Below are 288358 nucleotides of genomic sequence, written 5' to 3'. Positions count from 1 at the left end.
TTCACTATTACCCTTCACTCTCTGTAGCTTAATCGTGCGTTCTTCAGAATTTCGAACGTCTTACACCATTTAACATCGTCGAACACTTTTTACAGGTCGATAAATCTTATGAAGATGTCTTGATTTTTCATAATTTTAGACAGCACTGTCCATGGAGCGCAGCGATCTAGCGCTATACGTTAGTTAAAACAACAGTCGAGAACGCTATAACGTTTATTTATTATGAACGGTTTCGGCTTACGTGAGAACCATCCTCAGATTTTTGAGCTCCTAAGGCTGGTGCTGGCGGCTCCTTCGTTTTTCACGTGATACCACCATCGTAAAGTGTACGATCGTGCAGTGTACGATTGTGGTATATAAGCCGAAACCGGTCATAATAAATGTTATTGTTATCTCGACTGTTGGTTTACTAAAACATCTAGATTTTTAGTCTTGCTTCCATTATCAACCACAAAGTTAGAACTGCCTCTCTGGCGCCTTTACCTTTCCTAAATCCAAACTGATCGTCATGAAACACAGCTTAAATTTTCTTTTCCCTTCTTCTGACTATTCAGCTTGGCTACATGAGCTATTAAGATCACTGGGCGATAATTCTCACACTTGTCACCTCTTTCGGTCTTCAGAATCGTTTGGATGATATTTTTCCTACAGTCAGATGGTACATCGTCAGACTCATACATTCTACACACCAACGTAAATAGTCGTTTTGTTGCAAATACTCCCAATGATTTTAAAAATTCTGATGAAATGTTATCCATCCCTTCTACCTTATTTGATCTTAAGTCTTCCAAAGGATCTTTTAAATTCTGATTCTAATACTGGATCCCCTATTTCATCAGCATCGACTCTTGATTCTTCTTCTATCAATTAGGACAAGTCTTCCCCGTCATGGAGGCCTTCAATGTGCTCTTTCCACCTATCCGCTCTCTCTTCTGCATGTAACAGTCGAATTCTCATTGCCCTCTTAATGTTCCCAACATTGCTTTTCATTTCACCGAAGACTGTTTGGACTTTTCTGTGTACTGAGTCTGCCCTTCCAACAATTGTTTCTTTTTCAGCTTCTTCACATTTTTCATGCAGTCATTTCGCCTTAGCTTCTCTGCATTGCCTATTTATTTCATTCGTAAATGATTTGCGATTCTGTATTCCTGAAGTTCCCCCAAATTTTGTGTACTTTCTTCTTTCATCGATCAACTGAAGTACTTCTTCTGTTACCCATGGTTTCTTCCCAGTTACGTTATGTGTACCTATGTTTTTCATTCCGGCTTCTTAGAGATGTCCATCCCTGTTCACTCAACTGCCTACTGAGCGATTCCTTATCGAAATATACGTCAACATGGTGTAAGTTAATGTACGATTATGTGCATCCTGGAGTGCAACCGCCGCTATCCCTATCGCGTGCAATCTCACGGAGGCCATTGTTGACGTCTGTTGCGACGTGGATGCAAGCATCTCCGTACTGTGTTCCAGGCCGCTTTGTTGTCGTTGCACGCACAAATTCCATTTTCTGACTCATGCTCATAGGCCCTTTATTCCACCATTTCCAGTCAGGAATCCGCCCCTGCAGGTCGTCGGTTTTATTAGTGTTCATTATATATATATATATATATATATATATATATATATATATATATATATATATATATGACTCTATCCTCCCTAGTGTCCTTTATCATATTCTTAAGAACTTTATTTTTGCAACTTGCAGTTTATTGTCAGCCAACCTGGTTGCTGTGCAGGTCTCTAGAAATTATATTACTAAGGGGATAAAGTATAACTTGAAAGAGAGGGTTTTTAGGACTTCAGGGGACTTATTCGTCTCAGTGTAGACTTAACGATAAAACTGACCTGATTTCTGATTTCGGTTAAGTTTCCATTCTTTGGTAAGGCTGGGAAACTGAATCATACTTGTAAAAGATGTTGCATGCTAAACATCGAACAGTCACACTTAATACTGTTCTGAAGTTTTAAGTGAGAAGAGAAAGGGACGCCGATCACATGAAAAGTGGCGCAGTAGTTCAAAGGTATAAAAGAGATGATCGAGAAAAGACGCCCTACATCTAGCAAGAATATGCTTAAAAAGCTTCAACAACTGTCTCTAAGGAGAGACACTGTGAAAATTCTTCGGGCCCTGACGATCTATACTATAGAAACCGCACCGATAAAGTTAAGCAATACAAGCTCGCTCTGAGTCGAACAGTAAATCTTCTCACGCTTTATCAGTGAATGAAACGAAAAAGCGTAACCATATCATATAATAAAAAGTACACCCTGCTACACCTTTCGCCGGAGATTCACAGAGTGCATGTGTGAATGTGGATGGGCTTAAGCGTTCATTAATAGTTTCTACTTTCGAAGCGTTCGATGATTTAGTATTTTCTTTCAGAAATACTTCCCTATGCATTTGTGCGTTTTAGGAATGCTTATAAGTAACTTCACGATCATAACCGATTTTCCACTCCATCTACCTGAGTGTGGTTCACGAGTACTCTCTACTCGTGTCTGTCCATATCATTCTTCTTTCAGGACTGTGTTCCAGCTGACTTCCTTTTTCCTATATCCTCCTCCACTTCGTCCAGCCATCTCTTCCTTGGTCTGCCTACCGAACTTCTACCAATCACATATACTTGTTGCCACTGTTTTGCTACTCTACCCTCACCCATTCGTCTGACATTGCTAGACTGTATCAAACTAACCATTGTCACTTCTTCTTTCAAGGACATTTGTAATCTAGCTTCTTCCATTATTTTTCTAACACCTGACTCTATCCTCCCTAGTGTCCTTTATTATATTCGTAAGAACTTTATTTTTGCAACTTGCAGTTTATTGTCAGCCAACCTGGTTGCTGTGCAGGTCTCTAGAAATTATATTACTAAGGGGATAAAGTATAACTTGAAAGAGAGGGGTTTTAGGTCTTCAGGGGACTTATTCGTCTCAGTGTAGACTTAACGATAAAACTGACCTGATTTCTGATTTCGGTTACTGATCTCATGTTGTATCTTCGCTTACACTTTACTGATTATTGTGGCAGTTAGGGCTTTCGACCAAGGAACTAAAAACCTTCTATTGGGTATTCTTCATCATCAACGAACCTCGTAGCAGATGGGACAAATGTCGACTGAAAAGGGAAACTTACACCCTGACGATTGTTCTACACTTAAGGATAGTCCCACTGCAGCAACCTAAGTTTCTACAACTGTTCTTCAAAAGTCATTTGACGATGTTTGTTGAGAGGTACTTTGCTTACCACTGTGATATCTTCCCTTTTCCTGTTTCGAGTGGGAATCGTGCGCAGAAAGGACAACCGCTAGTAAGTTACTGTACGAACTCGAGCCCTTCTCACTCTACCTTCGAAGTCCAGGAGGAAGCGATATGTTAGTGGCTCTTCTGGGAACGAACGAACTTGGAACTTGAACAGTAAAGCATACCGTGATGCACAACACCTCTCTTGTAGAGTCTCCCACTGGCGTTGGGTGAACATCTTTGCTTTCTTCTCGTCTTTCCCGACTTCCTCTGTCAATCCTAAATGATAAAGGTATGACGATCAATACTTTGAGAATTAGGCGAAAAACAATTTTGTAGTCTACCTTATCCTGCCTTTGCGGCCTTGCCGCAGTGGATTCAACGCTTCCCGTCCAATCACCGAAGTTAAACACAGTCGGGGATGGCCGGCACTTGGATGGGTGACCATCTGGGCCACCATGCGTTGTTGCCAATTTTTCGGGGTGCACTTGCCTCGTGATGCTAATTGAGGAGCTACTCGACTGAACAGTAGCGGCTTCGGTCAGAGAAATCCATTATAACTACCAGGAGAGCGGTGTGCTGACCACACGCCCCTCCTATCCGCATCCTTACTGAGGATGACACGGCGGTCGGATGTTCCCGATGAGCCACTTGTGGCCTGATGACGGAGTGGTGGTTTATCCTGCCTTTACCACGCTTACCGAACGTGACTTTTCACACAGATAGTTCAGCAGTCGTGTAATCAAACAATAATGGTCCTTTGTTCCTAATTATGCACAATAAATTAATTTGTTTATGTTGAGAATCAAATGCTAACCTCTGCTCCAACCGTCGATCTTCTACAGGAATTCGTCTATTTTGCTACAATTTTATTGCGTGCGACTTCTCCCTGTATACAACAGCACTGTGCACAAACAGCCTCACTGAGCTCCCAAGGTTAACCACTAAATCACCTGTATTTACTGTGAGCAGAAATGGTTTTACATTGTCCAGTCATATTAATACGACCGCTTGTCAAAAGCCAGAACTATAGCCTTTTCAGCTCGGACCACTGCGACACGTACAGGGAGAGATTCAATGAGATTCTGTGAGGAACCGACAAGGTTTTCCAGCAAGCAGATGCCATCTTGGAGATTTGGTGGCCAGGGGAGTACGGTGAGCTCACGCTCGTGGTCTTCGAACCGCTCACAATGAGCTGTATGACATTTGCATTGTTCTACATCTACAGCTACATCCATACTCCGCAAGTCACCTGACGGTGTGTGGCGGAGAGTACCTTGAGTACCTCTATCATTTCTCCCTTCTATTCCAGTCTCGTTTTGTTCGTGGAAAGAAGGATTGTCAGTATGCCTCTGTGTGGGCTCTAATCTCTTTGATTTTATCCTCATGGTCTCTAGGGAGCAATATACTGCTTGACTCCTCGGTGAAGGTATGTTGTCCAAACTTCAACAAAAGTTGTTCTTCTGGCAGATGCCGTCGGCGCGCAGGATTAGCCGAGCGGTCTAAGGCGCTGCAGTCATGGACCGTGCGGCTGGTCCCGGCGGAGGTTCGAGTCCTCCCTCGGGCATAGGTGTGTGTGTTTGTCCTTAGGATAATTGAGGTTAAGTAGTGTGTGAGCTTAGGGACTGATGACCTTAGCAGTTAAGTCCCATAAGATTTCACACACACAGAGGCCGTCGGATCGAGGAAAAACAAAGTGCATGTAAGTGTGGACATGGTCCACAAGAATAGCTGGATGCTTGTGTTGATTCATTGTGCCTTCCAGAATGATGAGGTCACCCAGGGAATGCCACGAAAACATTCGCCAGTGCGTAATGCACTCTCCTACGACCTGGATCATTCTGACAATTGTTGCACGTTGTTTGCTTTCAGATGTTTCAAACCGATAGAGCATAAAACGTGATTCATCTGAAAAGGTCACCTGTCGCCAATCAATGCACGTCTAGTTTCTGAACCTCCGCGCAAACTCCAGTATTCGTCGTCGTTGACGATGAACAGCAATCACCATGGGCGGAGAGCCGTAAATAGCAACATTCACTTAACGGTCCTTGAGGAGACCAGGGTGGTCAGTTGTTCAACAGTTGCAAGTCTTTTCGCCCATACGTATTTCCGCGGACATCATTCACCTCTAGGACCTATGGTGCCTCAGCGTCGGTTTTGGATTGCGCCATTTTGCCACGCATGATATACTTTAACCATGTGAAGAGCATCAAGACGTAGCTGTTTCGTAAATCCTTCCACCCTTGGTGTTAAAGCCAATGACCATACTCTTTTGGATAAATCGCTCTGTTTCCGCTTTACTACAAATAATGCACTGTTTGCCACGTTTACTAGAGACGCTTTATGTACCCTCCACTGCTAGCACTGGCACCCGCAGTCTGTGAGTGATTATTGAACGTTGGATTGGACCATAGGCGGTCGTCACATGAATGTGAGTGAACCGTATACACACTGAAGAGCCAAAGAAAGTGGTTCACCTGCTTTATGTCGTGTAGGGCTCCCGCGAGCACCTATAAGTGCCGCAATACTACGTGGCATGCACTCGACTAATATCAAGTAGTGCTGTAGGGAACTGACACTATGAATCCTGCATAGATGCCCATAAATCCGCAAGGGTACGAAGGAGCTGAGATCTCTCCTGAACACCACGATGCAAGGCATCCCAGATATGTTCAATAATTTTCATGTGTGGGGAGTTTGGTGGCCAGCGGAAGTGTTTAAGCTCAGGAGAGTGTTCCTAGATCCACTCTGTAGCAATTCATGACTTATGTGGCATCGCATTGTTCTGCTGTAATTGCCGAAGTCCGTCGGATTGCATAATGGACATGAATGGCTGCAGGTGATCTGACAGGATACACACGTGCGTGTCACCTGTCAGAGTTGTATCTAGACGTGTCAGGGGTTCCATATCACTCCAACTGCACATGCACCACACCATTACAGAGCCTCCACTAGCTTGAACAGTCCCCTGCTGACATGTAGGGTCCATGGATTCTTGAGATTGTCTCCTTAGCAGTACATGTCCATCTGTTCGATACAATCTGAAACGAGACGCGTCCGACCAGGCAACGTGCTTCCAGTCATCAACAGCCCATTGTCGGTGTAGACGGCCCCAGGCGAGGCGTAAAGCTTTGTGTCGTGCAGTCATCAAGGGTACACGACTCGGCTTTCGGCTCCGAAACCCCACATCGATGATGTTTCGTTGAATGGTTCGCACTTGTTGTGGCCCAGCGTTCAAATCTGCTCTACTGAAGGGTTGCACTTCTGCCACGTCGAACGATTCTCTTCAGTCGTCGTTTGTCTCTTTCTCGCAGAATCTTTTTCCGGCAGCAGCGATGTCGGAGATTTGATGTTTTCCGGATTCCTTATATTCACGGTACACTCGTGAAATGGTGGTAGGGGAAATCCCCAATTTATCGCTACATCGGAGATGCTGTGTCCCATCGCTCGTGCGCCGACTATAACACCATGTTCAAACTCACTTAAATCCTGATAACCTGCCATTGTGGCAGCAGTAACGGATCTAACAACTGCACCAGACACTTGTCTTGTGTTGCCGACAACAAAGCCTTATTCTGCCTGTTTACATATCCCTGTAACTGAATACGCATGCCTACACCAGTTTCTTTGGCGCTTCAGGTAACATTCCCTTGGAGTACACACATCTCAAGATTTCTTATACGATCACTCGCCCTTAATGTGGCACAAAAAGGAGTGAGACAGCCAGCCTTAAAAATCCTTGTCCACGTGCCCAGATATTTAAAAAAAATTTAACAGTTAATAGTCGGGCCTGGTGGTCTAGTGATAAGGCGAGGGCCTCGGAAACGAAAGATCGTGGAATCGAATTCCGTTCGGAACACAGAATATTTCAGTCAACAATTAACCTAACCCTCACCTTGCAACAACGTGAAAATTTTCCAGACAACACGTATTATGGTCGAGTATAATGACTTTTCTGGAGACTAGAAATCTACTCTGTAGGAATCAGCATGGGTTTCTAAAAAGACGATCGTGTGAAACCCAGTTCGTGCTATTCGTCCACGAGACACAGAGGGCCATAGGCACAGGTTCCCAGGTAGATGCCGTGTTTCTTGACTTGCGCAATGCGTTCGATACAGTTCCCCACAGCCGTTTAATGAACAAAGTAAGAGCATATGGACTATCAGACCAATTTTACGATTGGATTGAATAGTTCCTAGATAACAGAACGGAGCATGTCCATCTCAATGGAGAGAAGTCTTCCGAAGTAAGAGTGGTTTCAGGTGTGTCACAGGGGAGTGTCGTAGTACCGTTGCTATTCACAGTATACATAAATGACCTTGTGGATAACATCGGAAATTCGCTGAGGCTTTTTGCGGATGATGCTGTGATACATCGAGAGGTTGTAACAATGGAAAATTGTACTGAAATGCAGGAGGATCTGCAACGAATTGACGCATGGTGCAAGAAATGGCAATTGAATCTCAATGTAGACAAGTGTAATGCGCTGCAAATACATAGAGAGAAAGTTCCTTTATCATGTAGCTACAATATAGCAGGTCAACAACTGGAAGCAGTTAATTCCATAAATTATATGGGATTAGGCATTAGGTGTGATTTAAAATGGAATGATCATATAAAGTTGATCGTCGGTAAAGCAGATGCCAGACTGAGATTCGTTGGAAGAATCCTAAGGAAATGCAATCCGAAAACAAAGGAAGAAGGTTACAGTACACTTGTTCGCCCACTGCTTGCATATTGCTCACCAGTGTGGGATCCGTACCAGATAGGATTGATAGAAAAGTTAGAAAAGATCCAACGGAGAGCAGCGCGCTTCGTTACAGGATCATTTAGTAATCGCGAAGGCGATACGGAGATGATAGATAAACTCCAGTGGAAGACTCTGCAGGAGAGACGCTCAGTAGCTCGGTACTGACTTTTGTTGAAGTTTCGAGAACATACCTTCACCGAGGAGTCAAGCAGTATATTGCTTCCTCCTACGTGTATCTCGCGAGGAGACCATGAGGATAAAATCAGAGAGATTAGAGCCCACACAGAGGCATACCGACAATCTTTCTTTCCACGAACAATACGAGACTGGAATAGAAGGGAGAACCGATAGAGGTACTCAAGGTACCCTCCGCCACACACCGTCAGGTGACTTGCGGCGTATGGATGTAGATGTAGATGAAATGTTGAAATGCAGGTCCTCTTTCCCCGCTAGGATTACTCGGCTAGGTTACGGACACATAAGTCGCCGAACAGGCGCCCAATTGGAAGAGGTGCACTAGTCTTTTGAGCGACACGAAATTAATATGTATTAAAATTAAATACTAAAATCAACCTTATGTAAATGATAAGCATGTTGCCACATGTTTTACCGAGAAAGAGTATTACAGTTGCGAAAATGACTAGTACACATCTCAAGTGAGAGACCTCAATCAAGATTCATGTAACATGCATATCAGTAATCTAACTCTCCGTTAAGAGAGATAAGCAATGTTCTGTTTTGTAATGTGTCCTGATGCTGAGTTCGCTAGTATTTTTTATCAGTTCACCTTTATGGGAGAGATTTTCTTCCTTTATCCTAGTAACTAGAAATGTCTTCAGTGATCTACCAGCTGACATCGTCGGCAAGACAGCAACATTAGACGCTGTTCCTTTGAAGGACAGCAGTCTGAGCAGAGACCTCCGAGGAGATTATGTGTAATGCATGACGTCGCCAGAGGAAGTTGGGTGGAGGTCCGGGCCTCAGAGTCGTAAGAAGGCTACTGCTGCTAAAAGTTTCAACGGAAAAAAATACAGTCTCCTGAAGGGAAAAACCAGGGGATACGGAGAAGAGGTAATTCGAGTTCACAGGTCTCAGTCGTGTAGTAAGGCACACACACAACAACATAAAAAGTGCGAAATGCATTTGAGAAAAATTTCTCCTCGACAGTAATTCACACAATTTGCATGTTTATTTAGTTGAAGGCAGAATAAATCTAATGTCAGTTCTCCTACGTTACAGGAACCCACGATAATTATAGTTGTGTTAAAATATTGTTTTAAACTGTCGAGTTGCTTTTATAGTAAATTACATGCGCTTCACAGAAAATCGTCTCTTGAAGTGGAAGCAACAATTTTAGAGTCCTAGAATTCCATAAATAATTAAGTATTTCGTTGAAACTTATAAATACGCGAAGATGGTAGGGCACAGTTTTAAGTCATGGAATATCTTTTACTTATTTGGTGCTGTAAATTACTTTCAGTTTCATCTACATATTGTTTCTTTTTCATCTTAGTCTGTATCGTTCTCGTAACATACCTTTTTTACTTAGCTAATTAGGTCAAGAGTTTTGTCCAAAGGAGCTCTGAAATTACTTTAGTAACAACTTAACCATTGTATTTTTGACAGCACAGTATTAAAAATACCACGAAACAAGTATATTTGCAGCAGTCACATAACTGTTCTTCATTATTTTTAAAACATCAGCTTACTGTGTATATGTTTTTAAGAAGAAAATACGTAAAATTTGAAAAGATTTGGTATTCAAAAGGTAATATGAGCATGTACTGTATTATCACTGATTACTATTCAGGCATTAGTTATGGATACAATATCACGTACGGCAGAAATCAACAACTGTTAGTGGAAGCGCTTTAGTTTGGTAGCCTGTAGGAGTAGCATGTGGAAAGAGTACACAAATGAAGCAAGAGTCTGGTACGAACATTCAAACAAGGCAGACGTAAGAGATAAGACGCCAGACGCTGCAGAGTTATGCTTTCGTACTGAAATGTGCCAGTTAGCCTGCAGTGGTCCATGATGGTAGACAGTTTGGCTTGGTACACTTGGCAGTACAGTTCTTCGAGCAGAAATTGTGAACCAACCTCAACCACATCTTTACTTGTTATGCAATGGAAAAGGTGAACTATAATACCACCGCTACATCACGATCTCCTGCAGTTCATCGTCATCAAAAGTAAAGCATAACTTTGAAATAGCACTGTATAAATAATACATGTACTGAAATTATTGCCGGCCGTTGTGGCCGTGCTGTTCTAGGCGCTTCAGTCTGGAACCGAGTGACCGCTACGGTCGCAGGTTCGAATCCTGCCTCGGGCATGGATGTGTGTGATGTCCTTAGGTTAGTTAGGTTTAAGTAGTTCTAAGTTCTAGGGGACTGATGACCACAGATGTTAAGTCCCCTAGTGCTCAGAGCCAATTGAACCATTTCGAACTGAAATTATTAACAGTACCACTATCAGTGGTAAACGTAATGCAACGAGGAACTAGAACATTACGACCACAGTTCATCACGAGATTGAATGCTATCTGGTGGCACAGTGGGCGCGAGAGGTAAGCAAAGTGTTTAAGTGGAGCAGAGACGAATGGACACTCATTCTAACCCGATAAGGGCCAAAACTAAGTAAATCTACTGACATAGCGATTTTCACAAAAGGCCGAATTTTATGACTCGGTGTGGCGAATTGCCCGTTGGGGAATGATTATTGTATGCTCTTACACTGTCACTTTCCTGATGCTGGACGCTCAGAGATTGTTAATTCCGGTCCACGTTAGATCTTCCGCAATAGGGGACTAATATAAGGCCCCAAGGAGCATTCAGTCGTTAATTAGAACGAAGACACTGACTAATAATCTGCATATGACAGCACTAAGTTGACGTTTGTGCCCAACCCGGTATAAACGTTTCATTTTTCTACATGTTACTAAATGGTAAATATTCAACCCTGTCAGCACTTTTTACAATATTATTTTAAAATAAACTCCAAGAAATTGAAATAAGAACACCGGTGAATTCATTGTCCCAGGAAGGGGAAACTTTATTGACACATTCCTGGGGTCAGATACATCACATGATCACACTGACAGAACCACAGGCACATAGACACAGGCAACAGAGCATGCACAATGTCGGCACTAGTACAGTGTATATCCACCTTTCGCAGCAATGCAGGCTGCTATTCTCCCATGGAGACGATCGTAGAGATGCTGGATGTAGTCCTGTGGAACGGCTTGGCATGCCATTTCCACCTGGCGCCTCAGTTGGACCAGCGTTCGTACTGGACGTGCAGACCGCGTGAGACGACGCTTCATACAGTCCCAAACATGCTCAATGGGGGACAGATCCGGAGATCTCGCTGGCCAGGGTAGTTGACTTACACCTTCTAGAGCACGTTGGGTGGCGCAGGATACATGCGGACGTGTATTGTCCTGTTGGAACAGCAAGTTCCCTTGCCGGTCTAGGAATGGTAGAACGATGGGTTCGATGACGGTTTGGATGTACCGTGCACTATTCAGTGTCCCCTCGACAATCACCAGAGGTGTACGGCCAGTGTAGGAGATCGCTCCCCACACCATGATACCGGGTGTTGGCCCTGTGTGCCTCGGTCGTATGCAGTCCTGATTGTGGCGCTCACCTGCACGGCGCCAAACACGCGTACGACCACCATTGGCACCAAGGCAGAAGCGACTCTCATCGCTGAAGACGACACGTCTCCATTCGTCCCTCCATTCACGCCTGTCGCGACACCACTGGAGGCTGGCTGCACGATGTTGGGGCGTGAGCGGAAGACGGCCTAACGGTGTGCGGGACCGTAGCCCAACTTCATGGAGACGGTTGCGAATGGTCCTCGCCGATACCCCAGGAGCATCAGTGTCCCTAATTTGCTGGGAAGTGGCGGTGCGGTCCCCTACGGCACTGCGTAGGATCCTACGGTCTTGGCGTGCATCCGTGCGTCGCTGCAGTCCGGTCCCAGGTCGACGGGCACGTGCACCTTCCGCCGACCACTGGCGACAACATCGATGTACTGTGGAGACCTCACGCCCCACGTGTTGAGCAATTCGGCGGTACGTCTACCCGCATGCCCACTACACACCCTCGCTCAAAGTCCGTCAACTGCACATACGGTTCACGTCCACGCTGTCGCGGCATGCTATCAGTGTTAAAGACTGCGATGGAGCTCCGTATGCCACGGCAAACTGGCTGACACTGACGGCGGCGGTGCACAAATGCTGCGCAGCTAGCGCCATTCGACGGCCAACACCGCGGTTCCTGGTGTGTCCGCTGTGCCGTGCGTGTGATCATTGCTTGTACAGCCCTCTCGCAGTGTCCGGAGCAAGTATGGTGGGTCTGACACACCGGTGTCAATGTGTTCTTTTTTCCATTTCCAGGAGTATATATATATATATATATATATATATATATATATATATATATAGAGATAGAGAGAGAGAGAGAGAGAGAGAGAGAGAGAGAGAGAGAGAGAGAGAGAGAGAGGGAGATGGAGAGAGAGAGAGAGAGAGAGAGAGAGAGAGAGAGAGAGAGAGAGAGAATGCGGTCCTCAAAGTGCGCCTCCAGAGCATCAGACGCTTAGTTGGGGTCGAGCTACGTCTTCCATGAACAATATCTTATCGAAATCAGGGTTACTTTGGATAATGGGGATAGAAACATCTTCTAAAACCTACATTTACCGTTCGGTAGTCACTGTACCTTGTCAAGGAATATTGCACCGATTATTCCATGACTGGACATAGCACACCATACAGAGTGAATAAACTTCTCGATCGTGTAACGCGGATTCTCAGTCGCCCAGAAACGCCAACTTTGCTTATTGACGAACCCATCCAAATGAAAGTGGACTGACAACAACAAGACCCATGTGCATAGTAATTTCCATCATGCACCACGCCCATGGCCAACCATGCAGTTTGGATGTCCTGAGGCAAACCATTCAGAAGTTATGACGATTTTATTTCATATCGATCAATAAGGGTTTGTGTGTATATGTCTGTGTGTAAGCCACAGGATCAATGCAACAATTTGGTATATATATGGCTTATGATATGACTATCAGTACTACTGTGGGGGTTAGAACCTCCTAGCTCCTATAGGAGTGGTGACCCAAGTAAAAAATGTGTTTTCTATTCCCGACATAGGGCTGCCTTGCACAGCAGCATGCCCTGGAGTGGCTACTTGCGCAGATCAGCATGGTTGAGCAGAGAGAGGGGTGTAAACTACAAGGATAGTTTGAGATTGTGGAGGATGTAGTGGACCGAGAAACGAGGGAGGAGTAGATGGACAAGCAGAGTAATGGAGGACAGGATCGATACCGAGTGGGAGAGGAGGGGATGGAGAGAGACTGGGTACAGGAGGATGAGATGGACAAAGAGATGAGCAGAAGAGATGGACAGAGAGAGGGTGAGGAGGGATGGATAGAGAGAGGGGAGGACAAGATGTACAGAGAGAAGAGAGAGGAGGAGACATTTAGAAAGAGAGGGAGTAGATGGACAGGAAGAAAGGGAAGAGGGGAGATGTTGGAGAGAAGTGGAAGATATAGTGAGGTATTGGCAGGGGGGAAGGAAGATGGATGAGAAGGTAGACAGAGAGAAGGGGAGGAGGGTGTGGGCAGAGGAAGGTTAGAGGAAGATATGGTCAGAAGAAGATGGACAGTTAAGAGATAATAGATAGAAATAGGAGGACGTGGTAGATACATATATGGGGTGGGGGTATAAAGAGGTGGACACAGAGAGGGGACTACCCATACACAGCTAAAGCCATCTGGATAAGTGTGTGTGTGTGTGTGTGTGTGTGTGTGTGTGTGTGTGTCTGTGTATGCATTATGTGTATATGTATGTAAGTCTAGGGTCTCTTCTCTAACTCCTGGATTGATTTGAACCAGGTTTGGCAGCAGACAAAGTGATACTGAGGACCTGGAAAAAGTATTGCGTTTTGTATGTTGTAGTTTATTATACATGAAGGCAACTGACAGAAGGTGAGAAGTGCCCATCAGTTTGGACAAATCTGGTTCAATGGAAGTAGAGCTCTGACAAGGCAGCTTGATAGCCAACATATAAATAGTGGAGTAAAATGAGTCAGCTAGGGATTTGAACGTAGAATACACTAAGCTGGGACAATCTGCCAATTTAGCCACACTGTGGTACAAAGTGTCACATTGATGAGAAAATGAAGAGTAGGAAATGGAAAAATTGTGAGGAATATGTAGAATTGTTTCATCTTTCCAAATCATTGCCAGTAACTCCAATAATGCAACATAATGTTCCCACTATGAATGAACCATCTGTGTACAGGAAACCATACCGTGTTCTGTATCATACTCAGTCAGCAATGAAAGAATTTGTAAATCAGAGCTCAGTGACGATATTACAGACTAAATTACCAGTCCTTAGGGGAAGGGGGCACCAATAGCAATTTTACTCAAGAAAACTGGAATGTTACCGACCATAGCTTGTTGGCCTCAGTTCAGCCACAGACTTTGAGAGCATCAGTACTGAGAAAAAGGAGAATATTTCTCAGTCTGCATTCTGCTGGTAGTAATAGAGAGCAAAATTCTTGTATGTAGGAGACATCAAGGGGTTAAAATTATTTTCTGTTTCGAAATAAAGTGTTTCACTAATCTTGAAGTGTTTCGTACAGATGATTGTGGATTCCTGCCACTCGCCGTCACAAATTCTCTCCCCCCTTGTTTGTGTCGATCCTGACTCCCATAGTACCGGACATAACAGAAGGAAGTTCGCTATTCAGGCCATATAATCAGCCTGAATGGTGTGCCAACAGGACTCAGTTATTATAAGCCACGTAGGATATTCCTGCTCCTCATATCGGGAAAGAGCTGTAGTCCTGTTTAGGTTTGGAAATCTTCACAGAAAATTTTTTCTGTAATTGGAGGAAGTGGCGAGATCTTACATCTACGTTGAAGAAGGAAATTAACATGCACAGGACACCGCATTGAAAAGAAGTCTTTGCGCAGTCGGACGACTTATTGATCACTGATCCCATCCGTACATCTCTGGATTATCAGAAGAAGTTCATACTTTCTGGTGACGTCCGCAGCCACGCCTTAGAGTGCACAATAAGTGAAAACGTAGATGGAGCAGAGAACATTATTGCCTATGCTTCCAAACGACTGAATAAGTTGGAGAATAATTATTCAGTCACAGGAAAGAAATGCTTAGCCTGTTTTATAGTATCGCATATTACTATTGTTACTTGTACACCGGGTTCTTAAAAGTTACAACAGACCAGGTAGCATTAAATTGACATATTAGCATGAAAGACAAACTAACCACTTGACTTGATGGGTATCATGGCTTAATGCATTTGATTTTGAAGTGATATGCACTCATTCAAAAAGTGCGTGCAGTAGAGTGTGTTGGCATTTCTGCAGACAATTAGTGTAAGGCACAGGTCACAGACCCAGGCTGTCAGCAGCATATGACGCAAGTGCAGTTCTGTGCTGACGATAGAATGTTGCATTAACAGACGAAGTTTGGTCGATTCATAGTCGTGCCAACAAATTTATGTGACTAGGTATTGCAATAGGTCCACAATTCTATCTTTGCAGGGCATGGAATTTGACGAACTATGGACATCGTGTTGTGGAGAACTACTGATTGGCAGACACACCAGCAGGACATGGAGCAATAGATGAAAAATTGTGTACGCTGCACATGAACTGCTGAGCTTAGCTGTCATAAAGGTGCATTCAGAAATTACCAGAGGTCAGTCAATTGTTCCAAATGATCGATTTGGATATTCCTGGTCACTTTGTGCAAAAACAGGTCAGAATCAATACAATTTAACCATTATTAATCACTTTTCGCATTGTGTATCTATGATTGCCACGCTGAATCAACAAGCAGAGAAAGTTTCTTAGATAATGATTAACAACTGGATCTTGAAACCTGGGGTGTCGGTAATCATGATAATCGATCAGGGTACTAATTTTATGTCCAAGTTGATGAAGCAGTTATGTCACCTCTTACAGATTCAGAAGTTATAGACAACTGAACTGCATCCATAGGCTAACAGGAGAAAGGAGTGTATTCACAGAACAAGAGGTAAAGTTCTTAAATTACTATGTTAACACTCACCATACTGACTGTGGCTCTCTCTGCCGTATATAGTAGCAGCTTACAACTTGAATGTGCATCAGACTAAAGAATTGTTACACTACGAAGTCGACTATGGGCAGAAGAACCCATCCCCTTTCGAGTTATGCAAACCACCTCCTGGTAAGGATGTGTTCGCCAGGTGAAATTATGCAAAAAGTGTAAGAGGCATATAGTGTCAGGTACAAAAGGCAAACAGAAAACCCCTTTAGTGGCGATAAGGCGCACAGGAACAGAAGAACAAGCAGTCCACTTTCCATCTTGGAAAATGGATGATATTTACCAACACCTTCGTTCCTAATAGTAAAACGAAAGCTTTCGTTATGCAGCACCAGGAGCCAATGATAGCCAGTCAGGGTACTAATCTTATGCCCAAACATATGAAGCAGTTATGTCAGGTCTTACAGATTCAGAAGTTACTAACAAGTGAACTGAAGTCTCAGTTTATAGCGTAAAAGGAGTTAGAGCACAGGACAATAGGTAAAAATTTGTTAGTATTTGTTCATGGAGACTGCACCAGTCAGTGTAAAACTGCAGCTTTCGACACATACTATTGTTGTGATTGTGGAGTGAGTTCATCCATTTAAGGCTACCTGGAATTTCTGCCGACAGCTTTCTCGAAAGGGAGGAAGTTAGTAACAGAATAGAGAAGTAAGATCAAAGGAATGAGCAACTTTATCCAGCAGTTGGACATACCCAGCCATAACCATAAGGTTATGGGGTGCCCCACCATTAACATAGTGCTGAACTGAGTGAGTGACAGTATGCCTCAAAAAACTGGTACGTAAATTCTAATATGTTTCGAGCTCAACTTGTTCGCAGAGAAATCAAGATATGAGTATCTTCTGGAAGTCATGAGTCGTGCTGCTCACCGCAAAAACTGTTCGGAATTATTAATAGAAGTTACTACAGAAATCAAGGAATATGCATATTACATCAGAAATCAGTAAATCTGGCTGAAAAATTAAGTCTGTATAGATTGTAGTGACGCGAGAGATGCAAAAACATGCTCCTATTGATTTAAATGGAAGCCACAGGTAGCAGGTATATTTAATAATCATTTCCTAAATGTAGTAGAAAATACACGAACAATCAGTTCAAGTGAAAAGTAGAAGCATTGTGTTGAAAAAGCAATTCACATAAAATTCAGGCCTATGGATGCCTTACACATTTCTCTTTCTCAAATTAAGGAGGTTACGTAATTTCTGAAATATAAAAACACATTTGGATTTGACTATGGTTCCAACAGAGAACTGAAGGCTTGTTTCCGTATAATACGTGTTGTCTTTTCTGAAATATATACTGTGAGAGAGTTATCTGTGGCAAAATGGTAAAAAATAATCTTGGTGGTATTTTGAGTATATTATTTGTTAGTTATACTTCAATATACTTATAATTTTCCTTTTTTTTACAGTCATGAGCATTTAGTAGGTGAACGTGTACAAATATGCTGCCAGTGTAGAATCATCTTTAATACTCTCAAAAAAACTAACTGCCAATATTTTGCAAAAAGTTTCAGACATTCATTGTTGACAAATGTTTTTAACAGAAAAGTTAGCATTGTCTATTCCAAGACTCTCCTTAAGCAGCCTGTGTCGTTTGTAAGGTCCATGACATACTTGTTATGACGTAAAAGCGTCTGATGGGGAACTCCCACCAGTGCATACCACCCAAGTAGTACCTCAAACATAAGACAATGCAACGCAAACAAATATTTGTACTAACACATAGTGTCTTGTGTAATAGTATTCTGCACAGTCTGGATCCATATTTGTGTTGCAAGAAACGAAGTGAAACATTTAACATAATATTAATTAAAAACAGATTTATTCATTTACAGATGTCAAAGGTACAGAAAACTTCGCACCTCTGACTCTTATGGGAATCCCAAATTTAATTCCGCAGAATTTCTGAACCATCACACATGCACCACTAATTCAAGATATTTTTCTGGAGAGATTGAAATACGTCATTGTTAAATCCCTCTGTAAGAAAAGTGGTAGGAGAGATGTCAATAACTACTGACCCAATTCACTAATGGTATCATTTTACAAAATTTTTCATAAGTTGATGTATTAAACAAAAGTATCACATAGAAGCAGCGATAACATCCCCAGTAAATCACAGTTTGGTTTTCAGAAGAGTTTCTCAACTGAGAATGCCATTTATATATTCTTTCACCAAACTTTACAAGCATTAAAGAAGACAGTAGAACAGGATCGTATTTTTTGCAGTCTGTGTAAAAGATTTGGCTGTGTGAACTACAATATTATCGTAGGTAAACTGTAGTTTTGTTGTAATGATAGTAAGTTACTGCAAAACGATGGAAAAGTCATATATAACCAAAAGAATTTAGGAACTTGCACTTTATAATTCAACCTATGGCAGCAGTGAACATATAATTTATAGGCTCCACATGTTTCAATAGTAGGTCCATTATTGTATATAAACGATCTTTCACATAGTATACACCAACCACAATTAGCTATTTGGCTGATGACAGTAACAATATAATCAATGCAAACACACACAGCAACAGAATAAATGATAAATAATTTTCTAAAAAGTATTATTGAGTTGTTGTCTACAAGTATTATCATTCTCCTTAGTTTCAAGAACGCACAATATATTCAGTTCTGCACATCGAGAAATACTACGCAAATGATAAGTGTAAAACATGGTGAGGAAACGACTAAGACAAGAGATCAAAATTCTGAAGTTCCCTTACTTATGAGTTTTTACACTGGAAAAAAACACATTTTTGAACTTCTAAAAGGACTTAGTTCAGCCTTTTTTGTGATTCAAATCATTGCAACTATTGTGAAGAGACAATTCAGTGTATTACCATAATTAATGTATGTTCATTCAATAATGTCATATGGAAAATGTTCAGGGGTAAATAATCTTTAACAAAGAAAGTCTTCATTGCTCAGTATTCGCTGGAAGACTAATGTGGGGTCCTGATCCACTGTCATCTCGCAGCAACCTCTTTACAAAGTTAGGTGTTTCAACTACTGCTTCACAGTACATATATTCCCTCAAAATGTTTCTTGTAAATAATCAACTGCATTTCAAAAAGACAAATGATGTTTGTAATTACAGTTCCAGAAGAAAAAAAATGAGATTCATGTCTCCACACTAAGGTTGTCTTTAGCACAAAAAGGGGAACACAGTGCTGCCACAGAAATTTTTGATCTCTTACCTAATGATGTAAAATATCTAACAGTCAGCAACATTACATTTGAAAACAAACTGAAAATTTTTTTCCTCTTAAAGTCCTCCTATTCCATAAAAAGTTCTTTTTTTGTAAGGCATAAAAGATGGAGTCTCCAATTACTCACTAACATCTATATTTGAAGAAAATAACAATAAAATTGTAAATTGTCAGCATGTAGCCATATTTACATGAAACGAAATGTCATGTGACAAGGGCCTCCCGTCGGGTAGACCGTTCGCCTGGTGCAAGTCTTTCGATTTGACGCCACTTCGGCGACTTGCGCGTCGATGGGGATGAAATGATGATGATTAGGACGACACTCAGTCCCTGAGTGGAGAAAATCTCCGACCCAGCCGGGAATCGAACACGGGCCCTTTGGATTGACAGTCTGTCGCGCTGACCAATCAGCTACCGGGGCGGACAGCCATATTTACATATGAAAATATAATGCAAATATAAAATGACTCATTCCATATTACTGCAACTGGTCCATTCAAATGCTCCATTCGACATGAAACTAACTAGCAACTATCAATGAGTGGTGCCAAATAGGCTCTGTTCAGTGCTTGAACTGTTAGTCACAATTTGCACATGTTACTATGAGGTCACAAAAGTGACACACAAAAGCTAGAACTTTGTAGTAAGAATTTTCGATCACTTGCAACTGTTACTGGAACCACACCACTGACTGCCACCTACTCATCACCCAATCTGTCCAGCCTTGGAGAATGAAATTTTCACTCTGCAGCGGAGTGTGCGCTGATATGAAACTTCCTGGCAGATTAAAACTGTGTGCCCGACCGAGACTCGAACTCGGGACAGTTTTAATCTGCCAGGAAGTTTCATATCAGCGCACACTCCGCTTCAGAGTGAAAATCGCCTTCTGGAAACATTCCCCAGGCTGTGGCTGAGCCATGTCTCTTTCTTTCAGGAGTGCTAGTTCTGGAAGTTTCGCAGGAGAGCTTCTGTAAAGTTGGGAAGGTAGGAGACGAGATACTTGCAGAAGTAAAGCTGTGAGTACTGGGCGTGTGTCGTGCTTCGGTAGCTCAGTGAGTAGAGCACTTGCCCGCAAAGGCAAAGGTCTCGAGTTCGAGTCTCTGTCGGGCACACAGTTTTAATCTGCCAGGAAGTTTCTGTCCAGCCTTCCTTCCAAAATCTTTCGTAATGAAACCTGGACGTCAGCTTGGACTCCACACTTCTCAGCTCCATGGACTAAATGTTACCTGCCGACATAGGTCGGATTTCAATGAAGCAGATGTTCAGGCATAAGACAGTACCACAAAGAGTGTCACCATTCACCCACTACACTAAGAAATTCCAAATCAGCTGCACTCTTATTTTCGATCGTAGTTGGCACCATCTATTGCTACATCGAGAATAGCATCCCCCAGATTCCAGTCTTCCACTTGCAGGACTATACTAATAATGTTAGCACTCACAAAGAAGCAACACAGTCTCTCAGAAGCTAGAATAATTGCATTTCTGTGAATTTTCTGTAGTATTGGCCAAAGGCCCAATGGAACTATGTCCATTACGAGTTGTATAAAAGCTAGATAAGATACAAGCTCATCACAGCAGTGAACTAAGGGGGCCAAATTCTCCAAAACGGGGAATAGGCTTACGTAGTCCAGTTCTCTAGTAGGCAGGGGTGTGTAGTGCCAGTCATACACACGTAGGAAATACAAGTGTGATGCCGACATCTGGTTGGAGTACTGTACCCACACTCCTCAGAGGCTGAAGCGCTGTCATGAAGAACAGTGTGGTCGCTCCACGCAGTGTGGCCTTGTAGAGTGCTGATCAGTCAGCATTTCTATGTGGTGATGGTAGAGCTGTGTCAGCTGCCGCCACAGCATTCTGACGTGGCTATGCTGCTAGAAATGGGGCTAACAGTAGGCCTTGATGAGTGTTGACTATAGTGAAGTCCAGTACGAAGTCTGGCCTTGTATCTGGCTGGAAGCATTGGTGGATGCACACTGGATCAACGCCTTGGAGGTCCTCAGTTAGGCCCTTGGCCCATGGCTGTTGTTACTGAACCACCAAGTAGTCAGCCCTGTAGGCTGGCAAACGGGAACAACTGTTCCAGAGGATGGCAGACGAGTGTTGGTGCTCTCACAGCAGTAGCCCACTCATCAATGGTCGTTGCTTCAATGATACTTGCCAGCTGGACAGCTCATATTTATACACACGAGAGTGGGCTTTTTGATGAGCTATTGCCCCAGCTGTCATGAACTCCACTTCTCCCAATGTCGTTGAAATGTGTCATATTGCTGGTCATTGTCTTAGTGATTGTAACAATGTACTGATATGAGTGTGACAGCGAGATGCTGTGCTAGCTGATTATGGCAAGGAGTGTGATTATGACAATCAGCTATGCACACGTTTGCACTGATATACATGAACAGTCTCCACTTTGTCAACTGAAATACTTCTCTCACCAAGGACACCAATTACAGTTAATAATAGTCCTCATATTTAAATAAATTATGTAAATGTATTAGTAGTCTGGTTGAAAGTACTGACGTTAATAACCACACATATTGTATATGTCTGGTAAAACTTGTGTTTCTGACTACTTCATACTGGATATACACAATCGCAATACAATACATAAAAATAATTTTCATGCAGACTTTACTTCCTTGTCCAGTCTTTAGCGTAAATTAAATGGTGACAATATTGCCACCATTCAATTTATTCTATACACAGGACAAGTAAGGAAAGTCTGTAATAAAATTCCATCTATTACAAAGCAATGAAGTGGGACACTCTAGCAGTTCTAAGGAAAATTGGAAACATATCTCACTAACCGCTCTTTCTACAAATTATCTTAATACCTACGGTCATGGGTTTAAAATACATGATCTGAAGGACAATTTGTGGAGATGTGGGGTCACTGAAATTTTTTTATCAACTACTGCAGATTCAGTGCCTGTGCAAACATATTGCAATTTTACATTGTTGCTGTAACATCAACCAGTCAAAAGCAATTGGCAATAATTCACATTATAAGGAAGTAATATTTATTGAATAGGAGCTTTACTTATCGCCTAAAGTTCATTATTTCTGTCGAAAAAAAATAGGAGACTCATTTACAGATTGGGAGGTAGCATTTGAGGACATTCCATCGGTTGACACACACCCACAAAGCGTTCATTTCACAGACTTGGAAACAGGTCACGTAATTATTGCACGAGGTTTTGCATACTGAACAGCAGGGATTGGATTACGGGAACAGATGGCAGTAGGTCATACATACTTCCCTAAAAGAATAGAAAGTATCGGCTGAGTAATAGATCCAGGACTGACCTGGCAATAAGCAGTTAGCATGCAAAGTGCTGTTAGGTGAACCTGTCAAATAACATCCAGATGGTTTTTCAGTTTTATCTCCAAGGCTGCTGGCATCTGCTGTCCGTATCTTACCATGTCGTAAGACACACAGTGATTTTTATTAATGTTACATACTGCACACATAATGGTACAAGAATTTTATATGAAATTTTGTGGCAAAGACGCTAGATCTGATAATCTGTTGCGCTTGCCATTGCATAAGAGAATCAACACACACATCCATTAGACACTGAGCTCCATGGAACATTATCCCAGAACTTGGAGCTTGTATTCCATGGAAATGTGGAGAAGATGGGAAACTCTCTGACTAACGCATACTCATCACATTTTTTTCTCAGTAATCACGTTTTTGCTTCATGACTCGTGAGCTATCGTCGACAGTTGTCATTATTGTGGAGAGTTGCACTGCAAATTGTTCCCTGCCCACTGGTATGAAACATAGTGGTGCTCATCCTACACTGTAAACTGATCAACAGTATTCCCCTCCCAATAGTATCAAGTCAATTAACCAGGACCGGCCACTCTGAATAATATATATATCTTGGCGCCATTTTATGCTTCTTTGTAATGTGTATCAGATATATGATACACATATGTATGTGTATCAGATATATATATATATAAATTTCGCAAAATTAATGCAACTTGGAATCTTTTCTGTTAATCATCTTAATGTTAAACTAAACATATGAAAATAATGCAAAACTTTGACCTATAATAATTTTACTAGACCATTTTAATACAGTTCTGATTAAATCCGGAGGTATAATTGAATTTCATGGAAATAATGAATATTTTTGATGTTCAGTTAAATTATGTGTATCTGATCTTCAAGGGGAAGTTACGTAATTTTTTGCGTAATATCTTGCACTAATTTTATGTGTCATTGTAATACTGTGCTCTGACTGCCTGGAGAGGAGGGAGGGGGGCTACAAAACACATTCGAACTAGTTCGATTTTTACCTATTTATTGAAAATACTTTCTGATTGATTGCCTTTTCTTCAATTCTTCACTGTGATTGGCTGGGAAGAGAAGTATATGGGGTGACTGTATAAAGCACAATTGAAATATTTCCGCCATCTAGGATTTTTAAATTTCCTTCCATCACCACCATCCTTAAGTTTTTAATTTCCTGGCATTTTTGTTTAATTTTCCATGTCCAGCAGGTGTGATTATTATATGTCTCTTACCACATTTTATATGCAGGCAAATTGGCCAGTTTTGGATTTCCTGAAATTTTTTAAATATAGCACCATCCACTATCTGGTACTTTTTAATTTCCTATCACCAACAGAAACTGCAGCAGTATGATTGTGGTGCCAGTAATTGACCTAGAACGCTCATAGGATTCCTACTCTCAGTTAGAGGATATTTTTCCTCCTTTTATGCTTTTCTAGTTATATTTTTCTTATGCCTTCTAATTAATGTTTCTTAGTAATTTTACTTAGCATTAAAAGTTACATAGCACTGTTATTAAAATTACCTTCTTCACAAGCTATAAGGTTTTCTGTGGTTCATTTTTGTGAAAGCATTGGTGTTTTCAGTTTTTTATATATATATATATATATATATATATATATATATATATATATATATGTGTGTGTGTGTGCGTGTGTGTGTGTGTGTGTGTGTGTGTGTGTGTGTGTGTGCGTGTGTGTGTGTATATTACCGATCATTGGAAGTTGTCTCACACACGTCATCATAGTTTTGTTCCTTGGTTTTTCAGTTGTCTGTAATGGCTGTCTCTGTGTAAAGGATGTTTTTGTTATTCACTGGTGGTATTGTCGTGCTTTCGTGACTTTTCGAATAAATGTTTCATTTCAAAACGGCATCTGCTGTTTTGTCACCACGGCAGCAGATGTGCTTAGCTGATAAAGTTTTCACAAAATGAGACAGTTGCAGCCGATTTGCATGATAACTTGACGTTGTAGCAGTGTATAAGACAAGACAATGGCCAACAAAAGAAAGTAAAATGAAAAACTCACTGGCGACGAAAACTGGGGAACTTGGAGAATCATAATGAAGAGCTATCTTAGAATGCGACGGAATCTTTGACGTCCTAAATGGCGAGCTGCGTAGGCCAAAAGAAAGTGGACAGAACTATGAAGCTAATCCTGCTAACTTGAACAAGGCTAATACAAAAGCAAAGACATGGTTAATTCTGCCGCTTGACATCATGTCTTCACTTGATGTTGGAGAATGCAAGACTGCTAAAGAGACTTCAGACAAGGTACATAAAATCTATGATGTTCACTCAGCCGAAAACACTTCGACACAAATTTCATAACCTCGTGTGGGAAGCACCTGGTGATATATAGAAGGTCATTTAGCTAAATTTGTACGATGTACAAACTCAGCTTTCATTGTTAGACAAACCCATTGAGGGTGATGACCTCTCTGCACGATTTTTGTAAACGTTTCCCAAAGATTTCGATTACATTTCTATTTTGTGGCATGATTTACCTGCTGAAAAGAAGACGTGAAATAAGTTAAAAAAACTGTGTATAGGTAAGGAACCGGTAATAACAAATGGTGTTGATGAAAGTGTTGCTACAGCAATGTTGTCGAAATTGAAGATTAACACACAACAACCAAGACACAAACAACTTTCATGTGAAGCTAATACATCCAAAACGTCTCATTATAAAAGGGATGAAGGTAGAAAATAGTTCTCATGTCGTAAAACAGGTAACTTACCAAAATAGTGTGAAACATAGTTCGTTTATTTCAAAAGTAAGAAAAAGAGCCATCAGTCAAATGCTTGTACTACCACAGACAAAACTGAAGACTGTGTTATGTTGTTAAAAGGTGTAACATCAGTTGAATATTCGGGAAGTTGTAGTTCACAGATAGGCCCAAATCAGAAACTGAGAAAAAATTATTGACGGTGACACGCAACAGTTTTTATGTAGATGTAAATTCACTAGACTGTGACGACTGGTACATTGACAGTGGTGCAACACATCACATAACAAATCAACGTGGTTGGTACTCTACGTGTAAACAGTTTGAAACGCCGAGAAAGATGAATAGTGGCAAGAACGGTGTGCAAATTGACGTACATGTATTCAGTGGACAAAGCTGGAAAGAACGATATTTTTAAGATGTTTGGTTTTGCCATGATGGCTGCTGTAACCTATTTTATGTTTAAAAAAAAGCTCCAGAAAAAGAAGTAAATCAAATAGGCTGAAATGATGGCAAATGGTGGCCACTTTTCCAAACCAATACTCCAGTTGCTGTTGCTACAACCAAGGACAAAAGTGATCTTGATCGTTTAGCTGTGGAGGTTGTTCGTCAAGAAAAGTCGTGTGTTGATGCTGAAACCGGTGACACAGAGAGAGCATAAAAAAATAGGTCATCAAAATAATCGCTACGTGCAACCGTTTTTCAGGATCATTGTAGAGAAACCGAGATTGACAGGTTCTTTCGTGAGTGATATGTCAATGGTAAACATCACTGGCTAGTGTTTTGGTGAAAGAGTGCAGAAACCCACTAAGCCTGTATTCCTTTAAGCAGATGATTGTGAATCAGCGGAAGAAAATAATTTGCAAGGTGGTCGATACTTTGCCGTTTTTAAGGATTATTTTTCCAGTTTTAGAATAACATACCTTCTGTGACACAAAGATGAAATTAAAGAAAAATTATCACTGTTCATTAAACTTATAAGGGCTCAAAGGTAATGTTACTGTGAAAGAATTACGTACATATGATGGCCAGGACTTTCAAAATAAATATGTACGTACACAGATTTCCTGACTCAGTTGGACTGAAACATTCGATTAGTGCACCATATGTACTTAGCAGAATGTTGTTGCTCAGCAGGAAAATAGAATACTTTGTGAGATGTCACGTTCTTGGTCTAGCTCTGTAGCTCTGTAGAATACCTCCCAACAGCTTTGTGGGGTGAGGCTGTTCTGGCCGCAACATACATTTTGAATTGGTCTGGGCCCACGATGATAAAATGTAAGACTCCAATTGAAATATTTTTGAAGAAAGAAGATCGTTTGGCTAATTTGGTGACATTTGGAATAGAATGCTATGCTTCGATTCCTATACCAAAATGGAAAAAGTATGATGCTAAATCTTCAGAAGGGTATATGGTTGGTTACGATTATTGATGTTTGTGTATGTATGCAGAGATGTAAAATTTAGTTGCAAACAATTACAGAAACCATTTACTCAACAGACTAAAAGGACTGTTGATACATCAAATGGAGATGAAAATGTTACATAAAATGAACATGGAAATGTTGATTTTGAAGAGGATACTGGTAGTCAATAGGACTGTATGAACCAAGGTATAGCAATAAGTGATTAAAGGGTTACTAATCATTCGTATGACACTAAAAAAAGGCAAGAGTAACTTGAAAACAAGAAATGAAGACAGATGAAGCTACAGTTTATGTGAACAGCGAAATTTGAGAAACCATCATGTTACTGTGAAGATTCAGTCCGCTCGCCAAGACTGATGCTTCTTTGTGAGACACCAAGGACCCATAAAGAAACAATATAGCCAGAAAATTCTGCAAAATGAAAGAAAACAATGGAGGGAGAAATGAGTACTCTAAAAGGAAATAAAACATTTGAACTAGTCCACAATGCTAAAACAAACAAAATGACTAAAAATCAGTATGTCTTTGCTACAAAATTCAATGCAAATAATGAAACAGTTCGATATAAGGCTAGACTGATGGGAAAAGGACATGAGGAACGTCTTAGAGAAGATCATGTTAACACATTTCGTCCTGTTGCAAGATTTGAGATGATGAGCTTTGTGTTGAGTGTTACAATTCAGTATGATTGGTGTACAAGGCAATTTAATGTAAGGAAGGCAATTTAATGTAAGGACAGCAGTTCTCATTGGTAATCTGAAGGATGAAGACATGTATGTAAATTACTGAAGACTCTGCATGGTTTAAGGAAAGCCACAGAATGGTAACATGAATGTATTCTTAAATTTCGTTGGCGCCGAGGTAAACAGGGAGGAATGACTATCATAAAGGAATCAGAGTTCACATAGAAAGATTAAATTGTTCACTTTTCCCGTGCACTGTTCGAGAGTGGAACAGTAGAGAAATAGCTTCGAGGTGGATTGATGAAGACTCTTCCAGGCGTAAATTGTGAACTGTGGAATAATCATGAAGATGTAGATGTAGAACTCTTCTATAACACCTCTACGAGTAACCCACAACCTCTCATATGAGCTGCTTTCCTTTGACAGCATCAACGAAGGCCACTATTAGGTTTGTTACCCATTACAACATGTGGCCTGGAATCTCCTCAAATTGCAGCAGCTAGGCCCACTGCTGTGTTTTCTGTCAGCGTACTAAGTTTGACCAGCTTTTCCATGCTCCCATGGGTGATTTCCCTGGGACTACAGGGAGTTTTACCCATGTCCCTATTGACATTATCAGGCCCTTTCCCAACTCTGGTGGCTGGCATCATCGTTTAACTATCATCAATCATTTCAAATGCTTGCCAGAGGCGACACCAATGCCTGACACCTTGGCTAAAACTGTGTCACAAGAAACCGTGAGTGGCTAGCTCGTTTTGGTTCCCCACTCCACAGCACCAAGAACTGCGAAGTTAATTTGAACACAGCTATTCAATGAACTTGTCCAACACTGTGATACTCATCGTTGCCACACCACCTCATACCACAAAGCCAGCAATGGTATATTTGAGCAATGGCATTGCACTTTTAAGGCTGCTCTAATTTGCTATGACACAGCATGGATCACAGTAGTCCCCATCGTCTTTCTTGGCCTCCAAATCAGTTTGAAGGCAATGCCTCAGTGGCTGAGCTGGTCTACAATGAGCCCCTTCGTATACCTGGAGAACATGCCAATCTCTTTGTCACCACTTCTGCCTCTGATTCTGGCCTTCCCAGATGGGCTGGACTCCCTTACTGCATGTGTCCACTGAAAGCCAGTCTACATATTCCCATCTGAGCCCACCTCTACACATTCCCCATCAGATGGCCTCACCACCGTCATCATCAGCATTACTACCACCACTACCTTCCCAGTCAGCACAACCACTGATCCAAGACCATCAGTCCTTATCTGGGAGACAAGTACGCTTGTCAGCTTAATTCCCCCCATATCTTGCTACTCCTGGCGTGGAGGGGGGTAGGAGGGGACAGTCACTGCCACTGGCAGCTGCATAGCTCATCTAGCCACAGTACTATGATCTGCTGACCAAGTCATGAACTTACACTACAGACCAGTGGGTGGCACTGACACCAGAGCTTGTCTTGCTACTAGTGTCATCCACAGTGCACTGCTGTTAGTATGTGGTCGTGCCAACCAACATAAAAATATAATGCAGGACTCTGCAAGTATGGTGTCCAGTTTCTACCAACAGTATTGTGTGTCCAACTTAAGAGGGTCCAGTAGGAGCATGGAGTAGAGGTTTCAGATATGTCCCCACTACTGCAACTTTGCTGCACCTTTATGTAATGTGTGCTCAGACAGATACAGGATACCGCCTTACTGGAAACCACCCCACCCACAGTACCCTCTCCTCATTGATAACTGTCCCTTTTCTGACAACCCCAGTAAGGCCAACGACCGTGCCTCCCACCTATCCAATGTCTTTTCCATACCAGATGATCCCCAGTTTGATTATTCCCTCTTTCCCAGTGTCATCAAACGTATGGATGCCTCTGCTCTTCCCCTTGCTTCTAGCTTCCAGTACTTGGGCCACACACCACCATCTGAACAACACTCCCATCACTACACAGGACATCAGCCTCACACTCTCTACTAAATGCAACACCGCTCCTGGCCACGACTGTGTCACCACTATCTCAAACACTACCCTCCCTCCTTCCTTCCAGTCCTTGCTGCCCTCTACAACATAATTCTTGCCTCGGGCTTCTACCCTGACCTGTGGAAAACCTCCTGTATCCTGATGTTCTCCAGACCCAACAAGCCTCCATCTGATGCCTCTTCCTATCTCCCTATATGTCTCACCTCAGTGTTCAGAAAGTTCATGGAACCCATCCTTACCCGGCACATCCATCACCACCTCTACCAACATCACCTCCTCCCCAAAACCCAATGTGGCTTTCGATCTTCCTTCTCTGCTGATGACCAACTCCTATGCCTCACTCATCTCCTCTCCCTTCTGTCGCTCCACAATTTTGGCCTCGCAAGACCTCGAACTGGCCTATGACCGTGTATGGGATCCTGGACTCCTGTTTAAACTTTAGATCTACGCCATTCCTATCAACTATGTCCGTCTGATTGCCACCTTCTTCTCCCACCATGCCTACTACGTTACCATCCATATTGCTGATACCTGCACCTTGTACCCCCCCCCCCCCCCGCAATTGGTGTGCCCCAGGGTTCTATCCTCCCTCTGTCCCCTACCTCCTGTACACAGCAGATATGCCCTAACGCACCCCTTCCGGTCCACCTCCTGCAGTATGCCAATGACACGGCCTTCGTTGCCCTCACTCCTACACTTCAACGGTCCCAACACCTTCTTCAGAATTATCTTGACCTTTTTGCCACATGGTGTAACCAGTGGCTCCTCAAAATCAATCCTTCCAAGACCCAGGCAATCATTGTAGGTCATTCCCCTGACTCCTTCCGGCTCCTTGACTTTTCCCTTACCATCTGAACTCGTCGTGTCCACCTTTCCCCAACCCTCACCTACTTTGGACTCACCATTGATGGTCACCTAACCTGGATTCCTCATCTCTGCTCTATCCAATCCAAAACCCACAACCACCTCCATCTCCTTAAACTCCTCTCTGGCTAGACATGTGACTTGAATCCCTCTATCATCCTCCACTCCTAAAAATCCTTCATCCGTCCCATCCTCTGTTATGCTATTCCCACCTGGATATCTGCCCCCCCCCCCCCTCATTCTATAAGTCCCTCCAGATCCTCGAGCACCGAGCACTCCTCCCGCCCCCTATGCAGATCCTCTATGACCTGATTCCTTTCCCCATGTGCCCCTTTTCCTAGAACATATCCGCATCCTCTACATCTCCTGCCAACTTGATCCCCCTCATTCCCTGGTTGCTCCTTTCCTCTCCAACCTCCACCCACTGCCACACCTTCACAATTTTGTCCCCCCTACCTTCACCTTTACACCCTTCATCTCCTTTCCTGATGTACCTTCTATTTACTCATCCTCCTGAATGACGACCTCTCTCCCTCCATTTATCCCTCCTGTCAACTTTGATCCTCACCTTCTGCTCCCTCCCTCTGTGCGTTTCCTAGAATTCCTCTCCCCCCTCTTCCATCCTGTTTTTTCTCCATGTACCCACACCTTGACTCCATTCTCCCTCCCCCCTCCCCAAGTCCTTTTTCTTTCCCCTCCACTGTCTTCCCCACTCCTTTTCTCACTTCCACCATGCTCCACCCCCCTTTTGCTGTGGCCTTTCCGTTCATTGGCTCCCACCCCCGTTTTTGCTTTCCCCACCCTTTTTTCCCATCATCCGTCCAGGTTCTCCCCACCCCCCATCTGCTTTAAGCTGTGGTGTGTTATCTTTGTCTAATCTTTGGTGCAGTGTTTGAGTGTTCAGTGTTGTGTGCCCCTTTTTAAAGCGTTGTGAACAGAAACCATATTGTCGCCATGTTTTTGTTAATTGTGCCTGTGTACTTATTGTGTGTCTTCATTAGCATCGTCAACCCCGCGTTTTTTTTTTTTTCTATTTTAATTTCCGTAACTTTCAGCCACTTTACTGTTTTTAACAAGGTCACCTGTTTTATCGCCTTTACATATTGTTTGTCATCTCCCCTTTATGTTTTTTAACTCTTCTTTCGGCTGTAGACCTGCGTATTAAGCTGCTGTCAGCCCGCCCTCAAATGAAATTCAATAAAGAAAAAAAAATACTAGATGGGACAAGTTGATTTGTTGTAGGTGTCATAACAGTGTCGTGTTTTCAGTGGACGTTTGGGCGGCAGGATATGCTGTGGTTTCAGTGGTTACACAAGCGGCATATTTTGCAGTGCATTATTGATCATTTGTGCGACAGTATGTTCAGTGGTCGCTCCTGCATCGATACAGTACCTATATAGTGACTGAGTGGTCGCCCTTCCCATCGGTGTTATGACATTATGATCCGTATGTGACAAGTTTCTTGTTCCAATACTGAAATAAAAAATGTTAACTTAGTGAACAACTGCGTCTTTTATCTGCCAGAACATATCTGTTACACTTTCCATTGTAATCTTCCCGAATATTTATCAGTTTATTTAACATTTTAGAAATTGCATTTCATATTGCAATGAGGACAACCTGCCACACACATTGTTAACTTATCAGCACAACGTAACAACTGCCAAATACACTCCTGGAAATTGAAATAAGAACACCGTGAATTCATTGTCCCAGGAAGGGGAAACTTTATTGACACATTCCTAGGGTCAGATACATCACATGATCACACTGACAGAACCACAGGCACATAGACACAGGCAACAGAGCATGCACAATGTCGGCACTAGTACAGTGTATATCCACCTTTCGCAGCAATGCAGGCTGCTATTCTCCCATGGAGACGATCGTAGAGATGCTGGATGTAGTCCTGTGGAACGGCTTGCCATGCCATTTCCACCTGGCGCCTCAGTTGGACCAGCATTCGTGCTGGACGTGCAGACCGCGTGAGACGACGCTTCATACAGTCCCAAACATGCTCAATGGGGGACAGATCCGGAGATCTTGCTGGCCAGGGTAGTTGACTTACACGTTCTAGAGCACGTTGGGTGGCACGGGATACATGCGGACGTGCATTGTCCTGTTGGAACAGCAAGTTCCCTTGCCGGTCTAGGAATGGTAGAACGATGGGTTCGATGACGGTTTGGATGTACCGTGCACTATTCAGTGTCCCCTCGACGATCACCAGAGGTGTACGGCCAGTGTAGGAGATCGCTCCCCACACCATGATGCCGGGTGTTGGTCCTGTGTGCCTCGGTCGTATGCAGTCCTGATTGTGGCGCTCACCTGCACGGCGCCAAACACGCATACGACCATCATTGGCACCAAGGCAGAAGCGACTCTCATCGCTGAAGACGACACGTCTCCATTCGTCCCTCCATTCACGCCTGTCGCGACACCACTGGAGGCGGGCTGCACGATGTTGGGGCGTGAGCGGAAGACGGCCTAACGGTGTGCGGGACCGTAGCCCAGCTTCATGGAGACGGTTGCGAATGGTCCTCGCCGATACCCCAGGAGCAACAGTGTCCCTAATTTGCTGGGAAGTGGCGGTGCGGTCCCCTACGGCACTGCGTAGGATCCTACGGTCTTAGCGTGCATCCGTGCGTCGCTGCGGTCCGGTCCCAGGTCGACGGGCACGTGCACCTTCCGCCGACCACTGGCGACAACATCGATGTACTGTGGAGACCTCACGCCCCACGTGTTGAGCAATTCGGCGGTACGTCCACCCGGCCTCCCGCATGCCCACTATACGCCCTCGCTCAAAGTCCGTCAACTGCACATACGGTTCACGTCCACGCTGTCGCGGCATGCTACCAGTGTTAAAGACTGCGATGGAGCTCCGTATGCCACGGCAAACTGGCTGACACTGACGGCGGCGGTGCACAAATGCTGCGCAGCTAGCGCCATTCGATGGCCAACACTGCGATTCCTGGTGTGTCCGCTGTGCCGTGCGTGTGATCATTACTTGTACAGCCCTCTCGCAGTGTCCAGAGCAAGTATGGTGGGTCTGACACACCGGTGTCAATGTGTTCTTTTTTCCATTTCCAGGAGTGTATATTAAATGATGACATGTGACAGATTCTTATGAAAAGAGGCTCTTTTCATGTTAACTTACCTGTTGACAAAGGGAAAGGTTTGCTCTAGCAACTACAAACGAAAATTGTCTAGTGATGAAGAAATCCGCAGTGGGTGGCTCATTTATTCTGCTTTCATAAAGCCAATGTTTAATTTTTCTCAAAACTTATCAGTGCGAAAACAATTGCATGTGCATGTATGAGGTATGCCAGGTTTCGATAAGAGAAAAATATGTCTGGATGTCGAGGCTGTAATGTTACTGGGATTTCCGTCGTATGTGGGTATCCGTGGAAAGGCATTCACCTATCTGTATATTAAATGATCAACTTATGAGATGAGACCTATTCTTTGCAAGACATTTGTTTTATATAATTTACGCAACTGTAAAGATGCGCATCTAGCGCGGACGCTAATATATCGATTGCGGAGTCAAAGAAACATTTTAACAGAAACTGAAATGAACGTTCCGCTTCGACCTAAATAAAAGATGACAGTAAAAACTTTTGTAGTTCTTCATATTTTATCGTACTTCTGCTTGTTATGTAAAAGCGTAAAGAAGGTCGACTTAAAGCCATAAAAGTGAGCGGCCTTCCCAGCGTGCAGACAACATTATTAATTAATAAAAATCTAATAATTTATGTTCGATACTGTAAACCGGCGAGTTATTGTTATGATGGTGTTGAACGGTGCAAGAATTGTCTCGAACTAAGGAGAAAAGTAATCACTAATTTGTGACAAAAACGTGAACCAAGAAGCTAGTAGAGGACAGGCTGAAATCGGACCTCACCATACAGTTAGAAAATTACTTATGTACGTTATACTGTTTATAAATAAGCCCTAATTGCTTGTGAGAATTATTTGAATATATTTAGTGTTTACCAGATTTATTATTCTATTCTTTTCCTTTATTTTTTTACCTCCATGCCATATTATTTTTATAAATCTCAAACAGCCTTTACTACAGCAGAAAATACTGGTCGTAGACAGAAGGCCGCTCCTTGCAAATGCAATTTTTTATTGTTCATTGTTAAAGGTCCCTTGGGTAATTATAAAATTCATATTGATTACACCGAGCGCGGTGGCGCAGTGGTTAGCACACTGGACTCGCATTCGGGAGGACGACGGTTCAATCCCGTCTCCGGCCATCCTGATTTAGGTTTTCCGTGATTTCCCTAAATCGTTTAAGGCAAATGCCGGGATGGTTCCTTTGAAAAGGGCACGGCCGATTTCCTTCCCAATCCTTCCCTAACCCGAGCTTGCGCTATGTCTCTAATGACCTCGTTGTCGACGGGACGTTAAACACTAACCACCACCACCACCACCACCATATTGATTACGTAAAGAAATCCGAGTTGTACCTTTCCAAATAATAGACGCCTCTGCGTAGTCAAAAAACTAGCCTCCTTCTGACAACGATCAGGAGCCGACCAGAAGACGGACGTCTTCGACCGCTTTCGTGTGTCCTGTGGCAAAGCTGTGCCAAACTGGGAACACGACATTCTATTACGAAACACAATATATATACAATTATCAGATTAAAATTGAAAAAAAATGAAATATATTTAGCCTATTTGTTTTTTTTTCTTTTATCATACTAGAAGGCCTACATAGAGAATCCGCAAACAATATAAATACATCTCGTAACAATCAAGGAGAGTATTACACTTGGATTTACATCTAGGCAAAATGCTAGACAGAAAAACCAGTGACTAATTTAGACCGAGACTGAACATTGGTACGATGTATTAAAACGGTTGCTTTTGCGTAACATATGTTCTAGGGACATCGGTTAGTGTTTTGAAGGACAACAAATCTCCTGTTTAAAGAGAGTAACGCTAATTTCTTGCAATACACACACACACACACACACACACACATATATATATATATATATATATATATATATATATATATATATATATATATATATATATATAAGATTAATACTAAAACAAATTGAAACGTATTTAACTGTTCTGTTGGCCGGCCGGTGTGGCCGTGCGGTCTCTAGGCGCTTCAGTCTGGAACCTCTCCGGTCGCAGGTCCGAATCCTGCCTCGGGCATGGATGTGTGTGATGTCCTTAGGTTAGTTAGGTTTAAGTAGTTCTAAGTTCTAGGGGACTGATGACCACAGATGTTAAGTTTCATAGTGCTCAGAGCCATTTGAACCATTTGAACTGTTCTGTTATTGTTTCATGACATCATCCGGTGGACATCGGGAAGCCGTAAAGGAAGTACTGAACAAAACTATGGAAGTATTAAAAAAAATTCGAAAAATAACATCAGTGCGCAAAACGACCGATGTAAGTACGGTTTTCATTACGCATTAAATCTCGCGTCTTGTATTTAAAAAAAAAAATGATTTCCGGAATTTCTTTCCTTACTGCTTCATTTTATCCTATTGCTGTTAATTTCCTTGTAGAGTTGCGTATTTACGTACTTAGGATTCATTTCTGGTCATCTCTTCAAGCAAATTTTATTTGTTAGCATTATTAGCATCTTCATTGTTGCTACAGTTAAGAACACAAGATAGATACCATAATAGCAGGATTCAGTGTCTAGTAGGGGATTTTCACTTATTTTAAAAGCTAGGTGCCATTTTGTGTTCTACCCGTATAGCTCTGCTATTGTCAGCTACCGCGGTGAGATGTTTGACTATCAGCGCGCGCATCTGAGAGTTGACGATCGGCGTGCTGCGAAAGATTTCTTTGGGCAGTTACGTCGCAAACGTGAAAATAAACATGGCAGATCACAGAGGCAAACCGACAAACAATGTGGATGACGGTGGTGACACAGTTGTCAAATCATTCCCACTACGTTTGCGAACGGGAACAGGCAGACCCGATTCGCGAATCGAGAGGACTGCAGACGAAGATAGTGTGCGTGACGTATCGTCACAGCAATCTTCGTCACAGTAAGCGGGAGAAAATTCGATGCTTGAAATGATGAAAATATTTTTTTCAAGAAAGAGTACAGGAGACAGTGGAAAGGGAAGCTTATAAATTAACAAAAACAACGTGATAGAGATCAGGAGAAACTGGAAAGGGAAGCTTATAAATTACGAAGACAACGAGACACACAAGTAAGGGTACAAAAAGAAAGGGAAAAGGAAGAGGAGACAGCGCGAGAATGGTTTGATCTAAATACCACCATTGGTACAATGAAAAATTGGTTACATAATATTGATGCCAACTTAGAGGCAAGAATAAGGACAGCCACGGCGGAATATATCGCGGAATTAAGTACTAAAGTAAATGAAAGGATAGAAGATATTCTGCACAAGGTAGATGCATGTGAGATCACAGTAGGTAACATGTACAAAGACATTAAAGTACAAGTCGAAAGTTGCCAGGCAGTTACAACGGAACTTTAAAAGAAGTCCACTGAGGTCGGAACTAAAGTAAACAAGATTGCAGACAACGTCGTCAGTCTGCAAGGCCAGGCCAATGACCAGACACAGGCGCTATCCGACATTAACATTGAAAAGAGGGTGAATGATGCTGCCGCAAACGTACGTTCCACGATAGGAAAAGAATTTGTTGAATGCCCCGAGACTAAAGAACAGTACATAGGAAACAAGGTTCAACACGACTTAAAAGAAGCCGCTAAGTCAGCGACAGTTGAAGTTTTATTTCCTCCAGGTACATCAGGAGATACGCATCTCATTGAATGAGGGGAGATTCGTAGAGTTTTTCACCGAGATCTTCCCGAATGGAAACGGCATCTCACTGAGGAAATCGAGCAGTTGAAACAACAAATCAATCATTTTCCTAATCTCAGTAGAAGTGAGTATTCACACTTGCTTTCTTCAGAAAATTAATACAACAATAATCCCGTGTCTCGTGTAAAATTCTCTCCATTTGTACGTGGTCACAGCAGTAAGAACCGATAGTACGCAACCCGAATGATCAAGTAACTCTTGTCGAGCTCATGAAAGAAGAAAGCGTTCTCAAGCACCGCGTGTTCCAGCCTTTTCTGCCAGAGAAACGCAACATCCACCCAATGGTTTTTCTGAAGACAATTAAATGAGAGCTGGAATGACAAGCAACGTACGCGCTTTATAGTAGGTTACATTCAAGGAGAGGGTTCTGTTTGGGGAACAGAAGTAATTGACAGATGTAATAATTACGCTGACATCGAAAAGCACTTTCTGAACAAATTCCGGAGTTCAGGCATACAACAAAGCCCTAGAAAGGATGTGTATAATACTGAACCGTTTAATACGGGAAGTGCTGGTCTCCGTAGGTACTCTAAGAAATACCTGAGAAAAATACAATATTGGGACACGCCCATTTCCACGAACTACGTAATTATGATCCTTAGCTACCGGTATCAATCAGGGAGCAGTTAGTAGATGTCAGTGACAACGAAATGGAGGCTTTTCTGTCAGTACTTGACAACCTTGACATGATTCAAGAAGACCTGCGTGCAGGTGCGCGGGACATACCAACCCCACAACATTAAAGGACAACACGAGATAATAACTTCTATCGCCGCAACGGGAAGCAGAAACATCAAAACAGGTTCCACCCCATATGCCAGACAACATAGTAGCAATACGGCAATTCACAGGTTAATTACAATGGTCGCTGTCACTACAATAACGATCACCAAGGTAATAATAATTTTAATGAAAAAGGACGTTGGATCAACACCAACAGTCAACAGCAGTATGGCAACCAGTCTAGATTCCAGCATTGTTCTCAAGGGAGAAATGATCCAAATCCTTCCAAGCAATACAAACAACGGTATGCTCCAAACTTTAGGAATAGTCCTCCACCTTTTACTAACAATCAAGTTCAAAATCATGAACCTCAAGATTCTCGCATCCATTATGCCCGAGCAAACCAGCCAACACACACCATCGCGGCTGAAATTCCGGCAAATAGCCCGCGACTTAGGTGGAATACGAAAGCAAACTTCGTACCGAGCATACCTCCCGGTACTTCAAAGGTAATTGTGAGCGAAATTCAACCTAATGAACATGCAGAAAACTAAAAGCAGCTTCTTTTTCTTGCCTCCTCGGGGAAGCTGCGGAACATGTTGGGGGCGATTTCATTAGAGGAAAATCAACCTTATACGATATGACAATGACTGTGATTTGCGGGATGACTTGCTGAAGGAGAATGACGTTTTGAATGGTGAGGATTTATGGGAAAACCAGGTTTAGGCATCCACTATGATTCATATTCATTATGTACCACTTGTCGCTATAATAGATACTGGTGCCAATATCAATGTTTTGTCTAGCTCACATCTCTACAGCAATATTTCAATTATTTAGAAGAGTCAGGAGATGCGGACGGAGACTTTGATTTATTACCGACACCTGAAGAATTACTGACGACGACTAATGAATCTGACGGATTAGGTGACCGACAAAGAAAGGAACTATACGACCTGTTGACACAATTTATCAATGTGTTTTCTAAGAAAGCGGGACTCATAGACAACTATGTATTCGATATGAAGATTAAGCCCAACAACACCTACTGTAAAACCACCTACGCAGTTCCGCAATCCCGCAAGGACGCAGTATGACCGGAAATCAGCAAAATGTTAAACTGGAAAATAATTGAGCCCTCTGACTCTCCATATTCGAGCCCATTATTGTCTATATTTAAACAGGACGGAAGTGTTAGGCTTGTTCTAAACGCTAGGAACATCAACGAAGTTATTGTTCCTGTGTGTACCCGACCGGAAGCATTGGAGGAGCAACTGCAAAGGTTTTATGGTATCAAATTTCCGTCGACCTTCGAAGTAGCTATTGGCAGGTGAAGTTGTCGCCATCTTCAAGGAAGTACATGGCCATTATCTTTGCGGACATGAATATTAGTTCAGGTGTCTTTATTGCCGCACTTGACCATGTCTTAGGTCATGATTTACTGGGCAAAATAACTGTCTATTTTGATGATATCTTAGTAGCCTCGACTTCATGGGAGGAACATCTTGACTTGATTCGGAAAATCTTCGTGAGGTTTGCTAACTTTGGCGTTACTGCCAATTTACAGAAATCAAAGCTTGTAAAAAAGAAGTAAAATTCCTTGGTCATATCATCTCTTCTGGAGGAATTTCTCCCGATCCTAACAAACTGTCTGCTATAAGGGACTTCCCTGTGCCCTGCACAAAGAGACAATTAAAAGGGTTTCTAGGGTTAACGCCTTTCTTTCGTCGCTTTACACCAAATCAATCCATGAACAGTGCAGTATTGCACAATCTATTAAAGAAAAACGTTCATTGGGTATGGACCTCTGAATGTCAGCAAGCCTTTGACAAAATCAAACAAGCTCTTCTGAATAGCAATATACTCAGGCTTGGGCACTTGTTTGTTCCAGCTAAAGAAAACTGGAGATAAAGAAGAGATTAGGATGGTTACTTTCCCCAGTCGTGTGCTGACGGAGTGCGAGAGACCGTACTCTGTTACAGAGTTAGGATTTGCAGTTGTATGGGCGTTCCGCCGTTTCAATTATTACATTTATGGTCATCCGATCAAAGTGTATTCCGACCATCAAGCTCTTAGCTTTCTCCTTTCGTGTAAGCTCTATCATCCGAAGCTTACTCGCAGGTGCCTATTTCTACAGGAGTACAATTTCGAAATTGTTTACGTGAAAGGCAAGAACAACATCGTTGCAGATGCACTATCACGCATGCCGGAAGGTATGTCGGAGCCTACGGAGCTAGTAGAACAGATTTCCAATCACAAGGTACACCTTATGAAAGATCCCTTGAATCGTAGTTATTTTCTACGTCTTTGCCGACAAATGGGTACTATGCAAGAAAGTGACCGTAAATGGAAGAGAGACAAACAGCTTCTACAAGACAACCCCAATCATCGTTTGCCGAAATTTTATAAATCACACAATGGTGTTTTATTTCATCGTACATCTATGTTGACGGAGCAATGGTGTGTTTGTATTCCTGAGGAGTAAGTTGAATACCTCATATGGTACACTCACCTATCCTGGGGACATTTTGGCCCTGAGAAGTGTAAAAGAAAGATTTCTGCCTATTGCTACGTACCCAATCTGCATAAGAGAATTCATAAACTGCTAAGCACTTGTTTAATCTGTCAAAAGGCAAAGCCCTTCCATCTTTCGAATGTCATACCTTTGAATCCTATCTACACTGAGCGTCCTAACCAAATAGTCTCGACTATGTAGGTCCACTTCCGAGAGGAAGAGGAGGTGCTAAATACCTTGCTGTTTTGCTAGACCTCTCCACTAAGCATATGCGTTTATACGCGATGAAGTCTTCCTGTGCAAAATCTTTAATAATAGGAATAGAAAAGGATTTTTTTCTTCGTTTTCGTAAGCCGGAAACCATGTTGCCTGATAATGCTTCAAACTTAGGTGTAAATATTTCTTGCCAATAGTGGTATTAGACAGATTCTAATTTCAAGATTTAGACCGCAAAGTAACCCGACAAAACGAGTCTTCAAAGAATTTAATCGTTTTATTCACACCTATGTGCCGAACCAGCAAACACGGTGGGTCGATTTGGTTACTCCATTTGAAGAGATTATTTATAATCTTCCGCACACTTCGACCGGTTTCACACATTCAGAACTAATCTCCAGGCAAAAGAAAAGCAATGAATGGACTGATTTTATCCCCGAGATACAAGGTCCAGAAGTCAACTTAGATAATAAGTTAAGACAAGAAGCCCTGATCTCTCTCACAACTCATGCCAATTTAAGAAAAAAGGCATTTGACAAGCATGTCAATAAAGTTCTGTCGTATCGCTTGAATGAGCGTGTTCTGCTGAGGACACACTTCAAACCATCACTCATCTTACGTAAAAATCGTAAGTGGCAACACCTAAACGAAGGACAGTTTGTTATAATCAGGAAGCCACATATTGGTTGTTATGTGTTGGTAGATCCAGTTAGTGGACGAGTAAAATGACTTTACCACCATGTAGACCTAAAGAAGTACCATGAAAAACACTAAAAAATGTCATTTATTATGTTAAGCTGCAACCTGAAGCAAGAGTGTGATCTGTTTAGAAAGTATGTGAGTCAACAGCATGTACGTGTATTCTGCAGCTGACGTAATCATTTGAGTGAGGTGGACACAAAGTAATGATGCAACTTGAAGGATATTAAGTGATTGAAGAAGGTACTCTTCGTATTTGGAAAATAATATTTGCCTCAGTTTTAAGTTTCTTGACCAATAGAGGGTTGCAGTCGTTGAACTGAGTAAGGGATGTGCCGAAGTGCCACCTGCTGCTTTAGTTTTAAGTTATCAAATCTCCTTTTTACCAAGTACTAATGGTTTTCTTTACATCCCTCATTCAGGCCACAATGTCCGTATATGTGAAGTAATAACCTAAGTGAAGCTTTCAAAGGATTGATATTTTAAGTCGCTAGAACCATGTACGATGCAAAATTGATACATTGTAATCTGTAGATTACACGGAGTATAAGCAGCAACATATAGTTAGTGTACAAAGAAATGAGTAATGGTACTCGCAGCTGGAGAGCAACTTTAATTTATTCATTACTATGAGTAAAACAGTCAAGACATATGCATTTATAATGATAATTAGGTAATGTATTGAAGAAACTTAGAGAGATACTAAGATACCTGGTTGAGGACTGAGACAATCTGCTTATATTCTTCTGCTATGTCAGCATGGCGTGATTTTGAGATATATTTGAAGATGCTTTGGAAGCGGATTTGTGCGACATTTTAATACTGAAATCAAGTTGTGCCGCGTGGATGGCACTAAAAACAGTGGGGCGGAAGAATGAATTTGCTAAACTGATTATTTCACCTATTATCTATCTTTCATATCTATCTTTCATTTCCTTGCACTCTCCTATTGTAGTTGTCTTCTTTAGCATTCTTACCTTTCTACCTTACCCGGTAGGGGAAGAAATTTGGAAATTGGTGTAAAGGACTTGACGTGTATATATTGACGATCGTGGCTCATTGGTTAATGCGTATCTGCAGTTACTTATCGAAACGTGATGTAAATCTGATTTTCTGTGAGCAAAAGCATCCTAGGAAATATGAATAATTTTTTCCGATTTCTGTTGGATGAAGTTTTGAACGTGAATGTTCGGCACGCCAAAGAGGGTATATTTTACTGATTATTGATGTAAATGACCAAAGAAACTAAAAAAAAGTCTCTTATAGAACAATAAGAAACGGAAAAGAATCATATTTAAAATATATATAAAATCAAATGTGCTTCAGAAGCACCATTCAGAATAGCAAACACACTTTCGCTAGGTCTTGGACAGTAGTTAAAAAAACAAACCATGTATATTTTGTAAATAATCCTTTTATGATAAGTAATTTTAGCATTACCTGTGGCTACTCTGTGGTATAGAGACACCTATATGGACACGTATGAATTGCTGCGTGTGACTCACTTAAAGACAAAATTATGGGTGAATCAAAATTGTAATAAACTTATGGGCACGTGTGATGTTCCGCGAGTGAAGTAGCATTACAAGTATTCACGTTGCAACGACGATACAATGACTACCAGTCAAAGGATAGACTAGCTATTGTACTCACTGCAACAGGTAATATTAGTCATTTTCATCAACGACTGCTCTTCGTCGCTGGTGCAGTCGCCTTGACGAGCTGCTCCAGTAACCATGATTCAGTAAATGCACAATTTTTTTTTTTAAACCATTGGTAACCACTGAACTGTCTGCCTCGTGCAGGACGCGGACTGCCAACGCTGTTAAACCGCCAGTTCGTTACCACGTGACTGTGAAGCACTGTGGCAACATTCAACGACTGCTCGCAGGCCCACACTCAACAATAAGCATTCCTGCCCTTACGGGCGCGAGCGTGCTCCAGATTTGAGATGAAAATGGACATAAAAATAATATAACGTTGATAAACTACGCACGATTTTACTATATTTACATGAAAAGGACACTAATGATGACTTTTCCTTAACTATGAAAATTGCTGAAACGTGTTTTGCTAATGTTTGCTAACGAAAGAATACAAAACCTAGACATAAACCATGAATAACATATAATGTATGTGTACATAGTCTATATAGTAATTTTTATTGTCTTAAATTCTTACTTTATATTCCCTTAGATTAAGATGCTAGTTAATGAGCAAGTCCTAATACAGTTTTTTTCAGTATTTTCGTGTGCTGAGACATGAATTGCAATGAGATTAAGACAGCCACCAAACTGACTCATTCGTCATTGAACCAGTCATCAACTTTCCTGACTCCCGAGATGACCCGATGGATTGTCAAGTCAAGAAATATCACTTCCCACTTCACATAGTGAAATTCCCAGTGTTTTCCACCAGAATATGAAAAGGTGATCCCCAGCTATAGTGTAGTGAAAAGTGAAAGGTGATGAAAGAATTCTTCTGTGAAAATCACCAGAGTTCATAAGAAATACTCCCAACCACCAAGTGCAGAGTGATGTCGCTATCAGAAAGACTGATAAAAGTTTTATGTTCTGTTCAAAATTGGCGGAAATGCACCAATACTTCAATGAATTCCTGTAATAGAATTTCTTTTCTTTTTGTCAATATTTATATATACATGTGTGTGTATGTGTATTTGATCTGTATTTGTATCTATGTTAGTATTTCAATGTTTCTATTGACTGAATGAGAGTAATTCCTGAAAACACGCAAAAAAATGAACCTATGTTAAATCCTTGAACACTTATGATGGCATCATGCCACAACCAAGTTTGTTAATGCTTTGACGACTTACGTTAGTGTGAAACTATATACTTCTATATGCCTTATGTTATGTTTGTTTTGCTCCCTACAAGGAGAGATCCTTAAATACTTCAGTCACTAAGTACGTGAATCTAACAATATGACGACTGCGCGGGAGTCGTAACGATCTTTCAGAATCGTAACTCCTAACGCGGGAAGCGATGTAATATTGTTGGGATTTCCGTCGTATGAAAGCTGTGAGTACCCTTGGAAAGGCATTCACCTATCTGTATATTAAATGATCAACTTATGAGATGAGACCTATTCTTTGCAAGACGTTTGTTTTATATAATTTACGAAACTGTAAAATTGCGCATCTAGCGCGGACGCTAATATATCGATTGCGCAGTCAAAGAAACATTTTAACAGAAGCTGAAATGAACGTTCCGCTTCGATCTAAATGAAAGATGACAGTAAAAACGTTTGTAGATCTTCAGATTTTATCGTACTTCTGCTTGTTATCTGAAAGCATAAAGAAGGTCGACTTTAAGCCATAGAAGTGAGCGGTCTTGCCAGCGTGTAGACAGCATTATTAATTTATAAAATTCGAGTAATTTATGTTCGATATTATAAACCGGCGAGTTATTATTGTGAAGGTGTTGAACGGTGCAAGAATTGTCTTGAACGAAGGAGAAAAGTAATGACTGTAATTTGTGACAAAAACTTGAACCAAGAAGCTAGTAGAGGACATGCTGAAATCTGATCGCACCATACAGTTCGAAAAGTACTTATGTAAGTTATACTGTTTATAAATAAGCCCTAATTGCTTGTGAGAATTGTTTGAATATACACTACTGGAAATGGAAAAAAGAACACATTGGCACCGGTGTGTCAGACCCACCATACTTGCTCCGGACACTGCGAGAGGGCTGTAAAAGCAATGATCACACGCACGGCACAGCGGACACACCAGGAACCGCGGTGTTGGCCGTCGAATGGCGCTAGTTGCGCAGCATTTGTGCACCGCCGCCGTCAGTGTCAGCCAGTTTGCCGTGGCATACGGAGCTCCATCGCAGTCTTTAACACTGGTAGCATGCCGCGACAGCGTGGACGTGAACCGTATGTGCAGTTGACGGACTTTGAGCGAGGGCGTATAGTGGGCATGCGGGAGGCCGGGTGGACGTACCGCCGAATTGCTCAACACGTGGGGCGTGAGGTCTCCACAGTACATCGATGTTGTCGCCAGTGGTCGGCGGAAGGTGCACATGCCCGTCGACCTGGGACCGGACCGCAGCGACGCACGGATGCACGCCAAGACCGTAGGATCCTACGCAGTGCCGTAGGGGACCGCACCGCCACTTCCCAGCAAATTACGGACACTGTTGCTCCTGGGGTATCGGCGAGGACATTCGCAACCGTCTCCGTGAAGCTGGGCTACGGTCCCGCACACCGTTAGGCCGTCTTCCGCTCACGCCCCAACATCGTGCAGCCAGCCTCCAGTGGTGTCGCGACAGGCGTGAATGGAGGGACGAATGGAGACGTGTCGTCTTCAGCGATGAGAGTCGCTTCTGCCTTGGTGCCAATGATGGTCGTATGCGTGTTTGGCGCCGTGCAGGTGAGCGCCACAATCAGGACTGCATACGACCGAGGCACACAGGGCCAACACCCGGCATCATGGTGTGGGGAGCGATCTCCTACACTGGTCGTACACCTCTGCTGATCGTCGAGGGGACACTGAATAGTGCACGGTACATCCAAACCGTCATCGAACCCATCGTTCTACCATTCCTAGACCGGCAAGGGAACTTGCTGTTCCAACAGGACAATGCACGTCCGCATGTATCCCGTGCCACCCAACGTGCTCTAGAAGGTGTAAGTCAACTACCCTGGCCAGCAAGATCTCCGGATCTGTCCCCCATTGAGCATGTTTGGGACTGTATGAAGCTTCGTCTCACGTGGTCTGCACGTCCAGCACGAACGCTGGTCCAACTAAGGCGCCAGGTGGAAATGGCATGGCAAGCCGTTCCACAGGACTACATCCAGCATCTCTACGATCGTCTCCATGGGAGAATAGCAGCCTGCATTGCTGCGAAAGGTGGATATACACTGTACTAGAGCCGACATTGTGCATGATCTGTTGCCTGTGTCAATGTGCCTGTGGTTCTGACAGTGTGATCATGTGATGTATCTGACCCCAGGAATGTGTCAATAAAGTTTCCCCTTCCTGGGACAATGAATTGACGGTGTTCTTATTTCAATTTCCAGGAGTGTATTTAGTGTTTACTAGATTTCTTATTCTATTGTTTCCTTTATTGTTTTTTTTTTTTTACCTCCGTGTCTTATTATTTTATAAATGTCAGGCAGCCTTTACTACAGCAGAGAATATTGCGGCATCCTGATCGTAGACAGAAGGCCGCTCCATGTCTTCTATCAACTCATAGCTGCCCCATTTATTAATGATTTCAATCCAAATGCACTTTTTTATTGTTCATTGTTAAAGGTCCCCTGGGTAAGTATAAAATTCGTATTGATTACGTAAAGAAATCAGAGTTGTTCTTTTCCAAATAATAGAAGTCTTTGCGTAATCAAAAACTAGCCTCCTTCTGACAACGATCAGGAGCCGACCAGATGACGGTTGTCTTCGACCGGTTTCATGTTTCCTGTGGCAAAGCTGTGCCAAACTGGGAACACGACATTCTACTATGAAACACAATATATATACAATTATCAGACTAAAATTGAAAAAAAATTGAAATATATTTAACCTATTTGTTTTTTTTTCTTTTCTTTTGTCATACTAGAAGGCCTACACAGAAAATCCGCAGACAATATAGATACATCTCGTAACAATCAAGGAGAGAATTACACTTGGATTTACATATAGGCAAAATGCTAGACAGAAAAATCAGTGACTAATTTAGACCGAGACTGAACATTGGTATCATGTATTAAAACGGTTGCTTTGCATACCATATATTCTGGGGACATCGGTTAGTGCTTTGAGAGAAAACAAATCTCCTGTTTAAAGAGAGTAACGCTAATTTCTTGCAATAGCAGAACATGTCGCAGTATTTAAAGTTTTGTTACAGATCTGTTGCAAAGAGTACGTAAGCTATTCATGTTTAGTATCTTAATGAAATAATACAAAATGAATTCATTACGCTGTTATCAACAAATATTACAGATTAAATTTTAAGGGAACTTAAAATAGTAAAGTACTTCTCATGTATCTTAGTCCAGTGCTATACAGAGAGGTTAGCAAGATCAGCCTATGACAAAGCCCAGTAGGCCTAAATGTTCTCTCGCGTTTGTCTTCTGCCTATGAGATGATTTTCCTTAAACCTACGACTGTACACGCAAGCTGCTGTCACAGTGTCAGTTCTACACTGACGTTTCATCCAGGTAGCGTAATAAATTAGAGCCTACTATCGAAACGCTGTGTAGCGCTAAGATAGTGTGGCATCAGTGTGCTTGGTTCACGCAGACTAGGCTCTGGTGATTGTTGCACTATAGCAATATCTTGTTATATAATTGCACTTCAGATTAGCTAAGTTAATAGTTTAGACGCTGCTGTTTAGAATTTCGTAGGTAGTGAAGTTTAATTTTAGTGTATCTTTGTCCATCAAAGCTAAGTTATTGTATTTATTTTTACGAAAATTCAGTAAATTTGCGTAGTTATTATTTTATTGTAATTTACTTGTATCAAAAAATTGGAATTTTTGTGTATTATCTTCTTTACAATTTTTACGATTAATCTCGGATGAGTAGTTGTGATATTATATAAGTTTCTGTGGGGGGAAAACATTTGCATCTAACATAAAATCTTCACCAGTTGACACTTAAGAGCAAATAATGTGCTCTTACTAATAGTGTGGACGCAACATTTCGTAAATAATTTTAATTCTTTTTCGTACATAAAGTTATTTTTCGTCAATAATATTTAGTTCTGTCCTACTTACCTAATTTGGACCAAGCACGGTATTTAAGCACGATACGGTGCATTTAAATTATGTAAGGTAGTTGTAGGTAAATAATTCGGTTAAATTATAGTGTCCGACTCCACTCGTCGGCTTTGATCAATGACGTCATACTTAAGAGATAGCCTTTGCATAGAGGCAATCTATGAAAGAAACGGATCATATTCGTAAACAAAGGAATATACTGCGATAAAATTACACTTACATTTAACGCGATTATTGTTTATGCACAAATTACGTCTAAACGAGTTGAAGATAACGAAAATAAATATGAACAAGAATGGAGAAAAATTACCTATGATTTGAATTATTATCATAATTTATGCGAGCAGAGGGCCACAGAGAACCATTGAACTGCTTTGCAGTATAGAACATGGTGAAGTCGTACTTTATATTAATTATTCATTCAAACTGGAGAAGCGCAGGAAAGTTGGAGTTTCGTGCGGGGAGAAACTGAGTTACAACAGAACAAATTAAAAAAAAAAGGTGAATGTTACAAATACGAATTACTAACATCAAATATGGAGACACCTACACCCTAAATCCTAAAAAAAGAAGGTACACAAGTAAGGAAAATCCTGACCTATATTTGAGGTCAGTTCTAGTTACCGATTCCAAAGTTAGTAATATTTTCGCAGAAGTTCTGAGAGCAGTTACGAGGGCAGAAATTGTATTATGTTTAACATATGTCCTGAAAAAAACAGTCTAATGAAATATCGAAAAGTTGGAATCGGTAACTAGAATTGATCTGTATACGAGGTCAATTCTAGTTACCGAATCCAGTATTGCTGAATTTTTCGCAGAAGTTCAGAGAGCAATTACGAGTGCAGAAATGCTATGTTTAACACACGTCCTGAAAAAACCCTCTAATTATTGAAGCACCAAATAGCTGGAATCGGTAACTGGAACTGACCTTTATAGAAGGTCAATCCTCGTTTCCGATTCCAATAATAACAACTTCTTCGCGGTAGTTGGTAGAGCAAGTTCTACTACAGAAATCACAGCATGTTTCAGTGCACAAACCTGCTGCAAAAAAAGTCCTGCATTGTGAATGATAGAATGATTGGAATCGATGACTAGAATTGACCTACATAGAAGGTCAGTTCTAGTTACCAATTCCAATTATTCAACCTTAGAATGGTGGGAAGCGATTTACTAGAATTGACCTATACATGGAAAACAATGTGCATAACGAACCATGGAATTTTCGGAATCTGTAGCTGCAGTTAACCTACATATTTACATACTAATTATCAGTTCCAATCGTTGCATGGTAAATAACACATTCAATATAAGTCAATTGTAATTACCGATCCTCCTCCCATGAACCACGGACCTTGCCGTTGGTGGGGACGCTTGCGTGCCTCAGCGATACAGGTAGCCGTACCGTAGGTGCAACCACAACGGAGGGGTATTTGTTGAGATGCCAAACAAACGTGTAGTTCCTGAAGAGGGGCAGCAGCCTTTTCAGTAGTTGCAGGGGCAACAGTCTGTATGATTGACTGATCTGGCCTTGTAATACCTACCAAAACGGCTTTGCTCTGCTGGTAATGCGAACGGCTGAAAGATAGGGGAAACTACGGCCGTAATTCTTTACCGAGGGCATGCAGCTTTACTGTACGGATAAATGATGATGGTGTCATCTTGGGTAAAATATTCCGGAGGTAAAATAGTCCCCCATTCGGATCTCCGGGCGGGGACTACTCAGGAGGACGTTGTTATCAGGGGAAAGAAAACTGGTGTTCTACGGATCGGAGAGTGGAATGTCAGATCCCTTACTCGGGCAGGTAGGTTAGAAAATTTTAAAAGGGAAAAGGATAGGTTAAAGTTAGATATAGTGGGAATTAGTGAAGTTCGGTGGCAGGAGGAACAAGACTTTTGGCCAGGTGAATACAGGGTTATAAATACAAAATCAAACAGAGGTAATGCAGGAGTAGGTTTAATAATGAATAGGAACATAGGAATGCGGGTAAGCTACTACAAACAGCATAGTGAATGCATTATTGTGGCCAAGATAGACACGCAGCCCACGCCTACTACAGAAGTACAGGTTTATATGCCAACTAGCTCTGCAGATGATCAAGAAACTGATGAGATAAAAGAAATTATTCAGGTAGTGAAGGGAGACGAAAATTTAATAGGGATGAGTGAGTGGAACTCGGCAGTAGGAAAAGGAAGAGAAGGAAATGTAGTACGTGAATATGGAATGGGAGTAACGAATGAAAGAGGAAGCCGCCTGCTAGAATTTTGCACAGAGCATAACTTAATCATAGCTAACACTTGGTTCAAGAATCATAAAAGAAGGTTGTATACATGGAGAAAGCCTGGACATACTGACAGGTTTCAGATAGATTATATAATGGTAAGACAGAGATTTAGGAACCAGGTTTTAAATTGTAAGACATTTCCAGGAGCAGATGTGGACTCTCATCACAATCTATTGGTTATGAACTGCAGATTAAAACTGAAGAAACTGCAAAAAGGTGGGAATTTATGGAGATGGGGCCTGGATAGACTAATTAAATCAGAGGTTTTAGAGAATTTCAGGGAGAGCATAAGGGAACAATTGACAGGAATGGGGGAAAGAAATACAGTAGAAGAAGAATGGGTAGCTTTGAGAGATGAAATAGTGAAGGTACCAGAGGGCTAATAGAAATCCTTGCGTAACAGAAGAGATATTGAATTTAATTGATGAATGGAGAAAATACAAAAATGCAGTAAATGAGGCAGGCAAAAAGGAATACAAATGTCTCAAAAATGAGATCGACTGGAAATGCAAAATGGCTAAGCAGGAATGTAAGGATATAGAGGCACATGTCACTAAGGATAAGATCGATACTGCCTACAGGAAAATTAAAGAGACCTTTGGAGAAAAGAGGACGACTTGCATGAATATCAAGAGCACAGATGGAAGCCCAGTACTAAGCAAAGCAGGGAAAGCAGAAAGGTGGAAGGAGTATATAGAGGGTCTATAAAAGGGCGATGTTCTTGAGGAGAATATTATAGAAATGTAAGAGAATGCAGATGAAGATGAAATGGGAGATATGATACTGCGTGAAGAGTCTGACAGAGTACTGAAAGATATGAGGTGAAACAAGGCCCCGGGAGTAGACAACATCACATTACAACTAATGACAGCCTTGGGAGAGCCAGGCCTAACAAAACTCTACCATTTAGTGAGCAAGATGTATGAGACAGGCAAAATACCCCCAGACTTCAAGAAGAATATAATAATTTCAGTTCCAAAGAAAGCAGGAGTTGACAGATGTGAAAATTACCGAACTATCAGTTTAATAAGCCACGGCTGCAAAATACTAACATGAATTCCTTACAGACGAATGAAAAAAGTGGTGGAAGCCGACCTTGGGGAAGATCAGTTTGGATTCCGCAGAAATGTTGGAACACGTGAGGCAATACTGACCCTGCGACTTATCTTAGAAAATAGATTAAGAAAAGGGAAACCTACGTTTCTAGCATTTGTAGACTTAGTGAAAGCTTTAGATAATTTTGAGTGAAATACTCTCTTTCAAATTCTGAAGGTGGCAGCGGTAAAATACAGGGAGCGAAAGGCTATTTACAATTTGTACAGAAACCAGATGGCAGTTATAAGAGTTGAGTGGCATGAAAGGGAACCAGTGGTTGGGAAGGGAGTGAGACAGGGTTGTAACCTATCCCCGACGTTATTCAATCTGTATATTGAGCAAGCAGTAAAGGAAACAAAAGAAAAGTGCGGAGTAGGTATTAAAATCCATGGAGAAGAAATAAAAAGTTTGAGGTTCGCCGATGACACTGTAGTTCTGTCAGAGACAGCAAAGGACCTGGAAGAGCAGTTGAATGGAATGGACAATGTCTTGAAAGGAGGAAATAAGATGAACATCAACAAAAGCAAAACGAGGATAATGGGATGTAGTCGAATTAAATCGGATGATGCTGCCGGAATTAGATTAGGAAATAAGACACGTTAAGTAGTAAAGGATTTTTGCTATTTGGGGAGCAAATTAACTGATGACGGTCGAAATAGAGAGGATGTAAAATGTAGACTGGCAATGGCAAGGAAAGCGTGTCTGAAGAAGAGAAATTTGTTAACATGGAGTTTAGATTTAAATGTCAGGAAATCGTTTCTGAAAGTATTTGTATGGGGTGTAGCCATGTATGGAAGTGAAACGGGGATGACAAATAGTTTAGACAAGAAGAGAATAGAAGCTTTCGAAATCTGGTGCTACAGAAGAATGCTGAAGATTAGATGGGTAGATCACATAACTAATGAGGAAGTATTGAATAGGATTGTGGAGAAGAGAAATTTGTGGCACAACTTGACTAGAAGAAGGGATCGGTTGGTAGGACACGTTCTGAGGCATCAAGGGATCACCAATTTAGCATTGGAGGGCAGCGTGGAAGGTAAAAATCTTAGAGGGAGGCCAAGAGATGAGTACGCTAAACAGATTCAGAAGGCTGCTGTAGGTTGCAGTAGGTACTGGGAGATGAAGAAGCTTGCACGGGATAGAGTAGCATGAAGAGGTGCATCAAACCAGTCTCTGAACTGAAGACCACAACAACAACAATTACCGATTCCACAAATCATTATTTTTCAACGTCTTTCCAGTAATTGTGTGCAGTATTATGTTGTCGGATTTCTGTTTCGCTGTTACTTTCTGCACTACTGCAATAAATAAATTGGTTACTACAGAAGCACAGAGAGGACAGAAACAATGGAAATACCGATTGAAAACACTGTGAACACATGTTGTAAAGGCGCAGAACTTGCATACCTTGGAATCGACAAAAGAATTCACCTACAATTTACTAATCCCTTTTAAATAACACTATTGTCCGAATTAGTAAAATAATCTTTTACAAAAACGAAAATCTTTTAAAACAACACTCTTAAAAAAATAAAACGCAAAACTTGTAACCCATAACTATACTACATGTAACTCACACCAGCTAAAATAGCTTGAAACTGACAAACAGTAGAAACTGTTCCTCAGGTATGTAAGTAAAATTTACAGAAGTATAGCAAAAACATCTAAATGGAAAACATAAAATTGACTAGATAAAAAGAAACTTACCATATAAGAACTTCCAAAGGAGTGAAAAGATCTAGGATGCCAAGAAAAACAAAATAAGAACAAAATAAGTAGTAATAATATTATGTTGTAAAATTATAACGAAATATGCAAAAACCAGAACAAATAATGAGAAAATTAATAAGAAACACTACTGCCATCACCCAAATCAATTATTCCTCACTACTCGCTCCCAACCGGAAATGAAATTTTAAAATAAAAAAGGAAAATAATATCACTAGTCCACATAAATTCAAGGTCACAAGACACAACAACCATTGCACCCAAAAAATGTTAAAATGACAGAAAAGGCTTCCCCCCCCCCCCCCCCCCCCCACCAAAGAAGCCAAAAATCTACCAAACCCATAGATCACAGTAACAGAAGAAAACAACACAAAAGAAGAAAAAATATGAAACCCACCCACACCTAACTATCAAAACGGAGCTTGTACATTTTACTACATTCATAAATGCTTGATATACACAACAACCTTTAGGAATACTCTTCCGCCAACAGTATTCATCCAAATGGTCTTGCAATGCTGAAATCCTTCACTTTCCCCACCCCAGTCCCCTCGATAGTATTTGTATATGCCCCATCCTGTAATTTTTAAACTCAGTATTGTGTTTTACAACCAAACGATAATCTCTCTCACCCGATCCCTTGTAGGAATCAAACCGAAATTACTATTAAACCTTGTCGCACACATTGGACTCACATACGGGAGGGTGACGGTTCAATCCCATGTCCAGCCATCCTGATTTAGATTTTCCGTGATTTCCTTACATCGCTCCAGGCAAATGTTGGAAGGTTCCTTTGAAAGGGCACAACCGACTTCCTTCCCTAATCTGATGAGACTGATGACCTTGCTGTTTGGTCTCCTCAATCAAAGAACTCAACCGAACCCCTTCTCCCACACATTCTTCAATTAAAGATGATAACAGTTCTTTAATACAGTTTGGAATGACCCTAAATACAACATCAGCACAATCCCCTGCAGAAATTACTACTCCAAAACGCAAAACCCAAGAACCTTTCTCTTTCCAAAATGAGATTCATCAACTTCAACTGTAACAGTAGCTGCCCCCAACGATCCCCCGTATTTTATAATTCCCTTGCAGACCTTTCTGCTAAATGTAAACCATTCAACTACCATGCCTCACGCAACCCCTGTGTCGTGCATGACAGATTTAGAAGAATATTCACAGTAAAAATAGAAATTTACTATGACTATTACTTCTAAATTCAGACTCTATCTGCCTATAGATTTCCCTACATTAACTTTTTGCATCTCAATGTGTATTCATTGGAAGCTCTTGAAGATGGAACCTTTCTCAACACCATATATAGACCTATATCATTGACGTCGGTTTGCAGTAGGGTTTTGGAGCATATACTGTATTCAAACATTATGAATCACCTCGATGGGAACGATCGATTGACACGTAATCAGCATGGCTTCAGAAAACATCGCTCTTGTGCAACGCAGCTAGCTCTTTATTCACACGAAGTAATGGCCGCTATCGACAGGGGATCTCAAGTTGATTCCGTATTTCTAGATTTCCGGAAAGCTTTTGACACCGTTCCTCACAAGCGACTTCTAATCAAGCTGCGGAGCTATGGGGTATCGTCTCAGTTGTGCGACTGGATTCGTGATTTCCTGTCAGGAAGGTCGCAGTTCGTAGTAATAGACGGCAAATCATCGAGTAAAACTGAAGTGATATCAGGTGTTCCCCAGGGAAGCGTCCTGGGACCTCTACTGTTCCTGATCTATATAAATGACCTGGATGACAATCTGAGCAGTTCTCTTAGACTGTTCGCAGATGATGCTGTAATTTACCGTCTAGTAAGGTCATCCGAAGACCAGTATCAGTTGCAAAGTGATTTAGAAAAGATTGCTGTATGGTGTGTCAGGTGGCAGTTGACGCTAAATAACGAAAAGTGTGAGATGATCCACATGAGTTCCAAAAGAAATCCGTTCGAATTCGATTACTCGATAAATAGTACAATTCTCAAGGCTGTCAATTCAACTAAGTACCTGGGTGTTAAAATTACGAACAACTTCAGTTGGAAGGACCACATAGACATTGTCGGGAAGGCGAGCCAAAGGTTGCGTTTCATTGGCAGGACACTTAGAAGATGCAACAAGTCCACTAAAGAGACAGCTTACACTACACTCGTTCGTCCTCTGTTAGAATATTGCTGTGCGGTGTGGGATCCTTACCAGGTGGGATTGACGGAGGACATCGAAAGGGTGCAAAAAAGGGCAGCTCGTTTTGTATTATCACGTTATAGGGGAGAGAGTGTGGCAGATATGATACACGAGTTGGGATAGAAGTCATTACAGCATAGACGTTTTTCGTCGCGGCGAGACCTTTTTACGAAATTTCAGTCACCAACTTTCTCTTCCGAATGCGAAAATATTTTGTTGAGCCCAACCTACATAGGTAGGAATGATCATCAAAATAAAATAAGAGAAATCAGAGCTCGAACAGAAAGGTTTAGGTGTTCGTTTTTCCCGCTCGCTGTTCGGGAGTGGAATAGTAGAGAGATAGTATGATTGTGGTTCGATGAACCCTCCTCCAAGCACTTAAATGTGAATTGCAGAGTAATCATGTAGATGTAGATGCATATAATTACCACCAAAATTGCACTTGCTAAATTCTGCAGTAATGCCCCATGACTGTAAAAATCTTATAGATGGTTTACAGTCACTCATTCTGTCTTATTTATTTATTTGTTTATTATTTCGCTTCATCTTTGATTTTAGATGTATAGTATATGTATAATTTTATTACACTCATGATCTTTTGTTCAGAAAATAGTGATTTACAGTGTTGTGAATAAGAAGAACAATAATTACCCTAATAGCATTCTTCTGCAGTAATAATATGCTGTGCACCCAACTAGAGTTCCCCCATAAAATAATACCATAGGTTAGTATGCTTGGGAAGAAAGAAACAGTAGGCATACATACTTTTTAGGTACACAGTCCATGAGTTGCCTTAACATATAGATCACTCTTGATGGCTTTCCACTGTTGTATTGTAAATGATAACCTGAAGATAATTTATCATCTAAATATACACCCAAAAGCTTAACATAACTTGAATATTCTGATGGAAACTTGCCTTTCAAGTTAAAGACCATATGCTGTGATTTCTTATCATTCAGTAACAAGCCATTTGCTTTAAACCAATTGGATGCTTGATCCATTGTCTTTGCAACACAACTTTTAAGGCTGCTGAGATCATTACTGCAGTGAAGAATAGTTGTATCATCTGCAAATAGCACTGCACCAAACTTTATAAATTTTGGCAGATCATTAATCATTATTGGTGATGAAAACGGGCCCAGTACAGATTCTTGTGTAATACCTACATTAACTTGTTCTATACTCGCCATTTGCTTACCAACACAGACAACTTGCCCATGGTTCTGTAGATCTGATTTTAATAGTTTAGGGCTGTTACCTGAAATGACATATAATTACATTTTTCCCAAAGTGGTGTGTGCTCCACATAGTCAAAATGTTTACATAAATTAGCAAAGTCTTTATCCTCAACCACTTGATGTATGTATTTGACTATACAGTCTACAGAATGAAAAGTTCTCAAGTTTTTCCTAACGCCATACTGTAATTCACTAATTCTCCCTGGACTTTTGAAGTAAACAGATAGCTGTTGATGAATTACAAATTCCAGTTCTTTAGAAGTATAAAAAAGTGGCCTGTACTTGAAGGTGAGTCAGTATCTCCAGTTTTATATACTAAAAACACCATAGGCACTTTTAGCTCATCAGGAAAATGTCCCTCAGGTATACATGTTGAAAGATACACAATCCATTCTATTACTTCCTTTATTATGTTGCAAGATATGTCATATGTATCTACACTATCTAATGGTTTCAACTGTTATACTATTCTTTGGATGAGACTAGGTGAGACCTCAGAGAAGACATACAAACTTTTTTTGAAAGAATATCTGATGAACTAAGGTTCGTCAATATCATTCCCTACTTATTCAACTGAGTTAATAAAATACTCATTGGATTTTTGGGGAGCTATATTAATTTTCTTATTTCTTTCATTTTAGCAACACTATTTATTAGTTTTCATGCTGCTTTGCACTTATTGGTGAAATTCTCAACACTGCAGGAAATGTGTTCTCTTTTGGCTTCCTAATGGAAAGAACATTACAGAGAAATTTGTAAAGTGGAAATGGACAGTATTAATGGAATATTTTACTCAGTCTTTGACATATTCCTGCAGTGCTTTGAGTACTGTTTTTCCCATAAAACAAATGTGGACAAAATTGAACAGAAGCAAGGATAAAGAGTGAATAACTCCTAGGATTAATATATATTGTGCTAGGAAGAGAGGTCCCTTCATGACTCATAGAACTAATGGCGGTCAAAACTTGATACTCCATTACCATCAGTATTGTTGAATCCTCCACTCTTTTCATTAAAAAACAAAACCCGTGTACTGTGCTCAAGAAATGAAATGGTGCGAGAATGAAGCAAAAGCTATTCAGAACATTATTAAACAAGAAATAAAAATGCTAGCACCTAATTCAAATTAAACTAAGCACTCATAAAATGGTTCTAATAGAAATTGTGACACTTTCAAATAATTGGCTACTAGAATTCAATGATTACTGCCTCATAGTGGCAGCTAACACTCCACCCAGTAATAAACAATGGAGTACAGATGCATTAGATTTACTTGAGTAGACACTGCATGCACCACTAAGAACTACCAACAGACATTAGTTTCAAAAATATAATCCCTATGGAGATTTCAGAATTCATCAGGTCATTAAAAAGTAGGACTTCTGCTGGCTGTGAAGGTGTTACTATCAGAATACCTAAATATTGTGCTGGCTTGATGGAATTACCTTAAAGACATCTTTCTTATCAATCCATGACTTTGGGCATATTTCCCAATGGACTTAAATATGCTGTATTAACACCCACCTATATAGCTGAAGACAAACAGAGCACCTCTAATTCCAGACCTGTATCGCTCTTTCCAGTCTTTTCAAAAGTATTTGATTAAGTACTCTATGATAGAATACTGACTTAGTTAACTGATTAGAACTTTTTAACTACCTGTCAGTCTGGTTGTTGTTATGAATTCCCCAGACATAAAGTAATATAACACATCACATGTGAAATAAAGACATGTGTAAACAAGAAAAATTATCCAGTAGGTATATGCTGTGAGTTTTCTAACTGTTTATATGGATAACCAAACTCTAGTTTGAAAACTAAAGTGTTAGGAGCATAAATGGCATCCCTCTTGCATGAGTGAAATCTTACCACATTAACAGAAAGTCTAACAGAATATTTCAAACATAAAATGACTTCAGAACAGGGGAACATAATATGAGGAGTGGCTCAGGGATTGGTACTGTGCTCACTCTTGTTTCTAACCTACACAAATGATCTTCCAATGACTTTAAAGGGCAGTTCAAAAACTGTTTTCTATGAAAATTTCAAGTTACAGCTACATCATCGGTTTACTTCTTGTGTATGTTGTTATCTCCATCTAGACTGTGTATTTATGAATTCCCTCCCAACCACCAAGTGAGATGGCTGTGCCAATCCTAATGTACCAGACTTGCATTATGGAGGTGCAAGGTTGATTTCCCATCCTGCCACCTGGACTTGGCATTCTGCTGACTTTCTATTCTACACTTATTCCTACCCTAATTTCTTTATATTATAGAGATCTTACAGCTATTTAGTAGATATCTGTGTGTGTGTGTGTGTGTGTGTGTGTGTGTGTGTGTGTGTGTGTGTGTGTGTGTGTACACATCTGTAAGGTCTATTGAAGGGTCTAAGGGTGAATAAAGAAATAAAAATAATGTGTAATCCTTGCTGACAACACAAACATACTAATCAAGAGCCCTACTGAACGCTTGCAGTCACAGTTCAGGTGCTAGCTGAACAGGCCTACAAGAAGTTCACTGGTTAAAGTTTTAAGTCATAACCTCACAGAGACTGCTATTATTATGCAGTTTCAAAGAAACAATAATTACCTTGTAACACCAGAAGTACCAGTAGGCTATACATTAATGATCATACAAAGAAAGAAGCACAGTTTCTAAAATTCCTTGGTGTCCAACTGGATAATAAGTTAAAACGAAATCAATATCTGGATAAATTATTCAAGAAGCTGAGCTCAGTATGCTTTGCTTTTAGAAATATCTTTCCTCCTGTTGACCTAAAAGAAATATCTCTCCTCATGTTGGCTAAAATACAACAACAATGGGTCAGTTTTCATATTTTCACAGCCTGTTGTCCTATGGAATTATTTTTTGTGATGGTGCAAGCAAAAGTATTATCCAGCAGAAGTAAGCAGTAGCTTAATACTGCTGTATAAAGTAGACTATTGCATTTATTTATTTATTGTTCTGTGGGACCAAATTAAGGAGAAATCTCCATGGTCATGCAATGGCGTAATACATGAAATTATAACATGACAATAGAAACAGATAAAATGAAATATAAGAAACATATTCAGGTGACAAGTCATAAGCTTAAATAAAGAAAATCAACAATGTAACACTGGAAATATGACATCAGGAGCATATTTTGCCCACTCACAAAAATTGGGGCTATGCTGGGAACTGTAAAAGATGACCTGGGGCTACGCAAGCCAGGTATTTACAACATACCATGCCAGTGTGGGATGTCATACATTGGCCAGACCACCAGAACTGTGGACATCAGGTGTAAAGAACACCAGAGACATACCAGACTCAGACAGGCAACTAAATCAGCCATAGCAGAGCATTGTCTGGAACTTGGTCATTCAATGGATTACAATGACACCAAGATTGTGACACAGACCTCAAGATATTGGGACAGTGTCATTAAAGAAGCAATTGAGATTAAGGTCACAGACAATCTAATCAACCGTGACTCGGGATACCAAATCAGCACTGCCTGGAATCCTGCGCTTGAGCTTGTGAAAACTCAACGCAGGACACTCCAGGATTCAGCAAGAAATATAAGTGGAGACCGAGGGAACAGCTGTGAGACAAGGTGTTGGACATTAGAGACCAGATCTGACACACCCCAGGTCATGAACTCGACTTCAGAAGACGGCCAGGCCGGGCGCGGACGGCGGAGGGAACACCGGCCACCAGAGAGGGACAATGTAGCCGCGTCTGGCGGGCGCGGACCTCAGATGGAACACACGACGCGGCGCGGACCGATTAGGGAGCGCCCAGCACGCAACAGAAGTGGAAACCGTAGTAACAGTCATGAGATAGAGTACCTAACATCTGAGATCGGGCCTGACACACCTCAAATGACAACCACAACCGTTGAGGACGGCCAAAACCGGCGCCGACGGCAGTCGGAACATCCGCGACTGGAGGGGTCCGTTGAAGCCGAGTCTGGCGGGCGCGGACCACAGATGGAACACTCAACTCGGCGCGGACCGATTAGGGAACGCCCAGCTCCTCCCAGGCATAAATACTGGACTCGATCGACCCAAGGACCAGTCTCAGGTAACACCTGAAGAAGACAGCGAGGCACGCTGTTGAAATATCGTGCGAGAACGATGCGAACATCCGGATGGATTCCCGAATATCCAAGATGTCACCTTACAATACTGTTTGTAATGGGCTGCTGCATTTAGATTTCGACTGTTTCTAACGTTTTGATATAATTGCCACTTTGTTCTACAAGACATTCTTATCCCTCTAGGCAGCCACCTAGGCTGCCTGTTTGTGCTAGTATCCTGTTTTGAATGTTCTAATGGAAAGCAACTTTCAAAGAGCATGAGAAAAGTCTTGACGAAAGCATTACATTTATCGTCTACAATATCAGCACTATAAACATCTTGCCACTCTTGTTCCTTGATAAGGTTACAAAGGTCTCTACAGCAACTGGATCAGCTTTCCTAAAAAGTTGATAACTAATGTGTTGCAGTACAAAAATCTTTTAGAGTTAAAATTTGTGCATCATGATCTGAAAGGCCATCCACCTTTTTGCAAACAGAATGCCCTTCTAGTAATGAGGAATGAACAAAAATGTTATCTATGGTTGTTCTACTATTCCCTTGCACTCTTGTTGGAAAGAATAGGATTTTAATTAGATTATATGAATTAATCACTTATACAATTAATATTGAAGTCACCACATATAACAAACTTTTTGTATTTCCTATAAAGTGAACCAAGAACCTCCTCTAGCTTTAGCAAAAATGTTGTGAAATTCGAGTCTGGGGATCTATAAATAACAGTTAGAAGTTTAGCTCCACTAAATTCAACCGCAACATTCAAACACCTTTTCAGTGCAGTACTTTGAAACATCAATTGACTCAAATGCGATGCCATTTTTCACATACATGGCTACTCCCCACAATGCAAAGAGCTCCTAGAAAAGCTGCCAGCCAACCTGTATCCTGGTAAAGGAAGCCTCTGAATTATCTCCTTATTTAAGGAGTGTTCAGGTATTCCAATAATTTCAGAGTCAACATCTATAAGCAGTTCACTAACTTTATCTCTAATACCTTGTATATTTTGATGAAATATACTAATTCCCTCATTACTTGGATACTTAAGCTTTGTTGAAAGTGGTTCCTTTGTTAGAGAGACTTCCCTTATGCAGGAATACCTATCAGCTGACTTCACTCTAAAAAAGGTGCAGCTCTAACACCCACTACTACAGGAATTTTCCCATAAGTGGTCCCACCACCCCCACCTATGCTGTCACCTATAAGCTTTGCAAACCTCCCCTTCCCATACCTGTTGAGGTGCAGTCCATGTCTAGTGAAACACGTCCTGCTGATAGACTCCACCGACAACACTGAAATGTGACCCATGTCTTCTATCATTCGTTCTCCCCCAAGTCTCATGTTATTACACCTGACGGCTGTATTAACATGAGGCCAATCGTGCCACTGAAACAGTTCCACGAAGTGCACATTCATGTTGCCAGTCTGAGTGGCTATCTTTTCCAGGCCACCATCTATGTCATACTCCCCACCCCTATCAATACTATTACCAGCCCCACCCACAATCACTACCTGATCATCTTTAGTAAAATCCCTACATAATCCCCCTATGTTAACAGTCACCTGAGCGAATCCTGCATTAGGCTTCATAATGCTGGTGACCTGGTACTCACTCCCCAACACTTCCTGCATCTGCTGGCCTACACCTCTGCCATGAGAACTACCTATCAGCAGAACCTTCTTCTTTCCCTTCAACTTTGCAACTGTTGTAGCCACTGTAACTGCTGAGGTCTGCTGCATACTTCCTACATCTACAGCTATTAGGGATTCCTCTCCAGTAGACTCTGACAGTTGGTCATACCTATTGCAAACACCAATAGCAAAACTATCTGAAAATCTTCTCCTAGCAGATCTCTTGCCAACAGGCAGCTCCCATTCCCCAACCCCCTTCTCCCTCCTCACCCTATCTAGCTCCTCCTGTGTGTTTTTCAACTGCACTTGAAGGGCACAGATCTTACGCTCCTGCTCCTGTATCAACTTACTCTTACTACATAACCAGCAGTTCCAGGAGAGGATCTCACCAGAATGCCCACTGGCTTCCCCACTGCACCCCCCCCCCCCCAACCAGTGAAAATACTTCGAACAACTCTCATACCGCAGTCCCCTACTCACGAACCTACAGCAAAGAACACACTTCTCACTCATGGTAAAATTTTACAGTTATTGAAACAAGATAACTACTTTATCTAAGTTCCACTACTACAATAAGCAGATGTTAAAAAATCACAAACTACAATAATCACAAACTTGCTCTACAAGGGAAGTAACTACAATTATTAACAGTATTAATCAACAACAAATGAAAATGTAACAAAAGACTGACACAGAAAGAAAATCAAATGTCTAATGACACAGTAACGAAATTGAAAACAGTTCCCAAAAAGTTCTTCTGAAATTATCTCACCAGAAAACACCAAGAACACCCGTTGAAGACTACTAAAGTTCCTAAATAAACCACTATACACAAACAATTAATTAGTACTTAGCTTTCAATGCGCCGCTACAGCCTCATTAGTTAAATCTTATTGTGAACAAGGCACCACTGCTATGTTCTGTTGGTGTCAACTAGTTGAAGATGTTCTTCATTTCTTTTCTGTGCCTACCTATCCATGGGATATTTGAAGGAGCATGTATCTAAACTGACTGTAAAACCCTGCAGAAGTACCCACTGGGAAAGCCAAATAGGTGGCTAGGAGCCTCTTAGATATTACACTGAAGAAGGGTACAATACTGTTTCTGAAGGTAGCAAAGATTGTTAATCAGATGCTTTTTGAAGAAACAATACCAATGCTGTACAGTGGTATGGCATGAAATTATGTCTAAGATCAGCTAGTTAACAAAGATCTGAAATAAGTTAATGTGGGTCTAGTTAAAAGTATCAGCAATTTTTTGAAGAAGATGAAAACAGAAGAGAGCTTTAAAGGCGTCATAAGAAATGCAGAAGTGCTTGCTTTCATTGTCTGATCTCATACAGACACTGAAAAGTGATGAAAAGTGAGATCAAGAAACTGGTTTGTCTATCAGTCTAACACTGAACCTATTGATGGAGGTGACACAGAATGATCTATTAAGGTAAATTCTCAGAAGAGCTCTCCACTCATTAAATGGTACAAGAGCATGCTGAAAGCTAATGCTTCCAAATTTACCGTGTGACAACTCTTAAAACTTTTTATATGAAACAAAATTTATTAACATTTATTTATTATCTTATTCTTCATGTATATGTATTTATTCCTCAACATATTCACCCCAGTGATGAACAAATATCTCCCAGCAAGAGATTAGTTTGTTCACACTATCACTGTAGAATGTTTGACTTCATTTGTGGAGCCATCACATCACTTCTGCATGCATTGCTTCATCACTATCAAAGTGAAGTCCTCAAAAGTGTTCTTTAAGTTTTTGAAATGGATGAGAATCTAATGGGGTGATCTTGGAACTGTGTGGAGGATGATCGATGACAATGAACCCAAGGCATCAGCAGTGCCTTTGTGTGGTCTGGCATTGTCATGGTGAAGGAGAGGATGCCCTATGTTTGGACAAACTCTTTGAATTTGAAACTTGATTACAGCATGCTGTTTCTCATGCACCAACATATTTATTTTACACACTGCCATGTTACATGCTACAGTTCAGAGCATTCTAGCTGAGTTAGTTACTTAGTTGGTTGCATGTTACACTGATCAATAACATGGTGTGGTAGCCATTGTGTTGTGATGTGGAACATGTCAAGTGCACAAGAAATGCACATATGCAATAAGATTTTTTCTGTTATTTAGCCCATTCCCATAAATGGCACAAAATGCATATACTATATTTATAGATTTATTTATTCCTATTCAAGAGTTCATCAATGGTATAGAAGGAGCTGTCATCTGGTAATTTGACAAAAATTGTTATAGCAGGATATTTTACCCCTTTCTGTGCCAAAGATAGGTTGAGTAAAGGATACTGCAAGTCTTTCTTTTTCCTGGTATTATAATCACAAATATCACTGTTGTTTTTAAACTGGTCCATGTTGTTGAGAACAAATATCATTAGTGAGTAAATGTACTGTGAGGCTGTTGTAAGAATTCCCAATTTTTTAAAAAGGTGCCTACAGGATGTGCGACAATGGACGCCACACATTATTCTAACCACATTTTCTTGAGCAGTGGATACTTTTTGCCTAAATGTTGAGCTACCCCAAAATATTACGCTGCATGACATCAGAGAGTGAAAGTATGCAAAGTAAGTTAGCTTACTAATTTCTATATCCTCAAAATTGGCAGTTATTCTGTTTTCAAAAGTTGCAAAACATGAGAGCTGCAAATATGTAGATCTGAAGAATAAAGATGCAGGATATTAATAACATTTGTTTTATTTAAAAAGCTTTGAGCATTTTCACATGAAATATTCTGAGGCATTACTTTTCTGCACTCCTTTTTAGATCTGAGGTTACTTTTAGTTTTAGTTATGTTTTCCTGATTATTTTATCGATATGGTGTGGAACAAGGCAGATTACAAGATATATATACACCACATGAATAGTGCTAATGTTAATATTACTGAAAGCTTTAGTTTTGCACATGCAACTACATTTAGAAGCACCTTTTCTTTACCGTTTCTGAAACAGGAACTCCTACATCAAGTCAAAGGAATTGTCCAATTGTCCAAAAGAATTGATTTTAAGCTAGAGTAAAAACTTGATCTGCTACCTGCCAAACACTTTATGTTGTTGGGTAAATGATCAAAGATTTTTGTTGCTGAATAATGTACTGCATTTTGAGCAACTGACAGCTTCAATAATGGATAGGAAAGGTTATTTTTCCCTATAGTGTTATATGTATGAACATCACTGTTCTTCCCAAATTGAGATGGATTATTTGTAATGAATTTCATTAGTGAACAAATGTACCCTGATGGTGCAGCTAAAATACCTAACTCCTTGAAAAGGTACCTACATGACGACCTTGGGTGAACACCACTATTTATTCTCACTACTCTCTTTTGTGCAATCACTACTTTATGTCTAAGTGTTGAGTTACCCCAGAAAACTATTCCATAAGACATTACAGAGTGCAAATATGTAATCTACGTTAGGAGGCTGATCTGTTTATTACCAAGACTAGCGATTATACGAAGTGCGAAAGAAGCTGAACTTAGTTGTTTGAGAAGCTCAGTAATATGCTTCTTCCAATTCAAGTTGTCATCAATGTTAACACCCAAAAATTTGGAGAAAACTACCCTGTTAACTGAACCCTGTTCGTATGCTACATCAATTGTCAGTATTACTCTATTTGGTGTACAGAACTGGATATAGTGAGTTTTTTCAAAATAAGGGAGAGTCCATTTTCTGAGAACCTCTTAATAATTATTTGAAGGAAATCCTTAACAATATCTTCAGCTGCTTTTTCTGGAATTGGATTTATTATAACACTCATGTCATCTGCAAAAAATACTAGTTCTGCTTGCTGAACGTGAAGTGGGAGGTTATTCACGTGAATAAGGAACAGCAGAGGACCTAAAATTGAACCCTGTGGGACTCCCATTGTGATAACTCCCCATTCACTAGAATTTACCACCTTCCTAACATTATTTGTGCTATTCACCACAACATTTTTCTTTCTGTTCATAATGTATTATTCAAACCAGTTGTGTGTATAGCCTTCAATTCCATAAAACCTGAGTTTTTCTAAGAGTGTGATATGATCTCCACAGTCATATTTCTAGGAGAGGTCACAAAAAATACCAACTGGTGATAATTTGTTATTTAGGGCTTGTACTATTTGATGGTCAATGTGTAGATAGCATTCTCAGTTGAGTAACCTTTCCGGAATCTGAATTGAGACATGCTGAGTAAATTATTTTTACTTAAATCTGAGACTACTCTTGAATACATAACTTTTTCGAGTATTTTAGAAAATGAAGTCAGCAATGAGATTGGTCTATAATTACTTAAGTCACTCTTGTCTCCTTTCTGATGAAGAGGATAAACAACTGCATATTTCAATCTGTCTGGAAAAATTCCCTAGTCCTGTAAAGCATTACATATATCACTGAGGACTCCACCTATTAAATTAGAACAACACTTCAAAATTCTGTTAGAGACTCTATCCACAGCAGATGAGCTCTTGTTTTTCAGCATATTTATAATTCCTTTCATTTCAGTGGGGGATGTTGGTGTTATTTCTAAAGGCCAAAAGTCCTGAGCAATGACATTTTAACGTATTTTTTTGATTCTTCAACTCAACCCTTTAACCCTATTTTTGCTGCTATATTCAGAAAGTGATTTTTAAAAATACTTGCAACTTGTGAATTACCACTCACAACATTATCATTTAGCTTTATTGCTATGGTATGCTGTGCACTGTCAGGCTGCTCTGTCTCCCATTTGACAATATTCCATATAGTTCTAATCCTATTATCCATAATATTCATTTCTGTCAGAACACATAAGCTTCTCAACTTCTGAATGACTGTCCTTAAAATATTATATTATATTTTGTAGTAAGCAAGTAAAGTCAGATCCTGACTTATTCTGGCCTGTCCAAATATTTCCCTCTTCCTCTTACATGATGCCTTAACTCCCTTAGTAATCCATGGCTTACTTAACATTATAATGGCTTTTTTGGATAACGTTTCAGGAGAGTAACTCTCAAATATTGAGACAAACTTATGGTGGAATAAATTGAATTTGGCGTCAGTATCATTTTCTGTGTATACTTCATCCCATTCTACCTCTTCTAGGCTGCACTTAAAGCTCTGTATCCTGTTTGCATTAATAAGCCTCCCTTACTTGTATGAACCTGCCTGAATCCTTTAAGGTGCTATATGTGTTACTTCCATTAACTACGCATCATCATCAGGTTGCCCATTAACAACTGGGTACACATTAATTGTTTCTGCCTGAGCACTGTCTATGAAAATGTTATTGATAAGTGACCTAATACCCTGCTGCACATGAGTTGGAAAAATTTACAACAGATATTAGATTGAAACCACCAAACAAAGATTCAAACTCTTTTTTCCTCTCCGCATCTTTTAAGAAATCTACATTATAATCACCACAAACCACTAATTGCTTCTTTTTGTCTGACAGGTAGCTCAATAATGCCTCAAGATTTTACATGAATAGCTGAAAGTTACTTTGAGGGGATCTGTAGATTGTTACAATTACTATAGAGGTATATTGCAGTACCAGCTCGCAAGCACATACTTCATGGATCTGATCCACACAAAAACTATTTGTTTCAATATTTCTGACTTTGTTTCTAGTTTTTATATAAGTAGCAACTCCTCCTTTTTCCATGTTGACTCTACATGAATAAGATGCTAATCTGCAATCCCTTAAATTTAACTTCTCCACCCTGCAGTTACATGATGTTCAGAGAGACACAAAACATCTATACTTTCAGAATTTACCTCATTTTCTAGGCATTCAAGAACCTCAGGCTCAAGGTACACCCTATCAGTCAATGGGGAGATTGGTATGTGACTGAAATCTCGTGCTTACATTAAAAAACTTTGTAGCTCTGCATACATTTTCTGTAATTTAACAATATTCATTTGTCTATTGAATTAACTTGCTTAGGGCATAGCGATGTTATGATATTAAAGCCCTGATGACCAGTAGCCTCCTCGCAGTATCTGCTGTGTCAAAGGAGGACTTTAAAAGTAGTATCCAGTAAAGGAAATTCCAAGTTTCATGACAGAACATTTGTGGTTCCCCTATATATCGATTGCCAAGCAAGATTTACTACTATTTCCCACTCCCTTGATTGACTACTGTGCTATATGGTCCACTCATCACCACTATCTTCAGTGGAACCAACTTCCTACTCACTACCATCATATTCTGAAGCTCTGCTTAAGGCAGGAAATTACTTCGGCCATCTACCGACTACTAGATAATGTAAAATTTAGAAAATTAAATTATATTCCAAAACAGGAGGATCCTCTTACATCCCCTCTGATGAATTCTTTTCAATTTTTTTAATAAAATTCCAATTTTGAAAATAATCTAGTCATGGTATTATGATTTATAGGAATAGCCTGTACAGTTGGCCCTTGCTTCTTACTGTGCAGTAAACTAAGGCTTTCACCAAGCTTCAAGAACAGATATAGAATCTCACTACAATCTGTCATAAATAATTTTTGTCTTTCATTAGATGATGTCATTGGAGATTTACCAAAAACAAATAGATTTTGCAAGTTTATATAAATACCAAAAGCATACTTATTTTCAGTAGTACCCATACAATATTCTCAATTCATATCACATGCTTTCATAATCTCTATACCCATTCAGACAATGGAAACTTCAGGCAGGAATATCAACAAAGTAGGAAAAGATTGATAGTTAGGTGCCATAAAGAAGACACATCATGTTGCAGACACGCACAGTTAAAAGACACTTACACAGAGCTTTCAGCTAAAGCCTTCATCAGTAAAAGAGATACACGCACCATTCACACACACAAACCACCAACCTTCACAGACACATAACTGCCGGAATGTCTGGCCCAACATTAAGAACATTGGTGATTGTGTGTCTTAGGTATGCTAGCTTGTGGGTGTGATTGTGTGTGTGTCTCATTTACTGATGAAGGCTTTCGCCAAAAAATTCACGTAATTGTCTTTTAATTGTGTCTGTCTGCAATTTGATATGTCTTCTTTACAGTAAGTAGCAATCTGTCATTTCCTACATTGTTGATATCCATACTGATTACCATTTTTAAATGATGAGCAATGAATAAAAAATTGAATAGGTAATGCCATATTTTACATTCAGGTTTCAAGACAGTGAACACTAAATTTGAAATATTCTTTTCAAATAAGAGTTTTTCATAGTGCTTACACTAATTTGTCCATAAAAAACTAAACATTTCACTCACACTTTTCAGCTGCTTGGTTACCATTGTATATAAATCCTTAAGAATGTTCTTTAAGAGTTAAGCATTACACAAATACAAATACAAAAACGTATTCCCATATTAGTGACTCATTATGGCTCCAGGTATTCACACACACATAGGATTTTTTTTCCCTTTACTGTATAACAGCACCTAGTAATCCATCACAACACTTTTAATAAGTATTTATGACTCAATGCTCGTTCGTTCATAGAACACATTACTCAGACTGTTTTTTATTCGAACCAGGTTTCACTCGTTTATTGAAACTAATGATCCTAGGTGAAGTAGACACCACATACAAATAAGCCTTTACATTTTCCATATTGTTTGTATATAATTAATGATTTTCTTTCTCTCTCCAAATAGCATACATTTTTCAACTCCCCAAATATTACTTAATGAATAATCTCTTCCCTTTAGAATCTCTACTCCTGAGACATCAAATCTTATTCTTTGGTTAAAGTATTCCATAATAAAACAGAACCCATTACAAAACAAAGCAACATACTTAGAATATATGTTTACAACCCTCCCTTAATATTGCTACCATTTACAATTTCAGTTTACAAACACATGGTTATGTTACCTCAGCATTCCTTTGCATGTGAGCCTTAACATGTAGAAACCATTATCTGTCCACGCACTTTCAATGCTATGTCTGATGTCATCTTTCACTTGCTTCCTTATCTACGCTGCTGTTCAACTTAGGCTGTCTCTTGTATCTCAAAATATTTTATGAAACTCATTATGCTTGGTTTCTTAAAGTAATTATACCATACCAATAACATATCCCCATTCAGCTATATGAATTTAACTCTACTGAATACTTGGTTGATTAACCATCCTCCATGTATTCACAAAGGAGATGCTTATTCCAGTTACTGGATTAGATTAGATTAGATTAGATTAATACTTGTTCCATAGATCATGAATACGACACTTCGTAATGATGTGGAACGTGTCAGGTTAATAAAAGATGTCTGTACAAGAAATTACATTACACAAAATATTGCATGACACTAATGATTAAGTTTTTTTTTTTTTTTTTTTTTTTTACTTACTTTATATCTAAAAATTCAGCCAATGAGTAGAAGGAGTTGTCATCTAGAAATTCTTTTAATTTATTTTTAAATGTTAGTTGGCTATCTGTCAGGCTTTTGATGCTGTTTGGTAGATGCCCAAAGACTTTTGTGGCAGCATAATTTACCCCTTTCTGTGCCAAAGTCAGATTTAACCCTGCATAGTGAAGATCATCCTTTCTCCTGGTGTTATAGGTATGCACACTGCTATTACTTTTGAATTGGGTTGGATTATTATCAACAAATTTCATAAGGGAATATATATACTGTGAGGTTACTGTGAGGATCCCTAGATCCTTAAATAGATGTCTGCAGGATGACCGTGGGTGGGCTCCAGCAATTATTCTGATTACACGTTTTTGTGCAATGAATACTTTTCTACTCAACGATGAATTACCCCAGAATATGATGCCATACGAAAGCAGTGAATGAAAGTAGGCATAGTAAGCTAATTTACTGAGATTCTTATCACCAAAATTTGCAATAACCCTAATAGCATACGTAGCTGAACTCAGACATTTCAGCAGACCATCAATGTGTTGCTTCCAGTTTAACCTCTCATCAATGGACACACCTAAAAATTTTGAAAATTCTACCTTAGCTACAGACTTCTGTTCAAATTCTATATTTATTACTGGAGTTGTGCCATTTACTGTACGGAACTGTATATACTGTGTTTTATCAAAATTTAAAGAGAGTCCGTTTGCTGAGAACCACTTAATAATTTTGTGAAAAACATCATTTACAATTACATCACTTAGTTCTTGGTTTTTGGATGTTATTACTATACTTGTATCATCAGCAAAAAGAACTAACTTTGCATCTTCATCAATGTGGAATGGTAAGTCATTAATGTATATCAAGAACAGTAAAGGACCTAAGACCGAACCCTGTGGGACCCCGTGCTTGATAGCCCCCAGATAGTCATAGCCAAAGGGCTTTCTACTCAGTACTGCAGTATCTTTTAACATCATCCACATTAAACCACTTACCAAAAGGGACTCAGAATGTGGCAAATCTGCTGCATTTGAATGGGGTAGCCTGCAAAGATTTGTTTGTCTCAACATTAAGTTTAGATGATTTCCTATGGGTCCTGATCAGCCACATATCTCCCTACACACATTCTTTTGTCGACCGCAGCGGCTGAGTGGTTCTAGGCGCTGCAGTTCAGAACTGTGCAACTGCTATGGTCACAGGTTCGAGTCCTGTCTCGGGCATGAATGTGTGGAATGTTCTTTGGTTAGTTAGGTTAAAGTAGTTCTAAGTTCTAGGGGACTGATGACCTCAGACGTTAAGTCCCATAGTACTCAGAGCTATTTGAACCACATATTCTTTTGGGACAATTTTCTTATCATGCAGAGCCTTTCATTTTCTTTTCCCCACTCTTCAGATTTCTTTAAAGACAACTTTCAAATCTCTTTCAAAATCATATTCTTCTTTGGAATTTCAGCAAGTGCTCGATCATAGTTTTGAGGCCTTTTACCACTAAGCAACTTATATTGTGATATTCCAATTGTTGAATGTGGAGATTTGTTAAGTAGCTCTTCTAAATCATGAGAATAACAGCACCGAAGAAATATGCTGGTCACAACAGAAAGCTCTTACTTGCCTCCTGAGTTGTCTCATCATGTTTGAACTGTTTGAAAACATGTTCAGATACTTCAAAATCAAATTCTTTATTTATCCTTCCACTATGTTTTTAATTATTTTAATTCCCTTTACCTTAACTTGTATTCCATTGTTTGATAGTCTTGTTTCAATAACATTCTGTCCTATCTTTTCTCTTTGTGAAGTAAATTCATTATTGGATTCAATTGCAAAATTTCAGTCATCATCACGTAGCATTGATTTGGCACTTCTTTGCAAGGATCTTTAAAGTGGCACATTTCATCGTATTCTCCATACCAGTTATGTTAATATTCATTGCTGTTCTTCTCAAAACTCATGATGTCAACATGTTGTAATAACAGATTCTTTACTATAATAAAACTGATACATCGATCGGGTATCACAATATCAATAATTCGCAATATTTTTCTTTCTCCTCCATTTTTACTGATATCTATGCCTTTGTTCTAGTGGCATCTACAAACTCAAATTTCTGAAATGGTAATATTGGTATGCTCTCTTTAGCTATTATTTCCTCCTTTTATAATGGCACATTCCTTGTTAGTGATTCCAGTGACCACTACCACCAACTTCAGTCATCACACTTATCTGATAATTCTCTTTATTCTCATTCCTCATTTCTTTCCTCTTATCTGTGTTTTCTTTGACATTACCATTAACCTGCATATTACAGTGAAATTTTGAGCTAACCTCGTGGCCCTCTCTGTTGTAACTAATGTACATTGGCTCTTATCATGCACATGTAAGTCCTCATCAGTGATTTGTTTGTCAGAGTTATTATTTTCTTTAGAGCCATGAAAACATGAAGCTATTCATTTCTCATCTGTTCCTTCCCTCGAGTAACCTTTCTTGTTTGTGTGAACATTGCTTACTTTTCCATGGTTTTTGTTCCTACCTTGCTTTGATTTCTATCTTATACTCTTATAATTGTTATCCTTTATTGCTTTCTCTGGAAAAATGATCACCTGACGTTAAGCCTTAAACACATTCCCACTTTTTTTTTTACATTTACATCCACATCCATAATTTGAAAACCACTGTGAAATGCATGGCAGAGTGTATGTCCGATTGTACCATTTATTAGGGTTTCTTTCAGTTCCATTCACATATGGAGTATGGGGAGAATGATTGTTTGAGTGCCTCGGTGCATGTTGTAATTATTCTAATCTAGTCCTCGTGATCCATATGTGAGTGATAAGTAGAGGGTAGTAGCATATTCCTAGAGAAATCATTAAAGCTGGCTCAAGAAACTTTGTTAGTAAACTCTCTGGGGGTAGTTTACCTCTATCTTCCAGATTTTGCCAGTTCAGTTTCTTAAGCATCATTGTAACACTCTCCCACAGGTCAAACAAACTAGTGACCAGTTGTGCTGCCCTTATCTGTATATCCCCTGATTAGTCCTTTTGGTATGGGCCCCACTTTCTTGAGCAATATTCTAGAATGCATTGCATAAGTGATTTGTAAGCAATGTCATTTGTAGACTGACTGCACTTCTCCAGTATTCTACCAATAAACCAAAGTCTATCACCAGCTTTACCCACCTGTGTGATCATTCCTTTCCATATCCCTACAAAGTGTTATACCAAGGTATTTGTATGAGTTGACCAATTCCAATGTGACTCACTGTTATAGTCATAGGATACTATGTTTTATTTTCATTTTGTGACGTGCACAGTTTTACATTTCTGAACTTTTATAGCAGATTACCAGTGCTTGCACCACTTTGAAATCTTATCAAGATCTGACTGAATATTGATGCATTTTCTCTCAGACAGTGCTTTGTTATAAATAAATGCATCATCTGCAAAAAGTCTGAGGTTACAGTTAATATCATCTGAGAGGTCTTTAATCTACAACATGAACAGCAAGGGTTCCAATGCACTGGGGCACACCAAAAGTTACTTCTACATCTGATGATGACTCTGCATTCAAAGGCAACATGCTGCATCCTTCCTCAAAGAAGTCCTTAATCCTTTCACAAATTTCACTTGATACCCTGTTCAATTGAACTTTTGACATGAAGCGTAGCCATGATATGGAGTCAAATCAAGAAATACTGCATCTACCTGACTGACTTGTGATCTAAAGCTTTCCATATGATCCAAGGCTTTCCTTTTGTCATGTGAGAAAAAAAGTGAGTTGGGCTTCAAACGATTGATATTTTCATAATACATGCTGGTAGGCATGGAAGAGGCCATTCTGATCTAAATGCCTCATTATGTTTGAGTTCAGAATATGGTCTAAGCTCATACAACAAGTCAGTATAAAAGATATTGGGTTGAATTTCTGGGCAGAATTTCTACTACCATTCTTGTAGATATATGTTGCCTGTGATTTCTTCCAACTCCTGGGCACAGTTTTTTGTTTGACTGGTTTTTGATGGAGTATATTCAGAATAGGGGCTAAGTCAGTTGCAAATTCAATGTAGAATCTGATATGAATTCTATTGGGCCCTGAAAATTTGTTCAATTTTAACAATTTTAGCTGTTTCTGAACACCACTGACACTAATACTGCTATCACTAATCTTTTCAGTGATACGAGAATTAAATTGGGACAATTCTCATGGCTTTCCCTTTGTAAAGGAACATTTAAAAACAGAGTTCAGCGTTTCAGCTCTTGCTTTGTACCCTCAATTTCAGTTGCTATCTCATTTGTTAGTAACTGAACACTAGCTGTGGTGTCACTAACCTCCTTTACATACTACCAGAATTTCTTTGGGATTTGTGAAAGATTGTTTGACAATATTCTGCTATAATAGTCACTAAAGGCTTCACACATTGCCCTCTTAACAGATAAATGTGTTTCATTCAGCATATCTCTCTGTCTATGGTCCTATACTTTGTTTTACACCTATTATGCAGTAATCGCTGTTTCCTTAGAAGTTTCTTTACAGTGACTGTATATTATGGAGGGTTCTCCTTCTATGAATTATTCTACTGTGTGTGTCTATATATATATATATATATATATATATATATATATATATATATATATATATATATATATATATATCCAGGGCATGGACAACTATTCTTTTAAACTTCTACCATAGTTCCTCTGCATGCTCCTAACTTGTGCTGAATGTTACCAGTACCACATTGAGATGTGATGCTACTGGTTTTTTTATCTAGTTTACTGAACATGTATATATTTCTGCTCGTTTTAGTTGCCCTTTTTACTTTGATAATCAATGTTGTGACAACTGTGTCATGATCATTGATACCAGTTTTGATATTGACACCCACAAAGAAGATGGCGCTATTTGTTGTAATTAGATCCAATATTTTTTCAACATGCGTGGTGTTCCAAACTATCTGTTCTAGGTTGTTTACAGAAAAAGTCTGTGGTAATGTTTCACAGGATGTCTTATCATGCTGACCACTAACAAAACTGTTATTTTTCCAATCAATTGTTAGGTGATTAAAGTCTCCATTGATGATTACAGTGCAATTGGGGAACTTACATACAAGCTAACTGTAGATTTCTCTAAAGTTTTTGGTTGCATCAGGATATAAGTCTGGTGGCTGATAGAAGGATTCAATTACCATTTTATGTTCACCCCTGATACTGAGTCTTTCCCAAACACTCTCACATGCAGCTGCAGTTGGTGGATTTGAGTTTATTGCCCACTGTGACAAATACACCACTCACATTTCCCATTAGCCTATCCTTTTGATATTCCCTTAAGTTTTCCAGAAAAAAATTCAGTGGTATCAATTTCAGGTTTCAACCAGCTTTCTGTAGTTTGTATTATGTGAGCTTCACTGCTTTCCAAGAGTACTTCGAACTCTGGCACTGTGTTGCAAATCCTTCAGCAGTCAGCTGATAGGATTTTAATACTCACACCTTTGGGAGGCATTTCTTTCAATCTGACACTGATGCTTCTGTCTTTCCAACAGGTATCATTACCTGGATTCGATGGAGATTTGCCTAATCAAAAATAACCTTTGTGTGCACCCCACATACAGTCATCTACCTTGGTAGCAGCCTCTAATGTATAGTCACACCTGACACATTTAGGCACAGTTCTTAATCATGTGGTGCATGTCCAGGAAGTTGCAGCCTAGCTTGTCACAGAACTTTCAAACTCTCTAATCCAGTCCTTCCACTAGACTCAGAACCAAGGGGCCACAATCAGTTATGAGGGCAATGCTGCAAATTGTGACCTCTGTTGAAACTTCCAGTGCAAGGCTGGACTTCTCAATCTACTCTGCTAGTCACTGGAATGATCCAAGTAAGGCCTCTGATCTTAGAATACAGGCCTCAATTGTTGCAACATGTGCCACAATGTGCAATTGCTTGCACTATGTTCCCTTAGTGACTGCAGGAATAGCCTCTTCAGCATGTTAAATGAGGTCCCCAGGCACACACACTGAGTGCACCTGTAGTCCATTCCTGCCCGTTGCTGCCATTTCCCTAATCCGTAATGGGTGCCATTGTACACTGTACAGTTGAGCTGCTGACAATTAATAGACCCTTTACCCTTTTGTGTTTGCCTCCTCTTGACACCGGACAAAATAGATTTCCCCAAAATAGGTGAAGTGTGTCCCACTGGCTCAGCTTCAGTTTTAGTGAAAGACAGTACCCTGCACTTGTTGGTTTGGGGATCAGTATAACACATGTAATCCTGCCTAGTTCCCAATCACAGTGTTCAAGACCCCCTAGATCTGCCACTAAAATGCCATTCATGGTCAAGCGGATGAGTAATTGCAGATCCTGTACTTTGTGCAGAGTAGACACTATTGACAGGAGAGGACAGTACTTGAGGTACCTTTGGTCCCAGCACCACAGGTACTCTCGGGAGTCTCTTCCAACACACCACCTTGAATCAGATTCCAATTGTGTGGCAGCTGTCAGGGCAACTTCCAAATACTTATGAATGTCTTTTTGATGTTAATTACAGTTGCTAGCAAACTTGAAAATAGAAATAGATTTAATTTTCTGTAAATGTAGGTAATATATAATCTTCTTCACAGGAATACTAGATGAAACACAGTATTTTAGTTAGAACATCTGCTACAGTAACTAAATCTCAAATGCCAGTCTTTTACAAATTAGGTTATGCACAGGACAATGGTAACTTCTGAAAATTCTCATAAATGCACGTTTCTTTGCATTGATATTCAATGAAATTCAGGGCAGTGTGTTTTTTGGCAGTAATTGTGAATCAGAAATGGTGATTTACTACAAAATAAGTTATCCAAAAATGCTCATAGTGATAATTTATGAAAATATAGTTTTGTAAGTACCTGAAAATTCCCAAAAATAACTGATTCCTCATGTAAGTATACAATGAAATTAGATAACAGTTGTTTTGAACAAGGAGAGCCTACTGTTCTCAAAAAGTTTAAAAGAGCACAAATATGTTTATGCCTATAGTTCCCCCTGAGAGTCGGGGGTTAGAATAGGCCAGAAGTATTCCTGCATGTCATAAGAGGCAACTAAAAGGAGTCTCTCACCTTTTGGCCCTACAAGTTCAGGTCCCATTTTATGGTTTAACCTTCCACTTTCCAAGTTCTACAGAAGTGTGGGCCATATGGGGAAGGACACCTTACGTGATGCACTAGTTATCCATAGTGCAATTAGATTAAATCTCCTGCATCTCTTCTTGTCATGGCTTTGCATCTCCACGTGCAATTCAGCTATTTGGTGAGGACACCTTCCAGAGTATGTCATCTTCTTCCATTTTCTCCTGTTCTCTTGTGTCCCTATGACAATACTGGATTTCTTGGCACCCAACATCCAGCACAGTAGCCAGTCCATTGTGGTGGAGCTGTCATGTAACCACTTGGTGGTTACACCGCTGATGGCTGAGCTGTAAACTCCCGACATATGCCAAGGAGTTTATGCCCATCTTCTTGGGGCATCAGGCTCCCAGCAAAGGCCATCGTGCTTGGTGGCCTTTGCTGTGGCTAGGTGGTGCCTGTGGGGAAAGCTCCTGATTGGAGTGGGTGGCATCAGGGCGGATGACCCACAATGAAGTGGACCGAGTTATCTTTTCCTGGGGACCAAATGGTCCCAGCACTCTTTAAACAAGGAACAGTTGACTTTAATACTGAGAGATATGACCCCAAATTGTTCCCCTCTCTAGCCACATCATTGGATGAATGTAGGTCTATGGACAAGAGAGAGCCTAGTTTGCCAAGGTATTTAGTCTGCAGCAGAATGGATGGGGACTCCTTCCTAGCTATGAAGCCTGAATTTTTTGTTGAATATCTCAAGGATAAGATTGGGTAAGTGGCTGCTCTGTCAAACATGAGAAGTGTGGCAGTCCTCAAACAGACAGCATCCCCAGCCCAGGTGCGTTAGTCGCCTGTGGCCATCTGAGTGTTATTCCATTTTCTGTCACTCCCCTTAAAAGCCTCAACATGGTCCAGGAGATTATTTTCCATCCTTAGCTTCTCTCACAATTTGATGAGGAGCTCTGCACCAATTTAGAATAGCAGAATGTTCATTTCATCTGGCACATCTACAGGGGACCCAAAGATAATAGGGTCGCTACTGGTGCCTTCATCTTGGCCTTTTGAGGATAACTCATGGCCTGAAAAGGTCAAGGTGATGGTTTACCACTGTGGCATTAAATCATGCATCCTTTCCCCTATGAGGTGCTTTAAGTGCTGGAAATTTGGGCACATGTTTTCTGCTGTAATTCCAGTGCCACACATAGAGACTGCAGATGTACACTGCATCCAAGTACTCCATGTGCACCACTTATGTCTACTTTGGAGAGCACCATTCCTCTTGCTTGCCAGGCTGCACACTACTGCAAAAGATGTGGAAAATTATGGAGTACCAGACTCTGGATCTTCTGACTTATCATGAGGCTAAACTTAAATTTGAATGATTGCATTTCGTTTGGTTGACATCCACGTATTCTGCAGCAATGTCGACATCTTCTAATGTGCTAGTAGTTCTACACTCACTGCTAAGTACAGTGGGCCCTCCGGGCTGCCCAAATACAAGCGCCCTCTTAGTGATAGGGGGCACATCTTCTGTTACTCCCAAAGCAAGTTGGGAGCAATACCCCCCCTTCCCACAAACGCCCGGGACATTGGTCCCCTCCCCTCAGCCAGGCTCCCCGGTCCCTCTCATGTGGAAGTGGTCCCTTGGGACCCTCCCTTCCCAGGTCTCTACTAATGCCACTGCAGACAGTCGCCAGTGGCTAAAGGAACCACAAATTGCTGGCCAAAAGTCTTCACCCAGCAATCCCCTACAGAGAAGTGAGAGAGCAAGCAAATGAAGAAGAAGTCTAGTAAGAAACAGGACCCTCCAGTGGCTCCAACACCTCCAGTCCCTACCAGTTCTGCATCTGAGGACGAGGTGGAGATTCTAGCATCCCCCAAGGACCTGGCTCTCATCAATGCCTCATCCTCAATGGTGATGGATACAAATACTCAGCTGGTGGTGGCAGGTCATGCTACCACATAATCGGCCTCCTTGGTCACTACATGTCTTCCCCGATTCCAGAAAGCATCATCCTCTAGTGGACCTTTGGTGGTTTTTTTCCCACCTGCCTCAGTTACGTCAACTTTTAAGCATTACACCAGCTTTTTTCATTGTCCTTCAGGAAACCTGGTTTCCTGCAGTGTGGACCCCTCCCCTTCCTGGCTATCAGTGGTACTACAAAAACTGTCCTGCCTGTGACAGACCTTCAGGTGGAGTTTGCATCTCTGTCATTATCTCTGTCTGTAGGGAACTAATGTCCCTTCAAACACCTTTAAAAGCTGGTGCTGTCAGGGTGAGGACAACAGAGGAAATTACCATATATAACATTTACCTCCCTCCAGATGGTGATGCACTGCCCCATATATTGGCTGCTGTCATTTTGCAACTCCACCCAGCTTTCCTACTTCTGGGTGATTTTAATGCCCATAATCCTTTGTGGGATGGAACCAAGGTTACTGGCCATGGCAAAGATGTTGAGGGCCTGTTAACTCAACTTGACCTTAGCCTCCTAAATACAGGTGCCCTCCCCACATTTCAGTGTGACACATGGCACATATTCAGCCGTTGATGTCTCGGATTGCCGTATCCCATTTATCCACTGGAGAGCACATGACGACTTGTCTGGTAGTGACCACTTTACACTCTTTCTGTCCCTACCCCAGCATCCCTCATCTCACCACTTGCCCAGGTGGGTTCTTCCCAAGGCTGACTGGGACACTTCCACATCCGCTACCACCGTTGAATCTCTGTTGCATGCCACTATCGATGAGGTGATTCACACCATCACTAATACCATTATTGCCGCAGCTGAATCAGCAATCCCTTGTTCCTCCAACTGCTCCTGACAGAACTCAGTGCCTTGGTGGTAGCCTGAAATCACTGTGGCCGTTAGAGACTGTAGGTGGGCTCTGCAACATCATCAGTGCCACCCGTCCCTGGAGAATTTGATTGCCTTCCAAAGGCTCTGTGCCCAGGTTCACCTACTCATCAAACGAAGGAAGCAGGAGTGTTGGGAACCCTATGTCTCCACCATTGGAGCATGAACCTCCCCTTCCCAGGTTTGGACAGGGCTACACCAACTTTACAGCAATCAGACCCATGCAGGTGTCCCTGGGAGTCCCAAAAATGGGGCTGTTTCTGGCGATCCAGACATAATCGCAGAGTGTCTTGCTGAGTATTATGCTCACATCTCTGCATCTGAGAATTATCACCCCACCTTTCACCTCCTCAAGCAGAGGGTGGAACGAAAACACCTCTCTTTTCCTCCATGCCACCCTAAGGCAAATAACGCTCCCTCGAGTGTGTGGAAATTTCTCAGTGCTCTTGCTGACTGTCCAGACACATCCCCTGGCCCATACCACATCCATTCACAAAGGCTGAAACATCAGTCAGTGGACTCTCAGCACCATCTTCTTGCCCTCTTCAACCACATCTGGAGTAATGGCGAATTTCCAACGTAATGGCCAGAAAGTATCATCGTCCCAGCAGTGCTAAAGCCTGGTAAGAACCCACAAGATGTCGATAGCTATGGACCTATCAGCCTAACCAACGTTCTGTGCAAGTACTAAAAATATGGTGAGCTGGTGGTTGTGTTGGCTGCTGGAGTCTTGGAGCTTTCTGGCTCTGTCCCAGGGCAGCTTTTGCCAATGACACTCCACCATTGACAGCTTGGTGCACCTGGGGTTTGCAATTCAATTTCCCAGCAACAACACCTTCTTGCCATCTTTTTCAACTTGACGAAGGCCTATGATACCACTTGGTGACACCACATCCTCGCTTCTCTGCATGAGTGGAGTCTCCTGGGCTCACTCCCGATTTTTATACAGAACTTTTTGTTGCTCTGCACTTTCAGAGATCACGTTGGTACATTCCATAGTGCACCCCATACATAAGAAAATAGTTTCCCCTAGGGCTCTGTCCTGAGTGTCCCACTCTCTCTAATTGCTATCAATGGTCTCGAAATTAGCAGTAGGATTGTCAGTCTCTCCCCTCCTATATGCTGACGATTTTTGTATTTCCTTCTGCTCCTCTTCTGCTGTGGCTAAATGTCGGCTGCGGGAAGCTATAGGTAAGATGCAATCATCGGCACTCACTCATGGCTTTCAGTTTTCAGCTGCCAAAACTTGCATCATGCACTTCTGTCATCATTGTACTGTCCATTACTAATAGATGTAGTGGAGACTTGCCGCTTTTTGGGACTGGTATTCGATGTCCGCTTAGCTTGGCTTCCCCATCTCCGCCAGCTTACGGACAACTGCTGGTGGCACTTTATTATTATTCAATGCATGAGCCACACTGACTGGGGTGCTGATCGTCCTACACTGCTGCAGCTCTACAAAGCCCTTGTACAGTTCCTTATTGATTATGGAACGTGGTGTATGGTTTAGTATCGCCCTCCACAGTGCATCTGTTGAACCCTATCCACTACTGTGGAGTTTGGCTCACGATGGGGCCTTCCAAACGATACCTTTGAACAGCCTCCTTGTGGAAACTAGTGTTCCTCCATTGTGGCTCCAGCAGCAATTATTGCCTGCAAATTATACCACCCACATTCCCAGGTCACCTTGCCATCCAATTTACTGTCTCCTTCTTCCTAACACAGCGGTCCATCTCCTGCAATGGCAGCTCAGCACTGAAAATCCGCTTTCCTTCCATGTCAGGTCACTCCTTAATGAATTTGGCACATTCCCCCTACCACCTTTCCTACAGGTCCACTTCTGTACACCTCCATGGTCCATACTTTGGCCACAGATTCACCAGGATCTATCACAAGGCCAAAAGGCTCCATTCCATCTGACGTCCTCTGCCAGAAATTTCTCTTTCTCCTCATGGAGTTCCAGAGCTCAGAAATAGTCTACACTGATGTGTCAATAGTCGACAGTTTTGTTGGTTTCACTTCATCATATGTTGGACATACAGTGCTCCTTGACAGATGGCTGCAGTGCTTACACTGCTGAGTTTGCAGCCATTTATTGCACCCTTGAGCATATTCGCTCATGCACCAGTGAGTCCTTAGTTATCTGTAAACACTCCTTAAGCAGCCTACAAGCTCTTGACCAGCACTTCGTCTGACACCCTTTGGTAATGACCATCCATGAGTCTCTTTATACAATTGAGGACAGTGGACGTTCAGTGACCTTTATTTAGACCCCAGGACATGTTGGGATACTGGGAAATGAACTTGCTGACCAGCTCGTCAAACAGGCTACCAGTAAACCATCTCTGGAGACTGGCCTGCCAGAGGCCCGTTTGTGTTCAGTCTTCCACCACAATGTTTTCACTATCTGGGATACCGAATGGCGCACCCTCAGTAGACGAAATAAACTCCATGTTATCAATAAGACTTGCCCCCCTTCTTGCAGCGGTGTACCGTAGGTCTCTAGAAGAGCGAAGTGTTCCAAAGGATTGGAAAAGGGCACAGGTCATCCCCGTTCTCAAGAAGGGACGTCAAACAGATGTGCAGAACTATAGACCTATATCTCTAACGTCGATCAGTTGTAGAATTTTGGAACACGTATTATGTTCGAGTATAATGTCTTTTCTGGAGACTATAAATCTACTCTGTAGGAATCAGCATGGGTTTCGAAAAAGACGATCGTGTGAAACCCAGCTCGCGCTATTCGTCCACGAGACTCAGAGGGCCTTAGACACGGGTTCACAGGTGGATGCCGTGTTTCTTGACTTCCGCAAGGCGTTTGACACAGTTCCCCACAGTCGTTTAATGAACAAAGTAAGAGCATACGGACTATCAGATCAATTGTGTGATTGGATTGAGGAGTTCCTAGATAACAGAACGCAGCAAGTCATTCTCAATGGAGAGAAGTCTTCCGAAGTAAGAGTGATTTCAGGTGTGCCGCAGGGGAGTGTCATAGGACCGTTGCTGTTCACAATATACATAAATGACCTGGTGGATGACATTGGAAGTTCACTGAGGCTTTTTGCAGATGATGCTGTGGTGTATCGAGAGGTTGCAACAATGGAAAATTGTACTGAAATGCAGGAGGATGTGCAGCGAATTGACGGATGGTGCACGAAATGGCAATTGAATCTCAATGTAGCGAAGTGTAATGTGATGCGAATACATAGAAAGATAGGTCCCTTATCATTTAGCTACAAAATAGCAGGTCAGCAACTGGAAGCAGTTAATTCCATAAATTATCTGGGAGTATGCATTAGGAGTGATTTAAAATGGAATGATCATATAAAGTTGATCGTCGGTAAAGCAGATGCCAGACTGAGATTCATTGGAAGAATCCTAAGGAAATGCAATCCGACAACAAAGGAAGTAGGTTACAGTACACTTGTTCGCCCAATGCTTGAATACTGCTCAGCAGTGTGGGATCCGCACCAGGTAGGGTTGATAGAAGAGATAGAGAAGATCCAACGGAGAGCAGCGCGCTTCGTTACAGGATCATTTAGTAATTGCGAAAGCGTTACGGAGATGATAGATAAACACCAGTGGAAGACTCTGCAGGAGAGACGCTCAGTAGCTCGGTACGGGCTTTTGTTAAAGTTTCGAGAACATACCTTCACCGAAGAGTCAAGCAGTATATTGCTCCCTCCTACGTATATCTCGCGAAGAGACCATGAGGATAAAATCAGAGAGATTAGAGCCCACACAGAAGCATACCGACAATCCTTCTTTCCACGTACAATACGAGACTGGAATAGAAGGGAGAACCGATAGAGGTACTCAGGGTACCCTCCGCCACACACCGTCAGGTGGCTTGCGGAGTACGGATGTAGATGTAGATGTAGATGTAGATGTAGATGTAGATAAATGTGTGGCAGTCATCCATGTGGTCCACTCCTAGGGAATCTGTCATCTTTGTGGCTCTGCATTGGCCATATGTGGCTAACACACGCTCACCTCCTCCATCACGAGGACCCAGCTCAGTGTTGCTGTGGCTCCCCTATAGCTGACGCCCACATCTAGTTGGACTGCTCAATTTTAGCTACTCTTTGGCATACTTTTAACCTTTCAAGCACCCTGCCTGCAATGTTGGGCAATAATGCCTCAACAGTAGATTCAGTTTTACGTTTTATTCATGTGGGGGTCTTTAACAGTATCATCTAAGTGTGGGCATCTGGCCTTCTCTCCAAGGCCTCCACCCTCCCTCTGATTTCACTCTCTGTCATCCTTTCTGTGCATTTTGTCTGCCTTGTTGTTCATCTTTTCCCTGTGTGTGTTCATCCCACTTCGTCTTTTTGGGGTGGACATTTTCTTGTGCTGCAGATTGGATGGTTCATCCTCTTTTTAGTACCTTCCTCTACTTTTCCTTGTGGTGTACATTTTCCCCCTTTTCTGTTCCTTTCTTTTGGTGTGGTTCCCCATTCGTTTTACCCCCTTTTACCTCTCCAAATTAAATTTGGATCTCATTTTACCCTTAGCCTTGTTTTTGTCAGTAAAAAGGGACTGATCACCCTGTAGTTTGGTCCCTTTATATCCTAAACCAACTATCCTATCAACCAAGCCTACAGTTGATGATAAAAGTAAGAATTTCTGGTAGGACTTGTGAATGTTCAAAATTGAATAGTGTATTTCCAAAATGACATATTCTCCAAGAAATATAAAACTTGAGAAAATGGCAAAATGTGATAGTGGCCAAAAGAGTGAGTGGAATGTGGAAAAGTAAAACAAAATTCAGGATGTAAACATTATGAGAAAATACATAACTTGTACTGGAGTCATGATTAAAGGAAAGTAAATGATTAATTCCTGTTTTTTTGTCTTGTTCATAACTCTCGTAATGTCAGCACAAAAATATGCTGGGTAAGAATGAACATTTTAATAGATATTTATTTTAGTGAATATGGTATAGTTAAACAAAAATGTATTGCAATAGCAGACTGACATTTAAACTAACTAACATTTATTGACAAGACTGTTTATTAATGTCACTTTATTAATGCATGGAATAATAATAGGGGGAACTACATTATTCATTGTAACATTATAACACTTTGGAGTAAAATATTGTTGCAGGATGGTCACTGTGTACTGCAAATGTTTGAAGATCTTTTCATTTATCAAAGGAGAACCTAATACAGCTTGCCTAGGAACAAGACAGGACCACTTACTGCCAAATTTTAATAGCCAGCGTTCACACCCAAGAGTTAGGCAGGAATAATGCGCTTTACAAATGGCAGATTTTGAAGTAACATTTATGACTGTCATTTAAGATATTTTTGAATCTAATTTTGATTTAGTACACAAATTGCCTGCATTTTTCCAGTCAAAAATTTGACAGTTGCTGCAAAGAATAGGAACTTTACCACCTCTATTAAAAATAATATTATAATTCTCATGAGCAAGAAGCAGTTGGATCTTTCTTGTCATCTTCTCCACTCTTCCAAAAACCCTATCAACTAGCAAATAGCTGTGTCCATGGACAGGATATATTATCTGGAAAGTAATGTAATGCAAGCCTGAAAGCTCACTCATAACCGACAATGAAACCTAGTTTTTACTTTGGAAACTACTGGCATCAGAAAATAGTTAATTTGATGAATATGTGGATTATTTTTGCAAAACTTTTTGGTGAAAAACTGCACTTGCAACTGATGAATTATCACGTTGAGCTTCATATTCACAGCAGGTGTAAAGGTGGACATTATCATGTGTCTGCTTTGAATTAGCACCATAATGCTAAATAATGCCCAATTAATACTGTCACACCTGGTGTGAATAAAATGACTCATCCAGAGATGTGTGTGGCAGTGGCTGCTTCTGTCTCATGTTAAAAATAAAACATGCAATGCTGTATGATCGTGAATCACTGATTAGATGATGGAACTGTTTTGCCCTGTGCTTATGTACCAAGAGTTCATACTAAAACTCCAGTTTCACTTCATTATCAACTTCATTTTTCAGTTGTTGATTATGTTGTTTGCAAAAGCTACAAACGTCAGTTCCAGGAGTGCCAAATCCTAGGTTGAAGTCAGTAGTGAAAAATTTTATGGTAAAAGTGATAGTTCTAGCTTTTGGCTTCCACATTATCAACATAGGCCTCACAGGACATACTTCACATTGTTCTAATTTATAGCTCTGATGGAAGATACTTACTATGTGGAGTCCAAAAATATAACAAAGTAATGTAATAATAACTGAAAATCAGCATTTTTTATTTTTTTATTTTATTTTTTACGTGTAGAACTTATAGTTAACTTATACATAATATATCAGGCATAGAAAAAATAATAATGTGAAATTTAATGTCATATTTTAGGCGGTGCCATTCTGCCATTCAGATTTTAAGAGATTTACACACAGAGATAAAGTATGTAGGCCTATCATGGCATTTTTACTGCATTTGGTTATTCTGGTTATTCAAGATATTAATGTTACAGTACTTACCTTATCCCTACCATGATGTCCCTTGATACTTGAAGCTCTGAGTGTGCTGTCGTATTAGCTCTCTAACTGAGTCAGTTCTTTGATTAAGCCATTTGCCACCTTGCCTCTCTCCTCTTGCAATCTCATTGGAAATATAAAATACTGGAAGATGTTGTACTGCCTTTGGGTCTATTCTTAGAATGCTGCAGAATATAGAACAATACAATTTCACTTTTTCACCAGTATCGGTCTTAGTAAAATACTCCAAAGAAAACTTTTGACATTCTTGATCTTGTCCTGTATGCCTCTGACATCTCTTGACAATTATAGAAGTAGTAATGAAATTATCTTGATCTACATTCGATTTCAACCCACAAAACACTGAATGAAACTTTTCATATTCAGCAACTTGTAAAGTAGCTGCTTTGCAATGTCCATCATTATGTCTAGACAAAATCTCTACTTTGTAACTGTCACTTGCATGTCTCCTCACTTTGTCTTTATTTTATTTTTTATTTTTATTTTATTTTCTTTTTTTTTTCTTTTTTTTCCAATTCGATGGCTCATGTTGCCTTTTTCTTGCGTGACAATGCAATACTTCTTCAACATTACTGAAATAACATGAAAGCACCTAACCTCAATGAAATACAATGGCCAGTATTGCTGGGTGGTCACATGCAAAGAGCTAGCTATCCTATTGGCTGTTTGGAAATACGATTTCTTGGAAATAAAAACGACTAGGAGATGCATCATCTTGGAAATAACAGCCATTTTCTCATGTGGTTTCTACTGAGATTTATATCATTTCAGAAATACAACTTTTACTATAACATAAAATGGCTTAGAATATGGCTAACTTGCAAAATAACAAAAATGGATATGTGTCATTTTACAAATATGTTCTTCAAATTAACAGTATGTGACAATGATACATGATTCCTGACATGATGTGCTTTTCTCTTAGGAGCAAGTCTGTGGATAGTACCTACTTGTAAACATTTCCAATATTACTTCTTTCTTCAGTGCTATTTTTCGTTTCTGAATTAAATGCTCTCTTTATGTCTTCAGCAGGAAGTTTATTGTCTGTGTCATTGAAATCACTATTCTTGCTCTGAATGCTCATTAGTTTCTGAAGCAGCTCCTTTGCGTTACTAACATTAATTTTTTTTTTAACAGGACCTGCCTTTACTGACAATGTGGTTTGGACCTGCTAATCTTTGACTAAGTTATTATTTATGTCACAGACTGTCCTGTTACATTCTTCAGTCTCATCCCTGACAGTATCTTACAAAGTATTGATAACTTACTCATTTTAAATGATGCCTTTACTTGATTGCACCTGAAGGATTTCACTTACTCAGTGGGCACATTGTCCAATATTAACTTCGGTTTTTCTCCAAAACTGACAGAATGTTTTTGTAAGTCCTTTGTTAATTCATCATCATCTCTGATAAGGGCTATTATTTTGCCATGATACCTTCCTCTGACTTATCATAAGTTTCTTTGTTAGTTTCCTGAATAACTTTCCTTGATTTGCCAAACTTGCATTTAGTTTCCCTAGAAAGTTCGAAAGTTGTTACATTCTTCTAATTTACTGTTAGTGCCTCACCAGTTTCTTTCATTTTAATAAATTCAGCCTCAAACATTTAGTTAGTTACTGTAGGAAACTTGTAAGTTTCTTCTGATGTAGTCAGAGTTTGATTATTTGCCTCATTAATTTCTCTCAGAAATTTCGTAAAATATTGCAAGGCTGTCCCTTGAAAAATATTCTCCATTTCATTGCTGTTGCTTTCTTTCTCATTAGTAATAAAATGAACACATGCTTCAGCAGTGCTTTTTGTTTAGTCTGCTGTTCCTTGATTCATTTCCTGCTTTATTTTCTGTTAAATTATTCTTTCTGTATTTCTTACCTTAAATAGATTTTGCTAGTGGGTTCAGGTTACTAATAGTTTCTGCTGAATCTACATTTTCTTGATCCCTATTTTGGCCCACAGTTTCCATTAAATTACTCATTCTGATTTTTAGCTTTCCCTACCACTCCTAAGCAGCAGACCCTTATACAAGATCTGTTCAAAAAATTCTGGACATTTGTAATTTTGCACCAGTGGTGTGTTGGAGCAAAATGTGATTGGCATCCTTGAACATGCACATGTTTAATGTAACTGCTGGATTTTCATTGTTGTATGTCTGTTAGCTATTGTTCAGTGCTGGATTGAGTAGAACACTATGTTGCACAATTTGGGAATTTCAAGATGGTGGAGTTAGGGGAGCAATGTGTGTACAATAAGTTTTATATGAAACTTGAGAAAACGTTTACAGAGACACACCAAATGATGCAGAATGCCTATGGTGATGAATGATTAAGCTTTATTTGGTGTTAGGAATGGTTCACATTGTATAACAATGGCCAGACATAAGTTAAAGATGATCAACATTCAGAATGCACCTCGACATCTACTGATGTTGCTCATGAGAGGAATGTCGACAGAATCATGTGTGCTGATCAAAGACTGACTACCTCATAGACTGCAGAAGAATGTAACATTTCAGTTGCATAATGTCATGAAATTCTGGCATGGCATCTTGGAATACATCATGTTGCTGCCCAAGTTCATGCCACAGCTCCTGAGTCAAGACCAGAAAGACAATAGCCTCACAATCTGTCAAGAGCTTTTGGCTCATGAGCAATCATAACTGGTGATGGAACATGGGTCTATGGTTATGGTGTTGAGTTCAAGGTTCAATCTTCACAATGGGTGAGGAAAGGTCTTGTAAGACTAAAGATGCTCATCAGGTCCGGTCAAATGTCAAACACATGCTGACAGTTTTCTTTGACTCTGAAGGATTATTTCATCATGAATTCATGCCACAGGGACAATCTATTAATGTATGGTACTATTGGGATGTTTTGAAATGCATGAAAGAACACGTGAGAAAGAAACGGCTTGAAATGTGGTGAGACACTTCATGACTCTCGCGCCATGAAAACAGACTTGCAGATTCATCCCTGAAATCACTGTGCTGCCTCATCTTCTGTACTCTCCAGACTTGGCCCCTACAGACTTTTTTAATTTCAAATTTGAAATGTTCTTTGAAAGGATGAAGATTTGCAACAATAGACAAGATAAAATTCGCACACGGCATTTTCCACAATCCAGCAAGAGATGTACCAAGACCACTTCTGAAAGTGGTAGTGGCATTTGGAGTGGTGTATCAATTGTGAAGGAGAGTATTTTGAAGGAGATTATCCAAAGTAAGTAAAAGATGAGTGCAGAAAAATTTTGTGGGCAAAGTTCCAAAATTTTTTGAACAGACCTCATACATATACATTCCAAGATTATTATTTCCTCCTTCTCATATCCCATGAGCTTTTTGACATACTTTATGTGAGTTTCATTGCTGTCTGGATTATGTAGCTATTTATAGATTGAGCCGAAGCTGTGTTGGTGCATTGAACTCAAGTCCTTGACATAACTCATATCGAAATTTTATTGGAGTTTGTCAGCTCAGTTTTTAATTGTATTCAGAGCTGGGTCAGATCAACATTCTAATAAGTTTTGAAGTGTTATATCAGGTTTTCATCTGTAATATTTTTGATAAACTGTGGAATGTTATTTAAAAGGATTAATAAACAGCAATTTTTATAACAAAGCTGTTAAACTCTCTGTCTGGTCATTTTGAAGAACTTTGGACTGTGATGTTTGATGCCAAAAGAGTAAAATATAAAATATGTAAATGTTCCAAAACCTACAAGAATGTACCATAACTCAAAATAAGAGAAAGATAACTTTTGTTATTGTGATTATTTACTGGTGTAATTAACATATTATGTTTTGAAGATATTTATTTAGATGAAGATTTTTAGTCATAATTGATAGTAACAGAAGTGTCAAATACAGAAATTATAAACTTAATGTTATTGGGCAACATCAGTTTCATATGAACAATAAAATAAATGAAAAGACACTTCTGTTGGTAAAACATGAAACACTCAGAAGTAATGGTCTGCAACACACCACCATAAGAGGACATGTAGAACAGCAGAACTATAATAAGTGATCTAACCGGCAGAGAGGTGATGTGCACAAAGGCCCACCAGTTCCTTCTTCTGTGTGACTGGACATATCGATATTACACCACACTCAGTCAGAGTGGAGTCGTCACACAAAGTGGCAAATGTAACCAAGTGCTACTATACCTTGCCAACATCATGAGTTGGAATATCAGTGTGTGGATGCATCTGAACAGGGCTGACCGATTGGTCTCTGGCACGCGGGTTTGTCATTCTATGACACTGCGAAGATGCACCTACAAGCTGTGTAGCAGAGTATTCCCCAACAGTACATCTAGGAACTCTTTGATTCCATGCCACAATGTCTGTCAGCTCTGACTGCAGGATGTGGTGACGCTACTCCATACTGAATTTCCACAGTCACGTAACATATGTAGGTCTGTAATCCTAATCACTTGTGCAGTGTCATGTCTCTCATCAATGGAATAAAGTTCACTGTGATAACGCCTGTCTGTCTTGGTGTTTGACTTTTTCCAAACATCCATTCTTAAATACAAGGTGTACAACTTTGCTTCTGCCATTTTTCCCCAACATCTGAGGCTTTTATGAAACAAATTGGTTACACATGTATCATTCAAAGTATTTTCCATCACTGGCCACTACTTTCTCCCATCTTTCAGGCAGTGTATGAATCCCACATCAAAAAAATTGTTCATCTTTTGAAGCGATACATGAATAGATCCAATTTGTGACTTTTTCATGAGATTGGAAGTGTTGGTCAGCCGCTAGCCACTGTGGCTGAGTGGTTCTAGGTGCTTCAGTCTGGAACCACGCTACTGCTGAGGTCGCAAGTTCAAGTCCTGCATAGTCATGGATGTGTGTGATGTCTTTCGGTTAGTTAGGCTTAAGTTATTCCAAATCTAGGGGACATGACCTCCAACATTAAGTCCCATAGTGCTTAGAGCCATTTGAACCATTTGTTGGTCACCCAGGCCATGCTCCATTGGTTTAAACAGGTTATACTGAAAGGGAGCAATATCTGGAGAATGCAGTGGGTGGGGTTGGACTTCCCATTTTAAAGTTTATAAGTACGTCTTGACCTCTTTTGCAATTTAGCATCAAGTGTTACCATGCTGCAAAATCGCTTTACTGTGCCTCTCACTGCATTGAAGCCATTTGTCTTTTAATTCTCTGCTCAAACACATTAATTGCATTCGATAATGAGCACCTGTGATTGTTTCACTTGGTTTTAACACATCATAGTACACAACGCCAAGCTGGTCCCACCAAATACAGAACATGACCTTGGAGCCGTGATTATTCAGTTTGGTCGTCGATGTGGAAGCATGGCCGGGAAATCCCCATGATTTTTTGCATTTAGGGTTATCGTAATGAAGTATACAGAGAAGTTGCAGCATTAGAAAATTGTAATGAAATGCAGGAAGATCTGCAGCGGATAGGATCTTGGTGCAGGGAGTAGCAACTGACCCTTAACATAGGCAAATATAATGTACTGCGAATACATAGAAAGAAGGATCCTTTATTGTATGATTATATGATAGCGGAACAAACACTGGTAGCAGTTACTTCTGTAAAATATCTGGGAGTATGCGTGCGGAACAGTTTGAAGCGGAATGATCATATAAAATTAATTGTTGGTAAGGCAGGTACCAGATTGAAATTAATTGGGAGAGTCCTTAGAAAATGTAGTCCATCAACAAAGGAGGTGGCTTACAAAACACTCGTTCGACCTATACTTGAGTATTGCTCATCAGTGTGGGATCCGTACCAGATTGGGTTGACGGAGGAGATAGAGAAGATCCAAAGAAGACCGGTGCGTTTTGTCACAGGGTTATTTGGTAACCGTGATGGTGTTGTGGAGATGTTTAACAAACTCAAGTGGCAAACTCTGCAAGAGAGGCACTCTGCATCGCGATGTAGCTTGCTCGCCAGGTTTCGAGAGGGTGTGTTTCTGGATGAGGTATCGAATATATTGCTTCCTCCTACTTATACCTCCCGAGGAGATCACGAATGTAAAATTAGAGAGATTAGAGCACACACGGAGGCTTTCAGACAGTCGTTCTTCCCGCGAACCATACGCGACTGGAACAGGAAAGAGAGGTAATGACAGTGGCATGTAAAGTGCCCTCCGCCACACACTATTGGGTGGCTTGCGGAGTATAAATGTAGATGTAGATGTAGAACCCATTTTTCATCCACAGTCACAATGGGATGCAGAAATCCATTCCATTTTTGCCTCTGAAGCAACTGTTCACAACACACCAATGCCATTCAACATCTCTTGGACCCACGTTCCTTTTTCCTGAATCGTGCTCATAGCCTTGAGATATTTTGAAATTGCTTGTTGTGTCACTCCAACTAATCATGCCAATTCTTCTTGAGCTTTACGTGAGTCTTCACTCAACAATGTCTCAAATTCTGCATCTTCGAAAACTTTCTCTCTTCCACTACTATGCCGGGCTATGACGTTAAAATCACCATTCTTGATGCGTTGAAACCACTCACAACACATCCTTTCACTAATAGCATCCTTACCATACATACTTGATATCATTTGATGAGACTCAGATGCTGTTTTCTTCATACTGAAACAAAATAGTAACACCTCCCGCAAATGACGAGAATTAGACTCGTAAACTGACAGTTTCAATCAAGAACAACTTTATGATGCAGACACAAATCGACTAATGTTTGAATGAGGTTATGTTGACCAAGGTCTAAGCTAACTGCCTGACATCTGCAATCTGTTTCTTACGACTGCTACTTACCATTGTCGCCACCTATTGGCAAACGGCGGAAGCAAAGTTGTACACCTTGTAGAAACACTTATTTTGTTTGTATCTAAAGCTGAGTAAAAACAACACTGAAAATGATGTAGATTAATTTTCAGAGCATTTGTTGGTAATAATGCAACACTATTATTCGTGGTGTATAACTACATGATAATTATCAATTTATAAACAATAAAAATTTATTTACAGAAAAATTTATCTGTCTATGAGAAAACTGCATGAATATCCACAGATAAGAAATATACAATTTACGTAAGAAAATAAACTCAAGTCTTGCTAAAATTTAGGTGATACTGTAGAGTGCATTAATTTAGCAGAATTTACAATGATGCTAAATTCATTACCACCAATCTGATTTAAAATATCTGATTTTAGCTATGATTCCATAGAAAGTGATATAGGTGAAGTGCAGTATAACTGGCCCTGTGCTAATTAAGCTAACTCTTTTGTGGTTTATCTTTATGAAATGGTGTGCAGGATTTGTTCCTACCTGTATTCTGTGAATGCCTCCTAGAAGTCGTCCCTCAAAGCAGTTCTTGTAGTGTACTGGATTCTTCAGCAGATGTAGGCAGACTACCTGTGATTATACATTATGATCACCAATGTACTATTGATATAAATGCTTCCAGGTGATAGAGACATCACCTGGTGAGGAATGATTGGCACCCAAAAACATGCATGGTGCATGTAGTGTCAGTGAGTGTCCTGTCTCCCTATTAAATGGGGAGGATGCACAATCTATCTGAGTTCGACACAGGGCATGCTTTGATGGCCCGGAGTCTCAGCACTGGAGTTCTGGAAACTGCACAACTTGTTGGGTGTTCAAGGAGTGCTGTGGTGAGTGTCTTCAACATGTGACAAAACCAAGGTAAAACCACGTCCAGATGTTGTGGTGTTGGGCAGTCATCCCTCATTACAGATGTTGGACTTCGTAGGCTGGGCAAATTGGTAAAACAGGACAGGTGACAAACTGTGGTGGAACTAACATTAGACTTTAATTCTGGCCAGAGTACAAGTGTGGCTGAATACCCAGTGCACTGAACAGTCCTAACGAAGGGCCTCCACAGCCGATGACCCATGCAGTTTTAACATCATGACATCAGCAACCATGACTGAAATGGCCACATAACAATCAACACTGGATTTTGGTGCAATGACAGAGTGTTTCATGGTCTGATGAATCCTGATACTTTATTCACCATGCCAATGGGAGAGCACAATCTGTCATCTTCCAACAGAAGAGCTCCTCAACACTTGTGATGCAGAACGGAGACAAGCTGGTGGTGGCTCCATTTTGCTTTGGGAACATTTATGTGGTTATTTATGAGTCTAGTGGAGCTACTGCAAGGCACCATGACAGCCAATGAGTATTGTACATGAGCTGCAGACTACCTACACCCCTCCATTGCATAATCTTTCCCGGCATAGTCATATTTTTCAACAATGTAATGGACCATATGACAAGGTCAGGAGTGATGGGATTTGGTTGTGACATCAGAGCTCATCATCTGCCTCTCTGGAATATATGGGAGTTAGCTGACTTGTGTGTGCAGACGTGGTGCCAATTGCCTACAGTGAACCACAAAGGCCCCATTGCTTCCATGCCATGGCACATCACTGCTGCTATCCATGCCGAAGGTGGACATACTGGCTATTAGGTAGGTGGTCATAATGTTGTGTGTGATGAGAGTAAGTGGACAAGCGAGTAACTAATTTACTTGAAATAAGTCTCAGGATTCCATTATGATGTGTTCATTAGCAAACATCATAAAAGAGTAACAGTTTAATATTGTGAAAGAACTCCTCTCAAAACATCAGTAACATTGGAGAGCACAGTAAGACCGACTATTGCATAAGAACAAGCTCCAAGTACATCCTATCACCGAGTGGTAAGATCGGTGCATGTCCAAAATTTCTTACTTGAAGCATAAAACTTCATAGGTATTTATATATGGTTGGTAATTTAGCAATTTTTAGTTGTCTACTGAATTAACTAGTTTACTGCGTAGTGATATTATGATATAAATTCCTGATAACTGCTAGACTCGTCCTAGTATTTGCTATGTCAGAAGTGGACTTTATATTTAATGGAGAAAATTATGAGTTTCATGCCAAAACATTTTTTGTTCCCAAATGTATTGACTGCCAAGCAAGAGTTGCTGTCAAGGATCATGTACATGTGGCCACTCCTGTGATTCACTAACTTGCCATATGGTGCACTCACCATCACTACCTTTGTGGAAACCAGTTTCATACTCACTGCCATTATACTTTGTAGTGCTGATTAAGGCAGTATGTTGCTTCTGCTATCTGCCAAATTCTAGTAAAAGCACAATTTAGAAAACAAAATATTTTCCAAAACAGAAGGAATCTCACAACTGGTGGCTAGTATGTTGATAACTAATTATGCTCTGAAGACACACTGATGCCACCATTATCCAGATTTGATGCCACCCTGTGTCCAAACTATGCATATACAAATGGGATTTCCTTCTTGAAAACTGATCACTTTGCCACTCTGCACAACACACTAAATGATATTGGTGTTTTTTGGTTGTGATTCAAAAGATAAAAGTTACTTTTTATTCTATTTTGAAAGTTCTAGGTTTCCAACTGCTACCTTACACATACAGGCAATTTTCTAAAGACCTTTGAGAATATAATACACAAATGGTATCAATACAAGTTTTAATTTTTAGCAAGTTGTCATCAGATGATTTAAATGTTATACACAGTAACTCTTTATGAGTGTATCTACTGGCCTACTTAGTTGTACTTTGAAGAGTTGTTGTGTAATGCATTCTTATCATTTGATGGTGATTGTGCCAAAAAGTTGAGACCAGTATTTTGAGCTCTGGCTGAAATACATAATAAAAACCATTGAGGGGCATTAGTTCAAAAAATAGAACTTCTGAGAAATTATAAAAATCATGGTAATTCTTCTGGAAATTATAGTATTTGTAACATTTTTGTAATGACTTCTTGAGCTGTCTTTGTAATTAGTTAGTGATGCAATGCATGAAATTTTTGAGGGTCTTTTTATTGCTTGTTGATATATTGCATAATGGCTTTTGTCTCTGGATCTTTGACTGATGTATTTTAAGAGTTTTTCTGACTTTTCACCACAGGAGTGGCTGGCATTGCCAAAGGTTCATCCTGCATTGCAGGTGGTAGTGGAGGGCTAAGCTTTGACAATGCCAGCCACTTGTGCTGGACATATATCATAAAAATTGCTAAACATATATTGGCAAAAGATCCTAAGACAAAAGTTAACCGACAGTATGTCAACACAATGTCTGTGTTCCAATTGACAGAAGTATGCCTACCCATCTATTGCTAAAAAATTATCTTTAAACTTTTCACTTTTGTTTCTAGTCTTTTCCAAATTTTTTGAGGAAGTATTCTACAATTAAATATTGACTCATTTTTATTGCATAGTTTGTTACCTGCCTTCCATTTCAGTTTTGCAAAGGCTTCTCTACAAAGAAACCTGTATTTGCCCTTAACAAACAAAGTCTGTGCAGTGGCAATTTATTTAACTTTTGTAAATAGATCATTGTAGGACATAGTTCTATATTAATAATAAGTAATGTGAAGTAGCTAAATGTGAGTAACATAAAAAATTCCTTAAGCAAAACCACACTTACCTTATACAGAAACAATGTAAAAAATGAAATCATTTCCATTTTAAATGCAGATACTTTGTCAGTGGGATATTTATTGAAGTCTTTCTCAACCAAGAACAATGTGTTACTGCTATTAACCACTCTTGAGTTACATTACTCTCAAAAAAGATGTATTCCCGTCAGGATAGACAAAGAGCACTCCCCTCTCTAACATTGTTACTGGTATCATAATAATAATTTTCTTAAGTTGCATATTGTAGTAAAAGCTCCTTTAATGTATTTGTGGGAAGGAATTTTAAGGTGTGTAACAGTTCCTGTGAGAGCTCTAACTTCTATCCTTGTGGTTAGTAACTTCATAACATTCTCAGATTACTGCACTCCATTCATTAATTCATTTATTCATGAATCACATTCTGTAAATTAAATGATGAAGGAGGTTATGCAGGAATGTGGATGAGGAGGCCATATATGTATCATGTCTTCCTGCACTATTCAGTTGCCATATTTATGTATGCTACTGCATACAAGAAATGTAACTGATTTTTAGAGATCATTATCAATGTCAGCTGTCTATATACACAAAATGTTAGAGATTTGTTTGATACATGTATTGTTAATCAGAATTTATTCTCTTGATTCCAAATAATCTAATAAATTATGCAGTGACTGGCTAATAAAGTACCTATTCACTTTGTTTCTGAATATCCAGGGTTTTCCAGATTCCTTCTTAAAAATCTGGGAAAATTTGGAATTATCTGAGAACTACATTTTATTTGGAAAAATGAGAGAAATCTCAGGGAATTTCATAAATTTTCATATAATTCTGTGATTTTTAACCTACAAATTGCAATTTCATTGTATTGAGCTCTATAAATCGTCAGTTTGAAAGTGAATATTATTCCATACAACTATCAGTATTTAAAAACTGTTATTAAACTATTGTTTATTGGCCACTATGTCTTAGCCCTGAGGAAAGGAAGTTGTTATTGTAATGTGAGATATCCCGTTCCCCCCCCCCCCCCCCCCCCCCCTCTCCCTCCTCCTTTAATTTGTCAGGCACTTCTTAAGATGTCATAAACCTGGAGTTCTCAGGGATTTTGTTTTAAACATTCAGTAGCTACCCTGATACCTACTGTGTGTTCAAAAATTCCCATTACAAACTTCAGTGATTTTTAGAGGGAATTGAATATACAATATTTTGAAAAAGAACCCTTGTCCGGAAACATATACTTTCCCTTCTATGATGGTTTCAGTTCATATGTTTAACTTATCCACTTCTGCTTGAGGAAGTTAATTAGGCTTGGCACAGTACAATTGTTAGGTACCAACCTGAAAGGAAACTTACGGAAATATACTTTCATAGTTTCATCACTTAGCACATTTATTTGTATTAACACATAAAATTATGTGTTAAATTATTGCAAAACAAAAAGAACCCATTGTACTATACATAAAGAACAATACTGACGTATTACAACAGCTGCTTTATGTGGCAACCACCATCATTGTTACAGACACTGTACCTATGAAGCATGTTCTGGTACACACTCTCCATCCCACCTGGTGTCTCTTCAGTGTCTAGTGCAATGGCCAGAACTTATGCCAACAGGTCTTCCTCTGTCCCCACAGGAGTCTTGTATGTTAAACTTTGCGTATGACCCCACAAGAAGTAGGCCATAGGAGTCAAATCCTGCAATTGGAGTGACCACCTTGGCCTATCTATCTTTCACCAAATCTTCAATTGAGATGTCTCAGAACTGAATGTGACAAGTGAGGTGGTGTACCATCATGCTGAAACCACTTTTACTGATAGACATTCAATGGCACACCTTCCAAGAATGGGTCCAGCAGTTTTTGCAAAAAGATAAAGTATGCAGGGCCAGTTACCTCCATGCCAATACCAAACTGGTGCTGAAATACCTGAACATCTGTGGCTTGAGAGTTTTTGTCTGTCCAGAAATGGCTATTTCATGAGTTCAGAGCACAATCCCTAGTGAACTTACATTCATCTGTGGACAGAACTCAATATGGAAACAGAGATGTGTCAATGCAGTGGTGCAGGAACCATGTGCAGTAGGCAATGCATTGTGGAAAACCAGCTGGACCCATAATATGTACAAAGGTAAGTGGTATGGATGTAATTGTTACTCAGCTAGAACATCCCAGATGATAATGTCAGCAATGCCTATTGCACATACAATTGTTCAAGTACCTGTTGATGTCTTCTTTTCAATGTGATGTGATACATCTTCAAATTCAAGCATCCATGGCGTGACAGATGTCTGGATATATCTGGACATGCTCTCCTTTACATCTCTTTGTCTGGCTTTCCTGCTCTTAAGTACCTAACTACAGGTGGCACCAGGATCATCGATTTTGTTGATTTTTTGCTACTGATCATGGATCCATATTGATTATTTCTATTCTGTATTTTCAGTTCCGGATTCACGCTCTCTTGGCATTATAAGTTTCATGTCATATACTCAGTACTCACATGTGAGTGTGATTTTCTGTATATTGTAACCAAGTGATATTTATAAAATATCTGCTAGGCAAGCATACAGTTTTATAGGAAATGGAATCTTCAGAGAGGTAACCATAAAAGTTAAGCAATTTATGTTATGTATATTAATTAATTCATTTATTAAATTTGAGCATATGGTTCCATAACTTTTTCTGACGTCATTCTAATTTTTTAATCTGTTAGTCTTATAATTTTATATGTCTGCATCTGGTCACCATAGGCATGCAGCACTGCTGAGGAGTGCCACAATCCTGCCTCCTCAGGGTGAAGGTAATGGTTTCTTGGAGCCGCTGCATGAAACGTTTGTGTGATGATGTGCTATGCTGCAGGAAACATTTGTGACACAGCTGACTAGCAGCTCTTCTGCTACCTCAAGCTTCGCCTTATACAAGGAGCATCTCTATGTATTCTGAAAACATGTACCAAACCATATTTACTCTACCAGAGATGCACAGGCACTGGCACAGCAAGTGACATCAGGTGGATGACTGACATAGTGCACATCCATCTGTCTACTCTGCATACCAGGACAAGCAACTCTGAGACTTTTCTCTTTACCTCAGCAGTTGTGGATGCATTACACATCTGCTTAAAACTGTTGTACATCAGAAACAGTACACTCCATCAACAAATCGTAGACTTTTGTAACAGAAATTTCTAAACACGCTGTGTAAGGAAACAGTTGATAGACTTTTGCATTAGAACATAAAACCCTGATTTTTCATCATATACTGGAGTTCATAGCCCGTATGGAATTTACTTCTAGTTCTGGATTGTGACTTTCACAGTTCATATGAAATTTGTTCTTATTATTAACCATAAGTATCATTTGGGAGTAAATATATTGATACCAAATGTAAGAATCCTAAAGTCTCTGTAGATTTTCCGACAAGAGTATTGCATAATATTGTTATGTCATTCTTTAGTGGACGAAATTCTTTTCTACCTTGCTTACATTCTAATATTATATAAAAACATGAAAAGTGTGCCATCAGTCCCATGTACTGGTCACCATAATGTGAGAGATATCTGTGTGAAGCTGGAACAACTGTGCTTTTTGGTTAAATTATCCACAAGCTTGCACTGTCTCAGTTCACTACCCAGCTGGATGTGTGCAAACATCACGCATGGGGCTCATTCTGGGAACATCACAATGCTGTAGGCTTAATTATCATAAAAATATGTACCTCAAATATACATATGCATTGCACATATTTATATGTTTTTACAAGTCTATAACAGTTGGTCAGGCATGGACTTGCTGAAGGAATGAAATAATTCAGGAAAGCCATGGATAACTTAAATCAGAATTTCTGGACTGTGCAAGCTCTAATCTCCTAAATTTCAGGTCAGTGTCTTAACAAATGCACTACTTCATTCTGTTGATCCAAATTGTACAATGTTCTTTTGAGTGTATACAATTTGAACAAGGTACATTATCACGTAAAACATATTTGTCACTGGAAAGTTCAGGATAGAATAACAACGATATGGAAAGGATAGGTTTGCTACCCACCATATAGAGGAGATAGTGAGTGACAAACAGGCACAATGAAAGAGATGAATGGAAACAGTGGCTATTTGTGTGTGAGTTGTGCTTATGTGAATGTGTGTGTTTTTTCTGCTTCAGAAGAAAGATTGTCCAAAAGCTTCAATACTTTTGCAACCTTTTTTGAAAATGCCTATCTGTGACTCAGTGTCTCCTATAGTTAGTTTCACGTTTCCTGTGTCATTTTCATGGTAAAACGTGATGATGTGGAATGAGCCATGTTACATTCTCATCACAAATTGATTTGTAGATTTGGTTACATGATGAAAATGTTTAAATACAGATGTGAGTTAGTAATTTCTATTCGCCATGTTTTACACATTACAGCAATACAAAATTATTCTACAGAGTAGAAGTTGTCAAGGAGAAACATTGTCAGTTTGTTTTCAAACTTTACTTTGGCATCTGTCAGACATTTTGTATCCCCAGGTACATGATCGAAAGTTTTTGTTGCAGGATTGTGTACCCTTTTTTGTCCTAATAATAACCTAAGTGTGGATTAACAAATATCGTTTTTCTTCTTGATATTATACTTATGTATATCATTGCTCTTTTTGAACTGTAGTGGATTATCTACAACAAACTTCATGAGAGAATAATATACTGTAAAACAGTAGTCAGAATGCTCAACTCCTTAAACAGTTGTGTACAAGACGATTGAGGGTGAACAACACATATTATTCTTACAGTATGTTTTTGAACAACCAAGATTTTCTTTGTTAAATATTAGTTACCACAGAACATTATTCCATATGACATTATTTTTTTAAAAAAAAGCATGCAAAAAATGTCAACTTAACTGCATATCCAGCCCATTTGTCTAATATAGGGTGCCTAGGAAGCTGTTTTCTTGGATCACTAGACAACAGTTCAGGCAAATTGTATTAGTGAGTTTATTACAGTAAGTTAAATTGACAATACTTAAATTTGCGTATTCACAAAGGGGTGTTGCAAGCAATTGGTGACAGCCAAATAATCAATGTCATTCAGCATATACAATTCCAATGCAAGCAAAACAAAACAGTTCATGAGTCACTGCTGTAGCATTTGTATGACAGTTCATCATCCACTCCCTGTGGCTAGGTGGTGCAGTGCTTATATTCTCTTCATGTAGACGCCACTCCTTTCTTGGTGTTGTCCTAGTCAGCATACTGTTGGCTGTCTTTATCTCACAGCCAGCTCCGTTCTTCCATTCTTCATTGTCGTGCTGGTGTTTGTAGTTGTGCTGGAATATTCCTCTCCCCCTTAAAGCAACAGACCATTGTCGTGCAGGGAGTGCAACAACAGTGGGGTGGGGGTGGGGGTGGGGGGGCAGGAATGCAGATGCTTTGTTGGACCGGAAGCTGTGGTTGCATGGGACGTCAAGCTTCCACTCATACCCCGCCATGTGGCATTAATTCTGGTGGAAACACCCCCAGAAAATGACCAGAAGGGTATGTGTCCACCTCCTGAGTCCAATAACCAGATGTAGATGGCTTCAGCTGCTGCAGTGTGGGCAGGTCCCAATCCATTGGGAGGATGAGAGAAGGTGGAAGCTCCATCTCCAATGGGGTCATCCCGCAGTGTCATGATGACACTCTCTGGTGGCTGTGGTGTCCTTGGGATCCATGAATCTGAGGGGAGAGAAACAGAAGGATCACAGTGCACATGACAGTGGCAAAGTTGATTGTGATGTAGGTGTTGCAATTCTTCTGGACCTGAAATGAGATACATGCAAGCACCAAGCCGATGGACAATCTTGCCTCACGCCCACCATCCGCTGCCACTTCAGACCCTGCAAAACATGATATCATGTGGTGTGAAGCAATACTTGCAGCCTTCCTTCAGCGCCAGATGCTGAGGTAGGTGGAGCAGATGGAGCAGTGTCTGATGGTGGTGGCAATTCCATCGGCAGTGGTCCATCTCGTGGGTGCGAAAAATAGGAGGAGAGACATAGTTGCAATGCTTGATCCCGGGTGTGTGAGGAGCAAAGTTTTGCCATCCGCTGCTTAAAGGTTCTGACAAAATGTTCTAGTGATGCAAGTGATGCAATGGAGCTGTGATTTGTGCAGAATTTGGTATGAATCAAAAAACAATAGTTCATTTTCCCTAAGACTGACTGCAATTCTGTTTTATGACATGACAAAAATACTGCAACTGAAGTTTTAAAAAAATCACACTTGCCCAGTGTACACTTTAATCCTGCATCAGATTACACACAAAACAAAGCACGCAAATTTGCAATATGTTCTTTAGGTGCATGATCAGCTATGACATTATCATCCAAATATTTGAACAGATTACTGTGGGAAAATGGCAAGTGCAGAAACACTGCAAAAAGGTAACTGCAAATATTTAAACAAGCCAAAATGAGTATTCACTACACACTCTTTTTGACACTCTTCATCTAGCGGTATTTAATGATATGCATAGCGCAAAACAGTTTTTGAAAAGTAGTGACCAGCGCCTAATCTGTACATGAGATCTTCTGGCTGTGGCGAGGGGTAAGTATGAATCACAGTTTGTGAATTGGCCATAGACATAAAAGTCAACAGAGAGGCAACTGTGACCTAATGGTTTGGGGAGCAAAACCAGTGGACTTGCTCATTGACTAGCTTGTGTGGGTGCAATAGCTCCACTACCTTGCAATTCTTTAAGTCCAGCAGTGACGTTATCCTGTAATGCAATAGAAACAGGTCTGGCCTGGCAAAATTTTGGCTGAGCATTGTTTTTCAGGGTAATATGTTCAACAAAATTGTTAGTCTTGCCTAAACCTTCAGTAAAGAGTTCCAAGAATTCTTTTAGAAAGCTGGTGACACTATCTTTTGCATGGAATCAGACACTGACAACAAATTGCCCTGAATGTTAAAGCCAAACAAATCAAATGAATCAAGACCAATTATGTTCTCACAATCATGTGATTGTAGTACCGTAAAAGTCACTTTTTGCATATGCGAGTGATGCATGGCAGGCAAAGTATATTTTCTGACAATCGGAATGTCTTGTCGATTTTAAGCCGAGTGTGAGCTAGTTTTAGATAGGCGTGGGTAGCCTAACATTTCATTTGTGTTATGATTCAGCAATGTAACAGAGGTACCCTTGTCCAACGGAAATATCACATGTTTTCCACAAAGCAGCAAATGTACAAAAAGTCTGTTGGACTGGCTTCTTGCTAGTTTTGCTAATGCCTGTTGCAGAATTTGAATATACTGCATTAATGACATGGGTGTTGTGACTAGATTTGTGTGAGTGGGCCAAATTCTTATGTTTGTGCCATTGCAGACATATGGATTGTACATGTTCTTTCCTGCCACAAATGTAACACTGTGCTTGTCGTAAAGGGCAGTCTTGGCATTTGTGCTGGGTATAACACTGAGGGCGTGACTTAATTCTGTTCACCTGTGTAGCTGCCTCTTTAGCAAGCTGCTTACATGGTGATGAGAGTTGTTTACGCAGTGTGGCAAGTGTATGCTGACGCCTCTGAATGGACCAGTTGCAAACAATTGATTCAATCCAACAAATTGCTGGCTGCTCAAATTCATCAGCAACAGGGCACCTGAAGCATACTCATCAAGTATTTGCACTACCTGCTAAAGGAGGGGTCACACTATTTCAAAATCTGTTCCCTGAGTTTGACATCAGTTACATTGTACATGATTGCATCACACAACATAGCCTCTAAATATAAAGCACCACAAGCACATTTGAATTAGCATTTCCTCATCATACCTTGGAAATCTGTCACCTACTCATGATAAGTTTGTTCTGACCTTTTTTAAATTAAAGAATTTATACGTAGCTGCTACCACATTCACTTGTTGGTCATAATAGTTAGTTAGCGAATCTAGAACCAGATCATACAAAAGTACACTCAGAGTGGCATTGGGAAACAGTTTTTGTTGGAGTCCAAACACTGCACTCCCTACCATGGACAATAGATAGGGAAGTTTCACAGTACCTGGTACATTGTGAGCAATTATGTGGGCTTCAGACTGTTGCAACCAGTTGAGCCATTCCTCTTGTTGTTCATGAAACTGGCAAAAAGGTGGTATAGTACTTTGAGCTGCTGTAGGTGGTGCTTGTTCCATAGGGTACACAGTGTTGCCCAATAGCTGCTGCACCATGTTTAGCAGTGTAGATATTTGCTGGGCCTGGAATTGAAACATTGCATTGCATCTAACGCTTGCAGCTGTGGCACCTGAGCAAGGGGTGGGATAGGTTGGCTAGGCATGTTGGAAGAGAGAAATGAAAGAAATAGACAAGACAAGAAAGAAAATAAGTACAAAAGCAAAGAAAATTTCTGCAACGCCCACTTGAAAACACTTCTTAGCAAAAACACAATAAGAGACAGTTAAAGGAAGTAAACACCCTTGCAAAGAAAACACAAGAGGGAATTAAGGTGCCAGCAAAAAACAAAAGGAAGTTCTTTGGCCGACAGGTACTGGGTTCTTCTTATAACTCACTGCCAATGTGGTATCTTGCCCACTCGTCTAATGTAGGATGCCTAAGAACCTATTTTCTCGGATCGCTAGGCAGAAATTCAGTCAAATCGTATTAATGGAGTTTATTACAGTAAGTTAAACTGACAATAGTTAAATTTGCATATTCACAAAGGTGTGTTGCAAGCAAGTGGCAACAGGCAAATAATCAATGCCCTTTGCTTTATACAATTTCAATGCAAGCAAAACAAAACAGTTCATAAGACACTGCTGTAGCATTTGTATGACACCTCGTCATCCACTCCCCATGGCTAGGCAATGCAGCACTTATATTTTCTTTGTGTAGATGCCCCTCCTGTGTTGGTGGCATCCTAGTCAGCATACTATTGTCATTTCACGCAGCCAAACAACATATCATTTCACACTGTGCTCATTGCCCCTTCTAGAGCCATAAGATGCCTTTCCTTGGGCTCTTGATAAGAGCTTCAAAAATAAATCTATGTGTAGTTATTGTGAAGATGGATTGGTTACATTTCCCCTTTTATTTTTATTTTTTCTAAATGAAAAAAATAAGTTGAAAAAAGTACTGTATAGACATTACTCTATAACAGTAGTAAATTTCTGAATTTCATTTCCTTGCTAAATATTAAAAGCAGAAACACTTCATTTACATTTAAGGTAATTCCTGGAAGCTTTAAGAACTATTAGTAAAAGCAGGAAGTACTAAACCTATTGTAATGTTGAGTCTCTGGTAATCAGTCAAGAAAAGTGGACTGCAGCCAGACACATAGTACTTGAAAAATCATTAAAAAAACCAATGGCTGTACTTGAATCTAACATTGTGTATTCTTTTTAACACAAGATACCAGTTTTGACACCACATGGTGTCATCTTAAGCACTCACATCACAAGTTAGAAAAAACACACAATGTTAGATTCAAGTGCAGCCATTGGTTTTGTTATCATCATTCAAGTACTATTGTATTGTTCTATCATTAATAAAAATGTGCTATATAAGAAACAGAGAAGCAGTGGAAATATTATTATTTTTTGTTTAATAATGGAACTTTACCAGTTATGGACTGCTGTAGAGGCATTGTGGCTTAGTGTTTCTGCAGAGGACTTCAAAAGCCTGCCTGAGTCCATGCCAAGTAGATTTGCTGCACTACATTGGCCAAAAGAAGATCTGACACAATAGTAGGAGATATCCCAGGACTTCTGTCTTATCATAAAATTCATTATTTGAAAAATTCAGTGTCATCTTGTATTTGCAGATTAAACTGTTGCTGCTGAGGTTTACATGTTTGATGGTGTATACAGGGTTGGTTCAAATGGCTCTGAGCACTATGGGACTTAACTTCTGAGGTCATCAGTCACCTAGAACTTAGAACTAATTAAACCTAACTAACCTAAGGACATCACACACATGCATGCTCGAGGCAGAATTCGAACCTGCGACCATAGCAGTAGCTTGGTTCCAGACTGTAGCGCCTAGAACTGCACCGACATTCCAGCCAGCAGTGTGTATAGTGGTTGTCTTACTGTCACAGATGGAACTTTTGGTGCTGAAGCCACATGCAGATTTATTTTGAAGAATTCAGAAAGGAAGGGCTGGGAAAATGACACTCGTGTTCCAACAGGCTCTATTATTCTGGTATGCCAAAGCGTACGATACAGTGTCAATATGGGTCAAAAAATCACATGACATTGACTTATCTGGTGCTAGTGAGAGACATATGCAAGGAACTATGAACCAGCCTCTACAACAGTCTGTTTCTGTGCTTAAAATTTGATAGTATGCCAAAGCATATGATACAGTGTCAATATTGCTCAAAAAATCACATGACATTGACTTATCTGGTGCTAGTGAGAGACATATGCAAGGAACTATGAACCAGCCTCTACAACAGTCTGTTTCTGTGCTTAAAATTTGATAGTTCTATGAAAAGCACAAGGAAATGGCGTTGAACTGTATCATGTTACAAACTCTTGCTGTATTGGAGCAGGTTTTCAAGAAAAGTTCTCATAAATATATGGATATCATATAAAATTATGCTACTTCTTAAGTAAAGGTAACATTCAGAATCATGCTGAATATTTTGTTTGGTTATGAGAGATTGTAATTTACTAAGTGGTTAGCTGTTCACATATTAGAATACTATGTAAAAACTTTATTAGCTTTTAATCAGCTTTAGAACATAATGCAGATAGTACCAACAAATGTCAGTAGATCAAGGGATGAGGGAAAGAACAAGAATTAGACTGAATTGTGATTGTGATCTTTTAATGTATTGTTTGCTGTTATTGCATATGACTTGCATCATAAACTATATTGCAGTGTGTTTCTTTCACATTTGCTCAAGCACAGCACTGCAGAGAGGTTGAGGGGGGGATAGATGGGGGAGGGACAGTGATAACAGCTCGGATGAGAATGGGGTGAGGAATGGTGAGTGGGTAGCAAAATTCATCCTGCTGCCAAGGATGGGAATCCATGTTGCATATTTTGCACTTTTTTTTATGAACATCTGCCATGTTTAAACTGCAATTTCTCTGAAATCATTTGCAGTCAGAATTGAATTGACTTTAAAATGTGGCAAATACATGTCTAGTATTTTGTTGGGGATTGTGAAAGTCTAGATAGAGGTCAGTGGTACAATTACATGTTTTGTGCTGCAATGTTTTTGACATCCTGTGTTATGTATGGTGGGAAAGAAAGGGAATGTGTTAGCTGCTGGCTTTACACAGCTAATGAGAGAGTGGTGGGCACATGATATGTTTAGAAGCAAGAGGCATTGTAACATTCTCACATCAGTGTAGAAGGTATAAATCCCCCATCTGTGCCATTATGATGATGATGACAATTAAAAATAGTGGTACCACAGATGACAGGGTAAGAAAGCAAAATAGGTAGAAAAGAAATTAGTGTACAAATTAGTATAAACCATTTCTTTTTGTTTACCATTTCTCCCTGTATTATAAATATGAAGACAATCAGTAAATGTCATAAGTTTAGAATAGGTATAAAAATTATCTTTTTGGTAGATGCTTTGTCAGTAAAATACTATGTAATTTTGCTTAGTGAGAACAGGTTAAAATATTTTTTTTTCTCAAGGAGCCTCTTAAAAAAATGGGGGTTTTCTTATGCTCAAGTATACATGATAATAGTAACTTCAGACTTTTCACAATTGATGCAGTTATCTTTAACACTAGAAGTACTGGACTTCTCCATATCCCCCCATTTTTGGCCCACAGGAGGAAACTACCATTTTATTTATATTTGGGTGGCATTTTGAGTGTCACCATTTGACAATACACTGAGGAAGACTCTAAAGTTTAATCAAAGTATAATTTGGTCTTTAAAATAAATAGTACACTGTCAAACATAAATCTTCAGAAATAAACTTTTTTATTTTAAATTTTACCAAAGAATTTCCACAGTGTTTCTTCAGTCATCATTAAAACAAGTATTAAAAGAATGTTACAGTGATTTTCTTTTAGAAAGATTGAAACAGAGTCAAAACACTGTTTATGTGAGTACTAATGGCAGTTTTTCTTTTGCAGAGAAATAAGGTAAGTACCAAGTATTTGTGAAAGATTCTGAAATGCAGCAGGCGACTAAAATGGTATGCATGTATTCTTGCTTATTACAATCAAGGAAATAAGACGTAAGGCCAAACTACTCCTGGTTGTAAATATAAATGTTTGGAAACATTTAGGAAAAAAAATTTACAGAATTGTCTCAGCTGATATGGGCTCACAGTTTAGACATTCAACATTAGTTTTTACTTGGCAGCTTATACACCCATATTTATTGCAAATGAAGCGAAAGTGTGATATTTTATTCCACTTTTGTTGTTTGCAGGAAACCTGAATTTGAGAAAACCTTCTATTTCCATATTAGCCAGTGCTGGTATCAAGTGCCTGAAAGAGGAGATTGGCTCCTCTCTGCAGTTTGTTGGGGGCAGGAAGCTCGTCTGCTACTCTGAGGATAAAGTCTCATCATGAAAACTTCTTAGAGGTAAGTAACTCAAAAACTGTGTGATCATGGCAAGGTCAAGCATACTGCAAAAGATATGCACATAAAACACACACAAAACCAGTGTAACATTCTACAATACTTATTATTTGTTACACAAATCAGTTTTCGGCTGTTTTATCATCATCAGGTACAAAGATAAGTATGTGGAGCAGTGAAATTTTGTTGGATCAAAGATTTTAAACTAGTGCATGTACAGAGTATTTCTATTTCCAGAAATGAAAATGTTAATATTAGAATAGGAATAAAACATGTGGGGTCATTTCAGTGTAAATGTGATGTAAGATTTTTTAACTAAGATAAAATATGTGACACATTAAGTAATAGACTACAGACAAATTACAATAGTTGCACATAGAAGAACATAACGGAAAAGTAAGTTTTTTTGACATATTCTGAAGATGTGGCTAAACAAAATAATCTTTTCTTCAATAGATCATAAATGAGAGACAGATGAGATATGGTAGTGATATGAAGCAGGTGAGTGATGCAGCTTTGATTGTACAAAATAATTTTTTTAACACAGCAAGAGGAATTATACTAACTGAAATGAAGGAAATGGAGCATGTGAGTAATAGAGGTAATTAACAACATGGTCTGGATAGGATTATGAGTAGTATTTGCAGTTAGAAGTGGTGAGTAAGGGAATTGTGTCTGGTCATTCAGTACTAGGCTTGGGTAAATGGACATTTGTTTATTAATTTCCATAATTTCAAGATAGTTTATCTTCCTTCCTTTGTGGGTGTGAAGTAATACTTCATATTTCAACTTCTAACTATGGCCTTTTCTAATCAGGTGGTCTGCAAAATTAGAATCTCCTTTTTTAAGTTCCCAACCTCTGTGGTGTTCCTTCTAGTTGATATATATTCCCTGCCAGTCTAACATATATAGAATTTGCACAGTTACAAGTAATTTTATATATTCCACTCTTTACCAAAGCTGGAGTGCTGTCTTTTCCATTGTGCAGTAAGTGTCCAACAGTGTTATGCACATAAAATGATGTCTTTATGTTCCTGAATTTAAGATTTCTGGATACATGCAGTGAGACTTTTCCTAAGTATGGAATTGGCTACCATTTATTGCATTCTTGAGGTGGTGGGTTAAGGGCAGATTAACGAAGTCTTGGGGTGTTGACAATGGGCAGGTATTACTATATCTGTGGTGGTAGGTTTCCTATAAATCTTGGAAATATGAATACCATTACTGATGTCTACGGTTAAATCTAAATAATTTATGCAGTTATCACTAAACACCATTGTGAATTTTATACTGTTGTGTTTTAGAATTTAGTTGCCAGAGAAATTTTTGGAGTCGTCTGGTAGTAGCTGCCCATAAGCACAAACGTCATCAACATACCTAAGCCAGAATCCAACCTTGGGAGAGAGTGAATTGTTTTCCAAAAACTATGTTTCAAAATTGTCCATGAAGATATCAGCAAGAACTGGAATGAGGGGGCTCCCATAGCTAGACTATCCAACTATTTGTATATCCTGTCATTGATACAGAAGTAATTTTGTCTTAGACAAGTTTCTGTAGGTAACCTTATGTCATCTGTGACAGTCAGATTAATTCCTGATTTATCTAGTATGGAGAATGTTTAGGCACACTTGAACAGGTATACCAGTTTATATGTTGCTAATATCAAAAGAAACCAGCTTGGCACAAGGGGGGGGGGGGGGGGGGGATTTTTTGTACTGCAACTTGTTCACTAAGTCAACTGAATTAAGCATTCCCTGACTATATTTGAACTTGATCAGGTTATTTAACACTCTGGCTAATCTATAAAATGGAACTGAGAATGAAGACACAACAAGACAGGGTGGAGTATTACCTTTATGGAGTTTAGGGAGGCCATTAAGTTTTCAAACCTTAGGATTCATGTTGATGAGGAAGCAGGCATTAGAATTTGGTAACATTTCTAATTTTATCATTATAGGATTGCTTGGGATCTTTCTGTATCTGTTGGAAGCTGGTAGCATTTACACCAGTGTTGTGTTTGTTTCATTCACAATGTACAAAATATTCTACCAAGAACCGATGGAACAGTCAATCAGTCAAAGTGGATATATAATCAGTCAGTCATCATGAGTATTTCTTGTCCACCAGCACTTGGTTGGTGGTAAAACTTGGTAAATGTTCTCTTACTCAACCACAGTAAAAGTATAAATTATTTTCATGCAGACTAGTCTCCAAATCTGTATTTCAAAGTAGATGGCCTGCATTATGGTGTGTAGATATTTAATGAGTTCCCATGTTCCATAAGCAATCAAGATTCATGGAGAATTGACAGAAAATATATGTGTGGTGTGCCACAACTTTCTGCCTTCCACCAACTTCATTTAAGAAAAGCCTTTGGACCATACACTCTCAGTAGTTTGCAGGGCCATTTCTATCATGAGACAAGACTAAGAGGCTACATAGGGCAGCAAAATGTCAAGGGCAGAAAAATTAATTTCAAATTAAGTGACGAAAAAATTTGAGGCAATAAGAAGATAAAGGGGAAAAATTTAAACACCAAATTGTTTTCAAAAGCAGACAGAACAGTTACTAAGTCTTTACTTACTTTGATGAAAATAAACAAACTGCCTGTAGCTACCTCAAAATTAAAGCAGCCATTACTGAGAAGTTTGACATACAGTTTAATGACCACTGTGAGCATCTCAATGGGCTATAAATAGTCACCTGACCATAATTTAAAGCAATTGACTCCAGGAAAGGGAAAGATCCAGTGTCTTATGACAAACACAGCATCTATCCTCATTGGGGTTCATCTACAGTTTCCTTGAGTAATTTCTCTCTGGTACATCTACATCTACATTTATACTTTGCAAGCCACCCAATGCAGATGAATGATCTTCTGAATACAGTCAGTTATCCCACTGCAACACAGAGGCAGCTAATAAGAACTGTAGATCTCTCAATAGAAAATGGAAACAAGACGTTATTCATTTATTTATTCACAAGAAAGTGGATGCTGTAAAATATGAGATTTAGTCCCCATTCTAAAAATATTTCAGTTAAATTAGTAATGAAATAATGGCACAATTATCCAGGTGACCTAATTTGATGCTTCAGCATGTCTCCCATCAGTATGCTATCATTCACACCAGGAAACAGATACACACCTTTATTAGTTCATTTTCTTGTAATTAAATACAATAAGTAATTTATTGTGGAAGTTGGTTCCCCTAGTATATTCAGTTGAGTTCTACTTTAAAATGTTCAGCACATTAATCCTATTTCAATTATTTTGGAAAATTTCGAAACTTGAGGACAAAACAGGAAATTGAGAGAATTTGTTCCTAGAATGACTTTTTCACTCTGTAGCGGAGTGTGCGCTGAAACTTCCTGACAGATTAAGGATACAGGGTGCTTATAAATGGTTGAAAAATCAAATTTTTTTATGACTTTATTAAATTCTATAGTCTTTCCTGATTACATTCATGTAAACATTATAGGGTTTCAAATAAAAAATGACCTATAAAAAATGACCTATATATACCAAATTTTAAAGTTACGGTCATGTATGCCACCATGCCCCTTTTATTTCTGTTGCAGAAACCAGTATTACTTCAAAAAGAACTGTGAACTTTCTGTTTCTAGTGATTATACATATGATACATTATATACATAGGTAACAGTGCAGGTTCCTGGTGCCTCTGATGATTACCTTTGCTAGTATTTACTTTTGTTTCACTGAAGCAGTTTGTTCACGTGTTACTGAATGTTTGTAGCCCATGTGCTACATATGTTTGTGGAAGTATGTATCTTTTAGTGTGCAATAAATAAAAACTATGCCATGCATCAAGAAATTCAATAAAAGGAAATTCTGTGGTAACCAGTTCACAAACAAAGTAACCCACACTGTTGAAAGTAACCTATGTATCAGTTCTTCAGGGAAGGAACTCCCACAAGGCATGCCTCCTGGTGACCAAAATATTTGTGTTAACAAAATGACACTGTTTGTAGTGGATTTGTTTTTGTTGATGTGGGCATCTTATCTTCTTTGATAATGTAAGTGGCGAAATGTAAACAATGTGATAGTGTATACTGTCTGGAAATAACTGAACAATAAAATAACAGTAAGGGTTTATTATCAAAATTAGTTGTTCTGTGTAGATCCTGCAATTATTCTACCTTGAAAATGACTTCAAACATTGTAAATAATTCATGTTATGTTAATTTGAAGTTAGTGTATGCAATGCGTGCAATAGGAAAAGGAAAAAAAAGGCTGCTCAAACCTTTTGTGGTTTGATGACCTTCCTCCTCGTTCTCCAAGTAGGTTCAGCAAGTACATAAAAATACTTTTAGGTGCCTTGACGTTGTGCCTTAAGCATCTACGAAATGTGCAGTAGAAGAAACTGTAAATATTAGTGGAACCAGGGACATTGCTGTTCCACTTGATGGGACAAGGCAACATTGAGGACATTGATCATTGAATGGTGTTGTAAGTGCTACTTCTCTGGAGAATGGAAAAGTTGTTGATGTTGAGTGCTTATCTAAGTACTGCCACACCTGCCATGGTGACAATGAAGAAGTGTGATGGAGCTATACAAATATTTCAGAGGTTGGTGCCTGTTTATAACGTTAGATATACGAAGTACCTCAGAGATGGGGACTGAAAAACTTTCAAGAAAATTAACGAGTTCAATGTTTATGGTGATACCTTGGTAACAAAACTAGAGTGTTGTGGACATGTGCAGAAGAGGATGGGTGCTCGACTGAGGAAGCTACAAAGAGAAATGAAAAGAAAGTGCTATCTGATGAAAAATCTCTATCTGGCAGATTGACAGAAACTGAAATAGACCTCCTTCAGAATTATTATGGACTAGCCATTATATGAACTGCACCTCTGAATGATGTTACAGCAATGAGAAAAGCTGCATGGACCACCATCTTTCATAAGTTGTCCACAGATGACCACCCTGTTCATGGACTTTGCCCTAAAGGAGCAGATTCTTGGTGTGGTTACCAAAAAGCAAAAGAAAGTGGTCAAATATACCATAATAAGCTTGCTATGAATGCAATAAAAGCAATTTTTAGAAGCCTGAGTGAGCATGTTTCACTTAGTAAATTTCTTCAAAATACAAACGAAAGTTTCAATTATTGCTTATGGAAAAAATTACGCAAGAATGTTTTTGTAGGACTCAATATACTAAACGTTGGTGTAGTAGATGCAGTAATATGTTTCAAGGATGGAGTAATAGTAAGCTTGAAGGCCCTGAGAAATTTAGGTATAAAATGTGGCTCTAATATGGAAGATCAATTGCTTGCATGTGACAGACAATGGGTGTATTAAGCTGAAAGATTCGCTCTTCAAGTTACCAAAGAAGCAAGAAGTACTCAAAGGAATGCCACCAAGAGTAAGCTTGAAGATGAAGAAATGCTCTGGGGTGAAGGCTATGCTTCAGGACTGTTCTGACTCACTGTTTAATTGGACTAATATCTTAATTTGCAATCACCCACTAGCTGTATTTTTCAGAATTCAGGTACAAATATTTCCTAAAGTTTATAAAGCATTGCTCTAATTTTCTTCTTTAAGTTGATTCTGCAATAAAGCTTAGGACTACTACATAAGTATGGTCTATTGTTTTATTGCAGAATCAACTAAATTGTAGAAAAATGTCATTTTTATTGGGAAAAAATTACAAAAATTAAAATGTAAGATTTGATATTTTTATCCTTGTAATATACATAATAGGTGGGATTAAATAGGTCTAGTACCTCAGTCATCATGTCATGCATATCTGGTAAAAATTTGGCCAGCTTCAAATGTATAACATTGGATTAAATTGTAGCTCAGCAAAAAAGTTGCATCAGTTTCTTTGTATTTTTTTAATAACCCTAATCAGATTCAAAAATATTCAATATACTTCTAATTTGTTTAGGAAGTGTGCTGCATTACCTGATATCAACAAAAAATCTGTAAAACATATACATTATAAACAGTGCCTGAAAGAAATAGGTGTTGGTTTTTACATAATATTGAGCCAGAAAAGTACCCTGTATCTTTAAAACTGTGTTCTGGAGTGAGACTCGAACTTGGGACCTTTGCCTTTCATGGACAAGTGCTCTATTATCTGATTATTTGTTGTCAACAATCAGTTATAGAGGAATTGAGGACAAAGTATGAAAACTGAGGGCTGTTACCAGAAAATGAGGACATCTGGTCACCTTAGTTTAATGATTAAAAGTGTAATAGGAGATTTGCATTGTTGTGCTATTGGACATTGGAGGTGGGGGTGGAGGTGGGGAGAGGTTATCAGAGGACTGATGTGATGGTAATAAAAAAGTTCTCTCCTAGGGAGGCAAAACACCTAGTAATGGCCCTGGTAGGACAGATGGCAGTAAAAAAGAAGCGGAATCTATTTTTCACTTCTCTTCTAGGGAGGCAAGAAACACATAGCAATGGCCCTGGTACTTTGTTATATGTATTCCAATCTTTGTCTTCCCCTACAATTTTTACCTTCTGCAGCTCCCTCCAGAGTTTCATATTGTGGCAGTTGTTTCCTGATGTCGTGACAAACATCGTATTATTCTGTCCATTTTTCTTTTCAGTGTATACCATGTAATCTTTCCTGTGTTTATTCTGTAAAGAACCTTGTAATTCCTTATCAGTCTACCTAATTTTTAAAATTCTCCTATAGCATCACATTTCAAATGGTTTAAATTCTCTTTTACCATTTTCCCACAGTCCATGATTCACTATGATGCAATGCTGTGCTCCAGATATGTATTTTGTAAATACCTTCCTCAAATTAAGGCAAATTAAGATGCTAATAGAGTTCTTTTGGGCAGGAATGCCTTTCTTTGCCAGTAATTGTCTGCCTTTTATGCTCTCCTTGCTTTGGTTCCTTTTTTCATGTATTGTTTTGCTTTCAAGTCAGAGGAATTCTTTCACTTCATCTATTTGATTGTCTCCAATTTTGCTCTTAAGTTTCTCGTCATTCTTATTCCTGCTACACCCTATTACTTCCGTCTTAGTTAGATTTGTCAGTCCACATTCTGCACTCGTTTAATTATTCATTCCATTCAACGGATCCTGTAATTCTTCTTAATTTTCACTGAGGATACCAATATCTTCTGTGAATCTTATCAACGGATACCTTTTCACCCTGAATTTTAATCGCACTCTGCAACCTTTCTTCTGTTTCCATCATTGCTTCTTTGGTGGATACATCAGCAGTAGGGAGGAAAGATTGCATCACTAACTTACAGCCAGCTGCTGTGGCCGAACGGTTCCAGGTACTTCAGTCCGGAACCACGCTGCTGCTAGGGTTGCAGGTTCAAATGCTGCCTCAGGCATGAATGTGTTTGATGTCCTTAGCTTAGTTAGGTTTAAGTAGTTCTAAGTCTAGGGAACTGATGACCAGATATTTAGTCTCAAAGTGCTTAGTGCCATTTGAAGCATTTGAACTAACTTACACATATTTTAATCTCAGCACTTTGTTCTTGATCTTCCATTCTTATTTTCTATCTTCATTCTCATAAGTATTTTATATTAACGGCATTTCTCAATAGCTTATTACTTTTTTCTCAGAATTTTGAACATATTTTACTATTTTAGATTGTTGAACACAATTTGTATGTCAACTAATCCTCTAAATGTGTTTTGATTTCCCTAAAGTCTTGCTTCTGTTACCAATCACATAATCAGGACTTTGTCTCTCTTGTGCTTCTACCATGCTGAAAGTCAAACTGACTGTCATCATCTAACATGTCTTCAATTTTCCTTAATGTTCTTCTGTATGTTACTCTCATCAGAAACTTGGACACATTAGCTATTAAACTAATTGTGCAATAGTTGTTGCACTTGGCTTCTCCTGCTGTGTTTGTAATTATGTGTTTTATTTTTTCCTCAATAACTGGCTTTTTATCTCTAGTCATATAGATCCTACAAATCAGTGTGAATAGTTGTTTTCTGCATTCAGGATTGTGCAGGTGATATTTTTCTTACTGATCGTATTTCTTCATTCTCAAAGGTCCTACTCACCAAGTTAAATAATCATTTGGCTGCCACTTTCCCCATTTATTTTAGAAATTTTGAAGGAATGGTATTCATCTCAACTGCCTTATTCAATCTCAAGTTTTTCAAAGCTCTGGTAAACTTTGACTCTACTGCTGGATTCATTGTATCTTTCATACTGACTTTCATTTCTGGTTCTATTATGCCAACAGTCAATCTCTCCCCTCATAGAGGACTTCAGTGTTTTCTTTCCAAAAATCAATTCCCTTTCTTCTCTGTTTCACAATGGAATTACTATTTCACTGTTAATGTTGGCATTCTTGCTTTTAAAATTTCACCAAATATTGTTTTGAGTTAGCTATGTGCTGAATCTGTCCTGGAATTACAATTTCAGTATTAATGTTGGCATTATTGCTTTTAAAATTTCACCAAAGATTGTTTTGAGTCATCTATGTGCTGAATCTGTCGTGATGGTTACTGCTTTTTTTTTTAATTTTGTCAGTTATTTCCTGCAGCTATGTCATCTTAGCTTCCTTGCACTTTATATTTATTTTGTTCCCAAGTGATTTATATTACTACATTTATGTCTTTACCTAAACATTTTTGTTTTTCCTTCTTTCATCAGTCAGTTGAATTCTGCGAGGTTCCTTTGCAATTGTCTTCCTTGTATTCATGCCTGTGTATCCCATTTCTGTGCTTGTCCCTTTTAGAAATGTCCATTCCTTTTCAACTGAGCTGCCTACAGGAGTATTCATTATCAAAGTACCTGTAGACAAGAGAATTTCAAATGTATCTTGTCATTTTTCAATATTTAATTATCCCATTTCTGTTCACATTAATCTGCAAGGTGAATCTCTTGAACTTCAGTTTATTATTAAATTAAATTAAATTAAATTTATTATCATTCATTTTCTCATATACATGACTTAGAAATTGTAATATACAAGGATAGATAGATAGATAGATAGATAGATAGAGAGAGAGAGAGAGAGAGAGAGAGAGAGAGAGAGAGAGAGAGAGAGAGAGCATGATTTGTATTTTTAACAATGAAGGGAAATAAGATTTTCGTAATAACACTTTAACATTTTCTTAATTACACTTTACATATTTTGTCCTCTTTTTACATGCAAGATAAAAAAAAACTACAAGGTTTATATAAAAAAAATCCGTTATATTGAATAACATTTTCTTAGTTACACTGTAACATTTTCTTACTTTACATATTTTCTATTATTTTCATGTGCAAGTTGAATAAAACTAAGGTTTATAAAGAAAAATCAAACAATGAGTATTATCTATGTGGATAGCAAAGAAATGCATCAACATTATTGAAACTTTGACCTAATAGTAGCCTATTTAATTCTTTTTTAAATATATGTAAGTTTTGTACGGTTTTTATTTCCTTTGTAAGGCATTGGACATTATTTTGGGTAGATACATTACACCATTTTGTTACAGGGCTTTTAAATGTATGTTTCTATGGAAATTATGCCTGTTTCTGGTTTGACAGTTTGCGTGCTTCACTGTTTAGAGAAGAGAGTTCTCGATTTGACTTCAGGAAACGTACTGGTTCACAGATGAATAAACTAGATAGGCTTAAAATTTTCAGCTCTAAAGAGTCCTATATGTGGATCTCTGTAGGAAATGGCCTTCAGAATATGAATAGCTTTCTTTTGGAGCTTAAAACAACTTTTTGTGAAACCTGTATTCCCCCAAATAAAATATCATATATTAGATTACTATATCTGTAAGAGTAGTAGGCACATAGTGCTGCTTCAAAATTGCATTTTTCTTTAAATTTTCTTAATATATAACAGTATTTACTAAGTTTTTTATTCAATAATTCAATACATTTTTTCCCATATTAAGTTATTGTCCAGTCATACACCTACAAATTTTGTAAAAGAAGTTTGCTCTATCAGACTTTTCCCAATCTCTACTTTTATGTTACTTTTTACTTTGTTCCTTACATGCTTAAAATTCATCCAAGTGGTTTTTGTCATTTATAATTAAGTAATTGTCCTTGAACCATTCAGCAACCTCATTTTTTGTTGCAGTTATTTATCTTGTAGGTCAGCTTCACTAACTCCCTTGATAAAAAGGCTCATATCATCTGCAAAAAGTACTGATTCTGCTCTTGTTAGATTGTTATGAAAATCATTAATACAAACTAAGATGTGCAGAGGGCCTAGAACAGAAACCTGGGGTACATCACAGTTGGCTTTCTGATATGTCGAGTAATATTTTGTGCCATTATGTATTATTCCAACACTTTGATATCTGTTGCACAGATACAATTGAAACCAACTATATGCTTTTCTACAGACTCCATAGCAATATAGTTTCTCTAGCAAAATATCATGGCTGATGAGGTCAAATGCTTTGGGTAGATCTAAAAATATTCCACAGTTTAAGTCCTCATTATCCATTGCAGTTAAAACCTGTTCCAAAAAGTAATATACAGCTGTTTCTGTAGACCTGTTTTTCCTGAACCCATACTGTGCAATGGTTAGAATTTTGCATTTGTTTTGGAAACTCAACAGTCTCGTAAACATAATCCTCTCAATTACTTTAGCAAGTTGTGACAATGGTCAATAATTTTGTATGGTATATGAATAGTCTTTTTTATAAAGTGGCTTTATTATTGACTTTTTAATTGAAGAAGGGAATTCACCAGTTTTAAATGATGTATTAATAATATCAACTAATTCAGTTATTACTTTATTTGTACTATGTTTTATGATATTATCAGGAATACTGTTACATCCACAGGACATTTTATTTTTCAGCTTAATAATTGCATTTCTTACCTCTGAATGCTTAACTGGGTACAAAAACATTGTCTTTTTATTTGTGGAAACTTCTGACTTACTACCTTTTGAGTTCCCCAGGTTCCTGATAAGATTTTGAGCACTGTTAATGTAGCAGTCATTGAACATAGTGGCAACACATACAGGGTCTTGAACAACTTTTCCTCCCATTATTTTGATAAGATTGTTGTTTGTCACTTTGGATTTACCAGTGTTATGGTTTATGACCTTCAAAACTGATTTGGTGTTATTGCTGCCTTTTCTGGTAATGAAATCATTGTTCAGGTTTTTTGCTGCATGAATAACTTCCCTGTAGACTTTTCTGTAGCATCTGAGATATGGCTTTAATGCTGCATTACGCTTTGAATGCCATCCCAGATTTCTAAGAGTACCTGCAGATTTCTTAATTCCTCCAGTTAACCATGAATTAAATTTGAGAGAGGTTTTTACTTTTCTAAGGGGGAAAGCTACATCAAAGCTGTATTTATAATCAGAGAGAAATGACTCATATTTAGAGTCTACAGCTTTGTTTGGGTCTCTGTCCCATTCAACACTAAACAACATGCTATGAAAATTCCAAAGGCTTCTTTCATTAATGTATCTTGTTTCTATGTCGTTTCACTGCTGTGTTTTTTCCCAACAATATATTTTTAAGAAGAGCTTATTGCCATGTGGTCAGAGAAACCAGTATCTGTTACTTCAACCTCATAACTACAGGTCTCTTTGTTAATAAACACCTGATCAGTTGTTGTCTCACACACATTTCCATACATGGTGATAACAGTTACTGTGGCTTCCAAATTATTGAGGTTAAGAGATTTAGCGATAGAGTAGCATGGAGAGCTGCATCAAACCAGTCTCAGGACTGAAGACAACAACAACAACAACAAGAGATTTAGCAATTGATCCATGTGTGCATTATTATTACTTCTAAAATTGATGTTGAAATTATCCTGTACAACTGTTGATTTGGACTTAAGTCTCAGTTCATTCATTAGATCCTCAAGAGTTTTAAAAAATAAAGAAATATTCCCAGAAGGTGACACAAATATACAGACAATTATCAAACCACAGTCAGTCAGTTCATAGACACAGTATTCAAATTTTTTTCTGTACACTTTACATTCCTTAACTTTACTTCATTAGAATTAAGATTGTCTCTAACATAAATACATACACATCCACATCTGTATTTGTCTCTGCAAAAACTGCTTATGATTTTAAATTTGGGAAGGGCTGCTGTACATTTTTGAGGGTTTGGTACCAAGTGTTCACTGACACATATAACAGATATTTGGTTAAACTGTCTCTTAACAAGACTTCAAATTCAGCCAACTTATTACATAAACCTTGTACATTTTGATATAGGACTGAAAACTGATTATGAGATGCAAAGTTAAATAAATTATTACTTATCTTAACAATGATTTCTTGAGGCTCTTTGACACTAAAGATCTTTGAGGTGATTTGGCTGCCTCACATTTCATCTAATTGGTAGCCCATAAATTATTGCTGCTGTTGGTTCTGATGAAGTAGTTACTGAAGCTGGTTGTGGTGTTGGTTGGGTTTCTGCTGTTTGTACTGTTACTGGACTGGTTACTGCTGCTGATGTTGGAGTACCCACTCTAGCAATGATTTGTTTATTCTTTTTTTTATCTAGAAATTGTTCAATTTTATGTCCAAGGAGTGACTTTCCACTTGCATACAAATGCAAACCATGTTTAGTAAAGTCTTCTCTCTGCAAGAAATCAACAGATAAGAAATGTGTGTATGCTTTACATTTTTTTTTAACTGTCTGTTTGGCTTAACAGTTTCTACATTCACACAAGAACTTTCTATTAGGTCATGTCTGGAGTTCCAATGACAACTATTATTGCATTCTTGTTGCATCTCACAGTTTCTTTCAAGTTATTTGTATCTTTAATTAATTCATTTTTATGTATATCATTGGCACCCCAATTATTACAGTACATCAATTAGAATTAGAGGTTTTTGCATCTTTTATATTTCTTGTTACTTCAGCCACTGGTGCACCAAGTTTTACAGAAGAAGTAGCATTTATTCCGTGTCTGATACATAAAATTTCCGCTAGGCCATGTTCATGACTGCCTGAATATGTGTTCACTTTGAGTTTGGTTCTTTGCAATTTTAGGCCTGTTGTTTTATCTTTGTGCACATGATTGTTTATACTGTTTACACTCATTTTGGTACATATTTCTTCGCCAGGTACACTGAATTGATTATATGTCTCTGTAGGCAGTAGTATTTTTTCACATTTTATTGTTCACAATCTTCTTTGGATTCTCAAACTCATAACTGTTTTTGTCAATAATTGTGTTTGAATTACATGCGGCACTTTTCATGGCTTTTTTAAGTACATGTAAATACTGCTCACTATGAACCCAGTTTTCCTTTGCAAGTGGGCAGAAATAATTACAAAGGATGTCCAGGTAAAGCATTGATACCATTTAGTATCAACGTATCTTGTGCCAGAAAATTAAAGCTTAATTTGATGCAGAGGTCTAATTCAAATCAAGAATTAAAGGAGAACTGCAGACAAAATTCCGTATTCCATCATCACAATGGTGAAAACATGTAGACCTACTGTACACAAAATTCCAAGAACAAGGAAAAGGCAATTTGGAGTATTACAATGCATGAAAAGAATAAACATGGTAAGACTAATGATATTTATCTGCTGATGAGAGTAGCAGTGGGACAGTCCAATTAAATCTTTTCAACAGTAACTGAAAACCCAGGTACAAGAAAAGGATCACTGAAAGCTGATCCATCAGATTAACTTAATCAGGAATTCCATAATCTACCCCTAGATATCAGTTTCACCAAATAAACTGGTAGAGAGGTCATAAAAACCACTAAAAACTAATACCTCTTCTAGCTGTTTTGATGGTGTTCCCTTGAGCTATGTTTGTAATCAATTAGTGTCAAGATGCATTTCCTAAAAGGCTGAAATATGAAGTTAAGTAGAGATAAGCAAGGGACCTTTAATTATAGATCTACAGTATATCACTTCAGAAGTTTTTGCAGAAGAAGCTTATAGCAGAACATTGTGTCTTGTCTCTGAGAATAATATTTTGCCAATAGCTCAGTATGGTTACTGTTGGGGTCTTTCTAGTCAGAAATCAATATATGATCTCATGAACACAGTCCAAGTAGGACAAAACAAAGAAAAGTTACTCCCTTGCCATTTTCTGTGATTTCACCAAACCTTCAGTTGTGTAGGTCATACAATCCCAGTAGTCATACTTAATGGTATAGTGTTAAAGGGTGAAGTCATATATTAATAGAAAATGTAGGTCAAAGTGTAACAAATGGTGTGACAGTAATAAGACTAAATTGAGAATGGGAAAATATTAAATATCATATTTGGAAAGGTTTGATGCTTTGCCTGTTCCTGCTCTCTATCTACATTGATAAAGTACCTGGAATAGTATGTTACTCTTCAAAAACAGTTATGTTTGCTTATAACAATAGTATACTGTCCAAGAGGCCAAATGCATCCACACAAGACCCAGTCTGGAGAACAATGGAACAATCTCACTACTGGTTTACAGTAAAGAGTTTGAGCCTTAATCTCACAATGACACAAGTTATATAGTTTCAGACAAATGAAATTGATTGTAGTTAGTCGAAGTAGAGATCAATGGGCACACAGTGATTGTTCCATGCATGAAGTTCCTACCCATCCAAATGGCTAACAAACTAGGTTAATCAAAAAGCTCAGTTCTAACTTTTTTGACATAGTAATCTCTCTCTCTGTGTTGACCTGCTGACAGAATCGCTGGCATACTTTCATGCCATACAGCCCTCTAGCATAGCTTCTGGGGCTATACAGATGAAGTAAAAAAATGATTTTTTTCTACAGATACATGCAGTAAGAATAATGTACAAAGTTGATAATCAAACACCTGTCAGAAGCCTCTTCAGGGACTGAGGGATTCTAACATTTATGTATCAGTAAATATACTTCTTAATTACACTTGTGTTGGATGACAAGAGTAAATTTAAGATCAAATGCATAGTTCGCAACTGCATACAATTTACAAGTGGACTACACATCTCTGTCACTGGTTCAGAATGATGTTTTATATTCTGGTGCAAACGTTTATAACAGGACACAGCCAGACATCAGTCAGATGATTAAAAATCTCCAGGTGTTAAAAAACAGAGTGAAAGAATACCTCATTACCCACCCCTGCCACAATTTGTCTGATTGGAGATGTGAATTCCACATAACTCATACGTTTATATTAAATGCATCTTAACTTTTTCAGTATACAGACAACTGGTAGTTGGATGTGTCAAATTACATAAATGCTTTGTTTGAAGTGTTAGATAAAAACAGCAGATGAATGGTGGAGGGGTGGAGGCATTTTTCAAAGCAGCTCTGTTTCTCCTCATATACATTAGTATATACAAAATAATTTGTAAGTATTTCAGCTTGCAACTTCCTATTGTATACCACCAAAGATTTCCTTCATGGTGGGATATGTGGAACATGATGTGTGAATGAAAGTGATCATTAGATTATAAGTTAATGAGAGGCAAACATGGGTGTCTGTAGAAGTTTATCGAAGAAGGGAAAATACATTGAAACTGCTATTTTTTCTTAAACTGAGTTGGTGAAATTGGGAATGCAGCAGGTGCCAAGAAATCAGTTTGACAGGAAGTACACAGAATCTCAAAACATTGACAAATATCCACTCAAAGTTTTAAGATAGATTGCTTTGAAACATAAATAGTAAGGATATTTCATTTGCATATTTATGTATGAGGTGACAATTATTGACCTACATGGGAAAAAAAAACAAAAAACGTAAATCAGTTACAAACTGTGGCTTGCACACACTTCATTCAACATGTAAATGTCATTACAGATATTTGGATGTGGGTTATGATGTGTTTGATATGCCTGCCATCCTTGGTGATGATATGGCACAGACAAATAGTGAAATTCTGCATGACCCGCTGATGTGTCAGAACATTGATGCAGTCAATGACCTCCTGAATGGCTGTTTTCAGCTCAGCAATTGTTTGGGGTTATTGCAGTACACCTTGTCCTTAAGACAGTCCCACAAAAAGGAGTTGCATGTGTTGACATCCAGAAAGTATGGAGACCAATTGAGGCCCATGGGTACCCCATAGCCAGAATGCAGTCCCTAAAGTGCTCCTCCAGGACATCAAACACTCTCCTGCTTCAATGGGGCCAAGCTCCGTCTTTCATGAAGTGCATCTTTTCAAAATCAGGGTCACTTTGGGTAATGGGGATGAAATCATTATTCAGAACTTTCATGTGCCATTTGTCAGACACAGTACCATCAAGGAATATTGCACCGATTATTCTGTGACTGGACATTGCACACCACACAGTCACCTGTTGAGAATGATGAGACTTCTCAATCATGAAATGTAGATTCTCACACCCCTAAATGTGCTGTAGCATGACATTTTCACATGCAAATGGCTGACAGCAACAAGGTACTTGTGCATGCACATATTAATTCTCATCATACCCTGCAGCCAAATTTGCAGTTTGAACAACGTAACACAAGTTGTTCACAGGTTATGATCATTTTATTTCATATAGATCAATAATTGTCACCCTGCACATCTTTTGTGTGGGTCTATAAATGAAGAATAAATACAGCTAAGTGGACCAATGGGCATTTCACTAATTTGCATAGTTTTAACACGTGAATTTTAAAAAACTGTTCACTGTGTGAATTGTGAAGCAATCATGTACATATTTTTCTGATATTAATATAAGAATGAATGATAGTTATCTTTCTTGTTCAACAGTATGATATTGCATCAATATTATTATTAGATCCCCAGTATCCAACAAGTCATTTGGGAAAACATTTTTATTTATATGCTATTAATGTTCAGAAGATGCTGAAAAATAAAAATCAATCTCATAAAAAAGGTCACATTAATACTCCTTAAAGAGAAGAAATTAACTTCAAAAATCACTTATTTGACTTTGATGCCAATTATAGCTGTTTGTTTCATGCAGGCCTTTCACATCTGGCCATGCCAACAGATTTATTGCTGTATTTTCTTGTCTTCTGTTATTTAATATTGACCTGCATGGTTAAAATAGAACAGAATGTGTTTTCAGAGTGAGGTTTTACGGGTTTTTTCATTAAAATGTGGTTGAGGATTATAATTTGATTATATGAATGTGGCAAAAAATCCCACAGCCCTCCTCAATTTGGCTGTTGAAACAGATTTTAACCTCATAGAATTGAACCAAGGTGGTTCCCCAATTGCAGCTATATCATATTTGTATTGTGTGGCCATGCTTAAAGGTATTTTCCAGGGCACTCAACAGTGTTCTAGTTGTGGTTTAGCAGAGTCACAGACAGTCATTGCTAGAAAGATGTGTGAAATCTGTAATCCATAAAAAGTCCATCCCTCCTCATTCTGGGATGAGACTATTGCCCTGAACCCTCCCCCCTCCTCCCCCCAGCTCTTCCTTGTCCCTTGTGGAAGTCAGGGAAGATAAAGTATGGCCATTTAAATCAATTGAGGTAGTAGCAACAGCAAATGCTATCAGTGTACCCTATGAAAATCATCTGCAACAAATTTGTTGGTGCTGTAAGCATAATGAGTGGATGATGGCAGCTGCAAATAGATTCATTCATGTCCTTGTCATGGTATTTACCCAACCTTCAAAATGTTTGATGCTGTATTCATTATAAATATCATCTACTGCAGATGAGAATGTAGATCAATCAGTAAATGCTCATAGTACAGACTGAGCACAGTGGTTTTCTGATGTCTACATGTTAAGTTCTTGTGAAATGTGAATGTATATAGTGAAACTCTGGTATTCCTAGCAGCATATCATTTAAAATGTTGGGTGTATGTGACAAATTTGTAGTTATGGCTTCCATCAGCAGTGCTATCTCACATGATGATGAGTCATCTGTCCATCATAAATAAATCTACTGTGCAGATGATTTTAGGTCATCTCTCAGACTTGTTCTCCTCATATCTAACAGATTGTTGCAGATTATCAGAATAAGCCATTAACTCAATCACTCACTCACTTACTCATCCATTCTCTCATTACATTATATAGAGCCCATCAAGAAGAACAACCTCCAGGAATGTGGAATACTTGTCACTTTAATTTTTTAATGAAAGTAAGTACCTACATATGTAATAATATATTTTAGTTTAAATTACACTACATTGTAAGCAGCATTTATCATGCTGCTTACAATAAACACTCAATTTGAGTTGTAGCCTAAAGAAATTCCCAATTTGTGTAATTGTAAATTTTATTTGTTGGTCCATAAATTATTTGTAATACAGATGGTGCAGTATGATATACGACAAGCCAGTGTACTGATATTGCAGATTATCTGTGATGATACAATTATGATAGTGGTGTGGGTTAATTTAGTTATGTGATTTCCTTTTTGTTTCAACAAAGAATGTTAAGAGCAAATGTGAGGGGAAGTGTGTGTAAGAATGCCAAGACTTGTAAAGAGATCTCTGCAAGATCTACTATTTTGTACATACAAAATATTCTAAGAGGTCACTTCTGATGAATAAATGCTGTATTTTCTTGTGATGTACTGAAGTATAAAACTATGAGGAGTGGAAATATTCCAAATAAGTCAACACTCATGCCACTAGGCCAACATGTCAGGGATATGTACTTCTAACAGCAAAAATGCTCCTTGATTAGTTTATCTGTGTTGACTTCATTTTAAGTTATTATCCTGTTGTACCCCCAAGGATTTTACATGCAGTGTTTCATTTAGTTTATGCCCAATAATGTCTTGTTTTGTTGCTAGAAGGTCTTTTTTGCTTGTTTGAAATTACACAACATTAGTTTTTGTGAAATTAAGACTTCAGCTGATTTCTTTGAATCAGTTGCAAGCCTGTTCAGCTATCACCTTAGTTACATCTAGTAAAACTGTGTTGACCCTTGATTAGTATGACTGTGTCATCAACAAACATTACTGTTTCTGAATCAGCCTTTAGAATAATTAGAGCTGATTGATGTTTGTTAAGAATGAGAGAAGAATAAGTAGCTATCAGTATGCCCCCTTGCCCATAATGTGTTCCTCGATTCTATGGTTAGTTTCATTCTTACGATACATGCAGTCCAAGCAACACTGTGCTTTTTTTATGAACTGCCATCTTTGTAAAGTGGATGTCATTAATTCCATAAGATGTTAGTTCACCAGATAGAATTTTGTGATCTCCACTCCATCAAATGTGTTAGCATGGTCACTGAATAGACCAACAGGATAATTTTGTGACTTCCAGGCAGACTGAAATTGTGTTCCATAATGACTCTAACAAAAAAACATTTTCTTTGTTTTTTCAATATACTGTTGTGATTTTTCTCTTGAACTGTGTGTTCCTATGCTTTCTACTATATTTAAGAAATGATTTCTTACCTGTGAATCATAATTTATAGCCCTTCCATTCAGTTCAGTTCAGTAGAGATGTTATCCTGTTCTGTGACTGGTTTTCGCCTCTTGTTCCACTACATTCCATATAGCTCTAAATCTGTTGTCAGAATTACTGATTTCTTATATTATGTGCCTTTTCCTTGATTTTTAAAAACTTCTCTTAATAATTTTTAGTAGTTTTTGTACTTTGCAATTACTTGTTCTTTCTAAGAAACACATTTTCCTTTTCCTTTCACAAGATACTTTAATCTCTCTAGTGATCCATGGATTTTATACAGCTGTTTAATGTCCTTTCTGGATTAGCTTATGTTGACAGTTATTTTTCAAATAATAATATGACATGAATTTATCGTAGAAAAGATTAAATTTTATGTTAGTGTTTGGTTCATTATAAATTTCATTCCAGGTCACCTACTGTGAACTATTCTTAAAAACCTTTGTCATGGAGTCATTAATTACTCGAACTGATTTCCACAGAGGAGTATCCACATTGTAAGGCACTATTTTATTTACACTAACTAACTGTGCATCATGATTAGAGAGAGCAGTTTTTGTATAAACAGTTATTTTCTTCCTTTCATCTTCACCCAAGAAAACATATTCAATTATTGCTCTGCTGTGTTTATCCTCCCATGTTGGAGAGTTAAGTAAAAGAAGCTCTTGCCAGGCCATGAATTCCCAAGTGATGCCTACCACCTGCCATTCATCCTCTGCCTTGTGGTATCATGCAAATGCAGTATAGAGGGACATGTGGTCAGCAGGTTCCTCTCTCAGTCATTTTTCAGACTTTCCAGACCATGGAACCATTATCACATGGCCAAGTAGCTCCTCAGTTGCATTATGAAGCCGAATGCAGACTGTACCAGTCCTTGACCAGTGAGAAATCCTTGGCAGTATCGGAAATGAGACCTGGGTTCTCCACACGGTAGCCATCTATGCTGACCTCTCAGCTATGGAGGTGGACTGAAAAGTTAATTACTGATATCAAATTGTAAGATTCATATAATGTTTCCATATCATTTTTCTTATAAGACTTGTAGCAGTCCCTCCTGCTTTTATTTCTCTCTTTGTTTGACTGTTGTCTTCGGTGTCAACGTACTGCATTGCTACACTGGCTGAAAAAATGGGTTGTGGATTCCAACAGTAACTATTGCAAATTATGTAGCCAACAGGTACACAGATGTGTTTCATAGTACTTTAATTTCACTGTTCAGAAACCCCCAATAATACACAGTTATGTCGCCAGTGCACTATTGTTTAACTTGTGGTAAGCCTCATTAATAGTTTGCAGGTGAAACTCCACATCCTGCTACAATTGTTTACTGTTGAACATCTACAAGCAATAACACTTAACCATAAAGTTCACAGTTCTTGAAGAGTAATCAGGTACGTATGGAGCAGACACTGTCACCTAATTGTTTAACACTTATTCCAAACTTAATATGAAGCATTGTTGTTTCTCTAACCAACAGAGGTTACTCTTACGAAACTCGGCCATTGACTGACTGTCTCTTGACCAAAAATTGGGCCCTTATATATCATCACAATAATAGATGCTGAAACTACCCACTGTTCAAAGTTTAATTTACAGAAATTACAATTAAAACTTAACTCATTAAATTCTACATAAAAAAAATTGGTTCTTTTTAACAGTTTCTTCTGCTGCAAGAGTTAGGCCAAATTATTTATTTAAATCATGAAATTAACGAATACTTTTGACAAAACTGTTCATTACTTTGGAATTAATGAATGGCTAGTTTTTCAGACATGTTTTTGAATAGAGCTAAATAGATCCTTTAAGATTACTGGTACTTTGTCTTCCAAATGTTTGCAATTGTTACAGAATTTATACTTTTTAATATGTCAACAGTAGAATTTAAGTTATGAAACAATTACTGATTTTGACCTATAATAAAAGATACTAACTAGTAATAGTCAAAATAAATTAGAAAATCAATTACATACATAAAACTAAGTACAAAGTTAGATCTGGTGTTATATTCTTTAAAACTGAGGGCCAATCTTTCTCTTTTATGAAAATGCAGATAATATTCATGTATGTTAATGGTAAATAGTAAAAGTAACTTCTTTCAAAACAGAGTGCCTGAATCCTGATTCTAAGCTAAAAAAGATAGTTCTCTGACAGCAGTAACCACAGGAATCTTGCTTTCTGGTCGTGGCCACCCATACATTTTGTGCAAGAAGCCCAGCCAACCTATCTTTCTCTCTCATATTCAGGCAAAGGCCTTGTCTGTTATATCCCTGACTCCCAGGCACTGCACTCAAATCAGACACTGCCACTAACAGTGCAACTTTTTTTTTTTAAAAAAAAAAAGAAAAAAATCCTCATTTGTGGTAAATCACATTTGAAGAATTCAATAGAAATATAGTTTTCTAAGAGATAAGGAAAGAAAGTATTATTATTTTCTTGGCTGCGATGTGTAGTTTAAGTGTTTATATAAGCTTTTCCTGAAAATGAAATCATTCTACAATTTACTTATGTTTAATTTTTATTAATCATTGAAACAATTTGCCATTATCACATTGCTACATTACTTCTCACCAGTATGGTTATGAGTTGTAACTATGAGATGTATCTAAAGATCAGATGCCTCTTTTATACGTAATTATGTAGAAGTTGTCTTTACAATGTTCATCTGTAGCTGAGATTTGATTTATATAACTATATAAAATCTTAGCCAGCACTTATATCCAGTCATTAATTTGATATGTTTCCTATTTTCTGGGGATTCCACTTTTTCATGAATTGAATATCTTTTTCATTACCTCTTCTTTTCCTGATTTATGCTATCTTTTCCTTACATACAGACATCACCTTTGAATGTTTTTACTGCCTCATAATCTTTACTGTAAGCCGTTTAGGGGAATAAACTAAAGTGGTCATCTTGACTAATCATGAGAATTTTTACAATTCCAGTAGTAAAAGTTTTAAGGTTTGTATTCTTTGATAAATATTTCCCTAGACTGCTTGAAGGGCCTTTGAAATCAATATCATCAAATGATAATTCAAAGACATTGTAACACAGTCAATTTTTCTTCACAGTTCTAATGAGTAGAATGTGCTGATGTAGAGTGTATATCAAGCCTGACTTACTTGCTCTCCTTATTCCTTTTTGATTATTGAGTGCATGCCATATTGTGTATGCCCTTTTATGAAGTATATATTTATTAGTAACTGACTTGAGTGTAAAATCTAAGGATGGAATAATGACATTATTATGAGAAGAATAGATTGCTACTTGCCATATAGAGGAAATGTTGAGTCCCAGACAGGCACACCATAAAGCCTTCTAAACATGTTTGACTGAAAGGCATTCTGCTAAAATACGCAATGAACACATATCTGTGCAAACAAAACTTCAACACACATGAGACATTAGAGACAGGGGTCATGTGTGTGTGAGTTGTTCTCTTGTGTGTGTGTGTGTGTGTGTGTGTGTGTGTGTGTGTGTGTGTGTGTGTGTGTGTGTGTGTGTACTGCAGAAGAAGGTGTTTTGGCCAAAAACTCACATGTTCAGCAGTATTTTTGGTGTGTCTGTCTGTGACTCAGCATCTCCTGTCATGTTTCATAATATTGATCTAATTTTCTGGAATTTATGCAAGACATATATATGTGATAATAGTATGCACTTGTCTGAATGAAATATAAGTTCTATAAAATGAAATAAATTAAATTAAATAAATTCCATAGAATAGCCTTCATGTGAATTCACCGTCTTGGTGGTCTGAAGGGCCCTTTGCATCATTCCTTGTTTTGTTTTGCAGTCATATAGAATGTGATTAGATGGTAAGGAGGCAGTTTAGTTTTGGAATAGAATACCAAGATGTCCCCTTTAGGTGTAGGAGGTTCCATTTGTAAATAATACAAACAAATGTATGTATTGATGTCTGAAATTGTTTTACACATTCTTTTTCGACCCCTGCAACGTTGTTCTTCATTTGATGTAAATGATAACTCGTCACACTCTTGCTGCTTACTAATGGGAGCAGAACTCCTGTATGCCGTGTAAAACTGACATAAATCTTTTTTTTTACATTAAAAAAGCTACACTGAATTCAAAGTTGAATATTTTTTAAAAACACGGAGAGAGTACCATAAAGGTTACCATTCTCTTTCCAGTCTTCTACATAGTCTCTGTAGGCAGTTTACCTTCCTTATTTAAACTCATGGAACATGTGCATTATTAGATACTGGCTCTCAGTACAAGTGGCTGATTTAATGTGTCTGTGCATGTCATTTTTAATGTTGTCAACTTAGACATAGTTACCTTGTTTGTCCTGAAGACCCTCTAATACAAATCCATCTGTACTTTTTTGTAAGGGCTAGCTGAACATGGTTGTCAGTTAATATCCAAAGTAGACATAAAATAAATTTTTTTATGTTCAATCATTGTGATTCTCGAGATACCTGTACTGCCTTTTATTTTGGCAGTTTTGGCATGGTGGATTAATACTCCTAGATGGTATGCTTTTTTATGCTGGTAAGGAGAATACTCCTGGCCTGAACTGCAATTGGGTTTTGATTTTATATGCTTCAGAAGGGTGCATTCCTTCTTCTTTCCATCTGTGCTAACGTCATTTGTTACCAGGTTTTCTTCATTGCAGGTACTAATTCCTCAGAAGTATAAAGACTTCACACTTTTGGTACTCTTCAGTAAAATATTCATTGCAGCTTGGAAATTTTTCCTACTGTGCTTCCTTTTATTGTCACTGTGGTCATCAGAGAAATAGTTTTCTTCTTCCAGTGTCAAATTATTGTTATGTTCAGAGAAAAAAATTAAGATTTTGTATCCTTTTGTTACTATTAACTAATATGTTAAGAGTTACCATTCCTTGACCAGAAGCACATTATTTCTTTAGAGCATTTGACTAGAGGAGAAGATGCTGGAAACTCTTTTCTCATGAGTTTTAAGTTTTGATTACTTACAGACTGCATGTATTGAACTTATTAATAATTTCATGGCAGCCATACATTTGTGGATGGCTCTCAGTGTTTTATACCTTGGCAGTGAGAAATATTTTTCTGCCTCTCCCACTGTGGTATGGGATTGTTGATTTTAACGTCTGAAAATATGAAGCCAATTTTTATGTATGGATGAATGTTACAAATCAAAATAACATGAATGAGCAATGTGAAAATAAAAGTAAACTGTAGAAGTAATATGACTTTCCGAAATTCTGGAGGCAAGCAGTTTGACAAGTAGAAGCTCAGTAAACAAGCAGTGTGATAGAAAACACAACAGCCAGGCATCGACTGAGGGATCCTAATAGTCATGATGCTGGCCAAATCACTCTTCTTTTTTTTCTCCAACGCAATACTCTTGCAACAACTCTGCATCCTAGGATTATCCAACTACTACAGATCTGTAGAGCTTGATCTGAGCAATTTGTTCACAGTACTAACTCAAAATTTGTATTATTTGAGATATCACACTGCTAGTGTCAGTGTGGGATATGAGCTTTTCATTTTAGTCAACAGCAACTTGATCAACTCAGTGTTCACACAACTCAGAGCAGTCTTAACCCACGGCTTGTCATGGCATTACTCCTATTTATCGAGAATGAGGGATTCAAGAGCTCCCTGATGTGATTAAATCTCTGCACACACAGCATTGGCGTGACACAAGAAAATAAAAATAAGCAGTATGGTGATAAATTACATTAATACAGGCAGTGAGACATTTAATAAATGTTTCTTTTCATCAAAGGAGCATCTGTCTGATGTTATGTACAAGTACGATGCCTGGCATTGTGAAGATGAAGAATGGTTCAATATTTTTGGTTGTTTTTTCCTGATTTCATTGCCAACTTCTTGTATACTGTTACACAATAACCAATCTGCAGTCCTCAACAGTGTAGGTGGGCAATTGTTTCGGGTTTGGGGCCACTTTGTGGAAGCAGAAGTAAGCATAGAGTCAGACCTTCTAAAATGATATCAGTCATAGGTTAACTTTGTATTTCAGAAAATCTGTAATTTTGCCATAAAAATTGATAAATATAAATAAAATGGTCATTGTTTTATTCAATTTATTTCTTTTGCTAATTTCATGTCATCTAAACCTGAAAGCATGTTTAATTTTAGAACCCAGTTGAATGAGGCAAATTTATCTTATCACAGTTTTGTACAGTTTGTTTGAAATCAGGAGTGAGATTGCTTGTCGAGATCTCATCACAGACTGCAAATTAATGTCTGGCAAAGAGCACCAATATTTATTCTTGTCGATTTTCAAACAAGAGAAACTTTACTCACAAATATGTGTAGACTCAAATCTGGAGAACATTTTCCCACCAAATTTCTTCATACAAGGAACTTTATCAGCTGACAAAGATTTGTAAAAGTCATCCAGTGTCACAGCATTAAACATTTCATTCACTGTGTGATCTGTCTGCATGTCTATAATTTCAGTCTGCAGCTCCTCAGGTGCTTTGACAATACCAGCACTGATAGGGTAATATAGCAAATTGAACTGAGACTCAATTATCTTAAAAGCCCCGAAATCTTCTTGTGAACTAGTTCTCCAAACTCTACAAATGATCCATAATCTTAGCAGACACACTTCCAGGTTCTTTTCTATTTTCCTTATAAAAGAAAATGACAGATATTCCCTCCAACTGCTTGCCTTACAAATAGTTGTGATTTTGCTTTAAATGATTTTACATGTGTTAAAATTCATGTGCTAATAATCCCTTTCCCTGAAATGGCACATGCAGTTCATTCAGTTTCTCAGATACATCAGCTGCAAACATTACTTCACATCTACACTTTTCACATCCTATTTTTGTAACAAAATCATGAGATACTTTCTTTGTGTCCAGAAATAGGATCATAGCATTTTGCAGTGCTCAGACTTTTTAACACTTAGCCCAGTCTCATCAGACTTTTGTGATAAGTCACATCATCATACTCTCCCCCACAACCTCAACAAGAGATCTGAACTGTCAGTTGTGCAGTTCCCTTGCTCCGATTGTGTTCACAACACCAAAACCATCATCTGGCACATGCTCTAAGTCCAGTGCATCTTTACATAGTCTCTCCTGATGATAAATGCTATGAAAATACAAGATATCACTGTCTGAATCTTGCACCTACAACTCGTTTTTTAAAAGCTTTACCATACATGTATTGTTCCTACTCAAATCTCTGATCCCATCCGTTGTAAAGTTTAAAATTTTTGTTCCAGTGCAAGCCAATTTTCTCGACATGGTTCACAGGACAACCAAGTAAGTCCTGACCAATGATTCTATCCTTAATTGATTCTAGGCCAATTCCTCTGGGACAAGAAATTTTCATTAATTCCACACGAAAAGATAAGTAATTGTGCAATGTCTTCTTTATCTATGCTCTCATCCACAGCCAAGGTCAAGCAAAATGTTTGCTTTCAGCCTTCTGATGTTCGAATTTGTCACTAGTGAAGTCAATGCACTACACTATAGCCCTCCTTGACAATGAAATGCTTTCGAATCACATTACATTAGTACTTGTTCCATAGATCATTAATACGACACTTTGTAATGATGTGGGACATGTCCGGTTAATAAAAGGTGTCTATACAAGAAATTACATTACACAAAATATTATATGACACTTTTTTGTGAGGGTTGGGAAATTACCCACTTGCTACATCCAAAAATTCATCTAATAAGTAGAAGGAGTTGCCATTAAGAAATTCTTTTAATTTCCTTTTAAATGCTATATGGCTATCTGTCAGACTTTTGATACTATGAGGTAAGTGACCAAAGACTTTTGTGGCAGCATAATTTACCCCTTCTGAGCCAAAGTTAGATTTAACCTTGAGTAGTGAAGATCATCCTTTTTCCTAGTGTTGTTGCTATGTACACGGCTATTACTTTTGAATTCGTTCGGATTGTTAATAACAAATTTCATAAGTGAATATATATATATATATATATATAGTGAGGCTACAGTGAAGACTTCTAGCTCTTTAAATAGGTGTCTGCAGGATGATCTTGGATGAGCTCCAGCAATGATTCTGATTACACGCTTTTGTACAATGAACACTCTTTTACTCAATGATGAATTACCCCAGAATATGATGCCATACGACAGCTGAGAATGAAAATAGGCGTGGTAAGCTAATTTACTCAGATGTATATCGCCAAAATTTGCAATGACCCTAATTCACCACTGACATCAAGACGCAAGGTGCTTGCACACTCCACCACGCTCCTGGTAATAAACTCGCCAACCGAAAAAGGCATGTTGAGTTTAGCAAGGTTATAAGTTACCTTGAAACTTCTGTAGCGCTATTTTGAAGTGTGGATTGCCTGATAATGTTTGTTGCTCCTGCAGCCTATTCACGAACTCTGGAGCTTTTATTTTCCGATCTTCCTTGGAAAGTTTGCAGCCAAATTGGCTGTGTTGTGTTTCGGAAGACCGTTACAGATTATATTCCTTAAACGCGGTTAGCGATTCATTACACAACACACACACTGCCTTATCACGTGTTTCAGTAAATAAATATGTTTTTGTCCATTCTTCATTATACACACGACATTCATTACTTATTTTAGGTTGTTTAGTAGGGTTCATGTTTCTACTAAATGTGGATATTTATATACTATTGCACAGACAAAATGGAAGTAAATCAGATCAACCGGAGAAGCACTACGCGTCGTACTATTCGTAATTCGCGCGGTCGAAGTTAACACTCTGCGCGGTGGCTGGTGGGAGCGCTCCCATCAGCCATCACTCCGAGTGTCAACTTGGTTTGCGTTTGCGCGAATACCATGCGTATTGACGTGGCCGACGTAGTGGAAATCTTCGGTCGCGCACGGGAAGGAACACTTCGTTCAAGGCGGATTTTTCTCGTTGTCTTGGCGGGCGGCATAAAAACCACTAGCGGGCCACATGTGCTCACTCATGCTGTAAAGCAGTAGTTACACTTCCATTGCAACCAAAGAAACAAGCGATCATTTTCTTTGAATGTCTTGTGAAAAAAACCACTGTTATTCATTTAGGTTCATCTTAGACCAGTCCAACAGTTGATTGCTGCTTGGTTTCTGGTTTGTACGAATAAATCCAAGTTTCGACTCTTGTTACGATGTTGTATATGGAATTTGCGTTTTCATTGTCGAAGTTAATTGAACGTTTTCTTATTCCAGTTGACACAAATCTACTTTTCCTTTTTTTAACTTCGGTCAAATTGTGTGAAATCCATCAGGAACAGATCTCGTACACAGCTGATGTTAGTGCAGGGCCAAATGTAGTGCAGTCTTCGTTATGCCTAAGGATGCCCGTCTCACACTGTATGTAAGCCCTATACCGATCCTCTTCAATAGTGTTGCACAAAGCATCACTGATTTTTGGAACAAACGATTTTGGTCGACCGTCATAGAAGTCTTCGCTGAAGAAAACACGACGATATTCTGCAAACCAATTGCAAACTGTCTTTTTTTTTTAAAATGATTGATCCCCAAAAGTTGAACGAATCGATTCTAGGCATTGTTGTAGAGTTAGGCCTTTACGAAAATCTTTAAAAAAATCATCCAACGAAAATTTTCATGTGACATTTTCATTTTATCGCAACACAGTTTCCTTTTACCCTCAATGCGAATAAAATACTCGGTCACTTTCTGAACTGTCATTGTGTTAATAGTACCAAACGACAAATTTTAAAACAGATGTGAAGTCAGATCCCAAAAACTCCATCTAGTTGTTTATAAAAACTGAGAAGGCAGCCCTTCCAGTAGTAGAAGGAGAGTACGTGGAAAAGTGTACTTGCTGTTCGTATTTCCTCAAGAAGGGATCAGAGTGGTGAAAGTGAAGAGTTGGAATAATATACTACAAAGAACGTCCAACATGTTTCTTCCCACAGTGAGTAAAATATTTGTCGACTGCCACAAAATTGAGATTTATAGTTTCTTCCCACAACAATTGCGAGCCATGAGGTTGGTGATGTTGCAGACTAAGCGAATAGGAAAGAACGCGATATCTTCAAAGCGGGAAACGACAGCTGCTCATATCACCGACGCCTGTTCCCGTGGACTTATCGCTGCCCTGTTGATATAGTGCTCTGCGAGTTACCCTTCTTTCAGTGCTGCACGCACCAACGCACTCAATATTGCTTTCCTTGTGGTTCCCAAAAACAAGCAAGCTTATGCGTTGCATTTAACCCATTTAGTTTTCTTGCTGCAAAGAAACCTCATGACACATTTCTAACAATGAGCCATTTTGAAGTTTTTCAATCGTGAAGACATCTTTTCAGTAAGTGGTTTATAAGAGAGTGCTTCCCATGCACTATATTCGGAACATGCAGTTACAGGTATGTAAAAGCAGATTTGCCTTTTATTTGCAATTTATGCTGCTGTAAGTCCTTTGAGATCAACAAGACAGTATTTTTGTTTACGGCATTTTAAAGTTTGTTACTTGATTGCTTGCTGATTACAAGTGTAGTGGCATGAACAAACATCTTTCGTTCCTGTGATTGTGTCTAGAAAGTTGTTCAATTCTAAATACGTAAGCTTTTCTTTATTTTCATTCTGCATGAAATGCTTAGTAAGTGGTACAGACAAAGAATGTGAAGCTCCTTAAGAACTCTATTCTTTGATCAAGTGTGTGTAGATACATATGTCACAGCAGGTACTTAAATCGCTTCGAAATACTGATACGCGTAATGCTGTGCTTCCTTGTTTTCAACAGCTTTGGTATTTCCACTCTTATGTACAGTATTACGACGACCGATCCAGTCGGTCTTGTTCAAGTGTTGCGAACCGTCATGCGTTCTCGCTGCCTGGACTCCAATCACACTGTGCAGTGTCGTTGGTTTGTTTCCAGCCGTGTTCGACTCCCGACACCCTCTACGGCCGTCAATGCTGTTTTGGTTTTCGGAGACCACAATGATATTCCATGAAACGTACATTATCCCCGCGTTTTCCAGTTCTGGTGGATGAAATAGCTGGCGAGATCGTAATAAATTGAGTGCCTAATCCCCAAAATTTGTTTAAGTTAAAATCTCCTTCTCAGTTTATTAGGTTAACCGACACCTTTATTTTGATGGACTCCTTTATTACGTTGTCCCAGAAACCTACCATTGCACCATGCTAATGACCATGTCGCGTTTCATTTCATGATTATATTCTTGACAGCGCATGATGACAACTGATTTGCTTGGTTTGTTTTAGTAATGTGCGTCGCTGGTGTTCTTTGACCTTATTCTAGGCTGCTCTAACAGTATACCCCCACTTAAGACATGTCACATCCGCATGAAATGTGGTACGCACTCGGCTTTTGGAGACCTAAATCGCCTTCATCATTACAAAGAAGACTATTTATATTGACTGCAGCAAAATACCCGTGGTTCGCATTTCCTTAGATCTCTACAGATCTTCCCCTAGGCTGGCCCAATTTCCGCACCGACTGGTAAATCCATAAGGAAACGTTTGAGCGCAAAAGCCGCGCGTGATTAGCCTAGCGGTCTCAGGCGCTGCAGTCATGGACTGTGCGGCTGGTCCTGGCGGAGGTTCGAGTCCTCTCTCGGGCATGGCTGTGGGTGTTTGTCTTTAGGATAATTTAGGTTAAGTAGTGTGTAGCCTTGGGGACTGATGACCTTAGCAGTTAAGTCCGATAAGATTTCACACACATATTTGAGCGCAATATTCAAATTTCGCCTTGCGAAAGCTTATCGTGGTGGTGGTGGTGGTTAGTGTTTAACGTCCCGTCGACAACGAGGTCATTAGAGACGGAGCGCAAGCTCGGGTTAGGGAAGGATTGGGAAGGAAATCGGCCGTGCCCTTTCAAAGGAACCATCCCGGCATTTGCCTGAAAGCTTATCGTAAGTAGTTGGAACAAGGCAAAGTCCAGCGTCATGGTAAAACTCGAAATGTGGAATATTTTACGCCCGTGATGATGACTTCATAGAAGAGTGGATAAATTCTTCTGTAAGAATCTATATAAATTCTGCTGGCACCGATTGTGTGACATTCTGCTTACTCTGTTCGTTCACAAGATCGAGAAAACTGTAGATGGCGGAGTTGTGTTGCTTGGCTTTCGAAAAGCCTTTGATACAACTCAGCATTGTCGCAGTGTAAACAGATAGCAAGCTTATGAATATCGAAACATTTTTGTGACTGAATCGAAACTTCTATCGATAAGAGCAAAGAACGTCGTTTGTGGTGGGTAGACAATGTCAGAGGGAAGTAGCAACTGGTTTGGTTCATTTAAAGATGTCTGACAGGCCGTTACTCTTACCAACTGGAGAGATAACTTATCACATAAGATAAAATCCGAATATGTTGTGGACAGAGTAAGGCAGTTCAATCTGTAGCATAAATCCATAAATCTTTGTAACTCTTAAGATACAATGCGTCTGGTGAAATTACTGTTAACCAGAATCTAGAAGAAATAGTGTCTACCAGTAACACTAATCAGCAAAGAATTTTCGCTAGGGTGACTAAACGCACCGTGAGTTACACAGCGCTGTCCTGATTTTGGATCGTATGTTTTGCTTAATAACTTATAGTTTTGTAATCATTCTTCAATTTGCGGTGCTGGATTTGAGCTGTTGAGACGGTGCGACACCCTCTACTATCTGTGCTGTCAAAGCGAACACCTATCGCTTACGTAGATAAAACTTATCTCGTTCACCCTCTTGTCTGTAATACTTCCATCTCACTGGCACTTGCAGTTTGTCTGTTGAGCGTGATACATCCGACACTTTGTCCTTATGACTGATTTTGGTTGTGTTGTGAAATTTGATGTCTTAACAAAAGGCGGTGAGTACTTGCTGCAACGTGCAAGAGCGTTGTTTTGTTTAACTAGGCAACTATATGCATCCCACAAACAGTATTGTTATAGCTAGAGAGTATATTAATGACTGTACTATAATTTTCAATAATCAGATATGTAAGACAAGCTACGGAATATAGTTATAAATATGCATAATTTCCCCGCATTATCGTATAGAATAGCGCGTAGACATGAAATGAGCGTCACTTCGAAATACTGATACGCGTACTGGGTACATACTAACTATTTCATTTAATTTTGTTACTATATAATGTCACGGAAGGGTTTAAATTACACAAACAACTGTTGCTACTTACGTGGTTTTCTAGCATCCTGATCACAGCATTGTTCGATCACGTCAAGAATATGTAATTTGTACTAACTGTGGTTTGGATGTAAAGTCGATGATAAACTTGCAGTTGGGGTATCCTATGGTGTTCGACAGGGTTATGAAATTCGTTATACACAAAGAAGAAAATTTGTGAGTGATTTCCCTTTCCAGAGGTTGAATGGGAGTGAAGATACGGTAATTACAACTGATGCTTTTTGTTCAGTTTACATAAATTGATATTACGGAAAAGAAGTGAATAGTTAATGTATAATCTTCCTTATAGTCACCCCCTCATAACAACAGAGTGCCAGTCACGACGAGCTAATTCACTGGGAAATGGAAAGTGCTGTACACATTGTAAGTGACGTCTTACAACGTCCTTTTGATCTTGACTGTGTCCACGAAATATGCAGTAGTGAACCACAGCTACTTTCACAGACGTAACCGAACTATCTTCTCAGAGATCTGTCCCTCTCAAAAGACAAACCAAAACTTGTAGCTTCTCAATATAATGTCAAACTTGCTCCGCAACACAACATCATAAACATTGCGTTTGGAGTAATTTGTGATTAATTTCCGCCAGTTGAGTGTTTGTCGTGTCGGTGAAAACGCAAAATCCAGAGCTTTTTTAGTAAATTCTCCTGGTCAGACCACGTATCATTTGGTTCAAATGGCTCTAAGCACAATGGCACTTAACATCTGTGGTCATCAGTCCCCTAGAACTTAGAACTACTTAAACCTAACTAACCTAAGGACATCACACACATCCATGCCCGAGGCAGGATTCGAACCTGCGACCGTAGCAGTCGCTCGGTTCCGGACTGAGCGCCTAGAACCGCTAGACCACCGCGGCCGGCAAAATTGTTGTGCTCCCGCCCGAGATCGAACCAGGGACCATGTATCATTTGCACGACAAATCGTAATGATGTGGAACGAGTCGTTTTACTTACACATCACATTTAATTTGTAAATATGGCTACTTGCTGAACATTTAAAGTTGTTTGACAGAAATTCTTATACAGAATAGGAGTTGTCAAGGAGAAACTTGTTCATTGTGTTTTCAAATTTTCCTCTGCTGTCTGTCAGGCATTTTATATCAGTGGGTAAGTTATCAGAAATTTTAGCTATAGCATTGTGCACCAATTTTTCTGGTAAAGATAACCTTAATGCGGAGTAATGAACGTCACTTCTTCTGGTGTTGCTATTACGTACATCATTGTTCCTTTTCAATCGCAGTGGTTTATTTACAGTAAACTTCATTGGGGGATAATATACTTTGAAGCAGTACTCAAAATGCCTAACTCATGGAAGATGATCATGGGTGACACCACCTATTGCCCTCACAGCACGCTTTTGCGCGATGAAGTTACTGCAGAACATTATTCCATATCACATTACTCCCAACTTACTGATTTGTCTCTCCCTAACATTTACGGTAACTCTAAATGCAAATTTGGCTGATTTAAGTTGTTTTAGGAGCTCAAGAGTGATTTTTTCCAGTTTAAATTTTCATCAGTAGGGACGCATAAAATTAGTGATTTTCTCACCATGTGTTACGATTATTATTGCTGAAGCACCTCTAGACGTGCAGAACAGAATATGTTGTAATCTTTAAAACTGAGAGTCAGACCGTTTGCTGAAAACCATTCAATGACACTTTTAAGAAGACTGCTTACCATTTCTTCTGTTGCTGAATATATGGTTAGTTGCAATACTAATGTCATCTGCAAAAAGGACTAATCGTACTTGTTGAATATTATATATTACGTATATCTACATGTACGGGAAACTATTGTGGACATAAGTTTGAGCCTTGGGGAACGCCATACGTGATTACTCCCGTCAGTTTCCTGGTTCCTGTTTAACAAAAACAACATAAACATCTGCAGAAGATAAAGTGAGACCCAATCAACGGGATGAACCAAATAAAGTTCTTCTTCCTCCAGTCCACATAAAGTTGAATTTGAGTACATAATTCCTAAAAAGGAATACTAAGACATACAGACGCAACACTATTCCAGCACCTCACGAGTATCTTTCCAACAATTTCCACTGCCAAGATACAAATGGGGCGAGATGCACGAGAGCTGTTGCTCGGGGAAAAGTTCGAAGAAAATTTGAAGGACACAGAAGTATGAGCATGGGAAAGCTACAAGTGGGTCATTTGAACTTTCGGGGAAAACGAAGTCTTCTTGTCACGAAGAAGATATTGAGAAATTACTGAGTGCATACAGTGAAGTGGGCTGTTAAGATATCACTCGTTGTAACCACATTTGCACTATTTCCCAAACGATGTTACGATCTTGCGTGAAAGAATGTCCACTTGAATATTGATTTCATGGAAAAGCGTTCCCAGGATTTTTTAACAAGTCCACAGTGGCTGTCTACAGCTGAATTCTCTATCCTGACAACTCAACAATAGTGCATAAGCGGCGGGTATCTGCCAAACAGTTTGAGTTTTTAGATCTGTCTACATATATAGATGAGTATTGGTCTTCAGTGTTTATGTTATGTTGTTATCTACATTGGTTGTACACGCCGCAGGCCACTGTGCAGGAGGATACCCTTACCAGTATTAGCGATTTCTGCCCCATTTCGTTCGCGTATAGAAAGAGGGAAAAATACCACGGCTATGCATCCTCTGTAATCTCTCTTATCTCAGTCGCATGCTCCACACGTGAGATAAACGATAGAGGCAGCGGAATGGTCACGCACTGTTCCTTGATTACAGATTCGCTAAATTTACACAACAAGGTATCGCGAGAATACATCAGTTTTCTTTCTTTCGAAGTCTCCCATTTGAGTTCCCCAAGCATTTTAGTTGCACTTCCGTGCGGAAAAGGGTACCCTGTTACGATCCTAGCAACTCGTGTGTAAATTTCATTAGATGTCTGTTGTTATACCTGATTGATAAGACTCCAAACGTTTGAACAACGCTCTAGAATTGTTCAGACTGACATCTAGTATGCGATTTCCTTTGCAAATACGCTGCGTCTTCCCAGAATCTTACCGCCGAGTCTGAATTTTCTATTCGCCTTCAACAATAGTGATTTTACATGATCTCCCCTTTTCATATCGCTTCTTAACCTGCTTTTACCAAATGACGTGCTCAGAACCGGGTACTACCAAATTCTGTTTCCTTTTTTATAGGCTTATCTTTTATTGATCCACAAAAGGAGTTGCTGAATAGCTCTGGGCTGGAGAGATAGCAAATGTGCACTCGGTATGTCTGCCAGGGGGCCTCATCCGAGATGTGGAGGCGGCCTTGCCTGCTGAGATCGAGAATGCAGGGTGCAGTAATCTGCACATTGTGGCTCACGACGGTAGCAAGACGACTGTGGCATGGGTTCTGAGGCAATCTTCAGTTCGTACAGGTGGCTGCTGGCCTCGTTCGCGGGGTGCAAGTAGAGCTCGCAATTTGCAGCTTGTTCCCAGATATGCTCGGGGTCCGGAGCGAGTGGAGGGTCTCAACCAAAGGCTCCGTCGACTCTGTGGTGGTCTTGGCTGAGAATTCTAGGCCTGCGTTATCGTATGGGAATTTATAGGCCGCACCTTGATAGGTCATGGGTGCACTACACAAAGAAAGCAAGTACTCGGGTTGAGAGTATTGCAGAGTACTTGTGGAGTGCACATGAGTGTTTTTAAGGCAGTAGTTTGAAGTGCTGTGATGAACACACGCCAGTAGATATGCAGCAAGGGAAGTCAAACGGCGTTCAGAATAAAGACCCTTCGACTGTCCTAATTTTACCTTTAACTGTGTAAGTAATCGTAAAGTTCCCGAATTTACTGGCCTCCAGGAAAGTCCTCGCACTCATATTATTCTTTGGACCGCGTCCTGGATGAAACCAGAAGTGGAAAGCTCGGAGATATTTAGCGACTCGTGGAACGTATATTGGAAAGACCGATCGGAGACCATAGGAGGCGGAATGTTCATAGCAATAGTGAGGCCAAAGTTGAGTGTGACAGTGAAGTTACCTGATCGCGTATAACAGATATAGGTGAAACCAGGTTAAATGTTGGATGTTGTTATTAATCACGTGATTCTGCTGTGACAGTTCTACAGTCATTCAAAGAAAGTCTATGATCAATAGCGCATAAATACTCAGATCATGCAATACTAGTTGGAGGCGACTTTAACCTATCGAGTATACACTGGGATGTCTGTGGATTCATTGCGGGTGGTACAGACAGACAATCACTCGAAATACTTTTGAACACATTTTCTGAGAACTGTCTTGAGCAACTAGCAAAGTTAATAACTCAGTCAAGAAGGTTAGAGACTTTCCAGTGAAGTGTGCAGATAAGCAGTGATTAGTGTCTGACTTAGGCAGTGCATTGGCATCACTTAGTTCCAGTGAGATAGATGTAGAGGAATTATGGGCAAAGTTTAAGCAAATTGTAAATCATGGTCTGGAGATTTATATGCCTAGCAAGTGGATAAAGGACGGAAAAGAACCACCATGGTTTAATAACGATATTTAGAAGATGCTGAGGCTGTTGCACTCTCGATTCAAAAGGGAACGCACAAATGACAAGTGACAGTTAGTAGATATTCGGGTGTCTGTGAAAAGATATGTGCGAAGCATACAAGGGCTGCCACCTCCACGCTTTAGCAAAAGATCTAGCAAGAGAATCCGAGGAAATTCTGGTCTTACATTAAATCACTAAACGGGTCTAAGGCTTCCATTCAGTCCCATGTTGACCAGTCTGGTGTGGCAGCTGAAGATAGCAAAACAAAAGCCGCAGTTTTAAATTTCACATTCAAGAAATCATTCACAGAGGAGAATAGAACAAGCATACCATCATTTGACCATTGGACACACTCCCGTACGGACGACATAGTAATAAGCATCCCTGGCGTAGAGAAACAACTGAAAGGATTGAAATTAAATAAATTACCGGATCCAGGTGGAACTCTAGTTCAATTTTACTCTGCTTGTGCTGGACACAAGTTTTTATTTTGCAGGCAGTGTCACCACCACAATATCTAGACGCCAACTGACCTAGTACACAATACTGCCACCAGAGGGTCTGTTGTGCGTCCTGTGATGTAAGCCAAGATGGTGGTCTGGAGGGGGAAAATGTCGCGAAATGACTCTCCCTGCCGTGGTTTGCTGGATAGCGTAAGGAAGGACTGTACTTTATTAATTTTGGAACAATTTATTTAGGCATGGAGTATATTTATTACACTGATGCAAAACACACGCTCTGAGATGCATGGGGGCACATCACACAGCCCACAGAACTGTAAACTACTCCTAACTACCGCTCTGCAGACACACAAACAACTCTTAATTTACCAAAATAATGTCAGTACAGATCTGCAAACTGCTCCTAAATAATGCAGTACACAGATCCGCAGACAAGAAATCAACTCATAAACTGTCCAAATAACACACAGCGCAGCTTACAGACCTGCTCACAAAATAATGCTACAGACATGCAATCAACACACACAAGCACCGTCCACCACCCCCTATCCAGCAGAGCACACAGGAGGCTAGCGACAGATCCTGCAAAGTGACACAGCCATCTGATGTCAAACTACACACAGGTGCCCTCAGGCATGAGGCAGTGACATCCCTTTCATATTTGGTACCTGAGAAATTCCTCTCGAAATACTTTATCACCTAGGTGCCGTTGATGACATGACCAGATGCACGTGCTGTCACAGCCGCAATCCACCGCAGGATGCAGGTGAAAGTTGCCTCCATTTTCTAGTATACAGTCACTGTTGTACTGATGTCACAAACTCCAAGGCATGCTCACGCAGCCCCCATATTCGAGACACCTCCGGGCAGCACTTGTCTTTACCATTGATGACAGAATAGCACAGGTTGCTGCACCCCTATGGCTTTGTAAAAAATAAGAGCCAAGTCGACCTCTGAGGAATCGTATAGTGTCCAAGAAATAGTTAAAGGTCGCTTTTGTAAGAGCTTTCCCGATGTCTCGGCTTGTATGCATGGAAATTCTTATCCTAACCGAACCTGTTTATGGAAATAGCCCATAATAACCCAGTCCATCGTGTGTTACCCTTTATGCTCTCAACATATGCAAACATTCTCACCACCATTCAGTGGCTCATATACCCCAGCACAGAAAATGTCTTGTGAATGAATCGAGAATTATGATTGGCTCTTATCAAATTTACCTGCTGAATTACTGATGCCATCGGTATCGAAGAACCCTCCACCTCTTCTTTCTCTCTGCAGATGGGACTTTCAGCGGTAAAATTATTTTGCACAGATCACTAAATTGCAGTATCAGTTAAACCCGCAAAGTTGTCCATAGATCACCAAACACATACGAGACTCACAAGAATATTGGAAGCCAGGACGATATTTACAATTAAATATTACGATTGCTGCTACATTAAGATACTGAACGATGTCCCTTTTGGGTCGAATCTCAGTATCTATAGCGCACATAATTTTTCACTTTAAAAATCTCTCTCATGCCCTCATGTTTATTGATGTGCTGAATCTATACATCCCTCACGATAGGACACACCATGCCACAACATTAACCACAGTAACGTTACAATGCAATATATACACATTTTACACAACATAAGCCACAGTAACTTTACAGTACAATATATGCACGTTTTACACAAACAGTGCAGTTATCTTTTAACTAGTGTACAGCACCCGGAAAAATTATGGTATGCCTACACTCATACCCGTTATATGTCGCGGTGTTCCTCAGTCCTAGAGAAGCTCTGTTAGCCTTTTATTTCTACAGACGTGACATTCAGCGTCAGTAAACTATTTTACACTCATCACCACATTGCACCGACAACTATACCTCATAAAGTGTCTCATAGTACACGAAACACGATAGAACACTATTGCAGAATCAATGAAAAAGCAACCCAAATTTAAAAGAAAACAAAATCTACAAGATTGGTGCTGTTTCACTGAAGCTCGAAACATAGTGTGGATTTAAATATGAGATGCTTTCAACAGCTTATATAACGAAACTCTGTCGCGAGATCTGACAGAAAAATCGAAAGGGAGTAAATCATCGGCAAGACACAGTCAATACTTTCACTGAACGACACCACTGGTCGATGACAGGGTGACTAAAGCGGATCTATCAAACTCAGATTATCAAGTTATTCGATTGTGACAGAAATAGGCAGTTGTTATGTACAAACAAACACAAGATTACAATTTCAGAAAAAATTGAATGATTTTGCAAGGGAAACAGCTTCACAAATTGTGTAAGTTAGTAACGCATTGGTCAACCTTATGCATGCAGTTATTCAGATTGGCATTGATTGATAGCGTTGTTAAATATTCTTGTGAGGGATATCGTGTCAAATATTGCCCATTTAGCAGCTTTAGATTATCAAAATCCCGAAGTAATGTGCCAAACGTTATCATTTAGAGAGAGATACGGCCACCTTGCTGGCCGAGGTGGAGTGTAGCAAGCACGATGGCAAGCCAGACAAACTTTTGCCGGGTGCGGGCTGGCATTATCTCGCTGAAACTTAAGCCCAGGAACGCTTGCCATGAAAGTAACAAAACGGGCATACGAGGTGGAATCCAAAATTTTCGAGGCTGCTGCTGCCATGTGGAAAGTAGTAGTAGTAGATCTTTGTACCTCTAGGTGGGGGAGGCTGCATATCTGATAAGACAGTGCACGGAGTGTCATTCAGCTGGGAGGAGGTGTTGCGTGTCCACAGTGATTTTCGTAATACTATGTGTTTGGTGTGTGGCGATTTTACGATGGATTCGGACGTTCGTCAGACCGCATCTGATGATCCAACCTTCTTGTCACGGATTATCACTGGAGAAGAGACCTGGATTTACGGTTATGGCCCAAAGCAACAATCGTCCCAGTGTAAGTGCCCGGGCTCTCCAAGACCCAAAAATGGGAGCCAGGCGAAGAGCAAAGTGAAGAGCATGATCCTCGTTTCCTTTGTTATCAAGGGAACCGTGCGCAAAGGATTCGTCCCACCCAGCCAAACGGAGAATTCCGCGTACTACCGTGATGTTTTGCGACCGCTCCATGACAACGTGCGGCGACGACAGCCCGAACTTTGGCTTCAGTCCCTGCTGCATCACGACAACGCGCCCTGTCACACGTCCTTGCTCACCAGGAACTTTTTGGCAGAAAGCAACATGACGGCTCTACCCCGCCCACCATACTCCCCATATTTGGCACCCTGCGACTTCGCGCTATTCCTAAAACTGAAACTCTAGTTGAAAGGCGTCGGTTCGACGCTTTAGAGAGGATTCAAGAAGCATCGCTGGTCGTGATAAACACCCTCAAAGAACAGGACTTCCAGAAAACGCTTGACTTGTGGCAGAGGCGCTGGGACTGGTGTGTACATGCGGTTGGGAACTACTTCGAGAGTAATGGGGACCATTAGTAGAAAGGTAAGGTTTTCAACAGATGGCGGTGTCAGTCCCAAAAATTTTGGACAGTACTTCGTACACTATCGTCGACGTACCGCTGTGCTGTATGGGCCCCGCGCATGACAACCAAAGGGGTCACGTTATTAAAAATAAAATGACGCCCTAGACATCACTCCTGATTGTCAGGTCGTATGGTGGGCTGGAGTCAGGTTCGTATCGTACAACTGTCTTAGGCGTCTCCAGACACTTCTCTGCTGGATATCAGGGCTCAGTACCATGGGGACTCATCACTGAAGACCTACTCCAGTCAGTGAGATTCTAGGCCAAAGATAAAGCCCGCCCTCACACGGCGAGAGTTACTACTGCTTGTATTAGAGCTTCTGAAAGCCTACATTGGCCAGTAAGGTCACCGGATGTCTCATCAACTGAGAATGTGTGGAGCCTTAAGGGCAGGACCTTCCAATCATCTCAGATTCTGACGATCTAAAGTGCCAGTTGGTCAGAATTTGGCGCGATATCCTTCACTAGGACATCCAACAGTTCTATCAATAAATGCCAAACCGGATAAATGCTCGCGTAAGGACCAGAGGGGGACCATCGCGTTACTGACTTGCTTCATTTGTGATGCTTTTTCTCTTGAAATTTTCACCCAATTTTTCTGAAACTAATCATTTGTTTGTGTGTACATATCATCATACCTACTGGCTTCCGCCCGATTTGGAAAACTGCTTCATGATGCGTGGTTTTTTTTCCTTACTTTCTATCGTGAGAGTGTGTTCTGCAGTTCGAGTCAGGAAAAGCTGCCAACATGAGTAAATTGAAAGTAGGGTTCCTTGGGTAGCGAAGCAGCATAAATCACTTAATGAAGTCTAGTTGTCCAGATAGCCACCAATTAGGTTCGGAGTATGCTGACACAATAGCCCCATACTTAGCAATCACATACAACAGCTGGCTCAACTAAGGATCCGTGTCAGAAGACTGGAAATATGCACAGATTACACGAATACTCAAGAAAGGAAGTAGGATTAATTCGATGAATAACACACTCATACCACAGACGTCGATCTTTAGTAGGATTATGGAATATACCTTGAAGAAAACGGTCTACTGACACATAGTTAGCACGGATTCAGAAAATATCGTTCCTGTAAAACACAGCTAGCTCTTTATTCGCACGAAGTAGTGAGTGCTGTCGAGAGGGGAGCTCAAATTGTTTCCACATTTCTAGGTTTCCAGAAGGCTTTTGATACCGTTCCTCCCAAGAGACTGCTAACCAAATTGTGAATGGATGTGTGATTTCCTATCAGGAATCGACAGAAAATCATTGAGTAAGACAAGAGATATACGGCATTCCCCTAGGAAGTGTTACGGGCCCTCTGTTGTTTCTAATCTACAAAAACGATTTAAGAAACAATCTGAGGAGCCCTTTTAGACTGTTAACAGATTATGTTCTCATTTACTGTATAGTCAAGTCACCGAACATCAAAAACAATTGTAAAATGATTTAGAGAAAATATATGGATGGTGAGAGAAGTGGCAGTTGTCTACGAATAAGGAAATGTGTGAGATTACCCATATGACTACGAAAAGGAATCCGTTAAAGTTAGGATACACGACAAGTCACACAAATTTAAAGGCTGTCAATTTAAGTAAATACCTAGGTATTACAATTACGAACAATTTAAATTGGAACGATCACACAGATAATGCTGTGGGGAAAGCACGCCAAAGACTGCCTTTTATTGGCAGAATACTTTCAAGAAGAAGCAACTTTACCAAAGAGACTGTCTACACTAAGTTTGTCCATTCTCTGCTAGAATACTGCTGTGCTTTAAGGGATCCTTACCAGACAGAACTGACAAGAGAACATCGGAGAAGTGCGAAGCATAATAATAGAGGTGGGGTGGTAATAATTAAAACAAAGGTGTTTTTCGTTGGGGAGCGATCTTTCAACGAAATTTCAATTACCATCTTTTTCCTCTGAATTTGAAAATGTTTCATCGTTGCCATCCTACATAGGGAGAAATGACTATAGTAATAAAATAGAGAAATCAGGGCTGGCATAGAAAGATTTGAGTGTTCATTTATTCCACGTGCGGTTAGCGAATGGAACAGTAGAAAAATAGTCTGACTGTTCGAAGAACCCTCTGCCAGGCAGTTAAGTCTGAATTGCAGAGTAATCATGTAGATTTAGAAAGACCAATAGCAGAAATAAAAGCAATTTGTATATAACTGCCATTCAGTACACTAAGTAGAAATTTTGTCAAAATCTTAGTGCATTTCCTTTTAATTTTCCAACGACAATATTTCGCTATATACAAAGGCATCGTCAGCGAACTATGTTGTAATGATGCTAAACATGCCTGATAAATTGTTTATGTTCGTAGGCTGTGAACAGTGGAGGTCGCACTGCGCTGACTTGGGTCACTTTCATGTTATTTTCGTTTCTTTTTGGACATTAGGTATCCAGTATTACGAACTGAGTTCGTGCAATCAAATAAGCATCGAGCCTATCACGCATAGTGAAACTTCCCCGGAAAATATTTACTGTAATACTGTTGCGAGATTGAAGCTTTTAATACACAATACAGAAGATGCTGTGAGTGGTCTTCGTTGATGTCGATGCAGCTCTGTGCCAGATTTATCAGAGGCTGTCATAACGGCTTCACCTGAAGGATAGAAGCAACACGTGTTTTCTGTGTCCTATTGTATCTCTTCCAGTTTGTGGGTAGTGGTACACGGTACCCTCCGCCACGCTCCGTTCGGTGGCTTGCGGAGTATCTACGTAGATGTAGATTATTTCAGTGCACCTGAGCCTTCAATTTGCACGAAAAAGAGGGAGAGGGAAGTGGCGACCGAAGTGGCCAGGCCTTCGTGCACTCGTGACAAGATTGCCAAGGCAGTGTGTGCTGTTACTCCACAAAGTGGTTCATCTTCTGGGAGCAGATCCACATTTGGATTAAAGAGCTTCTGGACATACTGGATTGCATTAACCGCTTGTTGAAAGAGTCGTGTTACATTGTGGATACCAGGCGGTGCGCACCCAACACCAATGTGCGGATTATTCAGTGGCTCTTCCATGTAATGATGGGGGAGTGCTTGATGCATAATGACACATGTTCTCTGAGTTCACATACCCTAACAGACAGAAGCAGGCTGCATGTGAAGAAACGAAAACCTGACACTGAGAAACCACTGGCAGAACTCAGTATGTGAAGGTTCGTCTGTACACTTCAACTCATACACAATAGGAAATTTGTAAGGACAGAGTTGCAGTTGCTTTTTGATAATGCTTCGACACGACGACCTCTCAGTTCTCACTTGCACACATAGACGGTGTTTATTTTATTTTATGTATTTAATCGGAATTTGATCCGGTCTTTCCTTCACTCGAAGAATATTTTCTGCTGTTGCAACTCTTTTCTGATGACGGTTACTGTAATAGAAGAGTACGGATAAAGCTGGTGCAATATAAGATCACATCTCTAATTACATCCTTCCCCAGTCCCTTATCACTCTCACGCTGCCACAACAGAGAACTGCAGAGGCAAAATTTGTAGTTTAGATCCCTAGTATGTTTAATTTGTTAAGCTTGTGCAATTGGCCTACTGCAATAATGCGAATTTGTATACATCGTTTTCGTGAGGATCTGTTAGCGTAACAGGACCAGCAGTAGCGTAAATATGCTTAGAGGGTTGTGGGTTTGACCCTCATTGAGTTCTCTTTTCTTAAATAGCATCTGTTTTCCGCAGAATTTGGGATGGCGGGGTTGCGACACACACAGTCACTCACACTCACACGCACAAACACAGAAGCCACCAAAGTACGCAGATCGCCATCCAATACGATTTGCTCATGAGCTGCTCTGATAACTGTATGTGGGAGTTATCTGACAGCCGATGTAATGAGGAAAAATGCTGCTGCTAATGTCCTGTCTTAAATTTCGCTGTACCACATTAAATGCGCATATAGGCAATTTATTCAATATGTGTTTGTTAGAGCTGTCATATAAGATGTCAAGTTTATAAGTTATTGTCATAGGATGTAGGATTAAAGCTTTTGGTTTGTACATAAGAACAAGGATACATGGCAAGAAACTATATTTTTTATTCAATATATGCTTTTTATGTGTAGTCTGTATACATTTATACAACATACAAAACTGAAAGCAAGTTTATGATATTTCATGTTACATTGAACAGTTCCATGAGAAATATTCCCAGATGTGACCAAGAAGAACAGAGGCGATGAAAAATCCCATTGCAGTTGAAGAGTGCACTACAAGAATGTGTCTTGTCGACATTTTTTCAAAAACGAGTTATTTATGCCATGAGATGTAGGATTATGTGTTGTTTAATATTGTTAATCGTCTAGTGTGATGATATGATTGGTCCATGTTCTATAAACCATTTTAGATGAGGCATGCAGGGAAAGAACTTGCTAATGTCTCTCACTACAGGGAATAAATGTGCTTTATCCAATGTTATGTTTTAAGTTTCAGATACTTTGTGGTTTGGCAAACAATACTGAAGCAAGCGACAGAGAATTTTGCTTTATTGTGCATTGTTGGTACTAGTGAGAATCATTACTTTAGTTTGAGACATTGTGTTTAGTAATGCAGGTGTTGTAAATGATTCATTCCAGCTTTAATATGTTATTATTTATAACCAGACACTATAGTTGTGTGTGTGTGTGTGTGTGTGTGTGTGTGTGTGTGTGTGTGTGTGTGTGTGCGCTCTATTTCCAATGAAGGCCTTGTTGGCCGAAAGCTTACTTTCTGACAGTCTTTTTGTTACGCCTATCTTCGACTCAGCATCTCCGCTATGTGGCGAATAGCAACTATTCTCTTCATAACATTGTCATATTCCATCCTGGAGTTTCCATTGTTTTACTATTTACGTTAAATGGTGAGTACTTATTCTGAGGTTGAAAGACAGATACAGTCAGATTCTAACGGTGTTAGGAAAAGGTAAGTGTGAGGTTGATGAGTACAGTCATGAAGGAATTAAGGATTCAGTCACACGAACTAGGAAAAGACTGCAACTATAAGTTTAAGTGTTTTGAGATAGTAAGTACTGAACAAAAATCAAATATTTTGTGGCAATTTAGTAACACCATGGACTCTAATGAACAATCACTGCATGTGACTGGCTTCATTACAATACTTCCACTTCACAGAATATGATCAAGGAATAATTAAGATGAAGTGCAGCTTAGAGAATGTAATTTTAACTAAGAGTACGAATAACAGGTCATGAAATCGTACGTGAAATGCCTACGTGCAGAAAAGCCTTCGTGGTAGTACATGGAGTAACAAGGCGATGATTAATGACAGTTCAGAATTTCTTGAATTTGCGCAAGTCTTTTTGTGCTGGAGGGGGTAAGCATGGAAGTAGGCCATGGAAAACTAAAGAAGCAGTAGGAATGGCAGTTTGTGACCACATTCATTCGTTTAATGGCAGATCAAATCGTTAGAACAATGACAAGACCAAGAAATTGCGTCTCGTGGAAGAAAAGAATTGGATGAAATTTTCCAGGAACACGAATTTTTATATTTCATATTAAATGCACAGAACAGCATTAAACACCAAATTCAATATAGTTTTGCGGTATCCAAGGAGTGATAAATGCTCATCATGCTATAAGTACACTGCAGAGATGAAAGTGCTGAATGAAATGTTACCTGGTTATCTGCAAATTTAGATGATGACATAAAGAAACAAGTCATAAAAGAAATTAATGAGGTTACCACTGACCAGAAAGTACACAAAGTGAAAGCTGTAACATATTATACCAGAAAGAAAAATGTTCGTTTAAGAATTCATGAGTGTAATAAACAGAAGTGAAACATCGAAGAAATTTTTTTCGATTTGTGGTCAGGACAGAACAAGAATTACCCTGTGCCAAGGTATCTTAATAAGCGAGTAATCTGAAACTTTTTGAGGCAGTGAAAGTAACTTCACCTATTAGGGGATATACGTTTATGGAGTTTAATAATTATATCGGACTGATTAAATCCTATGTCATAACAGTTGTTCTGATGAATTGGCTGAAAACCACAGTAACAGTTTGATGTAAAACAAAGCCTTTTGATGTCGTGGTGCTCACTCAAAATATGATACAAAATTGAGGGTCATTTCTAAGAAAGAAATATTTGTGGAAATTCCATTTCCCAGAGAAGCTCATCAGAGGGGTAGTTTCACAAAAAAAACTCCATCTTATTCAGTATTGAGAAACTTATAACGGAGCATGGATTTTATCAGTGTTGAGAGTTTCACAGCAACTTCAAGAGCAGCAGTTTGGTGAATATCAATCCCCACCTTACAGAGGTAAAATATAAAAATATAACAAAATATTATTTTGGAATATACTGCTGATAATAATAATAACAATAGTAATTTGTCTTGACAAGTCCTCTGGAAACATAAAAAGAGAGGCATCAGTACCTCCAGGTTTTAAAGGAGTACTGCAGACAAGAAGCTGGAGTGTTTTAGGCAAACCTTTTGTACTATGCTGAGAACTGCATTCTGGGACAAAGTGACATTACCCTTTACTCTTTTAGCATTTTATAACACGAAGATAAAACAGCAAAGAGAAATAAGGATTATAGCTACTAGGTGTAGTATGTTTTTAGGTTGGGTATTACCTCAAAGTACATGTAGGAAGAGGAAACCATTAATCTTATTTTCCCCTAGGTAGCATGCCAGGTGTTGAACTGTGGATGCATGTACACAAAACACATCAGTCTATACATAGTCCACTAAGTGGTGCAGGTATGACCATGCAGAAAACACCAACACACTGAGTGTGTACATATTGAAGTACCACATATAAATCCACACCTAAAAAAAATTTCTGCTGCTAATAGGAGTAGTAGTGGGATGTAGGTTCTGGTGCAAATACAGTCAGCCTGTAAAATCACAAGTTCTACCGAAAAAAGCAGTATCCGATCAAATCTCAATTCTCTGAAAAAACATTTCCCTGCCAAATCTCAAATTATACAATTTTTCCCAAAACCATCCCAAACACTTTCCACTTTTACCCCTGTCAAATCGCAAATTCTACCGATAAAGTCTGGTGAAGAGAGCAAAAAGAGGATTTTCCTTTTATCACCATAGATTCAGAATTGCATTATGTTACTTCCTTGATGCAACCAACAATGTACTGAAAACGTGACTCATTAATGAGCACATTGTTTTTATTAATTACACTTGCAATCTACCATCTGCTTAAATAACTTGTTGTAAAATTGTTAATTGTTCACATAGACGTGATACGCATTTGCAGTTTATTTGCTTAATTCTGAGATACATTCTTACACAGTGGCATTCGAGCCTATAGTGTATGTAGACAAAGTCTCTAGCGTGAGTGGTATGTTTTGGTACTTAACATTCATCACTTTTACATAATGTATTTTCTTGGAGATTGTAAAAGTTATTCGGACCCAAAGGCAAATTTCTGTTGTTACTTTTACAGATCTGAAGGCAGCTGTTTACGAACAAACACTAGTAATTAGTTATATATATAGGGCGAGTCACCTAACGTTACCGCTGGATATATTTATGGCCACCACATTGAACATCTATTGGCCTGACATGTCGGGACACATTCTATTCCACTCCGTAATTGGAAACGGAAACCACGTGTGTACGTGTACCTCACCCCTCATGGTAATGTACATGTGCGTCAGTGAAAAAGACCAATAAAAAGGTGTTAGCATGTGAACGTAATGTGCTGTTCCAGTCTCTTCTGTACCTAAGGTCCATCACCGTTCCCTTTGGATCCCTACGTAATTCAGTGCTTTCCGACACACACGATCGAACAGCGGAGGAGTGGTACTCAAGCGTCAACTTTAGATTACAATACCTCCGAAAGTAATAAACATTTAACAATGCAACAAACGGCACTGATTATGTATTTCTTTATATGTTCAGATGTGCTAACAAAACTAACGGGGTTCTATTTAAAAAAAAAAAAACGTAGGTTTGTGTTAAAAAACATACTTCCGTGCATTTTTGTATGGTTTGTATTAACCAATTACACTAGCCCCTCTCCTCACGTTTGGTCTGTGGAATCGGTTCGTCAGTACTTGATGTGGTTTACGAAAACAGTAACTTTTAGTTTTTGTGAATACACAATTACATTGGGTTATTTGTGGCCTTGATGGGCCTGACAACCAGGTTTATTTTTTGGCCTACTCTCACTGCCAGATTTATCTATTTTCGTGGTAGCCCCGAAATGTATCTTTGGTACTGCAAATGATTTCACGTTGACACTGGCCATAAGTGTGTAATACGTCATTAATGAGTAAAGTGTTGGGCAGGCTCCAGTTATTGATACTACTCGTTTTATTATATTAGACTTCTGTTGTCTGTTTACCGTATTAAGTTATAATTTGTGTGCATTCGAACAGTGTACATTTTTATAATGTTTTTGTTTGTTTAATGAATGCAACAGAAAAACAATAATATATCCATCACATTAACAGCCTGGCGATGTACAGGTATTCCTGTATTCCATGTTGCAGAAACCTAATGGTTTAGAGATAAAGATGTCATCAGTCCAAGCTTAAAATGAATTTTCGTTCACAAAGACGTTTTCTTGACGGTTTTTCGATAAGGAGCGAACAAAGGTAAAAGTTTGAGGCCGCAAGATTAAAATATGTGCCGTAGGAATGGCTTTCCATCCTTTTCAAGGATCAGGAATCCGGTACATCATCAAATGTCCGACATCACTAATGCCGGATAAAGATCCTGCAAGAACAGGACCAACGAAGACTGAAGATAATCGTTCAACATGACAGAAGTGCAGCTCTTTTGCAAATTGCTTCAGATTTGAATGCGGGGCCATCAACAAGTGTCTTCAACGAAACATAATCCATACGGGCTTTCTTAGAAGAAGGACCATTTGTGTACCTTTAATGACTGCACTTCACATAGCCTTAGCCGGCCGGGGTGGCCAAGCGGTTCTAGGCGCTTCGGTCTGGAGCCGTGCGACCGCTGCGGTCGCAGCTTCGAATCCTGCTTCGGGCATGGATGTGTGTGATGTCCTTAGGTTAGTTAGGTTTAGGTAGTTCTAAGTTCTAGGGGACTGATGACCTCAGAAGTTAAGTCCCATAGTGCTCAGAGGCATTTGAACCATTTGAACAAAGCCTTATGCCTCGCCTAGGCCCGCGATCACCGACACAGGACTGTTGACGACTGGAAACATGTTGCCTGGTCGAACGAGTCTCGTTTCGAATTATATTGAGCAGATTACAAGTATTGAGATCCGACGGACTTGGGCAATTCCAGCAGGACAGTACGACACTTCACACATTCATAATTGTTACAGACTCCAGGAATACTGTAGAGTTTAAACACTTCCGCGGGCCACCAAACTCCCCGAACATGAACATTATTGAGCATATCTGGGATGCCTTGCAACATGCAGTTCAGCAAAGGTCTTCACCCCCTCGTAGTGTAAGTGATTTACTGGCAGCCCTGCAGGATTCATGGCGTCAGTTTCCTCCAGCACTCCATCAGACATTAGTCGAGTCCACGCCACGATGTCTTCTGGCACTTCCGCGTGCTCGACCGCGTACCAGTTTCTTTGGCTTTTCAGCGTACGTAATTAATGTACGACTATAGGTTGTAGATACTTGGACGACAACATATTGAAGTTTGAGTCTGGCCATGAAGCATGCTCGGATAACCAAAGCGGTTAAGGGAGCGCTCGACATAAGCACAAATTTTCAACATCATTCCATTATACAGCTATAGGTTATCCATACTGCAACTGCGAATACATTTGATGTATTTCATAACAGCCGTAGTCGTTGCATTGCCTGTTGTCTTGCTCATGCACCCCCTGCAACATCGTAAGTTAACGTTGATTTGAGACGATGTTAGTTATTGTTATTGTTCGCACGAAAGTGTTCCCATTCTTATGTTGCATGACGAGAACAGGAGTGCTGCAGTATGACACAGATAGTGCGTTCATCGCTGCGGTCGGAGACAATAAGCCGACCACGACAGCAATCACAGCAAAGGCCAGTGATGTGAAGAAGATTCTGCTGCCTAGCGTTGCACTCTTCTGGTCCTCGTTACGGATTGATTAAACTAATGTAATTAACTAACAGATGAAAAACGAAAATGTAACATCAACGTATATGTAATTTACAATGGATCAGTCTGTATTCTGACGTCTGTAAATCGATGTATACCATATAAGGACCAAGTAGTACAAGACATCAACAAAAGTATTAAGGAACGAAATGTATTTTCCTAGCTACTCACAAGGGAACCTCTCCATCGCACCCCCCTCAGATTTAGTTATAAGTTGACACATTGGATAAGTCTTGTAAAACTGAACGCAGATCAATCGAGAAAGCAGGAAGAAGTTGTGTGGAACTATGAAAAAAATAAGCGAAATATACAAACTGAGTAGTCCGTGCTCAAGATAGGCAACATCAAAGATAATGTGAGCTCAGAAGCGCCGTTGTCCCGTGGTTAGCGTGAGCAGCTGTAAAACATGAGGTCCTTGGTTCAGGTCTTCCCTCGAATGAAAAATTTAATTTCTTTATTTTAACAAAGTTATGATCTGTCCGTTGGTTCATTGACATCTCTGTTCACTGTAATAAATTTAGTGTCTGTGTTTTGCGATCTCACCGCAGAACCGTGCGATTATTAGACGAAAGGACGTGCCTCTCCAATGGGAACCGAAAACATTTGTTCGCAAGCTCATAGGTCAACGGATTCCTCCACAGGAAAATACGCCTGATATATTCTATACGACAGTGGTGACGGCATGTGCGTCACATGACGGGAATATGTTTTCGACCCACCTAACTTGTACACTTGGCGAATAGGTAAAAAGATTCTTCTACTTTGCCCGATTTAGGTTTTCTTGTGGATGTGACAATTACTCCCAAAAAGAGATGAAAACATAAGAGTTTTTCACATAAACTGCAACAAATGAATGCAACAGTTTCACAATCGTACAGTTTTCCCTGTGCTCTGTCAAGACGTATTGGATTGGTTACTTCAGGAAATAAGCAGAGTTTAGATAGGCGTTCTTGTACATTAGCAAGTCTTGATGCAGTTTCCTTCCTCCGTTATTTTACATTGCGACTGCAAGACGCTTCAGCTGTTGGTAACACATGGCAACTACTACGGACACACCCCTAGGATGTAGCACGTACAAAAAACACCTTCTTACCACCTGACGCATAACTTTACATTTTGAAGATTCGCTCTGTCGTTTGCTCCAGATATTTTTTGTTGTGGGCAAACTCTCATTTTGTTTTACACAGTAGTTCAAATCCCCGTCTAGTCTTTCTAAATTAAGTTTTGCGATTATTTCCTTAAATGGATGGTGCGTCATTTCGTATGAAAAGGCGCTCTAGGTTTCCTTCTTCATCCTTCCCAGTCGTAGCATTTGCTGACTCTCTAATGACCTCATTGTCGATGGCGCTTACAACTCAAATTTCACTTTCTTTGTTTTTTCCCCAAATTGCCCACTGAATGCAAGTTTCTCACAAAGGTTAAATGGTCCCAGTTCATCACGGATGCTCTAGCTAGACCATAGTAGTATTCGGCCGATAATTCACGTCGAAACGATTCTGCTTGAAATGAGTGTACTATTTTCTGGCATGATTCGTTCGATACACTTATACCTTAGACAGCTGAAATATTTGCAGCTTACTCCGCTCCTGCAAGCATCTATTAAACAAAATGTCACAGGTGTTAGACTCTTTCTGTTTCACGCTACACTTAAAAAATAATTCTCATTATCTTCAAACGTGCATCATTCAATAAGTCACTGAAGGAACTATTCTAGAACCTCAGAAAAAAAGATTGTTGATAAATGTACCTATAGCAACCTGCGTGACAATACGCCAAACTAAATATCTCTTAAGCGCCAATTTATGTTTTTTTGGGAAAGTTTTGTCTCAGTAATTAATTACATACTTCAGTATTCTTTAGGTAATGTGCTGAATGAGCAAGTGCCACAACGCTGTTACAAATGGTTCAAATGGCTCTGAGCACTATGGGACTCAACTGCTGTGGTCATTAGTCCCCTAGAACTTAGAACTACTTAAACCGAACTAACCTAAGGACATCACACACATCCATGCCCGAGGCAGGATTCGAACCTGCGACCGTAGCAGTCGCACGGTTCCGGACTGCGCGCCTAGAACCGCGAGACCACCGCGGCCGGCTAACGCTGTTCCCTTCGCAGTTGTATCAGACGAAATGCATTTTACAAAGTAAAGAGATGAATGTGCTCCATATTTCGGCATCTCGTTCATACTTTGCCACTTCATCACTACTAAAACATAGAGCACCATAGCACTTCAAGTAGTGTTGACACATCGTGCTGTTGGTCGTTATGTGATTTTATTCCAGCGATTAAAAAAAAATAAAGTCTAAAGTACGCATTGGGTAGGCGAGACAATGGCGCTGGGTCGAACAAAAAAATCAAATTTTGAACAGGCTCTAATCAACCTCCAAGGAGTCAGAATTCTCGTCCATTGTGGAGCTTCCTTCGTTATAAACAAATCATGGATCAGTTAAATGTGTAGTTTAGTGATCTGTTGTGATGATTCTAGCTTTGCAAGCGTAAGATGAGTTCAAATCACACTTCAGGCAACAATTTTAACAAGTATGGTCAGATCCTCACTTTTGGTAACCCCGAGTGAAAGACGTAGGGTTGCACAGTGGTTCCAAATCGACAATAAAATTCATGTCTCTTTCCTACCGACCGGAGCACCACAGTTACGTTAGTTCTCGTAATATAAACTCTGTCACCAGTTGCCATTCTGTCCGCCCCTGATATCTGAGTGGTCAGCGCGACGGAATGTCATACCTAATCGCCCGGGTTCGATTCCCGGCTGGGTCGGAGATTTTCTCCGCTAATGGACAGGTGTTGTGTTGCCCTTATTATCATCAATTAGTTCCCACCGACACGCAAGTCGCCGAAGTGACGTCAACTCGAAAACTTGTACTAGGCGAACGGTCTACCCGACGGGAGGCCATATCCACACCGCATTTAGTTACCATTCTTAAAACCATTCTAAACCAGTTGTTATGTAAAGGTACAAGCCACTATTTTCTTATTGTATTCGAACTTGAAATGCTGAAAATATTGGTGCTGGACAGAGATTAGAAATCAGATTCCCCTTTAACAGAATTTGACCCGTTAGGTGCAGTACAATTTCATCGTTTCGTTGTTTTCCCAATATTCTAACCTCCTCAAGGTCCCCCTACAGGAACGTGTCTGACTTTGAATCCTCGTCCGGCACAAAAATTTTCATGGTGTTATTTCAAGCTGTAGTATGCTCACACCGAAGTACGTGGAAAAAATACGAGGGTAAGTCAATTATTATCCGCAATTTAATTATATTTTTGTTTATTTTGGATGTACGGTCGTTTTACGTTGATGACACATGCTTTGTTTATTTGTTGTTATATCTTTGCAATTTTCAAACTGCTAGGTTAGTTTCGTTATCGCTGCCGTGCTGTTAATCATGGTAGTTCCGCTGTCTATTTGCACCAGAGAAGAGCAACGTTCAGTGTTGCTATTTTTGTGGTCGGAAGGCGTATCAGGGGCCGAAATTCATCGAAGACTTTCAATGCAATACGGGAACAGTGTTTTGCCACAACGGAGTGCCTACGAATGGATTGCAAAATTCCGAAATGGTCGCACAAGTGTTACGCAAGATGAAGGAGCCGGATGACCGTTTACCTCCACAAATGAAGAAACAATTGAGCGTTCACGTGAAATGATCGTCTTAGACAGACGATTAACTATTGACAAAGTGGCACGTCGTCTGCAAATTAGTCACAGTTCTGACTACGAAATCATCCACAACAGACTTGAGTTTCATAAAGTTTTTGTGCAAGATGGGTCCCAAAACTACTCACACAGTTGCATAAACAAACGCGCTTGGACATCTGCAAAAAACATTTAGATCGCTATGGTGACGAAGAGGACAACTTCTTAGGCAGAATCATTACTGGCGACGGAACATGGATTCATCATTACGAGCCCGAGAGTAAACGACAGAGTATGGAATGGAAACATTCAAATTCTCCGTGCAAGGAAAAGTTTAATACCCAATCGTCCGCAGGAAAACTGATGCTTACGATTTTTTGGGGTGCACAATGTCCAGTACTGGAACATTATGGGAAAAAATAAGCAGTTTACGTTACGTTCTTTCATTAAAAGTAAGGCACCAGACCGGCTTATAACATAAATTAGTTTTAAAGAGGAAGAACATGAAAAATGATTGATATAAGAAGAAAATGCCATGTTTATTAATAAGGGTACCGGAGTAGAAAGCTTACATAGCCTTGTTAAGAAATTTGAACACGTTAAAGATAAAACTAAAATATTTAAACAAATGTAAAAGTTCCTCAAGGGTGGTTTGTCACTGTTTTGTGTGCTTGTCAGCATGAACCAAAATCATCGAGTTAAAGCCAGCAGGTGGCGCACAAGTATGCACACTTACAATTTCAAGAATTAAATAGAACTGTTATTAACAACTTAAACTAAGAGCTCATATTAGCTATCAAATGGAAACCATCTAAACAAAGCTTAAAATCAAGGAATGTAAAATGTATTTCGTGAACCCAATGGGTAGAGGTATAAAATATTATAACCTATAAGCAGTGGGCCTTGGAGAGAGTCGCAGTGCATGTTCATCCACGTCAGCACTCCTAAACTCCAACCTTACAACACTTATTTAAAATAGGTCATAGAAGTTACTGAAAAACAGTTCTGATTAAATTCTTATTGTTCATTTAGTATTAGTTCAGAAGATTTTTCTTATCTTGACTGTTAATTTCTATTTCCTCCAACAAACTGAGCATTAATCCGTTGGGCGCAATGTGCAGCATCTATATACTATGGCCAATATACTGCAATGTATGTCCCTCTGCAGCAAAGTATGCAACGAAAAAAGCTCTATTCTCGGAGTGTGTGCTCCCTGAAACGAGTCACAAATGAATGGCCTCTCTGGTTAGAATAATATTGGTCACAGGCATTGCCCTCGACTTCATATACCCCCGAAAACGAAACCTGTCGGGTTTGGGACCAATTCGGTGCTGAAGGCGTGATTTTAGTGTGTTAGTTGTTTAGAAGCCGTCTTGACGTTAGTTTTCCGAAAACACAGACTAATCTTTTGTGACATTTGACCCTTATAAACCATGGCTACAATTTTGTTTTTAGTTTGCAGTTGTTTTTCTTAGTCGAAGTGCTACTAGTACTTGGTGAAAACTATTTTTTTTAAAGTTTGTTATAAACGTTAGTGGCAATAGTGGCAACAGCTGTTTGCTCCCCAGTTTCAACATGAATGATATTGTTGGGATTGAAAAAGATCTTGCTAAAGTCTTTCATAATACTGCTGTCCTATTTATGGAAAGTTAAAAGAGGTCTGTGAGTGTGACAAATTCCAGCTTCCAACACTTAAAATCTCAAACTGAAATACATAAAGAAGAAAAATCAGTTAAGATTAATTGTTAACATGACTGCAAGTAACTACAAACTGCAGAAAATACTGAATATGTGTGGTGTGCGTACTGTAAGACCTTTGGTACACACACCATCAGATTATTTGACTTGTCGCTCTAACGAAGTAGGCAGGTGTCAGAAATATGTCTCGTGGTATTATCATGGCGTGTTTATCTTCTGCCGTTTAGGTCAGACAATAAAATGCCACTTGCACGCTTAGATTAGCAGATTGACTGTGACCAACTTTAAACACAACTTGATTAATTTTCACACAAATTTATTAAAATAAAAAAAAAACATAGATATTATGTAACTTGATTCTGGATGCTGTTTACAATTAACAATATGAAGTTCCTTTGGTCTTGGTATGTTAATCTTATTCTCATATATCTCTGATTGATAAAGTGTCTATACATTTCTCTTCATGGCTATGTACAGGAATATGATAATCTTATTAGGCGCAGACTGAAACTTGACTATAGACTGGTACAGACAATTGCAGACTAATGCAGACTGACTAATCGGAGGTCTGTACACTTGTTATAATACCTCGAGCGTTCTGCTATCACTGCGCAAGTGTGATCCGCGAGGAGAAAAGGTTCTACGTTAGCAGCAATCTCATTGGCTGTGTTACATATTAATACACAGATCGGCGGAAGCAGAATTTGGTCCTTCTCTATGGCAGCGCCATCTCGTAGTGCTGAGACGGTCGAGAGCTGCGCCTGCGCTGTTGTGCTTAGCGGGGCGTGCTGTAGTGGGAAAGTTGTGTACGCGCTGACTACGCGGAACTATGAACACAACAACATGAATTTAAAAATGCCTAAACTTTGAAACATTCCTTCAATGTTAACAATACTTAAGAAATTGCTAACATGTAAGAATACGTTAATATACTGAATAGAGTAAAGTTAGCGTCCCTAGACATTGTCAATTTATACAATGATATTCCTATGAAAGAATATTTACTGCACTGGAAAATTTATTGCTGCATAGGAAGATTAGTACAGGCGAACCACTGAACTAGTGGATCTTATAAAGCTATTAGTAACATAAAAGTATTCGAATTTAATGGGAATGTACCCCCTTTCTCAGGAAAGGACAGTTTTTTTTAATAGAAACTTGCACTTAGCAAGTAATGATCCTAGCATCTATTGAAACAGTCCTTCGGCTATTTGTAGACAGTTGCCAATGTTTGTGGAGGTGTTGGAAGCAAGCAGGTAAATTTGCAACTGCTATGCTTGTAAGCTCATTTCTCACAGCCCCTTGGATGTCTGTGCTATCTTGATGAAGCTGTCCTTTTAGTCGCATTTTCACTTACGAAAACAAAAAATCGCGAACTGAGAGGTCAGGCGAAGATGGCGGATGTGGGATGGCAGTAACAAAATGTCTGAACAGATATCATTAACAGATAAAGCACTCTGGTGTCTTACACTGTCATTCGGACAGAATAAGACCTGAGAAAGCCACAAATCAGGGCGGCGACGTCGAACTGCTTGTCGCAAACATTTCACGACTTCGGTGTTTGGAGTCTGTTTCACTGTCTGACCAGAAGGGACACAACGCATTGTGATATAATCCATTACTATCAAAGAATGCGATCATCATCGTCTTTGCTCTCGAAGTTTCTCGTTTAGCTTTTTTCGAGGCTAGTGATCCAGGACTCTGCCATTCAGCACTTCTAAGTTTCACGCGATGGTCATACTGGTAGCACCACTTTCATCCCGAGCTATTATTTTTGACAGAAAAGTGGGATCACGTCTGGCTATATCCAGTTATGCAGTAAAAGTTCTTCATATTTCCTCTTCCTGCTCGTTCGTTAGTGCGAGAGGAACGAGTTTAGCATTAAGTTTCCGTTTCCCGAATTCTTCGGGTAAAATCTTACGCTCACATCAAGATTCACATTAAGTTCTTCTGAAATAGCACGCACAGTTTCATGACAATCTGCTTCCAAAACTGCCGTACACGCTCCACGTTTGCGACCAGCTCTGGGATCGTCTTGCACTGAATCTCTGCTTCCACGAAACCTTTTATGCCACTCGAAAACACTGCTCCTTGAATGTGCCTCGCATGATTACGCTTGCTTAATCATTGTCCATGTTTTACTAGGAGCTTTCCCGAGCTTAACGGAGAAATGTGTCACAGTAACTAACGCGCCAAGAGCCCAAACAGTGTGATTGTAAGCACAGCCCTGCCATCTAGTGAGTTCACATAGAAACAAGGCCAAGGTCAATTCAAGGATGCAGACATACCAGATAACATAAAAAAAAACAACATTTTTACCCTTTCTGTATTGCGAACATTGAAATCTGTCCCTGGAATTTTCCTGAGAAGATGAGTACATCACCAAAATGATCGGTTTGCCAGGTACCTAAGACGAAAATTTAAACCCTAGAGAACCATTTAAAAAAATGATACTTTGTAGGAAAAACCGACTAGCTTTTGAAGTGGCTTGTTTTCAAAAATCAATTTCACTGTTGAACTACAAACAGGATCGTTCCATTAATTATCTTAGCCTGGTTGTCGCTAGAAAAATGATAAAGAAGTTTTTCGTATTTTTGGATAACCAATGTATACAGATATCATAATTAATGTGCGTTCCTATCATCCGCAAGTTATAGGAAACACTTTATACCTCAATGATGCATCGTCGCTTTTGATTACCCGTACAGCGACATGAAATCACTGTAGAGAGACAGAAATTTTAAAATGAGAGTAGCAGCCTAATGAGTACAAAACATCCGATGTCATTCATATTTATAACAAGAAAGTAGTATTGTGCACTTCGGCTATAAACAACACCTGCAAATTATAAACAAAATGTATATCATGTCTTTTAATGGCCAGGTATCAAACAAACCTGAGCAGTGCTTTTGGAAAAACTGAAGTTAGAATAGGCTTCCAAACAACTAACACATTAAAAATCACACCTCCGGCACCGAATTGGATCCAAACGCAACATGTTTCATAATGCAGAAGTGTTTAAAATCAGATGTAACGATTGTGACTAACATTGTATTGGCCAGACAGGCCATTCGTTTGAAACTCATTTTAAGAAGTGCACACACTTCCCGAAATGAACTGTGTTCAGTGTACACATTTCTGCAGACGGACATACAGTGCAGGATATAGGACATAGTATAGGGGTGCTGCAAACTCCACTCAAGGGAAGGATGCTCAGTTTGTTGTAGGAAACAGAGGAGTGAAGTGGACTGCGGTAGTCGTCGTGGGGTTGTGGACCACTGCAGCTGCGGCGGGGACGGAGCCTCTCCGTCGTTTCTAGGTCCCCGGTTAACATACAATACAATACAATACAAGTTGTATTCGCATTTCTGTAACTATTATTCGTATCCAAAGCATAGTTGATAATAGTATTCCGAAGCATCGACTGATACTTGAACATCATAAGTAAAGACCAGAGAGAGAGAGAGAGAGAGAGAGAGTTATTTATGTAACCATGTTTTTCAGTTGTTGTCGTAGCTATTTTTGTTTTCCTTTCTTCAGCATACTGCAACCTAAAATGCTCATTCAGGAGATGTGACTCGTTTTTTTACATCACCAGGTGTTATTAACATAAGAATAAGTATGTTCTTTTTATTACTATGCACTTAAAACAGTTTTTCTTAAGAACGCTTTTATTGCCACCACTCCTAGACGTAATAACACAAATGAAAGGACGGTACAACACTGATTACAAAACGTGACGATAAACAAATTTCATAACCTGCGAAAACCATAGAGTTTCAAATCAGAAAAGCAAACTGTGTGATGAGATTTTGCACAGAAATCGAATAATAGGACTCTAAAATCCGCGAAAAAAATGAAACAGGTCAGTGAGTGCAGTGCAAGTTCGATTTTAGTTTATGATAACATGAAAGGAGAAGAAATCTTGATGTGAGTGTGAGAAAAGGACCACAAAATATTACGTGGATAATATGTCCTCCTTAAATAAAACTATTATTCAGTCTATAAAAATGAAGGGAACGGAAAACATCATCTGTTTGTTATGATATTGTAGAAATATAATTGCTGGTGATTTTTGTCAGTAAAAGTGAAAAGCGTTTATATTTTCAGACAGCTTAAGACAAAAGCTACAATAAGAAGTTCACCTAGGTAAGCATGGAACAAAATCTCTGTGCAGATCCTCGCAGTTAGCGCATTTTGCTAGTAGTTTATTTCCTAGTTGTTTCACACTAACGGTGCCTGTAACATTCAGATGAGAATTAACGAAGTGTGTTTTTTAGAACAGATTGCTACATTAAATACTACCGTACTTGCGGCCAAATCAGATTCGGTGGACAAGTAATTTCACTTCATCTTGGAGTCTACTGATAAGGCCTAATCACACTTTAAAGATAGCTCCTGTGCACATCACTTTGTCTCGTGATACTATTACTCATCAGATTTTGCTTGACTAGTAAAAATTGAGGTCAAATAAGTGGGACAAAAGCAAAAGCCCAAAAAGACATGGAAACAAGACTTCTCACTCTTGACATCACCGTAGAAGACATTTAAAGTGTCGAAATTGTTGAGGCATTGGATTTAGTTGATATAGGATTGATGAAAGTAACGAAAAATTTTGAAATCAGACATAGTTAATTGTTTCTATAAACATATACTTGCTAAAATTGCTCCTACACAATGAAGAATCGCCAAAAAATTATGGTTAAAGATGTCTTTCAGTCATTTTAGACACTTGGTAACTTGCTATCGTGGTGAGATATTCCCGACACCTGTTGTCATCATAATCGCATGTCCGGGGCATTTCAGTATGTAACGCACTTGTTCCGTTATAGGAAAAATCTATTGGCGGAACTGGATCAGCTATCAAGTTCTAAACTTGTACTAATAACCTGGAAACACCCGCCCGTGGTAGCAGAGTGGTCAGCTCAACGGAATGTCATACCTAACGGCCCGAGTTCGATTCCCGGCTGGGTCTGAGATTTTCTCTGTCCAGGGACGGGGTGTTTTGTCCTTATCATCATCATTTCACCCCCATCGACACCCAAGTCTCCGACGTGGCGTCAACTCAAAAGACTTGCACCATACTAACGGTCTACCCGATGGGAGGCCCTAGCCACACGGCATTTTTATCCGACAATATCGTCGGAACGTTCAGCAATGATGAAGTTTCTTGAAGACAATCAATGAAGAGAATAGTTCACGAATCACAGGAAATGAAACACGTCAGTTCACTCAGAAACAGTACGGTTTGATCTTACTACTTTAACAAGACTAATATCGCCATGCAGTTGAACAACCACAGAGGAGTGGTTAGAATGGCTTGCGAGCCTCAGCAGTACCCATAATCATGGATGTAACCCAATGGAGGGATATGATATTGCAGTGCCTTTGTTATTCCTAATTACGATACAATGTTCCTTTGAACATGCATTCATCCACACTAGGATATCATTCAACACCTTGTTTATCATGATCGTATAAACTCTTCAGTAGTCGCAAGAGTGTTCGTATACTGTGATCACCTAACCGTCGTAGGTTTTGTGATAATTATAATATTAATACTTTAACAAATGAATTCAGTGACATGGGTGTGTTAATGCGTCTAGATTTCCACTATGATGGAACTTCGTATTAGTAGTGAATTATAAAGTATTTTAATGTAGCCATATTCCATGTTGCAAATGCCACAATTTTACAGTTCACTCGCACACTGGATAAGTCTCGCTGACGACCAGCGTTCGCCCAACTCCTGCTTCCTGTGAAAAAGCACCAATAAGCTGAAGCTGGGTTCTCCATTGTTGGCTACCGCGTGGCGTGCTGTAAAATCTTTAGTTATCAACCCTTGCCCCAGCCCCGTCACCGGAACCAACAGTTAATGTCTAAAACTACAAAGTTACACCTGGCTGATATCTCACCAGCTTAATTGTTTCGTTTCACATCTCCACTTAACATGTCAATGAGCTAGAGAAATTGGTGGATCCTACATCTGTGTGAGACCAATAGCGTGAAATAACTTTGTGGTGCAGTATGAAGCAACATTTTCTCCCTTGGATCAGGTATGAACGTTATGTAATCTACATAAAAAACTATAAATGTTAAAGAAAATACACAAAACAGGGCATATTAGGTAAATGTAAGAGTGAAAACAAATAATCAGTATTCATGAAAGTCTTGTGTGCTGCTGTGCTTGTTTCAGGTGTAAGCTTTTGTTTTGTGATGCTCTTAGATTATGGTATTAATAATATTTTGAAAACATTAAAATTTTTCCCAAAATTATTTTGTTTGTTGCCTGATTTAATATTTTAAAATGTTGTTTCACTGCATTTACACACTTATGCATTGCGCAGTAGCAATAATCTGTCGTCAATTTCAGACATTGTTTGTTCTCCAGATGTTACCGTCTATTTCCATGGCTCCAACAGCCACAACCGTCTATATGTGTCAGTTCCTGGCCACTGTCAGGATTTATAGTTAAAACTCTCGAAATACCCCTATGAAAAACAGAAATGATCGTATGGCATTGTTGGCTGGGATGTTCCATTCGGGTTTGGCCGCCAAGAGCAGGTCTTATTTCAGTCGGCGATGAGAAGGATGAAATGATGACGAGGACAACACAACACCCAGTCCCCGAGCGGAGAAAATCTCCAACCCGGCCGGGAAGCGAACCCAGGCCCAGTGCATGAGAGGCAAAAACGTTACCACCTAGCTAAGCAGGCGGACACCCCTATGATATAGTTCATATGGTTCACAGTAATGAAATTTCATGAGTTCCCAGGCTCTGTACCCCTTTTCTAGTGGAAGTGATACATTAAGAAGATATAGTAGAGCATAGACTAATTTAGCACTTTGGCAAGGTACCCTTGATTTACTGCAAGTGTTTATCAAACATTCTTTCCCCGCTTCCACAAGGACTCATGGCTTTTATGTTTCAGGGACCTATCAGATATATAAAACAAATATTCCAACAGTTACTATCAAACTGCATACTCCACAATATTAAATAAATGATTCTATGCAGAATTCTCCCCACTAAACTTTCTTTCACCAGAATATAAACTAAACGCCATGCGGGATTAGCCGAGCGGTCTCAGGCGCTGCAGTGACGGACTGTGCGGCTCGTCTCGGCGGAGGTTCGAGTCCTCCCTCGGGCATTCGTGCATGTGTTTGTTCTTAGGATAATTTAGGTTAAGTAGTGTGTAAGCTTAGGGACTGATGACCTAAGCAGTTAAGTCCCATAAGATTTCACACACACATATAAACTAAACTATACAGTGCTTAATGTATTTTCAACTGTGTACTTGATTTTTTACCCCAGGATATTTTTCCAATATGAATTTTATATTTTATTCTTTATCCAGAAATTACATGCGTACATTAATATGTGCAAACCCATCCTGAATAATACACATCATAAAGTTAATCCAGTAAGATTGCCCCAATATATTTACTTACACAGAATTAATTCTCTCTCAACAAATAAACACATTATTTAGTTTTGCAGACCTCTCCACACCGAATTAAGTCAACTTTTGTCCCTACCTTCGTGCAACAGAATTTTGTGCATCCTTACTTTTTTTGTGTCCCATATAGTACCATCCATTTTCACGGCTTTACAAACAAGGATATTGTACCCTACCAAAATTTTATTCACCAGTTAGCTCCTCATCGGTTGCCTCTTCAATAACCGTAACTTTCCAATGAGCCATCCACTCGTCACCACCAAGCACCTTTTTAAATTTGAATTTTCCATTTTTGCCTTCAGGCTCAAATTCTAAACACTTCTTTTCCCAATTGATTACCACAATGTACTTCCTAAAAATTTCAGTACCCAACACAGTATCTTTCTGTAGCCCTTTTGCTTTAAAACAACTCATCCTAGACTGAGCTGCAGCACTTTGAAATTCCACCAAAACTTCTTGTTTAACATGTTTACTTAATCCACTGATTGACGTTTTGATTTCTACACCGGTGACTCGAAAAGATAATAACTTTTTGTTCTTGTTCGAGCTTCCAAAATTTTATGGCAGTACCAAAACATTGCTCCCAGAATTGAGGATTGCACATACTTTGTCATCAGAAACATTGATTTCTATGATTGACTGTATATCTTCAATGTTTTGTTTTCTAAATATTTTTTCTGCAAGAAATCATTCTCATACCCTTCCTCTCTCTTCGGCATTAATGACACACATCTTAATTGTAGATCATCCTTCAACATTGTCACCTTCAAGAAACATTGTCATTTGCTTCGTTCACACCTACTTAATATTCTGTGCCTGCCACTTTAAATTCTTCCCACTCCCACAAATGAGGTAACAAAGCCATCAATATTTTCTCATTCAACCTCCAATCATTAACAGAAAAATCACTTTCCTCTCCGACTGCGTTAGTACCATTTCCTACCATTTTTCTAAAACGGCAGGTTCCTCACAACACAATACTATGTTTTTCTGATCTATTTCTAATATTCCCATTGAATTTACATCACCAAGAGCCATAACTTCACCTTCATCAACAGAAATAAATTCGCAGATTCTTTCCTCACAAAATTCTGTCAAGAAGTCTCAACTTTCTCACACACATCTTCTCAATCTAAAGCATCACATTCATCACCCTTTATCGAAAATCACCCTCTGCCACTGATATTTCATAAAATTCATCTCCAGCTCTCGAGTCTACAGCCTTGCCACCTTCATTGAAGTGCTCATCAGCTCTTACCGGAAGAGAATAAAATTCATCTCCAGATGATGAAAGCACTGCTAAGTTGTTTTACAGAAGTATTCACCTATAATACTTTCCTGTATCAAACTAAAATTGTTGCTACTAACAACTACCTCATCAGAATCCTCCATACATCCCATCTCCACCAAATTAGGATCTACTTGTGTCTCTCTCCTGCATACAGAATTTGTCACCAAGCATACATTCACTTTATCTTCCTCTATCCATAAAACTTTATCTTCAAATCATCATTATCTAATTCATAACTATATTTTTCTACACTCTCTTTTCTGCTCTGTTGCTCCACATTGCTAATCTCTTATACCCTCATTTAATCATTTCCATTCCTTGAGCCTTGTTTCCCTATTTTTCGAATATAATTGAATTAGTGATATGTCGTGCCCTTCCGACTGCCAGTTTCTTTTGCCATCCCCGGACCTGAGGTACAGCTAGTCTTAATTTTCGGACCACCTGTCTCCGTTTTCTTGTTTGCGACTCGTTAGTTCCTCAAATCTTCGATCCCTATCGTGATTTCCATTTCACAAATAACCATTATTATTAATTCTATAGAAAATAATTAGTATTTTTGTTTCTTTAAAGTTGCTATTATTCGGGCTAAGTTCTGATTCCCATTTCCTTGTCGATTTTTAAAATTTTGTGGCTTGAATTTTTACGCCGGTTGTTTCTCAAGAAAGTCTAAAGAGTAGTTCGTCGAAGTTTTCAGGCCGTGTGCTAATTTCCACAGTAGAAGATCAGGCAGTGACCTTTAAAGCGTCACGATCTCTGTTAACACGCCTAATGGTCGAGTTCCTTTACTTAATTTGGCTAACTCATGTACGCAACACTCTTCATCGAAACACTGCAATTTCTGCAATACAATCCGTTTAAAAAAAATCATTCTGCAGTCGTGTTTGCTTTGCTTCACTCCAAAATGTATTTTAGGAAACATTTTTCTGACACATCATAACTAGTCAACGAACTGCTCTTTACTTAGCCCAATAATGTGCGTCACCTGCCTACCTTTGCGCAATTTGCTTTTGCTTATCCTATATGCCCGACACGAATTGCATTAAAAGTTACTGCATGCTACGGAGTATTTTCCGTCATTTGCAAAACATTTTAACATTACCTTATACACACCACAGTACATTAATTATAGTAGTGGCAAGACCCGCCGCTAAAGAATTTACCTCAGCCAGCACGTCTTTAATCTGCTGCTCATGCTGTACTGCTTTGTTGCGAATTCCTGCTTAACTCTGTTTTTACTCCAGACCTCTTTATAACGTTGTATTAGTGTCATGGATAATTTGCTACACATTTATACGCATTTTCCTCAAGTATGTTATGCCTTTCCATACAGCAACCCCCTCGTTTGTTCTGCATATTTTCGACCTTTTCCTCCATTGATATCTTAGTCGGATCCACTCTGTTGTTAATAAGGCCAACATTCTCTTTAAGATTGCCTGTTTCTACTCTTATATCCTTCAACTCCTCCTCCATGTCATCCTCAATCTTCTTTTTAATCTTCCCAAACTCTGATTAAGTTCTGAACTTCCCTTTTCTAACTTAGAACTTAATTCATAGTTTAGTTCAAATGTAATTTGACCATGTTTGAACTGAAATTTATAAAATATTGCATTATCCATTGCATCAAACCTTTTGTAAAATTAATTTCCCTATCTAATTTCGGGCTATGTGGTCCACTAGCATTTTCCGTCCTACATAAAGTTAGTGACTATTTAATCACACCTGTCTCCAACGATGACGATAAACTTGTAGATTCACGCATATTTTTAGTAATTAATTTCCCATTTGTGTTGTCTTTCTTTGGTCTGCTGCTGTCTCCACTGGTGAAGTAGCTGCAGACACAGAGTCCGTTGCCAATGATGATAACGCCGGTGCAAAGGTTGGTTGTTTAAGGCTTTCACAGCAGGCCACAAGGGCGGCAACAGCGAGCACCCAGCAGCAGCTAACTGGTGGTTTTTCACAGGAAGCAGGAGTTTGAGGAAGCGGTTGACCAGCAGCAAGCCTCGTATGGTGTGTGTGAATGAACTGTAAAATGTCAGCATTTGCGAGAAGATGGAGTATGGCTACCTTGAAATATTTTATAATCCAGCAGCAGCTCTTAAAGAAGTCATTAAAAACTAATAACTATTGAACAGTTCATAAGATCGTGACAAATTGTTCAAATGGCTGTGAACACTATGGGACATTCAAATGGCTGTGAACACTATGGGACATTCAAATGGCTGTGAACACTATGGGACTTATTCAAATGGCTGTGAACACTATGGGACTTATTTAAATGACTGTGAACACTATGGGACTTATTTAAATGGCTGTGAACACTATGGGACTTCACTTCTGGCCGGCCGGTTTGGCCGAGCGGTTCCATGCGCTACAGTCTGGAACCGCGCGACTGCCACGGTCGCAGGTTCGAATCCTGCCTCGGGCATGGATGTGTGTGATGTCCTTAAGTTAGTTAGGTTTAAGTAGTTCTAAGTTCTAAGGGACTGATGACCACAGCAGTTAAGTCCCATGGTGCTCAGAGCCATTTGAATCATTTTTGAACTTAACTTCTGAGGTCATCAGTCCCCTAAAACTCAGAGCTACTTAAACGTAACTAACCTAAGGACATCACACACATCCATGCCCGAGGCAGGATTCGAACCTGCGACAGTAGCAGTCGTGTGGTTCCAGACTGTAGCGCCTAGAACCGCTCGGCCACTGCGGCTGGCGTGACTAATAAGGTGTTGGATGGTATCTTTACGCTAGAGCTATCATCATTGAAAGGCACACATTTGTGCATAGTTTATTTATTGTATTATTTTGTATTTTAAATATTAAATTGCGTAACTTGAAAATGGTAAATTGTTCATAAGATTTCATAGCATCACTAGATTGAGCGTAAAAAATCGCATCATTTCAGCAAGCCAAAATATTCGCCCATACTTAGATAAATTCTAAACCAAGTGGGAATCTAATTCTGGGAATTATCAGGAAGTTTAACAGTTTGCAAACATCATAGGATATGCATTACAGAAGTTTAATTCTATTTACTTACTGTTCTGGGATTGATACTGAATAGATTCAATGGACCTGTCCATAATTTCACTAACTCTAGTAAATTGGCCGCTGTAGTGGACTATATGGGTATATAATTACTAGCAAAGTCCGACAATACTTCGCAATTGCTACATATTTATTGGAATTGAATTGCTGTCCTACTCTCCGTCTCCACCCTCTATCTCCCCACCTCTCCCTGCCCTCTTTCTCCGTCCATCACCTCCTTCCCCTCTCTCTGCCTTTCTCCTCTTCCGCCTCTTCTTCCTCCTCCTCCTCCACCTCTCTCCGTCCATCTCATCCTTCATCCTCTCTGTCCATGTCCTCTTCCTTTTCCTCTCTCTCTGACTTGGAGCCTTGGTTATTTGTGTTGCAAAGGAAACGTTGATTGGAAATGGAGTCCCTTAAAATGAGTGGTTAAATCGGACGGTATCATGGGTATACTGCGTATGAGAGATACCTCATCATCTGCTGGATGTTTGAGGACAGTAGCTTCAATGACAGTATTTCGCATGGTTTTAGTCTGTGAACGAGTACGATTACAAAGTTTCAGGCGCTTCAAACTCCATAGTAGTATTCTAATCATAACCAGTAAGCCATAAGTACAAATTTCCTGCTTTCTGTTAAAATCAACAACGAAGATTAAAACGAAGCAGGAAATTACTGTCTATACACATTCTGTTTACAATTAATATAAGGAGAAATAACACGTAGGAGTAACAATTTGTCCCATTCTTTAAATGCCTTGATACCGCAGTTAAAACTGATTACGGGAAAGAAAAGTAAACTGGTACTTTCTCAGCACAGAATTTTGTTTCTCACAGTCGGTTTTAACAGTAAACCAGTTCGTGTTTTAATAGCACACAGCTTATGTCGAACTCGATTTTTATCAGCTTTAGTTAAAAAAAATGAAGTAAATCGCTCAAGAACATTTCTTGATATTTCTTACCACCATTTGCTTACTATACGGGGTGTCACATTTATCTTGACCGCCCTTAATAACTGTTTGTCCAGATGCAAATTACAAAATGTTTCAATCAAACGTTCTTTAGTGGTCAGGGGGACATCAATCAGCATGATTGCCTTCGTTGTAGCTTTGGTTTTACAAAGATATGGACAGCGGTAAAATTTTTTTAAATGGCACCCTGCATTTTTTATTCGGTAATTCATTTCCTCTCCTAAAGACCTATTCAAAAATGAAGCAAAGTGTACCATTCACTGAAACACGACGTTATTAATTACATAACACAACATTGACGTTGACGCTCCCAGCGCTTAGTGCAGGTACTCGGGGTGATGGAACACATCCACATGCTGACGTTGACAGAGGAAAAAGTAAACATAAGTAGAATGCACACCCGTCATTCCGTCAACCACCGTCAGTTGAAGAGTTGTGTGAGTAGAATGTACACCAAAGAAGAGAAGGTAGAAATGCTACTCATCTATGGCGAACGTAAGTTAGCAGAACAGTAATTGCAGTACTGTTTTCTTATGGACGGGTACCTTTAGTACAGTAGTGACGTACGGTACATTTAGTACAGTAGTTTAGTCCTTTTAAATACTGTTGTGTAGAGTCGGCATACAGTAAAGGCTGTCCTTCCTACAAACTGCATCGACATAACGTTTCTCTTATAGTAGTAATAGTTGTTGTTGAAGGTAGGCGAAATGCTACGCAGGCAGCGGAACTGAACTGTGCAGAGTGCGATATCCTGACAAGAATCCACCTTTCCGAAGGATGTTTTCTCGTCTTGTTGCGACGCTTCAGGAATCGGGAAGTTTCAACCCACGACAACGCAATCGTCGTAGCACTCGGACAGACGAAGCTGCCGAAGTTACTGTTCTCGCTTCCGTTGCTGTGAATCCACATGTGGGCACACGACAGCTTGAACACGAGATTGGCATTCCTAAAACCAGTGTACATCGTATTCTTACACGTCACCGGTTCCATCCTTCCCATGTACACCTACAACAAGAATTGTATGGGAATGATTTCCAGAATCGTGTACAGTTAGTGGGCAGAGCAGCAAATCCTCGCCAACCCGAACTTCTTCTCCAGTGTTCTATTTAACGATGCAGGGCGGACCAGACTCTGCACTGTGCACATGTGCTGCCCTCTATGTAACACCTATCAAACGGTCAACGCGTTCACGTCTCAGTAAGAGGGGAAACCCAAAGTGTTATAGTTAGAATACTCGCTACTATGTCGACTTCAGCTCTTTCAAATAGAGATCACAAAACTTCAACAGGACGTCTCTTTAACGTTGATGTCACGAATACATTGAAATCATAGCCCTGCAGACTTGCTACAACGCCGGCTCGGGTGGCATATTGTGTGCCTACCGTCTTGGCGGCACACGGCGCTGTTCGACGACGCCTAGTGCCGTACGCCAAGGGATGCGGACATGGGTTGCTATGTGAAACACGATTTTTTATTATCCCCTCTACCAGACCTCTAATTTCTTCATATCAGATACGCCATGTGTATTTAAAAATCAATAAAGTATGACTGTCCAAATTTTAGTAGAGCACTGTGTGAATGTTTTAAGTAACTCGTTAAACAACTATTCGATACTTTTGCTAAGAATGTTTCTTTTTTATACATAACATATCAATGTATACATAATATATATTTAGAAATATGTAGCCCATTTTCATCTGAAGGTTTAGTAGAGATACGTTTAGACATTTGATGTATATGCTCGTGCAATGTTTATTAGAATAAGGTATACAAATATGGAGTAAACTGGTCATAAATTTTCTAGATTTTCGCCAACAATGTTTCTCCTTTATATATTACAGCCTATACATATGTCCGAATAAAAACTTAGGGTGATGACTGGGTGTTGTGTGCTGTCATTAGGTTAGTTAGGTTTAAGTAGTTCTAAGTTCTAGGGGACTGATGACCATAGATGTTAAGTCTCATAGTGCTCAGAGGCATTTGAACCATTTTTGAAAACTTTGCATCGTAATTCGGAATAGCACTGGCACTGCAGTGTGGCATTTATCCGCTGACATCGAGCAAGCGATTAGATGTATGGGAGTATACATAATGCTTGTACGAGTACAGGCGTTAGGTACATGGTTGACAAGATTTGGAAGTTTGGATCTTGCCGTGAGTCGTGCTCGGATAGCCATACGGTGAGGCGACTGCTAGCAGTAAGCGGAATCCGGTTAAGGGTCCCGATCGCGCACAAATTTTCATTGACGTCTTCCATTATACAGCTGATGGTAATCCATATTCGCAACTACGAATACAATTAATTCGTAAATTAATAATAACGAGTTAAAGAAACAGAAACACACAAACACACACACACACACAAATATCGACAGTACTATATACACTACTGGCCATTAAAATTGCTACAAGAAGAAGAAATGCAGATGATATACGGGTATTCATTGGAGAAATATATTATACTAGAACTGACATGTGGTTACATTTTCACACAATTTGGATGCATAGATCCTGAGAGATCAGTACCCCCAACAACCACCTCTGGGAATAATAACGACCTTGACGCTCCTGGGCATTAAGTCAGAGCTTGGATGGCGTGTACGGGTACAGATCCCCATGCAGCTTCAACACGATACCACAGTTCATCAAGAGTAGTGACTGGCGTATTGTGACGAGCGAGTTGCTTGGCCACCATTGACCAGACGTTTTCAGTTGGTGAGAGATCTGGAGAATGTGCTGGCCAGGGCAGCAGTCGAACATTTTCTGTATCCAGGAAGGCCCATACAGGACCTGCAACATGCGGTCGTGCATTATCCTGCTGAAGTGTAGGGTTTCGCAGGGATCGAATGAAGGGTAGAGCCACGGGTCGCAACACATCTGAAATGTAACGTCCACGGTTCAAAGTGCCGTCAGTGCGAACAAGATGTGACCGAGACGTGCAACCAATGGCACGCCATACCACCACATCGGGTGATACGCCAGTATGGCGATGACGAATACACGCTTCCAATGTGCGTTCACCGCGATGTCGCCAAACACATGCGTCCATCATGATGCTGTAAACAGAACCTGGATTCGTCCGAAAAAATGACGTTTTGCCATTCGTGCACCCAGGTTCGTCGTTGAGTACACCACCACAGGCGCTCCTGTCTGTAATGCAGCGTCAAGGGTAACCGCAGCCATGGTTTCCCAGCTCATACATAGTCCATGCTGCTGCGAACGTCGTCGAACTGTTCGCGCAAATGTTTCTTGTCTTGCAGACGTCCCCATCTGTTGACTCAGGGATCGAGACGTTGCTGCGAGATCCGTTACAGCCATTCGGGTAAGATGCCTGTCATCTCTACTGCTAGTGATACGATGCCGTGGGGATGCAGCACGGCGTACCGTATTACCCTCCTGAACCCGCCGATTCCATATTCTGCTAACAGTCATTGGATCTCGACCAACGCAAGCAGGAATGTCGCGATACGATAAACCGCAATCGCGATAAGCTACAATCCGATCAAAGCCGGAAACGTGATGGTACGCATTTTTCCTCTTTACACGAGGAACCACAACAACGTTTCACCAGGCAACGCCGGTCAACTGCTGTTTGTTTATGAGAAATCGGTTGGAAACTTTCCTCATGTCACCACGTTGTAGGTGTCGCCACCGGCAACAACCTTCTGTGAATTCTCTGATTAGCTAATCATTTGCATATCACAGCATCTTCTTCCTCTCGGTTTAATTTCATATCTGTAGCACGTCGTCTTCGTGGAGTAGCAATTTTAATGGTCAGTACTGTATTAGGCCTATTATAATTGCATGAGGACATTTTATTTGCAGTTCGTGTAGTCGTATGTTACTGGAAACGTTTTTCCTTTTCAGTGGATATTACATTAAAATTAAATTTACAAATTAAAATTAGTGCTGAAATGTGCACAATCTGCCGCAAGCTTCAAAAAGTACGATGCACACTTCCGTGTCAGTGTTTCAGGTCAACGGTGTTTGCGTCAGATAATTATGAGTGTTTAATACGTCGTGATGATATTTTTACGCTGCTGGAATACAGCCACTTATCAATGCATTACACGTTCTGTCTAAAGCTTTTCATCAAATCTCCGAAAACAGTTTTCCTTTTCAAATAGGTGCAGCTTATCAAACAATCACTGCAGTAACTCAGTATCCAGTCACTGCGACAGGTTTTCCTTTTCAGATAGCTAAACTCCCGGTCATTAAATGTCCAGTAGATAATCTCATAGCCAACTCAGTCATAGGGTGTCAGACTTTAGATTATAAGCTGATGGAGTGTGTTAGAAGAATGCGACTGCTGCAGCGAAGTAGGAAATTAAAGTACAAACAACTATTTTGGATACATTAATCGCTAGGATTACAGTGAGGCAAATTATATTTCAAGAGAGGAGCTCTTCATACCTCCAGATTTAGAAAGCCATTGGTAATGGAGTCGGTCACCGCAAGTCTACCACAAGTTCGTAGTTCTTTCATCAAGCGAGTATTATTTGGTAGTTGTAGCTAACAAAATGAACGCACTTTATGGCTCACCTACACTCGCAGAACTGGATCCTTCCGCTTCTCGGAGGTGATCAGGAAGGTCGTACAGCTCTTAAATAAGAGGAACATTTTGTAATGTTATAGTGTTAGAATTGTTGTGGTTGGCAGGAGAGCCAACCGTATGGTTAAAGGAGGCCGAAATGCACGCGTTTTAGCTCACGCAGGCTGGCATGAGGTGTGGAACATGACAAGGGAATTAGAATTGAGAAAAACGGACGTAGCTGGTGGAATACTTAACTTTAATCCATTAACGGAGAACGTCGCACTTTATGGTACATGATTCAAAATATCAATAGTACGGATACTGGCGCCTTGCTAGGTTGTAGCAAATAACGTAGCTGAAGGCTATGCTAACAATCGTCTCGGCAAATGAGAACGTAATTTGTCAGTGAACCATCGCTAGCAAAGTCGGCTGTACAACTGGGGCGAGTGCTAGGAAGTCTCTCTAGAACTGCCGTGTGGCGGCGCTCGGTCTGCAATCACTGATAGTGGCGACACGCGGGTCCGACGTATACTAACGGACGGCGGCCGATTTAAAGGCTACCACCTAGCAAGTGTGGTGTCTGGCGGTGACACCACATTCCTCCCCCGCAAACCGGCGTACTGTTGTGGAATAAGGCTTCCGCCCGCCGTGCGGAGGACCGCATGTTGACGTATGCGACGAGGTGGGGAGCCTAACAACAGGCGAAGCTGTGCCACCCGCACCCTGCCATTCGGACCGGGGGAGCTAGGAAACGCCTGAAAACCTGCTCCAGGGTGCACGCCAACATGCGGTGTATGCGCCCGTAGAGAGACAGGAGGGGCAGAAGGGTCGACCCCGGGGCATCCGACGGGCGAAGACGACATGTGATCCGGAGCGGGCAAGAGTTCCATGTCGGAGGACAACTGGTCATGGAAAGCGATCGGCGGCGCGTGACCCACGGAGGCGCCCGGCGGTTGCAGCGTCGCGTCCACTGCGGGCGTCGCCGGAGGGAGATCAGGCGGCGGCGGCGGCGGCGGTGCGTCGCCATGGGGCAAAATGGAAGGCAGCGTCTGTAACACCTGGGGCTGAGGCGAGCCAGTAGTTGGGTCCCCAGCAGACACAATAAACGACAGAATAAAATTCAGAAACATCATTAAGAAAAGTAAACTATATGAGATACAATGTGAAAAACGAACAGGCATAAAATGGACCGAAGAACGCAAGCAAGATGACAGCCAAAAAGGCAATCAAGATGAAGCCAAAGACACAAAGCCGACAAGAAGCATGGACAGAGGACCGGAAACAGAAACACAGCGAGCGAATGAGGGAAGTTTGGGCAGCAAGGAAGGCAGCAAAAGGAACTGGCCATGTAGTTTAGTCCAAACGCGCTCTTTAAGGGTAACACCAATAATAATAACAAATACCTAGCAACTTTTAGTTTTGTATGAGGATTGTGCAATACGTAAAGAAACTTTAACTGTGCTTGAAATGGATGCATGTGCATAAATTTTGTATTCCTCTGCAGTAGACGTATTCTCCTTACTCATTCCTTAAGAGCTCAAAGACGAACGTTACTGTAATTTTTTTTAATAATGAGTAAACAAAATACAATTTATCACAATGTATCTCTGTTCTTATTTACAAAACAAGCCTGATTTACAAAACAAGCCTGGGACCCCAAGCCCTATCACAACGACTGGAACATTTATGTATTGTTATAACTTGAAAGGTCATATGGCCGTTCTAATACATACATGCAGAACACATTCCTACTGATGCTTATGATGTGGAGTGGTGAAACTTACAGGCTAGTCATTAGCAGCAGCATTTTTCCGCATTTCATGAGCTGTCAGTTAGCGCACACATATATTCATCAGAGGATAGCCCATTAGCAAAGGTGTCGGATAGTGTTCTGTGTGTATTCTTGTGTGTTCGTTAACAGATAGTTTGTGTATGTGTGTGTGTTCACTCGCGCGCGCGCGCACGTGTGTGTGTGTGTGTGTGTGTGTGTGTGTGTGTGTGTGTGTGTGTGTGTGTGAGAGAGAGAGAGAGAGAGAGAGAGAGAGAGAGAGAGAACCCCACCATGCTGAATCCCAAATTTCGTGGAAAGCAAACGATGTTTATTAAAATAAACATAACGCTATTTATGCCCACAACCTGCTAATCATACGTGTACTATTGCTGGTCCAGTTGTGCTACCAGCCCGTCATGACACTGATTTAGACCGACTGGTATTATTTCAGTAGCTCAATAGCACTATTTTAACAAATCAAACATTCGGGGGACTGACCCCAAAACCGATAAGCTCCAGAGTTCGCTTCATGGAGGAGAGGGAGGAATGTAGGAGGGGACAGGGAGCAGCGTGTCATTAGGGTAAGAAACATTTTTCGTTATAAATTGAACGAGCATTTTCTTAGTTATTAAAAGTTCACAGTCGAAAATTTTCAGGACTATCGGTATGTGGTAAGAATCTGTATGGGGCTTGGAGCAATTTTTTAATACTTTTTTTCCGATTTAAAAAAGAGGTGTATTAAAATTTCTTTGCGTTTAAATAATTATTTTGTGCTTTCTGTTCTTGCGTGTGTGAAATTTTTCAGTCAATTTCACAAATTTTGATGAGATTGCAACAGAGACATGTGGTTTATTTGGTTTATGTTCATCTGACTCAACCAGTATATTGCTTGCGGCTACTGATATCTCCCAGAAGGAGAGTGAAGGTAAAAATTAGATAGATTAGATGTCACGCGTTGGCTTTCCAGTAATACTTCTTCTCGCGAACCATTTTTGAATATAACAGGAAAAGTGGGAAATGGCAGTGGTACACAAAATACCCTCCGCCACACACCAGACAAAGAAGAGAGTTAATATTGCATTGTCATTCAGTTCTTAGCTATACTGAACGTGTAAAGTGTGTATCTCAGCGGAAAATCATAAGTACCAACAAAGTACCTTCCGTCTAGGGTTGCCGTATATAGCTGGGACCTCGTCGGGGCACTGAGATAAGGGTGTAGAAATGAGGTAGAAATTTATTTAATGAAATTAGTTTATGTTTAGAACACAATCACAGGGAACTTGTTGTTGGAGAAGTATTGGCACGCCATATACAGGGTGTTACAAAAAGGTACGGCCAAACTTTCAGAAAACATTCCTCATACACAAAGAAAGAAAAAATGTTATGTGGACATGTGTCCGGAAACACTTACTTTCCATGTTAAAGCTCATTTATTACTTCTCTTCAAGTCACATTAATCATGGAATGGAAACACACAGCAACAGAACGTACCAGCGTGACTTCAAACACTTTGTTACAGGAAATGGTCAAACTGTCCTCCGTTAGCGAGGATACATGCATCCACCCTCCGTCGCATGGGATCTCTGATGCGCTGATGTAGTCCTGGAGAATGGCGTATTGTATCACAGCCGTCCACAATACGAGCACGAAGAGTCTCTACATTTGGTACCGGGGTTGCGTAGACAAGAGCTTTAAAATGCTCCCATAAATGAAAGTCGAGAGGGTTGAGGTCAGGAGAGCGTGGAGGCCAATGGAATTGGTCCGCCTCTACCAATCCATCGGTCAACGAATCTGTTGTTCAGAAGCGTACGAACACTTCGAGTGAAATGTGCAGGAGCTCCATCGTGCATGCCCCGTGCTAATCCATACATCAAATCGGCATCTGCCAACTCCGCATTTGTAAATATTGCACTGACTGCAAAACCACGTTCGTGATGAACACTAACCTTTTGATGCTACGTACTGAAGTGCTTGATGCTAGTACTGAAGAGCAATGAGTCGCATGTCAACACAAGCACCGAAGTCAACATTACCTTCCTTCAATTGGGTCAATTGGCGATGAATCGAGGAAGTACAATACATACTGACGAAACTGAATTGAGCTCTAACATGGAAATTAATCGTTTCCGGACACATGTCCACAAAACATCTTTTCTTTATTTGAGTGTGAGGAATGTTTCCTGAAAGTTTAGCCGTACCTTTTTTGTAACATCCTGTATTTAGGAAGATTTCCCCTTTTTCAGCAAGTCTTTTTTTCCTTTTTATATAAAACTCCATGCAAGTCAGCTTGTAGTTAAACTGGCACTGTATGATTGATTCCACAGTCGCTGGCGACAGTCGATTTCATCAGTCTATGGGGCCGACATCAGGGTAAATATTGTTTCCAAAGTGGCATTGTGTGCGGGAATAGAAAACAAATACTTAATTCAGTGCGTGAGCCAAGCTTGTACCAGTATTTTGCAAAATCGAGAGAAAGTGTCACAAGAAGGTCCGTTACGGTGTCGGACCAGGTCAATCGGGACGGATGTCAGCCTTACTTCCGTCACACATCAGAAAAGAATGCGAATTAATATTGCATTGTCGTCTAGTTCCGAGCTGTACTCAAAATTTAAATGTTCTAGTTTATAAGGAATTTAGTTTAAAATCAATTGCAAAATTTTGGATCGCGCAGACAGACATACAAAAAAGCCTGGTACAATGGACATAAGTACTCATCTACTCATTCAGAATTTGAAATAGTAGTCCATGGTGGAGACTGTCGTGAGGAGAACGATCACACTTATTTTCCGGTTACAAATTTGCAGTAAAATTGGTCTTCCAGGTGACGTACAATTCGTAAGGAAGCTACATGCCGTTACGCTTCAAAACTGCTTTGAACTTGATAAAACTGGAACGGATTTTCACCAGTACTACACCAGCAGGTAGACATCATTGAAGTCGGACAATTACTGTGTTGAAACCATAGTCAGTCAGTAAGAAGAGTCGAACGTAACAAAGTAGTTTTATGAAAGACTGCAGAACGGTTAGCGTCACTAAAACACCGTCTTTCTCAGTAAGTTACTGCATACTAACTACAAGACTGAGAACACTGTCAGCAAATTGTTGACTTTGTTGTTCACAACGTAAAACAATCACAGCACTTTCCCTTCGCCAGCCGCGGTGACAGAGCGGTTCTAGGCGCTTCAGTCTGGAACCGCGCGACTGCTACGGTTTCAGGTTCGAATCCTGCTTCGGGAATGGATGTGTGTGATGTCCTTAGGTTAGTTCCGTTTAAGTAGTTCTAAGTTCTAGGGGACTGATAACCTCAGATGTTAAGTCCCATAGTGTTCAGAGCCATTTGAACCATTTTTGAATTTGTCCCTTCAACAGCGTCCTTTCACAAATACCTTACCCACACCGTGATTCAGAACTGTACTCATCGCGTTAAAATATCTGCTGTTCACCCCGTCCTCCGGCGATATCTTTGGGCACTAGAATTTAGTCTCGTCATAATTTTCAATGAGTCCTATTCTAAAAGAACCGGCTCACTTTTGTTCAAGCAGCAGACATCTGCAAACAGTTATTCTGTATACTGAACTGTTTTCTTCTCACATTCATCAAGCATATAACATTAGCGGTCACCCCTATGGAGTGCAGTAACATTCGATCGCTGCCAAAAATGCATCTGGTTGTCACAAACGTAAGACATTAATCGCTGGCGGATTTATTCTCTGGGCAATTCTGTTACGTAAAGGTATTGATGTACTTACTGGATTAGAGAAAAGTTTACAATTATATTGCAAACGTTTTGTAGTTATTGAGAATTTCAGAATATACACATCCATACGTCATACATACACACGCAAATATAAGCAGCGCAATAGCCTCACAGCCGGAAATAGTGGCCGAGCGGTTCTAGGCGCTACACTCTGGAACCACGCGACCACTACGGTCGCAGGTTCGAATCCTGCCTCGGGCAGGGATGTGTGTGATGTCCTTAGGTTAGTTAGGTTTAAGTAGTTCTAAGTTGTAGGGGAATGATAACCTCAGAAGTTAAAGTCCCATAGTGCTCAGAGCCATTTGAACCATTTTTGAATAGTCTCACAAACTACTTTCTTCACAAGTGCGACAACATATTCTTTTTCTCTAACGCCACACTCAGCGTTCAGTCTCATCATAACAACCTTTGAGTATGTAAGTCGGCTCAGCCGTTGTAGAACATGGCGAACCAAGTAGTAATTTAAGTCTCTTACAAACGTTTCTCTTTAATATTAATTTAGCATTCGAGAGAATTTATATTTCATTCGCGTCTCATTTGTCAACATACTTGAGGTCTAGATTGTCCGCGAGTTCATCTGTAAAATAGAAGCCCCGAACTCTCTTCCTTGCTACGTCTTCTTACCAAAAAATCAAGAACATAATAGCCATTATGTTACAAGCGCGTAACCCATCAGTATAAAAACATACGAAGTAGTCAAAAATATTCAAATTTGTGTGAAATCTTATGGTACTAACTGCTAAGGTCATCAGTCCCTAAGTTTACACACTACTTAACCTAAATTATCCTAAGGACAAACACACACACACACACATGCCCGAGGGAGGACTCGAACCTCCGACGGGACCAGCGGCATAGTCCACGACTGCAGCGCCTAAGACCGCTCGGCTAATCCCGTGCTGCTATGGAGTAGTCCCATAACTCTTTCAGGGGCAGTGGTTATCAATGTCAACCACACATTTTTTGAATTTTGAGGGGCAGGAATTTTTTTAAAAATGAAAACACGTGATTTGTCAAAATTATACAACTTCTTACGAAACAGAACAATTTATTTTAATACAATTTTACAATACTTTGCATACTTTTTTAATTACAGTCAACTAAATTGTGGTTACCTCTGTTAACCACCGCCTATAATTCTCATTAGTTACTTATCTGCTGAGAAATTTTGTGAGGTAAAATTTTGAACAGTTTTCTTAGGAAATTATTTACACAAACAACTCAAAAGTGCATCATTATTGAGAATGAAATGTTTGAAAGCAAGTTTTCCCTTTTCGTAGACAAAGAGGCACATTATATGTAGAACACACACACACACACACACACACACACACACACATATATATATATATATATATATATATATATATATATATATATATATATACAGACACTCAGAAACTGATACCTAAGGAAACCCTTACCTCATCTTCAGTAGTTGGGATGACAGGCTTTCCTTTTCGAGTGACGTACAAATTGGTGTGAAATGTAATATGTTTTACCATTTCATCAATAAAAAACTCAAAAAATATTTTATATGGTGATGGATTTGACATCTCTGTAAAAACAGCTGCAGGGCCAATTTTTTCCACAAAATTAAACAGTGCTTGAACTCTGAATTTTTGGCTACATTGTGGACGATCATCCTGAACAGTGGGTATACTTACAGATCCACCAGAGGTACCAGGATGATTTGGGATGTTTGGCTGTATATGTGAAGAACTAACTGTCACAATGATGTTGCTTTAGCCAGTGGCCATGTCGAACGTCTAGGCATGGACAGATAATGTGACTCCGAGGCTGAAGAATCATCATTTGATGGAATTTTAGCCACGCAAGGTTGTTTATTATCGTACAAGTGATGATTACTTTCTGGTAAATTATCATCTGCTTTATTGCTACTCTCTTCAGAAGATGAAAACACAATATTATCACAGTCAGGTTCACATGTAGAATCAATGTCAGAGTCTTCAAACGAACTTATTTCACTATCTGAGTCTGAGGGAAGGTCCTTGAAAAGTAGTTTTCGTATTTCATCATCACTAAGACACCTCTTAGCCATACTGAATGAAAGCTGTATCCCAGTTGCGGAATGGTTAGCAGCGCTAACCTATATTAAAGTAACAAAAATATGAAATAAACAAACTTATTTCACGTAACTATTGCACTGAATGTCAATAGCATGAACTAAATTTACATATGAAAATACTTACTTGGAAATGAAAGTAGTATATATGTGCCAAATTAGTTGTTCAAAACGTACACCAACTAAATGGCACAAAACTGCTGCAAGGCAGCAAACTAATTGTGCTGTACGAACAATAAGGAAGCAAAATGCGTGATAACCAATGTCTTGCCATCTAGGCAGGAGTCCCTCAAATAACTGTGTGGCTCATACTGACAACTGCTGCCCCATTCGGTCACCAGGTGTCGTAAAATAGGTGGTTAACATTGATAACCATCGCCCTGGAAATAGATAATGCCTGGTGATAGCCGCTGCCCCTGAAAGAGATAAGAAACAAAAAGCTGCCATAAGTTAATGTCAACGGCATGAGTGTGCAGAACGCAATGAAAACAACTGCATTAAAGACACAAAACGTGACGTAGGGCCTGCAGTGGTAAAAGCTTCGCCGGCCGATGTGGCAGAGAGGTTCTAGGCGCTTCAGTATGGAACCACTGTGCTTCTACGGCCGCAGGTTCGAATCCCGCCTCGGGCATGGCTGTGTGTGATGTCTTTAGGTTAGTTAGGTTCAAGTAGTTCTAAGTCTAGGGGACCTCAGATGTTAAGTCCCATAGTGCTTAGAGCCGTTTTAACTATTTTGTAAAAGCTTCATGATGATCTCTCCACTCGCGAAATTTTCCGGACCAGTACTCCATTCGAGTCTCTGGGAGGTGGCTGCCGACGAGGAGGCCTTTTTTTCATTAGTGTTCTTTCTAATTAGATGCGGCCCACCGCGAATTCTTCTCTTGTGTTAAGCTGTTCTCCTTACTTAGCTAGCATTTATCGCGAATCTCTTGTCCAACGTAAAGTCCCGAGCGACTGGAAAAAAGCGCATGTGACGCCTGTATATACGAACGGTAGAAGGACGGATCCTCAACAGTACAGACCAATATCCTTAACATCGGTTTGTTGCAGGATTCTCGAATATATTCTCAGTTCGAATATAATGAATTTCCTTGAGACAGAGACGTTGCTGTCCATGCATCAGCACGGCTTTAGAAAGCATCGCTCCTGCGAAACGCAACCCGCCCGTATTTCACATGATATCTTGCGAACCGTGGATGAAGGGTATCAGACGGGTGCCATATTCCTAGACTTGCGGAAAGCGTTTGACTCGGTGCCCCACTGCAGACTCCTAAGGTACGAGCATATGGGATTGGTTACCAAATATGTGAGTGGCTCGAAGACTTCTTAAGTAACAGAACCCAGTACGTTGTCCTCGATGGTGAGTGCTCATCGGAGGTGAGGGTATCATCTGGAGTGCCCCAGGGAAGTGTGGTAGGTCCGCTGTTCTTTTCTATCTACATAAATGATCTTTTGGGTAGGGTGGATAGCAATGTGCGGCTGTTTACTGATGATTCTGTGGTGTACAGGAAGGTTTCGTCGTTGAGTGACTGTAGGAGGATACAAGATGACTTGGGCAGGATTTGTGATTGGTGTAAAGAACGGCAGCTAACTCTAAATATGGATAAATGTAAATTAATGCAGATGAATAGGAAAAAGAATCCCGTAATGTTTGAATACTCCATTAGTAGTGTAGCGCTTGACACAGTCACGTCGATTAAATATTTGGGCGTAACATTGCACAGCGATATGAAGTGGGACAAGCACGTAATGGCAGTTGTGGGGAAGGCGGATAGTCGTCTTCGGTTCATTGGTACAATTTTGGGAAGATGTGGTTCATCTGTAAAGGAGACCGCTTATAAAACCTATTCTTGAGTACGGCTCGAGTGTTTGGGATCCCTATCAGCTCGGATTGAGGGAGAACATAGAAGCAATTCAGAGGCGGGCTGCTAGATTTGTTACTGGTAGGTTTGATCATCATGCGAGTGTTACGGTAATTCTTCAGGAACTCGCGTGGGAGTCTCTAGAGGGTAGGAGGCGTTCTTTTTGTGAATCGCTACTGAGGACATTTAGAGAACCAGCATTTGAGGCTGACTGAAGTACAATGTTACTGCCGCCAACTTATATTTCGCGGAAAGACCACAAAGATAAAATAAGAGAGATTAGGGCTCGTACAGAGGCATATAGGCAGTCATTTTTCCCTCGTTCTGTTTGGGAGTAGAACAGGAAGAGAAGATGCTAGTTGTGGTGAGAGGTACCCTCCGCCACGCACTGTATGGTAGATTGCGGAGTATGTATGTAGATTTAGATGTAGATGTAGAGTAGCATTTGCACCCTATGTCACCAGTTATTCGTTGAATGTATTTCAGTCTCTCTCTTATACAGTTTTTATTCTCTGCAGCCCCTTCTAGTTCCATGGCAGTCATTTCCTGACGTTTTAACACTTGTCTTACCTATGTGTCTCTTCTTGTCTACGTTTTCCTTAAGTTCTACTCGTTACCGATTTGAAGCAGAGTCTTTCTGTTTCTTATCTTATCACTCCACCGAATTTTCGACATACTTCTATAGCAACACATCTCAAACGGTGCGATTAGCTTCTAGTCCGGTGTTCCCAGAGTCCATAATCACTACCATTCAATGCTGCGCTCTGAACGTACATTCTCTGAAATGTCTTCCTAAAACTAAGCCCTGTATTTGATATATTGCGAGAAAACTGCTACTGGATGCAGTAACAGCAATATGCCAGGGGAAAGTGTCGCTATTGGTCAGTAGATCAAGAAAGCTATGGACTGCCCTACTGTTGATGTTTACGTCTTCTATACCTACGTAGTGCAACGCGTGAATCGTGCTTCTGTGGTTTGAGGAACTTAGTGAAGAAAAATGTATTTAATTCTAAGGCTTCCAGAGTAGTTTAATATCAAAAGTATGGAATCCATTCTCAACATATTGAACACAGTAAGTCGTTAATTACAGTGTTTTGTTAAATAATTGTTTAATCTGAGTTACGATGTGACATCAAGCGTTTGGTTTCTCTCTTGAGTTACAAGTTGTTACCGGTGTCTAAAAAGCTCTCATCATGCTACAAGCAGAATTTTTTCCAGGTATCAGCTTCAACAGATTTCAAATCACGAACAGTTATTGCACAATTTTTTTACTGTGAAACTTGAGAATCTTTATCCTTTTCCGACGATCCAGTTCTCTATGCTACTAATAGTTATGTCAAATAATACTGTGAGCTGTGTAGTTGCTAGGCAGAGATATTTCCTAAGGATGATTATATGTCCACCCTAAAGAACCTTCGTAACTACGGTCTGCTCCTTAGTAATACCGCTTTTGTTTCTCTATTTCCATAGGTACCGCGGACAACCGTACATGCTGTTAGCTGTACCGCTGACGAGTGCAGAAGTCCGGATGACAAATGGTCAAGACACTTATGCCCCACAGGGCTACCATCTCCAGGTGCCATTGCTTGAGCGGCAGCCCATGTCACCAACCATCAGGTGCCGATATACACGTAAAACATATGTGATAGGGCTTCTGTGCGCTGCGATCCTCGTTACTTGGTCGGTTGTTAGTTTTCCTAAGCACAAATTGTGGCCATATGACCGACGCACCGTACCGCAGCGAGGAGCTGCCAATATATTCTTCATAGAGACAACATGCGCCATTGAGGTAAGTACCTTCATTTCTAAGTGAGGATGTGTCCTTTGCAGATGACCATATATGATAGTACAGTATCTTCCCGTTGATAACAGTAAGCTTACTACACTTCTGAGAGGGAATTGCAATGGTAATATTCTGTCAGGTTGCCAGTACAGTCTCATTCGACAGCAGCGAAAATTCACATTTTGTCATTATTGCTGGTGATACAACTATGCTCGTAAATAATATTAGTTCTTGTACTAATCTATGAACAGATTGCCGCTGATGTTACTCCAGTCAATAAGTTATTCTATTACAGAGCACGTAAATTACTGTGCATCTTTGGTGTGTTTCTGTAAACCACAGATTTCTTTCCGTGGAAACGTACGAGTCGTATGACACAGGTAATGGAAAATGAAACTTCACTTGCGAACCTATTTGTTCGCCGTTGCATGTGCAAACTCCAAGTTCCGGCTTTTTGGGGAAGAGGGTGCTCGTCTTTTCGTAACCCCCTAAATTGGTCACTATTTTTAAGGATTAGTAATTTTCCCATGGCGACCGATGTTTTCTAACTTCCGTTGCTGAGGCACTCTTAATTGTCGTACCAGAGGGTAGCACTTTACAGAAGCTCCATTAGGGGTCGGGAATTGACCAATGAAAATGCCACCATCCTTCCCCTCATCTGAATGGCTCGAGGGGCTAAAACTGGTGCAGTATGGAAGCTCGCGAAATCTACACTCCTGGAAATGGAAAAAAGAACATATTGACACCGGTGTGTCAGACCCACCATACTTGCTCCGGACACTGCGAGAGGGCTGTACAAGCAATGACCACACGCACGGCACAGCGGACACACCAGGAACCGCGCTGTTGGCCGTCGAATGGCGCTAGCTGCGCAGCATTTGTGCACCGCCGCCGTCAGTGTCAGCCAGTTTGCCGTGGCATACGGAGCTCCATCGCAGTCTTTAACACTGGTAGCATGCCGCGACAGCGTGGACGTGAACCGTATGTGCAGTTGACGGACTTTGAGCGAGGGCGTATAGTGGGTATGCGGGAGGCCGGGTGGACGTACCGCCGAATTGCTCAACACGTGGGACGTGAGGTCTCCACAGTACATCGATGTTGTCGCCAGTGGTCGGCGGAAGGTGCACGTGCCCGTCGACCTGGGTCCGGACCGCAGCGACGCACGGATGCACGCCAAGACCGTAGGATCCTACGCAGTGCCGTAGGGGACCGCACCGCCACTTCCCAGCAAATTAGGGACACTGTTGCTCCTGGGGTAACGGCGAGGACCATTCGCAACCGTCTCCATGAAGCTGGGCTACGGTCCCGCATACCGTTAGGCCGTCTTCCGCTCACGCCCCAACATCGTGCAGCCCGCCTCCAGTGGTGTCGCGACAGGCGTGAACGGAGGGACGAACGGAGACGTGTCGTCTTCAGCGATGAGAGTCGCTTCTGCCTTGGTGCCAATGATGGTCGTATGCGTGTTTGGCGCCGTGCAGGTGAGCGCCACAATCAGGACTGCATACGACCGAGGCACAGAGGGCCAACTCCCGGCATCATGGTGTGGGGAGCGATCTCCTACACTGGCCGTACACCTCTGGTGATCGTCGAGGGGACACTGAATAGTGCACGGTACATCCAAACCGTCATCGAACCCATCGTTCTACCATTCCTAGACCGGCAAGGGAACTTGTTGTTCCAACAGGACAATGCACGTACGCATGTATCCCGTGCCACCCAACGTGGTCTAGAAGGTGTAAGTCAACTACCCTGGCCAGCAAGATCTCCGGATCTGTCCCCCATTGAGCATGTTTGGGACTGGATGAAGCGTCGTCTCACGCGGTCTGCACGTCCAGCACGAACGCTGGTCCAACTGAGGCCCCAGGTGGAAATGGCATGGCAAGCCGTTCCACAGGACTACATCCAGCATCTCTACGATCGTCTCCATGGGAGAATAGCAGCCTGCATTGCTGCGAAAGGTGTATATACACTGTACTAGTGCCGACATTGTGCATGCTCTGTTGCCTGTGTCTATGTGCCTGTGGTTCTTTCAGTGTGATCATGTGATGTATCTGACCCCAGGAATGTGTCAATAAAGTTTCCCCTTCCTGGGACAATGAATTCACGGTGTTCTTATTTCAATTTCCAGGAGTGTAGTAAGCTGCTCAGCTGCCATCTTGTGTGTAAAAGAGGTGGACACACCGGAGTGGACTTTCTGTTCCGAAAGTAGTTCTAATTTCGGTATTCAGGACTTTGTGGTCCATGTGGCATTTCTTCCTGTGCTTTTAGTTGTGAGGACTGGTAAGGGCGTTTCCAGTGCTTGGACGTGGAGTGCTCTTCGGTTTTACAGCTTTGGTGGGAGAGTGTTGCGTTTTTAGCGAGGGTGCTCGCGATAAGTAGGCAAAATACTCAAACTAAGTTTTGGTGGGGAGAATATAGATGTACGTTTGGAGTTTTCTGAACGAGACGAACTTGGTGAGGTTTTCATAGAAAACAATAAATTACGTTCGTTACTATAGAAATTTTTGTGTGTGATGTATTGTGTAATCCTTTCACCACTGCATTCCTGTTTTATTGTTGTGAAGAAAATCTGGGAAAGGGGGGTGGTGTTGTTAGGAGGACTTTGGAGGCGGTATACTTATTCCAAGCCGAGCGGACCTAGACGCTTCAGTCCGGAACCGCGCGACTGCTTCAGTCGCAGGTTCGAATCCTGCCTCGGGCATGAATGTGTGTGATGTCCTTAGATTAGTTAGGTTACTTAAGTAGTTCTAAGTTCTAGGGGACTGATGACCTCGATGTTAAGTCCCATAGTGCTCAGAGCTATTTGAATCATCTTGAACTTATTCCAATCGAATGGTCGGATATCGGAAATCTTTCTCATAGTAACTAGATTGCTACAGGACACTAATTATTGACTTTGCGGTCAAAGTGAGGTTGGCAACAATTATTTAAACTGATTTTACACTTATAACAGCGCAGAGAATTAATCTTGGTTTGACAATGTAAACGTTTCGAATTAAATCCACTGAGCAATACGACGAGTCATTTTTCAGAAAAGCCGATTTCGGCAAGAGGTCGTGGGTTTAGTTCGCGCCCGTGAGTGTGACTTCGCACAGCGCTACAGAAACTGTGATGCACGGGCGAAAGAAAGTTTCAGTGTTGACGTTTTATTCGGTGTTTGCAATTAAATTCGTATTTTTAAAAAAAACCCTCCTTGCTGGAAAACACAGTTTATTCTTTGTTTCAACACTTATTTATCATCTTCGGTGGGTCTCTTTTTACACTGCCTGAGAAAAAAGTTTAGCACTCAGAAGATATTGCTGAATGCCAGTGTAACTTCGCTCGTGTAGATATTATGGGCGGCTATGTAAATAGTTGTCGCTCTTTGCGTCAGGTAGAACGCCATCCAGTGAATTGAGCGTTGTTTGGTATTCTTACTAGGCCTGATTACTACATACGAGGAGTGAAGAGTTTCAGATGTTGAGCGATCTTCGTGAAGGAAATGAAATACCGTGTACTCATGTAAAATAGCGTTATATGCACTTCAGAGAGTTTGAGAGGAGCCTCTTTGTTGATTTCCATTTGGCCAGCTGCTCGAATCGGCAGTATCCAAAGTTGTGGGGCATTCGGATGTCACAGTGGTCCCATGTTGGACTGTATGGGAACGTGAGGGCATGTTCACTGTTCGCCAAGGCCCAAGTCGATCACGTCTCATCACCTCCGTGAAGGATCGCAGGGCTGTGCAACAAGCACTTCGTAACCCCTTCACATCTGTAAGCGGCAACAAGTAAAGGATCCTCGCAACATACTTCTTAATCCCGCACCATTGGTCAAAGACAAACAGAAACCGGATTATGCAGTTGTCGGCCCACGAACAGGCTGCCGTCAACACCACAACTCAAACGGCTGCTTTTCGAGTACTTCCGTGACCGGGAAGCAAGAACTACTGACGGAAGGCGTATTGTTTTCAGTGATGAACAGCGTTTCTGTACCACCCCAAATGACCATCGTCGGCGAATATGGGAGCGACGTGGAGAGAGTACCCATTCTTCCAGTGTCATAGTATGTGGATCCATCGGGTTTGACCTCAGGTCACGGCTGGTACTGATTGAGGCTAACGCTAAAACCACGATACGTTACGGACACCCTGCATCCAAATATGTTATCTCTCACGCAAGAGAATTGTGGTACCACTTTTGAACGGGATAACACTCATCCCAAATGCACGTGTCTCTGTAAGCGTAATATTGAGATATTCCCGTGCCCTCCCCCAACACCCCACGAGGATTCACGGATTAGTCACCAGTATAATATTTCTAGATTCAGGTGAGACGTCAAAGCCTTCCCAGTGCCGGTGCTTAGGATATCAAGAAACCAGTTACAGTTGTGGGCCAGTTTACGTCAGAAGAGGATACAACGATCTTATGACACCCTTCCCAACCGAATAAGTGCGTGCACCCAGCGGTGCCACGTCACACTATTAAGTAGCCCCATACTGCCAAGTTCTTTATAAATTTGACTCAGTTTTGTATCACTAACAATGGAAGGACACGGCGCGTTAGGATCACAAATTTACTTCTAATTTTGTACACTTTTAGTAGGTCATTAAAACAACATAATATGCATGCAGTAAGATGCACTACTCTGGCAATTCCAAGAAAATTGTAAAAGAAATTTTACGCACCTATTACGTAACTGATGTGTAGTTGCCGGACATTACCGCTCATGGTGGTCAGGTGGCAAGCGTTCGCTCATAAGAAAACGAACGTGTATGAAGCGAAGATTCGACTCGCACTCACACATAAGGGAACTCGGGGCAGAACGGGATAGCGGGGCACAATGGGAAATTGCTCTTTTCTAGACTACACAGTGCTGCAACCTGTCGTATGCGCATGTAACTATTTCTCCGAATGGAAGGGAAGTTAGAGCAGCCATTTTTATTTAGTTTGAAGTGCGAGATATACGTGAGTTTGTTGTCCGTCACGTTACCGCTTGCGTTGTTCTAACGTTTGGTGAATTCCAACTCCAGGTAAGCTGTTAAAAGTTAATTGTATACCCTAAAATGACCCCTTCCCTTAAAGTGCATGGTATTTTTTTATACATTTAATGCGTTTAAATACGTCAGTTGTTAACTTCAAAAGTGCTCTTGGGGAGGAACAGGACGGGGCAGAATGGGATAGTGTCCCGTTCTACCCCATCGTATTTTGATGCAAGTAGAAAGCAAACGGTATTCTCTTTTCTTTCCCCCTTGCTGTTCCAGATGGTGCTAACGTACATGAAAAAGACTGATAGACAGCAATGGAACGTAAAAGCGATGGAAATGGCAGTTTCAGCCGTTTCATCTTCCCAAATGGGATTTTGAAAAGCATCTAAGCAGTTCAACGTACCTAAATCAACATTTGAAAGATATGTGCCTGTTGTTGGTGTTGTCTTCAGTCCTAAGACTGGTTTGATGCAGCTCTCCATACTACTCAATCCTGTGCAAGCTTCTTCATCTCCACGTACTTACTGCAACCTACATCCTTCTGAATATGCTTAGTGTATTCATCTCTTAGTCTCCCTCTGCGATTTTTACCCTCCACGCTGGCCTCCAATGCTAAATTTGTGATCCCTTGATGCCACAGAACATGTCCTACCAACCGGTCCCTTCTTCTTGTCAAGTTGTGCCACAAACTCCTCTTCTCCCCAATTCTATTCAATATCTCCTCATTAGTTATGTGATCTACCCATCTAACCTTCAGCATTCTTCTGTAGCACCACATTTCGAAAGCTTCTATTCTCTTCTTGTCCAGACTATTTATCGTCCATGTTTCACTTCCATACATGGCTACACTACATACAAATACTTTCAGAAACGACTTCCTAACACTTAAATCTATACTCGATGTTAATATATTTCTCTTTCACAGAAACGCTTTCCTTGCCATTGCCAGTCTACATTTTATATCCTCTCTACTTCCACCATCATCAGTTATTTTGCTCCCCTAATAGCAAAACTCCTTTACTACTTTAAGTGTCTCATTTCCTAATCTAATTCCCTGAGCATCACCCGACTTAATTCCACTACATTCCATTATCCTCGTTTTGTTTTTGTTGATGTTCATCTTATATCCTCTTTTCAAGACACTGCCCATTCCGATCAACTGCTCTTCCAAGTGCTTTACAGTCTCTGACAGAATTACAATGTCATCAGCGAAACTCAACGTCTTTCTTTCTTCTCCATGGACTTAAATACCTACTCCGAATTTTTATTTTGTTTCCTTTACTGCTTGCTCACTATGTACCTAAGGCTAAGAATAATCCTGACTACATAATTGACAAATCAGATGGTAAATTTAAAAAGGTGTCCACTGCAGAGCAAGAACATGAGCTGGAAACATATCCGAAGTCAATGGAAAGAAGAGTTTTTGGTCTAACAATGAAAGATCTCAGATCACTAGCCTATCAACTAGCCGAAAGAAATGGCTTACCACACAGATTTGACAAACAATCTTTTCCAGCTGGACAAGACTGGGTTAAAGGATTTATTACGAGGCATCCTACACTCTCTATTCGCAAGCCAGAAAATACCTCTTGTGCTCGAGCAATGGGATTCAACACAGTAGCAGTTTCACAGTTTAACTCTCCCAACCAGCTATGCTCGCCGAACAACTCAGCTTTCCAGATATCGCTCGAGGCTGTCATTCCAATTCCACTGATCTGTCAAAATCCTCGGCGGACGACAAGACGAAAAGGAAAAACCGTCGTATTAATAGATTCTACGTATAAGAAGGAACTGCAGAATGCTGTCGCACGTAAAGCAGGGCTACAGAAAGGAGGAGGGTGCACAATATGAACAAGGTCAGGACAGAGACGTCAGGTGCAATGCAACTTAAGGCAAAAATATCAAACTGTACAAAAAAAGAAAAAAACAGAGGACATCATAGAGCTTAAGAAAAATAATAGGAAGAAGATGATGGAGAAGAGAGAATCAGAGAGAGAGAGAGGGGATGCTGAGTGTCTCGACTGTGGGGAATTCTACTCCGTTTCTAATGAGGGCTGGGTAGTATGACAGAGGTGTTTCAAGTGAGCACACAATTCATGTGCTGGCATAGACAGTAAAGATGGTTTGTGGCTATCGTCGAAAGAATCAGTAGTTAGTGATTTGGTGGCTATTAAGCATAGTACATTTTTCCAATGACATTAAAATATTCTATTATTTTGAAGAATGACTTTTCAGTTGTTTAAATCACACATCCCTTGGTCTGAATTGCCTTTTATACAACATGTTGTCATAGTTCAATACGATATTCGTCATTCAAATTCAACGTTTATGCCATAATTTAAGAAAAACAACCTTATCCCATTCTGCCCCGTGGGTGGGGCGGAACGGGAAATATGCAAGACTTTCTTTCAAAAATTGTAAAAAATACAGAATGTATTGTTTTAAGTGATTTTAAAATAAGGAACATTAGGTTACACTACAGGGTGCTTTTTTATAACTTTAAGAAGTGTTTCCTTGTGTTCCCCTATTTTATACACATTGTTAAACATAAAGTATCCCGTTCCTCCCCGAGTTGCCCTACCACTTTTAATCTATGTTTTTCCCATCACTAATTGTATTATTTAATTTCTGTGACATTTGAGAGGTAATGTAATTGAATAACCACGTGTATGTATGCCCCATAGGATATACATTCGAGAGGTGAAGTTACGGTAACATTAAATTTTGGCACGTCATGAGATAACGTAGATGTTATTAAATTCACAACCACTATGTCCTGTGACTCACATTGCCATTATTCACAATCGCCTTAAAATATTGACGAAATACCATTCTCCAACTTGCGTGTAACAAATAACTGTAATATTGGTATCCATTTTTCCGTTCAAAATTAGAGAATCTCTATAAATTGAATATCACTAAATACATAATGCACTGAGATGAGAAAAGGCATGGGATACCTCCTAATATCGTGCCGGACCTCCTTTTGTCCGGCTTAGGTCAGCAACACAACGTGGCATGGACATGGACTTAACAAGTTTTTGGAAGTCCCATTCAGAAATATTGGGCCATGCTGCCTCTCCAACCGCCCCTAATTACGAACGTTTTGGCAGTCCAGGATTTCGTACACGAACTAACCTCTCGATTAAGTCTCATAAAACCAGTCGCAAACAATTTAGGCTGGTGACATGGCGTACTGTAATCCATAAAAATTGCATAGTTGTTTGGAGCATGAAGTCCACGAATGACTTGTAAATTCCCTCCAAGCAACGGAGCATAACAATTTCTTGTCAATGAGTGATTGTGGTGGCACCACCAGCTTGCACAGTGCCTTGTTGACAATTTGGGTCCATTCCTTTGTGGGGTCTGCGCCACACACGAACCCTACCACTAGCTCTTACCAATTGAAATCGTGACTCATGTGACCAGTCCACAGTTTTCCAGTCGTCTAGCGTACAACCGATTTGGTCACGAACCCAGAACAGACGCTGCAGCCGACGTCGTTCTGTTAGCAAAGGCACACGCTTCGGTCGTCTGCTGCCATAGAACATTGACGCCAAATTTGCCTCCTTATCCTAACGCATGCATTCGTCGTACGTCCCAGATTGATTTTCGCGATTATTTCACTCAGGGTTGCTTTTTTGTCAGCGCTGACAATTGTACACAAACGCCGCTGCTCTCGGTCGTTACGCAAAGGCCACTGTGCTCTCCGTGGTGAGCGGTAATGCCTGAAATTTGATATATTTGTCACACCCTTGACATTATGGATCTGGCAATACTGAATTGTCAAACGATTTCCGAAACGGAATGTCCTATGCGTCTAGCTCCAACTACTCTTCCGCGTTCGAAGTCTATTAATTTCCATCGGAAAACTTTTCGTGTAGAGCACCCGAGTACAAATGATAGCTTCGCCATTGTACTGAACTTTAAATCCAGTATACGCGATATTACCACCATCCATGACTTTTGTCTCCACAATGTACATTCATGTAACTGCGACCAATACGATAAAATTCGAGAGGCAACATGACACAATAAAACACTGTTTTGTCCCTCGTGGGCTGCTTAATCATATTTTCGGTGGTATGTAACTGTAAGAATGTCAAAAGTAAACCAATAATTACTAGAGTCACAAGAACCTATTGATACTAAACAGTACAGGAAACCTATGTCATTAGCTAAATCCGAACTATCAAACACGGATTTGTATTTAGTCAGACCATGAGTCAGAACCGGCGCCGTTACATTCACCACTGAGGCATCGTCGAGCTGGTTCCCGGATACTGTTAACCACAGTGTGTCAAATGAAAAGATCGGAAATATGGTAACCAATGGACGCAGATATTCAATGTATTATATCTTACTCCAACCGAAACATGTGCCGGCCGCAATGGCCGTGCGATTCTAGGCGCTGCAGTCTGGAACCGCGAGACCGCTACGGTCGCAGGTTCGAATCCTGCCTCGGGCATGGATGTGTGTGATGTCCTTAGGTCAGTTAGGTATAAGTAGTTCTAAGTTCTAGGGGACTGATGACCACAGATGTTAAGTCCCATAGTGCTCAGAGCCATTTGAACCACTGTTAGTGGCTGCGTTTGCACGTTGACGCTTTCTGGGTGCCCAGTTGTCTGTTTCCATGAGATTTTTGCGGATGTTGCAAGTGGTATAACGTCGTCGATATGGGTAGCGTTCAGCGTACACTGCTACAACCATGGGTGCATTTCTACGACATAAGCCGTAAATCAACGCAATATGCAATTTTTCTTCATTTCTGAAGACCGATTTATTAACGAGACGCCCGCCAATGTCACAAGCCACACCAAAACAAGGAAAGCACTGTAAGTGAAATGCGTCACACCGTATTTTCCTGTTTGACACCGACAGCAGTAGAACAGGCCTGGTCAGGAAAACTGAATAGTGTTGGCAGAACATGCGAGCCCATAACAGCCTGTTTACAGCAGGCTGCAGGAGAGTGCAGGCAATCCTTGCCCTGCACGTTACGACAGAAACTGCGGCGCCGTTGCTATCCTTTATAGTATTTCAGGTGGTATGAGGTCACAACAGTGAAACCAAGTCTTCCATCACTGATTATACCTGGTGTCCTCAATTTTGTGGAAAAAAATGCATGTGACATTTAAACAAACCTTACTTTGTGTTCAAAATTGTGTTCGTTTACCTTCGTGGATTGTGCATTCCTGCCCATTGTGTGAGCCCCTGATATAGGTGCGTGCCAGTCCTACTGCATTTTTCACACTTTATTTCTTTTCGGAAATTATGAGGTGGCAGAGTTACGTAGGACACCCCGTAAGTGCGGACAATGTTTTGGTCTAAATCGGAAACAATCTCTAATGGACGGCCGTCTGGCAATATACATAGACAAAAGTAATACTGTGTAAATTAATGAGAACTTACTGTTAATTTATACAACCTAGACTTGTTACCTAAAGCATAATTATCTTAATACCACCCAGACTTGTTACCTAAAGCATAATTATCTTAACTAGTGCACTCCTAGTACCGTGGGGCCCTCCCTACTGGTCAGTACTTGAGTGAACAACTACCACTGCTCATCGTGGGTCGAATGACATATACAACAGCGGAATTATCGTAAGCGGAATTACCATGTAATGGAATGTAAAAGAGTCGATAAATTACAATGAAGATTAGCAAATAACCAACATTAGTACACAATTAACCGACGCTACGTATTAATTTCCCATATAAGAGCTGTTTTTCAACAGATGCGAGGTGAAAATTGTAAGGCTGTTAATAAACATTAGTTTGGTACATATTTCCATGAGACTCCTCACAAAGTCAGCACACTGTACTCACCACCCTACGTGCGCCATACCAAACAAGGTAACATTACACCGTGGGCAACAGACAACACACTCAGTGAAGTGACCTGCGTCCAAATGGCGCGACAAAGATATTGCAGTAAATGCAAAGGCCAACACACCATACAGGTTTAATACATATTTGATAGTGTTACAATGAATAAAATTTTTCGTAACCGCACCTTATCTGGCTCGTTTAGGACATTACATTTAGTATTCCTGTTACTTGTAATCGTACATATACTAATAAGAAAAAAATGGTTCAAATGGTTCCAAGCACTATGGGACTTAACATCTGAGGTCATCAGTCCCCTAGACTGAGAACTACTTAAACCAAAGTAACCTAAGGACATCACACACAGCCATGCCCGAGGCAGGATTCGAACTTGCGACCGTAGCATCAGCACAGCGGCCGGCTACGAATAAGAGGATGATTCTCTAACAACCTATATAACCTAGTTACTAAGACTTTTTTTAGCTTCGCTGGTATATGTACCACATGGTTCTAGGTTTGGGTCGAGTAAGGTGGATATTTGCGTCCATTGGTTACAACATATCTGATATTTTCAATTGTCACAGTGCAGTTATCGATAATCGGAAACCACCATGACGATACCTCAGCTGTGTAATGTAACGGCACCTAACCTGACTCACGGCCATCTAAATACAAATCCATGTATGGCAGTTTGGATTAAATAATGGCGTACGGTACTGTTGGTCCTTTGTGTTTCTGATAATTACTGGTCTACTTTCGACATTTTTACAATTAAGTACCTCCTAAAACACGATTAAGGAGACAGGGAACACAGAATAGTATTTTACAGTGTCATGTTGCCTCTTTTAATATTTTTGTGGGATACGAAATTTAAAAACCTCTCTCACACCGGCCTGATTTAGCATCACTGATCAGGATAGTAAAAAACATGCGTATATTAAGGGAATTTTCATTCACAAAGCAGGCTTATCACATTCACACAGTTCAATACTGTTCTATCCTGATTAAACTGAGCTTAACTTACATTCCATACGTCAGTGAAGCAATTTCGAAGTCTCGGTGCGACGAAAATTGTCAGTCGATCTCCTGAAAACATTTGTAATAATTATTAACTTTCGGTGATCACATGGGGAAGAATGGAGATCTGCTGGTACGACCGTGTTAGCCCATTTATTGAAAGTAATAACTGGATATCTTGAGCGTACAAAAATGGCAGGTTCGTCCAGTGTAAACGAGACGTCCCCCACTAAACCCGTGCAACACAGCGTAGTAAGCAGACACTGTCAATAATAATGAGTTAAATAATACGAGAACACTCTTACTTTAGTTTAGTTCATGTATTAAATTCCTTCTCATACAGTATCTCATCAAGATGGCGACTAGCTCAACAGACATACATATACATCTTCCTTCTTTCACGGCTAATCGGCAAGAACTCTTTCATTCTTTTCATAAGAGAAAACATAGATAGCGCAGAAGCTATTCCATGGAGTAAATGGACGCTCCAAGGAATAATAGAGCTTGAAACTACTTTGCATTGATAATCATCGTATATTAAAGTTTAGGAATCGGTAAGATAAGAAGAGATATTTCGAGATATGTACTGAGTTATATTATTTATAAAATTTCTGAAAATTTCGCGGAGAGACCGCTGCAAGAGGCATTACACTCTCCAGCTTTATCGTATTGGTTGCAACTACATGAATGTATTATATATTTAGCAATATTACTTTTGTGAAGGTTCTTTGCATTTGAACGGAAAAAAGGATGCCAGTATTAATCACTCGCGTGTTACACGTAAAACTGAGACTGCTATTTCGTAAATATTTTATGACGAATGTGAATAACGGCAGTATGGGTCAGACAAGACAGTGCGTTACGTCTTCCCGTACCCGCAGGTGAATATTAACGTAGCTCAACATTTCGTGTGTACAACCTAGGGTATAAATAGGTTTCATTATTCATTCGTGTACTTTTCCAATTACTATTTGCTCATGGTCAATGTAATGGTTCGTATCAATACCATAATTTTTTCTTTTTTTCATATTTTCCCAATATATCTAGGTTCACTGTACCCGGAAATTAAATAATAACAATGTCTAATGACATAAATACTTAAAAACAGAAAGTACCGTAAAATTGACCTAATATTGGTATCTTCTATCATTAATTGTAATTCCTATATGTTAAGATTTTATCACAGTACCTCTAATCTAACCTTACAACAGGTAGACGCTTTACCTCACAACACATTCCTTACAAGATCATGGCATAAAACGTATAAAACCCTAACTGCAGCCTGAGGCTACTTTATTTATTATGATTACTACATGTGACTGTGTCCTCACCATACACTATGATGGACAGTGAAACTATAAATCACATATATCTCAATACGTAATGTTTCATTTCATTTCTTCCTCTGGTCTGCTTTGCTTTTTTTGTAGGCTGCATATTTCTGAAATTACATTAATTGCAAAGGTGTCTGTAATGGTGGTCTTCAGGTTCATGTATTACTATAAATACAATAGACTGTTCACAGTCTACTAGAAATGATTTTTTTTCCTTATTGAGAACTGAACAGCTTGCACATATTATTTATGTATTCTTCAGTTTGTCATACAAGCATTGCTATGTCATCTACAGCTCCCTTTAATCAGGTTCTAGGTTACCTATGAAAATGTTTGCTAACAGGAGAGATAAGCTACTGCCCATGGCTAGAGCTTCAGATTGTAGGCCTATGTATGTATTACTGTCAGGTTTTAAATAATTTTGATTCAGTACTAATTCTAAGAGATGGATACGAATAAGCTTGTCAAAATATTGCCCACTAAAAGGTTATTCGTATGTACCTCATTAGAAGAACAATAGTATCTTTATCTTAATCAGGAAAAGGGAAGTCTTATACGAACTCCTGTACAGAATAGGTCAGGAAGTGCAAAGAGTGGAGACAGTTCGTCGTCTCCGTGCTTGGCTATCACCAGCACCCATTAAGAATATCAATAACTCTTCTCGGAATTGTAATTAAATATGCCTGTGCAGAAAAAAGCTCTTGAACTTTACTGAATCGCCATCTATAAATACATTATTTTGCTTGATCTGAGCAATAATTAGAGATACGTAACTCTTGAAGCGAAATGAGCGCAGTCGAGACATTCATTGGAAGTATACTGCGACAGTGGGTACATGGCAGAACGTTGTTATGCTTTAGCTTTCGGTACGATTTCCGTTGACGATGCAAATATTTTGTCCTGAGACTCTAATTATTGCGTGAAAATCAGCTCTCACTGTGTCAGCGTTCCAATTAAAAAACGCTTCATGTAATCTGCAGCCTTCGCCTGGTAGCCTCGTCTGCAGTTTCTCTTAATGTCTTCACTTAGCATTATAAATGAAACGACATTAACGAACTGCCACAGTAGCAGTAATATTTCACAAACGAATATTGACAGTTCTGACGTTGTTTCACAGTGGGCTGAAAAAGTCTACGGTGCATTGACAACGGAGTAGAGTTTAGTAAAGTCTTTCTCAGTAAAGCAATGTGACCATAAATATAGCATTCGTGTACGAAATTCCTCTGCTAGAACACTACGTAGTTTTATCTACAAGGTACATAAATACATATAGCATCTACCCATGGTCTTTCTATACTGATGTAGGAATGGTAACAGCCACCAAACATTCTAACATGTCTCCATTGTCTGCTTTATGAACTGTTATCTCCTCTATAAACTCACGCAAACTCTTAAAAATATCAAAATTTTATAATCATAGTGTTGCAGTACTATGGCAGAGTGTCATCCTGCATTCAACATTTCTTCAGTCTACGTAGCTGTAACCACATTTTTCTTTACTTTCACAGTAACTGGATTTTAGCCCGTCCAGTTAGCGGTGCGGTCTAACGCAGTGCTTTCCAGGAGGGAAGGCGTGCCGGTCCCCGCCACGAATTCGTTCGGCGGATTAGTGTTGAGGTCCGGTGCGTCGGCCAGTCTGTGGATGGTTTTCAACGCGGTTTTCCATCTGCATCGGCGAGTGTGGGCTGGTTCCCCTTATTCAGCCACAGTTACACTATGTCGGCCATTGCTGCGCAAACACTGTCTCCACGAACGCGTACACCAGAATTACTCTACGAGGCAAACGTTTGGGGTTACACCGTCTGGTGTGGGACGTTCACGGGGGAGGGAGGGAGGGACGGTTCCACTGGGGGCCGAACCGCACAATAATAATCCTAGGTTCAGTGTGGGGTGGCGGTGAGTGGACTGCTGTAGCCTGTTGTAGGTTTGTGAACCACTGAGGGCTACGGTGGGGACGAAGCCTCTCCGTCGTTTCTAGGCCCCCAGAAATAGAAAACTGCATTTTAATATCTCTTTATATTCTTTATATTTTGCGCTGATACTTATCTCGTTCGTCGTCAACTAGGTTGTATGATCTCATATACAGAGAGTTGGGTCTTCAAATATAAGCAACAGCTTTTTAATTGTTGTTGTTGTGGTCTTCAGTCCTGAGACTGGTTTGATGCAGCTCTCCATGCTACTCTATCCTGTGCAAGCTTTTTCATCTCCCAGTTATTATTAATTTTCGTGTAAGTATTATATGGCACAGTGTTGCCAATCACAAAATTAACAGCAAACCTGCGTAAGACCTGTCTCTGAATTCTTATGTCACTCCGTCCCTTAAGTGGAACAGACGACACAACGTAACAGTTAAATATTTTTGCTTACAGACTAATTTATTTCGATTGTTTTTTTGACTTACTAATAGGTCTTACTAAAAGCGACACAGTATATCATTCAACTTCTTTCGTTTCGATACAAATTTGCATATGGATATTTGGGCTTTAAAGTAGCCTCACTACATCCGTATTTTTTATACTCCGAACCTAAAATATTAGAATTAAAAAACAAAAATTACATATACAGCGTGCTTCCGCAATGGGAACTCACACTATACAAACAGCGCTTAAAGCTATTGTTGAGTTACATTTAATTTAGTTTAAAACTGAAAATATGCTTGTCTGGGAGTATTATCATAACGTGTTTCTAATACAAATGTGTTTTAAGTATTCTTTTATTCTTATCCATTGATGATTCTTAAATAAATTACAAAATACGAAAATTTATCCGTGTGTGCAATTTGTGACACGAGACGATAAGTTTCAAGTACTTCAAATCTTTAGAATAGTCTGATTTCGTAGTGCATGATCGTATACTCTGAAATGGGTTACTCGAATAACTTTCACTTCGATGTGTGAGTTAAGTTATAGAGAAGAGATTTCGACTGCGTGCCGAACTCGCCAGTCGGTGAAAGGACGTTTTCTGAGCCTGTTGCTTTGTGAGCGTCGACAAGACAATGTATTCAGATACTGTTCGTTTACATTATGCGGCTTTACCATCCAGTCGGAACTTGTTAACTTTGTTTCATTAGGCACTGAAGAACCAAAGAAGCTGAATTAGGCGTGTGCATTCAAATACAGAAATATATAAACAGGCAGAATACGACGTAGCGGTCGGCAATGCCTATATAAGACAAGTGTCTGGTGTAGTTGATAGATCGGCTACCGCTGCTACAATGGCGGGTTATCAGGATTTAATTGAGTTTGAACGTGGTGTTATAGTCGGCGAACGAGCGATGGGACACAGCATCTGAGAGGTAGTGGTGAAGTGAGGATTTTTCCGTACGACCATTTCACGAGTGCCCCCCATTAACCCTGGACCTTGCCGTTGGTGGGGAGGCTTGCATGCCTCAACGACACAGATAGCCGTACCGTAGGTGCAACCACAACGGAGTGGTATCTGTTGAGAGGCCAGACAAACGTGTGGTTCCTGAAGAGGGGCAGCAGCCTTTTCAGTAGTTGCAGGGGCAACAGTCTGGATGATTGACCGATCTGGCCTTGTAACAATAACCAAAACAGCCTTGCTGTGCTGGTACTGCGAACAGCCGTAATTTTTCCCGAGGGCATGCAGCTTTACTGTATGATTAAATGATGATGGCATCCTCTTGGGTAAAATATTCCGGAGGTAAAATAGTCCCCCATTCGGATCTCCGGGCGGGTACTACTCAAGAGGATGTCGTTATCAGGAGAAAGAAAACTGGCGTTCTACGGGTCGGAGCGTGGAATGTCAGATCCCTTAATCGGGCAGGTAGGTTAGAAAATTTATAAAGGGAAATGGATAGGTTAAAGTTAGATATAATGGGAATTAGTGAAGTTCGGTGGCAGGAGGAACAAGACTTCTGGTCAGGTGACTACAGGATTATAAACACAAAATCAAATAGGGGTAATTCAGGAGTAGGTTTAATAATGAATAGGAAAATAGGAATGCGGGTAAGGTACTACAAGCAACGTATTGAACGCATTATTGTGGCCAAGACAGATACGAAGCCCACACCTACTACAGAAGTACAAGTTTATATGCCAACTAGCTCTGCAGATGACGAAGAAATTGAATAAATGTATGATCAAATAAAAGAAATTATTCAGATACTGAAGAGAGACGAAAATATAATTGTCATGGGTGACTGGAATTCGGTAGTAGGAAAAGGGAGAGAAGGAAACATAGTAGGTGAATATGGACTGGGGCAAAGAAATGAAAGAGGAAGCCGCCTGGTAGAATTTTGCACAGAGCACAACTTGATCATAGGTAACACTTGGTTGAAGAATCATAAAAGAAGGCTGTATACATGGAAGAAGCCTGGAGATACTGACAGGTTTCAGATAGATTATATAATGGTACGACAGAGATTTAGGAACCAGGTTTTAAATTGTAAGACATTTCCAGGGGCAGATGTGGACTCTGACCAAATCTGTTGGTTATGACCTGTAGATTAAAACTGAAGAAACTGCAAAAAGGTGGGAATTTAAGGAGATGGGACCTGGATAAACTAAAAGAACCAGAGGTTGTACGGAGTTTCAAGGAGAGCATAAGGGAGCAATTGACAGGAATGGGGGAAAGAAATACAATACAAGAAGAATGGGTAGCTTTGAGGGATGAAGTAGTGAAGGCAGCAGAGGATCAAGTAGGTAAAAAGACGAGGGCTAGTAGAAATTCTTGGGTAACAGACGAAATATTGAATTTAATTGATGAAAGGAGAAAATATAAAAATGCAGTAAATGAAGCAGGCAAAATGGAATACAGACGTCTCAAAAATGACATCGACAGGAAGTACAAAATGGCTAAGCAGGGATGGCTAGAGGACAAATGTAAGGATGTAGAGGCTTATCTCACTAGGGGTAAGATAAATACTGCCTACAGGAAAATTAAAGAGACCTTTGGAGAAAAGAGGACCACGTGTATGAATATTAAGAGCTCAGATGGAAACCCAGTTCTAACCAAAGAAGGGAAAGCAGAAAGGTGGAAGGAGTATATAGAGGGTCTATACAAGGGCGATGTACTTGAGGATAATATTATGGAAATGGAAGAGGATGTAGATGAAGATGAAATGGGACATACGATACTGCGTGAAGAGTTTGACAGAGCACTGAAGGACCTGAGTCGAAACAAGGCTCCTGGAGTAGACAACATTCCATTGGAACTACTGACGGCCTTGGGAGAGCCAGTCCTGACAAAACTCTACTATCTGGTGAGCAAGATGTATGAGACAGGCGAAATACCCTCAGACGTCAAGAAGAATATAATAATTGCAATCCCAAAGAAAGCAGGTGTTGACAGATGTGAAAATTACCGAACTATCAGTTTAATAAGTCACAGCTGCGAAATACTAACCCGAGTTCTTTACAGACGAATGGAAAAACTAGTAGAAGCCGACCTCGGGGAAGATCAGTTTGGATTCCGTAGAAATGTTGGAACACGTGAGGCAATACTGATCCTACGGCTTATCTTAGAAGCTAGATTACGGAAGGGAAAACCTACGTTTCTAACATTTGTAGACTTAGAGAAAGCTTTTGACAATGTTGACTGGAATACTCTCTTTCAAATTCTGAAGGTGGCAGGGGTAAAATACAGGGAGCGAAAGGCTATTTACAATTTGTACAGAAACCAGATGGATGTTCTAAGAGTCGAGGGACATGAAAGGGAAGCAGTGGTTGGGAAGGGAGTGAGACAGGGCTGTAGTCTATCCCCGATGTTATTCAATCTGTATATTGAGCAAGCAGTGAAAGAAACAAAAGAAAAATTCGGAGTAGGTATTAAAGTCCATGGAGAAGAAATGAAAACTTTGAGGTTCGCCGATGATATCGTAATTCTGTCAGAGACAGCAAAGGACTTGGAAGAGCAGTTGAATGGAATGGACAGTGTCTTGAGAGGAGTATATAAGATGAACATCAACAAAAGCAAAACGAGGATAATGGAATATAGTCGAATTAAGTCGGGTGATGCTGAGGGAATTAGATTAGAAAGTGAGACACTTAAAGTAGTAAAGGAGTTTTGCTATTTGGGGAGCAAAATAACTTATGATGGTCGAAGTAGAGAGGATATAAAATGTAGACTGGCAATGGCAAGGAAAGCGTTTCTGAAGAAGTGAAGTTTGTTAACATCGAGTATAGATTTAACTGTCAGGAAGTCATTTCTGAATGTATTTGTATGGAGTGTAGCCATGTATGGAAGTGAAACATGGACGGCAAATAGTTTGGACAAGAAGAGAATAGAAGCTTTCGAAATGTGGTACAGAAGAATGCTGAAGATTAGATGGGTACATCACATAACTAATGAGGTAGTACTGAATCGGATTGGGGAGAAGAGAAGTTTGTGGCACAACTTGACCAGAAGAAGGGATCGGTTGGTAGGACATGTTCTGAGGCATCAAGGGATCACCAATTTAGTATTGGAGGGCAGCATGGAGGGTAAAAATCGTAGAGGGAGACCAAGAGATGACTACACTAAGCAGATTCAGAAGGATGTAGGTTGCAGTAGGTACTGGGAGATGAAGAAGCTTGCACAGGATAGAGGAGCATGGAGAGCTGCATCAAACCAGTTTCAGGACTGAAGACCACAACAACAACAACACAACCGTGAATATCAGGAATCCAGTAAAACATCAAATTGCCGACATCGCTGCGGCTGGAAAGAGATCCTACAAGAATGCGACCAACGACGACTGAAGAGAATCATTCAACGCAACAGAAGGGAACCCTTTTGCTAATTGTTGCAGATTTCAATGCTGGACGATCAAAGAGTGTCAGCGTGCGAACCAGTTAACGAAACTCATCGATATGGGCTTTCGGGGTCGAAGGCCCATTCGTGTACCCTCGATGACTGCACGACACAAAGCTTTACACCTCATCTGGGCCCGTCAACACCGACATTGGACTGCTGATGACTGGAAACATGCTGCCTGGTCGGACTAGTCTCGTTTCAAATTGTATCGAGTGGATGGACGTGTACGGATATGGAGATAACCTCATGAATCCATGGAGGCTCTGAAATGGTGTGGAGCGTGTGCTGTTGGAGAGATATGGGACCCCTGATACATCTAGATATGACTCTGACAGGTGACACATACGTAAGCATCCTGTCTGATCAACTGCATCCATCATGTCCATTGTGCTTTGGGACGGACTTGTGCAATTCCAGCAGGATAATACGACACCCCACACGTCCAGAATTTCTACAGAGTGACACCGGGAACACTCTTCTGAGTTTAAACACTGGCACTTGGGATGCCTTGCAACGCGTTATTCAGAAGATATTTACACTCCTTCGTACTCTTACGGATTTATGGCCAGCCCTGCAGGATTCATGGTGTCAGTTCCCTCCAACACTACTTCAGTCATTACGCAAGATCATGCCACGTCGTTTTGCGGCACTTCTGCATGCCCTACACGATATTACGCAGGTGTACCAGTTTCTTTGCCTCTTCAGTGTACTAAGCTGTTACTATTTGTAAGTAGGCTGTTTAGGTTTTTATGTTGGTAACGCCACGTAGCGCTCTCTATGAAAATCACTGACTGTGCTGTGTGCAGTCTGTGGCTGGTTGGAAGTCTCGCGTTACCGTCTGCATTCTCGTGGTTCACCATCGCGGCTTATGGTGTATTTGATATCTCTCCGGCCGTGAGAACCGGCTTCCTGCTGACAGCCAGCTTATTCTGCAGCACTGCTTAATTTAGCGAATTGATTTCGGCTATCTGTCGAGTTTCAGTAAACGTAAAACTGAAAAATAAATACCCATCTAAACAAGAGACACCTCGAAATCTATTCAAATGTGTGATTCTTGAGTTTCTCCCGGCGTATTTGATAATCAAGATATCCACGGGTGTACTGCCGGTCTATAGTGTCCAACGGGCACAATATTTCGGCGATCAAACATGTCGCCATCATCAGGTGAACTGACGGACTGAGCTCCTGTGAACGTGCCGGCACGGAGATCCGTACGCTATGGCTGCTCAGGGGGAACTGGGTTCGGTCGCGGCGGCGGCCGATTTAAATACCCTCCGCCCGCAGCGCGCTCCCTCCGCCGTCCGCGCCCCGCGCCACGGTAGCGCGGTGGAACAGATTGCGACGGCGTCTGAGATGACGTCGGTGTGATGGCTCTGTCCGCCGTGGTCGTCACAACTATGCGTTTGCTCGATTTACTCTTGATTAACCCAATCGCTGGTTCCCAACCCTTGCTAAGATTATAGCCACAGTCACGGTTTATGAGGTCGTCATTGGTGCGAATTTCAATAGCCTCTCTAACAACGCTGTCCCAGTATCTCGACGTCTGTACCAGAATCCTCGTGCGGTCATACTCCATAGCGTGATTTTCTGACAAACAATGTTCAGCGACCGCCGACTTGCTCGGATACATCAGTCGAGTGTGCCTCTGGTGTTCACGACATCGATCCTCGACGGTACGCATCGTCTGACCAATATACGATTTGCCACAGAGGAATGGGGTACTTAAAACTCTAGTACATAGGGCGCGCACTATCTCTGACACAGAGAGTCTACCCCAGGAATTGGAACATCTGAGAACTGTGTTTCGAAAGAATGGGTACTCAGAGTGGTAGATCCAACGTGCTCTCCGCCCAACCACTGCAGCACAACCTGTTGAAATGGATGAAGTCACGAGGGAGGAGGTAGGCACTGCATTTATTCCATACACAGGCGCACTGTCGGGGAAAATCGTCCGCATTCTGAAGAAACACCGGGTTGGAACTGTGTTTTGTCCTCCGAATAAAACTCGTGCACTGGTGGGGAGCGCCAAAGATAACCTCGGTTTGAGGAAGGCCGGCGTGTATCAGATTCCGTGTCAATGTGGCAAGTCGTATATTGGTCAGACGATGCGTACCGTCGAGGATCGATGTCGTGAACACCAGAGTCACACTCGACTGATGTATCCGAGCAAGTCGGCGGTCGCTGAACATTGTTTGTCAGAAAATCACGCTATGGAGTATGACCGCACGAGGATTCTGGTACAGACGTCGAGATACTGGGACAGCGTTGTTAGAGAGGCTATTGAAATTCGCACCAATGACGACCTCATAAACCGTGACTGTGGCTATAATCTTAGCAAGGGTTGGGAACCAGCGATTGGGTTAATCAAGAGTAAATCGAGCAAACGCATAGTTGTGACGACCACTGCGGACAGAGCCATCACACCGACGTCATCTCAGACGCCGTCGCAATCTGTTCCACCGCGCTACCGTGGCGCGGGGCGCGGACGGCGGAGGGAGCGCGCCGCGGGTGGAGGGTATTTAAATCGGCCGCCGCCGCGACCGAACCCAGTTCCCCCTGAGCAGCCATAGCGTACGGATCTCCGTGCCGGCACGTTCACAGGAGCTCAGTCCGTCAGTTCACCTGATGATGGCGACATGTTTGATCGCCGAAATATTGTGCCCGTTGGACACTATAGACCGGCAGTACACCCGTGGACATTTTGATTATTCAAATGTGACTGATGAATTTGGAAAATTTGTTGTGGAAATTGTGAGTGTGGGAAGTCAGTTCATAAATTACGAATTTTATGAAGATGTGCCTCAGATTCAAGGGGAACCTTCTTTAACACTGTAACTGAGATGTTACGCTACCACAAGTTCCGTGCACGGTGGGTACCAAATGTTTAACCTATGATCGCAAAACTCGACAAAGTGTTCACTTTCGTGAGAAGAACGAAAATTTCTGGATAGAAAGAACTGTGAATAGGAACGAAACATGGATGCGATATGTGAACTCAGTAATTAAGTTACAGTCCAAAGAGTTCAAGAGTACTCTTTCTCCCAATAAACACACGCTGTCAAAGCACACAAAAAAGGTTAGAATTTTTTGGGAACGTCAAGAAATTTTCACAACAGAGTTCAAGAGAGTAACGCATGAGACTACTGTGCCATCACAGGTTTATATGAGGTTTTTACGAAACTCCGAGGATCAGTCCAAAACAAACAGCGTCGAGTGATCACACAAAAAAATCCTCCTTCACGATTATGCAACACCCTATATTGCGAATCGAATGAAGGAGAACTCAGACTTTCTGGGAGATATTTCAGCGTTCTCCCTGAAGTTCAAACATGGCAAAACAGACTTTCTTCTTTTTCCCAAGATGAAGTCCTCAGACTTAACCACCGACGTTGGGCTAAAGGATGCTGTAAACAACCCACTGAAGCGCCATGCGGCACCATTCTTTAACGAAGGTATAAAGAAGCAGGTGTCACGATACGTCAAGTGTTTGAATTGGTATGGGCACGGTATGGAGAATTAATATCAACATTTGAGTGCAGTTTCTGATCGAGTTTGCTTTTTCTGTCAGAATTTGTGAGAACTATTCTAAAAGAAAATTACTTATTCAATAAATATATTTTTTGAATTTGAGTGTACTTCTCGCACATTATTTTGGAATTTATTTTCAATTAAGTTCCATACTGAATGTAAATGGTGATCCATTATGTACTTGAATATCTCACACAAAATATTACTTGCTGTTGGAATGTACGTGTTAGTGCTATGTATATCCATCGTTTTCAGCCAATGGTCCACAGTATTTGGTCGCCGTAAAAATAACTAAATCGTTCTTTAAGCCAGTAGCAGATTGTAAAGCTTGATCCAAAATTGCAGGCCGCGTTCGGCCAGACCATTAGCTGATAACTGTTACCAGTCTGTATTCCTTCACAAACGCTTGGGGAAAGGGAAAAAAGAAAAAGTAAAAAAGAACGTCGGTTATGAGTAGTCAGGAAATTTCTAATTGTCAAACTTAATACTTAGAAATTACAATTTCTCACTAGAACTACTGTTTCTATACTTTTCCAATGGTTTTTTCGATACAGAATAATTACAGTTCATCCGTCATGAAATAGCTGTCTTATGAACAGTAAATTACTTCCTATATAGACACAGGACAAAGAAGAACAGAGACAATATATTTTCATTCTTTTAGCATCAAGCTAATCAGCAATGGAATGATGCAATGATTCTTTTATGCATGGCGGTGTGCGATCTATTCTCTAACTCGCATCTGGCAAAATACAATTAATACGTACGAGTGCAGTTCAGTAAGTAAAATGGTTCAAATGGCTCTGAGCACTATGAGACTTAACATCTGAAGTCATCAGTCCCCTAGAACTTAGAAGTACACTACTGGCCATTAAAATTGCTACACCAAAAATAAATGCAGATGATAAACGGGTATTGGTTCAAATGGCTCTGAGCACTATGGGACTTAATTCCTGGTGTCATCAGTCCCCTAGAAATTAGAACTACTTAAACCAAACTAACCTAAAGACATCACACACATACATGCCCGAGGCAGGATTCGAACCTACGACCGTAGCAGGCGCGCGGCTCCAGACTGTAGAGCCTAGAACCGCTCGGCCACCCCGGCCGGCTAAACGGGTGTTCATTGGACAAATATATTATACTAGAACTGACATGTGATTACATTTTCACGCAATATGGGTGCATAGACCCTGAGAAATCAGTACCCATAACAACCACCTCTGGCCATAATAACGGCCTTGATACTCCTAGGCATTTAGTCAAGCAGAGCTTGGATGGCGTGTACAGGTACAGCTGCCCATGCAGCTTCAACACGATACGACAGTTTATCAAGAGTAGTGACTGGCGTATTGTGACGAGCCAGTTGCTCGCCACCATTGACCAGACGTATTCAGTTGGTGAGAAATCTGGAGAATGTGCTGGGTTTTCTGTATCCAGAAAGGCCCGTACAGGACATGTAACATGCGGTCGTGCAATATCCTGCTGAAATGTAGACATGTAACCAATGGCACCCTATACCATCACACCGGGTGATACGCCAGTATGGCGATGACGAATACACGCTTCCAATGCGCGTTCACCGCGATGTCGCCAAACACGCATGCGAGCATCATTATGCTATAAACACAACCTGGATTCATCCGAAAAAATGACGTTTTTCCATTCGTGCAATCAGGTTCGTCGTTGAGTAGACCATAGCAGGCGCTCCCGTCTGTGATGCAACGTCGAAGGTAACCGCAGCCATGGTCTCCGAGCTGATAGTCCCTGTTGCTGCAAACGTCGTCGAACTATTCGTGCAGATGGTTGTTGTCTTGCAAACGTCCCCATCTGTTGACTAAGGGATCGAGACGTGGCTGCACGATCCGTTACAGCCATGCGGATAAGATACCTGTCATCTCGACTGCTATTGATACGAGGCCGTTGGGATCCAGCACGGCTGTCCTGAATCCATCGATTCCATATTCTACTAACAGTCATTGGACCTCGACCAACGAAAGCAGCAATGTCGCGATACGATAAACCGCAATCGCGATAGGTTACAACCCGATCTTTATCAAAGTCGGAAGCGTGATGGTACACATTTCTCCTCCTTACACTAGGTATTACAACAACGTTTCACCAGGCAACGCCCGTCAACTGCTGTTTGTGTATGAGAAATCGGTTGGAAACGTTCCTCATGTCAGCACGCTGTAGGTGTCGCCACCGGCGCCAACTTTTTGTGAACGCTCTGGAAAGCTAATCATTTGCATATCACAGCATCTTCTTCCTGTCGGTTAAATTTTGCGTCTGTAGCACGTCATCTTCGTGGACTTAAACCTAACTAAACTAAGGACATCACACAGAGCCATGCCCGAGACAGGATTCGAACCTGCTACCGTATCAGTCCCGCGGTTACGTACCGAAGCTCCTGCAACTGCTCGGCCCCTGGGGCCGGCTCAATAGGAAATGCAACTCATTTTTTTCCTCGGCCAATTTTGGATGAAATAATGGAGAATTTGTTGTGGAACATGGTGGAATACTTGCGCTTCAGATCATATAGTTTTATGAACCTCGGATTGGTGGCGGCGCTATATGTACCCTTCAAAATGACATCTATAACGGAGGTGCGTTCCAAACAAAGAGCTGTCATTGAGTTTATTTTGGAGGGAAACCACAGCACCGCAGATATTCATAAATGCTTGCAAAATGTTTACGGGACCTACCAGTTACAAAAGCACTGTGAGTTTTTGGGCGAGGCACCTGTCATCATCGCAATAAGGTTGCGCAAACCTGCCCGATCTCTCGCGCGCTGGCCGGCCGCACTCAGCTGTGACTCCAGCAATGTTGGAACGTGCGGACACCCATTCGAGGTGATCAACTGCAGAACTGGACGTCTCTATTGCTAATGCTAAAAGACTCGTCCCCCTGTTCGGGTACTCAAACGTGTCTGCTTGGTGGGTTTTTCGCCGCCCGATGGAACTCCATAAAGAGTAGCAAGTTTTACCCAATGGAGGATGCACTGTTTGGGACACAATACGTAGATGGGAGATAATTGATGCAGCAAGACGCTGGCACCGACGACGACCAGTAGAATGGTACCATGCTGGCATATAGGTGGCGCAAGGTCGTCTCCTTGAATGGAGATTGTGTTGAAAAGTATGGTTTTGTAGCAAAGAACTCGAAAATAATAAGGAATCTTGATTAAAACCAACCTTCTTTCAGAAAGAAAGGTAGATGCCATTTTCCTTGACTTCAGGAAGGAGTTCTATAGCCAGTCGGACGTTAATTTATGAATAGCCTTCGTATGTAGGTGAATCGCCTCAGGTCGATGTTTATACAGAGGTGCTCGCGCTGTGCCTTTCAGGACGTGCCGTGGTCGGGGCTGCGCCCGCGGCAGGCGTGCGCCGTGGAGTCTGCGGTGCGCCACAACCCTGGACGACCCGTCTACGTGCTGCACACGTGTGAAGCGCCCATCTGGGGGCTCTCGCTGCCGGCCGGAGCCACAGCTGTCCACGTGACGCTGGAGGAGTTCCTGCGCGACACGCCTCTCTACACAACACTCATAGAGTACGCCGCCCTCGCCAACAGCGCGTGGCCCGTCCACCACGCCTCTGACGTCATGCGAGTCGTCGCGCTCTGGAGGTACGGCGGCCTCTACCTGGACCTGGACTTCGTCGTACTGAGGTGAGGAGGCGATTATGTAGCTACAGAGGTTCGACATAATAATATCTGCATTCATATCTTTGTCATCGATGGACGAAGACTACGGTGGCAGAGAACATGCAATTGTAGGTTTAATAGCTAGGCCGCAAGAGGCGGTATCTGTTTCATGCAATGCGGCCTCCCAGCGAAATTCAAGGATGGCAACGTAACCGGCTACAGAGCAGAATAACGTGAACTTCATCTGGCCGATATATCTTGGCTGATGGAGAACTTTCGTGAAACTGGGCGGAAACTCTCAAAAAACTGCTCGCTCTACAAATATCATCTGAAACCTGGGCAACAAAGGCGAGTATCAATAGCTCACACTAAGATGGCCCACATCACCATTGTGACTAATATAGTGAGATTATAATACGAGGTGTTCCAAGAGCAATGGTCTGTGCTCATGGATGTGAGAGGAACGATCATTCGAAGCTAAAACGATTAGTAAACATTGGCCCTAGAATGCGTAGCTTAACAAAACTCTACTACTGGAACTTTTTGCTTTCCACATTTTGTGAGCTGGTAGAACAAAACAAGAAAAACTTGTCTAGTAAGCATGAGATCCAAATTGGATACCTTAAGAGCTCTTGACCACTTATTCAGTAGAGGTTGAACAAATGCTCCTAGCTCGCAAGGTAATCATTTTAGAGTACATGTCTACTAGACTTTTTTGATTCGAATGATCGTTCCTGTCATACCCTGAATATTACCATACCTCCTGGGATTTTCTGTGCGAAAGGAAGTTACGTTTTGCAGATAGCAATATTCAGACGCAGTGTATAAACTGCCTTGTGATGAACGTTGCTTTTGAGATGTCGCTGACAGTGTCGTTCGTTCACATTATTGTACGGCTGCTACCTGCGTGCTAATGACTATCTAACATGGAGGTCGTCTGTGAATAATGTCTATAGCTTGAAGCAAAAGGGTAACCAGCTCTTCTGGAATGTGTTATGTCTCTTATAACCCCCCCCCCCCCCCCACCACCACCACCACCACCACCACCACCCCACAAAAAGAAATCCTTGGGATGTCAGCTACATTTCTAAAACAACAGTCATCAAACAGCTGTTTGAACACTATCTCTTAACATTACTGGTATCAAAACCTTCACGGACCTGCAATGCGGAAATGGCGCACTATGTCGTTTTCACACATAAAATTAGTCCACCTCTTCTACACTCCCAAAAATTTCGTATACTCTGTGATGAACGTATGGGGTTGCTATTCTGTTATCCTACGCAACGGATTAATCTGAGATATACCCTTTACCCTGTGGCTCCTGCAAGATGCAATTTCCACCCCCACACTACTACAGAAGTCAGACAGACGCTCCTAACGTTCTAAAGAGAAATGCCTGAAAAACTTTCAGCAATAAACATCTTCTGCAGTCGTCCGCTGTAAGGAAATGACACAAAAATTCACAAACATTTTTACGTAGCTAGTGGGATACTTGAGTACTGGAGTAGTGCTAGTTAGTGTAAGAAAAACATGAAACTAACGAACTTATTATTTATTTTGCTAAGACTCTGAGAAATCGCAATGGCACTTTTAGTAATGCACTGAACACGTTATTTCCTGGTTCTTTGGGGAACGTGAAGTTACCTCTTAAGGATAGAATTCGCTAATGAAATTTCTATACAAAGTTTAAGATTGTTATTGACTTGGCAGAATGGTTGAGAGCCACGCCTATTCAACTTTAATAATTGTCCGTTAGAATGTTGCTAGGTATGGGCGAGGCTGTCGCGTGTGAAATTCTGTGAAGTGTACTGTTGTGGGGCTCGCAATAACTGTAGCGTACACCACCACAAGCTGCGATGACTGCTGTCAGCGCCACTCGTTCCTGACAAATAACTCTCGTTCTATCTAGATTGACCTTCGCCAATCAAACTCTCCCTATGCCTTGATGAAGTCAAGGACTCCTATTCGCCCCTAGTCTAACTACTGGCATGGTACACCGAACAGATAACCAGTCCACCGCAATGCCACTCAAAGTTCGCTCGCAGGCGATTAACTATAACTCTGTTTACACCGCACAATAAGTGTGTCGGCTAACACAGTGAACAAAGCTTAATCGCAAGGACTCAATTTAGAGTCGCACTTCGATTCACTCTCGACAGAGGTGCTCTCCCAGTGAAGTACTGAGGAGAGACTTGTTCCTCGCTCTTTGAGTACACGTATGAGCGCGCCCGCTCTCGTTAGGCGTTCTCGCTCCAAGAGCAACAACGGAACGGCCCCTCTCCACACCAGACGTGAAGGGGCATATCTTTCAGTCTTTTAAGTTACTCCTTCATCTCAAGGAGTCAGAAATATAGTCTACCAATCAGCATTGCTCTTCTAAAACGGGAGAATGACGTTTCGTTTAAGGTGACCAATCCGGAAATCTGTAGTATCGGCGTTTGGCGTTTGCTGTCTCCCTGTGAAAATCTCTGAAACTGCGTGCTATGAGTAAAGAATGCGTAAACTGGCCGCTCCCACACAATGTAGCCGAATTTACTTTCAAGCCGAACATGGGGTCGTCCTTTCACTCGGGCAAACGCTGTCTGCTGTAAGGGCGGTCACCGGCCGACGTAGATGGGTTGGGACCGGCCTCCTGGCGCGCGGTTGCCTCTCTCGAATTAAAAGCTCCTGTGACCGTCGTGTCTGGAATATGTGTGTGTACGCCAGCCTCGAGTATTTCAACCACGGTGCGCACTTGCGATTTATTAGTTATTTGCATATCGTTTACATGAATTCATACAACATTGACTTTATCTTATCGAGTTTGGGTTCGAATGAAGCGCCTTGATGTGCGGAATATGATTGTGAGGGCGGAATATGTAAGCAATGAAGGTCAGAAGACCACGACGTCTTACAATACATAGCTTCCTTACGCCGTGCATACATGTATACAAAAACGCTCTTGCATTTCAGAAATATTAGCTTGCAGTAATGACGGCCATAATGAAGAATATTAAATAAAATACACAGGTACACTGAGGGAAGAAACAGTGTTTAAACTTCGTCATACTCTAGCTGTGTTGAGCTTCCAGTAATGAACCTCGCAGTAAACTGATAGTCAGTTCTTCGCCGAGTAGTCATCTCTGGCAGATCATTGTTAGCTACGCTACCCTTCTCACCGCACTTGCCCTGTTTGTGAGGCAGTTTCAGATCCGAATCGTAACATTTGGTATAAAGATTTTTTTTCTATTCTTTATATGATAAAGGGACAGTCAAGGACGCTAATTTTAATGGGTGCCACTTTAGCATCATTGAGCAATTTTTGTCATGTAATTTTAGTTAGTATTTTGAAGTGTTCCAAAAATAAAGAAAATTAAATAATTATTGTTTAGTAGTAAATTATAATCTTTGAAGATTTTGTGTGTTCGCCGGCCGCGGTGGCCGTGCGGTTCTGGTGCTGCAGTCCGGAACCGCGAGGCTGCTACGGTCGCAGGTTCGAATCCTGCCTCGGGCATGGGTGTGTGTGATGTCCTTAGGTTAGTTAGGTTTAAGTAGTTCTAAGTTCTAGGGGACTTATCACCTAAGATGCTGAGTCCTATAGTGCTCAGAGCCATTTGAATTTTGTGTGTTCAGAATTTTACATGTACAACTACATTACATTTTTGTTTATCAGAAGATTATACTTATATTAAAATACTACCTTCACTATGTTTTGTTTAATGCTACATTTTATGTGGGGCCATCAAAATTTTCCTCTTGTGTGTCACATGTTAAATTGTCAGTATCGTATAAATGCAAAGCACCAGTTTGCTTTTGTTCTACAATATTGTAGAACAAAAATAAACTGGTGCTTTTCATTTATTATAATGTTGTTCTACCAAGAACCGACAGAAGGTTCTGTTAACGTGTCAATATCATCTTCAACATCACTTTCATCACTGCTGATGCAGTCTATGCTACCTCTGGTGGCTGTAAAAAATTTCATACCTGTCTCTGACGATGCACATTTACAGTATGTTGTGCAAGGTGAATTATAAGATTTGCAACTGCAGTTACATCTAGTTGAGGCTGCCCGTGAGCCATTTTCCAAGGAGACATTGCACAAGACGACAACTGTTCTCCTGATTTCCAGTAAATGACTTGCAAATAAAATCGTTTTATGTGGTTTTGCAGGACTTTATCTGTTGGTGGAAGTGATTTTAAATTAGAAAAGATTTCTCTTTTGGTTTTAAGCAGTTAGTGTCTTAGTTTAGTCAATGATTCACATGGTCTATCATTACACAAAAGTGAAAAAAGTTTATATCCAGCTGTCATTATTTGATAATGACCAATGTAAATTTCGCCTGTTGATCCAAGACAAAATCTTCATGTACCTGCTACAAGGTTCCAGCAACAGCGTTGCCTTTTCGGAATGAGTAAGAGACAAAATCACATGCTCTTAAACTGTGTACTGCAAGTATATTCTTACACTCGTCAGCCAGATTACTAGCACCTCCTTTAATGTCAGCTGCCTGCCCATTAAATCTCTTCATAGTAGAAAAGTGGTGTAACATTAGCTTCCTCGTCAGCTAATAACGACTAACTTCTACTTATTCACCAAATGTAGTTGATTATGTCAGTACTCGATGGAGGATAGAAAATCAGTAAGCTGTTCCTTATTTTGGATACTGCTTAAAACAATATTTCGCTTAGGTAATGTAGATGTCTATGTCAGGAAAATTTGTTTCACAGCACCAGCAGATAGGCGTCTTTCTCTGATGGCCCTAAGCACTATGACGTCTTTCTCATTCATGATTTTTATAGATGGAGTCTCGTAATTATCAAAAACAATAAATGTGTCATAATCTCCTTTCATAGCATTTGTCGTGATGGAGTGGAGGAGAGACGCATTTCGTACGATACATCAAAGCATTGCGATCAATGATCTTAACATCTGAGACTTAACTAATGGACTAGTGACAGCAAGTTCCTTTAACAGAGCTATTATTGCTGTATTCATCAAATAATGACAGCGGAACTGCATACAGTTCATATTTAAGAATGTCTAACAAATTGATATTCCGTTGTTGTGAGATAACTAATAAGCGAGCATATATCTTATCTGAATCATAAATTTGTTTATTTTTTTCCAACTGTAATGGTTCTAATGGCTCTGAGCACTATGCGACTTAACTTCTGAGGTCATCAGTCGCCTAGAACTTAGAACTACTTAAACCTAACTAACCTAAGGACAACACACACATCCATGTCCGAGGCAGGATTCGAACCTGCGACCGTAGCGGTCGCGCGGTTCCAGAGTGTAGCGCCTAGAACCGCTCGGCTATCACGGCCGGCTGGCTACTGTTCCTCTTGATATATCAAACATTAAGTCCACTGGCATGGCTACTTCATTACATGTTTACTGTGAAAGTAACCATTCACCTATTTGAATAAGAGACAGCGTAATCGCTACAAGAAACCCTTTCGCCTTCCCACAGCGAATGTAACTTTGTTCAGCAAACTAGTCAAGAAGTACAGAATTTCATAATCCGGTATTGTGTTGACATGCGTCTTTTCTTATAAGAATTTTCATATCTTCTGGCAATGTTGCACTTCTGGTACATGAATTGTCATATACTTAGTATAATTCGAATGGCCGGCTGCAAAAATATTTGGAAACGTACGTTTTCAGCAATGCGTTTCCGACAACCAGTTTTCTCTTTTTTGCGATTTTATGAAAAGAAGGGTTATTATTACTGGGTAAGTAAGCATATTTATTCATAAACTACCGGTAGGATTATCTCAAATTATTTCCAACTTCCTTTGAAGTCTGTCCATATTAGAAAGATAAGTAGTGACGAAAGTACGAAGGAAAGCTGTCTCTACCATACGTAAACGCCTGCTTTTGGCCGTTCTTCGCCTGACAACATATTGGGAACATACATAAGAAAAAAAGTAACAACAGTCATAGGTCAATTATATATAATTTTCCGGGGAATATGAATCTGCAATAAAAAATAAAAGGTGTAACTTATCATTTTAAACTTCCCTACCTCCCACTCCTCTCCTAATGGGGGGAGTGGAGAATGGGGACGAAAAAATTGAAAATTGTTCTCGTCATTGTCTTACGCATTATGGGTCTAACATATTTTGTGATTCACTTTCTTTGATCGACTGCGTGATCTTCGATGTATTTCAATATCTTCAGTAAAATTGAACAGTCCACATATTATATAAGACAAACTATATGACGTTATAAAATTTTATGCTCAAGAGTGCCACAGTGACACCCTCGGGAATATGAATTCTTCAGTGTCCGTCATTCGAAAAAGAAAAAAACATTTATGCCAAATGTTGCGGCGTCACTAATTTTTACATTGATCACTACCAGACTGTGGTCTCTGCTCATGATATCTCTCCTTCACCTCATACTGATTTACTGTCACGGAATTTGTCAGCAGTGCTCGTCTACAGAAGGTACTCTTTGAAACAATTCCTCGAGATATCGTTGTACCTTGTCCTATGTCACGTAATAAGCCCTTAACTTAATCTTGTTATCATCCTTTGACTGCATCTTGTGTGCCGGTCGCGGTGGTCTCGCGGTTCTGGACGCGCAGTCCGGAACCGTGCGACTGCTGCGGTCGCCGGTTCAGATCCTGCCTCGGGCATGGATGTGTGTGATGTCCTTAGGTTAGTTAGGTTTACGTAGTTCAAAGTTCTAGGGGACTGATGACCACAGCAGTTGAGTCCCATAGTGCTCAGAGCCATTTCAACCTTTTTTTTGCATCTTGTGACATGCACTGGGCTTCAGGAACTTCAAGCATCAGTTAATTCTACTTGTGGACCTTAATTTTACAGTGTTTTGTGTTGTATTAATCCTGTGATTGCATCCTGTTACAGGCTCTGAACTTCAGGAACTTGAAGCGTCAGTTAATTCTTCTCGTGGATCATAAATTCCCCCACATACAATGATTTAATTTGTATTCTACATCTACATCTACATCCATACTCCGCAAGCCACCTGACGGTGTGTGGTGCAGGATACGCTGAGTACCTCTGTCGGTTATCCCTTCTATTCCAGTCTCGTATTGTTCGTGGAAAGAAGGATTGTCGGTATGCTTCAGTGTGGGCTCTAATCTCTCTGATTTTATCCTGATGGTCTCTTCGCGAGATATACGTAGGAGGGAGCAATATAGTGCATGATTCTTCGGTGAAGGTATGCTCTCGAAACTTTAACAAACGCCTGTACCGAGCTACTAAGCGTCTCTCCTGCAGAGTCTTCCACTGGAGTTTATCTATCATCTCCGTAACGCTTTCGCGATTACTAAATGATCCTGTAACGAAGAGCGATGCTCTCCGTTGGATCTTCTCTATATCTTCTATCAATCCTATCTGGTACGGATCCCACACTGCTGAGCAGTATTCAAGCAGTGGGTGAACAAGCGTACTATAACCTACTTCCTCTGTTTTCGGATTGCATTTCCATAGGATTCTACCAATGCATCTCAGTCTGGCATCTGCTTTACCGACGATCAACTTTATATGATCATTCCATTTTAAACCACTCCTAATGCGTACTCCCAGATAATTTATGGAATTAACTGCTTCCAGTAGCTGACCTGCTGTTTTGTAGCTAAATGATAAGGGATCAATCTTTCCATGTATTCGCAGCACATTAGACTTGTCTACATTAAGATTCAGTTGCCATTCCCTGCACCATGCGTCAATTCGCTGCAGATCCTCCTGCATTTCAGTACAATTTTCCATTGTTACAACCTCTCGATACACCACAGCATCATCTGCAAAAAGCCTCAGTGAACTTCCGATGTCATCCACAAGGTCATTTATGTACATTGTGAATAGCAACGGTCCTACGACACTCCCTTGCGGCACCCCTGAAATCACTCTTACTTCGGAAGACTTCTCTCCATTGAGAATGACATACTGCGTTCTGTTATCTAGGAACTCTTCAATCCAATCACACAATTGGTCTGATAGTACATATGCTCTTACTTTGTTCATTAAACGACTCTGGGGAACTGTATCGAACGCCTTGCGGAAGTCAAGAAACACGGCATCTACCTGTGGACCCGTGTCTATGGCCCACTGAGTCTCGTGGACGAACAGCGCGAGCTGGGTTTAAGACGACCGTCTCCTTCGAAACCCATGCTGATTCCTACAGAGTAGATTTCTAGTCTCCAGAAAAGTCATTATACTCGAACATAATACGTGTTCCAAAATTCTACAACTGATCGACATTAGAGATATAGGTCTATCGTTCAGCACATCTGTTCGACGTCCCTTCTTGAAAACGGGGATGACCTGTGCCCTTTTCCAATCCTTTGGAACGCTACGCTCTTCTAGAGACCTACGGTACACCGCTGCAAGAAGGGGGCAAGTTCCTTCACGTACTCTGTGTAAAATCGAACTGGTATCCCATCAGGTCCAGCGGAGTTTCCTCTTTTGAGCGATTTGAATTGTTTCTCTATCCCTGTGTCGTCTATTTCGATATCTACCATTTTGTTATTTCTGATGGCCAGTGAATACCATAACCGTAAGAGTATTTACTTACTGTAGCTTAAACTAAGTCCAGATTCAGGTCCACAGTGATTTACACACACATTCCTCCACAGCTCGAATTCAGGAAAATCAGGATGAGTGAAATGTCAACATCGACTGTATAATGGTATTTATTTATTTATATTCTTTTGCCAAATTGCACGTTATTCACAGTGACTAATTTCTGCCTGGACTCCACTGTTATGATGACAGCGATTAAATTGTATGAGGCACAAATGGCGTCACTAGGCAGAGAGTGACAACGTCCGGCGAACATCGCATGGTTCATCAGGTCTGATCAGTGAGTTACCTTCACTCGTTTCATTAATTTTTAGATAGTTCATTCACAGTCATTCCTACCACTGTTCGCAATGGCACTAATTATCTCGCCGTTGAGCCCCCTTTACCTTTCGCGGGAAAATGCTTTGTTGGCTGGGCTACCTGTACACGACTCAGCACCCACCCTGACAGCTCAACTTCCCCCACTACCTCTCTTTTCTATATCTCAAATTTCTTGTAGTTTCTGCTGCACACCTTGAGAGCTCGGGAGGAAAATAGCTTGGCCACAGCCTAGAGCATGTTTCCACAATGGATATACACTTTATAGTAGAACGTTCCAAGTTTTTAAAATAGGGGATAGTTACTGGTAGATGTAAACCTGCTGGGGGTGGGTCATAAATCGTACGTGGATAGCACAGTCGGTAAGAGTCGGTAAGAACATTGTCCACGATAGACAAAGAGTTCGGGTTCGAGTACCTTTTTGACATACAGCATATGCGTCTGCGATCGACTATAGACAACGAATTGCAACTATATGTGAATAAAAGTCGCGGACAAACTCAAATGTATTGAATAAAGCCCTCAAATAGATATACGAGTAGCTCTTTTCATCAGTTAGTGTGACAGAACTAAAATATATCTAAATTCATTTGATGGTAATACATTTTCTGTGCGTCAGGTAATACAGAAAATAAGAGAACTGAATTTACCAAGCAACCTGGCTCTCATAGATTTTGAAAAAAAGTGCGTGACAGGGCAGACAGAGAGACTCTGTGGGAAATATGGTAAAACGTGGGTACCAAAATCACTTAATAAACAACCCCAAGTGTTAGTATAATGGAATGTACACGTGACATCCGCAGTAATACTAGGGAATTGATTTTAATAAACCATAACGTCAGACTAGAGTGCATTATATCGTCCTTTCTATTTCATGCACTGATGAGCCAACACATTATGACAACCTGCTTAGTAGCTTCCTCGCCCGTCTATGGAACGAATTACTTCACTGATTCTGAGTTTCAGAGGTGGGGAGGGGGTGGGGGTTGGATTGTTTGGAGGTAGAGGCCAAACAGCGAGGTCATCGTTCTCAGCGGATTAGGATAGATTCAAAGGAACCATCCCGGCATTGGCCTGGAACGATGTAGGGAAATTACGGAAAACCTAAATCTGGATGGCCGGACGCGGGACTGAACCGTCGTCCTCCAGAATGTGAGTCCAGTGTGGCTAACGATGAGTCTCAGGGATCTGACGATTATTTGGTAGTTTTGTGGAGGTATGTGGTATTAGGTGTCTATGCAAATGTCATGCATTTCGCGTAAATAACAGACCGCTGATTTACGTAAGCGATGACTACGCATGTTTTGTGTGAGACGAAGTATTGAAGCTATGTTTGACATATTTTTGATTTGTGCTTTTTTATTTTAGCTTTTTGTCGAGGAAATTGCTTTTCATAGCGCTGTATAATAAATCTGTATTGTTTCCTTTATTTTTATTAAAACATCCCTCAGTTTCACGTTACATATCACCAATTTTCGAATGAAACCTGAATTAAATATTGGAAATTTCAGTTCTGCTATCAATACTGTTTATTCTCAACTAACGGACAGGAGGAGAACTATGTAGAACAATACTGTTTTGAGGGTTACCCAATCCTTTACATATTGTCACTTAGTTTGTAGATGATTCACCACTTCTGGTTTTTAGGGGATTCTAGTAAGACACTGACAGCATACGAAAAGAAAGCAAAAGTTATGCGGTAATGCCCAATAGGTATCCAACACACCCAATGTAGTGGTAACGTGAGTATGACCTCGACCGACAAAAGTCACTAAGAAAACTACCGTAGTCTACGCATACTTATGGTGGTCTACGTCAGCTTACAGTAGTCTTACATATAAAGAAGAGTAACATATTAACACTCTACTATATGCTGACTACATTGTATTAACAGCAAATTCTGAAGTCAATTCATCTTTTAAAATTAACTGGAAAGGATTTCAATTTTAAGATAGCAGTAAATAAAACCAAGACATTGTCACTCCTTGGGACATGCCATCTTGGAAAGCATGAATAACTTTTTAATGTAACTGCGTATCGCCTGACAAAAATCAGGGCACATACCTCTATACTACTGTATCATCATTACTTGTTTAGCATTCTTCATCAATCCTCACATCCAACATTAAATTTGTTGTACACTCATTAATTACCGAAATTTCTGAATGAAGTATTAATGTCATATGCTTCATTTTGTTTAACCTATGTAATTGGACTTCTATAATTTTTTAGGGTGTATTGGAACGATGGCTTACAATATAGTTTTTAAGTTACCGAACTGAAGGCTAATGGTTCAAATGGCTTTGAGCACTATGGGACTTAGCTTCTGAGGTCATCAGTCCCCTAGAACTTAGAACTACTGAAACCTAACTAACCTAAGGACATCACACACATCCATGCCCTAGGCAGGATTCGAACCTGCGACCGTAGCGGTCGCGCGGCTCCAGACTGTAGCGCCTAGAACCGCTCGGCCACCCTGGCCAGTGAAGGCTAATGGTCTAAGGGTTTTAATCAAATCATCTTTTAGTATACTTAAATAAATTTAACAGAAGAAATATCCGATATTCAGCGGCATTGTGGCTTTGAGCAAACTAACCGGCGACAGATGAAAACTTGGGTCGGATCAATAGTGTGTAACTAAAGAACTGGGGCTACACGTTGCGTGTCCCAGGGATGTTCCACTGACTTAACCAGAAAGAATGACATTCATAATACGGATCAGATAACATAATTGAGTTCTGCAATAAATTTCAACTATTAAAAGCAAATACTCTGTTCAAGAATCAAAAGAGGAGGAAGTATACTAGGCCTTGTGTACGGCAAGATTTCAGTTAGATTAAATCATGGTCATACAGAGATTCCGAAATCAGATACTAGATTGTAAGGTGTACCAAGGAACAGATACTGACTCAGTTCACAATTTAGTAATGATGAAGAGTAAGCCGAAGTTTAAGAGATTAGTCAGGAAGAATCAATAAGCAAAGAAGAGGGATGCGGAAATACTCTCGAATGACGGGACACCCTTGAAGTTCTCTAAGGCTGTATATATAGCAATGAGAAATAGCTCACTAGGCGGTACAGTTGAAGAGAAACGGAAATCTCTAAAACGGGTAATCACAGAAGTTGGAAAGGAAATCGTAGGTACAAAGAAGATAACCGCGAAGAAACCTTAGGAACAGAAGAAATACTTCAGTTGATGGATGAAAGAAGGAGGTACAAAAAATGCTTAGGGAAATTGATGAATACAGAAATACAAGTCGATGAGAAATTAAATAAATAGGAAGTGCAGGAAAGATAACACGAAATGGCTGCTTGAAAAATGTGAAGAAATGGAAAAATGAATGACTGTCGGAAGGATAGACTCAGCATATAGGAAAGTCAAAGGAACCTTCTGTGAAATTAAAAGCAAAAGTGGTAACATTAAGAGCGTAACCGGAATTTCACTGTTAAATTCAGAGGAGAGAGCGGATAGGTGGAAAAAGAGTACATCGAGGGGCTCTTTGAAGGGGTAGGTTTGTCTAATGTGATAGAAGAAGAAACAAGAATCGATTTAGAAGAGATAGGGGATCCAGTATTAGAATCAGAACTTACCAGAGCTTTGGAGAAGATCAAATAAGACAACATTCTATCAGAATTTCTAAAATTTATTTGGGGAAGTGGCAACAAAACGACTATTCGTGTTAGAGAGTGGAATATATGAATCTGGCGATACACAATCAGACTTTCTGAAAAATATCACTCACACAGTTCCGAAAACTGCAAGAGCTGAGAAGTGCGAGAATTATTGCGCAATCAGCTTAACAGCTCATAATTCCAAGTAGCTGACAAGAATTATATACACAACAATGGAAAACAAAATTGAGGAGGTGTTGGATGACGATAAGTTTGGCTTTAGGAAAGCTAAAAGCACCTGAGAGGAAATTCTGACGCAAGACTAAATAATGGAATCGAGACCAAATAAAAATCAAAGGATTTGTCGATCTAAACAAAGAGTTCGACAATGTAAAATGGTGCAAGGTGATCGAAATTCTGAGAAAAAGAAGGGTAAACCATAGCGGGAGACGGATAATATACTATATGTACAAGAGCCAAGAAGGTATAATAAGAGTGGACGACCTGGAACGAAGTGCTCAGATTAAAAATAGTGTAAGATATCAATTAGGTGATGACATTGTTGTCCTGATTGAAAATGAAGAAAAAGTACATGATCTGCTGAACGAAGTGGACAGTGTGATTAGTACAGAATATGGATTGAGAGTAAATCGAAGACAGGCGAATGTAATGAGAAGAAGCAAAAAAGAGAAGAGCGAGAAACTTAACTTCAGGATTGATGGTCACGAAGTAAATGAAATTAAGTAATTGTGCTACCTAGGCTTCAAAATAACCAATGACGGGTGGAGCAAGGAAGATATCAAAAGCAGACTAGAACTGGCAAAAAGGGCATTTCTGTCCAAGAGAAGTCTACTAGTGTCAAACATATGCTTTAATTTGAGGAGGAAATTTCTGATAATGTACGTATGGTAGTGAAACGTGGACTGTGGGGAAACCGAAACAGAAGAGAATCGAAGCATTCGATATGTGGTGGTACAGGCGAATTTTGAAAATCAAGTGGACTAGTAAGGTAAGGAATGAGGATGTTTCTGCACAGAATTGGAGAGGAAAGGAATATGTGGAAAACACTGACAAAGAGAAGGTAAGGGTGACAGGATATCTGTTTAAGACATCAGGGTATAACTTTCATGGGACTAGAGGGAGCTGTAGAGGGCAAAAACTATAGAGGAAGACGTATATATGGTGTTACAAAAAGGTACGGCTAAACTTTCAGGAAACATTACTCACACACAGAGAAAGAAAAGATGTTATGTGGACATGTATACGGAAACGCTTACTTACCGTGTTAGAGCTCATTTTATTACTTCTCTTCAAATCACATTCATCATGGAATGGAAACACACAGCAACAGAACGTACCAGCGTGACTTCAAACACTTTGTTACAGGAAATGTTCAAAATGTCCTGCGTCAGCGAGAATACATGCATCCACCCTCCGTCGCATGGAATCCCTGAAGCGCTGATGCAGCCCTGGAGAATGGCGTATTGTATCACAGCCGTCCACAATACGAGCACGAAGAGTCTCTACATTTGGTACCGGGGTTGCGTAGACAAGAGCTTTCAAATACTCCCATAAATGAAAGTCAAGAGGGTTGAGGTCAGGAGAGCGTGGACGCCATGGAATTGGTCCGCCTCTACCAATCCATCGGCCACCGAATCTGTTGTTGAGAAGCATACGAACACTTCGACTGAAATGTGCAGGAGCTCCATCGTGCATGAACCACATGTTGTGTCGTACTTGTCAAGGCACATGTTCTAGCAGCACAGGTAGAGTATCCCGTGCTCCATTGAGCGTAGGTTGAAGAACATGGGGCTCAATCAAGACATCACCAACAGTGCCTTCCCAAACGTTCACAGAAAATCTGTGTTGATGACGTGATTGCACAATTACGTGCGGATTCTCGTCAGCCCACACATGTTGATAGAGAAAATTTACAATTTGATCACGTTGGAATGAAACCTCATCCGTGAAGAGAACATTTGCACTGAAATGAGGATTGACACATTGTTGGATGAACCATTCGCAGAAGTGTACCCGTGAAAGCCAATCAGCTGCTGATAGTGCCTGCATACGCTGTACATGGTACGGAAACAACTGGTTCTCCCTTAGCACTCTCCATACAGTGACGTGGTCAACGTTACCTTGTATAGCAGCAACTTCTCTGACGCTGACATTAGGGTTATCGTCAAGTGCACGAAGAATTGCCTCGTCCATTGCAGGTGTGTTCGTCGTTCTAGGTCTTCCCCAGTCGCGAGATATAGGCTGGAATGTCCGTGCTCCGTAAGACACCGATCAATTGCTTCGAACGTCTTCCTGTCGGGACACCTTCGTTCTGGAAATCTGTCTCGATACAAACGTACCGCGCCACGGCTATTGCCCCGTGCTAATCCATAAATCAAATGGGCATCTGCCAACCCCGCATTTGTAAACATTGCACTGACTGCAAAACCACGTTCGTGATGAACACTAACCTGTTGATGCTACGTACGGATGTGCTTGATGCTAGTACTGTAGAGCAAATGAGTCGCATGTCAACACAAGCACCGAAGTCAACATTAGCTTACTTCAATTGGGCCAACTGGAGGTGAATCGAGGAAGTACAGTACACAATTAGGAAACTGAAATGAGCTCTAACATGGAAATTAAGCGTTTCCGGGCACATGTCCACATAACACCTTCTCTTTATTTGTGTGTGAGGAATGTTTCTCTATGAGTCGTCAGCCGTCGGAAAGCATCGGTTTGCTTCCCATGGCGAAAAACCTGTGTTTAAAAATTGGTTTTTAAAACGGAATTTTACGTGCCCATTCGGTAGAGCTGCTCAAAAGTAGTCAAGAGCGATGTTTGTATGATCGATATGTACTAACCGGGACAGTTAAACACGAAGAATAGCAACTACACCATAACGACAGAGAAGCACTGCTGCATGACTTGAGCAGTCAGTGTGGACCAGGACAATGCTGTAGCTGCAGAAATACTAGTTGTTCTTCGTGGTAAATTGAAATTGAATAAAATCGCAAACAGCTGGTAACTGATGGTTTACTCACACTTCCCATTTCTCTGTGTCGAAGTATCATCCTACAGGTGGTATTGAGCAGATGGGCCCAGATAAGCATCGATGTGCTAACTGAATGCAGATGGAGGAGTAAAAGTATTCAAGGTTCTTAAAGGGTCGTGAACCTATTTAATACAGTCACCAACAGCAAACTAGGCCGAACCGAGATATAACATATCAGATTATAAGGGACCCTACTTTTAATAGCAAATCTAAGGAACCAGAACAATAGGTTAATAAACCGCCTAACCTGGCCTTAATGTACAGATATGCGAACATTACATTCCCTGCAGCTGGTTGTCGTGAGGGCAAAACACTGGAGACTGTTGCATTTTACTAAACTGGCGAGTTTCGCAAAACATTACTAAAACTAAAACTGCAAATATCAACCGAAACATCATACAAAACGCACCTAATGACTTAGGTAAGAAACCCGGTTTATATACTAACTGACCCGGAAATGCTTCGCAATTCCTAATATCTATGGGAATTGCATTTCGTCCTAATCTGGCATGTATCCCGGTATTATGTAAGGATGCAAATTTCGGCCCTTGTTGAGGCTTCTCCCTCTTCGAAAGTATGTAACACAAAATTATAATTAATCATAGAGAATGTGTATGAAAAAGACTCTTTTGTTTTCGTTTTTGGTTTTTATTTGTTTTTTTTTATTTTTTGTACACACTACATCTACGGAACATAAATTTTTGGTTATTTGGATACTATTTGATGAGATTGTGAATTGGTTTTTTGAACTAAAAGTTCGGAAAACCCAACATACGAATGAACAGCCCAAGTATAAAAGTTACTTACATGTTCCTTTAATCATTTTGTACGATAGGTCGTGATGTTGTGGACCGAGTCATTTTACATTCACATCACAAATTAATTTGTACATATGATTACATTATGAACATTTCTCACTTTGTAATCTATTTTTACAAAAAGAAGAAAAAGATATGTAGACGTGAGTTAGTGATTCCTTGTCAACCACATTTTACACATTACAGTAACAGAATTTATTATAAAGAATAGAAAAAATTGTAAGGTAGAAGTTTCCTCTTTCAGGTTCTACTTCGCTGTTTGCTGGCCACACACACACACACATACACACACACACACACACACACACACACACACACACACACACAGAGAAGTGAGAAGTGTAAATTTTATATATATACAGAGTGATCCATAAATGAGGATATACAGGGTGGTCCATTGATAGTGACCGGGCCAAATATCTCACGAAATAAGCATCAAACGAGAAAACTACAAAGAACGAAACTCGTCTAGCTTGAAGGAGGAAACCACATGGCGCTTCGGCTGGACCACTAGATGGCCCTGCCATAGGTCAAACGGAAATCAACTGCGAATTTTTAAGTAGGAACCCCCATTTTGATTACATATTCGTATAGTACGTAAGGAAATATGAATGTTGTAGTTGGACCACTTTTTTCGATTTGTGACAGATGGCGCTGTAATAGTCATAAACATATGGCTCACAATTTTAGGCGAACAGTTGGTAACAGGTATGTTTTTTAAATTAAAATGCAGACCGTAAGTACATTTGAACATTTTATTTCGGTTGTTCCAATGTGATACATGTACCTTTGAGAACTTATCATTTCTGAGAACGTAGGTTACTGCGTGATTACCTGTAAATACCACATTAATGCAATAAATGATCCAAATGATGTCCGTCAACCTCAATGCATTTGACAAAACGTGTAACGACATTCCTCTCAACAGCGAGTAGTTCGCCTTCCGTAATGTTCGCACATGCACTGACAATGCGCTGATGCATGTTGTCAGGTGTTGTCGGTGGATCACGATACCAAATATCCTTCAACTTTCCCTACAGAAAGAAATCGGGGGCGTCAGATCCGGTGAGCGTGCGAGCCATAGCATGTATGGTGCTTCGACGACCAATCCACCTTTCATGAAATATGCTAATCAATACCGCTTCAGCCACACGCGAGCTATGTGTCAGACATCCATCATGTTAGATGTACATCACCAGTCTGCCATGCAGTGAAACATCTTATAGTAACATCGGTAGAACATTGCGTAGGAAATCAGCATACAGGTACATTGCATAATGTAGATTGCCATCGATAAAATGGGGACGAATGATCCTTCCTTCCATACTGCCGCACCATACATTAACACGCCAAGGTCGCTGACGTTCCACTTGTCGCAGCCATCGTGGATTTTCCGTTGCCCAATAGTGCATATTATGCCGGTTTACGTTACCGCTGTTGGTGAATGACGCTTCGTCGCTAAATAGAACGCGTGCAAAAAATCTGTCATCGTCCCGTATTTTCTCTAGTGCCCAATGGCAGAACTGTACACGACATTCAAAGTCGTCGCCATGCAAATCCTGGTGCATAGGAATCTGTACGGGTGCAGTCGATGTTGATGTAGCATTCTCAACACCGACGTTTTTGAGATTCCCGATTCTCGCGCAATTTGTCTGCTACTGATCTGCGGATTAGCCGCGACAGCAACTAAAAAACCTACTTAGGCATCATCATTTGTTGCAGGTCATGGTTGATGTTTCACATGTGGCTGAACATTTCTGTTTCCTTAGATAACGTAACTATCCGGCGAACGGTCCGGACACTTGGATGATGTCATCCAAGATACCGAGCAGCATACATATCACACGCCCGCTGGGCATTTTGATCACAATAGCCATTCATCAACACGATATCGACCTTTTCCGCAGTTGGTAAACGGTCCATTTTAACACGGGTAATGTATCACGAAGCAAATACCGTCTTCACTGGCGGAATGTTACGTGACTATTCCAGTGTCATCTATCACAAAGTGAAAAAAGTGGTCCAACTAAAACATTCATGTTTCTTTACGTACTATACGAATATGTAATAAAAAATGAGGGTTCCTACTTGAAAGAAACGCAGTTGATATCCGTTTGATCTATGGCAGCGCCATCTAGCGGGTCAACCATAGCGCCATCTGGTTTTCCCCTTCAAGCTAGACGAGTTTCGTTTCGTTCTTTGTAGTTTTTTCGTTTGATGTTTATGTCTTGAGATATTGGGCCCGGTCACGATCAATGGACCACCCTATATATACGTCCTAACAGCATATAATTTTAGTTTCTGGATTAGTGTATGGAAATCAATGATTCACTTAAAGTGAATGGTAAACTCGCTTGTTGGTATATGTGGTATGAGAGAAACTTCTCCAGTTGCGCGTCTGTGAGCATAGTAGCTTAAGTGACGAACGTGTGGCATTGCCAAGTATCGGATGATTCAGATTGCGTAGTAGTATTTTCATCAAAAGTCTAAGCCATAGATACAACTTTTCTAATACAGGTTTTCTGGCCAAACCGATTGCGAGAAAGAAACCAAAACAGCACAGTGTCGTATATGCAATATTTGTTTAAAATGACATGTACAATAGCAATAATTTCTCTAATGGTTTAAGAGCCCTGCTATCAACTTAAAACTGACTGCGAGAAAAAAAGAGAAAACTATATGTTATTTTTCACAGTATGGCACAGCGTTTTCTTTCTCGCAGACGGTTTTTGTGGAAAGATTGTAACTTACTGTATATAAAAAAAATACTGTTATAATGCTTATCAGAGTGTCATGTGAAAATTTGAAATATATCTGGTAAGAAATTTTAGAGATTTTTAGAAACAACGTTTCATACAGATTTGAAACATTTTAAACCGACTTTGAATCATTAGCGAACTGATTTTGAACTTTACTGCACAGGAACCTGTCTGAGTTAGGTGAAGACTGGGCTGGAGCGGAGGACAACATAACGGTTGCCAACAGTGCAATGCATATGTCTGCACGGCCCGGCTCAGCAGGGCAAGAGATGGCGAAAGCCTTCATCGAAACACTGCAGACAGACTTCGATGGGCAGCAGTGGATGTACAACGGTGGCGGGCATCTCACGAGATTGCTGTTTATCCGCTGCAACGTAACCAGCGTAAGTTAAGTTGGCTGATCCGCCTTACACCTGTTTCGCTGTTACACACACACACACACACACACACATACATACACACTGTTATTCTGCCGGGCGAATGGAAATACTCAGAGCCGCAACAGCCAATCTCGGCAGTGTGACAAAGAAGAGCTGCTGCCGTGAATTACCACGAGATTCTTTTGAGTATACTATTACGTCATAGTATTAAATACTAAAATGTTTAAATATTAAAATATCCTATGACTATGCCCTGAGGAAGGCCGCTGTAAAATGACCGAAACGTCGGATATTTCAGTATTTTAGCTTATTGATATTTTACAAGGCGACGCGGTGATATACCCACAAGAATACTATGATATTGCCAGTGACCGCGGAACCTTGCGTATTTATACAACCGCAAAGAAATATATGAGGTTTGCAACTGGGAAGCAAGCCATAAAAGTAAATACATTCTGGGACGACGCCACCGGCCTTGCCGCAGTGGTAAGACCGGCTCCCGACAGATCACCGAATTTAAGCGCTGTCGGGCTGGGCTAGAACTTGGATGGGTGACCATCCGGTCTGCCGACCTCTGTTGGCAAGCGGGGTGCACTCAGCCCTTGTGAGGCAAACCGAGGAGCTACTTGATTACTTAATTGAGAATTAGAAGCTCCGGTCTCTGAAACTGACGTACGGCCGGAAGAGCGGTGTACTGATCCGCATCCAGTGACGCTTGTGGGCTGAGGATGACATGGCGGCCGGTACGTACCGTTGGGCCTTCATGGCCTGTTCGGAAGGAATTTAGTTTTTTTATTCTTGGACGGCAGCACCGACCAGCTGTTAATTAGTAATAACGTGTTTGAGTGAGAGTTCTTACGAAAGAAAGAAAATGCTTTTCCAAATACTGAAACACGACAGCGTCAGACAACTGGCCGAAGAACAATCGTGCAAAAGTTCGTGGATGTTTGCTCTATTTACGCGGCTGCACTCTCGACAAAATTTTATCACTGTGAGTCCGTGTATTCGTACAGACGGCGAAATACAGCATAGGTTATTCCACGCAGTGGAGGGTGGAATTTTAATAGTTTCTCGCCAGAGGGAAAATAAGAGAAAAACTGCTTGTATTTAGTGTTGTACGGGAAAATGTTGCCTACAACTTCTACAAAAACAAGACTCCAGTCATAAGAGCGGAATGACAAGAATGGGAGGTCATAATTGAGAAATGTGTAGGAAACGGCTGTAACCCATCCCCTATGTAATTCAGTCTGTACATTGAGAAACCAATGAAGGAAGCCAAGGAAAAATTTGCAAAGAGATATAATGTTTAGAGAGAAGGAATAAATACTTCGAGATCTGCCAGTTCCACGGTAACTATGTCAGAGACGATAAAAATACTTGGAAGAGTAGGTGAACGGAATGGATAGTGTCGTTAAAAACGGTTGTAAAATGAAGATCAACTAAAGTAAAGCGAGGTTAATGGAGTGTAACTGAATTACAGAGTGGAATGCTGAAAGAATTGTATTAGGAAATGAGACACTATTTGAACAGCAAAATAACTGACGAAGTCGGAGTAGAGAGTATACAAGGTACAAAGTGCCAATAGCAAGTATAGCGTTTCTGAAAGAGATTAAATTTGTTAACATCGAATATAAGTTTATGTATTAAGAAGTCTTTTCCGAAGCAGTTTGACTGGGATGTAATCTCATACAGAAATGAAACATGGATGATAAACAGTTCAGGCAAGAAAAAATTAGAATCTTTTGAAACGAAGTACTGTATAAGAATGCTGAAGATCAGGTGGGTAGATCTAAAGAGAAGGTACTGAATCGAATTGGGCTGGGGTGGGGGATAAGATATTTATGGATAAGTTGACTAAAAGAAGGTAGCAGGTGATAGGACACATCCTAAGTCATCAAGGAATCGTAAATTTGCTAATGGCGGTAAATGAGGGCAAAAATTATCGAGGAACAACAAGGCTAGAATACAATAATCAGGATCAAATGGTTGAATGGTTCAGTAAATATGCAGAAACGAAAAGGCTTGCCCAGGATAGACTAGCGTGGATTGCTGGATGTACCCTTCTTTCAACTGCAGGTGACACCATCAACCATCGTGGTGTCTTTTGGCAGTTCACTGAGTAAGTGTCGTCAGATTAAGCATGCAGACGTTGGTTGGTCATTCCCCAGTCGTTCCTAGGATTCTTTTACGCCAATCAATGAACTGTGCTTGTGGCCAATCCTTTGCTGCAACATGATTCTAAGTCCACTTTATCTCTGGGTCCCCTTACAAATTGCTCGGTCTGCCAGCCCAAAGATCAAATCTAAATACTGTGCTACTAGACATAAACCTCCCTGTACAGTACAAGGAAATACCAACTCCATGGAGTCTTTAGAGTTGTACAGTAAAAGTACCGGAGCAATAATATTTATTTAACAGTGCAATTCCGTGTGAAAATGTACCAGAACAGACTAGTGTCTAAGGTTACTAGACCAGATTTCTGAACGAGTCCATATACACATATTACGCAGAAGACGTGATTACACATGTTGCGCATTGGATCAGTACTAGTGTAGCAACGTTACACATTTCAGCTGTCAAACAAAAGTGCTAGTAAATGCTTCTTTCTTGCTTCTTCGCCTTTGCATTCAGATCGTTCCAATGGTGATGATGCAAATCAAATGATAAAAGATAAGAGGTCAAATTGTGTCACTTAGCAATAAGAAATGCTACTTCCGAAATCAATATGTCTATAATATATCTGTGATTTTCCGCATCCAAAGTTGATAGAAGGTGTTTTTTAATATTTAATAATCATGTTAAAAAAAGCCTTTCTGAGACATTGTTAGCGAATCGTAGATTAAATTCAAATTAATATCTCTGCCTCTACAGACAGTGCAGTTGTCTTCTTCTTTAAGGAAAAGGAGACAACGAAGACGCAGACGAAAAACCAGTTCACATGTGTCACTGTAATACTGATAGAAAGGGTTCATTTAAATGTAAGAGAATGCATATGAAATAACTGGCACAAGATGATTGAATGATGGAAGGTAACCAGATAAAAGTAGCGTTTTGTGCTGTGTAAAATTATTTACTTCATCCTGCGAAGTTCGTATTCACAGATAATCTTATCAGCCTCCGTCCCGGTATTGAAATTTGAGAATGTTCAGTCTCGCTATGTGATAGAAAATAAATGTATAAAGAGACATGACAGCAAAACAAGATTTGGACAAAGGCCTCTTTCTCACTATCAATTACACCATACAGGCACCAGATATACCACAGCTGCATGGGATACCCTAGTACGTCTCCCTCACGAGTACAAATTTCAGCTCACGCCCCACCCCATCGCTATTCCCCTTTTAAACTCGCTTCATCGTCGCCAAGGCTCTCCGATGTTGGAACAGCACCTTCGCAATGAGCGGAATTAGGTTAATACTGTCTGTAGGTGATGTATGAATCATATATAGTTAGTATTCTTGAGACATACCGAGTCTCACTTATCTACGATAATGATGTAGGGCAAAGCAATGATTTCACATTTTTACCAGCATCAGAATTCGAACCCAGGTCTTCTGCTTACATGAGTTGGAATGTGCATTAGTGAGCGAGAAGTACTATGGTACATATAGAGGTGTAACATCTATAGTGCCACTGTGGTGTAATGAATACTGCATCTGTGTAGTAAATAGGAAACCCAGGTTCGAAACTTCTTGATGGTACAAACTTTAATTCATTGCTTTGACCTACATCATTATCATTACTTCTTGTTTTGCTATCATGTCTTTCTTTAAATATTTATTCCTTATTATTTAGTAGGATTAAGCATTATGTAAATATCTCTTGATACTCTACAAATGTATATAAAGCTCTTCCCTCTTGACATGGAAAACAAACTTGTGAAAACATTTATACTTCCAATTTCTGATTACAGAGATGTTATCATGCAAGGCCTTTCTCGGGAAAGCTCACTGCGCTTGGAATTGGTTATGAACACCTGTGTTCATTATATCTGTGACGTTCAACTCTTCGATCACATCTCACCATCATATGCTCAGCTATTCTTCCGGCGGCATGCAGACAAGCGCAAAGATTTCCTTATTCTCTATCTTCTTTACTGTGGTATCAATGAACACTATCCCTGATTCACCGTCCCTCATATCTTTTCTCGACCTTAACGCTCTTTTCTGAACAACACTGCAGATCCACCCGATCTCATCAGAGCAAAATCCTTTCTGTCTCACTCCATCGTTAATGACATGTCTGTTAAAACGACAGTAAGTTAGCAATTGTCTTTGTACCTACTCATTGCCCTTGTACATCCCTCTTGCCAGTATGATCTTCCTCATTTCCCAGTATTCTTAGCTAGTGTACTCTCCGTAAGTTGCCTTTACCTCCGACTCGCTATAGAAGAAAACATCTGATTTCTAGATCTATAAAATGGTTCGAATGGCTCTGAGCACTGTAGGACTTAACTGCAGAGGTCATCAGTCCACTAGAACTTTGAACTAACTAACCTAATTACATCACACACATACATGCCCGAGGCAGGTTCGAACCTGCGATCGTCGAGGTTGCGCGGTTCCAGACTGTAGCGCCTAGAACCGCTCGGCCACTCCGGCCGGCGATCTATAAAAGTTCTTCTCATACCTGCCACTATCATATTGTTATTCATGTCATAACAATTGTCATTATTAATATTGTTATCACTATTAGTGGCTGCGGCTGCAGTAGTACAGGTAATGCTAATATTAAATTTGTTAGTTCGCAGATAGCATAATTCACTCACACTTCCATTTCAGACACTGATATCATTTTAATACTAGTTGACGCATTAAGCTTGTTACTTCTTCGGGACCTATGATGTATTAGACACTGTATGTGTGAAAGCCTAGTACGATGTAAGAGCCGGCCTCATGGCCCTAATCGGATCAAGTTGAAAACATAAAAAAATAAATTAAGTAATTAAGCTGACCTACCAGAAATTAAATAAGATTGATTAAAGTAATTATGAGAAGGTATGTAGCTATTCATTACATACGAATGGAAAAACTGGTAGAAGCAGACCTCGGGGAAGACCAATTTGGATTCCATAGAAATATTGGAACACGTGAGGCAATACTGACCCTACGACTTATCTTAGAAGCTAGATTAAGGATAGGCAAATCTACGTTTCTAGCATTTGTAGACTTAGAGGACGCTTTTGACAATGTTGACTGGAATATTCTCTTTCAAATTCTGAAGGTGGTAGGGGTAAAATACAGGGTGCGAAAGGCTATTTACAATTTGTACAGAAACCAGATGGCAGTTATAAGGGTCGAGGGACATGAAAGGGAAGCAGTGGTTGGGAAGGCAGTGAGACAGGGTTGTAGCCTCTCCCCGATGTTATTCATTCTGTATACAGGGTGTTACAAAAAGGTACGGCCAAACTTTCAGGAAACATTCCTCACACACAAAGAAAGAAAATATGTTACTTGGATATGTGTCCGGAAACGATTACTTTCCATGTTAGAGCTCATTTTATTACTTCTCTTCAAATCACATTAATCATGGAATGGAAACACACAGCAACAGAACGTACCAGCGTGACTTCAAACACTTTCTTACAGGAAATGTTTAAAATGTCCTCCGTTAGCGAGGATACATGCATCCACCCTCCGTCGCATGGAATCCTTGATGCGCTGAGGCAGTCCTGGAGAATGGCGTATTGTATCACAGACGTCCACAATAGGAGCACGAAGAGTCTCTACTTTTGGTACCGGGGTTGCGTAGACAAGAGCTTTCAAATGCCCCCATAAATGAAAGTCAAGAGGGTTGAGGTCAGGAGAGCGTGGAGGCCATGGAATTGGTCCGCCTCTACCAATCCATCGGTCACCGAATCTGTTCTTGAGAAGCGTACGAACACTTCGACTGAAATGTGCAGGAGCTCCATCGTGAATGAACGACATGTTGTGACGTACTTGTAAAGGCACATGTTATACCTTCCTTAAATTTGGGCCAACTAGCGGTAAATCGAGGAAGTACAGTACATACTGACGAAACTAAAATGAGCTCTAACATGGAAATTAAGCGTTTCCGGACACATGTCCACATAACATCTTTTCTTTATTTGTGTGTGAGGGATGTTTCCTGAAAGTTTGGCCGTGCAATTTTGTAATAACCTGTATTGAGCGAGCAGTGAAGGAAACAAAAGAAAAATTCGGAGTGGGTATTAAAATCCATGGAGAAGAAATAAAAACTTTGAGGTTCACCGATGACATTGTAATTCTCTGAGAGACAGCTGAGGACCTGGAAGAGCAGTTGAACGGAATAGATTGTGTCTTGAAAGGAGGTTATTAGATGAACATCAACAAAAGCAAAACGAGGATAATGGAATGTAGTCGAATTAAATAGGGTGATGCTGAGGGAATTAGATTAGGAAATGAGAAAGTTAAAGTAGTAAAGGAGTTTTGCTATTTTGGGAGCAAAATAACTTATGATGGTGGAAGTAGAGAGGATATAAAATGTACACTGGCAATGGCAAGGAAAGCGTTTCTGTGAAAGAGAAGTATAGATTTAAGTGTTAGGAAGTCGTTTCTGAAAGTATTTGTATGGAGTGTAGCCGTGTATGGAAGTGAACCTTGACTGGACAAGGAGAATAGAAGCTTTAGAAATGTGGTGCTACAGAAGAATGCTGAAGATTAGATGGGTAGATCACATAACTAATGAGGAGGTGTTGAATAGGATTGGGGAGAAGAGAAGTTTGTGGCACAACCTGACCAGAAGAAGGGATCGGTTGGTAGGACACGTTCTGAGGCATTAAGGGATCACCAATTTAGTATTGGAGGGCAGTGTGGAGGGTAAAAACCATAGAGGGAGACCAAGAGATGAATGCGCAAAGCAGATTTAGAAGGTGTGGGTTGCAGTAGGTGCTGGGAGATGAAGGAGCTTGCACAGGATATAGTAGCATGGAGAGCTGCATCAAACCAGTCTCAGGACTGAAGACCGCAACAACAACAACATGTAGCTATTAATGGTTGGACGTCACATACTGAAACGTTGTGGTAGGAGTATTTGAGAATACTAAAAAGACAAAGATATATAGATAATTACTATTATTTCCTTTCAAATGCTGAAGCTGTGTTCCCAGATCCTGTGTCTACTCCGTGATCCATATCAGTTTTGTAACACATTTAACTGCCTTCTCTGGAGGGGGGTGGGGGCACGGTCCATACACTATTTAATGATAGCAGAGTGGATCTTATAATCAGACGTATTGGAGAATACTTGTGACAGACCGATTTGACGATTCCCTCTCTATGTGGTCCCACTGGATAGGATGTTTCCCGCACATAGGACCCGTATCTGCCCTTTAGATAAAAACGACACAGCAAAAGCGTGCCCGCATCTCGTGGTCGTGCGGTAGTGTTCTTGCTTCTCGCGCCCGGGTTCCCGGGTTCGATTCCCGGCGGGGTCAGGGATATTCTCTGCCTCGTGATGGCTGGGTGCTGTGTGCTGTCCTTAGGTTAGTTAGGTTTAAGTAGTTCTAAGTTCTAGGGGAATTATGACCATAGATGTTAAGTCCCATAGTGCTCAGAGCCATTTGAGTAAAAGCGTCAGGTTTTGTGGCATCGATGCGTCCTCTGAGATGGGCCCGTCTTTTCAGGTGGTGGCCATGACGAACTGCCGTGGGTTCCGAGTTCTGGCGACGGAGCTGCTGTTCCCGGTGCACTACTCTCACTGGGAGAGATACTTCTGGGAGGAGGAGGCGGAAGGCGTGCTGGCTGACGCGCGGAATGCTTACGCACTCCACGTGTGGAACAAGATCAGTGGCGAAGCCGATATTGTTCCGCAAAACTCAGCCTACGGGATGCTTGCACGCCAAAATTGCCCAGACTCCTTCAGTGCCGCCGACGGCAGCTTCGGATAATGAGTTCTCTTTTTATGCACACAGTTTGTTCTCAGTAACCGTCGACGCTAATGCTGGTTAACATTACCCAGTGCTACTTTGATATCACGATGTAGACATACAACACCTACATGAAAAACGTAGGACTCGAACCCGTGATTTGGGAAGTAATGTGATATATGTACATGTGCCCAAGTGCTGGAAAATGCAATAATTGAAGATCATATCTGTCTCGAGGCTCAAATCCAGTGTGCGTCAGGTGAAAATCCGTATAGAAGGGGTTTTGGACAAGTGAGTTTCTTTGAAAATCTCGTTGCATCGACGGAGTTAACCTAAAAAAAAAAGAGGCAAACTAGAGGACGGATAGAAGAGGATGAACCATTACAATTAATTACAGTCTCTTTAACTAATCGGAACCGTCTTTTGAATCGCATTCTACTGCCCCATTTTTACTGTTAAAATTTTTTAACCAGATCTAACAACGAGAAACACCGCCGTCACTTACTAGAGATGTTTTTAAATATTTCGTTCTGTAGTAATAATTTGTGGCGAATTATCTCTTATAAGTTAGACTTTTCAAATGGAGTTTTGTGAAGTGTCAGTGACGTGTGTTCAGTTACTTATTTACGGAGACTATGTTATCAGTACGGAAACTGACCAAATAGACATACGATTTGTGATAAAGTACTCTGTACTCTGTACCATTCCAGGCTCACTTTTGAACGTAAGTACTTTATCATTAATCGGGCCCAACGAACATAAAAGGAATATTTAGATTTGTCGTGCAGATTCATATCCTTCAAATTTGACTGCTAAGAAGCGGGCTATTAGGCTATTCTGTGATAAACGGTCATGTCGCCCTGAATTCTGTATAAGTGACTCGTGTGTGCCAAAACTCATAGTTCTAGTTAAGTGGTCACCGGTTGTGGATACGAGAGCACTCTGATATTGCAATGGCGTGGACGCGCCGTGCGCACACATTTTACGTGTACTTTTGGTTGTAACAAACCATTCAGTTCAGAAAATTATGTCTGTTACGTCTAGATCTAGAATTCATCGATATTAGCATAACTCAAAATTGTTTAATTTGGAAACAATTCTAATAATTTTGTCTGGCACTTCATGATAATGGATAAAACACAAAGACGTTACCACACTCATATAAATAAAATCACCCTCTTAAATCTTTTGTTTTCCTTGTCAGAGAGAGAACTTCCTGAACGTTCCCCACATAACCAAACTATAACGTTTAGAATGATTTATTTCCATTTTCACAGTGTCTGTAAAATCAAGTTGTTATTTTATACAGCACGGAATATTATCGGTTTTTCATTTTGTTACATGAATGCAGGAAAGGGATCCAACACCCATTTTGGGAAATTCCTGGAATTTTTCGAAGTTTGAATGCACTTCTACTATACATTCGTGCTACTGACACACGTTCTGTACTGGGGCGTTACGTGAATGAAAGTGGTGAAGCAAAGAAGTTCTCCACGTGTTACTAGGAATTCGTTCATAAGCTAGTTCTAATTGCAGACCGTAATTCAATGGATGTTGCCAGTTCTCTCCACTAATGCGCCTGGTATTGATTGACAGTGCTTACAGAGTATCGGGAAATCTTCAGCAATCGGACAATCCCTCTGCTGCGTAACATGTCACGACGTTCCAATCAACAGTTAATAAAAATAAAACTAAAAATAAATATCAAGGAGACAAAATTCACAGTTATAGAGAGGAGAGGTGGTGGAAGTAACACTAACATAAAAACAGGAAGTGAGCAACTCGAGGAAGTAACTGGATTTAACTGTCTCGGTAGCACTATCGAGTAAAACAATACATGTCTCAAGCAAATCAAGAACAGAATAAATCTGGCCAAGAGTGCCTTCCATGATAAGAATAACCTACTGAACAAGCAAATGAGTTTCAACACCAAGAAAATATTTGTGTAGAGTTCCCTGACATATGGATATGAAACTTGGACGGAAGAAAGTACAAAAGGCTCGCCTCGAAGCTGAGCAACAGACCGAAAAAGTTGCCACAAAAAGCCACCAGACTCTCTTGCTTGTCAGGATGAGGACTGGACATGCAGCTAAATAGATGCAGACAGTTTCACAATAAAAAAATCTTATTGAATACAACTGACATATAGGTATTTACTCGTTTGCAGCCATTGGAGAAAGCTCAACTCACAGTGTGGTGTCACCGCCAGACACCACACTTGCTAGGTGGTAGCCTTTAAATCTGCCGCGGTCCTGTAGTATACGTCGGACCCGCTTGTCGCCACTATCAGTGATAGCAGACCTAGCGCCGCCACACGGCAGGTCTAGAGAGATTTCCTAGCACTCGCCCCAGTTGTACAGCCGACTTTGCTAGCGATGGTTCACTGACTTCTACGCTCTCATTTGCCGACACGATAGTTAGCACAGCCTTCAGCTACGTTATTTGCTACGACCTAGCAAGGCGGCAGTATCCTTACTATTGATATTGTGAATCATGTACCATAAAGAGCGACGTTCTCCATTAATGGACTAAAGTTAAGTATTCCACCAGCTACGTCCGTTTTTCTCAATTCTAATTCCCTTGTCATGTTCCAAACATCACGCCAGCCTGCGTGAGCTGAGACTCGTGCATTTCGGCCTCCTTTAGAAAAACACGGTTGGCTCTCCTGCCAACCACAACACACAGCAACAAAGAACTTCATACAGAAGGATATCTCTCAAGCAAGAATGTATGTGCGCTTTTAATGTGGGAAAATATAGCTTTCACAACAGTTCCAAAAGATGCTATTAAATAATTCAGCTGGGGCAAAAAATAAGCACTATGGGACTTGACATCTCAGGTCATCAGTCCCCGAGAACGTAGAACTACTTAAACCTAACTAACCTAAGGACATCACACCCATGTCCGAGGCAGGATTCGAACCTGCGACCGTAGCGGTTCCAGACTGAAGCGCCTAGAACCGCTCGGCCACCAACGGCCGGAGCGAAAAATAACATGAGTTATCTAATCATACAGACACACCCACAGAAAATTTCCCATATACTAATGGATAGATCCCTGTCCTGCGGTAGATTTCAATGTTAGCTTTCCTGAGAGACACTTTGCTGCAGCTTAGAGGAAACCGAATTATTTTGGTTTTTTTTAGCGCAGTGATGTCAGCGGGATACAACTGCAGCTTTGGCTGCAACCGTTCACGCACACCGTTGCCGTTTACACACCTGCCGCTTTGTGGAGCCCAGACGACTCCAGCTAGCAGTCAGCTAGGCTGCCAACAGATCAGGCATCAACTGGTAATGACATGCACCGCAGCACTGCCGTCATAATCCACCTGCTACCGTTTCATTGGTCTCAGAATTACAGTGACTACAAATCTATAGGCGAGACGGCATAAGAAGGTACTTGACAGCTCGTAGCACTGTTGCCAGATTTCAACTTCGAAGCGTTCATGGCTGCAGTAGCTGTCTATAGAGCTATGACAACAAGGAGACGCAGCCGTAGTGACGTTTATAAAATCTCATTGCGTTATTGGTTGAGGTAGGTAGGCGAAACTGCCGCGCCCAGCCAACACCGACTCAAGGAAGGCCTCCGTGCTTGTTCGTGACGTCACGTCAGCTGGGCACGGCGAACGCCAGGTCTGTTGCAAGCACACTCGTAACGGTGCTGTCTCCCTCTCTGACACAGGAAAATGTGAAACTATTGGCGATAGTTGACCAACACACATTTGTTCTGAGAGATTTCTGCAATCAATCAATTGTGCAATTCATTACACTTCTTGACAAATAGTGTACTCATGAACTTAAATTTCCACCTCTTTTAAGGATTGACATACAAAAACAACTTCACGGTCCAGCAGCAACAGAATTCGTGCTTCTTTACCTTATTTGTAAATGTGAGGAAGTTACGTTTGTACTGGGTTGCTTTTACAAGAGACTGTGAACATATTGGTGCTCTTCTTTAGATATCTTTAGGTGACTATGGGGTGAGGAGCACTGAATGTTAATGAAATATCTTGCGATTGTACACAATGGGGGGAGGGGGTGGGGGATAGAAGAAGAGGCAAAAGAGAGATACTAGTTTTATCAAATAATTTTTTTTACCTTATAAAGTTTCTCCCTTCAGTTGCAAGAGGGGAATATTTATCTTTTCTAATGTGCATGTTTTCAAAAAGTCTAAGCTCAGCAGTATTTTCGATATATGAAGCTATTTTGTATCTTGTTTAGAATTCCTTTCGTTGAAAACGACTGTAATCTAAGGACTGGCAACAGTTGGACATTTACACATGTAAATTAGTTCACACTTCCAGTGACGATGTCCAACGAAAACAAATAAATAAAAGAAACGAGTTCGTTATAAGTGGGTGTGGGTAAGCTTCGATAGCAGAATGGATCAAGTAAATATAGTTTCTTGAATGTAAAATATCCGAAGCTTGCAATGGGGCAAAGCATCTTCTCATATTAATCTACGTTTGTCTCGACAGGATTCAGTAATACAGAACTATGATCTTCATTTGTAGCTTTACGATAGTAAGAAAATCTTTCATCTAAATAAAACTGCAGAATCTGAAACAGTACCACACAGTTTGTCCAAAAATAAGAGATTTATAGTGATAAGCATATCCAGGCGTTTCTGCCTGCAGCAGACCGGGCGTTCGCCGTGCCTAGCTGACGTGACGTCGCCAATAAGCGCCGAGCCCTTCCTTTGAGTCGGTGTTGGCCCAGCCCACTGCAACTGTCACGGGTCGACTTAAGCTGACATTACTGTAGGAAAAACTACCCACCGCAGGTGATTAATTTTGTGGTCACACTATTGTAATCATTACTATTATGTCAGTTATGTTGATGGAAAAGATTATACATTGATTTGCTGATGTGAGTGGTAAATGCCACTGAAACAGGATAAAATCTTCTCGGTTTTCAAGCCGCGCCAGCTCAAATAAAATTGTCCTACTTTAGATGGCTTTATCCGCCATCGTCGTCAGGAATAAAACTACTAACTGCCTTGACTGGTACGGTTTTGCGTTTATATAGGCACGATTGCAGCCTCTGGCAGCGATCAGAGAGAGTCGAAACGACGCATGCGCAGGGAAGGTGAGTAGGGCAGCTCATAGCAGTTAAGCCGTCGGCACACGGACCGGGCATCCGAACGTTGAGGGTTGAGCGTCCCGAGTTTCTGACGTCATAGCGTGGAATAGCACGTTCGGAAGTCTTTCCGAACGTGCAGAGTAACATGTGGCAGGTCAGATATTCTGAGCGTGCGTCTGAGCGCTGACCAATGAGATGGCACAACGCCACCGACGTCACACGGACGCCGTCCCCCTTCGGTACTGAGTTGTGATGCGCCATATTGGCATTCATTTCAAGCCTATATGTATATATGCCGTTTCTGAGCACCAGCAAATTGAGAATCACTGGAAAACCCTGTTAGTTGTGTGATTCGTTCCAATAAAATAATGAGAAACATCATATTCGTGGCAACAGAATTATTGAAACTTGCGTGTTATGAGGGTAGGTTATTTGAAGGCAGCGACAAACTGAAGATCCACCCAAAACGCATTGTTCTTGGTACCATTTGTTATAATTAAATTTCAGTTAGTAACATAATTATCTACGATTGACGTTTTAAGCAAGGCTAACACAATATGATTAAGTAAATGAAGCGTTGTGTTGGTTTAGCGTGCCAGCCCGGTAACTCGGCGGGTTCTGTCAGAGGGTTAGCTGCCATCTGTAAAAAACTGAGTTAATCGATCAACAACGAACTTAAACGGACGTCTTACAACGTTCGCGCCGAGCAGATGCAACGAACAACAGCAAACAAACTGAGATTTAACAAAAAATAAAATAAAAATAAAAAAAGCGTAATGAGTAGCGTCTCTGTCCGGAAGTAGGTTTTTGTTCGGGTGGTGGATCGCGTCTTAACACTTCCAATTTTTTTTCCTAACATTTGCGTTTTTATTAGGTTCTGATACTTTATTATTAGTTTAATATAAGTATTTGATATAGTATTTGAAGTTCACCTGTTTTTGAGGGATGACTTTGTTCGATTGGCTTAATCTACAGGACAGCTTGCGCTACTTGTATAAAGATATTTTGCTCCTTTTTCTTTTACGCTTGGTAATTCATATTTTGCAAAAATTCTGCTACTGGGTAGGAACAGTGATCAAGTAAGACTGACCTTGGGGTTTTACTAAAATGTGGGAATTGTGAAATAATGTTTATCTTATGCGGAGAAGTATTACAAATTTGTACCGCACTGTTTGTAAAGGAACCTTTATAAACCTGTGTCCTTATTGACTGGACATGGTACTTCCCTTTTCGTGGTCGATGGAGGAAATGTACGTTTTAATAGAGCGAACGTGGGAATTTTACGCCAGCCCGTTGAGTAAACAGTGTGATTTACGAACTAGAAACATCCCTCAACTGCCGCTGGAGTGCGTTGCGATCGCGTATACCACATTGAGGCCCACGTACCGTATGCACAAGACGCAAATTGCCTGAGCGTTCAGCACCACGTTACACTTGGCACGCTCAACGTTAATGTTCGACAGCGCAGTCCGTGTGCCGACGGCTTTACGGTCCGCCTCGGGATCGGGTCCAACGAGATATACAGGTCCCGCAACGAACTTGTGACATCGTACTAATTGGCTTGTCCGCCATACTTCGTAAACACTCGGCTCTGAGCAGTGCTCAGGGGAAATCAGTATGTAATCGGAAAGGTAATCACTAAAGGTCTTAACCTTGTCGTGTGCTATCGCGAACTTGCATCATTTAGAACATGCAGTCAAGAATTATTAAACTTGTCTGAAATAGTTACTCGCTCCCCGTCGGAGACGGCTGGTAACACTGGAAAGACCTGCAATGTGGAGGTCTGTAACGCACGCGCCACGGCCTGTCCCTTTCGTGCGCCTCGCACAGGACCGAGGAACGTCAAGTGGGGCTTGAAACTGCCACTCCCGCCACCCCACAAGCCTCAAGCAACCTTGTTCTCTTCCCTTCGATATCTAAAGCCCGACCCCACGCCGTACTAGATGTTTACCCCACGTCTCTGATAATATTGTTGCTGTTAATTCTAATCTCAGCTGCCGCCAAATTACCAGCCCCAAGATATCAATCTCTCGAGAGACAAGTTTTTCCTAAAACATGTCACTACAGGCACAGTACACAAGGCCATTATGAGAATCTCTTCCGAGGCAGTAGGAAATGATGGAGCGAGCATTGGCATGATTAAGAACGTTGTAGACACTATTATTCAGTTATCACAGGCATCTTCAAACTGTCTCTTGTCAGTAGTACATATCCTACTGAGTGGAAGCAAAGTTTAATTCAACCTATACCCAAGACTGACAAGCCAAAGTCGACAGGTGACTACAGGCCGATCACCATACTACCGGCAATATCTAAAGCCCTAGAATACATCGTCCATGAATAGCTGACAGATTACCTCAAAACTCATAACACCCATGATAAATATCAGTCAGGCTTCCGAAAGCACCATAGTACAGCAACTGTATTAATCAAAGTAACTGATGACATTAAACATGCTATGGACAGACGTGAAGCTACCATCCTAACACTGCTTGACTTTAGCAAGGCTTTTGATACAGTTGACTTTGATATATTACTAATTAATATGAAACAGCTGAATTTCTCAAACAGCGCAATACACTGGTTCGACAGCTACCTCAAAAAAAGACTGTATTAATCAAAGTGACTGATGACATTAAACATGCTATGAACAGACGTGAAGCTACCATCCTAACACTGCTTGACTTTAGCAAGGCTTTTGATACGGTTGACTTTGATATATTACTAATTAATATGAAACAGCTGAATTTCTCAAACAGTACAATACACTTGTTCGACAGCTACCTCAAGAACAGAAGTCAACAAGGGTCGAAGAAGCCATCATGGAAAAACGTTCGCTGTGGAGTTCCCCAAGGCTCCGTCCTTGGTCCATTACTCTTCTCACTGTACATTAATGATATTTCTTCAGCGATTAACTCCTGCACCTACCATCTATAAGCCGACGACATCCAACTGTACATAAGTGCGAGCCCCAAGAACATTGCTGACGCAGTAGCCAGTATCAGCGCAGACCTTTGCTCTGTTTCTCGATTGGCACAGAACCTACGTCTGAAACTAAACCCCAAGATATCCCAGGTCATTCTTGTATCTCATCCAAAGTAAAGCAGCCGGTACTTCCGCGAAACAGTCCCTCAAATATTCCTCAATGGTACCCAACTACCATACCAAAAAACAGTAAAAGACCTTGGAATAATCTTGATTGAACGCCTAAACTGGGAAGAACAAACAGCCACAGCTTGCCGGAAATCGCTCTCCTCCCTACATGCAAACCAAACATTTAGAAAATATTTCCAACCCATGTTAAACAAAAATTAGTCCAAACATTAGTCTTGCCTAATCTTTATTACTGTAATGAGTTCAACACGGCACAAATAGTTAAAATTCGAGTTGCCTCGAGCTAGTAATGAATGCTTGCGTTAGATACGTGTGCAATATACGGTTGTATGATCATATCAGGCCTTCACACTCCCAGCTAGGTTGGATACGCCCACATAAGGTACGCGATCTCCACACGATTTGCTTACTTCACCGATTTCTTAGTCACTGGTGCCCCCAATGCTTATCTTCTCACATTAAACACCTATCATCATTCCAAAACCGAAATACCACATCAGATACGTCTAGCATCTTGGCTGTACCTTTACATAACACAAAATCTTTCTCCGTGTCGTTCTCCATCTCAGCCATACGACTATGGAACGCGCTCCCCTGTGATCTGCGTCTTATCCAGAACCACTCAACATTCAATAGGGAACTCAGAACTTACATATTAGGGACGGTATAGCCACCATTGTTGTGCGCCTCTCATTTCTTTCTTTCTCCTCTCCACCATAGCTTCGAATTTTACCGTTGTATTTCTCTTCCTCTAACCTAGCTACCTCGTCTATATCTCTTTCACCCCATTCTATCGTCTTATGTCTCTGCTCGATGTGATAACTCACAAGCTGCAAAAACATAACGAGAAAACTGCAGCTAGTAATAGGACTCACATTCATAAAAGAAAAATATGTTTACTTTCATATACATAGTCATTATTATTATTATTATTATTATTATTATTGATTGTTATAATTATTTTTGATTCTTATAATTATCCTTGTAATACCGTTATAATCTCGATTTTTAATTCTGTATAACACGAGATATGTCCATAACGTTCTGTACAAACTGAAATTCATTCAATCCGAGTATGCTTGGTTAGGTGTAACAGAAGGCCTGAAGGCCCTAATCTTTCCAGGTAAAATAAATGCATAAGTAAATAAATAAATATATAACGGAACCCCAACTTGTTGATGCATGATTCAAGACTCTCGTATTTTCAAACTGTGTTTCGCGTCCGTTTTCCAGGCAGTGCGTAACTGTACAACGCTCCGCAACTGTACGAGTTGTTGAGCAACACATATGCTGCCTCATTCGAAGGGTCTGTGTACAGGAAAATAATACACACTGATTGATACTTGTACGCTGATAGTTTTCACCCACCCCCGTTCACTAGACAACGCTCCTGAACACGTTAGTACCAAGTGCAAAAAATATTTCTGACGACGACCACCTACAGTATGAATTTGCAGCATTTGAGACACGTGTTCAGAGAGAAAGGCTATGGCAAGAGAGACATTGCAAACACTTTCAGGAGTCACAGAAGAATTACGCCATATAAACTAGCGGGCTCCTTTCCTGCCATATTGAGGCAACGAGCAAGAAGCTAGGATGTGCGCTGCAGAGACATGGACTGAAAACAGAGTCCATTGTGTGCGATGTTGCTGGTTCAATCTTAGCTCATTTGAAGGTATTGTTTTAAGATGCGAAAATCACTATTGTCTATGACTCATCGCGTGCATAATAATGGCGACAGAAAATTAAAGTCCGGAAGAACCATAGTGATCACAAAGATTCACACCATCAAGATCGAATGCGAACTCCTTGGGTGTTACAAAACTGTGCAAGACGTTCAGCTAGGTATCCACTCTTAAGGAATGCATGTAGAATCATAACTGGGCGATAACAACTGATGGACTGTGATGTCATGCAGCCGCATGTGAACCACTTTGTCGTGAAGCTTGTCGTGAAACTGGCTATCCTTTAAGGCGTAGCTGCAGATAGTGTGATAATATGTTTTATGGACACGGAAAAAAAGAAATATCCAGAGGCTGAATTTGTCCAGTAGTTCCAGGCCATATGAACTGCCATATCACACACTTTTCAGGAAGGATAGTTTGCTCTAAAGAGGTAAGTTTTTTATAGGCAGAACAGGAATCAAACGAAAGTAAGTTTCTTGACCAGTTATTGACCAAAATCAGTGGTCATACCATAGTTGCAATTCTCTTACGCCCATTTTCCCAATATTGTTCACTGTGAAGTAAATATTCGACACTACCCTCGCAAGATCACGTACATGATAAAGAATCATAGGACGTAGAGCACCTTCTCGCAGCACAACAAATAACTTTTCAGCCAGTTTACAATCCAGATTCACAGTCGTCATAATTATTCACGAATGCGTCAACGCATTGATGCCAGCTGATCTTGATACAACTTTCTTCGTTCCTCCAATTCCTTTACATACCAATTCCTCTGCAAATCCCGGTTGGTTGGGGTTGACAACAAATTCCTTTCTCAAAGAAGGGATCAATTTGTTTATCTCATCTACAAATTTTCATGCCGATTTCGCACCGTCAAGTTGACACTGTGTGTGAAATTTCGTTGTCTTACGTCTTTCAATTCTGCAAAGCTGTCTGAAATTATGCTATTATGCTATTATTCATTGCTACCCTTGAAACCACTAATCTATGTAGCGCGCAATTTAATGTACATAACGTCGTAGGTTACTATCATGCAAATCCAGTAAATTGTATGGAGCATCCTTGAAACACACAAACAATGGCTTTTTTTCGTAAGAGCGCCTTATACTCCCTTGAATATGCTAGTAGTTTCTTTAATGCACTACAATGTCGCACTGCTGCGGGGTTATCCGAATTTTGTTCATAATTGTTTCTTTACTATGCTGTGGATGACTTACATGTAAGCAATTATGTGTAGTTCCCGCTTCTAGGACAATGCTTGATTTTACTACTTTTTGCTGGAGACACGATTTGTGGTTCTCTGTCCGACGAGGATATTGAATTGCATGGCTTGACACCTTTTTCAGTATCACTTTAACTTGTTAAGTACGTATCGTCATCATTAATGAAATTGTCCGCAAAGTTGAGCGTATACGACACCACACATTCCACTGAGTCATCTTGCTGAAACGCTAATATTTAATCTGCCACTTCTTTCTCACTCCGCGAAATTCCTTGGGCTCCTTTCGGACGAAATGTCAACTTCGGCAACTGTTGCTGGAGATATAATGCAATTTTTGCTTTTCTTATCTGTGTCATTGCTCTGTTTTGTATTACATCACTAACACTGTAGCACTGTTGGTGATTACTCGTTGGCTGAGCAGTTCAACAACACTCCGTAGCGTCATGCTGTGCTTACCATTGGATACCTTAAATACCGGCCCCTGTTGTCATTAGCAGCCAATATTTTGGTTGAATCGTAGAAAATGCCTGGCTCATCGAATGCCGTAAATATCATTGGTCTTCTGCGACCTCGCACTCACTGGGTTCCTTGTGAGAGCAATGCTCCGGCATGCCCCCATGATACGATATATGGCTCAAATGGCTCTGAGCACTATGGGACTTTTAACATCTGAGGTCATCAGTCCCCTTGAACTTCGAACTACTTAAACCTAACTAAGGACATCACACACATCCATGCCGGAGGCAGGATTCGAACCTGCTACCGGTTCCAGACTGAAGCGCCTACAATCGCTCGGCCACCGCGGCTGGTGATACGAGATATGCTGCAACGTTTCAAAAACAAAGCTCTTCATGTGCATGGTGTGCGGTGTTCCTTGCGAATGTGGCAGCAACAACCGGTAGAGTTGCGGAGCATTGTACCGAGTGCAAGCGACGTATTAAACAAAGGAAACTTCACAGATCGGCCATAGCTGACCACTACCTGTAAACCGGATACAAAATACTGTTTGAAAAGACGAGAGCCTTGGGTCTGCATCAACATATTGCGATTCCGTTGTGAAGGAGGCAGCTGACATTAGAAGAAACAGTAACAGTTTTGTCAGAGAGCAGGGATACACAGTTAGTATTGTGGGGGGGCTGGCTATGGATATTGAGAGGAAGCAAAGATGGAATCTTGACGCTTGTAGCGAGGCGAGGCCGTCGGTTTCAAGCTTGGCGCCTGCCCTCCGTTCCGCGGTGGGCCGGAGCTGCTACGAGCTGCCCAACTCACCTTCCGCGCACGCGTCGTTTCGGCCGTCTCTGATGTAGCAGAGGCATTGCTTACACAGGGTGTTACAAAAAGGTACGGGCAAACTTTCAGGAAACATTCCTAACACACAAATAAAGAAAAGATGTTATGTGGACATGTGTCCGGAAACGCTTAATTTCCATGTTAGAGCTCATTTTAGTTTCGTCAGTATGTACTGTACTTCCTCGATTCACCGCCAGTTGGCCCAATTGAAGGAAAGTAATGTTGACTTCGGTGCTTGTGTCGACATTCGACTCATTGGTCTACAGTACTAGCATCAAGCACATCAGTACGTAGCATCAACATGTTAGTGTTCATCACGAACGTGGTTTTGCAGTCAGTGCAATGTTTACAAATACGGAGTTGGCAGGTGCCCATTTGATATATGGATTAGCAACGGGCAATAGCCGTGGCGCGGTACGTTTGTGTCGAGACATATTTCCAGAACGAAGGTGTCCCGACAGGAAGGCGTTCGAAGCAATTGATCGGCGTCTTAGGGAGCACGGAACATTCCAGCGTATGACTCGCGACTGGGGAAGACCGAGAACGACGAGAACACCTGCAATGGACGAAGCAATTCTTCGTGCAGTTGGCGATAACCCTAATGTCAGCGTCAGAGAAGTTGCTGCTGTACAAGGTAACTTTGACCACGTCACTGTATGGAGAGTGCTATGGGAGAACCAGTTGTTTCCGTACCATGTACAGCGTGTACAGGCACTATCAGCAGCTGATTGGCCTCCAAGGGTACACTTCTGCGAATGGTTCATCCAACAATGTGTCAATCCTCATTTCAGTGCAAATGTTCTCTTTTCGGATGAAGCTTCATTCCAACGTGATCAAACTGTAAATTTTCACAGTCAACATATGTGGTCTGACGAGAATCCTCACGCAATTGTGCAATCACGTCATCAACACAGATTTTCTGTGAACGTTTGGGCAGGCATTGATGGGGATGTCTTGATTGGGCCCCATGTTCTTCCACCTACGCTCAATGGAGCACGTTATCATGATTTCATACGGCATATTCTACCTGTGCTGCTAGAACATGTGCCGGCCGCGGTGGTCACGCGGTTCTAGGCGCGCAGTCCAGAACCGTGCGACTGCTACGGTCGCAGGTTCGAATCCTGCCTCGGGCATGGATGTGTGTGATGTCCTTAGGTTAGTTAGGTTTAAGTAGTTCTAAGTTCTAGGGGACTAATGACCACAGCAGTTGAGTCCCATAGTGCTCAGAGCCATTTGAACCATTTGTTGCTAGAACATATGCCTTTACAAGTACGACACAACATGTGGTTCATGCACGATGGAGCTCCTGCACATTTCAGTCGAAGTGTTCGTACGCTTCTCAACAACAGATTCGGTGATCGATGGATTGGTAGAGGTGGACCAATTCCATGGCCTCCACGCTCTCCTGACCTCAACCCTCCTGACTTTCATTTATGGGGGCATTTGAAAGCTCTTGTCTACGCAACCCCGGCACCAAACGTAGAGACTCTTCGTGCTCGTATTGTGGACGGCTGTGATACAATACGCCATTCTCCAGGGCTGCATCAGCGCATCAGGGATTCCATACGACGGAGGGTGGATGCATGTATCCTCGCTAACGAAGGACATTTTGAACATTTCCTGTAACAAACTGTTTGAAGTCACGCTGTGTGTTTCCATTCCATGGTTAATGTGATTTGAAGAGAAGTAATAAAATGAGCTCTAACATGGAAAGTAAGCGTTTCCGGACACGTATCCACATAACATATTTTCTTTCTTTCTGTGTGAGGAATGTTTCCTGAAAGTCCGTAACTTTTTGTAACACCCTGTATAAACGGAAAACCGTAACAGCCAAGGCAGTCAGAGATTTTATCTTCACGACGAGGCTGTAGCCAGCAATCGAAATTTTATTCGAACTGACACGGTTTGAAAACCGAGAAGGTTTTATTCGGACACGACGCCGCTAAAAACAACCAGGACGTATCACTGGAATTAAAAAGTCACGCTCGAAATCACAACATTTTATCCAAATTATACAGTTTTAACCTACTCTACTTACATTTCTTCAGATAGCGAACCGAATCTCTACATTTAGTAAAAGAGCTTCAATCTCCACACTCAAGTACTATTATTTTGTAAATAGAAAAATGTAATCTATATTAAACGGCTTTCCCAACGTAGGGAAATTTTTGTTGTTATATGCTCATGACTCGATTTGCTATTATGTGCCCATAATATTACGATTTATTGTTGTGTACCTGTGTCCATTCCTTTGAAACAATCATTTTTCTGAATTGTCGCATTACTCAGAATTTAGGTAAACTAACGAAACAACGAATTGATCTTACAAGTAGATATCAGTAAAGCTACTGGCAGAATGCATGTACAAATGTTTTATTTTAGCTGGTTGTGCTTGTGATCGCTATATTATTTCAATTGTGGTTTCCTCTATTTGCTCATGAGTGTCATTTGTCTTGTATCAGTGTTGCAGTGTACTGATGTTGTTATATGATTTTGGGAAAATCATACAAGCGTATTGTTTGTAGAAAGCGTAGTGGCGTGAAATTAGTAAATTAGTAACCCATGTGGATTGGTGTATCGAAAAAGTTCTGTAAGGAATTTTATTGCTGATCTAGTATTAGAGGTTATGGAGTAAGTGATCCACGAGGTTTGCCCAGAAAGTAGTGCACCGTAATTTTTTTCTTCAACAGTTCATTATTGAACGTCGTGAGGTGTTTTATCTACACACGCTATTCTTCCACGTAATCTCCGTCCCGTTCTGTGACCCCCTCAAGCGCGAAACAAGGACGTGTATGCACACACGCTATTCTTTCACGTAATCTCCTTGCATTCTGTGCCCCCCACACCCCCCCCCACCCCCCTCCAGCGCGAAAGAAGGACGTGTATACCTTTTCGGCACCAAAACTTGTCCTGGTGTTAGTCAGTGCTTCATTGTCTGTATCACCTGCTCATCGTCCTCAAAATGTCTTCCACTAATGGCAACATTTAATGGCCCAAACAAATGAAAGGCCGAAGGAGCTAGATCAGGGCTATAGGGTGGCTGGGGCAACATTGTCCAACCCTGTTTTGCGATGTGTTCAGCAGAGCTCAGACTTGAGTGGGGCCGAGCATTAACCTCCTGGGTTGCTGCGGCGCCGAAGTCAAGGCAAGCGTATCTTCAGTTTTGTTAATGTGTTGACAAATGCTCCTGAATTAATGGTACCACCTCTTCGCATCACATCAACAGGAACCACACCTTCACAGTTCCAGCACACGATGATCATGATCTTACGGGCGGAAGCAGTTGCTTCGAATGTTTTCTTCAGCGAGGAGTGGGAATGGCGCCATTCCAGTGACTGTCGTTTAGTTTCGGGCTCAAAATGGCGAGCCCAGTTTTCATCACCTGTCACAATCCGGGACAAGAAGGCCTCCACCTCAGCTTCAAAACGTTGCAACAAATCATGACAAATGTTTTTTCTGTGCGATTTGTGATCCACCGGTAGACACTGCGCGTCTCATCTTGCACACACTTTTGAATATCTAAGAGGGTGGATACTTGCATCCTGACAATGTTTCCGGATGGGTGACACGGATCGCCGCGACTAAAATTCGCTGTCTCAACTGCAGCGACAACGTGCCGATCATGTCTGTATGTGTAAATTTATCAATAGTTACTAGATGTGATACATAAACTCGATAAAGTGGGAAGAACTATTCAGTATCCATGTAGTGTGCTAAAATATTTTAACATTATTTCTATACTTTACAAAAGAAGTGCAGATTATTTTCGCTATATTGTAGAACATTCACAAGTTTGGTTAAGTCCTAAATTTTTGTCGTACCACCGAGCGACAGAATAATATATCAGTGTATTGACAGATACAATCTGAAAAAAGTACTCACGATACGATTATCTACCGATGGCACCATATCGTTTTAGGTTCCTGACGATAATGGGAAACTCCTTTCTCATTCATCGATTTTGAATATTTTTTTTGCAACATTCCACAAGTAGATTTAATCCCAGTCTTGGTACAAATTTTTATTCGTCCTCTCAATCTGCATATATACATAATATATGTTTGAGACTTCAAAATCTCTCTCGAACAAGATAGTTTCACTTGATTTAATTTTTCTCCAGGGTATTCCACTGTTGACTGTCTCTCAGATGACACCCGTAGCGCTATTCATTATTTTCCACAAGCGGTCACTAGTCACTTAATTCACTGCTTCCATAAGCAGCAATTTGTCATTTTAAGAAATCGAAAACGTTCCTTTTTTTTTTGCTACCTCTTGTGTTATTTCCTCTGATATTTCTTCAGTAGCTTTAAAGTGATGTGTGTGTGTGTGTGTGTGTGTGTGTGTGTGTGTGTGTGTGTGTGTTTTACTTGTCTAGGTATTGAACTTTCTTTATAAGATGTATTTTGTAGATTGTATAGGCTCGTTGAGTGGATGGTATCCGGAAGCTGTTAAAAAAAAAGTAATATCACTACTAAGGAGTCAGGATCCAGGTATTAAAAATATCTCCCAATTACTCTATACAGTGTTTGAAAGACAACATTCACATCAGCGCTTTGTCAAATATAGGTGGTAAACAGAAGCTTTATCGCCTTTGTCGTCACTTCATTTAAAACGTGTGAAGTGTAACTTAAGCTCTATGTATCCTCTTGCGATATAGTAATAGAGATTATGTCATTCGTCAGCTGTTACCGTCGTTCCTTATTCTTTTCGAGAAACACATGAAAGAACTTTAATTGTGCTGTAATACGCATATCACGAAGCGTTAATGTGCATCCTATTGTGTTAGTCTAACTAGGATTATTTTGATAATTAACAATGGCTCAATTTTAGCTTCGTTAAGAGAAGTTATCATAGGATTAGAAGGAAAATTAAATTGTTTTTATCTGCAGCTACATGTTTAACCTGCAATACACAATTAAATATCTGGCAGAGCGTTGATTGAACCACTTTCAAACTATTTCATTACGTTCCACTATCGATAAACGCTCAGAAAAAACGAACACTGAAATCTTTCCGTACGAATTCTGGTTTCCTTTATTTTTTTCTGATTATCACCTCTGTCTAGCTAGGTGGGTGCCAAAAAAGTATTTCCACAATCTCAAGAGAAAGTTACTGATTGAAATTTCATGAGAGGATTGTGCCGCTAGGAAATATGCCTTTGTTTTAATGGTTGGTATCCCAACTGCGTATCAAAACCGTAACACTCTCTCCCCTATTTCGTTGCGGTAAGAAACAGTGTTATCGATTCTGAGGACACCTCTCGGCTGTTTCTGAAATATTTTGAAGAATTGTATGAATACACTCAGCAAGAAGTATTGTATATGAGTACGAAAAGAAGGATCATTCTACATATTAAAGAGCTTCAGCATCTTATCAAATATAAACACTGCAAGGATCAACCATACTCTGTACACTATCACTGATCTTAACTTCGTTTCATTATCCTGAACCAAACATGAAAAAAAGATGTTCGTATTATATGAGCGCCCTGCTTATCGCGGTAAACTCATCGTTTTGCTATAGACGTTCTTGTAGTAACGTTATCTTTTAGAACATATATTTCATATTTCACTACATTTATGTACCGAATTAATTATCTAAAGCGAATTTTTTTTCATGCTATCTCACAGCTTCAAATAATCATCTGAAATGCATTATGTTTATTCCACTAAAAATACAATGATTTGTTTTATCTTATTTTTCTACTGCCGGTTCTTATGTACATAAAATCAACCCATTGTTAGCTTACGTTTGTTGGATGTTGCGGACGCACCCCTTTTGGATGTTGTTATTTAAACAGACACCAGCAGACGTCGTGCGTAACACACAGTTGACGAACATTTTCAGTCAGGTACCTATAATAATTCAGCTTGACCATTCCAGACGTCTTTTCCAGAGGGAACATCGCTACGAATTTGAATTTCTTCAGTGAACTGTTTAAATTAACTTCACGCAAGCTCGGAAGCATAGAGAGATAAAGGTTCAGACATTTGCATAACATCATATTCATAAAAGTTCTGTGGCTTGTCAAAAGCTGGCATTTAGGGTATTATCTCCGCTCTTGGCTTTAATTATTTGTTACTGATTCACTTAGAACTGCAATAATTCCAACATCAATCTTCTCCTGCTGAAATCAATAGCAAACTCCATCTATCACTTCCACATAAACATTCACTTTAGAAATACTGATGGATATTTAAACAGTTTAGCACTTCCACTGATATGGTTTATTTGAACATAGTCTTCATGGCAAAATCGATGTTGATGACAAGCTGTTAAGATAAGAACAAGAACTGAAATAACTACCATTACATTTTACTTACAAGATCGATCTTCCATTTTTTTTTTGTTCCATAAAGTTAAATACGTTAGTTTTATTTGAATCCGAGGACGATAACACACGCCGGCAGGATGTTCCACCGCTCGATGGCCTTCGCCTTGTGAACAATACCAGCTAGCTCTCCGCTCGGCGTCTTTAACATTATTTATGAACCATAATAGTATTTTGTTTTGTCATGTTTATGATATAACAATGCAATTATTGTATTATCCATCTATTTTATGTAAGAGATATATTGTATGATTGCATTTTATTCGATACAAGTCGATTTGTACTGAATGCAAATTTACTGCTGTTTTTTGTTCTGAGTTAGGCCTATCTATGCAATCAGAAAATTAATTTCGAAGTCTTCAAGACAACTTTTATTTCGAAATTCGTTGTGTTTGTTTAATATGTTCCTTTGATTGTAAAATTTGTCTACGATTTTCTTACAGCTCTACTCTTTTCTGGTCTGTGAATTACTGAAAGGTTACTGCTTATGTCTACTGAAGAGAGCTGCTTTAGCCAGAGCTAAATGTGTAGAGATCGTTTCCAATTTTGTTTATATTTTCTTTATATCTTGCACGAGAATGGTTGTATGTTTTAGTTTTGTCTGTTCTCTGTATTAAGTTCATTTCTACATTTGTAGGTTATTCTCAGCGAAAAACTTAGTTTCAAGGTTAGTATTACGGAATGACATAGTTTTTTTTGAGAGATATCCCCCAGGTATAATAATGTTAAAAGCCTCCCATTGTTTATAAAATATCGAAAATCGGTAATTGGTTCTTCGGTAGGATACACTTTTGCTGTATAATGTGAACTTCCTTATGGTAGGTAGCTTCCGATTGAGTAAATCAGTACTCGTCGTTCTCTAACTTCCCCTGAATGCCAAGTCTCCAGAAGTAACATAAACAGTAATTGAATTTAGCCCTGAGTTCTACCACAAGAAATCGCAAAATGGAATTCCAACTACCAGACCGTCCAGGGACTGAAATACACCGAGTGCTTCCTAATATTTTTCTTTTACAGGGCATGTATGGATACTGACCATAGGAGGTGAGGTGGCATGCTAAATGCAGGTGGGGTAAAATTTTAAGGAACTTGTTGATACCAAATAGCATTTATTCACAAAATGGAGCTTACTCCTGATCTTCAGTAAAAATTTAACACATGTAAAATCTTAACATAAAAATCCTAACACTAGGGTTCTGTAAGGGGAAATTGTTTATTATTCAGCGAGAATTTGATTGATCAAGGAACGCGAGACGGACACTCATTCGTTCACACTCAAAAATTTAAACACTCGCAGAGTACCCGAGGGTAAGATTCACTATTTTCTCGTAAAGATTAAATCATCAAAGCTTGCTTGTCACTCGCAGCGAAAAGAAGCACGACATTTTGTCTGGGTCATGTTGCATGCGGTAAATCGTGACCAGATAAGGAGCAAAATTGGTAGCATTTGTTTGTAGTTAAACGATAACAAAATTGTGTGATCTTAGGCTTTCCCGGCGAATTAACTGTTTGTACTGTTCTCGGGTCACCAGCCGGGTGCAGTCGTTTTCAAACCACGATGTTTCGACTGCGTTCCTTGCCGTCATCATCAGGTGATACCTGCCGACTGAGCGTATCCGTTGAATCTCCACCCCTTTGTACTCTGATCGCTCCCCACCCCTACTCCCGCGACCTGCCACACGCGTCGCTGCGTGGGGTGGTGGTATGGAAGGCCGGGCCGTTGGCTGCTGGATGCGAACTGTGGACCATCAGATGTCCTGTGGCCTTCGTCGGGCGCGGAAGTCGGTTTGGGTCGGCGCTGTGCTTTTAGTTGGCTGAGTGCTGGGTCCCAGGCTTTGCTGAGATTAAAAGCGGCGTCGCTGTTGATCAGCCCATCAGCTACACGTATTTCAATCGCCTCTTTCAGAACACAGTAACAAAAAGACGAGGCCTGCCGTAGAAACTTCCGTTTTCGCGTACTCCATAGTATCTCCAGTCTCCATGTAATATTCCGCAACCGCAGATTTTGTAGGCTGCTTCCGTTCAGTGTGCCTTCTGTGTTCCTGGCATCTTTCTGTGATTGTGCATACAGTTTGCCTGATGTATGCCTTACCGCATTTACACCGAATAAGGGAAACGCGAGGTTTGCGGAGCCCCAGGTCAACTTTTACTGTACCTAGCACGGCACGCGTTTTCGGAGGTGGGCGGAAGACACATTTGATGTTACGCCGAGCCAGAATTCTGCCGATTTTGTTGGATACTTTGCCGGAGTAAGGCAGGTACACCATTGTATTCTCGTCCTCTTCGTTGTCTCTCTGCTGGGCTTGTGCATTCTGCCTGAAGCACGTCGAATTTGACTCTCATTTTAACCGTTCTTCTTGAAAACGTCCTTAAGTTGGTTAAGTTCTCCTTGTAGACTTTCCTCATCCGATATTGCGCGGGCCCTGTGTACCAGTGTTCGCAGTACAGCCTCAGGCTGTGAAGGATGATGGCAGCTGGTAGCGTGGAGATACAGATCAGTGTGGGTTTCTTTCCTGTATACACTGTGTCCCAAGGTGCCATCCGCTTTGTGCTTGACTAGGACGTCCAGAAACGGGAGTTCACCATTCTCTTCCACCTCCATGGTGAATTTGATGTTAGGATGCAGAGAATTCAGATGTTAGAGAAAATCTTCAAGTTTTTCTCTTCCATGTGGCCGTATCACGAATGTGTCATCAACATATCCGTAAAAGCACATAGGCTTCAGTGCTGCAGTTTCCAGTGCTTTCTCTTCGAAGTCCTCCACAAACAAGTTTGCTACCACTGGTGACAGGGGACACTCCATGGCAACACCATCCGTTTGTTCGTAACAGTTTCCATCGAAGAGAAAAATGTTGATGCGAGGACAAATTCGAAAAGATTAGTCATTGTCGGGTTGAATTTCCCCCTAATCAACTTAAGAGAGTCATCAAGCGGCACTCTGGTGAAAAGCGAGACAACATCAAAGTTCACCATGAGGTCCTGGTTAAGGAGGAGCAGCTCTTGCAGCCGTTGAATGATATGTAAATAATTCCTTATGTGATGCTGGCATTTCCCGACGTGAGGGTTTAATTCCGCCGTGAAATATTTGGCTAGTTGGTACGTTGGAGTGCCTGTGTTGCTGACGATAGGGCACAAAGGAACATCCTTTTTTTGCACCGTTGGTAACCCATAGAGCCTTGGGGGTGCAGCAGCTCGAGGTCGGAGCTTCTTGACAATTTCATTCGGCGGACACTGGAGTAGAAGCTCAATAGTCTGAGATAACATAATTATCACTCCAGAGATCCCCGTAATGCTTCTGACAAATTACTTTTAAGTTATAGAAAGTTCCAAGTGCAAAACCCTGGACGATCTCCCATCCAAAATCACCTTACAATAGCACACAGAGTCGGCACATTACACTCACCAGACACTAGCACAGCTGCTACTCACTCTCTGTGCAGCTCTGCACAAAATCCAACCTGCGTCGCCTCCATGCACAGAAACCGAAAAAAACGAAGAAGGGGGACTTGACCAATCAGTGCTACCACGCGTCTCCTCCAGGCAGCAGACAGGAGAAACAAAGCCTGGTTCCATTGCTCAAAATTTGCCATCGGTTCAACGTCAAAGGCTGAACAATCGAGTGCATTCCACTTGGGTGTGAGGGAGCCAATCCAGAGCCCGCACGTTAAGAAAACCCAGGCAGATAAATGCCCCTCTAGAGTGGCGCCTCAAACCAGCATCGAAAATCCAATTCGCACGACCACCAACAAGACTGAACCAAGATAGTCCCTCTGAATTCACAAACATACATACGTTTGTAATGTCACCCCATTCGCGCAATCTAGCAGTCATCTACGTTTAGGGAAGGACGTCAACGGTACACGAGGTGCTGAAAAATAAACGTTATAAAAATGTAAATAAAACTCATTCAATTCGGTTCATGGTTATCTTCTTCCCTGACGTGGTAAAAATATGAGAAAACACAGGCAGAGAAAAGATTATCTGGAAAACTTAAGGACACAACAAAGTGTAATGGAAGGTGGATTTACTGCCACCTATTAAGGCAAGGAATTTTTCTTTTTGTTTTATTTCTACTTTCGCCGGCCACGGTGGCCGTGCGGTTCTAGGCGCTTCTGTCCGGAACCGCAGGACTGCTACGGTCGCAGGTTCGAATCCTGCCTCGGGCATGGATGTGTGTGATGTCCTTAGGTTAGTTAGTTTTAAGTAGTTCTAAGTTCTAGGGGACTGATGACATAAGATGTTAACTCCCATAGTGGTCAGAGCCATTTTCATTTCTACTTTCAGTAAAATTGCTTACTTTCAATTCAATATTTGGCCTTAATTACCTTTTTGTACTTTCTAACCCACGAATAACCATTTGTACTTCAGTTTCGATTTTAATTTTTCTGGATTTGTTCGTAATTCTGTCCGATTCCCTACGACTCTCACTGCGTGTTTAGCTATACTTTTATCTGTGATAGTGATGGTCGAACTTCTGTACTAAAGAGCGAGTTCTGCCTTTGTGGTGTGGCCTCTTGGGCCATATACGTGTCGATGTTATTATTAATTACTAATCTAGGTAAATTAGCATGTTATGAACCCTGAACAGAATAGACAGACTGGTTACAGTAACGGAGCAATATCCTGGCAAATGACCTTCAAGTACAGTCTGTGCTGAATACGGTGACCTGTTCACAGACGATAGTTGACATGGTTTCCCCGCATTTGGCCGCTTGGTGACGTGCAGCACTGGCATAAGCGAGGCGCATGTCCTGCAGTATTTCTCAAACGATTTTATAAAAAATTTGCGTAAAAAATTTCATTTTTGCGATTCTTATAGCTTTATGTGTTAGCTTCTTGATGAAGTTCCCATGATTTTGTTTCTGGTCATAGTTGTTGTGATATGTGCATTTAAGTAAAACACTACAAGAAATTTGAAAAAGTTTCCAATGAAAAATAGGGTTTGTTGTGATTTTGCTTTTGGTGCATGTTACATAGCATGTTGCTGCAAATAAAATTTATCTAGCCTATTTGAATTTCATTAGTCTTGAATGGGGGTCTCTATCTGTCACCAATTTCGAGAAAATTGATTTAATGTAGAGTACTCATTTGCGATCATGTATGTCAGTGACAAAGCCAGAATGAAATATCCATTACATGCATCATATCTCAAACTGTGTGAGATATGGAAACGAGATTTTGGCGAACGATAGCACACAAAGAGGAGAGTATTTTGCCGTATAGTTAACATGTGCAACTGCATTATCTACCGAGTTATTCCACTGGTTACTGACTTTTTCGATGAATCAATCCAATTTTAAGGGTCATTGACAGCCGGTGTAACGATATTGTTGTGAGTTTTGTTATAAGGTAAGTGAAGATATTACATGTTTATTTTCTTTTACCGCGGATGAGCTTTTTCATAAGTTATGGATCTTACTTGTCCTTAGTTTCTCACTTAATAATGTTAATAAACTACTGTTTCACAATATTTTATTTAATTGATAATCTGCAAAACCAGCTACTTTTGGCGAAAGAAGCAAATTCTAACATGGCAGCAAGGGAAATGTGAGTGTTACTCAAAATTCGCTACTCATGGCGCTTCTCTGTAAGTTAAAAATGGTTAACAAGTCGAGTGAAAACAAGTCGTGTTTTTGTCGCATTTTCAGTGGAATTCTTTTTGGATAGTAACCAAATCAGAGCTCTTTCTGGATAGCCATCAGACAAGTGTGGGCATGGAGGGGCTTTAATTAATATTTACAATAAATATGAGTTCAGAAAGTCACTTCCCTCAAGCGCTTGACACTTCCCCTGCAGCAAGTTGACGACCCACAGCCACCCCCACCACTACTGCTCTCCCCACGCTTGTCCAGCCACATGTGCATCTACCGCCCAATTTATTCTATACCCACTCTACCGATCGTTAATGTCTATGCCATTTAGAACACTTTGCGTTGACAATTCTCTGTTGCAGCCATACTTAGCGAGCCGAAAGTTGCGACACTGTCATTGTCTGATGGAGTGTTGTGGTGTTTTCTGTGTGAGCGAATTAATAACTGATTAATAATGGTCATTTTACTTTTATTGAAATGCATTGTGGAATATGAAACACGATCCAGAACGTTGATTAAATGTTTTAAATGTCATTTTTCTTGTACTCCTTGTGTTGATTTACAACAGCCTAATTATAATTTCATATTTCTTTTTACAAATATGTACTGAATTTGAAGGTCACTATAATGCACTTTGTTGGATCCATGTTACTTCCATTTTAAATTAAACCATAGCCGATGAATGGTAAGAGTCGCACATGTTCATGCAATAAAACATCCTCCTCACACATCTTCTAACCCTGCAGTGTCCACACAACATATCTCTTTGCCCCCCGAAGAAGGCTGCCAGCTGTATTAGTCAGGGCTGAATTCACTAACGCCAATTAAAATTAATCACATCTTAAAGTATTATTGCCTGTGTAAGAATTTTTGTTTGCTACTGAACAGGAAAAGTACAGTAATATTGGTTGATGTATTTAGATTCAGCTGGTAGTTCTTACAGGCTTAGTATTGTAAAACACAGCTGAGAACTGCGGGTCACATGAATATTTGATTAATGATGTATGTGCATGGCACACTGCAACTGGAATTGGATTATCACTGACCTATGATGCGTGACTGTTCTGTTATGTACATACACACATTACTCTCTCTTTCTCTTTCTCTTTCTATATATATCTCTCTCTCTTTCTCTCTCATCCATAAATGTGTGGAGGGCAAGAACTGCGATGTAAAAGAAAGGAAGGAAGATTAAGGCTTTAATTCCTGTCTTCAAGAACGGATTAGGGACAAAGGACAAGCACAGATTGTTGCAAGGTAGGGAAGGAAACTGATCTTCCTCTTTTGGCGGAACCATTACAGTACTTGCGTGGAGCGATTTAAGGAAATCACAGAAAATCTGAATCAGGATGATCACATGTGAATGTGAACTGTCATCATTCCATATATCAATCCAGAGTGCTAACTACCTCGCCACAGTGCCACCTCACATTTTGAAAAATAATCTGCCTATTTTTGTATTTTACGTTTGTTCCCAGATCCATATTTGAAAACAAATTCATACTTACTTGGCCATTTATTTTATAATTTCTTCCCATTAGGAGAGTTTCCTATAGCTGCTTACTGGCCATATAAAAAAAGTTTAATGTGATAATTCTCATACGAAATATATCCAGGAGTTTGGGAGAAGTTACAGGAACACACACACTCTATTCATTTCAACCCAATTTGACACAGAAACAACGTGCCTCAAGAGTATCAGCAGTGTGGGTTATATAACCTCCTACCTGCAACAGCAGCAGTCATAGGAAAAAACATGGTTTTTCTCAGCACCTGGCAAATTGGCTGCCCTTCACGATCGACATGTTGTGTGGGGAAAAGTATTGGCCTGCCAGACTATATGTCTGGGACAAGACACGGTTTTACTGTCCCTTCACATGTAGGCTGCCCTTCATGATAGCTGTGTCGTGTTGAAGTAGTACAGGACAGCCTAGCCTGCATGTCAGAACTAAAAGAAAACTCTTTTCAAGGACCTGATGTGCAGGCTACCTGACATGACAATCATGTTGTGGCAGTTATTTTTGCTTGCTCTATAGACCTGTTTTGCAGAGACTATTTGTGTGTATGGACATGCCTGTGGAAAGTTTGAAAGAGAAGGGAGGGACGTGGTAAGTGGCAGGAGGAGATGATAGAGACAGTGGTGGGCAGCAGGGGATGGATAGAGAGGGGGGACAGGAGAAAATGGATGGGGGGGAAGAGAATGGGGATACACAGAGAGAGTGTGTTAGGTGGAATTTGACAGACAAAGGAGAGAGGAAGAGGAGATGGTCAGAGTGTGGGGAGCAGCAGATGGACAGAGAGAAGGGGACAAGGGGTGACAGAGATAGGAGGAGTTAAATGGAAATAGGGAGTGGGGGAAATGGACATAAAGAGGGGGCAGGAGGAAGTGGCGATAGAGCTGGGAAGGAAAAGATAGGCAGAGAGGGGGGGAAGGAGGGAGAGGAGGAGTAGATGGACAGAGAGAGAGAGAGAGAGAGAGAGAGAGAGAGAGAAAGATGTTGTCAGGGGAAGGGGAGAGGGAGATACATTCAAAGAGGATTTAGAGAGACAGAGAGGGTATAGATGAGAAAATCAAAATTGCTAAAAGTACTACTTAGTGTGTGTAAAGGAGCTATATTGTTGTAAGAAACTCCTAGTGGCCATAGGAGTGGCAGGTGGGGCTTAAAAGGGTTGGTAATGCCTGATATATAGGCTATCCTACATAACTGGCAAGTTCCGTGGGTAGTATTGGAATACATTCCGTCAGTTATACATGCAGTTGGGCATTGCTGAGCACTGAGAGAGGGGAGGAGGAGATGATCATTGAGAGTGGGGATGATAAGATGCATGGAGAGTGGGGAAGGAGATGGTCAGACATAAGGGGAAGAGGAGATACTCAGACAGGGAAGTGGGAGGAGAAGATGGACAGAGGGGTGAGGAGGAGATCATTAGAAAGAATGTTAGGATGATGTAGAAAGGAAAAGAGGGGAGTTGCAGATGAATGTATAGATTGAGAGGAGGAGGTGGACAGATAGAGGGGGAGGATGTGATAGGCATGTAGAGGAGGATGAGGGGATGGACAGAGAAAGGGAGGAAAATGAGATGCAAAGAGAGAGGGGGAGTAAAGAATGGACAGATTTAGGGGCGAGAAGGTGGTGGAGAGAGAGAGAGAGGGGGGGCATTCTGCAATGGACAGGGAGAGGGGGGAACAGGAGATGCACATTGAAAGAAGAGAAGGGCATGGACAGAAGAAGGGAGAGAAGGCTATGGACAGAGAGGGTGTGGGAGGAGGGAAGGGGCAGGGGGGAGGAGGAGGAATTGGACAGAGACATGGGGAGGAGAGGAAGGGCAAGTTGGGGTAGGAGGATAAGATGGACAGAGATAGTGGACGGAAATAGTGGGAGAAGGTGAAGTTAGAAAAAGGAGGAGATGGTGAGAGAGTGGGGAGGAAGGGATGGACAGCGAGAGGGAGAGCAGGAGATGGACAGAATGAGGAGGAGAAGGAGGATATTGCTAACAGATGACTGGGAAAAATAAATATCTGGGCAACACTGGGTACTCAGCTAATTTAATTATAAAAAAGTTGATTAAATAATCAATGCAACACTACACAGTGAATGTGAAACAAAATTTTGCTTACAAATGATGTAAACTGAAGTAAAAATAAGTTAGAAAGAGGAAAACAAAGAAAAATGCAACATCATGTGGACAGAACACAACACAGATCATGTCATAAGGACTGAATGTAACAAATTTGTTATGTAAACGTATTCCTTTTATTGTGCTTTTGAGTAATAGAAACGTGTCGAATGTATGTAGCCAGTGCTTTGCCCTCTGATGTAACTGTATCTTATGTAGATGAAATTTGTATCTTATTGATATAAACTACTTTCCGATATCTTTATCTCCGGTAACTCACGTAGGGAACCAGAGGCGCTATATACATGGGCTTTTTAAAACTCCGTGATGATATTTGGCATTGGTATTTGACATTCTATTTGCCGTAATAAGAAAATATAAAAATAATTGCCATTCGCTACACAACTCAATTTTGTTGATATTCTTGAACTGACTCGTTGTATGCTTAAGCAATTTTTCTTTTCTTTTCTTTTCATCAGTCTTCTGACTGCTTTAATGTGGCCCGCCACGAATTCCTCTCCTGTGCGAACCCCTTCATTTCAGAGTAACATTGCAACCTACATCTTCAATTTTTTCTGGATGTATTCCAATCTCTGTCTTCCTCTACAGTTTTGTTCTCTACAGCTCCCTCTAATACCATGGAAGTCATTACCTCATCTCTTAAGAGATGTCCTATCATCCTGTCCCTTCTTCTTATCAGTGTTTTCGACAAATTCCTTTCCTCTCCGTTTCTGCGCAGAACCTCCTCATTCCTTACCTTATAAGTCCACTTAATTTTCAACATTCTCCTGTAGTACCACATGTCAAATGATTCGATTCTTTTCAGTTCCGGTTTTCCCACAGTCCATGTTTCAATACCATGTTTCACTACCTGATGTACATTCCCATAAATTTCTTCCTCAAATTAAGGCCGATAGTAGAATTCTCTTGGCCAGTAATACGCTTTTTGCTATTGCTAGTCTGCTTTTGATGTCCTTCTTGCTTAGTCCGTCATTGATTATTTTACTGCCTTTCCTTAACTTCATGTACTTTGTGACCGTCAATCCTGATGTTAAGTTTCTCGCTGTTCTCATTTCTACAACTTCTCATTACCTTCGTCTTTCTTCGATTTACTCTCAATCCATACTCTTTACTCATCAGGGTGTGCATTCCGTTCAGCAGATCATTTAATTCTTCTTCACTTTCACTCAGGATAGCAATGTCATCAGCGAATCGTATCATTGATATCCTTTCACCTTGAATTTTGATTCCACTCCTGACCCTTTCTTTTATTTTCATCACTGCTTCCTCGATGTACAGATTGAACAAGAGGGCCGAAGGGATACATTCTTGTCTTACATTATTTTTAATACTAGCACTTCATTCTTGGTCGTCTACTCTTATTATTCCCTCTTGGCGGTTGCTTTTCCGAAAGTCATTTGGTACGTCGTCAGACTCATACATTCTACACACCAAGGTGAATAGCCATATCCCATAATGATCTTAAACCGAGTGAGATGGCGCAGTGGTTAGCACACTGGACTCGCATTCGGGAGGACGACAATTCAATCCCGCGTTCGGCCATCCTTATTTAGGTTTTTCATCATTTCCCTAAATCGCTTCAGGCAAATGCTGGGATGGTTCCTTTGAAAGGGTACGGCCGAATTCCTTCCCTAATCCAATTACACCGATTACCTCGCTGTTTGGTCTCTTCCCCCCAAAACAACAACCAACCCTATGATCTTAGAAATCCTGGTGGAATGTTATCTATCCCTTCTGCCTTATTGGATCTTGAGTCCCCCCAAAGCTCACTTAAATTCTAATACCGGGTCCCCTATCTCTTTTAAATCGACTCCTGTTTCTTCTTCTATCACATCAAATGTAGAGGCTTTCAATGTATTTGTCCTACCTATACGCTCTCTTCTCTGCATTTAACAATCGAATTTCCGTTGCACTCTTAATGTTGTCACCGTTGGTTTTAATGTCTGTCACCGAAGGTTGTTTTGAGTTTCGTGTATGGTGAGACTGTCTTGCCGACAATCATTTCTTTTTCGATGTTTTAACATGTTTCCTGCACTTCCTATTTATTTCATTGCTCCGCGACTTGCATTTCTGTATTTCTGAATTTCCCGAAATATTTTTGTACTTCCTCCTTTCATCGATCAATTGAAGTATTTCTTCTGTTACTCATGGTTTCCTCGCAGTTATCTTCTTTGTACCTATGTATCCTGCTTCTTTGGATATTGATTCTTCCTGATTAATATCTTAAACTTCAGCCTATTCTTCATCACTACTATATTGTGATCTGAGTCTATGTCTGCTCCTGAGGACACCTTACAATACAGTATCTGATTTTGGAATCTCTGTCTGACCATTATGCAATCTAACTGAAATCTGGCCTTTTCCAAGTGTACGTCCTCCTCTTGTGGTTCTTGAACAAAGTACTAGCTGTTACTAGCTGAAACTTCTTACAGAACCCAATTACTCTTTCTCCTTTCTCATTTCTTGTCCGAAGCCCACATTCTCCTGTAACCTTTTCTTCCACTCCTTCCCCTACAACTGCATTTAAGTCTCCCATGACTGTTAGATTTTCATATCCCTTTGCATGCTGGTTTACCCTTTCAATATCCTCATATATTTCTTCTGTTTCTTCATCTTCAGCTTGCGACGTCGGCATGTATACCTGAATTATCATTGTCGTTGGTGGTTTGCTGTCAGTTCTGGTAAGAACAACCCTATTACTAAACTGTTCACAGCAACACACTCTCTGCACTACCTTCCTATTCATAATGAATCCTACTCCCGTTATACAATTTTCTGCCGCTGTTAATATTACCCTATACTCATCTGACCAGGAATGCTTGTCTTCTTTAGACTTCTCTTCACTGACCCCTAATATATATAGATTGAGCCTTTGCATTTCCCTTTTCAGATTTTCTAGTTTCCTTACCACTTGCAAGCGTCGACATTCCACGCCCCGACTCGTAGAGCGTTATCCTTCCGTTAGTTATTCTGTAAGTAGGCTGTTTAGGTTTTTATATTGGTAACGCCACGTAGCACTCTGTATGAAAATCACTCGCTGTGCTGTGTGCAGTCTGTGGCCCGTTTGCATCGTAGTCTGCCATTGTAGTGTTGGGCAGCTGGATAAGCGCGTAGCGTTGGGCAGTTGGAGGTGAGCCGCCAGCAGTGGTGGATGTGGGGAGAGAGATGGCGGAGTTTTGAAATTTGTAAAAATGGATGTCATGAACTGATATATATATATATATATATTATGACTATTAAGGTAAATACATTGTTTGTTCTCTATTAAAAATCTTTCATTCGCTAACTATGCCCATCAGTAGTTAGTGCCTTCGGTAGTTTGAATCTTTTATTTAGCTGGCAGTAGTGGCGCTCGCTGTATTGCGGTAGTTCGAGTAACGAAGATTTTAGGTGAGGTAAGTGATTTGTGAAAGGTATAGGTTAATGTTAGTCAGGGCCATTCTTTTGTAGGGATTTTTGAAAGTCAGATTGCGTTGCGCTAAAAATATTGTGTGTCAGTTTAAGCACAGTCTTGTACAACTTTTCTAAGGGGACGTTTCATATGTCGACCCTTAGCCGAGGATACCTCACTGGAATCTTCTGATTTTCTCTTGTAGTTTGTGTAGTTAGTGTAGGCTTTTGTTTATTGCTAGTGCGTAATTGTAGAGAGAATTTCCTCTGTAGTTGTAGTTTTTCATTGTTGTGCAGAAAACAGTTGTGGCATGCATGTAGATTTGCATCAAGTATTTCGCAGCCGCGCTTGCAATTAACTAGATATTATTTTCAGTGCTACGTTAATGTGTTCTGTTATTTTTGCTCTTCAAATTGCTCTTTTCTGTGTTATCGTGTGACATATTGTGACAATAATGGGTGTGAAAAACGTAATACTAGGCTCCAAAGTAAACTGAGAAATGACAGTGAAGACGAAAGCAGTGTGTTAGAGCCACCATGTAATGAATTAACTAATGTTCAAAGTTGTAATTTGGTAATTGTGCATAGGGAAATGGAGCGGGCTGCAAATAATGGTGTAGGCAGAGAAACAATTAGTGAACAGGGAAGCATTATCGATCGATCGGTCGGCAACAGCTCGCCTCAGGATTCCGAAATGACAGGACACAATCTTACAAATACTATAGATTCAGGTTTTGAGACCTCAACGTTTTCTCAAATAAATCAAGACACATTTTCTGCTTTTCAAAATGCCAATATTGCCGCTTCAAATGCACTGCCGAATAGCAATGAGGAACATGTTTCAGACACCAGTGCACTGTTATTACAGTTAATGCAACAAATGGGACAAAGGCTAAAAAAGTTAGGCACAACGCTTGAACAAAATCAGAAACAAATGGGACAAAATCTTCAAAAGTTAGACATAATGGAACAACACCAGAGACAAACACAGCATCAGTTAGACACAATGGAACAAAATCTTCAAAAGCAAGACACAATGGTACAAAATCTTCGGAAGTTCGACACCACACTTGAACAAACACGTGAAGATTTAACTATTGAGTTACATAACATGGAATGGAAATGTCAAAAAGTCTGTAATGACGTCAAAACACAAATTTTTGAGCAGTTCCAACCTATTTTTTTGCGGCATGAAAATGCATTACAGAATCACGAAACAGCCATAAAAGAACTGCAAACTATTGTTCATCAAAATCACGACACCTTGCAAGCTAAAATTGTCTCAGTTGCATCTACCGATTCGATTACGCAACTTGCAAAAACTCAGGAAAACTTAAAGGACACAGTAGATACGATTTCAACACAAATGGACACTCTGAAACTTGGTTCAGAAAAACACACAGAGGAAATAATTTCACTATCGGAATAAGTAGCCAAACTTTCAGATCAGTTCACTAACTTATCTGCAAAGGTAGATGATGATCTGAATGGCGCAAGACCTGTAGCCTTCACGGACACTGAATGGTATAAACAAATTAAAAATTCAAACCAAGTAAAAATCAAATTAATACACAGTACAAAAGAGAAATCCGGGAAGTACAAGATCAGTTGGCACAAGTAATACAAGAATTACGTATTTCAGAGGACATTCGCGCTCCAGTACGGTAAGAGGGACATAGAAATACGGAACAACCACAAAATAATAACATAGGACACTTCGGAAATTATGAAATAAATTGGTAAGGCGCATTGAATTTTGAGATGGATCCGCCGAAACGACGTAACAATGACCGACATGCGACTCGCCGACATGATGATTTTGACTATAAGCTGTTCATTACTACACGTAAATTCAAAACATTTAAGAATTCTGGCAACGACATTCATCCACAAGTGTGGCTTCATCAATTCTCTCATTTCCCCCCCCCCCCCCCCCCCCAACTGGTCATTAGAGCACAGATTAGAATTTATGTGTGGCTACTTAGAGAATGAACCAGCTGTAAGAATGCGATCGGTCATTCACGATTGCCACAGTGAAGGAGAATTTTACCATGCCTTCCTCTCAGCATATTGGTCTCAAGCCACACAAGACCGAGTAAAACATGGCATCATAATGATGAAACATTTTGAACAATCTGAATTTTCCAGTCTTGTGAAATATTTTGAAGACATGTTGCACAAGAATCGGTACCTGTCAAACCCATACAGCCCCTCAGAATCATCCGCATTTGCTTAATCAAATTGCCTGAACATTTACGGCATATTATTTTGGTAGGACGTTGCAAAGACGACATTGAAGCTTTTCAGGGACTCTCACAAGAATTAGAAATTGACACTGACAATCGCGGAACTCGAAAACAGGAACACAACAATTACAGGTCACATCCGTCGCAATTCCGCGAAGAAAGAAATAATAACTGGACACGACAAGGCTATTCTCACAACACAAATCGTGACCAAAACAGACACCACCCGTATGATAACCATTGTCAGAGTAGTAATAATTAGAGGGAAAGATCACCTCTCCGCGGTAGTGACTATCACAGAGACAATCAGAGAAACAGACAATATGGGAACCAAAATAAATATTATCAGGGGAGACAGAATAACTTTAGACGCAACGGTCCAGCGCGCAGTTACGATTCAGGGAGAAATTCTCCACCATGGGATCGACAAGAAAGAAACTATGGAATCTACCGACATGACGACAGACGATATGATCGTAACGACAGACCTGAATTTCATCAGAACTGGCGGCATTCAAACAGAGCAGGGCACTCTCGAGAAGGTGAATTTGTAGAAGTTAGGTCTACTAATCCCAATAACGACGAGCGCCAACAAAGAGACAGACAATGACTCACACCGCAGGCAGCCACGTGCGTCGGCTGGCTCAGAGAAAAATAACATAGACGCTAACCTTGAGAGCAATTTTAGCATTCTTTAGCGACGTATACCACATGACAATTGCTTTGAAGTTGAATGTCTGCGCACTATCGTCGCCGTTCTAAACAGACAGTGTACAAAACCATCGAGAACATTGAGTTTGCTACAACAGCTGGAGACAAGAAGAATCGTATACCAGTCAAGTCTGTCGCTGCTCAAGCCTTGCTTGACGGACCTTCTGTTTTCTGTGGGTGCCGACTTAATTTTAGTTTAGATATTAATGATTCATTTGGTCATGGTAACGGATGGTTTACTGTAGCCATTGTACGTGGAGGTACAGGAGTACAAAATGTTCCTGGACTTGAAAGTTTTGTTGACAGAGACATTATTGCATTCCGCACCTACCATGTGGCCGAACTCGCTAATAAAGACTTCGGTAAATCTGCTTATATGTCAACTTCTGCTTTGTCTTTGTATACACGTAATAAGAGGAAAATATCTGTAAATGAGTCTGTATTCATTTGGGTAAAAGGTAAAGGTGTATGTGAATATGTAAAGTTCGTTGCACCAAATTTCACAAGCAAAACCATTTACTGAAAGATAATCTGCTTTTTAACTTTGTCTTTGCAATATAACTTTTCACTTTACATTACTTGTATGCTTTGTCAGACGTACAATCTGTTAACATCCAACAATGTTTGATGTTAAGTATCCAGTCAAGAACCAAGAGAACAGACGGTACAGTGTTATTGTGTGTGTACATTGTTCCTTGTTAGTTGCACGATTACGTAACGACCATAAGGCTCACACACTTAGAACATGTACTGCTAATGAGATTTTAATGCAACATTTTGGTTTACTTGAAAATACATTCTGGATTTAAAGTACTTTCTGTGAGATCCAGATGACACAGTGGTTAGTTTATGTGACAGCTACACGATTTTATCACGACACTACTAATCAGTGACAATTTACAATGTTGCTTTTGCGATGTATCTGTTTTATATCTGCACAGTTTTTCTGAATTATTCTGGAAAGTCAAACATGTTCTAGTAGTAACATTTGTGGTATAGCTACAATGAGACAGCCTTTTCTGTAGCACAACAATACGTTACAGAACAGTACTTTCTCCGTCACGGCAATAAGCGTAATTACTAAGATATCTATACGCAAAGCATTTCACTTTTGTTTATCATGAGGTAAGTACATTGACTTCTGCAGAACTTAGCTTTCGAAGGACGATAACTACAACACATCCACAGAGATTATCTTACAACATGACGCACAGTTTAGCGCTACAGTACACATATTTGAGTGATTATTTTTTTACTTAAAACATTTATTTTTAAAGATATTTTTCCGTGATACATTTCATTCCATTGCTGTAATCTGTAACACCTGAGGGTATAATTACATTAATCCTCAGGGGGGTACACGCTTACTTTGTGTATCATGTGTTTGGCAAGCACAAGGAGCCTTAGCTAATATGGTATTTGCTTATACAGCTTTACACATCGGTACCATATCTCTCTAACACAGAATTACACAGCTATCTGATTATTTGGCAGACAAACAAACATATTTATACTACGTCAGTGACACATGTTTACGCAATTATGCAGGTGGATAACGTCACACTTATGAAATTGTATTTTGTCTGTACTTTGTGAACTGTTCATACTTCTTCGGAACCATTGTGATACTATGAGAGCTTTGAATGACGTATTTGGTATGGGATCATGATTTTTAAAGTACGTTTGAAGTAGATGATACTTTTGACATGAGCAGAGAATTTTTTTAGGTTTTGAAATTATTGCAGAAAGCTATGACGATTTTGAGATTTGACTGAGGTGTTATGATGTTATTATTATGACGACGATGTGTATTATGCTTTTAGGGTATGTTTATGATCAATGAGATGATGCTATATGAGGAATGATTATCCTATTTATTTATTACGATGAAATATTGAAGAAGTGTTGACGAATATGTATATGTGTAATAAGGTAAGAAGTAATGAGTAGTGGTTTGGGGCTCTGATTTGTGAAACAGGATGTTGGAAACCAAGAATTGTACTTTAAGAGTTATGAAATGTATGTAAATGCGTGAATGTATTACAATGCCGACGAAACTTTTTTTGGACACTATTATATTTAAAGAATTTTGTTTCTATAGATTTGTAACGCAAATTCTCAACCTGTGAAATATTTTTATATGAGCTGTAGCGGAAACTGCTGTCGTAAATATTTTGCTAAGAAAGTTAAGTGACCACCTGCACGTAATGCGTCGTGGACAACCAGCTGCGCGACAGACGCCTTGAAAAAATCCATTAGTTTGTGCCTGTCAGAGGCACAGGTGGAGAAAAAAGGAGTCCATTAACCTCACTATTGACATTCCTTTGTAGAAAGCATCGTGAATACGACACCCTCAAACTTGAAAACATGATTACACTGTAGAGTTCTTAATTTATGATATTTAATGAAATGATTAGAAACATTTCATGTCTATTGTCTTGCTAGTTGGAAGATTGTTTACTGCATTATGAAATGCTTTATGGCTAGCGAATGTCGTTTCACGCCTTGCTTTGCCTATTTTGTTTAATATCTAGTTTCTAGCTGCACTGCAGCATTGGTTAAAATAAAATTTAATAGATATCCTCGACTAATACACTCCTGGAAATGGAAAAAAGAACACATTGACACCGGTGTGTCAGACCCACCATACTTGCTCCGGACACTGCGAGAGGGCTGTACAAGCAATGATCACAAGCACGGCACAGCGGACACACCAGGTACCGCGGTGTTGGCCGTCGAATGGCGCTAGCTGCGCAGCATTTGTGCACCGCCGCCGTCAGTGTCAGCCAGTTTGCCGTGGCATACGGAGCTCCATCGCAGTCTTTAACACTGGTAGCATGCCGCGACAGCTACGCGCTTATCCAGCTGCCCAACACTACAATGGCAGACAATGATGCAAACGAGCCACAGACTGCACACAGCACAGCCAGTGATTTTCGTACAGAGCGCTACGTAGCGTTACCAATATAAAAACCTAAACAGCCTACTTACATAGCCCCCATGCTCCCCACAAAAATTTTACAAATTGTTTTGGGGAGTAGCCAATACAGATTTGACAATTTTCTTCATAATTACAGTAAGAAAGATATCAAATGCACACACTTATTAATACAATGTTGGTCAAAAGCTAAAATTTTCTCACAGTCCATAAAGACAGTCCTGATCATTCATCACAGTAAAACCGCCGTTTGTTTTCTCAAAGTCTGAGCAGTAAAAGAAAATGCACACAGAAGTAGTGGATTTTCACGCAGTCTTGAAGAAGTGTATTGTCCTTCCAGCGGAAAGACAGTGCTGACTCTTGACATGCAGACAGGTAATGGGCCACAACAGAGCAAACCCACAGTAGAGTCAGTCGAAGTTGAAGACTATTGGTAGGTAGGTCATCACAGAGCAGACCCACTGTAGTCATAGTAGAGATTATGGTATTGGTAGGCCACCAGAGGTGCAGACCCACTGCAGTCCTTGTAGCAATAATGGTATTGGTGAGTCATCAAAGGTGTAGAACCACTGTAGTACTTGTAGAGATGGCTAGCAGCCAACTGTTACGACTGTGCAGGTGCACAACCACCATCGAAGAGTCTTGCAGAGAATATAGCCAATCCATAAACCATCACTTGTGCACTCACAAAGTTTTTTTTTAATTGTCCTTAGAACCAGCAATGCTGTTATCCAGTCCCTTGCTGAATTATTAACACACGTGCAAACACTATGATTCCCTACTCCTCACATATTGTCCATGTACTATGACCAACAGAAACGTGTGCAGTGAAATGTAACTTACAAGTTACTTAATTTGATGAACTGGTGTCAATTACAATTTTATAACATAAGAATACAATAACAAAAGTACAAAATATATCATTAAAGAACGTAGCAATACAGATAACATTTGTAGTAAAACAGGCTTTCCAAAGGAATAGAAATAAACAAGCACATCAGTGTTACAAAAATTATGACATAAGTACATACATAAAGATCAGAATAACTTTTGAAACATCAACTTCACATATGAGCAACAAAACAGAACAGATAAATAATGTCCAAACATCTTTACAATGTAAATAACATATTATCAGAAAAATTCTACAACGTAACTCTCATCAGATAAACACTTAAAGACAGGAAGAACACAAATACCCAAGGGTACACAAACACATAGTGGGATAACACAAGAGGAAAGGGTAGCCTTTGTTTTCAGTGTAACACATGGACTGCAGTCCAACCCAAAACTTCATTCCAGAGACCTTTCGTCTTATTTCAACATTTGTTTCCACCAAAAAAATCCTATCCAAGCATTCTTTCTGTATTTATATGTTCACATATTTCTTAGCTCATTATTTATTTTGCAGTATCTTACCTCATCATTTATTTCCAAGAAAATCCTGCCTATACCTGCTTTCTGTACATTTTTCGTATAACCTCTCAGTGAATTTCTTCCAATTCATTGCAACTCATTCTTTTATGTAGGCTACCCCCTCTTAAGCTAACTTAAATCTACTGAGCTCAGACACTAAACTAAGAGACGACGCAGTGCAGCAGCACAAAACAATTAATACAAACAGCAATGACAAAAAATGCACGTAAGCAAAGAAAGCAGCAATAAATGTGATAACTTATACTTAAACAAGACAAACCCACAAGCAGAAAAAATAGTACACTAAAGACAACAACGCAGATAAGGGAAATGTATATTCACATCCTAATGTCTATATAATTAAAGTGGTGCACCATAAAAACTTTTTCTATGAAATAAATTACCAAGTACTTGAAAAGAAAATTATGTATGCAGTTCCTGTGAAGGGAAATGTCTTTTTGTGCTCCCCCATTTCTTTGGAAGTATATCACATTATTATTATATACTGGATCCATAGACAGAAAATACACTCCTGGA

At 40.4% G+C, this 288358-nt stretch overlaps 1 protein-coding gene across 3 annotated transcripts; it reads left to right on the top strand.

Annotated features, from left to right (window-relative positions):
• The first annotated feature begins 138057 nt into the window (after positions 1–138057).
• On the top strand, positions 138058–250348 carry LOC126336706 (lactosylceramide 4-alpha-galactosyltransferase-like). Of its 3 annotated transcripts, XM_050000672.1 has the most exons (6): positions 138358–139147; positions 139238–139595; positions 194433–194751; positions 221519–221838; positions 241081–241300; positions 248922–250348. In XM_050000672.1, the coding sequence occupies exons 3-6, from the start codon at positions 194452–194454 to the stop codon at positions 249183–249185; spliced, it is 1104 nt and encodes a 367-aa protein (XP_049856629.1). In that variant the 5' UTR covers positions 138358–139147; positions 139238–139595; positions 194433–194451; the 3' UTR covers positions 249186–250348. The 3 variants fall into 3 exon arrangements, with proteins under 3 accessions (XP_049856628.1, XP_049856629.1, XP_049856630.1); XM_050000671.1 differs by having other exon boundaries at positions 138058–139595; XM_050000673.1 differs by lacking the exons at positions 138358–139147; positions 139238–139595 and adding an exon at positions 141949–142044.
• Positions 250349–288358: the final 38010 nt, after the last annotated feature.

This window comes from Schistocerca gregaria, chromosome 2 (genome assembly GCF_023897955.1).
Source record: "Schistocerca gregaria isolate iqSchGreg1 chromosome 2, iqSchGreg1.2, whole genome shotgun sequence".
In the NCBI taxonomy this organism is placed as follows: domain Eukaryota; kingdom Metazoa; phylum Arthropoda; class Insecta; order Orthoptera; family Acrididae; genus Schistocerca; species Schistocerca gregaria.
This window is presented reverse-complemented; position numbering and strand designations above follow the sequence as displayed.

Excerpts from the sequence above, each read along its gene's own strand:
- LOC126336706 (XM_050000671.1), top strand. The coding sequence starts at position 194,452 with ATGCTGTTAGCTGTACCGCTGACGAGTGCAGAAGTCCGGATGACAAAT. Across the intron at positions 194,752-221,518 it reads AGACAACATGCGCCATTGAG|GACGTGCCGTGGTCGGGGCT; the intron begins GTAAGTACCTTC and ends TGTGCCTTTCAG. Across the intron at positions 241,301-248,921 it reads TCCGCTGCAACGTAACCAGC|GTGGTGGCCATGACGAACTG; the intron begins GTAAGTTAAGTT and ends CCGTCTTTTCAG.